Source organism: Coturnix japonica, chromosome 3 (genome assembly GCF_054131305.1).
Source record: "Coturnix japonica strain WE chromosome 3, WE-NBRP24, whole genome shotgun sequence".
NCBI classification, from domain to species: Eukaryota; Metazoa; Chordata; class Aves; order Galliformes; family Phasianidae; genus Coturnix; species Coturnix japonica.
In genome coordinates this window covers 38,754,742-39,037,243 of record NC_140665.1, presented here as the reverse complement: position 1 = coordinate 39,037,243, position 282,502 = coordinate 38,754,742, and the positions used below count along the sequence as shown (strand labels likewise).

The 282,502-nt window shown below is 44.4% G+C and overlaps 12 protein-coding genes and 5 long non-coding RNA genes across 34 annotated transcripts; 14 read left to right on the top strand and 3 right to left on the bottom strand.

The window, feature by feature from the left end:
- Positions 1-18,832: 18,832 nt before the first annotated feature.
- On the top strand, positions 18,833-26,642 carry LOC107311431 (uncharacterized). The gene is made up of 2 exons (XR_001554064.3): positions 18,833-19,316; positions 26,421-26,642. It is a non-coding gene; the product is annotated as an uncharacterized LOC107311431 (long non-coding RNA).
- Positions 26,643-64,677: 38,035 nt separating this feature from the next.
- On the bottom strand, positions 64,678-81,147 carry URB2 (URB2 ribosome biogenesis homolog). The gene is made up of 9 exons (XM_015857915.3): positions 80,908-81,147; positions 80,383-80,559; positions 76,409-79,790; positions 75,321-75,481; positions 72,183-72,293; positions 71,023-71,265; positions 70,288-70,378; positions 68,539-68,678; positions 64,678-65,293 (listed from the first exon to the last, which is right to left on the bottom strand). Exons 1-9 carry the CDS (start codon positions 81,031-81,033, stop codon positions 65,096-65,098), a joined length of 4,629 nt encoding a protein of 1,542 aa, XP_015713401.2. The 5' UTR covers positions 81,034-81,147; the 3' UTR covers positions 64,678-65,095.
- Positions 81,148-81,199: 52 nt separating this feature from the next.
- On the top strand, positions 81,200-98,403 carry TAF5L (TATA-box binding protein associated factor 5 like). 3 transcript variants are annotated; one of them, XM_015857917.3, is made up of 5 exons: positions 81,200-81,449; positions 83,109-83,253; positions 88,260-88,364; positions 90,032-90,756; positions 96,461-98,403. In XM_015857917.3, exons 2-5 carry the CDS (start codon positions 83,112-83,114, stop codon positions 97,256-97,258), a joined length of 1,770 nt encoding a protein of 589 aa, XP_015713403.1. In that variant the 5' UTR covers positions 81,200-81,449; positions 83,109-83,111; the 3' UTR covers positions 97,259-98,403. The 3 variants fall into 3 exon arrangements, with proteins under 3 accessions (XP_015713403.1, XP_015713404.1, XP_015713405.1); XM_015857918.3 differs by lacking the exon at positions 81,200-81,449 and adding an exon at positions 81,536-81,641; XM_015857919.3 differs by lacking the exon at positions 81,200-81,449 and adding an exon at positions 81,625-82,283.
- A 2,672-nt stretch (positions 98,404-101,075) lies between these two features.
- On the top strand, positions 101,076-116,381 carry ABCB10 (ATP binding cassette subfamily B member 10). Of its 5 annotated transcripts, XR_014943924.1 has the most exons (14): positions 101,076-101,487; positions 105,649-105,849; positions 106,190-106,392; positions 107,572-107,706; positions 109,319-109,465; positions 110,183-110,318; positions 111,536-111,631; positions 111,721-111,858; positions 113,671-113,880; positions 114,177-114,256; positions 114,635-114,815; positions 115,045-115,088; positions 115,581-115,615; positions 115,775-116,381. XR_014943924.1 is itself a non-coding variant. In XM_085541330.1 (13 exons), the coding sequence occupies exons 1-13, from the start codon at positions 101,151-101,153 to the stop codon at positions 116,064-116,066; spliced, it is 2,097 nt and encodes a 698-aa protein (XP_085397456.1). In that variant the 5' UTR covers positions 101,136-101,150; the 3' UTR covers positions 116,067-116,381. The 5 variants fall into 5 exon arrangements, 4 of the variants coding, with proteins under 4 accessions (XP_085397458.1, XP_085397459.1, XP_085397456.1 ...); XM_085541330.1 differs by lacking the exon at positions 111,721-111,858 and having other exon boundaries at positions 101,136-101,487; XM_085541331.1 differs by lacking the exons at positions 101,076-101,487; positions 111,721-111,858 and adding an exon at positions 103,652-104,081.
- Positions 116,382-116,990: 609 nt separating this feature from the next.
- On the top strand, positions 116,991-123,372 carry LOC146761365 (uncharacterized). The gene is made up of 3 exons (XM_085541334.1): positions 116,991-118,192; positions 118,693-118,768; positions 118,858-123,372. Exons 1-3 carry the CDS (start codon positions 118,146-118,148, stop codon positions 121,231-121,233), a joined length of 2,499 nt encoding a protein of 832 aa, XP_085397460.1. The 5' UTR covers positions 116,991-118,145; the 3' UTR covers positions 121,234-123,372.
- Positions 123,373-123,621: 249 nt separating this feature from the next.
- LOC146761364 (uncharacterized) lies at positions 123,622-128,245 on the top strand. 2 transcript variants are annotated; one of them, XM_085541336.1, is made up of 3 exons: positions 123,622-124,804; positions 125,684-125,759; positions 125,849-128,245. In XM_085541336.1, exons 2-3 carry the CDS (start codon positions 125,706-125,708, stop codon positions 128,222-128,224), a joined length of 2,430 nt encoding a protein of 809 aa, XP_085397462.1. In that variant the 5' UTR covers positions 123,622-124,804; positions 125,684-125,705; the 3' UTR covers positions 128,225-128,245. The 2 variants fall into 2 exon arrangements, with proteins under 2 accessions (XP_085397462.1, XP_085397461.1); XM_085541335.1 differs by having other exon boundaries at positions 123,622-125,183.
- A 1,262-nt stretch (positions 128,246-129,507) lies between these two features.
- On the top strand, positions 129,508-133,192 carry LOC146761363 (uncharacterized). Of its 2 annotated transcripts, none has more exons than XM_085541318.1 (3): positions 129,508-129,955; positions 130,835-130,910; positions 131,000-133,192. In XM_085541318.1, exons 2-3 carry the CDS (start codon positions 130,857-130,859, stop codon positions 133,169-133,171), a joined length of 2,226 nt encoding a protein of 741 aa, XP_085397444.1. In that variant the 5' UTR covers positions 129,508-129,955; positions 130,835-130,856; the 3' UTR covers positions 133,172-133,192. The 2 variants fall into 2 exon arrangements, with proteins under 2 accessions (XP_085397444.1, XP_085397443.1); XM_085541317.1 differs by having other exon boundaries at positions 129,508-130,334.
- A 1,214-nt stretch (positions 133,193-134,406) lies between these two features.
- Positions 134,407-135,310, top strand: LOC146761362 (uncharacterized). The gene is made up of 2 exons (XR_014943919.1): positions 134,407-134,544; positions 134,704-135,310. It is a non-coding gene; the product is annotated as an uncharacterized LOC146761362 (long non-coding RNA).
- A 181-nt stretch (positions 135,311-135,491) lies between these two features.
- LOC146761361 (uncharacterized) lies at positions 135,492-140,183 on the top strand. 3 transcript variants are annotated; one of them, XM_085541325.1, is made up of 4 exons: positions 135,492-136,039; positions 136,401-137,121; positions 137,622-137,697; positions 137,787-140,183. In XM_085541325.1, exons 2-4 carry the CDS (start codon positions 137,075-137,077, stop codon positions 140,160-140,162), a joined length of 2,499 nt encoding a protein of 832 aa, XP_085397451.1. In that variant the 5' UTR covers positions 135,492-136,039; positions 136,401-137,074; the 3' UTR covers positions 140,163-140,183. The 3 variants fall into 3 exon arrangements, with proteins under 3 accessions (XP_085397451.1, XP_085397452.1, XP_085397450.1); XM_085541326.1 differs by having other exon boundaries at positions 135,492-136,742; XM_085541324.1 differs by having other exon boundaries at positions 135,492-137,121.
- Positions 140,184-142,076: 1,893 nt separating this feature from the next.
- LOC146761360 (uncharacterized) lies at positions 142,077-147,173 on the top strand. 3 transcript variants are annotated; one of them, XM_085541329.1, is made up of 4 exons: positions 142,077-143,029; positions 143,391-143,732; positions 144,612-144,687; positions 144,777-147,173. In XM_085541329.1, exons 3-4 carry the CDS (start codon positions 144,634-144,636, stop codon positions 147,150-147,152), a joined length of 2,430 nt encoding a protein of 809 aa, XP_085397455.1. In that variant the 5' UTR covers positions 142,077-143,029; positions 143,391-143,732; positions 144,612-144,633; the 3' UTR covers positions 147,153-147,173. The 3 variants fall into 3 exon arrangements, with proteins under 3 accessions (XP_085397455.1, XP_085397454.1, XP_085397453.1); XM_085541328.1 differs by having other exon boundaries at positions 143,391-144,111; XM_085541327.1 differs by having other exon boundaries at positions 142,077-144,111.
- Positions 147,174-149,870: 2,697 nt separating this feature from the next.
- On the top strand, positions 149,871-172,563 carry NUP133 (nucleoporin 133). 3 transcript variants are annotated; one of them, XR_014943920.1, is made up of 26 exons: positions 149,871-150,100; positions 150,517-150,635; positions 151,391-151,494; positions 152,586-152,693; positions 153,683-153,814; positions 154,608-154,778; positions 155,130-155,285; positions 155,400-155,470; positions 155,593-155,740; positions 156,076-156,223; positions 157,062-157,219; positions 157,865-157,956; positions 159,390-159,553; positions 161,067-161,161; positions 161,273-161,497; positions 162,031-162,153; positions 162,304-162,403; positions 162,648-162,890; positions 163,307-163,440; positions 164,454-164,910; positions 165,203-165,338; positions 166,647-166,765; positions 168,236-168,316; positions 169,804-169,868; positions 170,591-170,679; positions 171,421-171,704. XR_014943920.1 is itself a non-coding variant. In XM_015857908.3 (26 exons), the coding sequence occupies exons 1-26, from the start codon at positions 149,916-149,918 to the stop codon at positions 171,558-171,560; spliced, it is 3,465 nt and encodes a 1,154-aa protein (XP_015713394.3). In that variant the 5' UTR covers positions 149,871-149,915; the 3' UTR covers positions 171,561-172,563. The 3 variants fall into 3 exon arrangements, 2 of the variants coding, with proteins under 2 accessions (XP_015713394.3, XP_085397445.1); XM_015857908.3 differs by having other exon boundaries at positions 164,454-164,612; positions 171,421-172,563; XM_085541319.1 differs by lacking the exons at positions 162,031-162,153; positions 162,304-162,403; positions 162,648-162,890; ... (6 more) ...; positions 170,591-170,679; positions 171,421-171,704 and having other exon boundaries at positions 161,236-161,433.
- Positions 172,564-176,605: 4,042 nt separating this feature from the next.
- ACTA1 (actin alpha 1, skeletal muscle) lies at positions 176,606-178,917 on the top strand. The gene is made up of 7 exons (XM_015857910.2): positions 176,606-176,666; positions 176,768-176,908; positions 177,025-177,349; positions 177,487-177,648; positions 177,867-178,058; positions 178,166-178,347; positions 178,500-178,917. Exons 2-7 carry the CDS (start codon positions 176,780-176,782, stop codon positions 178,641-178,643), a joined length of 1,134 nt encoding a protein of 377 aa, XP_015713396.2. The 5' UTR covers positions 176,606-176,666; positions 176,768-176,779; the 3' UTR covers positions 178,644-178,917.
- Positions 178,918-182,062: 3,145 nt separating this feature from the next.
- Positions 182,063-183,700, top strand: LOC146761359 (uncharacterized). The gene is made up of 2 exons (XR_014943923.1): positions 182,063-182,190; positions 183,436-183,700. It is a non-coding gene; the product is annotated as an uncharacterized LOC146761359 (long non-coding RNA).
- A 3,683-nt stretch (positions 183,701-187,383) lies between these two features.
- On the top strand, positions 187,384-197,740 carry CCSAP (centriole, cilia and spindle associated protein). 3 transcript variants are annotated; one of them, XM_015857866.3, is made up of 3 exons: positions 187,384-187,712; positions 192,160-192,467; positions 193,848-197,740. In XM_015857866.3, the coding sequence occupies exons 1-3, from the start codon at positions 187,430-187,432 to the stop codon at positions 194,019-194,021; spliced, it is 765 nt and encodes a 254-aa protein (XP_015713352.2). In that variant the 5' UTR covers positions 187,384-187,429; the 3' UTR covers positions 194,022-197,740. The 3 variants fall into 3 exon arrangements, with proteins under 3 accessions (XP_015713352.2, XP_015713351.2, XP_085397448.1); XM_015857865.3 differs by having other exon boundaries at positions 187,384-187,733; XM_085541322.1 differs by lacking the exon at positions 187,384-187,712 and adding an exon at positions 188,721-189,087.
- Positions 197,741-198,544: 804 nt separating this feature from the next.
- On the bottom strand, positions 198,545-218,101 carry RAB4A (RAB4A, member RAS oncogene family). 2 transcript variants are annotated; one of them, XM_015857867.3, is made up of 9 exons: positions 217,933-218,101; positions 211,837-211,860; positions 209,368-209,448; positions 208,715-208,829; positions 208,116-208,178; positions 205,917-206,071; positions 204,934-205,029; positions 202,523-202,683; positions 198,545-201,381 (listed from the first exon to the last, which is right to left on the bottom strand). In XM_015857867.3, the coding sequence occupies exons 1-8, from the start codon at positions 217,961-217,963 to the stop codon at positions 202,568-202,570; spliced, it is 681 nt and encodes a 226-aa protein (XP_015713353.2). In that variant the 5' UTR covers positions 217,964-218,101; the 3' UTR covers positions 198,545-201,381; positions 202,523-202,567. The 2 variants fall into 2 exon arrangements, with proteins under 2 accessions (XP_015713353.2, XP_015713354.2); XM_015857868.3 differs by lacking the exon at positions 211,837-211,860.
- Positions 218,102-232,178: 14,077 nt separating this feature from the next.
- LOC116653121 (uncharacterized) lies at positions 232,179-254,304 on the bottom strand. Its single transcript, XR_004306491.2, has 2 exons — positions 254,012-254,304; positions 232,179-233,493 (listed from the first exon to the last, which is right to left on the bottom strand). It is a non-coding gene; the product is annotated as an uncharacterized LOC116653121 (long non-coding RNA).
- Positions 254,305-271,976: 17,672 nt separating this feature from the next.
- LOC107311423 (uncharacterized) lies at positions 271,977-279,105 on the top strand. The gene is made up of 3 exons (XR_001554062.3): positions 271,977-272,215; positions 276,082-276,170; positions 277,468-279,105. It is a non-coding gene; the product is annotated as an uncharacterized LOC107311423 (long non-coding RNA).
- Positions 279,106-282,502: the final 3,397 nt, after the last annotated feature.

Genomic DNA, 282,502 nt, shown 5'->3' with positions numbered 1-282,502 from the left:
GACCTAGTCTGTACACTCAGCATGCTGGGGCTGGGGCTGTCCCAGGGGAGGCCAGGGGAAGAGGGTCTCTGCACATCCAACCCCAGGGACCATGGTAATCCAGCCCTCTGCTGATTAGACCACTCTGGTATTTTTCATTAGAAAATTTTGGAAAATCCTTTGGAAAATATGGGCCAAGGTCTCCAGCAGTGTAAATCAACCTAACTCCTCTAAAATGTATCACCGGGGAGTTGTCACGTGAAGTGCTTGGGATTACTACAGTATAAACAAACTGCAGAGGCTTGGGCAAGGCCCAAGGAAATGGGATTGCAGACAGCTCCACCGTCCTCCATCCCTAGCACCCCTGACTCCTCCTGCTGGCAGATCCGTCTTCCCCATGTGGGTTGCTCAAAGCACTCACTCTTGGCTCCCACCAAAGAGGTGGTGACTTGCCTTGTGCAGATACTTGGCTCTTGCTTTGAAAGGAAAGCTCCGCTTGTGCATGAGCAGCAAATCTGAAGATATTTCACTTGTCAAAATGACTCAACGAAACACGTGCTGTGTATTCACCTTGTCCCCTTCCTATGGTATTATTTACCCTCAGACACCCAGCAGCTACTCTCTCTAGCAGGCCTTACTCCCTGCCACTAAGATCTAGGCCTAGTTAGATGTTAGAAGCCTATGGTGGGAAGGGTCCATCTTGGAACTGCTGAGCCCAGGCCCCTGGCCTCCCAGGCAATGTCCTGTGAGGTTCAACACAGGAGGATGGCCCACCCCACCCTGTGGATCTTCCCAAAATCCTATTATAAGCTTCAGTTCTGCAGTAAAAGCCTAAAAGCTATTCCCACAAATGGCCCCAGGAAGACAGCTGGCGGAGCACCCTGATTCTGAAGGAGCAGGGGAGGGGTAAACCAAGTCAGCACGCCTGACCTGAGGGGAAATTCCCTCCTGGCTCCAAATCTGACAGTTTGTTCATCTGAGCATGTGAACACCGCGTACAAGGCAGGCACTGCTGTTATCAGCTTGAAGAGGAGCCATACCAGTGATCTCATGCAGAGGGGAGGCTATTCTGCCAGAAGGAGCAGAATTAGACCCAAATTGTTGTTTCCTCTCTGCTTCCTGAAACACCCCTGCCTGATTAAAGCCACTTTTATAGTATCTTTTCCTTCAAGACTCTAAACTTCTTGGCTTCATCTTCTCTTTTCCATGCCTGCTGAAGGCCAGAACTGTTGAGTGCCAAAATGTTGAGTAAAAATTTGTGTTTCTTTTTCCTAAGGAACTCTCTCAATGGTTATTGTTTATCCCAAAGCTACGAGAAGTTGAACAGAGTTCAACAGCCAGAAGAGAAGTGATGGCTGAGCCAGAGACGCAGAGCAGAGACATTTTTCCTTCCAGCCCTGGCTCCAGTGCAGCACTGAGCACCTCCCAGAGAACCCCTTTGGCCCAGCCCTGCTGAACACATGAGTTTCCTTAGGAAAGTCACAGGACTGCACAAGTGGAAAGCCAAACATGTGCACTGCTACACTTCCCAGCCAGGGGCCCAGGACTACTGAGTGTAAATCAAAGGGCCCTCTCACGTGCTTAAAATAAGGGTGTATGTTCAAACACTTTATTGGATCAAGGACTTCAAGGACTTAACCCCTCTTTCTCACAGCTGAGCAAGCCTTTAAAAGGCTTTCAGTGTGCTACTGTCTTTATTTCTTTTTGCTGGCAGTATTTAGAGCATCAAGACTAACTAAAACCAGTTTATATAAAGCACAACACCAATCTGAGCACCATACACATAAGGGAATAGGCAGGATGAATGAATAATCACTACATTTCCTAACCCCATGGCTTTCTCTGTTTCATTTCTCTTGCCAAGGAGACCTGAAAATCTTGTCTTCTAATGTAATCACTCAGACATCCTTGCATGGACCTATCAGAAACAAACAGAATTCATATCACATTTCCAGGCTTTCTGTACCCTGTCCTGATCTGCTCATCCTTGATCCTGTTTCTCCTGAAGTCACAGTAAAATTCTCCACTCACGTCAAAGGGAGCAGGAGCAGGCAGTCAGACCTGTACATATTAATGCAATTATTCCAGCTCTCAGGATTCTTTCTTGCCTGTTTGGCTTTCTAGCTGTCTCCCCTCATAACTCCACCCAAGCCCTCTCCCCTGATGCTGGAGTTGGTGCAGAGTACAGAGAGGAGCTGATGCTAGGTTGCAACTTCCAGTGTTGAATCCGACTAAAGTTAAAGGCAGATTAGAGGTTGCAACTGCAAAACTCCATCTCTAGTGTCTTTCTTAGTTCTGTCTTCACATTATTCCGCCCATTGACTCATGGCTTAAGGTGTAATGCCACAGCAGGCACTCAGTGCTGAGAATAGCTTAATTCTGCGAGCGTTCATCACATAGCAATGCAAACTCCTATGCCAGGGTGTAAGGTGTGCAAGCGAACACCTGCATGAGAACTGAGGAGACTACTGGATCATTATTATCATTATTATTATTTCTAATATACCCTGATGGTTTCCCACCTTTCCTTTTGTTCCTTTTCCATTTTCTTGATTTCTTCTCCTTAATGCTGCATCTGAGTATCTGGGTTGCAGCGAGGAAGCAATAATTAGGATGATGAACTATGGACTAAAAGAGCAAACAGGGCCATTTTGGAATCACTACTCAGAACCTTCTGAAGGGACAAAGCAACTCCAAAGTGACAGATTTTAATTTTTCTGCATTGAAGAAGAGAGGGAAAGAAGGGAAAGGAAATGAAGGAGGGTGAAAAGGCAGGAAGGAAGAGAATGAATGACTGAATGAATGAATGAATGAATGGACAAAAGAAAAACATTTTCTTCTGTTCACAGAAACCACTCCATTCTCTATGAATTTTCCCTTCCAGATTGTCCATAGAAAATACTGAAATCCATGCGAGTATTTAGTGGTGCTCACACATTTGGTCCCCTGAATCCACTGGGAGAGACTCATGGGAGCAAAAGTATTTGTGAGGCTGCAGATGGTTGCCCTCGTCTTCCATTGTGGCCAAATTCCCAATGCACAGGGCTGTGAAATAACCCAGGACTGCTCTGCTGTCCTGTATTGAAAACCACAAACAAATATTTTCTCAAATAGTCCAAGCAATATCTGTGTAAATCCTCCCTCCCTTGGCTGGAAGATTTGAGGGAAAACAATTGCATTTTTGTTGACTTAACTTCAACATTTGAAATCTATTAATAATGGGACGTGGGGGAGGCTTCTGTTGGGGAGCAAAAACTGCCATCTAATTCCACTGCAGTTTAATGATCTATAGGCATCTTTGGTGGCTGTCATGCAGAAATTCTAATACTTGTCTGAAATGAACAGTCATCACTAAACAAGAGGGGTGTTTTTTAGGTATGTGATTTGTTGCTCATTTATATAGCAAGTGAAGTATTGTGACCAATGAGTTTCAGCACTGTAACAGCACAGAGACCCTGCACAGAAACCCAGTATTGCTCTCAGGTTGTGGATCAGCAGTGGACAACTTAAACCTGATATCCTGACCCCCATCTGCAAACTGAGAGCTGCAGTGTTTAAGGCAAGGTGTGCTTCAAGATCCTGGGGCAAAAACCTCTGTATAGGTATATATGCGGGTGGTGCTGCAACAGCTGTTTTTTGGATGAAGGTACTCTCCTTTTGACAGCTTAATATCAACTTGTTTTGTTTAACAAATTAACAGCAATGTACTCATTTCATGATCCACTCTACCTGTGTCAGTGACCCTGGTAATACATGTGTCAGGAAGACACAGCCAAGCATCTAACCAATTCCCCCACTGCCTGCTCTTCCAGCTTCCCTCTAATCTCAGCTGAATGGTTTCATTACATGACATGTTAACGCACCAATGGAGCTGGAAAGGCTGAGTGCTCTTCTAGGTGTACACAATGTAAAACCATTAGGATTGCTTAAGAAGCTTTCCAAACACTTTCTGTCAGCAGTTAGATTGTAATTACAGAATTAACTGGAACAGACCACATCTTCCCCTCACAGACCCACAGCTCGATGATGAGGGGATACCATTTCAATGGAAAAAAGGTATCACCTGTCAGATGAACAATAAGAACATGAATAGCATATGGAAACCATTTGCTGGTTTCCACTACATGCAATCACCAAGTGCCCTGAAAATTCGAGTACTGTTCAGATCACACTGGGGTCAATCAACGTGCTGCTGCTGCTTGTGTCACCCTTTCACTGCAGACCGTGTAGGTGAACAAACCCTTAAGAAAAGTAAGACTTTCAGGCATTGATGTGGCAGTGGCAACAGCATCCAACAACTCTGCTGCCTGGAGGTCCTGGCGGAAGCCTCGCTCTGTGTTATGAGCTTCAGCCTTTATCCCTTCCCTTCCCTTTGTGCCACCCATGGCCACCCAGCTGGCTCTCCCTCCCTGAAGGGATGGCTAATGGAGCTGCTCTGGCCATAGACATGCTAATCACAGCCAGTTGTTTCCCAGAGTGATTAAAACTTATGGACACAGCTTGCAATTTCATACTGGGCCAAACACTTTCTAGGCTGTTACTGTCACCTCATCCCCATCTCCATAGAACAATCATAATCCTTCCCCAAGCCACCACACACATAAGTCACTCTAATGGATACCTTCCTTTCCTGGCAATTTAACCATCCCTTCTCCTCTACAGGTCTGGATCTTATGTACCAGCTTTCTCCCTTTTCTATAGCACATCCTAACCCTTGTTATGCACTGTCACTGCCCTTCCTCATACCTCTGACCCCATCCCTCATCTACTCTTGCCCTTCCTGTTCTTCCAAGAGAAAACTTGCATGCTACTGGCCACTCCAGTTTAGTGCCATCCATCCTGTCACCTCCTGCCTCAGGGACAGCTTCCTCACTGTATATTTATTCAACTAACTCCTTAGAGAAATGGCAAGAAAATCCCCAAATCCACCATCAAAATCTTAGATCAAGTGGCTCATGAAGTGAGGCTTACGCAAGACAGTTATAGCTGTGGGTCTCTTCCACTCTTATTACTCTGCATTACTCCTGCTTTGACCTTTGTGTGTCACCTGGAGAGGTTCTGAGGCACCCACATCTTGCAAACCAAACGGACAGTTCATATTTAGACCAAACACAAACCATTGGGACTTTTCACCCAGCCTTCAGCCTTCTCCCAGTACCTCTTCTCTTGAGAATGACTACAATGATCAAGAATAAGTTGTTCAGGCCAGCTACAATAGGCAGCACATTGCAGTTGGTCTGGAGGCACTTCTCAGAAAGAAGATTGTGGGGACCAGGCAGCATTGACTGTCCTGGCAATGGCCACCTCCTGTGGCCTCCCGGAATGGCAAGAGTATCAATGGAGAGCACACATAACCACAAGGCTGTGGGGACCCAGCAAATCATGAAGTCTGTTAAGTCTCAGCATACTCTGAGCCTTCCCAATGCTGTCCTGTCAGATGTTTACCCAGTGTGCTCATAGAAAACCTGAGGTTGGTGCCTAGGCACCTTCCTCAGGCAGCACACAGTACAAACAGCCTGTGCTTGTGCAGTAAACTGGGGGGTGATGCAGGGATTCACAGCAACGGGCTGTGCATAGACAGGAGATCCAGTCAGGTAGAAGAGAAATGGTTCTGGCATTCAGCCCACCCCAACACCAGAATAACAGCATGACCCACCCGGATGGAAAATTTGGGCTCACAGCTTTACAGCTTTATATTTGTCTAGGCAAGAGCTTGCTAAGCGTTTTTACACTCTCTTCTCATTGTAAAGAGCCATGCATGTCTCTGCTTCTCTGTGAGTTAGGGGAATTGATTGAAAATATTCAGTTCTGGTTTGTTCTATGAGGAAAAATACATCCTTCCATATTTTCACATTTTTATTTCCCTTTTTTTTTTTTTTTTTTTTTTTTTTTTGTGTGTGTGTGTGTGTGTGCAAGAAGGAAAAGAAAATAAAGTCTACCAGGGGAAGAGCTTTCCAAATAAACCAAAGGGATTGTTTTAACATCAAAAACTAAAGTTGGACAAAAGTCCCTTTCAGAAGTTCTGTCCTCTTTTGGGTTTCATTTGTCAAAGAACACCTACTTTTCTCTGTGTGACACCAGCCATGTTGACACTGTGTGTCACACTGCAGATGTTGCTTTGTGGTATCCAAAAGACCATTCATCAGCTGCATCTTCTGGGTAAGTGCATCAAAGATCAGAAGAGCCCACCCCGCCTTCCTGTGTGCACAGTGACAGCATGGCACAGACCTTGGGCTGGGAGGGAGGTGGGTAGGGGCAAAAAGGCACTGCTCAAGGAGGGCAGTGCAAGCTTGGTAGCTATTCCTTCTGCCGGCACGTCTATCTCTTGTAAATACAAAACTGATCTGCTCAATACTCCAATTTTTATTCTTGCATTGGGGGAAAAAAAAGAAAAAAAAAAAAAAAAAGCATAAGTAAATCAATTGCCAGTCCATAGAGCTGCAAACAGGGCAGCTGTGAAGGAGGACAAGGTTTAAGCAACTCAGGGCACCCGGTAGAACTAGCAGCTGGGTCCTGCCCAGGGAAAAGCAATGGGTGCCATGTTCATATTTCATCTCTTCCCATCATTGTCCTTCGTGTTATCATAGTGGCCTGGAAGTGGAAAGCAGTGCCAGAGGAAAGCCGGACCGTCTGGGCCAGCTCAGTGCCCACCTTGTTGGCTCAGCACCACCTGGCCCACATAACCCATAAACCTGCAGGCATCTAAAACCTGTCCTCACCAGGAGGCAAGGGCCAGCCCCGAGATTCCCAGAGTTACCTGGGGCAAGCTCCTTCTTGGTCCTGCAGTTCCAGCACAAAGGCTCAAAGTAGCCACCACGAGCTAGATTTTATTTCCTATCTTAAGCATCCTACATGCTACCGCTGATGCACATATAATTATTTTAAAAGTCAGTGAACCTCCTCATCTCACCTCAGGTGTCACCTTCTAATCAGCACAAGAAATTTCATCCTCTGTATATAAAAACTGTACAGCAACAGATTTGCCTGCCACATTCCTGCAGAGATAATTACATGTTGATGCCAGAAAATATGAAGCTGGAGGTTGGCAACATTCCTCTAAGCTTTCTCACCCTCAGCTTTTGAGTTCACGGAGAAGGAAAAGGGGAGTTCAGCAATGACTGAAGATACGAAGGAATCTGCGAGAACTGTTTTTTTCCTGCAAGTAGGGAGGGAGGTTTCATTAATCTTTTTATCTGTCAATGTACTGCTCTAACTTATGCACAGCCACGAATCCTACTCAGCGTGTGATGTTATACTACATGACTGCCGATTGTTTTTCTGTAAAATATGTCATGGCTTATTGAGTTGCTGTACCAAATCATTCACTTCCCATTTTTTCTCCCTTTCTTAACAAACATTGTCTGCTATATATTTTATAAAGTCTCTCCCCAACTCACACAACACAGAGCAGCAATGTAAATCCACATCTGAGGAAACAGAGAAGGGAAACAGAACTGGATATAAATGTCACCAAGCCTGTGTAAATAGCAATTGGTGGAAAGTTTAAAAACATATACAATGGCTAGAAAGTGGACTGCTTCACACGTGTGCTTTGGGGCAGAAGTGGTTAATTAACAGAGCAAGATCACAGCAAACAGCCTTTGGCTGTATGTCAGTCACGCGCCTTTTGCCTCTGGCCAAGATCTCTGTCCAGAATTGGTGCTGCACAGCCTCCTTGGAGAAGACAGCAAATTGAAGCCAACTGATGTCTGCTTATTCTACCTAGGTGTAAATATATTACTTTGCCTCACACATGGCAACTGAGGACATGGACACTGCATTGTTTTGTTGTACATGTGTCACTAGGGTCAGAGGTAAGCAAAGGTATTTACCAACAAGTGAGTGCTGATCTGTTCTGTATCGGACTGCAGGACTCCACCCTCCTCATCCTCCTTTATCATGGCCTGCCCATCACACCCAACACCAGCAACCACACCTCTCTCTTCCCTTTATGTGTTTTCCCCACATCTTCAGGTGGGAGGTCTTCTTTGCCCTTCCTTCAGCTATTTTGGTTTCAAGGCTCTGCCTTTTGTCCCACCCTCTTCTCTCATTCTGTCTCTGTGTGGTTCCTTTTGCAAGCAGAATTCACATTCCTCATCATTCCCACATCTACTGGGTATGCCAGTTCTGTCTCTTAAAGTCCAGACTAAAATCATGGCCAGTTTTCCATTTCAGATGTCAGTTCAACACACAGAGGTCTAAATAAGATACTTCTTCTGTCTTCCACTCTGTTAAACATCCTGAGAAACCCCTTGCTTAATCAGTGCAGACCACCTTACTGATTCAACTTGTTGCGAGTGTAACATCTACCCAAGTCACTTCTGACATAACCAGCTTATGAAAGACTTGGAGATTCATTTTGCATAGTTTATCTAACAGAATATGAGGCAATCACCCAGTGATAATCTTATCTGGTTCCTTATCTTCTCACATCTCTGTTGGTGCAACATCTACAGCTACGACTTGACTAAAGAAATCCTGTCCTCGTTCTTTTGAATGACTACTGATGCACACACCCGCACCCTGATCCCATCAGCTCAAGCTTCACCATTGCTCCGGTGATTGTTCTTCCTTTACTTCATTCTATTCTTTGGAAAGATTTTTATTAAAGGAAAAGAAAAAAGAAGGGGAAAAAAAAAAAAAAAAAAAAAAAGTAAATTATTCAGGGCAAGGATTATCTTTTTGATTTGTCCTTTCACAGCATATAGCACAGCGGGGCTTCAGTACACAGTGGAGTCTCAAAGTTCTGTCACTAATCAAAATGACAGAACACCGTAAGTACACCAGAACTGACAGTAGGTGTAAGTAGCCCACTCTGGTTTGTCACTCCTGCTCTCCCACAGGTGGAGAAAACTGATGGGAAATGCTGTTGCAAGTGGGAGATTTCACAAGTACAGGATGCAGTAACCAGCAGTAGGAATACCAAGGTCCTGAACATTTGTGTACCCAGGCACAAGTTCTACTATTTCTACACTTATCTGGGTGGTAAGTTTACACTGATAACAAACCTGCCAGGCAATTCTCCTGTAGTTATACACCACAGGCTGTGGGCAGCTGGGCTTGTGTCATCTCAGACAACTTTCGTTTGTGGACAGCAAGAAAGCTTACCCATATTTTTGGCCATAGAGAACACTTCTCCATGATAAATCTCTTCTCCCATCAGCATTCTTCCTGAATGCTTCTAGAAATGATAGAAAATCAGAGACTTTGCTTTACAAAATAGAGAAAAGTCATCTTCATTGCACTGAGCTTGAAATAGTTCTTTTCCTTTTCTTTTTTTTTTCTGCAAATATATTTTTTACAGAATTTTTACCACAATAACCTTATTTAATCAATCCCTTTTTCTCATTAAATGATGATTTTTTAAGATTTTCACTGAGAAGACGTGAAAGACAGGAAAAAACTCAAATCTGAACAGTTTCCAGAGTCAAAAAATGCCTTGTTTCCTTTTTACAGAGACAAGGATCGGCCTCTTCTCCTAGGTAAATAGCAATAGAACAAGAGGCAATAGATTTAAGTTGTGCCAGAAGAGATTCAGGTTGGATATTGTGTAAAATTTCTTCTCATAAAGAGTGGTCAGATATTGGCATCAGCTGAAGAAATATGGAGATGTAACACCGAGAGAGATGGTCTGGAATGGTCACAGGCATGGGTTGCTGGTTGGACTAAATGACCTTAGTGGTCTTTCCAAACTTAATGATTTTATCATTCTATGATTCTAAGCAGCTCCATGTCAGGTCCCACTGCCTTTTTGTCACCCTGGTGTCTGAAGAGCCTTCTTAAACAGGAGCAAGGAAGGTGTATTTGGAATTACGAGCAAGAAAGCCACCCAAATGAGATGTGAGAGGTGCTGCCAACAACACTGTCCAGGGCTCAGCATGCAGTGATTTAGGATAGATAGAGTATATAGGGCTCTTGTATTACAGGAGAAAGGAGAGGGGTAAGGAAAGAAGAAAAAGAAAGGTATCCTTTGATGTCAGTAAATATCTGACGTGAATGTAAGAATGAGTTTGCAATCTATTGGTGTATTAAACCGATGCCAGATATGGTTTGTTTGATTTTCATCTGCCAAATCCAACAAATCCTGTTGGGGTGGAATTCGGCCATATGTGGAGTATTCCAGTAAAGAAGCCATGGTGTAACTGTGGGTCCAAAGAAAAGCAGTGCAGCAATCTGAGGAGTCTGTGAGCAAAAACGTAAGTAATTGTAGAACATGAAGAGAAAAGTGGAAGAAAAAGAAACCAAGAAGAAAGCACATAAATATTTAAAAATGGGAAATACCATCAATATAGCAGAGGAATGAAAACTGCAGAAAAATAATGGGTCAATAAATAGAGCTTTAGGAAGGAAAATGTGACAGCAGAGCTAAATGTTTTCTTTGCCTCTGAATTTGTTAGGAAAACATATTAACAGCCTGCAGAGAATGTGTGGGTACTAACTAGCATGAACTGGAGGTTATGGAGATGAATGAACATGCAAAAGACCCTCTTGTGTAAGATATAGACAGAAAACACCAGGCAAGTATGAGTTAACTCACAGTTAATATTGGAGATTGGGGATCAAACAGTTGGACCACGAGCTGTACATTCTGAGAGAATTATTTATTAATCATGAGTCAGGAGAGTTGTTTGAAAGGCAAATCATGTCAGCCAGACATGGTTCCTCCACAAAATTACTGTCTTTGGGAAAGATGAGGTAAAAATTCAGCCAAATTCTCCCCTAACATAAACTCCAGACCATGTGGATGTCACGGCCACGGGCTGCCACAAACACACTGTCCAGTTATGGTTTGTTTTAAGGTCAGAACTCAGTACTACGGACCCTGGTTTTCTCAGGGGCAGCAAAGAATGACTGAAGCAGCACCAGAAGCTTACTGCCACTGAATTAAAAGATAAAAGTGTGGTAAGATATTTGCTGAGATATAGAATTTAATTTCAGTGTTAAGTGCCAGATAATTTGTAAGTAACTCAAAAAATGTGTAAGTAAGTGGATGCTGGAGTGAAATTTGATTTTCTTTCAAGAACTGGTAAGCTGCAGTCCTTTCTCTCTGGCTGTCAGGAAATAAACTGCATCTGGAGTGATTCTATTACTGATTTTGACATAAGAATAATATGTAAAACGTATTTGGAAATATAATATATATAATATAATATAGAAATAATAAAAGAGAGTGGCTAAGAGACATGCAGTGCTGTGTGCCTCAATTAGTGCAGTAACCTGAGCAACAATAAAAGGCTCCAGGTTAAAAAATGAATGGCCCTAATACCACTCTCATTTTTACCACCATAAATTACAAGCATTTCTAATGAAACCAAATAAATTATCTTGATATTAAAAATGCATGTATCTTTATATGGAGCCTGGTTTAGTGTGATTATACAATTAGAGCAGATACTATCCCCTCAAGATCTAAAAAGGAAAACTGCAACCTTAATTATGGTATTTTTAATTCCTTTCTGCAAATTAAATAATTATCTTTGAGTAAGTTTTGTTTTAAGGCAAGGAAATGACAGGAGTTCACGAGTTGCAGATGAACAAAAACATACAAAACAAGGCTTGAACAAAATGAAGAAGGGACGAGACAACTTGAAACCATCTCCATGATATTGTATGTTTAAGCAAGAATTTCTAATTGAGGTCATTTTGCTCACCAGAATTAGAACACAAGCCAAGGGGCAGGCAGAATATGCAACTAAATAATTTAAGGAGGATTATTTTACAGAGAGAGCAATCAGTAGGGGACACAGATATTCAGCAGAAAGGGAGAGGTCAGACAATGCTGATGTGAACAAAATCCTGCCTTCCACATGCAGCTGAAATGGATGTGTGCTTGAGGTTAGCCAAGAACCCGGAACATCGCGGGAGGCAAAGAATTTGTCAACCACATTTTTTCCTGTGGGCCACGCAGGGTCGTTCATATTGTATCCATTTCTGGGAGTGCTTTGCCCTTCTTTGGCCCACTTTATCACGATCGTAGCCCACATAAAATGGATATACTCATAAGCTTTGCAAATGCTATTATAGGAATTATATTGTTTATAAATGAGGAAAACAGATTTCAAATTCACATCTTCAACATGTTTGGTAAAAGAGAAATGCTGGGTCTGAAAGTAAATGTGTCCTTTCCAATGGCAAAACATTGCTAATTTACATCACCTTTCACAACGAGCCTAAGCGCTCTGCCCAGAAGGGCTCAAGAAGTGTTATTTCTTCTCACCTGTCTGAAGTCACCTCTGAGCAATCACTGTGGAATCTTGTACGGCTTATCTGAGAAAACAAAAATCAAATCAATTCAGATTAAGTCATCCCATGGCTGGAGAAAGAAGGTCTCAGTTACTGGTTTACACAATTATGAAGTGATATGAAAAGATAATACCGATTGAAAGGATTTATGAAAATTCATAACGAATCTTACAGCTTGTTTATCTTTCAGCTTTCATCTTCAGCCCCCCATACACTTCAAATACACCACACTGTGCCCATTCCACAGGCTCAGGACTTCCCATGGATCACCTGCCACCTCAGCAAGAGCTCAAAATCACAAGCCAACAGCTAGTGCCCTTAGACTTAGAATTAGACTGGACAATAAAGTTCTTTGATTATAATCGGTCTGCAACCATCCTTGTTTCATATTTTCATCTGAAATAAATCATAAAAATCATCAAAGATGTTTTCAGTACAAAGCAGTGAGGGGGAGGCCAGCTCAGAGCCATTCGCACACATTGGCTCCTTATGCAGTAGAAACCAGTTGCCCAGTTTGGTCTCCTTAGGAAAATTTTGGTCCATGGAGCACTTCTAGTGATTCTGTCTACTACCGTAGATCTCCTCGATGCCTTTAACACTTCCAGAACTAGGCACATGAAGAGAACTGGATGTTGCTGGCAGAAGCAAGCCTTTTTTTTTATAGCCAAGGATGACTACAGCTGTTTTCATTGTAGAAAAGCAAGTGGAGGTTTGTGTTCAGCTGACGTTGCACCCCAGCTCTCCAGTCCCTCCAGGGCCACTGATACCCAAGGCAGTGGGTATCACCTTTCTGTAGGTGCAGCCTACTTGCATTCTCCTGGGGCAAACTGCTTCAATTTGTTTGCAGTGGAATATTTGCAGGTTCCCATTTTAAGAAGCAATTCAGCTCAGTGGCATATCTTCTTCACCATCCTTTCTCCTCAGCCTCCAGCAATATTTGTAAATTTTCTTTTAGGTCATTTAGGTAGCAAAAGGCCTGTGAAAAGCACAGGCTGCCTACTGAAGATAGCTCTACATTTAACAGTGTTTTGAGCCTAGTTTACTAAATTATTGTTAGTCCCACTTACCATGACATGGTCAGTTGGGTAGTTCTCGATAAATAAAGGTTTTCCAGGACGGTAACAAACAGCTGAGAGAAATAGAAACAAATTGCCCCCGACATTTCTATCATCAGACAGACATGATACTACGCTGATACTGAGCAGCTTGTTTCCCTTGAGCCTAAGCTGATTATTGTTGAGTAAAGTTGTTCAGCCGTTCTTTCATTTTCTTTTTGTTGTTGCTGTTGTGTTTTGCCTTGTTGTTAATGACATTGCACTATTTTGCTGGCGATCACTGTTTATGTCAGCGTGCCTATAATTATCACTATTTTTATCTTCTGTATCTCCAGACAAGCAAGTTTTTCTAGTGTCCCCATGGTTTACTGGCTTAATAGTCTGCAGCTCTCCTCACACAGCCCCTTTAAAACTCCTGTTGCAACCAGCCCTACTGGTTAAAAACAGCCAGCTTATTAGTGCATTTAGCACATTGCCAAGTTGGAAGGGAACAGATCTCATCTTCACCCTCGGTGAATTCTTCATGCAGACTTCTCAAAAAACATTTGGAGCAACGAGATATATTGAATCTATCTGCCATTTCTACATTAAAAACATGTTTGTGCAGATTAGAATCATTGTCAGGATACTGTAGTATTAACAGGCATATTAAAAACTTAGTTTAACAGTCATTAGCTCTCTTGCCTTGGGTTTTTTCCCTGTGTCCTGTCACTTCACAAAGACATCTTCTGATTTTCCACCCTTCTAATTTGTATTCACTACTACCTCTTTTTCCCCTATGTGTGTATGTATGTGCATTTGTATTCATCTGCATTCGCTTACTTCAAGTTAGCTTGCTTCTTTTTACCAGTGTAAGTTTTTTTCTCTCACTTGGGCAGCTGTGTGGCTTTGGGGCATGTAATAAACTATTGCATAAAATTCCCAATTACACTTCACATTTTAGGAAGGCGAGAACAGCTGGACCAGGCATGATCAAAGGACCACTAAGCCAGCCTCCAGCAGCAGCCAGCTTGCCTGGGGTGCGTACAACAGAGCAGCACAGGCACTATAAGAGCCTCCTCATCCTCATTTGCAGTCATTTCCAATCACTTTTTTTGCATCATTTTTGGTTGTATTCCATAATGCTTGCTCCTCAATCAACTGCTTTCCAAGCTGACACAGTTTGGCCTATTTAATTGCTCGCTGAACAAAATTATTTTGGCCTTTTTTGTGCTCACTTTTCTTGTCCTTTGCTGAACCTCTCTTCTTCCCTTATTCTCTTTTAAAGATGTAAGGAAACAAAAACTGCTAGTACCATTATGATATCTTGCCTGTTAAATTCTTTCTCCAAGATAATTTGGCACTTTTTTGCAGCTTCACGAAACTGGGTTTCTAAGCTGTGAAATATTTACGTGTTGCTGACTTTGAATATAGCAGACTCTCAATCCACCATCACCCGAGTTTCAGCAACCAGCAGTTTTCAGCTGCGTACCCAAAGAGTTTTTCTTGTCAAGTTAAAGTCTAGTTCAGAACTCCACGAGGCTGGATGCCATCCCCACAAAGGGAATTGCCAGCTATGGTTCTTGGCAGTTCTAAGGAAATTTTGTTGTTGCTTCATAAAAGCAAAGGCCAGTAAATGTTCAGATGGAAGCTGCAAGAATAATCTGAGATCAGATAACTGTCTGTATAGTAAAAGACCAATGAAGTTTATGTTGTTAGCTTATTCAAGAGCAGATAAAAGGTGAGTCACAAACACCATTATGAAAGGGATTTCTAATCTAGTGATGTAAGGATCTAATAAGATCCTGTGGCTGAAAGCTGAAGCAGGACAAATTCAGATTAGAAACAAGATAAAAATGTTGGCAACGAGGCTAATTATACAAACAGCTTAAAGGGATGTACCAGATTCTGTAGCACATGATGCTTTCAAATCATAATTAGCTGTCTTCTTAAAAGATGTGCTGTTGCTCAAGCAGAAAGGATGGTCTCCATGCAGAAATAATCGGAAGAGAGTTTTTAGCCTGTATTAAGCTAGAGGTCAACCTAGATGATCTTAATTACCCCCTTGGCCTTTTGATACATGAATCTAGAAAAGTGAGGATAATGGCATGTATTTTACTACCTTGTGTTTTGAATGAGAAAAATGGGGAGAATTGCTCATAATGAATAATTGATTCTATAAATGTAGGGCATTTTTTGTGTTCATAAAATATCTTGGAACAGACCATTAACTCCTCCAATCTATTATTCACATTTGATGGACAGCCATCTTGCCCAATACTGAACTCAAAATGTGTGAGTGATGCTTCCTAGCTGGCTAGAGGACAGATGATGTGTCAGCTCCCCTCGGTGACTGATTAGCATGAAGGCAATCCAGACAGGCATACTTAAATGTTTCACATTCAGCTGAAGTGAATGTGTGTACAAACATGATTTTGAAATCCACATTCCTTTAATCAAGCTCCACCATGTAATGGCTACTAAGGAGTCGGCAGAAAAACTGTGCAAGCCTCACCAAAGCAGATGCATTTATATTAAATGGTAAAGTCAAATCAAGCCACAGTGACAGCATCACTTTGCTCATCAGTTATGCTGGTCTAGGTCTAAGGATGCATTTTGTTTTGAAGATGAACACATTCAAAGAATCATCATAGTATCATTTGAGTTGGAAGGGACTTTTAAAGATCACCTAGTCCAACTCTCCTGCAATGAACTGGGACATCTACAGATAGGTTAGGTTGCTCAGAGACCTCTCCAGCCTGACTTTGAGTGTCTTCAAAGATGGGGCATCCACCTTCTTTCTGGATAACCTATTCCAGAGTCTCACCACCTTATTGTAAAAAACTTCATTATTATATCCAAATTAAATATCCTCTCTTTTAGTTTGAAGCCTTTCCACTTGTCCTATCAAAACAGACCCTGATATAAGGTCTGTCCCGTGCTTGTAGAAGCCTTTCTTATTTTTCTTTGCACCTCTCGCTAAATCCCATTTCAGCTGAGCCTTGATCTTCTTGACACCATCTCCACACAGACAAGCAACATCACTGTATTCCTCCCAATGTACCTGTCCCAGCTTCCACTGCTGTTTACTTACATGGCTGCTAAAATAGCAGGGCCCTTCTAGGGACTAATGCAATCAAAACAGCACATACTCAAGATATAAAAATAAGACTGCTCTCACTGTGAGGTGATACTCATGTGAGGAAGTGCAGCATACCAGGAGACAAAATAAGAGCACAGGCAGCTCACACAGGCTGAAGTTAAACATTACAAAAACAAGGCTGTGGTACCAAGATAGGACAACTACAAAGAGTAACATGTTAAATAAAATAACCTCTTTCAAAGCAGATACTCTTTTGATAATGAAACTCATTTAAATGATTTTAGGATCAAGGGAACACATCCCTGGTGGTGATGAGATATATCTGAAAGTGGTTGACTGTAGAAAGACAGTGATTCCACCAGGCTTGCACTGATGGTTGAGGGAAGGGACTGTGCTGATGGAGCCTCATCTGAAGGACTGTGTGAAGCACTGGGTACCGTAATGTAAGAAGGACACAAAGCTATTAGAGAGTGTCCAAACAAGAGCTACAAAGATGGTGAAGGCTCTGCAGGAGTGCTCCCTCATGGACAATACCCCAGGGGTGCTGCTAGCTCAAAGCTCAGCCCACCAAGTACTGTGTTGCCATCACTAAGATTGTCCTCCAAATGCATCTTCAGGACATCCAATCCACTGCCAAGTAGCGTGGCCAGGATGAGCACAGGCACGACTGAGCTGCTTGGCTCAGCTGCCAACAGCAGTGGGACTGAAGGAGCCTGGCTTTCATTTGACCAGGATATACCCAGAACCCTATCATGCTTTGACAGCCCGCACTGAAGCCTGTGCTTCTGCAGCACCTGCAGTTCGCACTGGCTTGCAAGCAGCCTGGATATTGCAGCATGTAGGGAAACGCTGCCCCACAATGGAGATGAAGGACTGCAGGTGTTTGCAGAACAGGCTGGGCCAATAAACAGCTATTCAACTTGCAGTGAGCCTGCAAAATGAGCACGGTTTATATTACAGAGATGCCAGGGAGCAGAGGAAGGATATGGTAGGTGGGAGGGAGTATCTGCATGTGTCAGGGGCCACTTCATTTTTCACCTTTGGATGGCTTTCCCATTACACCTCCAGCCTGGCATGGAAATGATGCTTGTTCTCTGCCCGTAGCTGAATGCCAAATTGGAGGAAATATATGGCTGCCCTACTTCTGTGCGCTTTCTGCTGGGAGATACTAACACTGCTTACAAAACTTCTTGGCACTGCTGGCACCTGGAGGGAACAGAATCTCCCAGCACTCAGCATAAAGCTGATGTTTGAGGTCAGACTAATCTCTGCACCACCAACATCAAGAGCCGCAAGAGCACCTGTGCTCCCAGTGTCATCCTGTGGCACAGAAACAAGAAATAATGCCATGATTGCCCTCTCCTCTCTGAACTTCTTAGTCATCAGGCCCAGAAATGCATCTGCTGTCCTGCCTGGTGCACAGACTAACCCAGAGATCATGGGTAGGTCACACATCATTGCTGTTCTGTGGTGCTTGGAAGATTTCAGATTTCAGGTGCCTGATCCATTGCTGCAGGAGTTATTTCTGCCTTTGTACAAGGAGGCTGCTTTTGCACCTGCAGAAAGCCACTGATGCCAGCAAAGTACCTCCTGTCACCCCTGGTGACAGCATGACCCCAGAGAAAGGTTTGGTCTATGATTCTTCCCCACCAAGGAGAGCACATGCTGGCATGCAAGCAGCCTGCCTACAGCTGTGTATGCATGCACTGATGGGTAGTAAAGCCTGTGCTGTCAGGCCATATGCTGCTTTATTGCAATATGACCAGCCAGCAAAAAAATAACAAAAACAGTGTTTTCAGCCAGAAAAGCTGATGTTCATTTCCCTTTTGGGCTTGCTGTTTAAGTTAGATGGAAGCAGAGTTAACCCCAGGTCTGGATGCTCAGCCACTTAATACCATTTCCATGCCAGGAATAACAGTCTCAGTTCAAAGTGCTCATTAAAGTTGCCCGTTCTGCCCTTGCTGGTGGAGGAGCAGGGCTGGATGCCTACATCAGGTTTCAGTCCCATCATGACCAGTGCTGATGTGTAATCAGAGCCCTGAGGAAGCAGACCCAGATGTGATCCCCAGATGTGATCTAATTCCCCTCAAGTGCAGACATGGGGGAGTTCATCTGATGAAGAAAGAGGACTGGGTGTCTTCAGCCTAAGAATTAGACAAAGGTGCTTACAGCAGATGGGGATTTAGGGTCTTTACTAGCTTAGGTTTATTACAGCAACTCCTACCTATTCTCCCTTTGCATTCATCAGATTAATGCAGGCTGTCTAATAGGCCGGTGCTTTGCAAATCACAGCTTTATCACCCAATTCTTGTCTCACCAGCACTGATGTGACACTGCTTGTATTCCTCATTTGGAGCACTGCAGGACCACGTCTGCCATTCACAAGGCAAGGGAGGTTTCACACAAAAATGTTCCCTTATTACTCACTGCATGGTCAGAGCCGGAGTCTGGCTTTGGGAAGAAGTCTGGTCATAGAAAATGTGAGCAAAAGAGTCCCACATCAGCTCCCATTTTCCCCAGGGCATATTGGGCATAAGTCCCCATTGGTAGCTCCACACTGCGTCTGCATGACCAGAGCTGGATCCAGACTCACTCTCCTGCCCTGCTCTGCGGGGCAGAGCGCAGCGCTGTTTGTTTGCCCTTTGCAGAAGGCGTGCTCTGGAAAAAGGCAGCCTCTCCCTTCCCCCATGCTGACTCAGACCTTCAAAGCCAGCCCAGGGCTTTTTCTATCACTAGGCTGTGGAGAGCTGACAGCCTGAAAACTCGAGGAAGCTGTTTGCTTCATTTCAGCAGTTTTGAAGTCTTGTTTCAGTCCAGTGGGTTGACAGAGATGCTCGGGTATTGCTTTCTTGGGATCCATTTATCTAAAGAAGCAATCAAGCTATTCCCACTGGCTGCAGCGTGAAGGCCAAGGAGACTGAAGATACATACACGGGACTTGCTCTTTGATTAGTCTGGTTTGTACATCAAGATTTTATTAGCTTTTACTGCCCTACTGACTGCCGCTTGCAATTGCTTCATGCTAGCGCCATCGCTAATAGTTCCTCTGCTCTCTCTGCTTGCTTTCCCACTGAGTTTGTATGAACCTCTTTATTGTCAGCTCTGGCGAGATGATCAAATTTGGCATCTGTTGCTGGGCATTTCAGGTTTATTAAATCTGTTACAAAATCTTTAACTCCCAGAAATGTGCACAGGACTGGGTAATCGCAGCATAAGCACACAGCTTACACTAGGTCAGCACTCTGCACCTGTTCAGTGGTCACAGATGGGCCTTCTAGGCAAGCAGGTTCACCTCCGAGATTTGTTGTGCCTTACCTAATGCTTGTGCTTCCTTTGGAGGGTTGTGGATGCCCCATCCTTGAAGGTGTACAAGCCCAGTTTGGATGGGGCCCTGGGCAGCCTGATCTGATGGGTGACAGCCCTGTCCATGGCAGGGGGATGGAACAAGGTGATCTTAGAGGTCTCTTCTAACCTTCCAGCCTTTCTATGGTTCTATCATTGTATGATTTCTAATGTGGGAAATAAATACTTTTTCCTTCTCCTTTCCCGCTCCAGCAACTAAAGCATGGAAGAGCTGGGAAGATTTTCTTCCCAGAAAATTCTCAGCATTCCTGGAAATTTGGCACCGAGCTAAAAAGCTGGGTGGAACCTTTCACACTGGGAAAAACGTGTGCTCTAAACAAGTCCAGAGGATGTGGAAATGAGAGACAATTTGGGAAAGCACTTTAAACTTCACACGGACTGGTCACTGTTGGCAGTTGGTATAATAACCCTGGGAAAGAAGTGATTATGCTTGATGACAGCAGCAATAATTAAATGCCAGAGTTGGTCATTACAAGAGTTAACCACCGATTAATTAGTCTGTTTGTATTAAAAAAAACAGGGCTGGCCTCACTAACTAATAAATTGCCTGTGTACAGCTGCTACCAAAGAGATCACTTGTTAGATAATTGCTTAAGTCATTTTTAAATTGCTTTAATTAAGTTCCAGTAATTGGACTCCCCCCAGTTCACTTTCTCTCTCACTCTCTTTCTCTCTCTTTTTTTGTATGGTGGAGGAGGCATAAACATCATATATGTGCGTCATAGGAGACAACAGAAGTATGACTAGAAATGTATCGGAAAATAAAAACCCATCATGAATCCCACATCCTCCCAGAGGCTTGTAGGAATCTGGAGAAGATTAGATCTTAATGTTATTTTATCTACTTTGCCTTGCAGAGCCTGAGCTTCTACCTCATTCGGTGCATTCATAATAAGGACAGAGATTCTCAAGTCAGTGAATCCATGTGTACTCACTCAGTCTATTAGGTGCGCCATTAGACAGCCAGGGTATGCTGTGGGAGCAGTTTATGGCTTGGTGGTAAAGCCTTGCTCACAGCTTCGTTGTGCCAAATCCTCTGCAGACCTGCTGTTTGCCTTTCACTGCCTGGTCTTCAGGAGTGCTCACACTGTCCATAAGCCTGCTGGGAAGCAAGAGGAGAAAGGGAATCTGTGCTGATGAGGTCAGAACAGCCTCCTGATATTGCCCATGTATTAGGTGACACAAACCCTGGCATGAGCTTGAGGCAAGTTCTTTTGTTCCTGGAAATTCAGTCACAGTGGGCTTGCTGGAAAAATCCTTTTTAATATGCTGTTGTTCTCCGCATTACCAGTCATTACCGTAGAGCCTTCTCTTAAGGAAAACCCTTGGGCATCATCATGCATTGACTCCCCGCTGCATAAGGCCACTTTGTTAATTACGTCATCGACCCTTACTTCCAATAAGACATTTTCTACCACAGTATTGCAGTGACAGGGAGCTTAGCTCTGGGACACAGTCACCCAGGCATAACACTAATTCTGCTGAAATACAGCTGTTTGACAGCTTGCTGCCTAAGGTTCAATCTTGAATGTATTTCCTCATATCAGGGTTAAAACTTAAGGCGCTGGATTCAGAAAAGCAGTAGAGTAACAGAATCAGAAAAGCAGGAATGATCACGTTCTGTTATCAGTAAGAGTTACCTACCTGCCTTAAAATGCAAACAAATACATGCACCTCCCTTGCCCAGTGCACAAACAAACCCACCCTATTCATAAAGGTACACTGAAAGTGTGCTTTGATAAAGAACATTCAACTTGTATTTGCAATCTGCCTATGTGGCTCTGCAAATATTAGTACTTAGAGGTGCTTTTCTTTCATCTTAACAAAATGTGATGGCTTTCTAATTGAGAAACAGCCTCCACTGGGGAATAGCATATCCACAGCTTTAACCACCAGAGGTGTCAAAATATGCAGTGCAATTGGCAGCAGCATGAGAAAGGCAACGAGAAACCGTCCTGCTAACCCCTGCCTCTTCCAGCACCGAGGTGTTCCCCTCCTTCTCACTTGCTGGCTGAAGTGTGCTTTAAGCAGAACAGCCATGAATGTATAAGAAAAAACATGGTTGAGTTTGGAGGGTGGAAGGGGAAGGATGGGATACCTGATGTACCTGCTGTAGGGAGCCAGCTTTGGCAGGGGATTGGGTTTGATGATCTCTAGAAGTCCTTTATAACCCCTGCAATTCTATGATTCTGTGATTCTGTGCAACTGTAATCTCTAGGAGTGAGATGGGAGGAACCGAGTGAGATGTGGTTGTGCCTGTAAACCTACTGCAGTGTGGCAAACAACTTACCGGGTTGGAAAGCACTGTCTCCTCATTCTAAGACAACATTGTGCAGCCACCAAGCACTCCCAGGATGCCCTCCCAGAGCCCCTGTTCACCAACACTTGTCATCCTTTTGACTCCCTCCTTTATCCTGCCCTTCTGTTCTCAGCACTGTGACTAATTTGTGCCTCGCTTCTTCTTTTCCATGTTGCCTTATGAATGCCCTTTCTTAGCATTCCTGTTTCCCAACCCTCTCTCTAACACCACTGCCTCCAGCAGCCCTGCAGACACAGGACCTCACAAAGACAAACCCATGAAGACTTGGGAAGCACATGGACACTACCACAAAATGTTATGCGGCAAAATTAATTTGGAAATTGCAGCCCATTTCCTCCACAGCACAGTTTTAATCACAGCTTGTAAATAAGGCATGAGATGCACACTGAATAATGAGGAGAAATGACGGAAAGTGTGAAATACCTGACTGTGAGATCACCATTTATTTTGGACGATGAACGTAGGAAAGGTTCCCAAGGAAATGCTATTATGCAAGAACATAGGTTCAAGATGAAAGATGGTATCATAATGCATATGGAAATGGAAGTCACGTGGACCTTGCCAGACAATCCTATGTCTAACTTATAGTCCAAAAGCTTAATTTTGCCATTTTAAAAGCTCCTTAAACTCAAGGGATCAGGGCTTTATTTTGTTAATCACTTCTATGGAAATGCTCCCAGTGTGGAAAAGGAATTCAGCGACCAATAAAATAACATTTCATGTTTTTGTCATTTTATTGAGCTTGAGTCTTCTGCACCAAACTATGGGGTTTTAGCCGTTTCTTCATTGAAGAGAAAAAGGGTTTTGCTGAGCAAGAAGGAAACAAATCCCATAAAAAAAGACCATAGTCACATAAAAATGGTTCTGTTTTCTGGTGTATTCAGCACTTTTCCTGAGTAAAGTTCACAGAACACTCACATGAATAAAGCTCCTTTTTTTTTTTTTTTTTTTTTTTTTTTTTGTTAATTTTTTTTTCTGCATTTAATTAGATTGAGCCTGGAGAGAGGGAAAACCAAATAAATCTTTAAGTGAGCGCAGGGAGGGATGGATGGGTGAAAACACTTAAGTGAAAGTAAGAAACAGGTAGGGCTTTCACTGAGATTTCCTGAGATAGGTCATTTTTAATCCTGGCTTATTTTCCTGGACTCAAACTAAAGGCAGAAAGGGCCTGATTTCTAATACAGGTCATAGGATTTCATCCAACTCATCCTGTGAGCAGTGAATGCACCATGGTCAAGCTTTGCTCCGGCCGTTGGAGCTGGGGGGAGTAGAAAGGGTCCTGGGGAGGGTGGCAGGGTGTCTGAGCCTTCCCACCAGCTTGGATCCCTTTCACATCATTACCAGAGGTTTTTTCTTTGACCTATTACTTCACAGTGAATTTAGGAAAGGCAGGTTCTTTTTTGTTCCTGAAGGCTCTAGGACCTGTGGAAGGCTCAAAATGTTTCTTAAATGTACCTGCTGATTTCAGCACTCTATCAGGAAAGATTTGAGAGGTGCTGGAGCTCAGTCCCTTAGTGCTTTCTTGGTGCTGGACCCATCCTCACTGCAGACAAACCAGCTATTGGCATCTTCACGTGCACTTGGGACAGCATCAGCAAAGTTAACTCAAATACAGAAGTGTCATTGTTACAGGATGCAGTACTACAGCTTCAGGCGCTTTGTCCACACTGCATCCTGGGTTCTAAGCTGCTGTGATTTTGTTGCTAGCAGTATACAAATTAGCCACATTAAGACTAGCTCCACTCCTCCTGTGACTGCTGCAATCACCATTCATTAGCTCTAGTAGCTTTATTACAATCCCTTTTGCTCCTTTAGTCTAGCAAGGAAAAGGAACAACCACCAGCTCTGAGCAGCCTTTCTCTGTGCCGCCTTACAGCCTGACCTCCTGCAGCAGGCACACAGAGAGGAACAGCCCGTGGTGTAGCCTGTGGGCTGGATGTTACGTCATTCACCTCCCGTGTTTCTGTTTGCTGATTCAATTTCAGAGCTGTTGACTCCTGTGGGAAGTTAACCACAGTGTCAACACGGGAGCTGAAAGAAACGTTCCTGCCAGTGTGCCTCTTTGCAGGGCTGAGAAACGTGATAAAGGCTCTTTAGCAATAGCAAGAATTGCCCTGGTGGTGGCAAACCTTGCCAGCTGGCCGTTTGCTTTGGCTCAGACTGTGACAGTACCAGTTGCTTAAACGCTCTATGCCTCCTACCTGGGAACAAGCCCTTGCAGATGGGTGTCCTCTCTGTGATGATCAGAAGCTGCTTGCATGCAGGTCCTGTTGGTAGTGGGAGAGAAACTGGGAACTCAGCTGGAATGAAAGCTGCTCTCATTAGAGAGGGTGGCTGCTCCAGAGCAGGATGGAAACATGCCGGCTGCATGCTGCGATCTGACACAGCTAGTGCAGCAGCTGCCTGTGCTGGGTGTGACCTGGGGTGCAGGAGGAAAGCAGGATGTGGGCTTGTTCATCCAACGCATCTCCAAAGGACTATAAAAATAGTCTGGGAGCTGCTTTATTTACAAATGAGATATTATTTTTAGCACTTGGGAGAAAGGAAGTGCAGAAGGCTGTGGCACTGCACTTCACACTTGCTCATTTACCCAGGCTTCCCCCGGGGAGCCCCGCAGCCAACACAGGCGAGCGGAGTAGGTTTGCAGCAGGAGAGCCAGTTTACATGATTCGCTGATGGAAATAAGGCCTTTTGTGACTCTCCGTGCAGTGTGAAACATGTTGTTCTTCAGTACGGGGCGAGCCATCTGAGGCAAATGCTACCTATTCAATAAGGAGATGAAGAGGACCAGATGGAAAGATGAATTTGCTTTTCTAGGATCCAAGAGAGTGGGCTGATGCTGTGGCAAGCAGAGATGAAAGCTGAGTTACAGAGTGAGGATCTAGCTTCAGAACTGAAATTTCTCAGGTGGAGAGGGAGAGAAACGCTGGCCCAAATGTTCACAGAGAAACTGTAGGATGAAGACAACTGAAGGTGCTTTTAGTGTAGCTCTGACCTTCAGCACAGCAACACCTGCTGTCCATCTGCGTGTTTCTTAAGCCAAGATGTTCATGCCTTAAATAATCAAGGACAAGAGCATCCCACTTCATGGGATGTGTATTCACATACTGATCATGGCCGTCCAGCTGACAGAATGACATCTCCCTGCCAGCACCTGGGTCCATCATCTCTGACTATCTCTGTCCCTCAGGTGAGGGCAGTCCTAGCTTTCTATTTGCATGTAATTCCCCTTTCAACCTCCCATACATCAGAACTCCCAGCTCTGTCTGAAATCCTTGTCCTTCCCCACTACTGCCTGATCTCTGCTTTGGTACTGTCCCAACGCGACCACATCCTCCAATTCTTTGCCCACCAGCTCCCATGTTTCCACACTATCTCCACAGGGCAATTCCTATCCCACCTCCCCGGCAGGCAATGTGCCTGTGCTACCCACCACTCAGCACTGACACAGGTTGCTCTACTCCTCTCCATCCTCAGAGAGCTGCACTCCAGAGGCAGCTGGATGTCTTTTTATAGATGGAACTTAATGCCACTTGATGGACCACAGCACTATTTTTATGCCAAGTTAGCACAGGATCAGTATGCCGAGCATGTGAGCATTTCACCCAAGCTAGTTTCTGAAATATAAATACCATTCAACCAAAGTTATTTAGAACTTCAGTTGGATCGACCTGATCTGAGCCAATTATTTTCCCCGACAGAATTAATTAGAATGCATATAAAGTGAGTGAGATGTGAAAGGCAGAATTACTTATTCCATTAACAGCTGGTTTGGGGGGAAAAAAGAGGCTGTCCTTGATTTGGCTTTGCTGCAGCCTTGTCATGAAGAAGGCACTCAGGGTTTTCACATGGGAAGCTGTTCTGCTGGCAGCCATAGTTCAGTTGATGTTGGTTTGCATCAACAAGCTCCCTGCGCTCCTCCATTTGCGATGATAAGGGCTGGCTGTTTAAACACCGTCACAGAATCCAGACTCCCTCCATGCTCAGAACAACTGTTGCTTGGAGCTCTTCTGCAGAGCAAATTTATTGCCAATGAAAGTGAGATGTAAATAGCTTGCAGCAGGTACGCAAGCAGGCATTTCTTCACTGTGCAGTGCCTGGAAAAGAGCCAGCTGGTGCACATACACAGGACTGGGGGAGTGGCCTTTCAGGCACAGGGAAAAGCAGGACTGGCTTTGAAAGCAATAACTGCCATATGGGAATAACTGCAGCCAAAGTGGGGATAAACTGAGAAGCTGGAAACTCATGCTTAAGTTTCCTTGGGACTCCTCTCTTCTCCAGAGTAACTCTGCACACCCCATCCTATATGAATAATTAATTCTAGGGCAATATACATGCCAGTACATTAAGATAAAATCTATTTTCTTTTCAAACACAGATCATGAGAAACAAGTGTGATGAACAACACGAGGTTGAGGCCAGCTTCCATCCTCCGCCTGGTGAGAGAGGTTCACATTGTCCCACTGAGCCTTCCTGTGCCCTGCCCTGGATGTTCCAGCTCTGCTTGTACCCAGGTTTGCAGGAACTAATGAACCATCCTCTGTCTCAAGAGCAAACAGTTTACATCTCACAGTCAATAAACACAAGCCCTTTGCATTCACCACCTTCTTGCTGACAAAATCCACCCTGTGTCTGTCTCTAGCATTTATTGAGGCCATGACCAAGTTCCACCAAGTTCCAATGTGTATGTGCACTCTTCCACATGTTTCCAGTGACAGTACCTATTGATGCTGCCCTGGCCTCCATCATCTCTCTCAGTCTCATAGCATACTCTGAAGCTGAACCTCACTTCCTGCCAGCTTCCATGATGTCTGCCACAAATCAGACCTGGAGCTCAGGAAGGCATATATTCATTCCCAGGCCAGTGCTTATCTCCTGAAGGGGGAAAGGGCTCATCTTGTTCCTGCAAACAGCTTTTCCTCATATTCAGTTTTATCCCAGCTTGACTCTTCTTCTCTCTTCTCTTTTGGTATGACTCCTCGCTGCAGGTTAATACAGACAAATCATTGACCTACAGAGCACCATACTGCTGTAACCTCCCATGACTCATAGAAGTGAGAACTATTATTTCCTATTTTGTGGAGTTATTTTAATCGTTATTGCATTGCTTCCTGACACACATTAATGCTTTGCAATTAGGTGTACTTTGGGGAAGAGGAATGGACCATACAGTCAGTATCTTCCCAGTTCCATAGATCAGAGATATCCTGAGAGGTGCTTGGCCATTGCCTATGCCCTCTCATCTGCTCTGAAAAGCTTTTAGTGAAGGCAATGCTGTAATCTCCTCCCTTTTTCCTTCCAGGACACGTGGCTCTCCTACAATCTTTGGTTACACCTACTCTAAGGGTATGTTGCTATACATTAAACCAATTATTTCTCATCCCACCTGTAGGAGGCAAGGAGGAAAGAAAAAGTGATTCCCCTCAGTCAACCATTTTCTAGACAAAACAAAAATCCCTGTCATCTCATGTTTCCTGAAAGTTTCCTTTTCCTATTGCTTTGCCCTGATTGCCTCTGGTACGATATCCAAATCCAGACACGTTGTACCGGGTGGGATGTCAGCAGTTCTCATACACTCTGCCTGCTAACACCTCCTACCCAAAGATCCACCTTCATCAGAACAGCAGCATATTACTGGCTCACTCAGACTGTAGCACACCAAACTGCCTGCTCCCCTTCTCGTGCGCTGCTGTCTCAGCAGCTTTTGTGCAAGCAGTATGCACGCATTTGATTTCTATGTGTAATACCTTCAACTTGTCCCAGAACGATTCCATCTCGCTGAGCCCAGATCAATTCTCTGTCTCATCAAGATCACTCTTTTTCTGATTATGTCCTCCAAACTCATTATAGCTCCTTCCCAGCTTGGTGTCTGCTGCTTATGAAGTCTTTTCCATCATCCACCCCGATAATGAAGACAGTGAACAGAAATAGTCCCAAGGAAAAAATTCCCCTGTAGAATCCGACATGAAATGCCTTCTCAATTTGACACAAGCACTCCGCGAGCCAGTTAGTGCATTTTTTCAATGACTTGAATGCTACTTCAGGGTGATTTTTTTTTTTTCTAATGAAGATTCAACTAAAAAAGCATTGAATACTTCAAACATCTCTTTGTCACACTTTATTTGTTCTCTGTGTCAATTAAGCGATGGAGTTTCATCTCTCTTTGCTTTACTGCTGCTCCTTAAGCATTCAGAAATATTGTTTACGCTGCCTTGTTGCCTGGGTTTTGCTATTTGCAAAACTCCTTTTTTTTTGATTTCAAGTAATGAAGTGCTCCTGATGCGGCTATACAGGTTTAACTGCAAACTCTACTGCTCCTTTGCAGCAAGACAAGTGGCCAATTTGCTGGTAATACAGCCATCAGCTCTCTGCACTTCTTCACTCAGAATTTCTCCCCCAGAGATGCTGCCTAACTGCCTTCTGAAATTGCTGAAATCTGCTTTTTTGAAGTCCAGGTTTTCATTCTGCCACCCTTAGACCCTGAAATAGCCAGTGATTTGTTCCCCGGCCGCAGCTTCAGCAGAAGAAGAGGCAGACACAGAGAATGTCCAATTCTCATTTCATAAATTGGCCCCCTCTGGGACTGTGATAGATGGGCAGGGTAATCTGAAAACTGCTGCCGTCTTTACTGTACTTGATCTGTAGACAAAGTACTTTGACTTTAAGAGCAGTAAATCTAGAGGCCTTCGTAAGCACAGCAAAGAAAAAAGAAATCCTATCAATTAAGAAAGGAGCAAAAGGAAAGATAGAAGACCTCAACTGACATATGAGACAGTTGTGTTTTAATTTGTTCTTCGAGAGATGGACAGGACGAGTAGCAAATTAGGGTTACTGGCTGATTTGGGCCATTGCCAGAATAGACCAAACCTAATTTGTTACACTCAAACCAGCTACCAAGGGGCAGAAAGTCGGAATTAATCTAATGAGATCAGAAATAGTCCAGAAACTTTATTATTAAATGCAAAACGTTTGCTCTAGCACAGCACTAAAATCAAAAATGAAAGCCAGGAAGAAAGTCAGGAAACTCTCTGACAAAGTCCCTCTGCCAAACTTGTCATTCGAGAGCACTGAGAGGAAAAGGCACGTAGCTTTTGGTGCCTAATGACACACCACAGTCATGGGGACAGAGAACCAAGCTATTTGTCTGGGGCTTCAGGAGGAAATATGGTTATTTCTGTTTTTCTTAACAGATAGGAGTTAACTACTACAGAAAAAAAAAGAAAGATTTAGAAATATTTCAGAACCTAATTATAGTGGTTTATCAACTTATAGACGGAAAATTGCATCTGTGACTTTCTCAGGAACACTGGCAAGGAGCCACATCACAAAAATACTTCTTTGCACATACATCAAGAAAAGATCAAATGCATTTATGATACATATATTAATTATTCCTAGATATCTCTATCACTGCTCGAGTGAGGATCACAAGCCTGGCCCTGAAAGCTGTTGATAACTAATAACTTTCACAAACTTCAGGAAGAAGCATAGGTGGTCAGAGACTTAGCTACATTGTCTGGGAAGCCTGGCAATTGTGTGGGTACCTGGATATGGGGTCAAATATCAGCAGGGCCAAGTTTTGACCTGACCAGGTTCTGAAGCAGCTGATCAGAAAATGGCTGTCCCACTCCAGTGAGGATTTCAATAAGTGCCAGTGTGGCCTCCTTCAGATTTGGGTGTCTTTCCCACCCAAATCTTTCCAAGATCTCATTAAAACTGGGGAGGCACCCCATGTCATTTACTCGCAGATCCTGGGCCTGTGCACTGAGACCTGACCAAGCACGTTCATAGGAAACTGCTGCTTCACTGGAAGCAGAGCACCTTTAGCAAAGACATCAGCTGACCTACAAAAGGTTTATCTGTGTTTGGGTTGTGTTTTTTTTTTTCCTGAGCAGTTCTGCTAATTTGGAGTAAGGAGAAACCTGGCTTTCTGAAGTAATTGCTTTTCTGTTCTCTCTCCATATCTCTTTTTCAGAGGCCAGGTTTACAAGACACTTTGTCTATTTCCCATTTTCATGCCAAATTGCTTCTTCTGGTCCATTCATCGCCCCAGGCTGAGAGAAGTACGTGGTGGGCAGAGAGCAGAAAAGCCCATCTGGCTGATGTTTTCTGACAGCCCTGTATAGCAGGGGGCTGGGGTTTAACGTATTTGCTCTAAAAGGAAAATAAAGCCCAGCTGGCCTGGGCCTGTCCTGCAACTGAAAGCTCTACCTGGGGAGCCTGACTGCCCAAAATAATCATTAAATCGTTAAGGTTAGAAAAAATCATTGAAGTCACCTAGTCCAATGTCAGACCTCTCCCATCATACCCACTAACCCATGTCCCTAAGTATCATATTAATCCTCTTCTTGAAAACATTCAGAAAGGGACAGAGCACATCTGTATCCTACAATCCTTCAACCCCAGGTGCAGGTTTTTAATTAGAGGAGTGCCAAACGGGAGAAGGGCCATGGTCAGGAGCTGGAAAGGCTGGCACCAAACCCAACCCATTTCTTTGGGCTCTGGTTAGGCAGCAGTAAGCTGCTCCTTGAGCCCATCTCCTCTGGCCAGCCCAGGCAGAGTCTGCAAGTGGGAACAAGGACTAGCTATGCAAGCCTGTTTTTAGCATGTCTTTGGCTCTGCTCACTGCTGAAGTGTGCTCAGTAACCAGTCCTGTTAAACTGAGTGCCAGCCACTGTTTGATTTTTGATATACGTAAGGTCATGTGTGCAGTGAGTTTACACAGCAAGTTGCAGTTTTATATTTCAAAGACATTTGCGGTGGATTAGTTTGAGGGTCTGGACCAACAGAAGAACTGCCAAATGATAAGATCAGAAGTGCATTTAGAATCATTTGTGTGCACTGAGTGAACTGAGTTAAGAGGTATTTACCTCAGTTTCCTCCACAGGTCAGGTACCTTTCTTTTGCTATAGAGTAAGGTTGTGAACATGGATTAGGACCATGGATTAATACTTGACTGGCTTTAAGCTCACTCTCTGGATTGTTCACATTAGGCTGCTCATTTGCCCTTATCCTCTGGAGTACTTGAGTTTGATGCTAGCTTCTCTAGTAGAGTAATTTGCACTTTGACGTATGTTTCCAGGAGAGAACGATAGCATTTTACATGTGTAAATGACTACAAAGTATACTGGGTAAGGGAGAATTAGATCTTTATCCTTTGAAATGATATCAAAAACCAGGCAATTTAGGACTGGGCACAAAGGATATTTCCTCATTTTCAATCTAAAATAGTTGAGAGAATTGTATTAAAAACCATAATTATGGGAGAAAAAGCTTTAGCTAAAGTTGTGTTACTAAGTATTCAAAATCACTTTCTGCACAAAATCTTATCCCTTCAAAAAATTAAGATAATGTATTCATGTGAGTACTCAAAAGGTTTCAATTTCAATTTATTGTCAAGGTTGAGAGGTTCTGAATTCAGCTCCTGAGGAAAAGGGCAACTTTGCTATTAAAAAGGTTGCACTTTATTGCTTGAAAGTGATTTCCAAACACTGACTAATTCAGCCACAGAATAACACCGTGGCACAGGACAGTTCTAATTCCCCTTGCAATTCCCATTTCATAGTTGGAATGCTGAGGTGCAAGTGTTGAATGTTTTCTTTGAAGTAACAGCCATTGAAAAAGTAGGATTTGGACAGGATTCTCATACTCTCGGGTATGAACGTGCAATAAAAACTACATAAAAGACTCCACTATCTTCCATGTCATCAGTTCTTCAAAATATAACCTAAAAATCAGAGTTTTCAGAGATACAGTTAAAACAAAAGCTATTAGGCAATGCCATTCTCTAGCAACACTGTACTAGCTTCATGCAAAAGGTGATTCTGGTCATCTCATGACATAATAAACATAGTTGTCTATATCTAAGAACAATTTCCATATCTTCACTCCTGTACACATGCAACTACCCAAATTCCGCCTTCTGGTAGGGAAAGGGTGACTAACTGTCTCAGGGGGAGGAAGAATGTTTTCTTTGTGACTCATATGGGCCATTTGGACTCAACTAGTTTTATTTATTTTTTCACATTAAGAAAAAAAGAGTGTCACCCACGCAGAAGCTGTAGATGCCCAAAGAATCCATTTGAATGGATCAGTATCTATTGCTTTACTTCTGCTTATGAAGAAGACTCTGTCTGTTGCTTGAGCAGAGGCTCCTGTGCAATGAGCTGCAACTCTTCCTGAGTCTAAGAGCCTGAAAGTGCCATCTGAATGAATACCACGGCCCCAAATGTAGTTCTACGAGGAGAAAAAGTTGTAAACAGCTGTCATGCAACTTGCAGGCTCAGTCCTTTGTGTGATGGGTAATGTGAAGGATGCAATGAAAATCAGCATTTGACCAGCTGAACTTTGAGGACCAAGTCAACCTACAGATAAAGATGTTATGATTTCTTTCAAAAAACAGACTTGCTATTTTATATCAAGACAGAAGTGGTGGCATATGTCTGAGTTCACTACATAAACTTGTGGTTGAGATGAGACATCAGTTATTACTATGTCAAGCAAAGAACAGGAAAGGCCAGAAAGACCTTGCACTGGTCTTTAACAACAAAGGACAGTTCCCCACAGAGCTGTCACTAGTGAATAGACTCTGAGGAAATGGGTTTTCTTCAGGAACAAGGAGAAGTTTTAAACAGAAAGATCTGCATCAAAGTATCTTTCTTGATGGCTTTGAAGCCCAAACGGTGAGCCAAAGGTATGTCCTATATAGTCTTATGGAAAATAAGGAAGTGGTTTTCTATCAGTTCCTGGAGTATAAGGTTGGAAGGGACTCTTTGAGACACTCTCCTCACACACTTTGGGCTGTTGATTCTGTCCTGTTCACCTCTGTTGAGCCTGACTGTGTAAATCTAACAGCATTATGTCCAGAAAAAGCTTCAGCTGATTTTTGACATTAATAATGTGTCTGGACTGTTCAGTCATTCTCTCCTCTCTTTTAGAGGTAAAAGACTGGCAGAAACATTCAGGGCCTGAATCAGCAGAGACTCACCAGCTTCTGTGACAGAAGTCTGGTAGGAAAATGGCTATTATCATACAGGACTAGAACACCCTGGATTATGTTTCCACAGGCATTACTGTTTAGTCACATACAATCTGATTATGAGTCACTGAAACTTACATTGTGCAAAGAAATGGTCATGTAGCTCATGTAGAAGTGAATGCAATTCCAGTAGCTTCACCCAAACGAAACTTACCCCAGACTGGGATTTGACTACATGTGTGAAAAACTATCGAATGTCCTACAAGGAAAATGCTCAGCAGTATTAAATTGTTCAGTCAGATCTATGGTGAGCACTTGATCAAAGTTGTGCATTCTTTTAAAAAGTCCATTGAAAGAATGTTCCTTAGCAGACAGACAGTATATTAATGAAAGATGATAGTATATGCCTCAAATTATGCCAGAGGAGAAATCAATTACTGGGAAAATGGATGAAGCAAATGATCTCTACCTTCTGCAGTCTCTGTGCTATTTTTGCCCTTTGTAATCTGATTTCCATGAAACATTTCTGAAGAGTGCATGGTTTCTGAACATAAATTCCTTAGACTTGCTACTATGAATGCCATAATTGCAGACTAAAGAGACAGTGCCCTGCTCCAAAGGCCTTTGACTGGGAAAGACTGTTTCAAAGGGAACCTGCTTCTCATGCACTGCCCAAGTAGGAGTTAGACTGACAGAGGGAGGTGTAAACTCCTTGAAGGCGGATGATGGGGAGGGTATATATTATCTCCAGTGGTATAGGCTGAGTTCATGTTCAGAATCCAAATACAATTTCACTTTGATTTTAATGCCTCCTGTCAACTCATGTTGATGCAAGATTCTGGTGTAGCATCCTGAACTACACTTGCTTGTAACTGGTTTCACCCAGTGGATTTTACAATAATAATGAAGTAACTTGCAATGTGTTTTTATAAGTATGCGTTTGCTTTGAACACTGCTGCTTAAAGGATCCTTGCTTCTTCAGCTCCCCTTCAGTATTCTTTTTATTCCTTCTGAACAACTCTTCCTACATCCTCCCACCTAGCAGATATCAGAAAAACATTTGAGCTTTGCTCAACCAATCTTATTTTCAGAAGAAGAGATGTTTCTTATTGGCACACCAGGACAGGGTCAGCACCAACAAATCACCTGTGTCCACTACCACTATCCCCAGCAACGGCCTTCAGGTGAAATTTTGCCCTAGAGAAGTGAGATGCAGGCTCAGCATCTGCTCCAGTAACTTCCATGAGGATATCACCCCTGATAGGATCTGTATGGCTGCTGCTGTGAGATACATTGCCTCCCATCCAGGTGTGTGTGTGGAGTGGCTCAACTCACAGGCCCTCACTCTTGCTTTGCTCCACAAGGAGTGCTTCTAGATGCCTATGGCAAAGAACAAAATTCCCGGGGGTTTTACTGTTGCTGCTGGGGAGATTTACCTGGAAGAAGCCTGTCTCCAGCACTTGTTTTGTCAGGCTTGAACTAGTGATCCTGTCCTACACTGTCAGCTCATAGTGTCACCCCACACCTTCTGCTTCTGGGAAAAGAGGAGGAGTCAGCACAGAGAGATTGGTGCGTGTCTCTGTTTGTCTTGTGCATGAGAAAGCATCTACTCATCACCTCATCATCCCTCACTGTTAAATGCATCACTCCTGCATATACATGAGGTTTGAGCTTGTCAGCATTAGCCAGACTTCTTCCCACAGGTGGGAGAACATCTCCTGGCATGTGCGATATGAGAGTGCTATGGAGACATTGGTTTCTGCAGCTGGTATCCGAGGCAGCCCTCACTTATGCCCTAATCTCTGAAGAACTGCTGGCCTAAGGAAGGAGGAAGCAGTGTCCTCTCTGATGCCACAACAAGGGTGAGAAGAAAACAGCATCTGGTGCTTCTTGTTCTCTGCTGCTGATATTACTCCCAGCATGAGCAGCTCAACAAAGCTCATGGCTCTGCAGGGTGTTTCCATTCTTTGGGAAGCAGTGACAAGCCATTGTGTCTTTGATAAATCCCTGCTTTATCTGCTAAAAACCCAGATCCCTGGCCTCTGTAAGACTCAGACAAGAGGAGATCACCTCCTGCTCACCACAGCTATCACTGAGAAGATCTCCTAACTTGGGCATTTCTTTCACTGTCAGGCTCCCAGCACCTTTCTAAGCACTGCTGAAGACATGCTCTGCTGATCCCACTCCTGGTTTCTGTGGGCTCCCCACTTTCCTCTCCTGGGCACACAAAATCTCTCACACTGTCCCCCGAGCACACCCTCCATTTGGGAAAACTACCACTGTTATTTCAGCTTGTTGACTGTCACGAGGCCTTACCCTCTCCTCAAAGCACTTGGAAGAAACATCCTATGCTCCTCCTTTGGGGCCAGGGGAGGGGAGGGAACAAGTGATAAAAGGATTTACCTGTCCTGGTTCAGCTGGCTGATGTGCCGTGTCCTCAGAAGAGCCCTCCTGCCAGGCACAGTCCTACCTACATCAAAGGCTGAAAGGATGAGTCACCAGGTGCTAGGCCCTTCACAGGCACATTTCCACCCTGTCAGCAAGATCAGGTTCTCGTTAGCATTCCCAGGTTCACTGACAGCCTCGGGCATGTGTCACCACATCATCTCTTTGGGAAGAAATGACTCGGTGTGGGGGTTCAGTGTGGCACACTGGAAGGCTCAGAGGCAGGACTGAGCTTGGGGGCTCTGACTCACCAGCAGGATTGGGGTGGTGGGCCTTGCAGCGGGATGGTTGCTCTGGGAGTCCATGTTCCCCTGTGCAGACCTGGGCAGCCACAGCCTGCACACCAGAGTGTGAGGGAGAAATGGATGTAGAATGTGAATTGAGTGGGAGCCTCATTAGGGGTGGGCTGCACGGGTGGGTGACAGAGGGAACCAGGTGTCCTGAGGACACCGTCCTGCTCATGGGCCAGAGTACTTGGAAAAGCAATAAGAGCGACAGCAAGGCTTGCACAGAACACTCACATCTCTGAAAGCTTCAGATGTTGTGCATTCGTGTCTCAGTTTGTTGCAAACAATCCAGTTTGGAGACACAAATCATAAAACACAGGGGAAGGGCTGTTGGAATACAGAATTCTTGAATTTCAATAGACTTTCAAAGCAGATGGACTGTTCAAGCCACACCCATACCTTCCCTTCACTGGAAGCTGTGTTAGGATGAAAGCTGGCTGTCAGACAGGCAGGTTGGGGTGAAAAGGCCCTCAAAACCAGAGAGCCAGCCTTCAGCCTTAAGACTACCCACTGAAATCATTTGCTTTCCATTATTGTTTGTCTCCGCTATTAACATTTTGCCTGTACCTCTATTAGCATATGAACTGGCCCGATCCCTTCTTTTAAATCTCTCTGCAGAAACAAAAGAAATACTCATGCTCTCTGTAAATATGACGGTGCAGGTGCTCCTTACAGATAAGGTGAAAAAGCGACTTCAAACGTTAGTAATAACTTATGAAGGCCACAGCTGAATTTTTAGTAGCTGAGTACCAGAAACAACTCCTGAGATATGAGTACATATTTCACATTTGTCTCTATTCCAGCACACACACACAAAAAAAATCAGGTTTGGAGAGAGGTAAAATTAAGGCATTTCTCTGTTTTAAGAACAGACAGCACTGAGGTTATGTTCAGGTCTATCAGACGCGAGCATCTGGTTTGCTTCACATTATGAGATCAAACAATATCAACAGCGATGCCTGTTCTGGGGTGAGCAGCTGAATTCCTGCAACAGTAAGAGGCCACTAGAGAAGCAGACTAATTTCTGAGAAGATATAAAAATGATTGCTCAGAATCACTTCATACCTCGCCTGGGGTAATGATCCGTGGAGGTGAATAGACGCACCACAGCTGCCAGCCAGATTCCACATGTGCAACAGTACCAACACACTGCTCCTCCATCCCACCTCCTCCCTGCAAACAAGACATATTGCATCGCCCTGCATTCCACCTGCAGCCCTTTGCTATTTGCTGTGAGCAGGGTTTATTTCCATCCTGGCTGAGGTTGCTACAAGAGGGCAAAGAGTCATGGAATCACAGAATGGCTTGAATTGGAAGGGACCCTAAAGCCAGTTCCCCTGGCATGGCAGGGCTGCTACCCACCAGTTCAGGCTGCCCAGGGCCCCATCCGCCCTGGCCTTGGGTGCTTCCAGGGATAGGGTAATGTCTTACATCAAAAACTGACAGGATAACAAGCCTGGTGCTGCACAGCCTCCCACACTCTGTTGACCCTACCCCTTTCTCATCCATGCTCTTCCTCCAGCACGAGCAAGGGCCTCCAAGCACCACAGTCCACATGCAGATGCAACCCTTCCTCCCAGGCTGGGACCCAGGCAAAGGCCAGGCTTTCAAAAAGGATGCCGCTGTATAAAGCTGGCTCTCACTGCTCCTGGATCTCAGACTCCATGTCCCTGCTTCCCAGATCAGAGGCTGACATGCTTCTTAGGTGGTTTGGAAGATACAAAAGCTTTAGACAAAGAAATACATACCTTAGGGCATCTGGGAGAGCTGTCCCTTGAATGACTGCAGCACTGTGCCCCTACACAGTCCCTAAAGACAAGTGATGGGGAATTTTTAAGACTAATCAGCTACACTGAGGTTTGTGTCAGCCCTGTACACTGAATTATAGCTTCCCAGATCTTTTATGTGCTGCAGTTGAATTTCTTTCTCAGTATCAAAGGCTACATTCCTTTTCTCCGTGATATATTTTTAAGAGTGATAAGAGATCAATAAAAACATGTCATTTAGGGGTCCGTAAAGCGCACATAAAGTAGCTCCATATACCATGCTTTAATAAAGCAAGACACCCCTCTCGGCTGGCATGAAGGCAGATATATACACCCGTGGCTGTGATTTGGTTCATGTTAGGTTCTGCGTTTTAGCCTCTGACAGTTGTTTGACACTTTATAATGAAAATCAAAACTTAATTAAAATATTGTGCGGTTCCTCTACTCGTCTTAAATCAAAAACAATGATCCATTTCCATCTTTTTTTGTGCACGGGAAAGATAGAAAATGGAATGTTGATAATACTCTGCGCCTTGAATTTTTTATGGTCATTCATTGCAGTTAAACAACTGAACGTTTTCTAAAGACTTTCCTTTACACCCACATGACTGTGTCGGTCAGCAGCCAACCCCAATTATAAATAACTTTTGGTTACATCACTGGAAGAGATCCAGCTGTGAGGCCACCCTGGTTCTCTGTGCAGCGCTCTCCTCCTCCAAGTAAAGGACAGAGCCATCAGCCTGGCAAGCACTCGCAGGAATATGTCATTTGATAGCCAGCCATGGTCACACCAGGCCAATAGGAAAAGCCAGGGGAAAAGTTTCCTCCTGTAAAAGTGAGTGGCAAGCTGCTGAATCACTCTGGCAGACAGGAGTCAGCATGTCTAGGGGAAGGGAAAGTCAGTGTCTCCTGGAGGGAATATTAATAATAAAAACCAAAGCAAGGACATTCAGGACTCAAAAGGATCTTTACGTTTAGTAGAAAAACATTCCAAGAGTAGCTCCATGCACCAATTAATATTTCAGGAACCGTAAAACAATATTCATTTTATATTTATGATACAACATCATTCATCCACCAGGGTTTCAAAGTATTTTACAGTCACACCGCTAAGAAAGCATCTCGTTCGCAGTGAAATGCAGCCGTCCTGTCATGAGAGTAAAGCAGCTGACAGAACTGTCTAGGGCACAAGGGAGAAATGTTGCCACCAAGGGAATCTGACAGAGCTCAGTAGCACTAGGATGCCTAGTCTAGGATGGTATGAGGTATCTGCAGGAGCTGGGTATGGGGAGAGAGACAGGTGGAAAATTCAGGTACACAACCACAGATGGGCATAGAAGTTTTAGACAAGTCCTTGTTGAAATCTGGCTGATCCTTTTCAGATAAATAAAGATGTAATAATGTATGAAATATAGATTCTATTGCCCTTTCCTCCAGGCAGCTCTCCGCTAAAACATCGTTACAAAAACTTAACAGAAACTAGTCAGAGCTGTCAGGAGCACCAATGGTTTTGTAACCCAGAAAAAAAACAATACAGCTGCAGCAAGAAAACCACTGGGGATCCCCATCCATGGGGGGGTCATCCCCACTCAGTATCTGGAGTGAGAGCCTGTGCTCCTTCTCTCAGACCCTGGTAGCCTTTCCCAAGCACAGAAAAAGGGGTGCAGAGTTAACTCTTGCTAAATTTTAATAACGAGCATTCACCAACCCACATATATATTTCCACCAACTCTGTAAGTTGAGTTTTCATGAATACCACATCAATTTAATCAGTAACAAGTAGTAATACCCCGCAGAAGGAAAGAAAAAGGAAAATGCAACACTTCTGCCGCCAAACTCAATAATTCTACATACACAAACATTCTTGAAATACAGAATTCATATGAAATGCAGCAGAAGCTGTGATATGGGGTGCGCTTTGTTACAACCTGATGTAGATTCAGACTCAAATAATACACTCCCGGAGACAGACACCGCCCCAAATCCAATTTTCCTCTCAAAATAGAAGTGCAATAAATAAAACAAACTGCCAAAACTGTCTACATAAGTCCCAGCAAAGCCGTGAGTTTGGTTTTTTTTTCTATGTTTCTGTAGGTGTATGCACATACAGTCGAAATATGAATTTATATTTGCTCAGGGACAGAGTTTGCTTTTGTTCTTTCTGTGAAGATGGAATATTTCTAAAATAACCATCCAAAATAAAGAAAGAAGAGCAAGGAAAAAAGATTTCATTTGGAGCAAGGTACTGCTTATTAACAGGGCTTGTCTTTCATAGAATTACAGAATCATTACGGTTGGAAAAGACCACTAAGATCATCTAGTCCAACAGTCAGCCCATCCCCACCATGCCCACTAACCTTGTCCCTCAGTGCCACATCTCCATGTTTCCTGAGCGCCAAGCTGCACACAGTATTTCAGATGGCACTTGAGACTTCTTGACAAAGACCTCAGAGCCTTCTGGGTCAGCAGACCAAGTGCCAGGGCTAGTTTACATCCAGCAGAGCCATGTCAGTGCTGGCTTCAGTAACCTGCTCTCTTGATCTCTTCTGCTTCCCCCACCCCAGAGCTGCATTGGCTTTGCTGCCTTCTCATGCCTAAAACTGCAGCTAATCTTATGCTGCTGCTTCTGTCCTTAAACACACACTTTCCAAAAACGTGTCCCTCTGTATATATGTGTACACTGTACCAATAATACTGGCACTGTGTAAGTGCTTGCAGAGTACAGTGGCTTATTTGGTGTAAAAACATTTAGGAGTCAAAGGTGAGTTAGAAATGCATCAGATGAGCTTTGCAGGTGAAGAGGCTAATTCAGCAGAGTTTAGCTGGGGCTGTGCAAGCAGCAGGGAGACTCCAGCTGTGTCTGAGCTCCCAGCAAAACTGTCCATGTAGTGGTATCACATCACCCCAGCAAATTCCCACTGGCTACTCATGCCCCAGTGCTTAACATTATTTCCAGCTTTCCAGGAAAATAGTAACTGTTGGTGAGTGGCAGTTGATGCATACAGGAAAACTTGTATAGATGAGAAAAAGAATTGCAAAGGGTTTAGCTTGTATTTTAGCCCCAGTCCCAGCACCTTTGGTAAATAACATGAACAAAAGCTTTGCAGATCAATGCTGTGATCCTCTGGTGGTTGCATGCTTGTATTTGTCATGATCCTCCACCCCTCACACACCCACTCCCCTCCATCCCCTCAGATGAATATTCAGGCTCTATCTGTAAAGTCTTTTAATTCAAACATGAAAATAGTTTTAAAGCAATCCACTGCCACTCTACTATAATAATGTTCTCTGCTAGTGAATCTAAGCCAAGGGCTCTGGGGACACGAGCTCTTTAATGTTCTTGGAAAGTCATTTAACATATGTCTCTTTCCACTTAAATCCTGCTGATCACTACATGGATTTAATTTTCAGTGCCATGAAATGAGCCAATGACATCCACTTACCTGGTTTGTGGATGGAGATGTTTGCATCAAAGGGCTCGAAGAGTTAAGTAATTAACAAAGAAGACCTTCATCTGCCACAAGGTACACCATCTGTGTGGGGACATATTGTGAAGACCAAATTGAGCAGCTGAGATACCTGACAGAGTGATTTACACAGCTAGTGAAGACAACCAGAGGAAGGCAGGTATGAACGGGAGGGTGTCTGTCTTTTTACACAGTCTGGTAGTGCTAGGATGGCTTTAACTTAAGAGGGTAGATTTAAGTTACACATATGGGGGAAATCCTTTACTTGGAGGGCAGCGAGGCTCTGGCACAGGCTGCCCAGAGACGCTGTGATGCCCTGTCCCTGGAGGTGTTCAGGGCCATTTGGATGGGGCTCTGGGCAGCCTGAGCTGGTGGGGGTCAGCCCTGCTCACAGCAGAGGGTTGGGACTGGGTGGGCTGTAAGGTCCCTTCCAACACAATTCTGTGATTCCTTGAACCACTGGAACTGGGAATGAACCACTATTGGGAGGCACTGGGTCTGAATAGGACATTGCTGTGATGTGCAGGACAGGAATGTGGGGTGGATGGGGTATGGTGGTGGGATGCCCCCTGTGCAGCACTGCCCGGAGGGACGGGGAGAAGGCCTGATGTTGTAGAGGCCCAGGTCAGGGCACACAACAAGGAAGCAGACTCAAAGTTGATGTTGATGGACATGTCACTCCCCTATCCCAATACTGCTGAAGCTCACACCAACATAAAACACGTCTCCATCTCAAATTCCCTGATCAAGATGCAATATAAGCACCGTAATACAACCGCCAGGTACCTCCCAGCCCGTGGCTGTTCTCTGCCAACATTTGTTGGAGGACAGGGATGTCTCCTGTGCAGGCCTGTGTTGCTCTCCCGACAATTACAAAGGCAATTAAGGACTTCCTTTCAAGTGCCACAGCTCAAACAAAAATGAAGAGGCCATACTTTATGCTAAGTACCTAATTGCCTTCTCATTCCACAGTGTTTAATCATCTGTAAATACAGGAAAAAAAACTAAGAAAGGGCAGCTCTGATGTACTCTAACAGCTCCCTGCTTTGCTGCCTTGCCCCTCTGCTCTTCCCTCTCCCTGTTCAAGGTCTCATCCACTTTTAGGGCTGAGGAGCTCATGCAGGCACAGTCCTGCCTGGGGCTGCTGCTGAACCTGGTCTGTACAACTACCACCACAAGCAACAGCTCACAGCATTGCTGGGCACACTGAAATCTCTCTCTACAGCACTCAACAAGCACATCCCCATCCATGCCCTGAGCGGGGAGGAAGCTGCATGAGACTGCTCAGGATCACAGGTCTGGTGTGGAACCAGCCACCCACAGGGCCAGGTAGTGACACGGGACTCATCACAAACACCAGCCAACACACTGACTTAATGGTTATCCATCAGATAATTGTTGCCTTCCCTTAGGGTGTATATAGCAAGTGGCAGCCCAATTACAACACATGGAGCAGGAGGTGACTGTGCCACAGAACAGTAGCCAGTAATTAAACTTAGCCCAGTGATGGGGAATGTGGAGGGAGATATTTTGACTTTTGCTTTTTCCCATTTCCTATATTTAGTTCCTTTCCCTTTCTTTTCCTCAGGTTCTTTCTTTTCCATCGTCACACCCTTTCTTTGCAGCTGAATATTGTCAGCGTTGGTGGTTCTTGGTGGGCACAGCCTTCTCTTCCTTGAGATGCTTGAGGGCAGAAGTGCTCCAACTCACAGTGGCAGCTTTGGGTGACCCACAGCTCTGTGAATGCAACCTGATCTTCAAGTGTAATGCCATTGTGAAACTGCTTATGGTAACAGAAACCCAGCATTCCCCATGAATAATCACAGACTTTATTTATAGTGACAAAACGAGAGGGCCTTTTATGCAATATTCACTAAGGTTACCCAGGTCAATAGCAGCCTAGTCAGTGTGACTCATACTGTGGAATTAAATATTTTATATGTAGCATAGTTATCATCTGCACACGGCTTGCCTTCCAGTAACTGTCTTGATCTTATTTTCCCCCTTCCCTCCCCAAAACAGAGCAGGGAATTCAAAGTATCCTATAAAAGTACAGCATCTGGTTCTCCTTTTTTCATGTCTGAAAGCGATCAAAGGCTCAGAAAGGGGGGCTGCACTAACACTGCCTTTTGCAATAGATTGGCATGGTGATCTGTAAGAAGCGATCAGGTGCGTGAGGCCGGGCACCCCGCAGTCTCCCTCCTGGCTGCCAAGCAGGGTCAGCGTGGTGCTTGCTCACACAGCAAGGTTGCTGAAGGACCTGGGAAGCACAGTGATCCTTGCAAGGTCACTGAGAAAACTGAAGAGCAGAGCTGGGGATGGAGTTTAAAAGCTCTGAGTGCAAACCCCCGCTGGGAAATTGCCTGCAAGTCTTCACGGTTCAGACAATTGAAAGGAAAGCGTTGCTTGCTGGAGCCTTTTGCCCGTCCTTGGCACATGAGGAAGGAGCTGTGCCTTCGGTCCTGCCCTGCAGCCCCAGCGCAGTTCCTAGGGAGATGTGCTGGAGCATTCCCTCTGGCAGTGCAAGAAATACAAAGGCTGCTCTGAAGAGAAGGTGGGAGGGAAAGCATCAGAGACAGCAGCTGGGCTGGAGACCTGATCTCACCTCGCAACCAAGAGCTCTGCAGCAAAAAGCAGGGGCTGGTTAGCAGCAAGGCTTTGAGCAGCTCATGGCCAAAGTATCTAAAGGCGAGCACAGACACGTACAGAGCCCAGGGAATATGCAGCCAGCCCTGCACGTGGGGCGAGAGCAGGGTCACTGCACACATCCATCAGAAATGATGGGAAAGAACGAATGCAATGGATGTGATTTTTTGCATTTATAATAGACGGAGCTCCACCGGCTTTCATGCAAGGATGAGCCCCTGTGTATTTCACCCTTCAGGGTTAACTTTGGCTCCCATTGAACACATGCCTCAGAAGGCAGGGTCAGTGGGAACAGCCCTGCTGCAGGCTGGTGGGCGACCTGGGTTGATGTTGCCTCACTCAGCGCTTGGCATCGACCGCAGCCAGCTGAAGTGATTGGGCTGTGCTGTGTCCTGGCTGAGAGCTGCAGGGCAGGGAGCCCTGCGGGTGCCTGCACCCCAGGGAGCGATGCGTGCTCTGCAGCCGGGTTTAAGCATGTTGTACAGAAGGCTTCCCCAGAGCACACAGCGGGTGAGCTGGTACGGTTTTTCCCTACTGACATGCAACTGTGGATGTGTTTTCAGGGTGGTTGTTTGTTGGTTTGTTGTTTTTTTCCTCCGTCAATAAAATTGTCCAGAAGAGCAGCTACATTGAAACAAGGACTAAATTGTTTTGATTTAAGCCTTTCCCACTTGGAAAGGGGCATTATTGGAACAATGGCTATAATAAAGCGATACTTGTTTACATGACTTTTCCATTAGTGGAGGAGAATTTGTGGGAGGTGTAAACTTTTCCAGACATTCAACTTGAGCTGCTTAATGAAACATTTTAACTGAAGCGTCAGGATATAAAAGGATGATTTACCGTGGCTCACTGCTGAGTTTGGGTGGTGCAGAACGTTGTAAATGAGCGTAAGAGAGTGAGCCCATACTCTCGTTCTACACACCACAGTACTTTGTGGGTCTGCTGCCTTCTGCTTTATTACCCAGCTACAAGCCCAGGCCACAGCTACTGCCTCCAGGAGGACCGTGGCAGCAGAGGGAAGTACATGCTTCCATCAGAAGTCTCAGGCCACAGGGCTGGGTCTTTCAAGGGCAGCAATGTGTTGGCCAAGGCAACACTGCTGTGTCAAGGAGTCACTCTGTCTTTGGCCTGAGCAATGGAACCTCTTTTACAACAACAACAACAACAATAATAATAAATTTAAAAATAGCAACAAATATTGCCATTGTACAGATAGATCAGGTTACTCAGTCCCAGTTACTCCGAGCCCCAGAGACACTCAAGATCAGGCTGAATGGGGCTCTGAGCAACCTCGTCTAGCTGTAGGTGACTCTACTCATTGCAGAGCCGTTGGACTAGATGACCTTTAAGGGTCCCTTCCAACTGAAATGATTTGATGTTCATCTAGAAATCTACTGTGTGTCCTCTCTAGTATACAGCATTAATCATCTTACTGGGCATGATGGGTCTCAATATAGGGCCCTTTCACTGCTGCCACACCACAAAGGATGCATAAAGCAGGAGCAGGCCATGGTTCACCATGCCAATAAAGGATGTGCAGAGCAGAAGCAGAACATGGTTCACCGCATCAATAAACCTCTATTCAAGGGTACTGTGCTCATGGAAGGCCAGTGCAGATGGAAATGGAGGTCAGAGCTGGCCAGGATGCTCCCCTACAGTTGGAGCACCAAGGAGCACTGAAGCCACTATGCTGTGGCTTGGAAGCACTGCTCACTCTGCATCATTTCTGGACCCCTTCTATAGCTGTTTCTTGTGTAATTAAGCCCCCAGAGAAGACAGATAAGAAAAAATAACTTAAGAAAAGTATCAATAGCCACAGCTGAGAGGCTAAAGACTTTTAAGGATTTGGGATGCTGGAACAAGCACCATGAGCTTCTCTAATAGAGAAATAGACACTCTTACACAAAAGAACCAACACCTAAGGGTCAGATTATGGTACCTGCCACTTCAAACGAAACTGTACAAGAGAGGAATTCATATCCTGGGGGTCAGACTATGGACATAACCTCAGAAACGCTGGATTCTGCTGGGGAAATACTTACATTTCACCACATGCAGCAGCACAAAGTGGCTGGCCCTGCTCTCCTGGGAGGGCAAAGCAGCTCTGCTCCTGTGCTAATACACATTTCAAGCACAATGAAGTTCTCAGGCTTCTCACAGTGTTCCAGTACCATAACTCACTTTTAACAATGAATATCTATTGCATCATTATCAGGCTGAAAATCTGTGTGTGTGTTTATCCTCACAAACCCTGCCTTGCCACACAAGCAGCCCAGCAGTACTAATTGCTGCCATGAGCTAATAGTGTCTGAATCATCTTTGTGGGTCAACTCGGAGTTTGTGCAAATGACATCCAGACATGGATGGTCCTGTAAATAAAGGTCCCTGTAAATAAAATTAAAGAGGAAAAAAAAGAAAGTGAAAGAGCAAGCAACACTGGAGGGAAGCCAAATAAGATAACACTAAAGCAGCCAATGCAGCTCTCTCAATTTGAAGAGACCTACTGACTCCACGGTTCTTACATTTGGCCCTACTCTGCCACAGGGATAAATCTTAAGCGCAGTAAGCTGCCTTGGGAGTAAATGTATGTAGAGCTCAATTTGTCCTGATAGATGGATAGACGGTGTCACACTTCACTTCATCTGACAGGACTAAGATTCATGCATGGTACAAATTGATTCAGAAAAGAGAAGACTGCCATGTACTATTACTGTTACATTTGGTCTTAATAACTACGTACTATAAACAGATTTTGGTGCAGAGCTTCCTCAAGAGGAAATGCGAACAAAAATAAAAATAAAACAAAGAGAAGCTCAGTGTATCTGTATAAAGCAAGAACCAAGCTCCCCTGAGCACACTCTTGAGAGAAGACTCTGATGGGTGGGAAGAACTAAGCTAAATCCTGTCCCGTTCACCCCCTTTTGTGTCTATCCACCCCTGTCGTTGCTACACCTAAAGGATCCACTAAAGGCAAGGGAAGGAAGGAACAGAACTTGTGTGCATGGCTTCCTGATGGTGAATCTAAACACTGTTACAGCTGTTTATTCTTCTTCTCCTGCCCTGTTTAAAGGAGGAATTCTGGTTTTATTTGCCCTTCTGTCACACAGGCAAGCAAGACTCAGGACTCAAGAATGTTATGGATACTTGATGTGGTTTCAGTGTCCCAACACAGCCAGTGCTGGCTGCTGCCTCTCCCTTGCAGTGCAAGGTGATTTGGGTGCCTGTACTGCTGGCAGTAGAGCAGCCACCCATGAGTAAGCGAGGGGGAAAGAGCCATATTTGTTTACATGTGATCAGTTACTGAATGCATTTGCTGTTTTCTTGTCTCGTGAATGGCTTTTTATATCTTCTGGGGTACTTCCTGCCAACTAGAGCAGAGGAGGAGAAGAATAAAATATAATCCAGGTGTTAGCAAAAGTCACCCTCTGCAATTAAAGAAGCCATAAACATTGTCCTTTCCCCTTCTCTTCCTTTTCTAAAACAATTAACTGCAATCCACCAGGGAGAGTGATTCACCATCAGATCTCTATGTTTAATCAGCGTGCCCAAGATGTTTGTCTTCTTATAATTATGTAGAGCACAGACATTGTATGCCGAGCTCCTTTCCAGTGTAAGTGAACCAGGCGAGGAATCCCTTGGAGTCCCACAGCCCTTATCTGATGGGCAGCCCCATTCTCTAATCACAAAGCTGAAATTAAATTGGTGTCATTACTGCCAAGGGTAAACAGCCTGATGCCAGATTACGAGGCTCCTTCCCACCTCCCTCTCCTCTCTACATCCTGCCACTTGTGGGTGTGCATACACATGCATACTCACTCTCACACACGCACTCACTTAGCCCAATTTCCTTATCTATGTGATTTATCACCACTGGGTTTTTACAGCTAGGCAGGTAGGGGCTGTCAGCCAAGTACCTTTGTGGAGAAAATATTTAGCTGCAGCACATTAAGATAGAAGGTGAGGGAATTGGAACGACATAATGAAGAGAGTAGCGGCAAATGAAAAGATGGAGCAGATAAGTAAAGAAGAAAGAGCCTCTAACAAAAATGCACAACAAATACAGGAATGCAAAAGATTGTTTCTATGGCAATGTAAGTGAGACTGCAAAACTGCTGTCTGCAAGCAAACGTATTTAAAATGAAACACGAGGTAACTGAGGTAACAGAGCTTGTGTCACTAATGGCAAAGTAATTTGGTATTACCAAGCCTCCTGTGTCCCCAGCCCTTCCCAGCAGATGCAATACGAGAGCACTGCCACCAGCCCTCAGCCCTTGCCCGGCCCAGACGGGCTCCAGCACTGAGTCAGGTATGGAGTTGCTCCTCCAGCCAGAAAAAAAAGCCATTCTTGCCCCATTCCCATTCCCTCCTCCCAAAATACACAGCTCCGGAGGCCCACAGAAGCCTTCCTCATGTGCCATGCATAGTGGGAGTGTCAAATCAGCAGCTCGAACCTGCCCCCTCAGCCCCTCTTAGGACTGGGTCAACCTCGAGTAATAGGCTCCCCTGGGGAATCACTAACACCCCACCAGCACCATTTCTGGCAGAAAACAGCAAATGTGGGGAGGGGACCAAGAAGGAGTCAGTTTAGCTCAGAGAAGAGCTGCCCTGTACCTTTTTGGAAGCCTTTTAGAACAGAGGAGGCTCAGCAACAGGAAAGGGAAGGCAGCAGTCTTCTTGGGACTTCTTAGGTGCACAGAGCATGGAGGTGGCTGCAGAAAGGAACAACAGCCAGACCAGGGCTTGCCTTGCACACGAGACATGAGCATCGTTTCTCTGCAGCACCAGTCTGCAAGAAAAACAAGATGTCAATTGAACTGCAAAGAGATTACTTCAATATACAGTCTGATTAGTTTTACTATTTGATGCCCGTCTTTCAGCTACGTGGCATTTTTTGTTCCCTAAATTCCATCACACTCTATTTATTTCCATTTTCTGAATTTTTAAAAGCTATAACCTAGCACCTCGGACAATGGGCTGAGGCTTTGAAGAGCTGGGTCTGACTTGTTACTGCACATGCAGCCACAGCAATGCCTGTATCCAAAAATCAGGGCTAATACGTGCATGTGCAACTAGAGCCAGCTTATGAGATCCTCATATGAGGATCCTTTAATTGTTGAGGACATACACTGCTATACATATTGCCTTGGAATCAAATCCAGATTTTTTTCAACATTAGACAGCTTATTTATTCTTAGGGCTCTTATCTGTGCTAATGCTACCATCATCTATCGAAATGCAGCTGGTGTCAGCTGTATTTCTCTGGTGTCAACCTGAGTAAACAGCAGTGAATCCGTTCCTTTCTCTTTAATTAGCCACCTCTGCTCCCATAAATGCTGCCTGGTGATGGTTTCCCCTCTGCTGACCAAGCTGCAGAGCCTTCCTCTGCACAGCCTCTCTGCAGATGCTGTATGGCCACCACTCACCCACCTCCCGCCACCCACCTTCTGCTTGATGCTGCAGCCTGCCCATGACTACAGCCCAATTGCTCACACAAGGAAGGGATGTGGTATTGGTGCCTGATGTACTCTGAAGTCCGATCCGCTCTTGGATTTCTCAGTCACCCAGCCTTCACTTCACCTGTGCTCTTCCATTCTACCTTCAAACGCAGAGCTACCCGCAGCCTGCTGCGAGGATGGGCTGAATGATACCCGTCCTGCTCAGAACAAACATCCAGCTACAGCACATTCAGAGACACCTCAACATCTCTCTTCCACCCTTTCAAGTTCGGGGCTTGGTTTTTTGGGTTGATTCTTTTTTGTTGTTGTTGTTTCTGCAATGTTCCTTGTGGAAGCAGCCTGCCTGACAGCCTTGCTGGCTAAAATCTGCTGTTTATCTGCAGAGCAGGAACGGTCTGTGCCGTGGAAGCTTTCTTATTCTCATCACCTACATGCCGCTAGTCTGCTTTGAAGAGGCACCTCTAGGGGTGAAAGCAGACTTCTGTCTCTAAGCTAAATTCAATCCCTGATCTCTTTGCAGAGACTAACAACAAGGGAGACGTTGGGCATGATTGATGGGAGCCAAATGAATAATTCATGCCCGATCATTTATTTTGATGAATTTTAGCCTCTTTTTTTTTCCTGTTTGCAAATTGTCTGCAAGTAGCTTATGAACATCTCAAATGTATATGGGATTTGAAATTAACTGCTGGATACTTTCCGGAAATAATTCCTAGCCAGTAGATTGCTCATGAACCATTCAGTGGAAGCATTTGAAATTTCTGATTCCAGCCACGTCGATTAGCTTTGATTGCTCTGGTGAGCCAGAAGCCGATCCACAACATTGGTGTAAAGGCAAAGAAGCTCCACAGACAGCACTGGGGCACAACTCCAGGTTTACTTCGGTGCTGCACCTCAGAATCTGCCCAGAAGATGTTTGTGCTCTCTAAGCAGGTAGGTAACATTTTAAATCAAGCATCCTCAGTGACCAGGAGAGGAGAAAGTAAAACAAAATAATTATATGCTTACATTTATTTTCCTTGAATCGTAAAATATTTTGCCCCAGTAACTCTCCCTGGAAATAAACACCCATATCTTTAACATGCCTGGCTATCAGTCAGACACCTGGCACTTCTTACCTGACATATTTCTCGTCGGTCACCATGACATTCCTGCTTCTAGAAACTCATTAAATGAGTTTGCTGAAGCAAACACAGGACTGAATTTGCCACCATGCCCTCACAGTCCTACACTGATGTTGCCCCTAGCTGAAGGCAGCGGTACAGAACTGGTGAGATACAACAGGGGACTGCATTCACATCACACACACCCCAGCGTGCATGGCCCCTTCAAGTTGTTTCAGGTTGCCTGAATGACACGGTGCAGACTTTGCATCCTGGTGGCCCAGGTGCCTGGGATGAAGCATACATAATGCTACCAAGAGGGCAAAAACCTGCCTCCAGATCCCATATCTTCCCAACTGGAGTTAGAAACGGAGTTCAGAGTGAAGTCAGGAAGGGATCATGCCAAAGCCACGTCTGGGACACAACAGGAGGTTGTGTTTGGTACAAGGACCAGCCACAGCTAAAGCTGTCTGCAGAACAAGGAGATAACACCACATTCAGGAACAGTAAGTTGAGGGGAGCCCAAGGAACAGATTGTGTGTTTTGGGTAGAACAGCTCAGCCTGGTAAGGGCTGCACAGTCTCGCTCTGAGGGACGGGAGGAAGGAACTTTTGCTTTAACATTTTAATTACAGTCTTTTAGTAAAGCAGATGAAGAGAGGCCTGTAGTTAATGGAATGCTATTTTGGGGAGGCAGAAAAGGGATCTCTCATTGGGCTGGATACATCTGGATACACCATCATTCAGTTAATGCTTAAGTGACATTCATCTACCGTTCCCGTGCCAAATTCCTGCTGTCTCTCCATGGATCACCACATCTATTCTCCACCAGGCACCAGTGGCCGTGCAGCCGGCAGTGCTGTCAGACCGCTCACATCACTCCCATCTGAGCGAGTGCCCCAGCAGGGAAAGACCGTGCCACCCAGCCCCGCACCGACAGTTGTCACAGCAAAGCAAGCAGATAAGACTCTTAGTCAACTGCAAGCTGACAATCTGACTGAAAATCCTCTCCGGTCAGGTTCTCTGGCTCCAGTGAGGCCACAGCTATTCAGATGTCATAAGGCCCTGCTCCAACACAGAGACAGAGCTCAACCTGAGTGCTTAGTGACATCCGAGCACTTAGTGACATCTGAGCATTTGTTCCTCCAGCCCTCCCTGCCTGCAGGCAGAAAGTCAGCACAGCACAGGGACCTGGGAACTCCTCACCGATGGGAGCCAACAGCTCCTTCTTCAGTTTTTCCCCACCTCCACCCGTGACTTCCTCGATATCATCCCTCAATATCACACCTCTGCTGATTTTTTGCCATTTGCCACGGCTGTGTTTCCCCAAGCCTACTGCATCATACTTGTTTTTTCACTCTGGGCTCGATTGAATCAGAAAACCCAAGATGGAGAAGAAGGAAGTGGCAAACACAAGCACCCTGGCTGGGGGTGTCATTTCCTCACAGCAGAGCCTAAATTGCATGGCGCTCCTGGCCTACCCTTTGTTTGCAAGAGCTTTTTGCTGAAAGACTTCCAAGCCTGCCATTGCTGAAGTCTTTTTGGCAGCCAAGTCTTAAATATAGACTCTAATCATAACTGCACATGTCGTACAATCGGCCCAAAAACTGATTAACTTTTACATAAGCTTATGTTCAAGGGGCAACTCAAGATGTGGGAGTTGGCACCAGTTGAGGGCCTGAGCTGGTGTCTCTGCACTGCAGGTACAATAAAAACAGTGTGTGGCATATTTAATGGAGAACCAAATTGTACATAATGGGAAATTAAGAAGGAATAGCCTCCATAAATTAGGTAGACCATCAGGCCGTACTGCAAATACATATATAGAATGTGATGGAATGAACTGCTGTGAAAATGCTTATTTTACTGAACATGGATGTCGTGTGTTTTATTATTCAGTAGTCCTACTTCATCAGCGGAGGATATTTCATTTCAATTTGAGAAAGATGCAGGAGGGAATAATAAAGAACTCCAGCCCATGTTGTTTCTGTAGAAGGAAATGGATGAGGTGGGATAAGGAGGTATTTGTCAAGGGATGTATCCAAACCCATTGCCAGGATACACAGTCCTGTGAGCACAGCTCAAACACACTATAGCAGGCATCCATGACAGTGTTAATGTCATATCTTAGGACATAAGCTCAACTACAACAAAGTTTACAGCCAAGGTCCAGTAAAAAATTCCCTCTGGAATTGAACCACAAGGAAGTCCACACCTTTGCTTGAAATGTTCAGCACTCACCCTGCTAGTGGACAAAGAGCTCAACTCGATGGCCTTTCGTTCTCTTCTGCTACTTTAATTGTGCACTGCAAGTTTCTGGTTTTCCTGAGCAAACAGACATTATTTTCCGTGCAATCTTCCATACAAAAAAATAACCTCTTTATTGGTCTGTACTCCCCCACTGGTCATATTTCATATCCCAAGCCTCCGAGTGCTTCTCACTGACACCTGGTGCACCAAAAGTGAACTGTAAAGCAGTCGGTGTTTGAACAGCTGCCAGGAAGTGCTCCTACTCAAAGGGCTACTGGCTTTCTTTCCCAGGCAGTGGATGCTTCATCTTTAAAATCAATCTGATGCGTTGGCAGCAGCCCAGCGAGCGTGAGTCCATCTGCCGCCTCACTCCCTATCTGTTTGCAGAGGCCATCAGCTGCGCAAATCCCTCTTCTCTCCCCTCCAAGGAATTTCCTTCTTTTCTCCCCCCACCCCACTAACCCACCAGGATCCCAATAATCCCCACTTTACTTTCTCTTTCTTAATCAGCTTCTAGAAAGCCACAGAAAGAAGCTTAGGAGCACAGAGTGCAATTAACACTACTTCTAATTTGACTGGCAGGGTAAGTGCAGTACAATGGGGTAGGTGAGGCAGAAGCAGCTCACCTTTCCCTAGAGGGCAAGAAAGTAGGTCTGACCCAACATAAGGCTCAGTGCTGAGCCTGCCTCAGCCAAGCTCAGAGAGGAACACAAGCTGCTACGTAACCCCTGTCTGAGCTCAAGTGCCTGCCAGAAGCACCCCAGTATAGTGGCCACTGACTGTAGGCCCCAGCAGTCACTCAAGGATGACGAGGGCTCCCCAGAGTCACTGTGCACGCCCTCCGGGTTGCAGAAGACATGAAGAGGCCTTACCAGCAGACATTTTCCCTCCTACCCTTGTGGCAAAGCTTTGTGACAGTGCTGGGGTGCTGCCCTGCAGCGCTGCTGCAGCCCGAAACAAAGCAGCCATTCAGCCCAGGCCACACAGCGGTTTCATGCTGCAGATGAACATCCACCACTGTCGCCAGTACTGCAGCCCAGAGAAATTAAATGCAAATCATCTTTGCTCCTAAACACAGATCCGCATTTCTTCAGCCCTAGGAGCCTAACAAATGCCCTCTGTGCTCCCCATTTGTTCTCTGCCTATCACCTGCTTGTCAGCTAATGCCCTGCTATGCCAGGGGATTTAGCCACAGCACAGTCTGGTGATGTGCAACAGCACACAGATAAACTTTTAGGGCTGTAGCTACGTAGATATCACATACAACAGGAACATTTTGTAACCAGGGATCTGCGGGCCGGTCAGCAGACAATACAACTACACACAGGAGGCTTTCAGTTCTCAGGGGAAAGGCAGCGCTGCTTTAAAGCCTGGCCATCCACAACCACCCCACAGCTGGGCAGCGGTGATACTGTTCCTTCAAATCTTGATGCAAGAAACCCTACATCTCCTGCCACAGCCCTGGGAATAAGAAGATAGAGTTGATCCAGTGAGAGGCAGGCAGTGAAAGGCAGATCAAAGAAAAAAAAAATCCATGACATTAATCTTCAAAGGTAGGAAAGAACTTCCTGAGGACACTGAGAACGCTCATTGTTTGACGCACCTAATCCTACAACAGAGGAAAACAAACAGAACAGAGAAAGTAAGAGCTTTTTGACGGCACAGGTGGGTCACCAGGCATTGTGCAAAGACACTTCTGACACACCAGAGACACTCATCCCATAAGGACCCCAAACACATCAATCTCTGCACCCACACAGAGCTCTGCTATGGTTGGCAGGGGACTAGAACTAGATGGTCTTTGAGGTCCCTTCCAACCCAAGCCATTCTATGAGCCTATGATTCTTTTATGATTAGCTTGTTTCCCACAAACACAACCTGCTCACACTCTATGCAAGGCTCACTCTTGAAGCTGGATCACAGTGTGGAGACAGTCTGGCAGTAACTAAGACGGTCCCCTCAGCTTTGGGTTCAGATACTTGAGTTGCTATAGCTCAAAAGACACTGCATATCTGCTGAGCTGCAGCAGCAGACTGCATACCCGCTTAGCCTATCACAGAAGCAAGATACAACGTATTTGCTTAAATCATTTTCACTGAGGCTTAAGCAAATATGCTTTACCTTGCATTTGGTCATGATGCACTTGCCTGTCTGAGCCCCCAGCTTGTAATGGATTGTGCTTTTAGATTCATAAATCCCATGTTCAAACCTAGGCATGATAATGCCAAAGGTCATGTTGTTTAACCAGCACAGGGCATGGGACCTGCACAGACAGAACCGTTAGCCGACAGTGTGTATTTATATACTAAGGTTATCATCATGGTATCTGATCACTTCTACCCGCTACCAGCCATAAGGTAACTCTGAAGTACCAGCATCCAGGTCACAAGCTATGCAATTTGTGAGCAATGAGGCAAATAAATATCTGATTTAGAATAGATGAACCTGCAACTGGCTGATGCATTAAGTGAGCTTCATTTAAAGTAGCCACATATGGGTTTTCCCTACAGTTAGGATCTTCATCATCTGCACATTAGCTAATAAGCTTGCTCACACACAGAGATGCGTCTCCCAGCACACTGGGGGAAAACTCCATTTGCAAGAGTCGGTTCCTGTAGGGAGAGCACACAGAGCTGGATAGTCCCTTGCCAAAAGAAAATGATTAAAGACACAAATCAGCCAAAACCATATGGCATCAAACCATTGGGGTCCATTATCCTTTCCCATAAGGATTGGGCAGGGTTCTTGCAGATGTCGAAAATCTTTTCTTGGCCTCCAAAACGTGGATTAGCGCATTTGTTCACTTCTTACGTGCAGAAACACCCAACCCAAGGCAGGAGGAGCAACATGGCTTCAGGCAGCTGGAACGTGACACTCAGCAGACTGAAAGCAGCAGGGCTTCAGCTTCCCATGCTGTTGCTGGAGACCCCTAGAAACTGTGAGAGGAATCAGAGAACGCGAAGGCGTGTATTGGGAATACAGTTGAAAAAGGCAGTGCATTTACAGCAGGTTGAGCTGCTGAGCTGTCTGCTATACAGCCTGCCTTCCCCTCTAGTAGTCTGATGTGCCATATTAACCTCTCAGTTTAACATCTCAGAAGCCTGAGAGTTACCAACGAAGTTACCAAGCCTGATCAAGGAATATCTCACACTAGACAGTGAGCTACGGCTTTGCTTTCCTTCAACAAACACAAGAGCCTGCATTTCTGGAGCCCAAGGAATGCTGTACAGCAGGCAAAAAATTACTTCTGCCATCACTGTGCAAACAGAGGAAGAGCATGAAGGGCAAAATACTGCAGACACTGGGAAACAGTGCTCAGCATGGAAGATGGGCCTGTCAGAGATGGTCATGCCCAGCACTGAAGAATAGAAGCAAGACAAGACAATGGCTCACAAGCCAAGATACCCAGAAAAGCTGAGCACAAAACCATCTCATACTTTGACTGAAGAGCCACTGAAGGCTTTACCTTACGTAACAGTACAACACAAGGAGCCCACACTCACCATATCCCAGCTTGTACTGCTGTTACTAACAGCCCACAGTTGACTACAGCTCACATGCAGTGCTAAACTTCTAGATGGGGAAGAGCAATGCATCTTGAGGGAATTCAAGGCAAGGGGAATGGAACCACCCACACTATAATGCACGTCATGCAGTTTTCAAGACCCACTTTTCAAAGCTCTGGAAGACACAATCCCAGTTAACACCTGTCAGCTACAAGGAATTAGTCTCTGTGGCATTGCTCACCTGTGTTCTATGTTGGCTCTAAGAGAAAAAGCAAGAAGGGGCCACTACTGAAATACTACTTTGTTTTAATCTGTCCCATTCCACATTGCAACTCCCATTCCAGCTGTCTCATAATAACAAAATAAACACATTCTTAAAGTCCTATAAATAGAAAATCAGAGCAGACCTTGCTTTGAACCAAACTGCCTCGGGAATATCTGCTCCTGCTGTCTCTCTGCATGCTTTCCACTTGAACACTTCCTACTAGCTTTGAAGCAACTCTTGAAACATACCTGCATTTGGATCTCTGCATGTTCCATTTTAAGATGGTCTTGAAAGAACAGCCTCCCCATCCTACTTGGTTCCCAAAAAGCACAGCGTTACATAAGGTGGCTCATCCTCTTCTCATTCACTGAGCTGAAAGCTCAGTTCTTGTTACAGAGAGAAAACTACGTAACAAGCCATACAACCATAAACTTCATCCTCCCATGCTACTGCTGCAAGAGTATCCATTCTCATACAGAAGCCTAAGGCAAGGTCTTTAAATCAACATAAGCTTGGTCTGTGGTGTGACTACAGTACTTCTAGCTGCTCTTGAGCCAGCTCTAATCAAGGGAGCTCTGACAGCATCACCTGTGGAGCTACAACAATAAAGGCCAAAGGGAAGAGGACAGCCCTACCCAAAGGATAATGGGCTGATTTTGGAACACTTACACCTGTTGGAAGGCACATGAGAGCTGCTGGTGCTGGGTGCCTCCATCTGCAGCACAGCCACTAAGCAGGGCAGGAGGTTCTGCACAGAGCAGAGCCACACCTGGAGCAACATCCTGGGGCTTCAGAGCAAAAAGTGCTCCAGCGAAAGCAAATGCTCCCCCATCAGAGGGCTATAAGAAGCTGCTGCCAGCAGCAGCAGTGGGTGCTGCTCCTATTGTAGCAGATAAACTCAGGTTACTTCTCTGTGTACTTGTTTGTCTTCCCAGATCCTTTCGCAGATGGCAAACTACACAGCCAAAAGTGCATAAGGGAAGAGATGAGCTCCTGTTACAACCAGGCAGGTGGTAAAAAAGGATCACTTCCATTCCCATCCTGACACAAGTGCTTCTATTTTAAGCCAGTATCTTCTTCCTCCCCAGATTTCAGACCAGTTTACCAAAAGAGGATGATGACAAACATCCTCTTGGTCTGATGGAGTTCAAGTAGCAAATTCACATTAGCTGAATGAATTATTACAAAAATAAACATAAAGCACAATTGCTCTATTTTATTGCCACTTTCTGTCAGAGGAGCACAGGCAGACTACTTGACCCTTAAGTTAGGAATTAAGATATATAAAGCTGATCATCTGTGTAGTTTAATGAAATCTACATTTCAGACTGATGGCATTTACCCTGGTTGGCACCTGCTGTAGCATTTCATTCCTTTATTGCCTCACAGAGCTCAATAGATATTTGCACCTTACTGCAGATTTGCATTTGCTGGAATACAGCTCCTAGCTATGTTTGTATGTGTCAGTTGGTTGGTTTTCTATTTTGTTTTCTCTTTCTCCCCTCAATCCCCTTTACTGAGTAATTCAGTTTATAATTCTAAGGCTACAGCTCACATACAGTAGCTGGATTCACAGTTTAAAAGTCTCTGTGAACCCAGTAAAATATTAATAGAATTCTTAATTAACATTATTGTTATCACCCTTGTTGTTGTCGTTCTGGGTGTTGGTGTTTAATAGCACTCCTGAGAAGCTCCACTCACAAACAGACAGAACACACACCTCCTGACCTGAAGACCTTAATGTCGACAATTTGGCTTTGTGGAAGATATGCTGCAGCCACCCAGAGGTTACTGGGCTCCCTACAGCAGCAACTACATCAAGCTCAATGGTCTGTAATGTGATACAAAGGAGGTCTGGTCCAATGATCTACTAGTCCCTCTTGTTTCTAAACCCGTGAATCTAAATAAACGGGGCAGGAAGAAGACAGAGGTGAAATCATTTAGCGAGCAGCAGAGCATTGCCCCATATGCAAATCGCTGAACTGATAGTGCAGCACTCAACCCACTAAATCAATGGGTAACATCCATTTACTGCATACTTGTGTGCACTCTGAGAGAACAACAGACAGTGTTTGAGGGATAAAGATGGAGCAGGAAAGCAAGAGTACATTTGGTTTAGATTATTTGCAAGTTTTCAATGCCCGAGCCTTCCTGCCAGAATCTTTCATGGCCTTTGTCCACCTCCTGAGTCCTGCAACTCATCCACTGTGAAATGATGTGCTAGATTACGCCGGTTCTCATAAAAGCACCTAAGTCATCCTAAGTGTATGTAAATTCAAGCTTTCAAATAGGCTTTTCTTCACCTTGCAATTGCAAGCTATTTTTACATTCCCCTTTCCTGCTGCAGGTCTCAGCCAACCATGACCTCCTTTTTTGCAATTGCCCGTGCTAGCATAAACGTCGGGTCGATGTGTGGTGACATGTAGGTTAGGGGAGACAGAAGCAACAAAGGCTACACAGATGCCAGGTGGGAGTTGCAGGGGTAGGTGGAACTACACCCAGAATGAAATTGCTCCTCTTTTCATACAGCTGCTTTATTTACCTCTGTACCCTGTTCTTCTCATTATCCCTATTCCCTTTCAAGTCTTTGCTATTAAAGTTATTAGGAAAATTATTCATTCAATTGCTTGCAGAAGCTGCGCAAAGATAAATACATTCAGCTTAATAAACCTTGTTAGCAGGAAGGAAGCGGAGAATGCCTAATTAATGTATTAATGATTATAATGCACTTCGAAGACGAGAAGTGCCATGAGCTCCAAGGGCACACTTCTGCCCCTAGAAATCCCTAGGAATTGTGTGAGGGAGTTCATTCTAAACATTACCACTACCGCAGTGTGGCAGGGAAAAAGACACATGTCTTCTCAATGCCTGCACATATGTCTTTCAGAAACTGCTTCTGTGTTAAGACAACATGGCTACATATTCTTCTCCAAAAACAGGTACAGAAGAGTGCTAGGAGGTACCACTTAATGCAAGTTGTCCACGCTGCCCATATATATGGCCTAGCTGTGATACCACTGTACTTACCTAGGAAGAACAGATTGAAATTTCAAGGCATCGGAAGGAAGTTTAACACCACCACCTCTTACCATTCACACTAACAGATTTTCTCCAACTCCTAGTTATGTTCCGTCTCCCCTCAAACGTAAACCCTCTCTAACAAAGGAGATGCAAAAGATCTGGTGATGGTCTTACAGTAGCAGCATCTTAGAGCAAAAGTGAGGGCAATGGAACAGCAGATGATAATCCACGGTTATTGCATGGAAAGAACTCTTGGGTCAAAGATTTCCAGCTGGTGAAATTTCCATGGTTCAGGAACAAAGGTATTTCTCCTCCCCAGTTTTGTCCTCACCCAGACAATGCAGCACATGTTGATATCTGAAGAACAGGTCTGCCCCTTGCAGCAGTACAAAGCCTGCCTTTACAGCAAGAGAAAATAAGTAGCTTAGAAAGTCTCCTAGTTGTCACTGCACAACAAAATATGAGCTGCTAATAACAGGTTTCTTAGACACACATTTCCTTCGGAGGTGTTACCAGAAGGTGCATACTCTCAGCTCTCCCTGTTATGGACTTAGGTTATGAAAACTTTAATGAACGTAATTTAAAATGTCAGTCTGAAGAAATCAGGTACTAGAAGCACACATTTGCATAGCTGTCTCCTGAAAACACTGAGCAGACTTGACAAGTCTTAGAAAGGAAAGTAAAATGCACATTAAAAGAACAGCAAGTTTCATGTATGTCTAGTGGGAGGACAAAAGGGACAGGAATTATGCTGTCAGTCTACATGTTTTCCAACAATCACTTAGGATTCTGTGAATAAATGCAATGATGCTCTATTACTTCACACCCTCAGCGTAGCCAGGTACCCACAGAGCACCGCACAACCTGTGAACCTCACAAGTCCTACCAAGGGAAGACTCGTAACTGTGCAAGGGCCAAAGAAAACACGGCCTAGGCCAGAAGCCAAACGAAAGCCCTGAGCTTAATTCACAGAATCATAGAATGACCCGGGTTGGAAGGGACCTCAAGGATCATGTAGTTCCAACCCCCTGCCTGGCAGGGCCACCAAACATACACATTTACTAGATCAGGTTGCCCAGGGCCCCGTCCAACCTGGTCTTGAACACCTCCAAGGACGGGGCATCCACAACCTCCCTGGGCAGCCTGTTCCAGGGCCTAACCACTCTCGTAGTATTCCTAACAGTGGGTGCTGAAAATCCATTGCATCACTGTGACCCATTGACAGGAACAACCAGCAGTTACTGGTGTCTGGACAGCCTGTGTCCAACTTTACAAGGTTAACATCAGTAGCTGTTTGCTCGTGTCTTTTCTCTGGTGATAAGCATGGACAGTTACTTTCCCTGAGGGGATTATGGGCTGACAATTATTGAGTGCACTAAGAGTAATAAATCAGCCTTTCCCCCCCCCCACAAATTAATGCCCAAGCTGATAAAGCTGAGGCCTTGTTTGTGCGGGCCATGTAATTCACCAACAGCAGTAACAGATCCAATTTGTTTTTATGGATTTGTCTGTTTGTGCCACAACATGAAAATGTGATTGTTTTGTATCATGGGCACTTACTCTTCACTCTGTTTCTTGGAGAATTAACAAAAGCTGAAGCCAGCAATGCTGCTCCCTGGGGTTACTGAAGGGAACTCCCACACGCTGCTCTAAAACTGGCATGAAAAACTAAACATAAACCAGTCACTTCTCGCTGCAGTACTGTTTCTTCTCCCACCCTCTGTCTCTCACACCTGGTCGTGTGTAAGGACAGCGAGTGCCTGCTCACAGTTCACACCGCAGCACACAACAAACTGCCTGCAATCAAAAGAGGATTCTAGGCAAAAGCAAAGGAAGTTTAAGATGCGCTGACAAGCAGAAGCAGCCTGATTTTCTAAGCTGCTCTGCTTTCAGCTACCAGGAGCTTCTTTCATTCTTCTAAGCTGCTGATTCCTACCCCAAATCAGATCATTTACAAGGTTACCTCAACAGCAAAGAACTTTGGCAATAATATGTCTGCACTCCAAGAGCTTTTGCTCTTTCTTCCCTTCTTCCCCACAACAGCAGCCATCCAATGACCCTCAATCCTCAGGACAGTGATGTTCAGTTCTGTCCCTCTTTCTGAGAAGCCACAACACAGCTCTGTGAAAGCCTGAAAAACCAACCCCACAAGTGAGGGCTACAGGAATAAAGCAAGGGGTTCCTGAACCTAACAGAAAACTCAGCTGCTTAATGAACAAACAAGGGACATGTCCTTGACTCCTCCCTTCTTTTATTCTTTGCTTGCTTTCCAAATCCACTCTACAGCTATCAGTTGAAAGATTCTTGTCCTCTGGCAGCGGGGAAGAGTTGAAAAGGCATTACAGACACTTCTCCACTGGCCCCAACGCTTTGGCATCTGCCATGAGATGTCTGGCTGAGGGCAAGAGATTCACGGAACAGTCCCTCTAGGAAGCAGTTGTGAATCTAACTGCAACAGAAAGCAATCAAAACAACACCAGCTGCTTTGGGGCAGATGTTGATCTCCACCAACCTTAAAAATGTCAAACTTATGTGTCAGAATAAGGTTTTTCTGACCTAAAAACTATACTGAACAAGGATGATGCAGCTGCTGCTGACAAACTGTTGCATGCCTGTACCCCTTGCCTTCAGCCTTGGATTAGAAGTTACCTGCAAAAGACAAAGTGAATTTTGACATCTTCACTCCTCACTATCTTTAGAAATAGGTAGACAAAAAAATCAGCATCCTTTTTCAGGAAGGAAGGGATAGAAGCACAGCTTAAGCACCTGGGGTGCCATAATTCATTCCTCCAAATTCTCGTGAAGAACTGTTTAAGGGTTTGCTTGAGGGCTCTCCTAGACTAAAAGCTCTGAGAAGGTTATAAGGACATACTTTCTTTCACAAATTTCCCAGGCTTTAAAACTGCCAACACCCCTCAAAATGTACGTTAAAAAACTGAATACAAATCAGTGTTACTCCTTAGCAAGTCAGGTTTCAGTTCTATTCATGTCTGACAAATCTTACAGTGTAGATACATCAACACAAGCATCGTCCTTTTTGGAAGACTTAACCATTTGCAGAATACTTCACTAATTGTCCTACAGTGGCAAAACAGCCAACAAGCAATACAATGGCACTTTTACATGTATTATTAGGGGAAAAAAAAGAAATCAAGCAGTTATTTTGCTGAAAATTATATATATATATATATATATATTCCCTTGGTTGCAAATACTGCTTAATACACAATTCTCCATCCAAACAGCTAGAATCTGTTTCAAGCAAAAAAGCCATTACTGCACCTCAAGGCAAGTGTACCTACAAGTCAGTGCAACACAAAAAGACCGTCCAGCCCCAGTACAGCAATTATCACTGCAGACATCCAGTGGTACAATAATAATGATGTGGGAATCTCTCAAGGTAGTCCTTTACTTGCGCTATTATGTTTCAGCCAACAAGGAAGCTCTGGGAGGAGCCCTCTGTTTGCCAAGCCACATACCCACATTATGGTAAATAAACCAAAGTTACTGATCTGTTTTGAACTCAGAACATTGTCTCCTCTCAAAAGGTAAGAAAAAAGTCACTTTTTTCTGAACCAGCAGAATAATTTCTGCCATCTTGCACCATCTTTTGGCATTTCTATCCTATATAGTAAGATACATTAAGCATTGAGCACCACCCTCTGATAGGCAGAAAATGCTGATTTTCACAGCAGCTACATAAAAATAAGGGCTACATGCAAACAACATGATCTTTGCCAGTCACGAATGTCATTCTTGCCCGTCATGTCTCTTACTTCACATTTGAGTTTGTTTTGGCAAAGCAGAGCAATGGTCAGGTATAAATGACAGACCCAGGCCAAAATGACCACCACCACACCCAAGGCACACGGCACAGCCACTGGGACCTGATGTATGGGAGGGATTCCTGTTAGCACAGCAGCACCCTTGGAAAAGATGCACTGTATCAACAGTTGGAAATCCATCCAAGGTAACTGCAAAGAACATGCAACTAACGCTTGGCTGGAAGGAAGGATGAAATCTCATCCTTTAGTTTGCTACTTGCAAGTCCTCCAGCTGCCTGGTGCTCAGAGCTTGCAGCCTAGAAAATGACTTGGAAACTAAGATTTCCTGAGGTGCCTTTGTATCTCTGCAGGATGGCTCCATCGTGTGACAAAAGAGGAACACTGCACCCAACGGGAATGTACTCGGTAACAAAGCCTGCTTTCTCAGCATGTGGTCCTATGCCAATGATTTAATTTATGCCAGCTGAAAAACCCAGAGCAGCTCTTGGACAAAGAGAGGGGATTGGCAAATGAAATACTGTCTTATCTTTAACTCCTTTGTAACTTCTACACCGAAACACTGCTTTGTGTTTGAGAGTTTTGCTGGTCAGGCTGGAGAAGGAAGAGAACTGCGGGATAAGCTGTGATCACACAGCAAGCTGGAAATAAAGCTTTAATTGTGGCAGGGTTTTCATTTTGCATTCATTCAAGCCCTGAATCCTTTCTATTGCAAGTCTGCTATTTCTGTCACCAGTGCCCACATAAGGCAGTTACACATTCACATTTCCAAGCCAAGATAATGTTTAGAATAATTAAAGAGTTAATATTGATGAAATAAAATTGATACCAAGTCAAGTAGTTTACCTCCTGTACAGCGATGAGTAAGATGTTATTTACTCTGTGGTCTGCACTCAGGAGCTTTTAAGCTGCGTGTGTGGCTTGCAACCATATGGCTACATCGAGGGAGCTCTGACACTTGCAAACCAGAGCTACTACCTCACTTCCTTCCTCCCCCGCTTTAAACATAGTTCTCCTTTTTTTCACTGCTCTTTCCAGATCCTCTCCCACTGTCCATAACTGTCTTCCTTTTATTAGCAGCCCTCCTCCCTCAGAGCCCATTCAGATCAGTGCAGCTCACACTCATTTCCCTTCTGAAACCAACCAGGCGCTGTACTGTCCCACAACCTCAAGGGCTTAATGCAGCACTACCTGCCCTTCCAACTCTGCCCCACAGCAACATTTCAGCTTTGAAATAAACCACAGAAATGGCACAGGATAAGCCAACAGTAGCAGGCACCTGGAAGGGTCAGAGCTGCCCCAGGGCTGGCAGGAGGCATGGCTCAAGAGATGACCACGGGGCACATCCACCAGGGATTATAAGAGCACTCTTATCACTGAGTGAAAGCAAAGCAGCAAGGCCCAGCTTAGGCCAAAGAGGTCTCAGATAGGTCTTGATATCTCACAAGATAAAAATGCATAGTGAGGGCCTCCACAGCCCAGGTAACTAACTGTTCATTGCTTTATGACAGTAACTTGACCAGAGCTTTAAGTTGTCAGTCTTTCTGATTATCAGAAGGATCACAAGGTAATTCTGGTGGGAAGGAATATCAATAGGTCAGACTGGACTGCTCAGGGCTGGACTCAACAGCAAAACCAACCACATAAGAAGATACAGTAAAGAATTTCAAAAACATGTATTTCTGCAGTATTTCAACAGCTGTGTAGCATTCACAAAGTTCTTCAGTAAAAAAAGTGTAAAGCAACAGCATATAAAAATAAGCATTCTAACTGCTTTAATTCTGTTTACCGTATATATGAGTTATAGCCCTCATAGGCTTTTACACCAGACTATTGCTTCCACTGAAAAGTAACATGATGTGCCAGAGCCTGAAACCTGACATCTGCTGCCAGACTGCAGCACGCTCCCAGCAGGTTCATTTGGGGCCTGCACAGGTGCAGCAGTTCAGCCACTCATGGCACAGAGCGGGGCTATTTTCCATCCCCATCCCACTTACAAAGGTTGGTCACATAAAACAGGATTTTCTGTGCACTGTGAGATCACTTCATAACTGATTACGTGGCACTGGATAGAATTAATCATGCAGTGAACTTTTTCTCCCCCTGTTTTTTTGCTTTGTGGTAGTGGTTGTAATCATTGTAGAGATCCTTAAAGACCTCCCTTACACCTGCTGGTAGCGATGCATTTAAGAATTTGATGTCCTGATCAATGCAAAGGTCAAGGATGTGATATATCCCCTCTGTGAGATGTTTCTTCACAGCCGGGTGCAAAGTCACCTACAAGAGGAACAAAAATGCATTAAACTTAAGGACAAAAAGGCAAGAAAACACCCTTTCCAGTGTGGATGAACATTAAGTGCTGATAACACGTTATTCAGTGCACCTGACCATCTGGAATAGCCCATTAGATAAAATCCAAAGTGTCATATTATTCAATATTTTCCTGATTTTAGCAAATACGCTTTGCAGAACAAGCATGCCTCTTGCAGTAAAATGCATACGACTGCTGCTATACGCATTGCTGCGGCAGCAAAGACATTGATCATCTCTGGAATCATATGAAAACTCTTCAGCAGAAAAACTGTAACTAAAAAACCATAAAATACTTGCCCTGGATTACACATTTCAATAGGTTCTGTGCATCTCATTAGCTGTACGCTAGTAAATTTCAGTGTCAAACAAGCACCAACTTTAGGCTACTCTATGATTCACATTGGGGAGCTGTAACTTACCAACTGGATGTACTCTAGCAATTTGTATCAGAGGATTTCAAGATATAAGCTTTAATAAAAGGAGCCCTCCAAAAGCTCAGGACACGTGTATTTCCTTGATCTAATGCTGGAAATCAAGTACCTCATCATGCAGGAAGTTGAAGGGAGAACTGGGAATACAAGCAAGGACTCCAGACTCCAGACTCTGCCCTGCTTCTGCCACTCCTCCTGCTTAATGCCACAGCCAGCAGAACCAGGCACTACAATCAGGACAACTCCAGAGCCCTCTGGTGCTACAGGCAAACTGGAATTTGTCCTGTGCTCACAAATCACTTGCTAAGTGCCTCACTACCTTCCACAGTGCTGGCCTCTGGCATAGCCAGATTATTTCTGCAACAGAATTGCATCTTATCTTTGCTGAATCCCAAAATTAGCTTTATGCCTCCAGACCTAAGCCTCTGCACTCTAGCCCTAATGAAAATTACATAAAGGCTGTCATTAAAATTCAGACTTCTTTCTTCCTGAGGCAACTAATAAACTTTCCACTAATGAAGTGCACTCCTAATCACTGTGACAGGATCCTGCTCTTTCTGCCCTAAACACAAAAGAGCTAATATATTTTATTAGAGCTGCCAACAATGCTAGGAAAAAACATATAGTGGGCATTAAAGCACATATGTCTTTCTTTTGATCTATGACCCTGAAGAGTTTGCGCATCCTAAAGTTTGATAGCTGATCTATGAGGTTTGTAAAAGAGGTTGTTTCTCCTTACCATACACTAAAGTAACAGAATAGCCGTGCATTGTAGCTCTCAGTGAATGCACTGGATTTGTCTTTTCCTTCCTATAGTAGAGGAGGACAGGGAGCCCCACAGATACTGATACTATGAATTAGACATCCCACTTGGGACAAGCAAGTACCTCAGAACTACAGTTTACATCCTTCACATCATAAATCACACCACATGCATGGCTTATTTGGACCATTCTTGCTTTGGAGTGCAGTTTCCTATAAACACCCTCCAATAATGCTATGGGAAGCCGAAGCAAAGATTTAAACAGATGCCACTACTAACTGGCAGTTAATTATGCTTGTAAGTGTTTTATGGTCTATATAGTTAGCACAAGCAATTTGTCAAGCATTACAGAGCACCTGATGTGAGACATTAAGAGCGTGAAGAGGCATTTCACTATTGCTGACTCAAGCAAGAGTTTATAGACAAAAAGAGAAGAGTGCTGTCAACAGTGTGAAAGTGGCTATTGATGCCAACCACTCCAGCAAAGAAACATTCTAGGTTATAACAAAACAATTCACTGGGGTATTTATTTCCTGGTACAGAGGAAGCTCTGAGGGAACTACTACACAACCTCACTGGGAAAAAGCGACTGTTTGGGCCATTAGCTAATGTAAGTTTTAGCTTGCGCATCTTTAAAAGGGGTTCCAGTAAGTGTGCAGATACTCACATAAAAACTTAAATTTAACATATTTTTCTCATTTCCCTTTCACAGATCACCCATGGTCTTCAGATATATGCTAAAAGCCACTCAAATGGACTTGGATGAGATAAACAACTACAGGATTTTTTTCTCTCCCTCAGCAGAACAACATAAAAGATATCTATGTGTTCCTTCAAGACGAGCATGCTGAGTCCTCCCTTTCCTCTAATATCTATCAATTCTCACCAGTTTAACGGTGAAACAAATCATCATCTACTTGTTCTTTCAGAGACTGAAAACACACCTTTGTCATAACTTCTTGTAGTTCACTACATAAATTCACTTTTCCACACCCAAAGGTTTCATGCATATATTCCAACATGCAGTTTCAACTATCATGCACCACTTCCCATTCATCAGCAAAACTCTTCTAAAAGTCTCACAAGACTCTGTACTCAAGCTTTTAACTTGAAAGGTCATTTGACAGTTCAAGCCAGGCTTCACTTTGCGTAAAGACTCTACATTCAGCAGTGAACAAATTTCAGTGAAGTTCACAGCCAGTTCAATAGAAGAGAACTAGTCTTAATTCATCCCTAGTTTTTCACAGAGTGGTTTAGGTTGGAAGGGAATTTAAAGATCATCTGGTTCCAATCCCCCCCAGATCTTCTAATAGATCAAGTTCTCCAGGACCCAGTACAATCCTGCCTTGAATGCCTCTGTTTATAAGCTCCCCTTTGAGGGACTGTAGCACAAAAACAGCATCTCTTGTGCAGGTCCTTTGACAATAATTTTTTTTATGGCAAAACTGACTTTCAGAAGAATGTGAGGTTCAGATGAAGAAACAGCTTTTAGGGGAGTTTCAGATTGGCTATCTGGAAAAACTTCTTTGTCATGAGGGGTGTAAAACACTGGAACAGCTTCCCTAACAAAGCGGTTGATGCCCCATGTGTGTCAGAGTTCAAGTGGCATTTGGATAACGCCCTTTCTTAGTAATATGCTTTTATTTTTTGGAGTCCTGAAGTGGTCAGACATGGCATCAAATAGTCTTCTTACCACAGAAAAAGATTTAATAAAATTCAGCTCTGTATTTTTGGTCCGTGTCCAGACTAGAACCACAAATTATTAGCAGGTATTGATAATGCACGCAGCATTCAAATCCTAGTGAAATATCAATTCATTATGTTGGAGAGAATGGTGATTTGAATTTAGGTCTTGTTGTGAGAAGCTAGGCTGGCTCGGGCCTGCCCTTTTACAAAGTTTGTAGTTGGGTAAGAAAGATTCTCAGGAACTCTTCCTCAAAATAAGTCTGGATCAGAACTGTACCCACATAAGGCATATGCCAATACCATGGCACTTTCAAAACAGAACACATTACCTTCTGCAATTCGGTCACATACTGAGCCACAATGAAAGCAGAAAACAAAGTGAATTCCTCTGTTTTTGCAGCAATGTGACTATACATCCGTTCCACAAGGTGTGCACATTTCAGTATAACTTCAAATTCATCTGTGTTGCCTAAAACAGAAAGCAAGTTGCAATCTGTTATTCAAATGTAAAAAAACGCAGTTGAAAAACAAACCAAACTCACACAATCTTCTCTTAATTCTTTAACTACATGAAGCGAACACCAGCAATTTTATCACCACCCCTTTTATCTTTTCTTAAAAAGCCACAACAGAGAGGTACCCCCACACGCATCTCTTACAATGGCTGATTTGTAAGAGCACACTAATTCCATCTCCACACACACTGCAGTGTAAGAGGCATCCATTAGATATGCTGAAGAGTCAAAAGCAGCAGCTATCATCCCTGCCAAGATTCAGTCCCAGCTAACACCGCTGAAGAGAAAACAAGGAGACTGGGAAGTAATATTCTCTACCTGATAGAAAATCACAAGACATCTCTTAGAAACAGCACAGCAAGAAAGCTCTCTGATGACATTTATTATGTGGAATATAAAAGCAGAAGCGACAGCACTAGAGATATTAAAGTGAGACTGGAGAGATCACCTGAGAGTTCACTCTTTCAGTACATAGTGAATGAAAAGAACCATTACAAACAAGGAAGAAGGGAAATCTAGACATCACTTCCTCATTATTTTATGCAAATAAAAGAATTCTGCAAGGATATACAGTATGTTTTCAAGTCTGAGGATGCCATATACCTGTAAATTTCCTTTAACCCTGTCTAACAAAAATGTATTAGAGATGACAATAAATTCTGAGCTTGGCACCAGTTTAGCACCACCTTTCTTCTAACCACTAAACCACAGTTGGCATGTTCTCCCATTATGCATATATATGAGTATCAACATTCACACACAGCTGTGGGCAACACACATCAGCTGAGATAAAACTGAACATGGAATAACTTGTAGGTCACGAGTGGAGAGATGCGACACAGACAAGTTGCCAGTCAGGTCAACTTGCCTCAAAGCATTACCGTGATTAATGACAGGGTATTTGTGTTCTGGCCAGCACAAAAATACAGGACTGTGAACATCCTTCACTTAGTTACTTTGACACTCATGCTTTAAAGTCATTGTGAATTCTTTAACAACTTCCAGTAAAGTGTCTATATTTTCTTTAACTTTTTTTTAAGATACTTAGCCCCAGTAACCTGAATGTCTGGGCTGTATTCACCCAAACAGTTGAATATTCAGGTCTGTAGTAAATGGTTTCAGCCTCAAGAAGCTAACATTCAGCAGAATCAGTTCAGGACTCTCATTCAGATGTGCTAGTATGCATCAGCTGAGTTCACAGCCCCCCTGCTATAAAACGTCTGTATCACTCTCAGGCACAAAGGCTAATAGGAAGAGCAGAAATTGGGCACAGTAAGCCTTACTGCACACCAATCATCTGCCAGACAGTGAGGAGTACCTTATTACCCCCAAAGAAGTACTGCCTGGATGTAGCTCCACAGGAGCTCCAGTTATGTTCACATGCCCAATATGCTATAAAGCTAATCCTCAAATTTACATACAGAACAGAAAGGGCTAATGGTTTCAATGCCATGGGTAGGTCTAGAGGACTTTTCATCTGTTGCCAGACTGCCCTGTCCTGCGTCTCCTCTTGTTGAACATACAGTTATAGTGCAAAGTATGAAAATAGAAGAGAGATAGAACCTTTGTCCCCTCTCTGACGTCCTTCAACCATGACAGAAGCAACCAGACAATGAAAACTGTTCAGAAAAGATGGTGCAGCTTTCAACATCACCTGCAAAGACATGAAGTAAAAACACCTGAGATTACATAGTAAAGCATGTGGCAAGGGCAGATGTATATACCATTCCATAGTAAGAAGGAATTTAACTCCTGAGAAGGAAACTATATGGCTTATAGAAGTATTAGGAAAAAAAACTATCTTCTCATTCTTCATCTGTACAGAATCCAGCAGATGAGAATCCTGGAGCAGGTCTACATTCATGAGGATACTCAAATATAAATAATAAGCAAACATCACTTTAGAGCTACTCCATCTCCCCCAAAGCAACACTTGAATTTGTACTCTCACATGGAGGGAATTTGCACTTGCTGGTGGAGAACACAGGGACCAGTAACACTACAGACCACTGTGAAAACAGTCTGGATAGGCAGCTTTTACCACAGGCTCTTAGCAAAGGCACACTATGTTGCTGGAAAAGCAATCTGCTGCTGACAGCTCACAAAGCAGTCATAACACAGCAGAGTAGTAATTGAAGTGATGTGATTTTGAGGCTCTTATATGAAAAGTGGTACAAAGCACTTTCACGGAAGCAGAACAAATAATATCAAGACAGCTCTTAAGAAGTTTCTCTTTGCCAGATTCTGTCCTGGTTCTTTCTACTTTTTCTCTCTTTTCCCACCACCTCAGAGATATACCTTTGGGTGACACTGCACAATAGAGAACAGCACTTCATGGACTCCCAGAAAGACATTGCTATAGTCTTCTATCTTCAGATGATCCAGGGGGACTTTTAGGAGGATGCTGAATGCCAATGCCACATGGTGTGGATTCAAGAGAATCCCTTCTCCTTGCCTTAGCAGAGCTGCTGTGGTCTCCAGAATAGGTACAACTATGGTGGAAGTCAATGACTGGTCCTGACAGGCCTCTTTGGTTTGCAGCTAAACAAGAAACAGAGAAAGAATGTGTCAGCCACCTTTCATAAGCATTCAAACAACAGAGAACTACAGTGCTCTGACTTCAGTCATTAGAACTAGACTGGTGCAAGCTAGACTGTAGAGAGACTCCTTCATTTTTAGCAATTTTGCTGTAACTGTATCCTGAGCAGAGGATGAATGTGATGTTTTTCAGGTGAGCACTGCCATAAATGTGGAATTGTAACTATTCCCCAGCTTCCTGATAAAGTGGACTACTCTGCACTACAATAGGCAGCATCTCTTTGCACTTCCTCATGAGTGCATTAATCCAGTTCTCTCTTCTGCAAGCATGCAGAAAACGAGCAGAAATTGCAAGTTCTGTTTCCCAGCACCGTAGAGCCAGCATCTGACAAACAGAGGTCTAGATAGAGATACATCACCATAATAAAAGAAAAAAATAAAAGACATAGCTAGGTTTGGATGTTGCACAGTCAAGGACATAAAGCTCAGATTTTTTTTACTGTCAGTTAAGTTTCCTATTCTAAAAGCAGTTCATTTTTTACTGTGAGCATTTTTGTTGTTTTGTTTGTTTTGCTGCTGTTAGCTTTCTTTGTGACATATGGCTGGTGGTTTTCCTCCTCCTTTGTACAGGGAGGAGGAGGACAGGAGATCCAATCTTTCTCTGCAGCCTAACAAGCCTCTTCCAAGCTCCAGATTACACACTGCAGTCCCAGAGAAATTATTAAGAAGTGGATGACTTACTTACAGGAAGAGGTTTACCTGACAAAGGTGAGAAAAGATCTACACAATACAGTACCAGTGAATGTGGTATGGATACCTTTTTATTCCAGTATTCCTTTGTGCATGTAAAAGATGTAATTACTACAGACTCCAGCAAATAAAAGGGATAGGTAATGAAGTTACAATAAATAGATACTTACAGCTAAAGCTGTGATTATCTGTGGGCTGGCAAACCAGAAAGCTTTCTCTTTGTCTCCACTTAATGGGCAGCTGAGCAACAATTTGATTAGTGTAATAGCTGACAATACTTCCTGCAGAAAAGCAGATTGACAATCAGTCACGGTACAAGGTGCACTGGTTCCTTTCAAGCACAAAAGAGCTCTTTCAAGGGCCGTGGCAGTTCTGAGCGTTACCAGAGCCTTGACACATGAAAGCGCAGCTCTCTGGAAATAGCAAAATAATTAGCAGCTTGGTGAAATCCAGTGTGCTGAGCAGCACGAGCCCAAATGTACTGCCTGCTACCTTTATTTTAGAGTCAACTTACTGTATGAAAAGGTTTAAGTGATTTTTAAGAAAGGAAAGCCTTTTTTAGCAGCCACTACATAGCAGAAGGAAGCAGGAGGAGCATAGGGACATTGGTATACCAAGAATGCTGCATTCTGCAGCAAGACTTTTGCTTGTTTAAAAAAAAATAATAATCTGCTTTTGACAAACTGAATAAAGAAACATATTACAAATCAAAGGAAAAAGGTCTTATCCCCATATATCAGCCTTGAGGCATATGCTTATTTATCCCAGTGCTTATATACACTCAGGTGGGTAGACTTACATGCATATACAGGAATTCCAGATGTACTTTCAAACAGCCATCAAGAATTGAAGATGCATATTCATGTCTATTTCTGAGAAATAAGACAATCAGATAACTCCTATGTTTGATCCAAGATCTGATCTCAAATCACTGAGTTTTCTATGGAGGGTGCAGGTGGCTTTTTAGCCTGAAGTGTTCCATGTGTTACCACTGCTGCTTAAGCCTTTCTGGAGAAGAGCATGGTAAAAAGGTACTGAGCAGTATCCGGCTATTACAAGGTAAGTCATTTCAGAAACAAAGACTGAAAGCACACGTGCAGCCTTTGCTTTATTTAAAACTACTATCATTTTTAAAAAGGATGTCTTTAAACTTGTGAAGAAGAGTCACAAACAGAAGTTAAATTAATGGACTGCTAACATCTGTTCTGGAAGAGCTCTAATCAATAAGTAAAAAAAAAGATTCAGCATGGCAGAAATCTTCAGCATCACAGATGTGATTTCTGTTGACACTACATGGAATTAAGGCTACTGAGTCATTAAAGTGGAGCCACACTTAGCAAGGGAAAAAATAACAAGAAGGAATTCTATAGTTATAATGATCAGAAGAGTTGATCCAAGGAGAGACTATCCTCTCTGATAAGTGACAAGGGAGAACTGGTTATAACAGACATGGAGAAGGATGAAGGACTCAACAAGTTCTTGACCTCAGTCATTCCTGGCAGTCAGGCTACCCACATCTCTCATGGCCCTGAACCTCCAGGCAGCAGCTGGAGGAGCAAAATCCCTCCTACTTTAAGCAAAGACCAAGTTCAAGACCACCTGTTGAGGCTGAACATGAGTATGTCCATATGAGTCTGGAGGACATGCATACCAGAGTCCTGAAGGAGTCAGCTGATATGGACACCAAGCCACTCTTCATCCTATTTGGAAAGTCATGGTTGCCAGGTGAAGTCCCCAGTGACTGGAAAAAAGGGAAATATCACTCCCATTTTTAAGAAAGGGAGAAAGGAAGACCCAGGGAACTACTGGAAAACTACTGGCTGGTGAACCTCAAATCTGTATCTGGAAAGATCACGGAGCAGATCCTCCTAGTAAAGGCATACACAAGGTGAAACAGTGATTCAAGACAGCCAGCACAGCTTCATGAAGGCAAATCATACCTGATCAACCTAGTGGCCTTCTTTAATGGAATGATGGCATTGATGGCAGACAAACGAAGGGCACCTGGTATCATCTACCTTTGATGTGGTTGCACACTTTCTCTCTAAATTGTCAAGATACAGATTTGAAGGCTATACCACTCTGTGGACAAAGAATTGGTTGGACTGTTGCAGCCAGAGAGTTGTGGTCAACAGCTCTATGTCTAACTGGAGGCCAATCACAATGGCATCCCCCATGGGTCCATCTTGAGACAAGTGCTCTTCAACATCTTTACCTACGACACAGACAGTGGGATTGAGTGTACTCTCAACAAGTTTGCTGATGACACCAAGAGAAGAGGGCCTATGTGAACCTAATGAGGTTCAACATGGTGAAGAGCAATGTATTGCAGTTGGGTTGAGGCAATCCCAGATATGTGTACATACTGGGAATAGAATTCATAGAGAGCAGCCCTGCGGAGAAGAACTTGGGGGTTCTGGTGGATGAAAAGCTTGTCATGAGCCAACAGTGTGCACTTGCAACCCAGAAAGCCAACAGTATCCTGGGCTGTATCCAGAATGGCCAGAAGGGTGAGGGAGGGAATTATCTCCTTCTACTCTGCCCTTCTGAGGCCCCAACAGGAGTACAGCATCCAGGCCCAGGGCCCCCAGCACAAGAAAGACATGAGCTGTAGGAGCAAGTCCAGAGAAGGGTCATGAAGATGATCAGAGGGCTGACTTCTTCTATGCAGAAAGGTTGAAAAAGCCAAGCTTGTACAGTCTATAGAGGGGAAGGCTGCAGGGAGATCTCATTGCAGCCTTCTAGTACTTCAGGAGAGCTTATAAACAGGAGAAATGCCAACTATTTACATGGATAGATAGTGACAGGACAAGGGGATTGGTTTTAAGCTAAAAGAAGAGAGATTTAGGTTAGATGATAGGGAGGAAACTTTTTTACTCAGAGGGTGGTGAAGTACTGAAACAGGTTGCCAAGCGAAGCTATGGATGCCCCATCCCTGGAGGCATTCAAGGCCAGGTTGGATGGGGCTTTGGGCAGCCTGATTTAGTGGGTGGCATCCTTGACCATGAAGGGGGTTGGAACTAGATGACCTTTAAGGGCCCTTCCAATCCAAATCATTCTGTGATTCTATGAAAATGGTCAGAAAGTTTTTCCAGTAAGTTTCCATGAACACTCCACCTCTCTCAGTCTGTGTCCATAGCATACCTCAACACAGTTACCAAACTCTTTAACCACATAAGTTAATTTCATCAACCCATAAAGCAGAAAGAGGAAAAAATATTTAAGCAGATGCTATTCAGTTAACACATTTTTTCAAGTTACAGAAAACTGAAGAAAGATCTCGACAATAAACCAAGCTCATTCCTTACTGCAGCCTTCTGTTGCCAAGTGTTCCTCATTTCAAGTCCCTGCAGCAGCAGCCTCATTATGGCATAAAATTCTTCGGCAGAGCAGTTTCCCAGTAGCTGCACAACAACCTCCATCAGCTCCACCTGTATGTTTTGAATCACCTGAATTGTGACCGCAGGACCTGTACATTGAAGAGGCACAAAGCAAGTCTCAGTTTTTAGGACAGAGACTTGCATGGGTAGAAACAAGGTGAATCAAAAGCTTAAACAGCAGCATGGGTACTTTTTCCAACAATCAAATTTATAATAGGCCCCAAGTTTCATAGTTTCATGCGGGTTGGAAGGGACCTTAGAGATCATCGAGTCCAGCCCCCGGGATTCGAGCCTCTGTGTAGCAGAGCGGCACTTCTACCACTTGCGCCACAGGGGGGATTCGAACTCCGGGCCCCAGTGTTGCAAGGCGGCGTCTTTAACCACTGCGCCACCGGGGCACACATTCCCTTTATCCCAAAGTATTCCCTTTATCCCCACCACCACTAGTGCAATGAATTGCTGTTCTCAAGTATTTACTACCATAGAGTCTACAGAAAAATCACTGTACTGATAAAAAGCTATCCAAAGCACTGAAATGCTACAATAAAGCTTGTGCAGAAGCAAAGGAAATGAGCTACACAAGCTGTCGGTGTATGCAAGTGCTGGCCAGAAAGCCATCATAAGTCAAAAAGGGAGTTAAGCTGACAAAGTTCAGATCTCCACTGATCACAAGTCATACTCTTCAACTTCTCAATTATTACTACATAGACAGTCCTGAACTAGTTTACATTTTAGACTACTCTGAAGGCTTGCTTCTCAGTTCCACAAGTATCCACTTAATTTGTGTCAATGACTAAAAAGTCTACCTTAACAGGAACATATATTTTAATTTATGTAATGCCGTATCTATTTATTTAAAAAAAAAAAAAAAAGAGAGAGAGAGAAAAAATAGCTTTTTACAGCAACTATCATCATCTCCTCAAGTTAAAGCACTTCAGCAATCTAACACTAAGAAAGCCAGGCACAGATTGCTGTGCAAAATTAGTGATGGAAGTGAAGAAAGGGAGATTCCATACCAGTGAGAAGCTTTTTGATAGCAAAAACAACAGTGACTGCATTTTCTTTTCCAGGATACAGCTCCGGTACTGAGCAGAAGACTGCTAAAAACTGCAAGGCAGACTGAAGGAACTGCAGGTGAGCTCCTGCAGAGAGCAGATCTCTCAGTATCTGAGAGTAAAACTTTCGGTACAGTTTAACACGTGATTGCTCCAAAAACGCACAGAGCTCCTCAGGATTCTTTTGCCAGCCCTTTCTGACAGCATGGCTCAGATCTGCCTTGAGAAGAGTCGTGACAGATGGTATAAACGCTACAGGCAAATGGTGGTTTTGGGTGTTACTCTGAAGACCATGCTCAATGGCTCTTCCCATCTGCTGAACTACTGACTCCAACAAAGCAGACAGTATGTCTGTAGACTGCAGCTTCTTTTCTGGTTGCTGCTGAAGATAGAGCGTGAGGACGTGACACAGTGTGGTGAATGACATAAGCAGTAATTGCTCAGCTGCAGGATTCCAGGTTTTCCAGCACTTGCTTTTCACTGCACCAGCATCTGGCTTGCAGCTTGCGAGGAAGGAGACGAACTTTTCCAAGTTAAGCCTCACACTTTGCCTTCTTTCAACAATCATCTGAAGAAAGTGTTCCAAAGAGGCTTGGGCTTCCTGGATATACTCTGCCCAAGCATGAACAGTCAAACTATCAGTAAAGGATTTACTAGCTGTGAGCTGGGAGGTTATGATGGCCTCAAGAACATCACTGGCATGAAGAACCCTAAAAACAGAGTTGGCATTCTTGCCAGCTTGCAGACACCTCAGGAGATGGAAGCAGGTACTTATAAATTTCAATGATAACAGCTTGCTGCAGGAGGCACCAGTCCTAGTATTGGCTATCAGGGACAGCAGCAACAGAAAACACCGGATACAGTCAGAGGGAAGAAGATTGTCTAGTTTCAGAAGAGAAGTAATTTCTAGCAAAGTCAGGCAGCTTTCTACTTGACTTTCCTTCAGGATGACAGGGGAACTGTCTTTTGATAACAATAATATACACTGGGCAACCTTCTCCAGAGTTTTCCAAGATAAACTGGGCTCATCTTGTTGTTTGTTTTCTGACTGTGCTTCCAATGCATCAGTTGTTTTGCAAGAAGCCGGGATTTCTTCATGCCAAGAGATATGATCTGCAGACAGCTGCAGAAGCTGTAGATGGACCGAATCCTGAGCAGCAGAGGGCAGCACCCTAGCAAACTGATTAATAAGGCTGGTCAGAAAAGCACAATGTAGGACCTTCATCTCGGGGAGAAAGGGACTGTACATCAAACTCAGACAGATGTTTCCAATGCTGATGGAAGGCTCCTGGTCTGCGGCAGCTTCCTGCGTTCTGGTCAATACTAATGCCTCCAAAAGCACATTTGCAATGTACTGTACATTATTCAGGGAAATATATGGCAAAAGGATAGTCAGGTTGGAGATGACAAGGTGCCAGTGTGCTGTGGGGTAGGTGAGATCATTTATTGCACTGATATCTCCATCCCACGGTTCAGATTCTCCTCTGCTCATGCTGGCTCTCCCAGACTCTATGATGAAAGCTGCAGCTTGCTGCAAGGCCTGTACATCAGCTTCAGTCTGCATTAAAATCATCTTCATTTTCTGAAGTGCAAGCAGTTCTAAGCAGTATTTACTAGCGGAGGTAAAACTACTTGCAAGTTTCATTACTCTCTCCCAATGCTTCTCCTCCACACCAGGGATGAAAATTGAAATGTCCCAGGGCTTTGTGGCAGAGGCAGTAGTAACACCATCAGTTTCAGCTGTTGGGGACACATATTTACAGCAGCTAAGACCAAACAAAGTGTCTATCTCAATCCAAGTGTAAACAAGAAGGAGAGCAGAGTCGCTGACCTTTCTTAACCAAAGGTCTAGCTTCTTTTCCTCTCTCCTAGGAACCTGCAGCAGCTCTATCAGTGGACAAATTATTCCTTGCTGCATCTTGGCCAGCAGATTCTGCACGCGAAGAACCACAGGGGAAGGAGTGACATCATCTAAGCTCCTCATGTTGAACAGAAAAGCGTGCAGCACTGAGCTCAGTGTCATCAGTTTCAAGGCCATGTCAGCAGACCCTTCAACTACAGGAACAAGGAGCTGGCATTTCTCCACTAAGAGACACACAATGTCCAGAATCTGGTTGGGTGGCAGCTCAAGGAGACACTCGCGAAGCTTCACTGTCAATCCAGCAGACAGGACTGGCAGCCTCAGCTCATCAACAGCTGGCCAGCAAATGACTGTCAGAACCTCCTCAAAAAGCCGTGGGAACTGTCGCAGCTTGGAGTATGTCTGAAACATGGTGTTGATGAGAGCCTCCTGGGGCTTCTTCGCACGTAGCTCACACACCTGTGCATCAACCCAAGCGGAGGCCACTAAATCAACCAGGTCAGGCTCTATTATAAGGTGGTTTAATGACATTAAAACTTTGAGGCACCTGAACCAAGCAGGGATGGAAGCTTGGGAGTGACTCAACAACATCTGTGCCAGCTTGCGGTAAAACCCAAACTGTACCTCCTTGTGTCGGATGCGGTCACTGGCAATGTTATAGATATCGTTGTTAAGCACCAAGTTCAGAAGCTGTTCCAAAGCAAGGAGCTCTGTGCTCCAGTCTGCAGGGGAAAGCATGTCTTCCCCCACACCCTGCTGTAGGCCAGAGAGCCTGAGACAGTCAAAAAGCCTGGTAAGCATGTGGAAGCACACAAGGTGGTTTTCTGCCTTGCAGTATGAGTCCAAAAAGAGTTTATATAGCAGAGACACTGCACTAGCCACAACAGGTCCATGAATGGCAGGTTCACAGAAGCCACTGCCCAACTTGGTCTGCACAGTGTTTACTGGAAGCAAGAGATTTTTCAAAGCTCCTTTCTTCTTCTCCTGAGGTTCCTGCTCTGGCAGCAGCTCCTCTTTGTAGGACAGGAAGAGCTCAGGCTGGAATAATCCCGCCTGCAGCAATGTCTCTACTTGATTTCGGATTTCCCTGCTCAAGTACTGACGCACATGGTTATCATCTGCTTGCATCCAGCTCCGTGTGGTCAGCAAATGCCTCAGTAGCAGACATGGCTGGAGCAAGTGGCTCGTCAGCTGCCCAAACACACGGTTTGGGTTGGTTTGCTGCCTCTGGATCAGAAGGTACTGTACAAAGGTGAGGTGGAGGATGCTGAACAACTGGGAGCCCACAGCATCATCTGAAGCCAGCTGCTGACATGCCAGCTCAGAGAGCTTGCTGAGGAGGTCAACTAAGAGCTCACTCTTTGCTGTGTAAATGATGGAGAGTGAAGGAGTAGAAAGGATGCCACTGGAGCAACTCAGCACCGAGGCCACGTTTTGCTGGTTTTTTTGAGAACAGGCCTCCGATAACCTTTCATTTATGACCTGAAGGTTGAAAGAAAAAACCCACAGTCAATTTTGTACACAGAGACAAAGCTCATCATAATGAACCAACAACAACTTCTGTGAGCTCTGGAAACAAGAAGGAAGGGAGTTGTACACAGGCATACACAGATTGCCCAGAGAGGCACAGACAGGGACATGGCAGCACTGCAAGCTGATCTGTTGGGATGAGAGAGGGCCCTTGGCTCATTGAGGAAGGAGAAATTAAAAGAATCACTCATCCAGGGTCATTGTGAAAAGCTGCAAGTTCTGAGAGTGGGTCCAGTGAACAGCATGTAAGTACTCATGACAATTGTTACAGAGGAGCCCCTCATTTAGGGAAAAATCATTCCTAAGACTCCCAGGCAAAATGATAATATAAACATTAAATAACATACAAGAAGGCCATACAGAAAGAAACCTTTACTTACCTATTGAAATACTTAATTCAGTTTCCACCCAGATAGTTTGAAGACGTGAAAGGCAGAGGGACAGAATAATGTGGAAAATATTATTGTGAGGAAGGGTCACAGTAGAAAGTAGAAAACAGCCATTGCTATTCAGTATGTTACAAAATACCCATCGTTTTAGTTACCTGTGCAATTGAAAAGCTGAGAGTGATCGTCTTCCCACTCTTCAAAAGATTCTGTAGCCTTCTACTATGGATAACATTGTCTAGATAGGCCCAAAGCTTCTCAACAACTTCATCCTCCAGTTCGAGTTTCTTATTGTAGTATGAAACCAACGTATGGCTTACCCAATCAAGTAATACCTGTTAACAAATGGGGGAAGGGGGGGGAATCACAAACGTGAAAATATGTCAAAACTGGCACCTATTCACAATTATAGCACCCACGTCCTGAGAAGAGCTCTGTGTCCAAGCAGAAAGGGTTTGAACGGGCACAAAAGTCTATTTTTGAAGTTTTCAGTCAACACCTAAATCCTAAGATACTTCATTCTAAATCAGGTGCTGGACCTTCACAGGACTCAGGAGCACAGTAAGCAGCAAGCTCTGGATTTCGTGACTCATACAACCACAGAATCATCGAAGTTAAGACCCCCACAATCAGCTCCGTCCCCACCATCGCTGGGGAAGCTGCTTCTACCAAACGGCGCCTACCTGCTCCTTGTTGGGAAGAAAGCACTGGTGGGAAACCCATGCGAAGCGAGCGAGTTTCAGCTTGTCCTCCCAGGGGGTCTTGGCGCTCTTCAGCTTCAGGTGAACCCCAGAGTAGACGGCCGCCATGGGGACACCTCACGGGAGCTGTGAGGAACGTCCTGCACAGATATGAATGGCAGCCTCAGCCCCTAACACACGCTGCCGCCCGCCGGTCCCACGCCGCTTCCGCCCCTCAAGGCCCCGTAGCCGAGCGCCGAGCGCGGGTAGGCGGCGCAGTGCGGCCTGCTCCCATTGGCGGCCGGAGGGCGCCTGCGCGCGGGCCTCCCCAGCCCCGCTCGCCCCCGCCCCGCCGCGGCGTGTGTCAGCCGGCCATGGAGCGGCCGCCGGCCGCCGGCCCGCAGCCAACCCCGGCCGCTGCGCCCGCGGCTCACAGGGGAGGCGGCAGCGGCGGCGCCCCTGCCCGGCGCTGCTGGACGCACTGACAGCGCTCCCGGCCCCGCCGGCCGGCACCCGCCTCCTGCCGCCTCCGCCTGCGATGCTCAGTGAGTGGCGGCCGTGGCCCGCGCGGCGCCGGGGGGGGGAGCGAGCGAGGGAGCAGACGGGAGGGAGGGAGGGAACGGAGCGGAGCAGCGCCGCCCGGCGGCGGGAGCGGGCACGGGGAGCCGCCTCGTGGCGGAGGCCACACAGGCCCCGGGGAGGCCGCGGGCGGCACGAGAGGAGGGGCGAGCGGCGGGGTGAGCGTGGGGACCGGGGATCGTGCCGGGGGGAGGGAGGAAGGAAAGCAGCCTGTGGAGCTGGCCGTGCGGAGCCGCGGGCACGGAGGGAGCCCGCCCTGCGCCCAGTGTTACGGGGTCGGGGCGCGCCTCGCATCCCGGTTGTCTGCTTTCTCTCCTACTCGCACCCGGCCCGCGGCCACCTGGGGCCGAGGTTTTGCTTCCTTACGTGAGCCGTTATCTCGTTTCTTTTGAAACTTTAGTAAATCTTGGATGAGTTCGATAGTTAAGAGTTTGCAGGAGTTGTTGTAGGATGCTGGCTGTCCGGCCTGCCCGGAGCGGCACCCCCATCTTGGGGCAGGATGGAGGGCAGAGCCCCAAGCAGCAGCAGCCCTCCAGCTTCCATCCATCCATGCTGTGATACTGAAGGGCCACGGAATCTACCTCAACCTGCATCCTGGTGGCAGGAAGTGGATTCTCCCGGCCCAGCGCTCAACACACAGTCAGCTTCCAGCTCTTCTAAGGAAGAGGAACCTACGATGTGGTGTTGTCTGGGCTTCTGTGTAGCGGTTCCTCAAAAAGCAGAAGCGCAGTGTCCCTACTGTGTGCTCTCGCTGGTGACTGTGCAGAAGAGGCTGTGCTGTAGCTGTGTAGGCTCCTGAGGTGATCGTTCTTCTCTTATGTGTTTTGCTTATAAGTCAAAGTAATTAATGGCACTGGTATTATCGTTCTTGGGATGTTTGGCGGATCAAGGCGGTTGAGGCTAATGAAGGAGTGCTCCAGGCTTCCTGAAGATCCCCTTCATCTTTGGAGCTGGGTGTAGACGTGATACTGAGGTTCGGGGGACAGATGTGTCCTTCTTTTCCTTCAATTCTGCATCATTGAGCTGTTGTGAGCGTGCTCAACTTGAGCCCAGCGCAAGGCATTTTGTCAGTCCTTTCTTATGCTTGTTTTGTGATAACCCCTGATTTTTAGGGCTTGGTGAAGAATGTTTGTAGGAATGTTGTTTTCTTTCTTTCCCTGTTGATTTGTTTTGCACCACAAAGCTTTCCCTGCTTCTCGTGGCATTGCTTTTTCTGGTGCTAAGGGTGAGGGATGATGGCAAAGTAAGAGGCCTGAGGTTGGTACCCAAAGGGTTTCCTTGAGGAAGACTTCTGTCCTGCTGCACTGTCACACGAGAGTAAGAAAGACCCAGTCTTTCCTGAACTGAGGAGCCCAAAACTGGACAAAGATGTGGTCTCACCAGGGCAGAGCAGAGGGGGAGGATCAGCTGAACTTCCTGTAGAATCCATGGCTGGATGTAGTGCATGTAGTTACACCTTGATGCTGAGACAGCTGCCCACAAGCTTTATGTTGTGTTTCAGTTGTTCACCTTCAGTGATGAAAATGCCATTTGTTCCCTATCAGCTGTTGTGCAGTTATGGTTCGTGTTGGTCACAGCAGATGCCTCCACAGTAACAGCCCATCATCTCTTTCTTTTCTTTCCAGGTCATGAAACGCGTACGCACAGAACAGATTCAGATGGCAGTGTCCTGCTACCTCAAGCGCCGTCAGTATGTGGACTCAGAAGGTCCCCTAAAACAAGGGCTGAGGCTGTGTCAGACTGCTGAAGAGATGGCAGCTAATCTCACAGGTAATCCTGCTGCTTTCCATGCCTGCTTCTTAGCAGAGCTGCTGCTGCAAGTGTGATGGTGTGTCTTGGTAAAGCTAAATGAATTCACTTGTATGGATGGAGAGCTTTTCTTTTGAAATAAGGAAATTTGCCAGAATGAAGCTGGAGTGAGTTAGGTGACGTCAAAGAATGAAAGTATAGTTAGAAGCATAACAAAATGAGATGCACAAACAGTGAAACATTGGGTTCGGATAGTGGTAAATACATATGTTGCATCTCAGAAAACATGAAGTCTGGTGAGTATTGGCACTTTGATACCAAAATGAGAAGAGCCTACAGGAGGGATTAAGTAGAAGTAGGAAAATCTATTGTACCATTGTGCTCCAAGAGGGCTGTGTCATGTAAAATGGAAGTGATATGGGCTGTTTTTCTCTCTGGCCTTGTCATATTTCAACTTGTGAATGTTCTGTGTGTCTCCTGGTGGGGGGAAGGAAACCCTTCAGTTGATGAGACACGGCACATAGAAATAAACTGTCTCCTCTTTATTCAAGGCTTTTGGATTCTGTTACACTATTTGCTGTTCCAAATCCTGTGACCAGACAGACTAATAATTGTAATTTTCATCTTTTTTTTAATGTTGTTATCTATTTTATGTTAAAATAAACTGTGCTAGTATTTGTGCGGGTACAAACATTGAAAGGATGCAAGCAATGTGGAGGTTGCGAAGACATAATTTACATTTAAAAGTACTGAAAAATACAAGGTTGAAGTTAGAGTGAAACCATGAGTAGAAAAGTGGATTTTCTTAGTTGGTTTGCTTAGATTGTGACAGTAGTCCCAGCTGAGAGTGGCAAGGACATTATTTACTTGTGATACAACTTATTTTGACAAAACATTGTCTAACTCTGTGCTTGTACCTGGGTAGGGCTGGATGCCAGAATGGCTCTTTCTACCTCTCAACTATTTTGCTATAATTACAGTCCTAAGATGAGCAATGTATGGGTAAATGTGTAGGCTGACTCTTCTAGGAGCCTGAAGGAAGCTGGGTAATGTTTTGTTATTGGAACGGACTTGCACCTTGTCAGTATTTTTCATTTCCTTGCTGTTTTTAGGGTTGACAGACACTTGCTGCAACTCTCTGAAGTCATACTGGAAGGGTGGGGGAGAAATGAAACCAAAGTAAAAATGCAAATTGGTTTTGGTTGGTTTTGATGAGAGGTTTTAAGGAAAAGAAAAGTAGAAAAGTTGGTCAGAGTGAGATTAGAACTTGGAACTAATTAATACCAGGAGGGTGCAGAGTATCTGAAGGACAAGTAGAGCTGAATTGGACGGCAAGTCCTTGCGTTCCCACATGTCATCATGCAGAAAATATGTCAGTAAAGCATGATTTTGTGTGATTGATTTTTTGTCTTTTTACTAATCTTTCGCCAAATATTATTCCCGAGTTTCTTATGAGTTTGTATCTTCTTGCTAGTGCAAGGATTTTGTGGCTAATGACTCAGAACTTAGTCATCAATTTTCATTAGGGCTGCAAATGGTCTGCTATTGTGTATTCTGCTGCTTACTACTTCTCCGTGTCAAACATGCTGGTAGTGAGCTATCAGTGAATATGCTACAGTTCCACAGATGACTCCATTGAAAGAGAAAATCCCAGCATGTATTTATCCTGACAAAACAGGCTGAAAATAATTCCGCTACAGTCATTTGAGTTTTGCAAGCTGAATAAAAGCCAGCCAGGTTCTGAAGTTAGCACTGCTTTACTTCAGGGAAAGCAATAAAATATTTTCATCTGGAGATGATTTTGTTTGGCCCCTAACAAAACTCATCTTACTTTTTCTGTTCAGCTCTCCTCCTTTTGCACTCTAAATCAGCTGGTCTCAAGAAATGGGAGAGTTGCCTACTGCTGCCTTCAGTTCCGATTTCTCCTTTCAGAGTGAAAAGTGTTGGCTGGTTTTGGTTTTAAATAGTTTTGTTTCTCTGTTTTACCTTGACATTTCCTTTTGCCATCCTCCACAGCCTCTTCAGCCCTTCTCCACACTTAGTATATTTATACAGTTCTGGTTTTTTGCACTAAAGTACAGCCCAGAGCTTCCTTTTGACTGTTTCATATTTCTTAATGATCTGGAAGAGCATTTGAGGGATAGAAAAAGCATCTGAAGAACAGGTTTCTCCAATATCGTCCATAGTATCCTATCAATACTTAAGACTGTCAGAATTAATTTATAATTCCACTTAATCACACTTGCATCAAAGGAGAACCAGTTGTTATGAACCAGCGTTTACGGTAGCCCTGCATTTGTTCCCTCTTAGCAGAAACAAGAGAGCAGAACGGTGCTGTTGGTATCCCTGAAACAGGAACAGGTTCCTTGGAATGTGCTGGCGGGTTGCTTAACTGGCTGCAATTACAGGAAGTGAAAGCAGGGAGCAGATGTTTTCAATAGCTGCACTTATGGCCATTAGGGAAAGCAGAGAAGAAACTAGCATAATGTGTGAGGGGAATATGGCAAGTGTTTTTCTTCCACCAGGAGAAAAAATACCTGTATATTTCCTTTTATGTTTTGGGAGGTGTTGAGCTCTTGATCCCTTTAGCAGTGTTAATTGGGCATGAGTTTTGGGAAGGAAGAAGATTAGAACCTGCTGTCTGATGATGAATATTAATTATATTCAGCTATAAGCTCGAGTAGCCGGCATTTTTTAGTTCAATTTTGGCTTTAATACCAATAAGTTGCATTACAGAGATGCTTGGTTTTGCTTTTAAAAAAAGTTGCTGTCTTTATAAACTGATGCTCTGAGTTTTCATACTAAGCTCTAAGCCCGAAATTCTTATCAACATGGAGCCTGTGAAGCAGCCAGGCTGTAGGAAGCGCTGTGTGTGTGTGTATCTTTTAACAGCTTGTTTTTGTTTGTTTTGAGACTCATTTGATAGAAGATAGGCTATTGGTACTGGAGGCTGTAGTTGTGTTTCCCATGGGGAGAAGACAACACCGCCCAGCTCTCTGTTTCTGAAGCTGAATTCAGCTTTCCCTGGAGAGTCAGTAAATGCATCTTCTGTATTTCTCTTAAGAGCCAGGGATGCAGAGAGAAGGGAGGAATAGTGACAGGCTGTGTGTGCTTACCATGAGCTGATCTCTTCCTAATTAGAAGCACTGAGATGAGCTGGAGGCTGGCATCTCTCTTCAGCACGTGAAAATTTGATTATGCGTATAGACTTGCAGGGCTATCTGTGCCTCTGTGTGTGAGCCAAATGCTGGAACCAAAAAAGCGATCGATCAAGGATAGGAAGGAAAAGAGACACGGTGAAAGGGGCTGGGAGGCCAGGAAGGCTAAAAGAAGTTGAAGTTGAAAGGGAGAATAATAAAAGTAAATTCTGTGGAGGGGAAAGCAGTTATGAATATTAAAAATAAAAGAGGAAAACAAAGTTTTGCCTTGTCCTGCTCTTACAAGAACAGAAGAATTAAATACATCAGTTAAAATTACCTAGATTGTATAGGTGAATGCCTGTAACCCTGCACAAAGCCTCCTGTCAGATTCAAGGGCATTAGCAGAAGAGCAAGAGGTTTGTGCCATAAAAATAAGTCACTTCCTTTCTAAACAGTACAAAACCACATTTACAAGAACTGATTCTGACCCCAAAATCAGTTTAATACCGTCCAAGGTGACCTTGATGCCCTGAGGTAGGGTTACCGCCATTCAGAGGGACCTTGAGCCATTCAGAGGGACCTTGACAGGCTGGAAAGCTGGGCTCGGGTGAACCTAATGAGGTTCAACACGGCAAAGTGCAAGGTTTTGCACTTGGGCTGGAAGAACCCCAGGCACCTGTACAGGCTGGGAGGAGTTGTCCTTGAGAGCAGCTCGGCAGAAAAAGACCTAGGGGTCCTGATAGATGAGAAACTTAACATGAGCCAGCAGTGCGCTCTGGCAGCCCGGAAAGCAAATGGGATCCTGGGCTCCATCAGGAGAGGGGTGGTCAGCAGGGATAGGGAGGTGATCGTCCCTCTCTACTCTGCTCTTGTGAGGCCCCATCTGGAGTACTGTGTCCAGGTGTGGAGCCCTCAGTACAAAAAAGATATGGAGATTTTGGAAAGGGTCCAGAGGAGGGCCACAAAGATGATCAGGGGGCTGGAGCACCTCCCCTATGAGGACAGGCTGAGGGAGTTGGGTTTGTTCAGCCTGGAGAAGAGAAGGTTGCGGGGTGACCTCATTGCAGCCTTTCAGTACCTGAAGGGAACTTACTCCCAGGAGGGGAGTAAACTCTTCGAAAGGGCTGATAATAGCAGGACTAGGGGAAATGGTTTTAAGTTGAAGGAGGGAAGATTTAGGTTGGATGTTAGGGGAAAGTTCTTTACTAGAAGGGTGGTTAGGTCCTGGAACAGGCTGCCCAGTGAGGTTGTGGATGCCCCGTCCTTGGAGGTGTTCAAGACCAGGTTGGACAGGGCCCTGGGCAACCTGATCTAGTAAAGGTGTATGTTTGGTGGCCCTGCTAGGCAGGGGGGTTGGAACTACATGATCCTTGAGGTCCCTTCCAACCCGTGATTCTGTGAATTCTGTGATTCTGTGATACTGCAGACTGTGTGTCTTGGTGGGTGATGGATCCAGCTGAAGGAGGGGCTTTGTTTTGGACAGAGTTAGAAATTGTTTTCTTCTTTCTGAATGCAAAGTTGTAAAACCATCCAGTCTTATAAAACTCTACAGGGATCTGTAACAGCGTTACAGTGTTTCTTGTGAACTCAAAGTACCTGGAAGCTTTAAAATGTGTTTGGGGTCAGGGAGAGCAAGCAGATGAGTTGCTAAGCTTTTCTTAAATTAAAAAAATCAGTTTAGTTTTCATGATCAGTCTCATTTGTGCTCTTTACATTAAATATAATAAATGCCTTGTTCTGGTGCTTGAGACAGTGTCCTCCCTGGACAGTATGAAGTACAAAATGTCATCATGGTGGTTGTGTTACCCTGGATCTTATGAGAAGCCATATTTCCAGGTATGCATGCAGGACTCCTTCAATCCTGATTATATTTCTTTTATTTCACAGTCCAATCTGAATCTGGTTGTGCCAACGTTGTGTCTGCAGCTCCCTGCCTGCCAGAGCCACAGCAATATGAAGTACAATTTGGACGATTACGCAATTTTCTCACAGGTAAATATCAGGAAGCGAGGAAGAGGAAACCAGCTGGATCTTTGCCATTTCAACAAGTAAATGACAGTAGAACAAAATTTAACATCATGACACACAGTGTGTTATTAATACAGAAATGGGAGAGGCACCGTGTGGACTAGGGAAAGTCTTAGTAAAATGCACAGCAATATAATAACACTTCAAATCATGTTTCTATCTGAATCTCTTGATTCCAAGCTATGAGATTTCAGTTACTACAACTAAATATTATATATATTTGTTTTTGCCTGATTGCTGAGTAGCTTTGTCTATGTTAGCTGTCTGTTGAACTTACCTTGTTAATGTCGATTTGGCCTCTATATCTGTGTAGATCTTCTGAAAAACCTTGTATGTATACAAGGCAAAAAAGATGGTGATATGTTGTATGAATGGCAGGTAACTTAGTAGATGACTGCACTGGTTTCTGTCTCCTAGTCTAGGTATTTTGAATTCTGTTCATAATTGATTTCTTTTTACAGTTGTCAAGGCTACTAAGAGCTAATTTATATCCTTACATTTACCTGTACAGATTTAGAGACTGCATATACATGATGGGGAAAAATATACTGTAGTGGGATACATAGGGCACCCATGACTCCAGGTAATCCTGGAGGCTTATATTTCTCCTAGAGTCCTAAAGGTGGGAAGATAAAAAAAAAAATAAAAAAAAATAAAAAACAACCATAAGATTTTTGATAATAGTGAAAATGGAGGTTGCCATTCTTCCCACCTTGTGACAGATCTACGTCTCTCCAGTGAGCCTGGATCCTAGTGTGCAGTGTTGGGTGATATTACTGATAGTGGTAGAAGGGGAGGTACGCAGTGAGAGATGCATTTGGGCCTGCAGTAAGTGGCTGCTGTGCCCTGTGTGGGATCACGATACCTGTTGGCAGTGCTCTGCTCCTCACTGCTCCCTGCAGCTGGTGGGAGGGGAACAACTCCAAGAAGCTGGTGAAAGAGGGGTGGAGCTGCTGCGCAGATCAGTCTGTGCAAGGTACAGCATAGCCTAATCAGGAGCTGTTTACACAGTGCTCTAGGAGTTACTGCTGGGATTTGCTTTGTCAGGGCGAGAGACAGAAAGCATGCACACGAGCTGGCACAGAAATGAAACAAGCACAGCACACTGCAGTACATTCTGAAAATTGTAGCTTGAGACAAATCAGGTCCAGCCAAAGCATCACATACAAGTTTTATTGAGGCCTGGGGGGAAATAAAAAAGGCATCTAAGTTCAGGCCAACATAAACTACATAAATATTTTTGACTGAAATGTATTAAATGCTATTTTAAATGTAACTAGTAAATTTTAAGAGTATATTACAACAAAGAATGTATGTATTTTCTGAAATACATAGTGGAACAAATCCAGCTGTCGTGTAGCTCGAGGTACTATTTTAATAACTGACCACACCTAAAAGGAGTTTTGAAATCTGCCCTTTCTTCTGATAGTTTACTTGAGCAACTTGAAATCTCTCCTTAAATCTTCAGAAGATGCTACACATGCCCTTTAAAGTGGCTGAAAAGATCCACTTAACTGCACTATCAGAGTCCAGTTCTTGAGGTTTTTGCAGTAATTGTCCTTGCTTTGCTTTGTTCTGATTAGAAAGTGGATTGAGAGATTGTTCAAAGTTTGTTGCTCTTTTCTCTGTAGATTCAGATTCTCAGCACAGCCATGAAGTGATGCCTCTTCTGTATCCCCTCTTCGTCTACCTCCATCTGAACATGGTCCAGAATGGCCTCAAAAGCACAGTGGACAGTTTTTACAGCCGCTTCCATGGCATGTTCTTGCAGAATGCCAGCCAGAAGGATATCATTGAGCAGTTACAGACTACCATGACTATTCAAGATATCCTGTCCAACTTGAAGCTCCGGGCTTTTCTGGACAACAAGTATGTCATTCGCCTTCAAGAGGACAGCTACAACTACCTTCTTCGCTACCTCCAAAGTGACAACAACAACGCCCTGTGCAAAGTCCTGACCTTGCACATCCACCTGGATGTGCAGCCCTCCAAGAGGACCGATTACCAGCTCTACGCCAGCGGGAGCTCGTCGCGTAATGAGAGCAACGGGCTGGAGCCCAGCGAGGTGCCAGCTTCCATCTTGCAGAATGAGGCAGCGCTGGAATTACTGCAGGACAGCATTAAACGCGTCAAGGATGGGCCCCCTTCCTTAACCACCATCTGCTTCTATGCCTTCTATAACACAGAGCAATTGCTGAACACAGCAGAGATTTCACCAAATAGCAAGCTGCTCGCTGCTGGGTTTGATAATTCATGCGTTAAGTTGTGGAGCCTGCGTTCCAAGAAGTTAAAATCTGAGCCCCATCTTGTTGATGTGTCCCGCATCCGCCTGGCTTGTGATATCCTGGATGAGGAGGTCTGGATACCTCTTTTATTTTATTTTTCTCCCCAGTACTCTTTCTATTGAGGTATATTTGGGCTTCATGTTGAGTATCTAATAGTGTTACAGGAAATCGTGAGTCTTTTTGCAGCCTGCCTGCCTTGACTCACCAATTTTATAGCCTCCTCTCATCCCTGTTCCTTGCTTGTAAAATACTGCACTGAGGTTACTGACAGTGTGCTCAGGTCACAGTTCATTAGTCCTAGGTGCAGATCTCCTCCTTCATACTGTCCTTGAGGAGATCACAGTACAGAGGCAGCCCAGTACAGACAAGTCACTGGAGAAGGCTTTTCTTGAGGAGTAGCATGGAGTCTTCTTCTGGATGGAAAGATGAAAAAAGGGAACGTGGAAAGTAAAGGCACGTTGTAGTGAAAACTAGAAGTGGTTCAAATCAAACCATCAGAAGGGTGGAGAAAGGGAGGCAGAAATGGGAAGAAGATAAAGGAAGGAAGGAACCAGAGGAGGATGATCTGAGGCCTTAGATGTGAAAGTATGTTTAAGTGAAAAACTGTATGTAAAGAGACACCCTAGCAGAGGGTGAGCAGTTAAGGAAAAGTTATACAGTGTGTCTGCATTAAAGAACCAGTAGTGTAGGAGCTTCAGATAATTCACACTTTCTTGAGTGCCGCAGGTGAGGACTGGGGTATCTGTGCTTTTGCGTGCCAGGCTAGATAACATCCTCCAGTTTTCTTTCTTCTTATTTTAACTTCTAGTCACACCCTCCCTCCCCTCTCACCACCACTGTTCATGTAGCATCTTCTATCTGGTTAGAGAGCAGTTTTTAACTCTTTTGTTTAATCACTCCTGTCTTGAAGAGGGAAGTGTGGGGGGGAAATGCATTCAGCTGTTCTTCTGTTGCGCATTTAAAAGAAGAATCTTTTTTTTTTTTCTCCCTTTTTTCCTCCCATTGTTTTGTTTTCTACCCATGGAAAAACACCTGGTGGCAACATTCTGTTTATTTTAGAAGCGTGCAGAGTGTGGTGTATGATGAGGTATATGAGTCGAGCTTGCTTTGTTAGTTAGCTTGAGAACCACAGGCAGGTGTCCAGGTGAGACAGCACAGCAGTGTGTTCACTTCTCAGGTTAAGCCCTTCTGCTGAGCAAACAGGTAAGTGGGTCACACTAACCCAGGGTGGAGCTGTGGGCTTGTTGTCATCATAAGCTGCAGAAGTTCCTAGGACATTTGGCTATGGATTGCCTTTCAAGGATAATAAATGAAAATAACCTGTGACAAGGGAAATTTAGGTGGTGAATCAACAGGTCGCCTTCTTTCTTTGACTCCTGACTTTAGACAAGAGGGATGTTGCCAAGCTATCAGAAGTATAGTTAGCTTTTTGTTGTTATATTGTTTGCATATTTTCCATATATTACAAAATGGCCACATAAGTTTAATTACAAACAAATGTCATTGTTTGTTTTAAGATCTTGTGTATCCTGCAGTATTTATGCACAGGTCTAAAAAAACTGGTCAAAGACCAGCACAAAGTCATTGTTGCCCTGAATAATTGCATCACTGATAAAACAAATAGTGACCTGACCAGGAGTTCAGAGTTGAGGGCAAACATCAGCCTGGGCAGATCATGGTTCCATATCTTTGAATGCAAATGAAAGCCTGAGGACTGCAATGGAAACAAATGCCTGTATCAGGGAGCAGCAAGTGCTTGCCCACACAGGTACCCATGGGCCCAAAGGTAGAAACAGACCACTATCCATGTGTGCCACTTAGGTGGAAGGCAGAGATACCAAGACAGCTTGAATGAGACCACCCTTGCTGCGCTGCAGTCATCAGCAATGCAGCTCAGTACAACACAGTAGAAGCTGTGTTTCACACCATCATGGCAGTTTAATCTGTTCACAGCAGTAAATCTGATAGAAACTTTGGCAACAAAGAAGTCTGAAGTGTGTTGACATTACTGCACTGAGTTCTGTAGGATAAACTTGTGAGGATGTGACACTTGGCTTGTTCTTGTAGGGTTTCTTCGTTTTGTTCCATTTGATTTCTGTATAGTGTAATTAGATTGGGATGCAGCGCTGTATTTAAGTACTGCTCAAAATAGTCAGCCTTCGGCTTGCCTTCTGATCTGCTGCAAGCACATTAGTTGTGCAGTTTAAGAAGTTACAGAGGTTTGGGACTGTGGTAGTTTCAGTGGATTTCTTTCAGGATGGCACTGAAGTTACACTGTTGGCTTTCTTAACTCCTTGTGTGTGTTTATACGTGTGTGTGTGTGTATATATATGTTAATGAAGTTGTGATTTGGCAAAAGAGATCAATAGTTTTTCCTGGTCTTTTAAAGCCTTTCTGTCAGTAAAGTCATTTTTCTACTAGTTGTATTTTTAGAGAGTTTTGCTCAGTGTGATTCCCTGTTACACTCTGCCAGCACTGGCTTGGTTCTTGGAAACAAGAGAGGCTTAGTGATGGGGATAAAGAAATTCCATTTTATTTATAGTGTTGTCTCGCAGATGCCTCTCCATAGTCTCTCTTACTTAGAGTCCAGTAGAAAATACAGTTTTGCAGCAGTGCAAGTGGCCCTATTCTTTGCCATGCTTATCACTGGTGCTACATCAATCATCAACATAAAATTGTACTCTCTTATTCCAGATAGCTATAAGAGTGACAAGCCTTTAAATTCTACAGAGGCTAATGCTTGACCCTGTTTGACTCTACTTTTAAGACAGTGAGTGACAGTGGTCCTCGAGGTGGCAGTGAGCAGGGATGACACTGACACCTTGCTGGGTGGCAGATAGAGGAGGCAATGCAGGAAGAAGCAGTAGAAACACTCTGCAAAGAGAGCTCTGGTATCTACCTCCTTGTGTTTCCCTTCTAGTAGGCAGATCAGATCCCTACCGTAGGCAGCTAAGAGATCTTCCATATTGTCAGGATGAGAGAGAACGATACTCAGAGATAACTTGATACTACTTAGAGTAAAATGAAGTGGTGAATTACTAAAATTATTGAATTTACTATTACTAAAAATATTTCCTGATAGTTATTCTTTTGGAGAGTGCAAATAATAAAAGCTTTTACTGTGTCTGTAGGGTATTGCTTAAATAACTTGTAAATTTAGCCTTCTCTGGCTAGCAGGCTGACTTACAGGGAGGAAAGGGAAGAATATAGTGGCTCTTTATACATAGACCATTTTTGGTGAACTATAACAAATGTGCAGTTGTTTCACTGAGTATCAGACAGAAGGGATAGGTAAGATTTGCTACCTGTGCCCATGCAGAAGTATGGCTTTTGAATACTTAGGCAGGCATTTTCAAATCGGCTGCTGCTTTAGTATAAGAGAAGAGCATGTGCTTGTAATAGCAAAAGTGTAAGTGCTTGCAGGTAGCTGAAGTAGGTCTGTATGAATTTGAAAGCATAGAATTAAGTACCTGGATTTGCAGAATTTACAAAATCTATAATGCAGTATAGGGAACTTGAACAGACTTCTACTAGAAACTTGTTAGGGATCTTTTGGTCATAATTAAATAGGATAAAACACTGTAGGTATCAGCGTTGCAGGCCGAGTTACCACATTAAAAGCAGTGCTCTATCTGAAGTAGAAAAAGCAATTTGAATAAGAATGGGGTTTTGCATGCTAGAGCCTGTAATTGCTTTGTGCCTCACCTTCCATGAGAGATGGAGTTGGCTCCAAGCCACATCATAAAGCTCCCATGGGCACTGAAGAGAGAATTAGCGTTATTAAACATTGCTTGCCACCTACCACTGAGCACAATGCCAGGATGGAGAAAGACAGCAAGCTAGCACAGTTAGTGCGCTCACTTTCCTGAGTGAGATTTGAAACTGCTGGATGAGGAGGGCATTGAGGGCTGGAGGTGAATGCTGCTGAACTGTGGCTCCTGAGGTCCTGCAGCCCTGAGAGGTGATTTACTCTGCTCTTGTGAGGCCCCATCTGTTGTACTATGTCCAGGTGTGGAGCCCTCAGTACAAGAAAGACATGGAGATTTTGGAAAGGGTCCAGAGGAGGGCCACTAAGATGATCAGGGGGCTGGAGCACCTCCCCTATGAGGACAGGCTGAGGGAGTTGGGTTTGTTCAGCCTGGAGAAGAGAAGGTTGCAGGGTGACCTCATTGCAGCCTTTCAATACCTGAAGGGAACTTACTCCCAGGAGGGCAGTAAACTCTTGGAAAGGGCTGACAATAGCAGGACACGGGGAAATGGTTTTAAGTTAAAAGAGGGAAGATTTAGGTTGGATGTTAGGGGGAAGTTCTTCACTAGGAGAGTGGTTAGGCCCTGGAACAGGCTGCCCAGGGAAGTTGTGGATGCCCTGTCCTTGGAGGTTTTCAAGACCAGGTTGGACGGGGCCCTGGGCAACCTGATCTAGTAAAGGTGTATGTTTGGTGGCCCTGCCAGGCAGGGGGGTTGGAACTACATGATCCTTGAGGTCCCTTCCAACCTGGGTCATTCTGTGATTCTGTGATTGTGTGAGCTGAGAGCCACTTGCTGTGCGCTGGCTTCTGCTGGTCAGCGGCAGCCCTGGGGAGCTGAGTTTCCTCTCAAGGCAGGAAGTGCTTGTTGTGCAGGAAGCAGAGCGGTGTGCGGTGATAAGAGTTCATGAGGCTGCTCACAAACAAAAGGGCATCATCTTGAATTGCACATACAGACTTGTCCATAGGCGAGCGTTACTGATTCACTACAGCTGGAAAGGAAGGATGGTGTCAAGCAGATGCCTCCCAAGCGTGGTTCTTGTGCTCTCAATGAGGTGAGACTGCAACTTGCTGGGCAAGGACACTGTTTTGAGTCGAGATTTGTTGCGGCTTGTGCAGTCTGTAGCCTTTGATTTTGGAGGCGCTGCTCGAGCAGACTCCAGAGATGGCCTCCATTAAGAAGGAATAAAATGCTCAGATTCCTTTAGCACAGCTCACTGAAGTCTTTCAATGTAAAAGCCTTTAATTGTCGATGATCTGTTCTGGTGCTTGAATCAGAGAACTGCAGGATAGAAAGGTTTCCACTACAATTCTTTTTGTGATTATTCGTCTTCTCCTAGCCCAAAATAGATCATTTGGCCTAAATAAGATTCGTGCGTTTGTTGTTCATGAGAGATGGGGGTGCAAAAGCACCCTGGTGGTGCTGGCACAAAGAAATAGATACTATGACCTCACTGCATCTCTGCTAAGGTGTGGGGCTGAGAAGGAATGCCCAGTACACAGCTTGTCACGTTGGCTTGTCCTTCTGCCTCCTGCCTTTTACTTGTTTTAAGACATCTGGGCTTCTTTTTCTCTACTGCAAGTGTTACTTCCAAGGATGACCACACCAAAAGAGTGGATGCCAAGATCTGTTTTAACATCTCAGCCAAATAGTAGAGAGCGGATAGGGAATTAGCAGATGTTTTTAACAAGTGTTTTAAAGGAACAGATATTTGGAAAGCTTTCCTAAAACGCTTCTTTTTGCCTTATTTTTCATACAGACCTGGGTTAAGTGACTTCTAGAGCAGGCATGAGGCTATGCAAAATAAGGGTGAAACCTCTTAAGTCTGATCTCGGCAGCTCTTTAAACACTGAGACCAAATGCACTAGCAGCATTTTGTGTCCTAGAGTTGCTCAGAATGTCCCACGTCTAAAATGAGTTCTTCTGTGTTAATGCCAACTTATTTTCCTCACGGTGGTTCCTGTATGTGCTGAACAGATAAACATGCTTTTCTTTGTTTTTGTTTTCTTTTTTCTCTTCCCTGTCCAGGAGGAAGAGGATGACAGTGCAGGCACAGAAATGAAAATCCTGAGAGGACACTGTGGGCCTGTGTATAGCACCAGGTTCCTTTCAGACAGCTCAGGACTTTTGTCTTGTTCTGAGGACATGTCCATCAGATACTGGGACCTCGGAAGCTTCACAAACACTGTGTTGTACCAAGGACATGCCTACCCTGTCTGGGATTTGGACATCAGTCCCTGCAGCCTGTACTTTGCCAGCGCCTCCCATGATCGCACCGCAAGACTCTGGTCGTTTGATCGGACGTACCCTCTGCGAATATATGCAGGCCACTTATTGGATGTAGACTGCGTCAAGTTCCACCCCAATTCCAACTACTTAGCGACGGGCTCCACAGACAAGACTGTGCGCTTATGGAGCACTCAGCAGGGCAACTCGGTGCGCCTGTTCACTGGGCACCGTGGCCCCGTGCTGGCACTTGCGTTTTCTCCCAATGGTAAGTACCTGGCCTCGGCAGGAGAAGACCAGCGGCTAAAGCTGTGGGACTTGGCTTCAGGAACTCTCTACAAAGAACTGAGGGGGCACACGGACAACATAACCAGCCTTACTTTTAGCCCCGACAGTAGTTTAATTGCTTCAGCCTCGATGGACAATTCTGTCCGGGTCTGGGACATCCGTAACACGTACTGCAATGCCCCTGCCGATGGGTCTTCCAGTGAACTGGTTGGTGTATATACCGGACAGATGAATAATGTACTGAGCGTACAGTTTATGGCCTGTAATCTTCTTCTAGTGACTGGAATTGCACAAGAAAATCAGGAACATTAATTTTTTTTTTTCCTTAGGGAAGTGGGTGGGGGTGTTGAATGCCAGAGTCCATTACAAGCTGAGATTACTGACTGTGAAACACTTTTCTTCCTCTGTCCCCTTGAAAGGCACATTCAGAGTGATGCAAATGCTTTAAAATTTCATGCCCGTAAAAAGGCCTGTGCTGTTAAACGGAGCAAGGAAAAAGGAGAATTGATGAAAATACATGTATGTTCTAATCCTGTATTTGTAGGAGAGGAAAAGGGGAGGCAATCCAGTAGCTTGGGGAAACCAAAAGTGTGATCCAGACAAGTGAAACTGCCAGCAAGATAAGCTGCTGACCTGCACTTAAATGTCCTGCGTTGATTGATGGGCACATCTTATCTACTGCTAACTGAGGCTTGAGCGTGTGGAGAACTACTGGCCCAGTGCGTTTTGTTTTCTTTTCTTGGTATTGCAGAGTACCAGCATTTTAAGACCCTTACATTAAAAGAACATTATGTATTTTCTATGCTCATTGCGGTCCCAAATATTACAGCTCCTTATTGCACTTCTGCAATATTTTGGACTAGCTAAGCAGAAAATACCTTCTTTCTTTTCAATAATAGGATGGAAATCTGACCTTAGTTGAGGCCCGTCTCTGCATTGTCATTTGAGTTTGATTCCTGGTACTAGCTGTGATATTTGTATTTATGTTCCATGAACGAGGGATCTTTCTGAATCTGGTTGCACTGTGTTTTGAGGATGGGAGGACAGTGAGGGGTAGGGGTGGTGGCTTTAATGGTAATACACGACTTGCTTTGTCTGGAGGAGGGCACGATGGAACTAACAAGGCTAAGTTTGGACTCCTCATTAAAGCAAGTCATGTCAGTCTACCCCTGCACCTCACAGACATATTTCTGTGAAAGGAAGTTGGCAATCTAGGAAGGAGGGGACGGGGAGAGAGACGTCCACACAAAGTGACATGGGAAAAAATAGTATTACTAAATTATTGTGCATACGCAGAGGCAGCTTTGCCAGTGTTGGATTTTTCTCAAAAATGTTGCAATATCAGTTTCATGAACACTTTGTGAAATAAATCATCAGCATTTAAAACAAGGATCTGCAGAAAATAGCACGTTCTAATTTGTCATTTAGAGAGATTAAATATTTCTGCTTTCTGGAAAGAGTTATTTTGTATTTTGTTTTCTATTAAAAGCATTTAGTTTAAAAAAAAAAAAACAACAAAACAAACAAAAATGGTTTGGTCCCTTTGTGGGAAACTTGCTCTGATGTGCATGGGAAGGAGATGGCAGGAGCGTGTTTCTACGCTGCTGGAGCCAGGGTCTGCTTGGCACTCAGGGTTTGAATCTGGTGCTCTCGGTGGCTTCAAGTTCACTGTATTGATATCCTCCTATTTGCCTTCCACAGAGACAACCCTGCAGCTCATGGCGTAGATTACTGACTATGTAAGCCAGCTGAAGCCTGAGCAAAGGACTGAGGTACTGCTTAAGGTTGACACTGTGCACTGGAAGGTCTCATTGTATAGAACTGCATTTTTGTTCTTGGCTTAACATTCCGAAATTCCTCTTTAGAGCAGAAGCCCATTCCTAAATGTCTTCTAGATAGATGGTCAGAATTAAATGATGATTCCTTCTTGGCTTCCCTCAGGCTTCCTGGACCCATGTGAAAGAATTCTTTCAAGAGCATCAAAACAGAGTAAGAGTTGAGATCACAGGACACCACACAACTGCTCTTTCCCCCCCCCCCCATGTCTCCTTAGATTGGTAAATGACCATAACCTTATATCAGAAGTATGTTTGACCTTGCTGAGATGAGTAACTGCGTGCTGCAGCTCTGCTCTAAGAGGACCAGAAACACCTGTGTGTACTACAGGTTGAATGGCATTGCTGATCTTCTGACAACTAGATGTGAATCCATGTGTAAAACAGCTCGAAGATCTCAGTCCAGGAACAGGCATTTTAAAAATACAGTATGGGAGATGGGTAAATTGCTGATGTGCTGTGCAATATGGGTCTTTTAGAAGGGCTTCTTTCAGATTTACTGAGCTGCTTGCCAGATGAAATATATTCTGTTCTTGAACCTGTAGTAATCTCAGTGGTCTGCAATTGGTTGACAGCCTGAATTTCAGGGTATTTGCTCTAGTAAACAAAGTGCTGTGCCCATTCACAGCTCTGTTAGAGCTGCCCTTCCCATGTTTAACAGTTGCATCCCCTGATCAGCACGCTGCCACACTGTTCAGAAGTTTTAGCTTCTCTAACAGAGAAATTCGTTGTATTTCTTCCCGTTTAGCTTCCTTTGTTAAAAAAGCCATCTGACAAATGCCTTTTGAGTCTGAGAACATTTTGCCAAAGTGATATTTCTATTACTAGATCCTCTGTGTTTGCCAAGAAAAATGAGAGAGGACTTGGAGCAGTTCTGCTAACCTTGTTTTAACTGCTGCTGACTTAGTCCTCCAGGCTCAGTGTGTTCCTCAGCTGAATCCTGAGATGGCTTTCCTTGGTTCGCAGTGAGCCAGCCTCTAAAACTGTACTATTACCAGACACTGATATGACAGTTAAATTAACTGCCTGAATGTCCCCAGCCAAAGACTATCCCATCATGCTGCACGTTAGCTATGATTTATATGTATATTTTTTAAGTACTGGGTAGGAGCCAAGACTGACTGAAATAACTCAACAATGCGCACCAAGCTGCGTTTGAGAGGAGTTAGACAAGGAAGGCTTTCTTTACCAGCAGCCCTGCTTTCTTGTCTGGTTCAGATCCTCACAGTTCAGTTTAAAGTAGAATTGTCTAATCTTTGTGTAGGTTTGTCATCATCTATGAAGTCCCTGCTCGCTGTTTGTTCTCAGTGGCACAGCACTGCTCCCACTGAAGCAGCCAGAGATTGGGATCAGCGTGTCCCAGGGAATTCCTCTAGGTGATGGATACAGAAGCAGATAAAAGGCAGCTGATCTTTTAAGCTTCCAAGGAAGCAGAGTGAAAGTGGTTGTTCCTCTTACTGCACTGCCTCCACTGTGTGCAGAGGGTGGATTGTTCACCCAAACATTTACTACATCGTGAAGCATTAGAAAGGCCTGGTTCTACTCCAAGCCGGTGCTGAGGGCAGTTAGGTCAGTATTTCCCTCTGGAGGAGGCAGCGGGGCTCTGTACTGCACTATAGGGCTGCGAGGCCGCGCCGGGTGCAGGCAGCACAGCACAGCACAGCACAGCAGTGCAGAGCAGACCCGCCCCGTCCCGCCCGCCTCTCTTCTCGTCGGGACTCGACTCGTTGTGCCTTTCTGTCGGAGGAGGCCGCCAGAGCCACTAAAGTCCCCCCGGATGCTGAAAAAGAAAAGAGGCGTGAAAAACACGCCGCGCAGGCGCCGGAACGGGCCCAGATGGGAGAAATCCGGGGTCCGTGTCGGGGTGGTGTGTGATTATGGGCGGCAATGTGCAGAAATAGTAATAAAATAACGCTATTGACGGCTTCGTTGTATGGGTCCCGTAGCTTCTAGTCCGGCCGTGGCACGCCTGTCCGTAGGGATGCTATGGCAAAGAGGGGCAAACCCCCACCCCGTCCCGGGCCGCTGTGCCCGAGGTGGCTCCCGAGCGAGCTGGGCAGCAGCGCCACTTCCCTTCTTTCTGTCCTTCCCCGGGGCCGCCTCAGCTCCGGGCGGTACCCGCCGCAGGGCAGCTTCGGCCGCCATTTCACCCGGCCGGGCGGCAAAAAGCCGCTGGGGAAGAGCAGGTCGCACCCACAGCCTTATCGGCGCAACGCACACCGGCCGCTGCCCGTGCGGCCCCGGCTGCCGACCCATGGGCGGCGGCGGCGGCTCTGAGGCGGCTCTGAGGCGCCTCCTCCTGCCGCAGAGTCGCGCGGCGCGGACCGGCCGCAGCTCAGCTGCCGCCCGGGCTCCGCCGTGCCGGCCGCATGGCGGGCTACGCGCCGCGCCTGCCCTGGCTGCTGCCGCTGCTGCACCGCGCGGTGCCGCCCCCCTGGGTACGGGCCGCCTGCGGGGCCGCCGGGCTCCGCGCCTCTACGAGCTCGGCCGGCAGGTGCGGGGCGCTGAGCGGGGCGCTGAGCTGCCGCCTCCTCCTGCCGCCCGGAGCGGCGGGCAGCGCCCCACGCGCACTGAGTGTGGCCGCCGGCCCCGAGCCCACACCGCCGCCGGCCCCGACAGCGCCGCGGGGAGCCGCCGCCGGGCCGCCGCGCTTCGACGCCAGGAGGCTGCTGGCCCTGGCGCGTCCCGAGCGCTGGAGACTGACAGGTACCGGCCGCGGCCCTCCGGCCCCGCGGGGCTTTGGCGGAGCGCGGAGGGGAGCGGCACCGTGCCCGCGGGCAGCCCCGGGTCGGGCGGGTCGACCCGCCCGGAGCGACGCGGGGAGGCCTTGAGGGGAGCGCCGGGTGCGTGTGAAAAGCTGCGGGCAGGATCCCAGCCCGGCCCTCAAACCCTGCCTGGGGCTGCACTCAGGGAAGGCAGCAGTTGGGGAAGTTACGGAACTCGGCTGGTGCTGCTTCCCGCCTTTGTGCGTGTGCTGGGCTCGCTCCGAAAGCACTTTGCAGTAAACTCGGGTCTGAGGCTGCACGCAACGAGGCAGATAATGGGAGACCCCAGGGTTGTTTTTGTGTTGGTTTGTTGGTTTATTCTCACACATCCGAGCTGTGCCAACCGAGAGTGTGTTGCCAAAAACTTTCATTTAAAAAGGAAAAAAAAAAAAAGCTTCTTAAACGATTTGTTTAATTCTGTTTAGTTTCCTCAGGATGGAGTAAAGCACCACGGTCTGTTACAGCACCGCTGACAGGGCCAGCTGATACAAAGTAGTCTTGATATTGCTTCTCCTGAGGGTAACAGGATCAATTGCTGTTTAGAAAGAAACTTAGCAAATCGCTGTTTGTTCGCTTGCTTTTTCTCAAGCCACCTGACTGGTGGACAGCAGGTGTGCTCCTGTGACAGCCCTGGGCCTACAGGACTTGGCACAAACTTCATTTGTGGGCAGATCTCTCCCTGTCTGCAACCCTCCCTGGGGTGAGGGAGGGAAGGTGTGGTAGGCAGGTCTGGGTGAGGAGGTGGTGTTGAGAAATGCAAGGTACTTCTGTGCAAGTTCTTATTTATGGTTGCATGGTTGCAGGACTTAATGCGTTATCGTCACGTGGCCCAAATAGTTTGGATCCAAATGAAGTTCTGTTAAAAAAGCAGGAGGAAACGGCGTCAGTTGGGTTGGTGCAGATACAAACGTAAAGGTGACCTGCTCCAGTTGGCCCTGAAAGAGATATTTGCATCTTGTCTTATGCGTGGCTCTGTGCCACCTGCTGGCTCAGGAAGCATTGGTGTGCCCTGCCAAGGAGCTGCTATGCACTAACACACAGCACCCCCTGCAAACCTTTCCTCACAGAACAATCACAGAATCATAGGATAGAGCCACCGTTGAAGTTATTCGATCCCACTGTGTGCGGGAGGCCACAAAAATGCCTTTTCAAAACGCTCCTTTTTATTTCTTCCCTCTTCCTTCTTTCTCCCTGTGAGAATCTGTCCATTGCGCTTCATCCAAACCGCGCTCTGAGTAAACAATAGTTCTATTCAATTGCAGGGTAAGCACAAGCAACTTTGAAATGTTTAATCCAACAGCAAAGTGTGCTACAATGGTGTTGATAACAGCCATATATATACATACATATATGTGTGTGTATATGGGTTCCAAAATGCACTTTTGTTTGGGGTAATCTGGGTAACAGAGCAGGCTGTGTGAAATGAATACTTTAACATTTACACTGACCTTTTTTTGTCAGTGACAGCACACACTGGCACCAAAGTATTTTCCTATCTGCTTGCCGAGCACCTTGTGCTCCTCCCTTTAGCTACTTATCACAGTGACAGCTCTTCTTTGTGCATGGAGATAAGAGTGGCTGCTGAGTCCTCTTTCTTTTATTAATCAACAGTAGCTCAGCAGCTCAACATCTGTGCTATTTTATGGTTGCTCTGCTGCTAGAATCAAATTGTGGAGCTTCATTTTGCTTGTGATTTGTGATTAAATTCCTGTAGGCATGTGTACTGCTTAAGGGGGAGAATTAGCAGTTGGAGTGATATGAGCCTTAATTTTTGGGACTGCATTGTTAGTGTGTATTGTTAACAACCCACTGACTAATACCTAAGTAGCTTAGTAGCCTGCAGTTTACATTTCATGCTGGCATTGATTTTCAGTCCGGCTAAGGCTGTTGGAGGTAATTACAGTGAAATTCATACTAGTTTAAGTGAGGAAGTGTGGCTGGTAAATCTAGGGCAGGAATGCTGTACCACTGGACAGACAGAAGGGACTTTTAGCTGTATGCTCCTCTTTGCTGAATGTTTACGTTATATAGTTGTCCAGTTCCATCTGTAACTGAGAAGGTGGCAGGACTTAGATGCCAAGCTGCAACACTGTGCCCACGAAAGCAATGCTTGACTATCTTCTGCTGTCTCACAGACCAGCTTTTCCTGACAGGAGATGACCCAGATTTGTTGGATTTTCCCTGCTGCTTCACAGCCTGAATACACCTCTGCAGTCAGTGTGTTAACGAGGTCACTTGCTTGGGTGAAGTTCTTGCTACTAAATAATGTGCTTATGAGATTTGGTTGTGGGTTAGATCGGTTTCCAGCAGGGAATCTTAGATTTCTACTCTGGCTTCATATAATTTCTGTAGCTTCCAATTCAAGCTTTGAATCCTTTGATATTCTTCGTAGCACAACTGAATGACCACATGCAACTCATGACATAAGAACTGAGTATGGTAGGTTGGACATGGAAGCCAAGCTTGTTTGGGCAGTGTATGGAACCCTCCTGGGACAGCAGTTAGCACGTGGGGAAGCATTTGCTTCAGGTGGTGGTGGGTATATGTTTCTTATTGCCTTGAGTTTTTCATTAGGAAAGCACAGCTGTATTTTTGCTTAAAGTCAAACTGAAGCAAATCTTTCTATAGGTGTGTGTGAAGGTGATAAGGGGCATCACACCATCTGTGACAGATGTTGGGTGTACTGCTCTATAGCAGTGCACAGCTGCTCTCACACCATAATAAGAGTGATACAAGAAGCTCAGGATAATCGAAGGAAAACTCAGATGACTCCAGGGTTTTCAGTAAAGTTCCTTTTTGCCTTGGAAGGCATTATCTGCGAGTAGTTTTATGGTAACCGTATGAATGGTTGCTTTCAGTGTGGAGCTGTTTGCTTGAAAATTATGCTGTATAAATGGCACTGTTTGCTGTGGTTCAGTGGTTTCCACATCAGGTTTGTTCAGTTTTTGAACAAGAGGGTATTTTTTGAGCTCTCAGCCTTTCAGGCCTGGTTTGCCTTCTCAGGATCAAGTTGTATTCTTGGCTTAGGAAATTTCTTTGCAGAGGGAAGTTCATAAGGATCAGTTGTGCTCTTGTGCTGTGTGAAACAGCTTCAGACAGAGCTATCAAGGTGATCTTGCAACAGGAATTCATTGATGATGAGCACTGCTCCTTAGCAAGCAGACTTCTATTCATACTTACACTATTTTGCTTTCAGACCAGCAATAGTGAAGAGTTAAACAAAACAAACATGGTATGGGTATTATTTTTACCCATCAAGATTAAAACATATATGCATTATCTTTTTCTTGCAAGTAGAATTGCTTGTTTTAGATGGTTCTCAAATCAGATCCTCGCTTCAGTCCATTAATATTTCAGAAACCAACAGTTGGAAGTCTTAGTCTAACAAACATGAGTAATGAAAAACAAACCAAACAGGAGTAAGGGATTGTGTGGGGGATATGGAAAACTTACTGGTGGTTATGCTCTCAGAGGATGACATCTGTGTAAAGACAACCTTGTCAAGTGTGAGAGGATATGTTAGATGAAGTGAACAGTTCCAGAACCGTGATTATATACAGAGACTTTCGGAGTTTTCATATCATAGAATCACAGAATGACTTGGGTTGGAAGGGACCTCAAGGATTATCAAGCTCCAACCCTCCTGCCACAGGCAGGGCTGCCAACCTCCATATCTAATACTAGACCAGGCTGTCCAGGGCCCCATCCAACCTGGCCTTGAACACCTCCATGGACAGGGCATCCACAGCCCCTCTGGGCAGCCTGTTCCAACACCTCACCACTCTCATAGTAAAGAACTTCCTCCTGATACCCAACCTAAATTTTCCCTCCTTCAACTTAAAACCATTTCCCCTTGTCCTGATATTATCTACCTTTTCAAAGAGTTGGCTCCCCTCCTGTAATTCTAATGTGTATCTTGCCTAAGGTAATTTATTCAGTGACTTAAAACATCCCATTCAGAACATGACCTAAAAGAATGTTACGTAGTGCTCATGCTCACAAACTTAATAGAAATTTGAAGAGAAAAAATATTTCATATATACTATTAACAATCTTGCAAATTCAGACTTTGTTTCCTTACGTTTTCCTTGTTAATTTGCAGCTGCCGTTGGCTTTCTGACAGTTTCCAGTGTCATTACCATGTCGGCCCCTTTCTTTCTGGGGAAGGTGATCGATGTCATTTACACAAATCCCAGCAACGACTTCACTGACAGCCTGTCCAGCCTGTGTGCCTTGCTGAGTGGAATCTTTCTATGCGGTGCTGCTGCTAATGCTACTCGTGTCTACCTCATGCAGACTGCAGGTAAAAACAAAAAAGTGGACCTGAGAGTCACCTTTGTTTTTTCACGGTCAGGATATCTGGTGATGTAAAATAAAGTCTTGGCACTGGCTAAGAAAAACCTCTTGGAATCAGTAGCTTTCCTTTCCAGATCAAAGGTAAATTAATAATGCAAAGATAAGCATGCTGAATAATTGTTCATTTTTGTTTACTGTTGTGCGATATCTCAGAGCATTTATGTTCCTATGATACAGTAAAACTCTGTAATGTGATTTGTTCTGTGCTGTTGAGTGCCATGATTTTTGCATTGTAGATGTGTGTAAAGTGTTCTAAGCCATGCTTGACTGCCTTCTGTTTCTGACAGGTCAAAGAATTGTGAAACGTTTGAGAACAACCATGTTCTCCTCTATTCTTAAGCAAGAAACTGCTTTCTTTGACAAGACCAGAACAGGAGAGCTGATAAACCGCTTATCTTCAGATACAGCACTCTTGGGCCGTTCATTGACCGAAAACCTTTCCGATGGGCTCCGAGCAGGCGCTCAGGCATCTGTTGGGGTTGGAATGATGGTATGGTAGTCTGCTCCTTGCTTATTGCTTCTTGTAGCTTCATTTTTTTTTCAGTTCAGAGAATGTGGTTCAGACCAGAAAGTGTGTGTCCTTTCGGATTCAAGCGTATTTCAATGGTTATCAACAGCTACAATATCCTTTATGCGCTGGTTGTAATAGATTATATGTCTGTGGCCGCTTGATGTTTATTGACAAGCCATCATTAGGAGAATGAAGATTTGAAAGGAACTGCTCTTGCTTCCCTAGTTTATTAAGTGAAATTTAGTAGGCAAATAATTCAACTCTATTCTTAGTGAATATAATAAAATTAGTGGTACTGTTCCATTGATTGTTGGTGGAATAAGATGCGATGGGCCTGATGTAATACTCATTAAAGTTCATTGATTCAGGGTAAAACCTAGGTGAGCAAAGACAGCAAGCACTGAACTTTGAGATACTGCTCAAGATTTTACGGGTAGTAGTATTTTTGTTTATAAAGATTATAGAAACATAGAATAGAGTCCTAGAACCATCCAGCTTGGAAAAGACCTTCAGGAGCGCTAAGTCCAACCATCAACCTTGTAGTTACTAAACCACGTCACTTAGTGCTGTATTTGGGTAGAAAGTGTGTGAGTGAAGGCTTTGGTGTGGTGCGTTAATTAATGTTTCCCAGTAGTGAGTTAATTTACTAAAAAATCTGACTTCCCTTGGTGGTTTTCATGAATTTTGTTATGCTTATTCAAGAGAAGATACGCTGGTGGCAATTACTTTAAATGCAAGATAAAAGTATGGTCAATTCAAGGATTAGGGGAAAAAAATAATCTTCCAAGACTGATTTTATTAGAAAGTGGTAAAAGTTCCCACTATGAAGCTTTCAAGTTTTAATACTGTGTTACTGATAACAATTACATCTTTCTGTTTTTATGTATGCCAAGAGCCTGAGGTTTATTCTGACACAGATTAATGGGAATAACTTTATATCTTGCTCAGAAATGCTGCTGCCATTATGCAGTTTTAAAAGGTGGACTATAAAAAGACTGTATAGAAAGAGAGACTATTGCAGAATAATTATAACGTGTGTCAGTTAAATCAGTTTTTAATTTGATTTTTTTTTTTTTGAGATTTTTCTGTTTTAACTACAGAAATCAAGGTGAAGTGAAAACTGAACATAATCCCCTGACACGTTCCTTTTTCTTCTAGTTTTTTGTATCTCCTAGCCTTGCTGCATTTGTTCTGAGTGTTGTGCCACCCTTGGCTGTCCTGGCTGTAATATATGGAAGATACTTGCGAAAACTTACTAAAATGACCCAGGATTCTCTTGCAGAAGCAACACAGGTAATCTTGCAGCAGACCCTCCTAGCCAATTTCAAAGCTACTCTGATGTATTTAGATTACTATTTCTGAAGTTACAGATCTAAAGACAACCGTACTGAACATTGCCCTAAGCCATGCTATGCCTTTAGTTTCACACCTGGACACTACAAATATAAGCTTTGGTAACACTTATCCATGCAACTCAAAACCAGCAGTGCTTTGGAAAAGGATCATCGAGTCCAACCCCCCTGCCAAAGCAGGTTCCCTATACCAGGTTGCACAGGTAGGTGTCCAGGCGGGTCTTGAATATCTCCAGAGAAGGAGACTCCACAACTCCCTGGGCAGCCTGTTCCAGTGCTCCGTCACCCTCACTGTAAAGAAGTTCTTGTGCAAATCTGTACGGAACTTCCTATGCCCCAGTTTCTGGTTTCTTTAAAACTTAGAGAGTTGACCTCTGAAAGGAATCATTGACTTGTTTTCATCTTCTTTAATGTTTGAGGCTAGAATGTTTTCTATATGCATATGTTTCTGGGCATCTCGGTGTGTACTTAGTTTTTTGAGAGGGAAATAGAAGTAATTGTTGTTTCCAAGGAGGATGTTGTGAAAAGGACTTAATTGTGTTTTCTGAGGGCAATGAAATATTGAAAAGTGCTAGGAGATAAATAGTGATAAAATGTTCGTTTCCTCTCAGACTAAGGTCGAGGAAATGTCATTAAAATGCATAGAACTATAATGAGGAAAGGTTAGCTAAGATAGCCATAGTTATCCGCTGTTTTAAACTTGGGGTATCCTACATAGGAAATCTGTAAATTGTCTGTGAAGAAAGATTAGACATCTTCCATATAACTCTCTCATCCTGTATCCAAAGGAAGCTCACAGTGTGAAAACTCGGTGTGGGAGTTCACTCAGACAAGCAATTTTAGTGTTCTGTTCCTATCTTCAGATTGAACGGTGTGTGGGAAAGACAATTATTGTGTTTTTATCTCCTACTCCTACGCCCAAAAGTGGTCATGTTTGGTTTTTTTAGGGATATCACAGTGTCTGCTAACAACTTAGTCCAACTGCTTACAGTTTAGGTCATTTTAAAACTTCTAATTCGCTGTTTAGAAGTTAAAATAAAATACTGAGTCAGAATGGGGCATTGGCAGTTGGGCTAAATTAATTCCTGGTGCTGCTTTGTTTCAATGAGTGGAATTGTTTCAGGAAATAACAGCAAGATTTCTGTCACATGGTACTACAGAGTGCAATGTTCTTTATTTCCCCCTTCCCTATGGTGCTGTTGTAAGTTACTGTGAACAGTAATTTTCAGGTGTTCGTTGTTCACATCAAATTAAGCTTTTTGTGGAACCCTGTTCTTTTTTTTATTCTTTTCATTCTCTGTTTGCACTGAAATCCAGGTAGTCTTGAAGTTCTGTTTTAAAACTGCCTGGGCATGCAAAATAAAATTAGCATATAAAAGTTAAAGGGAAAAAAAAAAGTCAGGAGGAGGGCATGAGAATTTTTCAGTGGTAATCAAAGGAATGTACCTGGAGATTAGCATAGTAATATTGGTTTGACTTTCAAATGGTCTATAATAGGAACATTCAAAATGGTGTGACTATTTGTGTTTGCTTTCTTCTTTGCTTTAATCTAGTTAGCCGAAGAGCGGATCGGAAACATAAGAACAGTTCGAGCTTTTGGGCAAGAAATAGCTGAAATGGAGAAATACACGAATAAAGTTGATTACGTGCTACAGTTGGCTAGAAAGGAGGCACTAGCTCGGGCAGGCTTCTTTGGAGCAGTAAGTACGCTTTGATGAAAGGAAACCAACCGTGTTATTCCAAGTGTCAATTATTGTAAAATTCATGAGGATACTTGCAGATTTGCAAATAAATGAATTGAGGGTAAATTGAACCGACATAAAACTGTGGGAAGATTGGACTTAAATCAGTCTAAATTGCTGTGAAACTCTACCTCAAGATGAATTGGTATGATAAAATCCGTTTTAGCTTCTCTTTCTGTCTCACACCTTCCTTTGTATTATCCATCTAAGCCCTTACCTCCTGTTCATGGAACTAAACCAGTGGAAATCTTTCCTCACATTTGGTATTTTACATGTTTGGCTTCCTGATGAGGTGATCGGCCATGCAAAGGAAGTATGGACTGGAGTGAGACTGTGTTTGTTCGTAACAGTTTGCACTGAATTTGTTTACCAGCTAAAACTGCAACCTACCCACAGCCTATCAACCCTTCTTGAATTATGCCTATGTTTATCATTCCTTTCCATTTTAGGAAATGAGGATTAAAAAAAGGGGGGGGAATTACTTGCTCTTTGTACACTTATTGGACGGCACAGTGCAGGGTCACTGGATGTCTGTATGGCTATTGACTTGGCTGGGCTTTGCTCAGATTTAGCTCAGTCCTCTAAAACTGTAGATAACTCTTTAAGTAGAAGGAAAATTCTGAAACAATATTTCCTGTCTGCGATAAGTCTGATTTCCTTTTCTTTTTTCCTTAGACTGGCCTTTCTGGAAACTTAATTGTCCTCTCAGTCTTATACAAAGGAGGATTACTGATGGGCAGTGCTTCCATGACAGTTGGTGAACTCTCTTCATTCCTAATGTATGCCTTCTGGGTTGGAATAAGCATAGGAGGTACGGAATAAGGAATTAGATTTTGTTCACTTCAAAGCGTTGCAGTCAGTCTGGAGGTGTGAGGGAAGAAGCTCTTAAAAGATCTGCTTCCTTGGCTATCAGAACCGCAGTGGAACCCATTCCAACCACCAAATATCTGTCATCTCTGAATCATTTACATGTGGTCAGTGGACACATACCTGGTGCTTTGGAAACATGGGGAAAAATAATATTCAATAAATGTCAAATTATATTAGAAACACTGGAGACACATTGTTGAGTCCTATTTCCAATAAAAATATCTTTAAAAATTCTCCTTGAGGTTATTGGGAACTATAGTTCTGCACAGAACTCATTCTTATGGGGACTCTGAAGTAAAGGTGTATTGCTACAAGGTGCCTGCCTTCCTGGACACCTAAAACCATAGAAATCTGAGCACTTTGTCCGCACAGTATATTTTGTCATTATTACATACCAGAGCTGATGCAGTGAGCTGTGAAGTTCATTGTGTAATCTGAAACACTGCCTCTATTTGTTTGCTGTGAGAGTTCCGTTTACAAAACTTTGCTGCCAGAGTCTTCTACCAAAAATTGAAGACAGACTGAGAAAATTAAAAACATCTTCTCATTGGTATCTGCTGTCAGTATTATACAGTCTTGTTTACAAATGGTTCTGGATTTGCAAATGTGTGTGTCTCAGTTTCAGTGCTCTGTGTGGGAGTGACACCTTCTGCCTGGCACTGGGCAGTAAGCTGCAGGAGGTTTGGCTTTTTCTGCCAAGCAGCTTCTTGACATGGTTCATGCCTCACACTGCCAGCTTTCAGACAGTCTTTTTCAATAACGTGAAGATAAGCCCTAACTACGCCTTGTGCTGGGCTTGTTGCTCTGCAAGAATAAACCAGTAAGCCTATTTTAGGATACCTTGGGTTTTCTGCCCTCCTGAAATCACTCTTAGCACTGCATGCATTTTGAGGCCAACTTACTTTATTCCATATCTCTCCTGTGGCTGACTCAGCCAGCAGAGAATCAGAGAGTCATAGGATAGTTTGGCCTTAGAAGGGACCTTTAGGATCATCTGGTAAAACTGACAGTGAAGGGCATTCAGAGTCTGATAGTGTGTTGGACTTAAAGATCCTCTATGCATATCTGATGCTTTGATGCTGGTGCAGTGCGAAGCTGATGCCTACTCATGTCTTCCGTTTGATATAGATGCATAGTGCTGTTCTTCTTTTTGCTTAGGTCTGAGTTCCTTTTATTCTGAATTAATGAAAGGATTGGGTGCTGGTGGACGTCTGTGGGAACTTACTGAGAGGAAGCCCCAACTTCCATTTAACGGTGGGTCCTTGTTTCATTATTGTTGAAGGGAAAAAAAGGAGAGGGAGGAGCTCTGTACAAGATGGCTGTATTTCATGTTTTCATTGAAGGACTTACCATATGCATCTCTAATGTCTATGAAATCAGCAGTCTGAAAAAAGAAGCTTTCAAAACCAGGCATTCCACCTTAAGAATATCTCAAGTTTATGGAGACAATTCACACTGATCTAGTGACGGCTGGTTCTTTGGTAAGGCATCAACTTGAAATCTAAGTTGCAAGCACAGTTTGAGGCATTTCAGCAGCATGTGTCAAATTTAGTTTGTAGCTCTTCTGATATAAGAGTAGGGGCTTAGCTAAGACAGGAATGAAAGGAAGGAAAAGGTGGAGCAAAGGTGGAGTATCTTTGAGAGGACATGAGATGTGTAGGTACAGCAGGTGTGGCTTTTGGAATGACTTCCATCCTTCTCCTCCCAGTAGCACTGCCCCCACACTTTACCCTGGAGAAGGGGCAGGAGCCATTCTGGTGTACAGCTTACCTAATTCACCACAGGTAAGGGAGTTATGGGCCTCTGCATGAGCAGTCTCCTAACCTGGAGTTTGTGGTGTTGGCCCTGGTTACAGACACATAATATTCTTGATGTCGCTGCAGTATTTTAAGCTACAGGGAAAGAAAGCAAAAGAGTTTTGAAGGGGAGGTAATGTCCTTGTTTAATCAAGTTTGACACTGATGGAAGTGTGAGGAAAACCAGGCAGTGCTTGTGACAATTCAGTCATTCACATATAATATTTCTCGTGGGCTGCTTTAAGCCTAAAGATAGATTGGTGTGTCTGAAATCACATCTATTGTATCAGTAGTTTTACAGAAAAAAAGCTGCTTGCCTTTGAGAGGAATTAGCTTTTTATAAAGGGTAGCTTGTTCATGTAGTTATCAAATCCCCAAAAGAAGATACACAAACACCATCAATAAATCTGCCTTCTGACCTTGTGCCTAAAAATTTTGTCAGCAACCCAATTTGCAGCTGTATTGTTTGGAAGCCAGACAGCACCCTCCAGTCTGGATAAAAACAACATTTGCCTGTCTCAGAGTAGTTCATTGAGTTGCTTATAGAAGATACTTGGTGTGAATTGCTTGTGTAATGCATCCCATTAAGCAAAAGTTTTTTAAGCCAAGAGACTTTTTCTCTACTGTCCAGGCCCCTGTGAAACACCTCCTCACACCAAACACAAAATGAGCACAACTCTGCATACAGCTTTTAGATATTTTTACAAGCAGTAAAGAGAAAGAACTTGTGGTACCAGACTTCCAGCTCTGAAGTAGCCTTCAGTATTTCAGGCAATGTTATAGACTATGCAATGACTGGAACTGACAATAAAGAGAAGCAATTACTTGTTACTTTGACGTATTAAGAATTACGTATTATGCCTCTGATTGATCTTTGAATACTTCCTTGTCCTGAATTTGTTATATTTTCTGCTTAAAAAATGCTTAAAAATGGCCATTTGATCACAAATCAATCAGCAGTGATAGTGACAGCTTATACTTAAAAGCTAATGATTTAAATGGTGGTTCCAAGTGGTCTGTTCCCCTCCAAAGGGGCGGCCATTTCAGGTGACTTTTGTGACAGAGAAAGGGCAGTAGTGTTTATCTTTTTGCATCTGTTCCATGGCAACAGGACTTTGGCCTTCAGCAGTGTGTCATTTTATTTAATTGCTCCAAACTGATAAAATATAAATTGCTTATAATATGTTTAAAAATTCAGATTATTGTTTTAGTTATGAACACCAGAAGTTGTTACATGTTATCCCTATTGCTGTAGTAGCCTAAAGCTTCACTGTTGGGCAAGCAAGCTCAAATCACAGTCAGGAGTGAGCAGTGTACCACACTGACTTAATCATGGTTGAAACATAACCTCTGTGGTCCAAAGCTGTGGCTTCCAGTTGTCCATATGTTTAACGTGAAGAGATATAACTTCTATTGACTGTCTATAAAGCAGGTTCTGGAAGGTTTGAGCTGATTTTAATGCCTGTTCATATGTTTCTGTTTTATTTCCTCATATAGAGGGAATCACGTTAGGCAAAGACACATTCAGAGGTGCTTTAGAATTCAAGGACGTCGAGTTTGCTTATCCAACACGTCCAGAAACATCCATTTTCAAAGATTTCAGCCTTTCCATTCCAGCTGGTTCTGTGATGGCGCTGGTTGGCTCGAGTGGCACAGGGAAGTCAACTATTGTATCTCTTCTTCTAAGGCTGTATGATCCTATTGCAGGTATGTTTTGAAAGTTGTTCTGATCTGACAAGTAATGCTTTGTATCTCTGATACACCTTATAAACAATAGAGGTTCCTGCACTGAGGTCCTGATGGGACCATCTCATTGGTGCAAGTGTGCTTCCCCTTGGGGTATGTGATTGCTGTGTGGTGGTGCCTGCATTGTTTTGCATCTCTGATCTGCTCTGACAGCATCCTGGTATGCATGCATCCAGGGGCCCTTGTTCTCAGCTGATTAATCTGCCTCTTCAGTTCAAGTCAGAACACCCTTAACTTTACTGTTTCTTTACTTTAAGGTACTATCACTGTTGACGGCTTTGATATTCGTCAGTTAAATCCGTTGTGGTTCAGGACAAAGATAGGAACAGTGAGTCAGGTAAGCAAGAAACAAATTCCTAAGTGAATGAAAGAATTTTCTCTAAGCAACTCGCTGTGCCACACTTTTCTTCTTTGTAGAACTGCATAGTCTTGCTTTTCAAAGTTCCTCCATCTCACCATAACTGCTGTTGGGAAAGTTTTCTTCTTATGTTCTAGGAAGAGCAGACTTCCCTCATTTCACACATTTTCCCATTGCACATCACTTCTATCTGACAGTGCTCTGCTCTGCTTTTTGTTATTAGGAGAATTTGGGATTTGGTTGGATTTTTTTCTCTATTTCAATTAACTTTAGCATGCATATTTTTTTATATGGATATACAATGGATTAATGCTGTGTCTTGTAATTGAAATTCAGCTACATTTTTTAATTTATCAGGAACCAATTCTGTTCTCCTGTTCTATTGCTGAAAATATTGCCTATGGTGCAGAGGATCCATCTACTGTGACTGCAGAGGAGATTCTGAAAGTTGCCGAAATAGCAAACGCTGCTGAGTTTATCAGAGATTTTCCTAAAGGGTTTGACACTGTAGTTGGAGAAAAAGGCATTCTACTTTCAGGTACATTTGTTATTTGATCTTAAAATCATGATGCTTCGGAGTGAAGCCAAAATTGTATTTTGTTGCTGTTGTTATTCACTCTTGTTCTCCAAGTCGTAGCCCACCGTCAGTATTACCATCGCCTCTGTTCCCTTCTTAATGCAAGTGCCTAAACCAGCTCAGCGCAGGCCTCTAGTTAAAAGGACTTTGTATGTGTTCTCCTATTTCAATTTACTGCCTTTTTCTCCAGGGGGACAGAAGCAGCGAATTGCAATTGCTCGAGCTCTGCTCAAGGTAAGACTCCACCTGTTCATTAAGAAGAGTTACACAGTGTTGTGAGCTCTCATCTGTGGTTGAAACAATGATTGCTGGTAGAATTCTGTTATGTTGTGTTTCTGGGCAGTAAAGTAGCAGACAGACACCAAGCAGCATTCAGCTGAACCACCGTGAAAGATCTGTAAAAGAAGTTGTGAATAGGAAATCGAACTTCTGACTGCAGTGCTGCCAAGTATAGGTTAAAAATCACCTCCCACGGTGCTGCCGTTAGGTTAGGTATCTTTGAAATAGTCACCAGTTAGTAGTGTTCTGTTTCTTTGGCTTGCAAAACTGGAGACGAAAGCGCTGTTTCCATTTTCCTGTCTCAGCATGTAGACTGACTAAATGTAATTTCAGAGTGGCACCCAGATCTTCTGAAGAAATAATTGCTGAGCTGTACAAACACCATATTTTTGTTACAATCAGATCTTGTCCCATTGTAATCGTAACCAATTTTACTTTCTTCTTCAGAACCCCAAAATTCTTCTGTTAGATGAAGCAACAAGGTAAGAGAGAGAAAAATGTTTTCCCGACCTAGCCCTGTCATGTGCAACATAGCTTTGAAGCAGCTGTTTTGAAAGCTGACCTGTTGTTAAAAGAACAAATTCCCTCTTCTCCCTACCCCCCCTTTCCCTCCACCCCTTCTGCTTCTCGTTTCTTGTTAGTGCTTTGGATGCTGAAAACGAGTACCTGGTGCAGGAAGCTCTGGACCGGCTGATGGAAGGGAGGACGGTCTTAATCATTGCTCATCGTCTGTCTACTATTCAGAATGCTGATTTTGTGGCAGTCCTCGGTGAGGGCAGAATTCTTGAATGCGGAAAACGTGAGGAACTCCTTGCAAATCCAAATGGACTTTTCAGGAAACTAATGCAGAAACAAGCTTTCCTCCAGAACAGCGATACCTTTGCATTAGACATACAGTCCAGAGAAAATAATCTATTAAAAGAAAACGTATGAGGGAACGTACGAACGATGGAAGCTTACAAACTATGAAGAATGTAACTTATGTTCCAGTCATGTAAAGTAAATGTTCTATTTTTCCAAAAACGTATAAAATATCCTTTTGAAACTTCAATGTGCTTCAACTTTGTATTGAAAGCTTTTTGATAATTATTGTAGCTTTTTAAAACGTCTGACACATCCAGATGGTGTTGGAGGATGGATGTTTGTGCTTTGTGCCATGTTAATGCCACCATTTAGAGCCATGCTTGCCGTAATGCACTGTATGGCCACGTGCTATATCCTCAAGTAAATCTGGTATTTTAAGGGGAATCGAGTGACTGTCTGATCATTTTCACTTGATCCCTTTTCAAGGAACTTTTGCTTTCATCTTTTTTGCTAATCTTAAAATGCTGGAGTTCCAAAAATGTCCGTTTCAGTTACCATTTGCTCTGGGATAAGAGAACGTGAGTAGGGTCACCATCTACAGTTAACAGAGAACTACAAATGAGAACTTGCATTTAGTGTACGGAAACAGACGTTGGAAGAAAGTTACTGAAAATGCAAACACTTAACTGACTTTACAAGGAGAAAGAAAGTATAATTTTTACTATGTGTTTTTTCAGCATAGGAAAACCTTTTCTACCTGCCCTGCTTTAGTTGTACTTCTATTACAAGACGATGCCCAAAAGAAGATGTTTTCACATATGTGCGTTGTTGTCTTTCTTAAGGCACGTGCAAGTCTGGTTTTTATCATTACTTAAAATTTCATCAAAATCCCAGATTTTACCTGATCACCTCATGTCACTTGCTCAAGGACAATTAGGAAAACATGCTGCAATAGCATGACATTATTTTGAACAACTGCAGGAAGTATGTTTGGAGGTAAAGAGTAGGCTTCACGCTTCTAATTTAAACCTCTTCCAGTTGAATCTCTTTGTGCTTTCTGAAGACTCAAAGCACCACAAGGGATGTTTACAAAGCCAAACAATTCACAGGGTCCCATCAGAGCTCCCTGGGCTGAGAAATCTGATTGCTGCTGGAAAGCCCTATTGGAAATAGGTGAGGTGCCTAACGCTGGATAAGCTTAACCTCCTTCTCTAATGTGCCACTAAAAGCACTTTGTGGAACACAGTGAAAACACTAAAAAGATCCCTGCGCTGTAGGATGAAAATAAGATACCTTCTGCTATAATCTTAGGAGAAGCAGAGATTTACTTAAAGTTATGCCAAAAATACCACTGACCCGATGTTTAATTTCAGTGTTGACAATCAATTACTCTCTTGATAACATACCTAGAGGAGCCTGAACTTTAATCCTTAATTCTAACCTCTCTTTATGTGATTGTAATGAGACTTTTTGTTTGTGAGTTTAAACCCTGAGATCACAAGAGTTAATTGCAGCTGAACTTTTATGTCTGTAGATCATGAGTTGTGCTGGAAGGTGTTGCAGCCTACCAAAAAATGAGAAGAGCACTAGTTCACAGCAAGTTGAATCTACGTTACGAGAGCTACATTGGATAGCAGACTTTATTCAACATGTTCTTTGCACCAAACAAGCCAAGACAGCCTTCACTTGCAGCTCTTCACTTGGTCCTTTCCAACCTTGTGATTCTATGATTCTGTGTGTATCACCCAAGGGAGACTTGGTGCTTGCAGGGAGGATAACAGAGAAGACATGAAGATACACCAGAGGGAATGGAGGGGCTCTGAGTGAAATCTACAGAGATTTGGAGCAGTGGCTTGGGCATCCTGTGTTCCTGCAGGTATGCAAGGGGTTGCTTCCTTTGGCCGCACTGCCCTGGTAAATACATATATTTTTGGAACATGTGAACCCCTCCCTCTGCCCCAAGGGCCTTACAAATGGAAGACTGGCACAGCTAGCCTTGGCAACTGGCACTTCACATCACCAAGAGTCACTAAGCCTTTTGTGATGTCATAAATCACGCAGCAGACCTGGGGCCCCACAGGCACAGCCCCCACAAGCACAGTGCATTCTGGTGCAGGTGCTGGTACTGGTGCTGGTGCAGGTATTGGTACTGGCAGTGTTGGCACTGGTGGTGTTGGTGCTGGTAGTAGTGCGCAGTTTTGACGGATCATGAAGATCCAGAAGCTTTTCCGGAGACTGAGAAAGACATTGAGAAGGTATGTGCCTGCTGGTTTCTGTTCTCAAGGGCACTCAGGTGTGCTTAAAAGCCTGGCAATATCAGCACATGTCCTGACGATGGCAGCTCAGCCCACAGGCGAATTTGGCCTCCCTGCACATAGCCCATCCCGCACATATATACCTCCCAGAATGACTGCACACCTGTTCTAGACATCATTTCTTCCCCTCTGGTCACCCCCATCATCCCATGCCTCCACTGGCCAGTATCAGCTGGAGGCAGGAAGAAAAGCTGCCTGGGGCTACTGTGGGCTGTCAGCACCTCTGGGAATAAAGTATGCTGCATCTTTCATAGCAGTCTTGTTTCAGGGAAGAACTTGCTAGTAAACACCATAGTGTGCAGGAGAACATTTAAGTATCTAATAGCAAGCGTGTGCTGCTCTCTCCCAGTTTGCTGTCAGTCTGAATCAGGTCGCCAAGAAAGGGCTGTTAGGAGCGCAATAGGCAGCGTGTGCAACTGAATGTGCCTTCCATTTTCCAGGTGCAGTGCTTGTGTGCACCCCATGGACTACCCTGGTGAGGAAAATCAGGGCCTTTTGGAACCTGAAGTCGAACAGGTGATGGTCTTCTGGATTTATAAAATGCTTGCCATTGCATCGTCCTTTGAGCTGAGTGTTGACCATTTGTATTTGTTAACTTTGAACAGGCAGAGGACAGCACAGATGGAGTATCAGCAGCAACTTCATCCCCGCTCAGTCTCCCCAACATGGGTAGAGTAGCAGCGGCAACTTCTGTCCTGATCAATCACTCCAACACAGCTGGAGTAGCAGAGGCAACTTCTGTCCCACTTGGTCTCTCCAAGACTGATGGAGTAGCAGACATAACTTCTGCCCCACTCCATCTCTCTAACATGGATAGACCAGAAGCGGCAGATAATGCCACGCTGGATGACAGCTGCATAGATGGAACAGCAGCAGCAATTTCTGACCGGATCAGTCTCTCGAACACCAATGCAGGAGCAGTGGACACTCCTGCTCTGCTTGGTCTCTCCAACACGGGTGGAGAAGCAGCGGCAGTTTCTGCCCCGTTCAATGACTCCAACACAGCTGGAGTAGCAGAGGCAACTTCTGCCCCACTTGGTCTCTCCAAGACTGATGGAGTAGCAGACATAACTCCTGCCCCACTCCATCTCTCTAACACAGATAGACCAGAAGCGGCAGATTATGCCCTGTTTGATGACAACTGCATAGATGGAACGGCAGCAGCAATTTCTGACCTGATCAGTCCCTCTAAGACCAATGGAATAGCAGTGGACACTTCTGACCCGCTTGGTCTCTCCAACACAGATGGAGAGGCAGCGGCAGTTTATGCCCCGATCAATCACTCCAATACAGCTGGACCAGCAGAGGCAACTTCTGCCCCACTCCATCTCTCCAACAGTGATACACTGGAAGCGGCAGTTTATGCCCCATTTGATGACAACTACATAGATGGAGTAGCAGCAGCAGTTTCTGCCCTGTTTGGTCTCTCTAACACCGATGCAGGAGCAGCGGGCACATCTGCCCCACTTGATCTCTCCAACAGAGATGAAGCAGCAGTGGTAACACCTGCCCCGATCAATCACTCCAATACGGCTGGAGTAGCAGAGGCAACTTCTGCCCCACTCCATCTCTCCAACACTGATGCAGTGGAAGCGGCAGTTTATGCCCCATTTGATGACAACTATGTAGATGGAGTAGCAGCGGCAATTTCTGCCTTGTTTGGTCTCTCTAACGCCGATGCAGGAGCAGCGGGCACTTCTGTCCCACTTGGTCTCTCCAACACAGATGGAGAAGCAGCGGCAGTTTTTGCCTTGTTTGATGACTCCTACACAGATGAAGTAGCAGAAGCAACTTCTGCCCCACTCCATCTCTCCAGCAGCGACGTACTGGAAGCGGCAGTTTATGCTCCATTCGATGACACCTACATAGATGGAATAGCGGCGGCAATTTCTGCCCTGTTTGGTCTCTCTAACACCGATGCAGGAGCAGCAGACACTTCTGCCCCACTTGGTCTCTCAGACAGAGATGAAGCAGCAGTGGTAACACCTGCCCCGATCAATCACTCCAACACAGCTGGAGTAGCAGAGGCAACTTCTGCCCCACTCCATCTCTCCAACACCGATGCACTGGAAGCGGCAGTTTATGCCCCATTTGATGACAACTACATAGATGGAGTGGCAGCGGCAATTTCTGCCCTATTTGGTCTCTCTAACACCAATGGAATATCAGTGGACAGTTCTGTCCCGCTTGGTCTCTCCAACACAGATGGAGAAGCAGTGGCAACACCTGCCCCGATCAATCACTCCAATACAGCTGGAGTAGCAGAGGCAACTTCTGCCCCACTCAAGCTCTCCAACATCGACATACTTGAAGCGGCGGTTTATGCTCCATTCGATGACAACTACATAGATGGAATAGCAGAAGCAATTTCTGACCTGTTTGGTCTCTCTAACACCGCTGCAGTAACAGCAGACACTTCTGCCACGCTTGTTCTCTCCAACAGAGATGGAGTAGCAGTGGGAACACCTGCCCCGATCAATTACTTCAACACGGTCTCCAACATCGGCGTACTTGAAGCGGCGGTTTATGCTCCATTTGATGACAACTACATAGATGGAATAGCAGAAGCAATTTCTGACCTGTTTGGTCTCTCTAACACCGCTGCAGTAACAGCAGACACTTCTGCCACGCTTGTTCTCTCCAACAGAGATGGAGTAGCAGTGGGAACACCTGCCCCGATCAATTACTCCAACACGGCTAGCGTAGCAGAGGCAACTTCTGCCATGTTCGGTCTCTCCAACACGAATGGAGTAGCAGCAGCAACTTCTGCCCCACATAGTCTCTCCAACACGGATGGAGTAGCAGCAGCAGCTTCTGTTTCGCTTGGTCTGACTGAAACCTTTGCAAGTCACTCAAGTTCAGCAAATGATGTTGAGCAGCCACTGAAGAGACAGCTAGAGCTATGGTCTTCTTGGGTAGGAAACCTCTTTGGTGTCACACTTTCCTTCTTTGTAGAAATGCATAGTCTTGCTTCTCAATAAAGTTTCTCCATTTTACCATAACTGCTGTTGCAAGTGTTTTCTTCTAAGGATCTAAGGCCTCATCTGGAATATTGTGTCCAGTTCTGGGCTCCCCAGTACAAAAAAGACAGGGATCTCTTGGAAAGAGTCCAGCAGAGGGCCACAAAGATGGTGAAGGGCCTGGAGCATCTCCCCTATGAGGAGAGACTTGGGGAACTGGGTCTGTTTAGCCTTGAGAAAAGAAGGCTGAGTGGGAACTTGATCCAGGTTTATAAATACCTGAGGTGTGGGAGCCATAGTGGCGAGGCTGGTCTCTTTTCAGTAGTGCGTGGGGACAGGACTAGGGGTAATGGGATGAAAGTACAGCATAGGAAGTTCCACACGAATGTGCAGAAGAACTTCTTTATGGTGAGGGTGACGGAGCACTGGAACAGGCTGCCCAGGGAGGTGGTGGAGTCTCCTTCTCTGGAGATATTCAAGACCCGCCTGGATGCCTACCTGTGTGACGTGGTGTAGGGAGCCTGCTTTGGCAGGGGGGTTGGACTCGATGATCTCTAGAGGTCCTTTCCAACCCCTACAATTCTGTGAGCTTGTCCCGTTGTTCTGTAGTCTGTTTGTACAGAACTACAGCAATACAGAGTGCTTGCTTCAAAGAAAACTGTGCACATGGAGACTGGGAAGCACTGCTGCACGTTGTGTAGATACGAGTACCTCCATGTTTATTATGATTTGTTGAAGGAAGTAACACAAAACCTTACGACGACGTTCCATATTAATGGCAGTTGCACAGTCGCATCTTGTACAACCACATGAAAAATGATTTGCGCTCGGTGCTGTTTCCTGGCAAGCACGATTCCATTGGAAAAGCATGAAAATACAGCCCTGTTGGTGCGTAGTCACGGAGTGCCCCTTCCAAGCAACTCCCTCACTTGGGAAGAGCGGGTGGCTGTTCAGTGACATCTTAACTGGTCCAACAGATGGTTTTTGAGACACGTGTGTTCCTGCCTTGTCTCTGCAAATGCTTCACGGTGCACTTATTTGTTAGATCGATGTTCTGGTTAAAAGCATAAGGATAACCCTGTGTGCACTGCACTTCTAAACATCTACTTTATGTAATTGTTTTGTTCTTTTGATTTTTTGTCGTCATCATTCCACATCATAACAACGTGTAAAGCAGTGGGAGTTAAAGAGTTAATGTTCTGGTTCTGCGGACTGCCTTTTTTGGGCCATTCTGGTTCTTGGAGGGGAGGGGCTGCATTCTTCTGAAGAAATAATTGCTGAGCTGTACAAACACCATATTTTTGTTACAATCAGATCTTGTCCCATTGTAATCGTAACCAATTTTACTTTCTTCTTCAGAACCCCAAAATTCTTCTGTTAGATGAAGCAACAAGGTAAGAGAGAGAAAAATGTTTTCCCGACCTAGCCCTGTCATGTGCAACATAGCTTTGAAGCAGCTGTTTTGAAAGCTGACCTGTTGTTAAAAGAACAAATTCCCTCTTCTCCCTACCCCCCCTTTCCCTCCACCCCTTCTGCTTCTCGTTTCTTGTTAGTGCTTTGGATGCTGAAAACGAGTACCTGGTGCAGGAAGCTCTGGACCGGCTGATGGAAGGGAGGACGGTCTTAATCATTGCTCATCGTCTGTCTACTATTCAGAATGCTGATTTTGTGGCAGTCCTCGGTGAGGGCAGAATTCTTGAATGCGGAAAACGTGAGGAACTCCTTGCAAATCCAAATGGACTTTTCAGGAAACTAATGCAGAAACAAGCTTTCCTCCAGAACAGCGATACCTTTGCATTAGACATACAGTCCAGAGAAAATAATCTATTAAAAGAAAACGTATGAGGGAACGTACGAACGATGGAAGCTTACAAACTATGAAGAATGTAACTTATGTTCCAGTCATGTAAAGTAAATGTTCTATTTTTCCAAAAACGTATAAAATATCCTTTTGAAACTTCAATGTGCTTCAACTTTGTATTGAAAGCTTTTTGATAATTATTGTAGCTTTTTAAAACGTCTGACACATCCAGATGGTGTTGGAGGATGGATGTTTGTGCTTTGTGCCATGTTAATGCCACCATTTAGAGCCATGCTTGCCGTAATGCACTGTATGGCCACGTGCTATATCCTCAAGTAAATCTGGTATTTTAAGGGGAATCGAGTGACTGTCTGATCATTTTCACTTGATCCCTTTTCAAGGAACTTTTGCTTTCATCTTTTTTGCTAATCTTAAAATGCTGGAGTTCCAAAAATGTCCGTTTCAGTTACCATTTGCTCTGGGATAAGAGAACGTGAGTAGGGTCACCATCTACAGTTAATAGAGAACTACAAATGAGAACTTGCATTTAGTGTACGGAAACAGACGTTGGAAGAAAGTTACTGAAAATGCAAACACTTAACTGACTTTACAAGGAGAAAGAAAGTATAATTTTTACTATGTGTTTTTTCAGCATAGGAAAACCTTTTCTACCTGCCCTGCTTTAGTTGTACTTCTATTACAAGACGATGCCCAAAAGAAGATGTTTTCACATATGTGCGTTGTTGTCTTTCTTAAGGCACGTGCAAGTCTGGTTTTTATCATTACTTAAAATTTCATCAAAATCCCAGATTTTACCTGATCACCTCATGTCACTTGCTCAAGGACAATTAGGAAAACATGCTGCAATAGCATGACATTATTTTGAACAACTGCAGGAAGTATGTTTGGAGGTAAAGAGTAGGCTTCACGCTTCTAATTTAAACCTCTTCCAGTTGAATCTCTTTGTGCTTTCTGAAGACTCAAAGCACCACAAGGGATGTTTACAAAGCCAAACAATTCACAGGGTCCCATCAGAGCTCCCTGGGCTGAGAAATCTGATTGCTGCTGGAAAGCCCTATTGGAAATAGGTGAGGTGCCTAACGCTGGATAAGCTTAACCTCCTTCTCTAATGTGCCACTAAAAGCACTTTGTGGAACACAGTGAAAACACTAAAAAGATCCCTGCGCTGTAGGATGAAAATAAGATACCTTCTGCTATAATCTTAGGAGAAGCAGAGATTTACTTAAAGTTATGCCAAAAATACCACTGACCCGATGTTTAATTTCAGTGTTGACAATCAATTACTCTCTTGATAACATACCTAGAGGAGCCTGAACTTTAATCCTCAATTCTAACCTCTCTTTATGTGATTGTAATGAGACTTTTTGTTTGTGAGTTTAAACCCTGAGATCACAAGAGTTAATTGCAGCTGAACTTTTATGTCTGTAGATCATGAGTTGTGCTGGAAGGTGTTGCAGCCTACCAAAAAATGAGAAGAGCACTAGTTCACAGCAAGTTGAATCTACGTTACGAGAGCTACATTGGATAGCAGACTTTATTCAACATGTTCTTTGCACCAAACAAGCCAAGACAGCCTTCACTTGCAGCTCTTCACTTGGTCCTTTCCAACCTTGTGATTCTATGATTCTGTGTGTATCACCCAAGGGAGACTTGGTGCTTGCAGGGAGGATAACAGAGAAGACATGAAGATACACCAGAGGGAATGGAGGGGCTCTGAGTGAAATCTACAGAGATTTGGAGCAGTGGCTTGGGCATCCTGTGTTCCTGCAGGTATGCAAGGGGTTGCTTCCTTTGGCCGCACTGCCCTGGTAAATACATATATTTTTGGAACATGTGAACCCCTCCCTCTGCCCCAAGGGCCTTACAAATGGAAGACTGGCACAGCTAGCCTTGGCAACTGGCACTTCACATCACCAAGAGTCACTAAGCCTTTTGTGATGTCATAAATCACGCAGCAGACCTGGGGCCCCACAGGCACAGCCCCCACAAGCACAGTGCATTCTGGTGCAGGTGCTGGTACTGGTGCTGGTGCAGGTATTGGTACTGGCAGTGTTGGCACTGGTGGTGTTGGTGCTGGTAGTAGTGCGCAGTTTTGACGGATCATGAAGATCCAGAAGCTTTTCCGGAGACTGAGAAAGACATTGAGAAGGTATGTGCCTGCTGGTTTCTGTTCTCAAGGGCACTCAGGTGTGCTTAAAAGCCTGGCAATATCAGCACATGTCCTGACGATGGCAGCTCAGCCCACAGGCGAATTTGGCCTCCCTGCACATAGCCCATCCTGCACATATATACCTCCCAGAATGACTGCACACCTGTTCTAGACATCATTTCTTCCCCTCTGGTCACCCCCATCATCCCATGCCTCCACTGGCCAGTATCAGCTGGAGGCAGGAAGAAAAGCTGCCTGGGGCTACTGTGGGCTGTCAGCACCTCTGGGAATAAAGTATGCTGCATCTTTCATAGCAGTCTTGTTTCAGGGAAGAACTTGCTAGTAAACACCATAGTGCGCAGGAGAACATTTAAGTATCTAATAGCAAGCGTGTGCTGCTCTCTCCCAGTTTGCTGTCAGTCTGAATCAGGTCGCCAAGAAAGGGCTGTTAGGAGCGCAATAGGCAGCGTGTGCAACTGAATGTGCCTTCCATTTTCCAGGTGCAGTGCTTGTGTGCACCCCATGGACTACCCTGGTGAGGAAAATCAGGGCCTTTTGGAACCTGAAGTCGAACAGGTGATGGTCTTCTGGATTTATAAAATGCTTGCCATTGCATCGTCCTTTGAGCTGAGTGTTGACCATTTGTATTTGTTAACTTTGAACAGGCAGAGGACAGCACAGATGGAGTATCAGCAGCAACTTCATCCCCGCTCAGTCTCCCCAACATGGGTAGAGTAGCAGCGGCAACTTCTGTCCTGATCAATCACTCCAACACAGCTGGAGTAGCAGAGGCAACTTCTGTCCCACTTGGTCTCTCCAAGACTGATGGAGTAGCAGACATAACTTCTGCCCCACTCCATCTCTCTAACATGGATAGACCAGAAGCGGCAGATAATGCCACGCTGGATGACAGCTGCATAGAAGGAACAGCAGCAGCAATTTCTGACCGGATCAGTCTCTCGAACACCAATGCAGGAGCAGTGGACACTCCTGCTCTGCTTGGTCTCTCCAACACGGGTGGAGAAGCAGCGGCAGTTTCTGCCCCGTTCAATGACTCCAACACAGCTGGAGTAGCAGAGGCAACTTCTGTCCCACTTGGTCTCTCCAAGACTGATGGAGTAGCAGACATAACTTCTGCCCCACTCCATCTCTCTAACACAGATAGACCAGAAGCGGCAGATTATGCCCTGTTTGATGACAACTGCATAGATGGAACAGCAGCAGCAATTTCTGACCTGATCAGTCCCTCTAAGACCAATGGAATAGCAGTGGACACTTCTGACCCGCTTGGTCTCTCCAACACAGATGGAGAAGCAGCGGCAGTTTATGCCCCGATCAATCACTCCAATACAGCTGGACCAGCAGAGGCAACTTCTGCCCCACTCCATCTCTCCAACAGTGATACACTGGAAGCGGCAGTTTATGCCCCATTTGATGACAACTACATAGATGGAGTAGCAGCAGCAGTTTCTGCCCTGTTTGGTCTCTCTAACACCGATGCAGGAGCAGCGGGCACATCTGCCCCACTTGATCTCTCCAACAGAGATGAAGCAGCAGTGGTAACACCTGCCCCGATCAATCACTCCAATACGGCTGGAGTAGCAGAGGCAACTTCTGCCCCACTCCATCTCTCCAACACTGATGCAGTGGAAGCGGCAGTTTATGCCCCATTTGATGACAACTATGTAGATGGAGTAGCAGCGGCAATTTCTGCCTTGTTTGGTCTCTCTAACGCCGATGCAGGAGCAGCGGGCACTTCTGTCCCACTTGGTCTCTCCAACACAGATGGAGAAGCAGCGGCAGTTTTTGCCTTGTTTGATGACTCCTACACAGATGAAGTAGCAGAAGCAACTTCTGCCCCACTCCATCTCTCCAGCAGCGACGTACTGGAAGCGGCAGTTTATGCTCCATTCGATGACACCTACATAGATGGAATAGCGGCGGCAATTTCTGCCCTGTTTGGTCTCTCTAACACCGATGCAGGAGCAGCAGACACTTCTGCCCCACTTGGTCTCTCAGACAGAGATGAAGCAGCAGTGGTAACACCTGCCCCGATCAATCACTCCAACACAGCTGGAGTAGCAGAGGCAACTTCTGCCCCACTCCATCTCTCCAACACCGATGCACTGGAAGCGGCAGTTTATGCCCCATTTGATGACAACTACATAGATGGAGTGGCAGCGGCAATTTCTGCCCTATTTGGTCTCTCTAACACCAATGGAATATCAGTGGACAGTTCTGTCCCGCTTGGTCTCTCCAACACAGATGGAGAAGCAGTGGCAACACCTGCCCCGATCAATCACTCCAATACAGCTGGAGTAGCAGAGGCAACTTCTGCCCCACTCAAGCTCTCCAACATCGACATACTTGAAGCGGCGGTTTATGCTCCATTCGATGACAACTACATAGATGGAATAGCAGAAGCAATTTCTGACCTGTTTGGTCTCTCTAACACCGCTGCAGTAACAGCAGACACTTCTGCCACGCTTGTTCTCTCCAACAGAGATGGAGTAGCAGTGGGAACACCTGCCCCGATCAATTACTCCAACACGGTCTCCAACATCGGCGTACTTGAAGCGGCGGTTTATGCTCCATTTGATGACAACTACATAGATGGAATAGCAGAAGCAATTTCTGACCTGTTTGGTCTCTCTAACACCGCTGCAGTAACAGCAGACACTTCTGCCACGCTTGTTCTCTCCAACAGAGATGGAGTAGCAGTGGGAACACCTGCCCCGATCAATTACTCCAACACGGCTAGCGTAGCAGAGGCAACTTCTGCCATGTTCGGTCTCTCCAACACGAATGGAGTAGCAGCAGCAACTTCTGCCCCACATAGTCTCTCCAACACGGATGGAGTAGCAGCAGCAGCTTCTGTTTCGCTTGGTCTGACTGAAACCTTTGCAAGTCACTCAAGTTCAGCAAATGATGTTGAGCAGCCACTGAAGAGACAGCTAGAGCTATGGTCTTCTTGGGTAGGAAACCTCTTTGGTGTCACACTTTCCTTCTTTGTAGAAATGCATAGTCTTGCTTCTCAATAAAGTTTCTCCATTTTACCATAACTGCTGTTGCAAGTGTTTTCTTCTAAGGATCTAAGGCCTCATCTGGAATATTGTGTCCAGTTCTGGGCTCCCCAGTACAAAAAAGACAGGGATCTCTTGGAAAGAGTCCAGCAGAGGGCCACAAAGATGGTGAAGGGCCTGGAGCATCTCCCCTATGAGGAGAGACTTGGGGAACTGGGTCTGTTTAGCCTTGAGAAAAGAAGGCTGAGTGGGAACTTGATCCAGGTTTATAAATACCTGAGGTGTGGGAGCCATATTGGCGAGGCTGGTCTCTTTTCAGTAGTGCGTGAGGATAGGACTAGGGGTAATGGGATGAAAGTACAGCATAGGAAGTTCCACACGAATGTGCAGAAGAACTTCTTTATGGTGAGGGTGACGGAGCACTGGAACAGGCTGCCCAGGGAGGTGGTGGAGTCTCCTTCTCTGGAGATATTCAAGACCCGCCTGGATGCCTACCTGTGTGACGTGGTGTAGGGAGCCTGCTTTGGCAGGGGGGTTGGACTCGATGATCTCTAGAGGTCCTTTCCAACCCCTACAATTCTGTGAGCTTGTCCCGTTGTTCTGTAGTCTGTTTGTACAGAACTACAGCAATACAGAGTGCTTGCTTCAAAGAAAACTGTGCACATGGAGGCTGGGAAGCACTGCTGCACGTTGTGTAGATACGAGTACCTCCATGTTTATTATGATTTGTTGAAGGAAGTAACACAAAACCTTACGACGACGTTCCATATTAATGGCAGTTGCACAGTCGCATCTTGTACAACCACATGAAAAATGATTTGCGCTCGGTGCTGTTTCCTGGCAAGCACGATTCCATTGGAAAAGCATGAAAATACAGCCCTGTTGGTGCGTAGTCACGGAGTGCCCCTTCCAAGCAACTCCCTCACTTGGGAAGAGCGGGTGGCTGTTCAGTGACATCTTAACTGGTCCAACAGATGGTTTTTGAGACACGTGTGTTCCTGCCTTGTCTCTGCAAATGCTTCACGGTGCACTTATTTGTTAGATCGATGTTCTGGTTAAAAGCATAAGGATAACCCTGTGTGCACTGCATTTCTAAACATCTACTTTATGTAATTGTTTTGTTCTTTTGATTTTTTGTCGTCATCATTCCACATCATAACAACGTGTAAAGCAGTGGGAGTTAAAGAGTTAATGTTCTGGTTCTGCGGACTGCCTTTTTTGGGCCATTCTGGTTCTTAGAGGGGAGGGGCTGCATTCTTCTGAAGAAATAATTGCTGAGCTGTACAAACACCATATTTAATCCTCAATTCTAACCTCTCTTTATGTGATTGTAATGAGACTTTTTGTTTGTGAGTTTAAACCCTGAGATCACAAGAGTTAATTGCAGCTGAACTTTTATGTCTGTAGATCATGAGTTGTGCTGGAAGGTGTTGCAGCCTACCAAAAAATGAGAAGAGCACTAGTTCACAGCAAGTTGAATCTACGTTACGAGAGCTACATTGGATAGCAGACTTTATTCAACATGTTCTTTGCACCAAACAAGCCAAGACAGCCTTCACTTGCAGCTCTTCACTTGGTCCTTTCCAACCTTGTGATTCTATGATTCTGTGTGTATCACCCAAGGGAGACTTGGTGCTTGCAGGGAGGATAACAGAGAAGACATGAAGATACACCAGAGGGAATGGAGGGGCTCTGAGTGAAATCTACAGAGATTTGGAGCAGTGGCTTGGGCATCCTGTGTTCCTGCAGGTATGCAAGGGGTTGCTTCCTTTGGCCGCACTGCCCTGGTAAATACATATATTTTTGGAACATGTGAACCCCTCCCTCTGCCCCAAGGGCCTTACAAATGGAAGACTGGCACAGCTAGCCTTGGCAACTGGCACTTCACATCACCAAGAGTCACTAAGCCTTTTGTGATGTCATAAATCACGCAGCAGACCTGGGGCCCCACAGGCACAGCCCCCACAAGCACAGTGCATTCTGGTGCAGGTGCTGGTACTGGTGCTGGTGCAGGTATTGGTACTGGCAGTGTTGGCACTGGTGGTGTTGGTGCTGGTAGTAGTGCGCAGTTTTGACGGATCATGAAGATCCAGAAGCTTTTCCGGAGACTGAGAAAGACATTGAGAAGGTATGTGCCTGCTGGTTTCTGTTCTCAAGGGCACTCAGGTGTGCTTAAAAGCCTGGCAATATCAGCACATGTCCTGACGATGGCAGCTCAGCCCACAGGCGAATTTGGCCTCCCTGCACATAGCCCATCCCGCACATATATACCTCCCAGAATGACTGCACACCTGTTCTAGACATCATTTCTTCCCCTCTGGTCACCCCCATCATCCCATGCCTCCACTGGCCAGTATCAGCTGGAGGCAGGAAGAAAAGCTGCCTGGGGCTACTGTGGGCTGTCAGCACCTCTGGGAATAAAGTATGCTGCATCTTTCATAGCAGTCTTGTTTCAGGGAAGAACTTGCTAGTAAACACCATAGTGTGCAGGAGAACATTTAAGTATCTAATAGCAAGCGTGTGCTGCTCTCTCCCAGTTTGCTGTCAGTCTGAATCAGGTCGCCAAGAAAGGGCTGTTAGGAGCGCAATAGGCAGCGTGTGCAACTGAATGTGCCTTCCATTTTCCAGGTGCAGTGCTTGTGTGCACCCCATGGACTACCCTGGTGAGGAAAATCAGGGCCTTTTGGAACCTGAAGTCGAACAGGTGATGGTCTTCTGGATTTATAAAATGCTTGCCATTGCATCGTCCTTTGAGCTGAGTGTTGACCATTTGTATTTGTTAACTTTGAACAGGCAGAGGACAGCACAGATGGAGTATCAGCAGCAACTTCATCCCCGCTCAGTCTCCCCAACATGGGTAGAGTAGCAGCGGCAACTTCTGTCCTGATCAATCACTCCAACACAGCTGGAGTAGCAGAGGCAACTTCTGTCCCACTTGGTCTCTCCAAGACTGATGGAGTAGCAGACATAACTTCTGCCCCACTCCATCTCTCTAACATGGATAGACCAGAAGCGGCAGATAATGCCACGCTGGATGACAGCTGCATAGAAGGAACAGCAGCAGCAATTTCTGACCGGATCAGTCTCTCGAACACCAATGCAGGAGCAGTGGACACTCCTGCTCTGCTTGGTCTCTCCAACACGGGTGGAGAAGCAGCGGCAGTTTCTGCCCCGTTCAATGACTCCAACACAGCTGGAGTAGCAGAGGCAACTTCTGCCCCACTTGGTCTCTCCAAGACTGATGGAGTAGCAGACATAACTCCTGCCCCACTCCATCTCTCTAACACAGATAGACCAGAAGCGGCAGATTATGCCCTGTTTGATGACAACTGCATAGATGGAACGGCAGCAGCAATTTCTGACCTGATCAGTCCCTCTAAGACCAATGGAATAGCAGTGGACACTTCTGACCCGCTTGGTCTCTCCAACACAGATGGAGAGGCAGCGGCAGTTTATGCCCCGATCAATCACTCCAATACAGCTGGACCAGCAGAGGCAACTTCTGCCCCACTCCATCTCTCCAACAGTGATACACTGGAAGCGGCAGTTTATGCCCCATTTGATGACAACTACATAGATGGAGTAGCAGCAGCAGTTTCTGCCCTGTTTGGTCTCTCTAACACCGATGCAGGAGCAGCGGGCACATCTGCCCCACTTGATCTCTCCAACAGAGATGAAGCAGCAGTGGTAACACCTGCCCCGATCAATCACTCCAATACGGCTGGAGTAGCAGAGGCAACTTCTGCCCCACTCCATCTCTCCAACACTGATGCAGTGGAAGCGGCAGTTTATGCCCCATTTGATGACAACTATGTAGATGGAGTAGCAGCGGCAATTTCTGCCTTGTTTGGTCTCTCTAACGCCGATGCAGGAGCAGCGGGCACTTCTGTCCCACTTGGTCTCTCCAACACAGATGGAGAAGCAGCGGCAGTTTTTGCCTTGTTTGATGACTCCTACACAGATGAAGTAGCAGAAGCAACTTCTGCCCCACTCCATCTCTCCAGCAGCGACGTACTGGAAGCGGCAGTTTATGCTCCATTCGATGACACCTACATAGATGGAATAGCGGCGGCAATTTCTGCCCTGTTTGGTCTCTCTAACACCGATGCAGGAGCAGCAGACACTTCTGCCCCACTTGGTCTCTCAGACAGAGATGAAGCAGCAGTGGTAACACCTGCCCCGATCAATCACTCCAACACAGCTGGAGTAGCAGAGGCAACTTCTGCCCCACTCCATCTCTCCAACACCGATGCACTGGAAGCGGCAGTTTATGCCCCATTTGATGACAACTACATAGATGGAGTGGCAGCGGCAATTTCTGCCCTATTTGGTCTCTCTAACACCAATGGAATATCAGTGGACAGTTCTGTCCCGCTTGGTCTCTCCAACACAGATGGAGAAGCAGTGGCAACACCTGCCCCGATCAATCACTCCAATACAGCTGGAGTAGCAGAGGCAACTTCTGCCCCACTCAAGCTCTCCAACATCGACATACTTGAAGCGGCGGTTTATGCTCCATTCGATGACAACTACATAGATGGAATAGCAGAAGCAATTTCTGACCTGTTTGGTCTCTCTAACACCGCTGCAGTAACAGCAGACACTTCTGCCACGCTTGTTCTCTCCAACAGAGATGGAGTAGCAGTGGGAACACCTGCCCCGATCAATTACTCCAACACGGCTAGCGTAGCAGAGGCAACTTCTGCCATGTTCGGTCTCTCCAACACGAATGGAGTAGCAGCAGCAACTTCTGCCCCACATAGTCTCTCCAACACGGATGGAGTAGCAGCAGCAGCTTCTGTTTCGCTTGGTCTGACTGAAACCTTTGCAAGTCACTCAAGTTCAGCAAATGATGTTGAGCAGCCACTGAAGAGACAGCTAGAGCTATGGTCTTCTTGGGTAGGAAACCTCTTTGGTGTCACACTTTCCTTCTTTGTAGAAATGCATAGTCTTGCTTCTCAATAAAGTTTCTCCATTTTACCATAACTGCTGTTGCAAGTGTTTTCTTCTAAGGATCTAAGGCCTCATCTGGAATATTGTGTCCAGTTCTGGGCTCCCCAGTACAAAAAAGACAGGGATCTCTTGGAAAGAGTCCAGCAGAGGGCCACAAAGATGGTGAAGGGCCTGGAGCATCTCCCCTATGAGGAGAGACTTGGGGAACTGGGTCTGTTTAGCCTTGAGAAAAGAAGGCTGAGTGGGAACTTGATCCAGGTTTATAAATACCTGAGGTGTGGGAGCCATAGTGGCGAGGCTGGTCTCTTTTCAGTAGTGCGTGGGGACAGGACTAGGGGTAATGGGATGAAAGTACAGCATAGGAAGTTCCACACGAATGTGCAGAAGAACTTCTTTATGGTGAGGGTGACGGAGCACTGGAACAGGCTGCCCAGGGAGGTGGTGGAGTCTCCTTCTCTGGAGATATTCAAGACCCGCCTGGATGCCTACCTGTGTGACGTGGTGTAGGGAGCCTGCTTTGGCAGGGGGGTTGGACTCGATGATCTCTAGAGGTCCTTTCCAACCCCTACAATTCTGTGAGCTTGTCCCGTTGTTCTGTAGTCTGTTTGTACAGAACTACAGCAATACAGAGTGCTTGCTTCAAAGAAAACTGTGCACATGGAGACTGGGAAGCACTGCTGCACGTTGTGTAGATACGAGTACCTCCATGTTTATTATGATTTGTTGAAGGAAGTAACACAAAACCTTACGACGACGTTCCATATTAATGGCAGTTGCACAGTCGCATCTTGTACAACCACATGAAAAATGATTTGCGCTCGGTGCTGTTTCCTGGCAAGCACGATTCCATTGGAAAAGCATGAAAATACAGCCCTGTTGGTGCGTAGTCACGGAGTGCCCCTTCCAAGCAACTCCCTCACTTGGGAAGAGCGGGTGGCTGTTCAGTGACATCTTAACTGGTACAACAGATGGTTTTTGAGACACGTGTGTTCCTGCCTTGTCTCTGCAAATGCTTCACGGTGCACTTATTTGTTAGATCGATGTTCTGGTTAAAAGCATAAGGATAACCCTGTGTGCACTGCACTTCTAAACATCTACTTTATGTAATTGTTTTGTTCTTTTGATTTTTTGTCGTCATCATTCCACATCATAACAACGTGTAAAGCAGTGGGAGTTAAAGAGTTAATGTTCTGGTTCTGCGGACTGCCTTTTTTGGGCCATTCTGGTTCTTGGAGGGGAGGGGCTGCATTCTTCTGAAGAAATAATTGCTGAGCTGTACAAACACCATATTTTTGTTACAATCAGATCTTGTCCCATTGTAATCGTAACCAATTTTACTTTCTTCTTCAGAACCCCAAAATTCTTCTGTTAGATGAAGCAACAAGGTAAGAGAGAGAAAAATGTTTTCCCGACCTAGCCCTGTCATGTGCAACATAGCTTTGAAGCAGCTGTTTTGAAAGCTGACCTGTTGTTAAAAGAACAAATTCCCTCTTCTCCCTACCCCCCCTTTCCCTCCACCCCTTCTGCTTCTCGTTTCTTGTTAGTGCTTTGGATGCTGAAAACGAGTACCTGGTGCAGGAAGCTCTGGACCGGCTGATGGAAGGGAGGACGGTCTTAATCATTGCTCATCGTCTGTCTACTATTCAGAATGCTGATTTTGTGGCAGTCCTCGGTGAGGGCAGAATTCTTGAATGCGGAAAACGTGAGGAACTCCTTGCAAATCCAAATGGACTTTTCAGGAAACTAATGCAGAAACAAGCTTTCCTCCAGAACAGCGATACCTTTGCATTAGACATACAGTCCAGAGAAAATAATCTATTAAAAGAAAACGTATGAGGGAACGTACGAACGATGGAAGCTTACAAACTATGAAGAATGTAACTTATGTTCCAGTCATGTAAAGTAAATGTTCTATTTTTCCAAAAACGTATAAAATATCCTTTTGAAACTTCAATGTGCTTCAACTTTGTATTGAAAGCTTTTTGATAATTATTGTAGCTTTTTAAAACGTCTGACACATCCAGATGGTGTTGGAGGATGGATGTTTGTGCTTTGTGCCATGTTAATGCCACCATTTAGAGCCATGCTTGCCGTAATGCACTGTATGGCCACGTGCTATATCCTCAAGTAAATCTGGTATTTTAAGGGGAATCGAGTGACTGTCTGATCATTTTCACTTGATCCCTTTTCAAGGAACTTTTGCTTTCATCTTTTTTGCTAATCTTAAAATGCTGGAGTTCCAAAAATGTCTGTTTCAGTTACCATTTGCTCTGGGATAAGAGAACGTGAGTAGGGTCACCATCTACAGTTAACAGAGAACTACAAGTGAGAACTTGCATTTAGTGTACGGAAACAGACGTTGGAAGAAAGTTACTGAAAATGCAAACACTTAACTGACTTTACAAGGAGAAAGAAAGTATAATTTTTACTATGTGTTTTTTCAGCATAGGAAAACCTTTTCTACCTGCCCTGCTTTAGTTGTACTTCTATTACAAGACGATGCCCAAAAGAAGATGTTTTCACATATGTGCGTTGTTGTCTTTCTTAAGGCACGTGCAAGTCTGGTTTTTATCATTACTTAAAATTTCATCAAAATCCCAGATTTTACCTGATCACCTCATGTCACTTGCTCAAGGACAATTAGGAAAACATGCTGCAATAGCATGACATTATTTTGAACAACTGCAGGAAGTATGTTTGGAGGTAAAGAGTAGGCTTCACGCTTCTAATTTAAACCTCTTCCAGTTGAATCTCTTTGTGCTTTCTGAAGACTCAAAGCACCACAAGGGATGTTTACAAAGCCAAACAATTCACAGGGTCCCATCAGAGCTCCCTGGGCTGAGAAATCTGATTGCTGCTGGAAAGCCCTATTGGAAATAGGTGAGGTGCCTAACGCTGGATAAGCTTAACCTCCTTCTCTAATGTGCCACTAAAAGCACTTTGTGGAACACAGTGAAAACACTAAAAAGATCCCTGCGCTGTAGGATGAAAATAAGATACCTTCTGCTATAATCTTAGGAGAAGCAGAGATTTACTTAAAGTTATGCCAAAAATACCACTGACCCGATGTTTAATTTCAGTGTTGACAATCAATTACTCTCTTGATAACATACCTAGAGGAGCCTGAACTTTAATCCTCAATTCTAACCTCTCTTTATGTGATTGTAATGAGACTTTTTGTTTGTGAGTTTAAACCCTGAGATCACAAGAGTTAATTGCAGCTGAACTTTTATGTCTGTAGATCATGAGTTGTGCTGGAAGGTGTTGCAGCCTACCAAAAAATGAGAAGAGCACTAGTTCACAGCAAGTTGAATCTACGTTACGAGAGCTACATTGGATAGCAGACTTTATTCAACATGTTCTTTGCACCAAACAAGCCAAGACAGCCTTCACTTGCAGCTCTTCACTTGGTCCTTTCCAACCTTGTGATTCTATGATTCTGTGTGTATCACCCAAGGGAGACTTGGTGCTTGCAGGGAGGATAACAGAGAAGACATGAAGATACACCAGAGGGAATGGAGGGGCTCTGAGTGAAATCTACAGAGATTTGGAGCAGTGGCTTGGGCATCCTGTGTTCCTGCAGGTATGCAAGGGGTTGCTTCCTTTGGCCGCACTGCCCTGGTAAATACATATATTTTTGGAACATGTGAACCCCTCCCTCTGCCCCAAGGGCCTTACAAATGGAAGACTGGCACAGCTAGCCTTGGCAACTGGCACTTCACATCACCAAGAGTCACTAAGCCTTTTGTGATGTCATAAATCACGCAGCAGACCTGGGGCCCCACAGGCACAGCCCCCACAAGCACAGTGCATTCTGGTGCAGGTGCTGGTACTGGCGCTGGTGCAGGTATTGGTACTGGCAGTGTTGGCACTGGTGGTGTTGGTGCTGGTAGTAGTGCGCAGTTTTGACGGATCATGAAGATCCAGAAGCTTTTCCGGAGACTGAGAAAGACATTGAGAAGGTATGTGCCCGCTGGTTTCTGTTCTCAAGGGCACTCAGGTGTGCTTAAAAGCCTGGCAATATCAGCACATGTCCTGATGATGGCAGCTCAACCCACAGGCGAATTTGGCCTCCCTGCACATAGCCCATCCCGCACATATATACCTCCCAGAATGACTGCACACCTGTTCTAGACATCATTTCTTCCCCTCTGGTCACCCCCATCATCCCATGCCTCCACTGGCCAGTATCAGCTGGAGGCAGGAAGAAAAGCTGCCTGGGGCTACTGTGGGCTGTCAGCACCTCTGGGAATAAAGTATGCTGCATCTTTCATAGCAGTCTTGTTTCAGGGAAGAACTTGCTAGTAAACACCGTAGTGTGCAGGAGAACATTTAAGTATCTAATAGCAAGCGTGTGCTGCTCTCTCCCAGTTTGCTGTCAGTCTGAATCAGGTCGCCAAGAAAGGGCTGTTAGGAGCGCAATAGGCAGCGTGTGCAACTGAATGTGCCTTCCATTTTCCAGGTGCAGTGCTTGTGTGCACCCCATGGACTACCCTGGTGAGGAAAATCAGGGCCTTTTGGAACCTGAAGTCGAACAGGTGATGGTCTTCTGGATTTATAAAATGCTTGCCATTGCATCGTCCTTTGAGCTGAGTGTTGACCATTTGTATTTGTTAACTTTGAACAGGCAGAGGACAGCACAGATGGAGTATCAGCAGCAACTTCATCCCCGCTCAGTCTCCCCAACATGGGTAGAGTAGCAGCGGCAACTTCTGTCCTGATCAATCACTCCAACACAGCTGGAGTAGCAGAGGCAACTTCTGTCCCACTTGGTCTCTCCAAGACTGATGGAGTAGCAGACATAACTTCTGCCCCACTCCATCTCTCTAACACGGATAGACCAGAAGCGGCAGATAATGCCACGTTGGATGACAGCTGCATAGATGGAACAGCAGCAGCAATTTCTGACCGGATCAGTCTCTCGAACACCAATGCAGGAGCAGTGGACACTCCTGCTCTGCTTGGTCTCTCCAACACGGGTGGAGAAGCAGCGGCAGTTTCTGCCCCGTTCAATGACTCCAACACAGCTGGAGTAGCAGAGGCAACTTCTGCCCCACTTGGTCTCTCCAAGACTGATGGAGTAGCAGACATAACTCCTGCCCCACTCCATCTCTCTAACACAGATAGACCAGAAGCGGCAGATTATGCCCTGTTTGATGACAACTGCATAGATGGAACAGCAGCAGCAATTTCTGACCTGATCAGTCCCTCTAAGACCAATGGAATAGCAGTGGACACTTCTGACCCGCTTGGTCTCTCCAACACAGATGGAGAAGCAGCGGCAGTTTATGCCCCGATCAATCACTCCAATACAGCTGGACCAGCAGAGGCAACTTCTGCCCCACTCCATCTCTCCAACACTGATACACTGGAAGCGGCAGTTTATGCCCCATTTGATGACAACTACATAGATGGAGTAGCAGCAGCAGTTTCTGCCCTGTTTGGTCTCTCTAACACCGATGCAGGAGCAGCGGGCACATCTGCCCCACTTGATCTCTCCAACAGAGATGAAGCAGCAGTGGTAACACCTGCCCCGATCAATCACTCCAATACGGCTGGAGTAGCAGAGGCAACTTCTGCCCCACTCCATCTCTCCAACACTGATGCAGTGGAAGCGGCAGTTTATGCCCCATTTGATGACAACTATGTAGATGGAGTAGCAGCGGCAATTTCTGCCTTGTTTGGTCTCTCTAACGCCGATGCAGGAGCAGCGGGCACTTCTGTCCCACTTGGTCTCTCCAACACAGATGGAGAAGCAGCGGCAGTTTTTGCCTTGTTTGATGACTCCTACACAGATGAAGTAGCAGAAGCAACTTCTGCCCCACTCCATCTCTCCAGCAGCGACGTACTGGAAGCGGCAGTTTATGCTCCATTCGATGACATCTACATAGATGGAATAGCGGCGGCAATTTCTGCCCTGTTTGGTCTCTCTAACACCGATGCAGGAGCAGCAGACACTTCTGCCCCACTTGGTCTCTCAGACAGAGATGAAGCAGCAGTGGTAACACCTGCCCCGATCAATCACTCCAACACAGCTGGAGTAGCAGAGGCAACTTCTGCCCCACTCCATCTCTCCAACACCGATGCACTGGAAGCGGCAGTTTATGCCCCATTTGATGACAACTACATAGATGGAGTGGCAGCGGCAATTTCTGCCCTATTTGGTCTCTCTAACACCAATGGAATATCAGTGGACAGTTCTGTCCCGCTTGGTCTCTCCAACACAGATGGAGAAGCAGTGGCAACACCTGCCCCGATCAATCACTCCAATACAGCTGGAGTAGCAGAGGCAACTTCTGCCCCACTCAAGCTCTCCAACATCGACATACTTGAAGCGGCGGTTTATGCTCCATTCGATGACAACTACATAGATGGAATAGCAGAAGCAATTTCTGACCTGTTTGGTCTCTCTAACACCGCTGCAGTAACAGCAGACACTTCTGCCACGCTTGTTCTCTCCAACAGAGATGGAGTAGCAGTGGGAACACCTGCCCCGATCAATTACTCCAACACGGTCTCCAACATCGACGTACTTGAAGCGGCGGTTTATGCTCCATTTGATGACAACTACATAGATGGAATAGCAGAAGCAATTTCTGACCTGTTTGGTCTCTCTAACACCGCTGCAGTAACAGCAGACACTTCTGCCATGCTTGTTCTCTCCAACAGAGATGGAGTAGCAGTGGGAACACCTGCCCCGATCAATTACTCCAACACGGCTAGCGTAGCAGAGGCAACTTCTGCCATGTTCGGTCTCTCCAACACGAATGGAGTAGCAGCAGCAACTTCTGCCCCACATAGTCTCTCCAACACGGATGGAGTAGCAGCAGCAGCTTCTGCTTTGCTTGGTCTGACTGAAACCTTTGCAAGTCACTCGAGTTCAGCAAATGATGTTGAGCAGCCACTTAAGAGACAGCTAGAGCTATGGTCTTCTTGGGTAGGAAACCTCTTTGGTGTCACACTTTCCTTCTTTGTAGAAATGCATAGTCTTGCTTCTCAATAAAGTTTCTCCATTTTACCATAACTGCTGTTGCAAGTGTTTTCTTCTAAGGATCTAAGGCCTCATCTGGAATATTGTGTCCAGTTCTGGGCTCCCCAGTACAAAAAAGACAGGGATCTCTTGGAAAGAGTCCAGCAGAGGGCCACAAAGATGGTGAAGGGCCTGGAGCATCTCCCCTATGAGGAGAGACTTGGGGAACTGGGTCTGTTTAGCCTTGAGAAAAGAAGGCTGAGTGGGAACTTGATCCAGGTTTATAAATACCTGAGGTGTGGGAGCCATAGTGGCGAGGCTGGTCTCTTTTCAGTAGTGCGTGGGGACAGGACTAGGGGTAATGGGATGAAAGTACAGCATAGGAAGTTCCACACGAATGTGCGGAAGCACTTCTTTATGGTGAGGGTGACGGAGCACTGGAACAGGCTGCCCAGGGAGGTGGTGGAGTCTCCTTCTCTGGAGATATTCAAGACCCGCCTGGATGCCTACCTGTGTGACGTGGTGTAGGGAGCCTGCTTTGGCAGGGGGGTTGGACTCGATGATCTCTAGAGGTCCTTTCCAACCCCTACAATTCTGTGAGCTTGTCCCGTTGTTCTGTAGTCTGTTTGTACAGAACTACAGCAATACAGAGTGCTTGCTTCAAAGAAAACTGTGCACATGGAGGCTGGGAAGCACTGCTGCACGTTGTGTAGATACGAGTACCTCCATGTTTATTATGATTTGTTGAAGGAAGTAACACAAAACCTTACAACGACGTTCCATATTAATGGCAGTTGCACAGTCGCATCTTGTACAACCACATGAAAAATGATTTGCGCTCGGTGCTGTTTCCTGGCAAGCACAATTCCATTGGAAAAGCATGAAAAAACAGCCCTGTTGGTGCGTAGTCACGGAGTGCCCCTTCCAAGCAACTCCCTCACTTGGGAAGTGCGGGTGGCTGTTCAGTGGCATCTTAACTGGTCCAACAGATGGTTTTTGAGACACGTGTGTTCCTGCCTTGTCTCTGCAAATGCTTCACGGTGCACTTATTTGTTAGATCGATGTTCTGGTTAAAAGCATAAGGATAACCCTGTGTGCACTGCACTTCTAAACATCTACTTTATGTAATTGTTTTGTTCTTTTGATTTTTTGTCGTCATCATTCCACATCATAACAACATGTAAAGCAGTGGGAGTTAAAGAGTTAATGTTCTGGTTCTGCGGACTGCCTTTTTTGGGCCATTCTGGTTCTTGGAGGGGAGGGGCTGCATTCTTCTGAAGAAATAATTGCTGAACTGTACAAACACCATATTTTGTTACAATCAGATCTTGTCCCATTGTAATCGTAACCAATTTTACTTTCTTCTTCAGAACCCCAAAATTCTTCTGTTAGATGAAGCAACAATGTAAGAGAGAGAAAAATGTTTTCCCGACCTAGCCCTGTCATGTGCAACATAGCTTTGAAGCAGCTGTTTTGAAAGCTGACCTGTTGTTAAAAGAACAAATTCCCTCTTCTCCCTACCCCCCCTTTCCCTCCACCCCTTCTGCTTCTCGTTTCTTGTTAGTGCTTTGGATGCTGAAAACGAGTACCTGGTGCAGGAAGCTCTGGACCGGCTGATGGAAGGGAGGACGGTCTTAATCATTGCTCATCGTCTGTCTACTATTCAGAATGCTGATTTTGTGGCAGTCCTCGGTGAGGGCAGAATTCTTGAATGCGGAAAACGTGAGGAACTCCTTGCAAATCCAAATGGACTTTTCAGGAAACTAATGCAGAAACAAGCTTTCCTCCAGAACAGCGATACCTTTGCATTAGACATACAGTCCAGAGAAAATAATCTATTAAAAGAAAACGTATGAGGGAACGTACGAACGATGGAAGCTTACAAACTACGAAGAATGTAACTTATGTTCCAGTCATGTAAAGTAAATGTTCTATTTTTCCAAAAACGTTTAAAATATCCTTTTGAAACTTCAAGGTGCTTCAACTTTGTATTGAAAGCTTTTTGATAATTATTGTAGCTTTTTAAAACGTCTGACACATCCAGATGGTGTTGGAGGATGGATGTTTGTGCTTTGTGCCATGTTAATGCCACCATTTAGAGCCATGCTTGCCGTAATGCACTGTATGGCCATGTGCTATATCCTCAAGTAAATCTGGTATTTTAAGGGGAATCGAGTGACTGTCTGATCATTTTCACTTGATCCCTTTTCAAGGAACTTTTGCTTTCATCTTTTTTGCTAATCTTAAAATGCTGGAGTTCCAAAAATGCCCGTTTCAGTTACCATTTGCTCTGGGATAAGAGAACGTGAGTAGGGTCACCATCTACAGTTAACAGAGAACTACAAATGAGAACTTGCATTTAGTGTACGGAAACAGACGTTGGAAGAAAGTTACTGAAAATGCAAACACTTAACTGACTTTACAAGGAGAAAGAAAGTATAATTTTTACTATGTGTTTTTTCAGCATAGGAAAACCTTTTCTACCTGCCCTGCTTTAGTTGTACTTCTATTACAAGACGATGCCCAAAAGAAGATGTTTTCACATATGTGCGTTGTTGTCTTTCTTAAGGCACGTGCAAGTCTGGTTTTTATCATTACTTAAAATTTCATCAAAATCCCAGATTTTACCTGATCACCTCATGTCACTTGCTCAAGGACAATTAGGAAAACATGCTGCAATAGCATGACATTATTTTGAACAACTGCAGGAAGTATGTTTGGAGGTAAAGAGTAGGCTTCACGCTTCTAATTTAAACCTCTTCCAGTTGAATCTCTTTGTGCTTTCTGAAGACTCAAAGCACCACAAGGGATGTTTACAAAGCCAAACAATTCACAGGGTCCCATCAGAGCTCCCTGGGCTGAGAAATCTGATTGCTGCTGGAAAGCCCTATTGGAAATAGGTGAGGTGCCTAACGCTGGATAAGCTTAACCTCCTTCTCTAATGTGCCACTAAAAGCACTTTGTGGAACACAGTGAAAACACTAAAAAGATCCCTGCGCTGTAGGATGAAAATAAGATACCTTCTGCTATAATCTTAGGAGAAGCAGAGATTTACTTAAAGTTATGCCAAAAATACCACTGACCCGATGTTTAATTTCAGTGTTGACAATCAATTACTCTCTTGATAACATACCTAGAGGAGCCTGAACTTTAATCCTCAATTCTAACCTCTCTTTATGTGATTGTAATGAGACTTTTTGTTTGTGAGTTTAAACCCTGAGATCACAAGAGTTAATTGCAGCTGAACTTTTATGTCTGTAGATCATGAGTTGTGCTGGAAGGTGTTGCAGCCTACCAAAAAATGAGAAGAGCACTAGTTCACAGCAAATTGAATCTACATTACGAGAGCTACATTGGATAGCAGACTTTATTCAACATGTTCTTTGCACCAAACAAGCCAAGACAGCCTTCACTTGCAGCTCTTCACTTGGTCCTTTCCAACCTTGTGATTCTATGAATCTGTGTGTATCACCCAAGGGAGACTTGGTGCTTGCAGGGAGGATAACAGAGAAGACATGAAGATACACCAGAGGGAATGGAGGGGCTCTGAGTGAAATCTACAAAGATTTGGAGCAGTGGCTTGGGCATCCTGTGTTCCTGCAGGTATGCAAGGGGTTGCTTCCTTTGGCCGCACTGCCCTGGTAAATACATATATTTTTGGAACATGTGAACCCCTCCCTCTGCCCCAAGGGCCTTACAAATGGAAGACTGGCACAGCTAGCCTTGGCAACTGGCACTTCACATCACCAAGAGTCACTAAGCCTTTTGTGATGTCATAAATCACGCAGCAGACCTGGGGCCCCACAGGCACAGCCCCCACAAGCACAGTGCATTCTGGTGCAGGTGCTAGTACTGGTGCTGGTGCAGGTATTGGTACTGGCAGTGTTGGCACTGGTGGTGTTGGTGCTGGTAGTAGTGCGCAGTTTTGACGGATCATGAAGATCCAGAAGCTTTTCCGGAGACTGAGAAAGACATTGAGAAGGTATGTGCCCGCTGGTTTCTGTTCTCAAGGGCACTCAGGTGTGCTTAAAAGCCTGGCAATATCAGCACATGTCCTGATGATGGCAGCTCAGCCCACAGGCGAATTTGGCCTCCCTGCACATAGCCCATCCCGCACATATATACCTCCCAGAATGACTGCACACCTGTTCTAGACATCATTTCTTCCCCTCTGGTCACCCCCATCATCCCATGCCTCCACTGGCCAGTATCAGCTGGAGGCAGGAAGAAAAGCTGCCTGGGGCTACTGTGGGCTGTCAGCAGCTCTGGGAATAAAGTATGCTGCATCTTTCATAGCAGTCTTGTTTCAGGGAAGAACTTGCTAGTAAACACCATAGTGTGCAGGAGAACATTTAAGTATCTAATAGCAAGCGTGTGCTGCTCTCTCCCAGTTTGCTGTCAGTCTGAATCAGGTCGCCAAGAAAGGGCTGTTAGGAGCGCAATAGGCAGCGTGTGCAACTGAATGTGCCTTCCATTTTCCAGGTGCAGCGCTTGTGTGCACCCCATGGACTACCCTGGTGAGGAAAATCAGGGCCTTTTGGAACCTGAAGTCGAACAGGTGATGGTCTTCTGGATTTATAAAATGCTTGCCATTGCATCGTCCTTTGAGCTGAGTGTTGACCATTTGTATTTGTTAACTTTGAACAGGCAGAGGACAGCACAGATGGAGTATCAGCAGCAACTTCATCCCCGCTCAGTCTCCCCAACATGGGTAGAGTAGCAGCGGCAACTTCTGTCCTGATCAATCACTCCAACACAGCTGGAGTAGCAGAGGCAACTTCTGTCCCACTTGGTCTCTCCAAGACTGATGGAGTAGCAGACATAACTTCTGCCCCACTCCATCTCTCTAACACGGATAGACCAGAAGCGGCAGATAATGCCACGTTGGATGACAGCTGCATAGATGGAACAGCAGCAGCAATTTCTGACCGGATCAGTCTCTCGAACACCAATGCAGGAGCAGTGGACACTCCTGCTCTGCTTGGTCTCTCCAACACGGGTGGAGAAGCAGCGGCAGTTTCTGCCCCGTTCAATGACTCCAACACAGCTGGAGTAGCAGAGGCAACTTCTGCCCCACTTGGTCTCTCCAAGACTGATGGAGTAGCAGACATAACTCCTGCCCCACTCCATCTCTCTAACACAGATAGACCAGAAGCGGCAGATTATGCCCTGTTTGATGACAACTGCATAGATGGAACAGCAGCAGCAATTTCTGACCTGATCAGTCCCTCTAAGACCAATGGAATAGCAGTGGACACTTCTGACCCACTTGGTCTCTCCAACACAGATGGAGAAGCAGCGGCAGTTTATGCCCCGATCAATCACTCCAATACAGCTGGACCAGCAGAGGCAACTTCTGCCCCACTCCATCTCTCCAACACTGATACACTGGAAGCGGCAGTTTATGCCCCATTTGATGACAACTACATAGATGGAGTAGCAGCAGCAGTTTCTGCCCTGTTTGGTCTCTCTAACACCGATGCAGGAGCAGCGGGCACATCTGCCCCACTTGATCTCTCCAACAGAGATGAAGCAGCAGTGGTAACACCTGCCCCGATCAATCACTCCAATACGGCTGGAGTAGCAGAGGCAACTTCTGCCCCACTCCATCTCTCCAACACTGATGCAGTGGAAGCGGCAGTTTATGCCCCATTTGATGACAACTATGTAGATGGAGTAGCAGCGGCAATTTCTGCCTTGTTTGGTCTCTCTAACGCCGATGCAGGAGCAGCGGGCACTTCTGTCCCACTTGGTCTCTCCAACACAGATGGAGAAGCAGCGGCAGTTTTTGCCTTGTTTGATGACTCCTACACAGATGAAGTAGCAGAAGCAACTTCTGCCCCACTCCATCTCTCCAGCAGCGACGTACTGGAAGCGGCAGTTTATGCTCCATTCGATGACACCTACATAGATGGAATAGCGGCGGCAATTTCTGCCCTGTTTGGTCTCTCTAACACCGATGCAGGAGCAGCAGACACTTCTGCCCCACTTGGTCTCTCAGACAGAGATGAAGCAGCAGTGGTAACACCTGCCCCGATCAATCACTCCAACACAGCTGGAGTAGCAGAGGCAACTTCTGCCCCACTCCATCTCTCCAACACCGATGCACTGGAAGCGGCAGTTTATGCCCCATTTGATGACAACTACATAGATGGAGTGGCAGCGGCAATTTCTGCCCTATTTGGTCTCTCTAACACCAATGGAATATCAGTGGACAGTTCTGTCCCGCTTGGTCTCTCCAACACAGATGGAGAAGCAGTGGCAACACCTGCCCCGATCAATCACTCCAATACAGCTGGAGTAGCAGAGGCAACTTCTGCCCCACTCAAGCTCTCCAACATCGACATACTTGAAGCGGCGGTTTATGCTCCATTCGATGACAACTACATAGATGGAATAGCAGAAGCAATTTCTGACCTGTTTGGTCTCTCTAACACCGCTGCAGTAACAGCAGACACTTCTGCCACGCTTGTTCTCTCCAACAGAGATGGAGTAGCAGTGGGAACACCTGCCCCGATCAATTACTCCAACACGGTCTCCAACATCGACGTACTTGAAGCGGCGGTTTATGCTCCATTTGATGACAACTACATAGATGGAATAGCAGAAGCAATTTCTGACCTGTTTGGTCTCTCTAACACCGCTGCAGTAACAGCAGACACTTCTGCCATGCTTGTTCTCTCCAACAGAGATGGAGTAGCAGTGGGAACACCTGCCCCGATCAATTACTCCAACACGGCTAGCGTAGCAGAGGCAACTTCTGCCATGTTCGGTCTCTCCAACACGAATGGAGTAGCAGCAGCAACTTCTGCCCCACATAGTCTCTCCAACACGGATGGAGTAGCAGCAGCAGCTTCTGCTTCGCTTGGTCTGACTGAAACCTTTGCAAGTCACTCAAGTTCAGCAAATGATGTTGAGCAGCCACTGAAGAGACAGCTAGAGCTATGGTCTTCTTGGGTAGGAAACCTCTTTGGTGTCACACTTTCCTTCTTCGTAGAAATGCATAGTCTTGCTTCTCAATAAAGTTTCTCCATTTTACCATAACTGCTGTTGCAAGTGTTTTCTTCTAAGGATCTAAGGCCTCATCTGGAATATTGTGTCCAGTTCTGGGCTCCCCAGTACAAAACATAACAACATGTAAAGCAGTGGGAGTTAAAGAGTTAATGTTCTGGTTCTGTGGACTGCCTTTTTTGGGCCATTCTGGTTCTTGGAGGGGAGGGGCAGCATTCCCCAGAGGATTCTGTGACCAGAGGAAGAGAGGTGGATCTCCTGGCAGCGCACCAGCCTGTCCCTCTCTCACAGACTCTCTTTTTCACAGCTGAGAAGCATGTAGTTCCCTCTGTGGCCTACAGCATAAAGACTCAGCTTTGGACACTTTCTCATTTTGTTTGAGTTTGTTGGATTCAGTAAATTAACATTCCTCCTCAGATCGTTGCTGTTGCTCTGTTTCTTTTTTCAGGCCCATCTACTATCTCCCTACCCTCCCTTACTGTTATCTACAACAACAGGTTGTAGTGAGGTGGAGGAAGCCCCTTTTCCCAGGTAAACAGCAATAGGACAAGAAGTAACCGCTTTAAGATGCGCCCTGGGAGATTTAGGTTAGATATCAGGAAAAATTTCTTCTTAGAAAGAGTGTGAGGCATTGGAACATGCTGCCCGGTGATGTGGTGGAGTCACCATCCCTGAAGGTGTTCGGAATTGTGTGGATGTAGCACTCTAGGGCATGGTTTAGTAAGCATCGTGGGGGTTGAGGGTTGGACTAGATGGTCTTAGTGATCTTTCCCAATCTTAATCATTCTATGATTCTAAGAGGGCACAGTCTGCTTTATTATTATTATTATTATCATTATTATGATTGGAGGAAGGGTCACGTCACTCCCATTTACAAGAAGGGGAGCAGGGAGGACCCGGGGAACTACAGGCCGGTGAGTCTCACCTCCGTGCCTGGGAAGATTATGGAACAGATCCTCCTGGACAACATGCTTGATCACATAAAGAACGAGCATGTGATCCGAGACAGCCAGCATGGCTTCACCAGGGGAAGGTCATGCTTAACTAATCTTGTGGCCTTCTATGATGGAGTGACGGCGTTGGTGGACGAAGGGAAGGCGACCGATGTCATTTACCTGGACCTGAGCAAGGCCTTTGACATGGTCCCCCATCACATCCTCATCTCCAAATTGGAGGGAGGTGGATTTGATGGGTGGACAACTAGATGGATAAGCAATTGGTTGAAAGGCCGCAGACAGAGGGTGGTGGTCAATGGCTCTATGTCCAGGTGGAGGCCGGTAACGAGCGGCGTCCCTCAAGGGTCTGTCTTGGGACCGGTGCTCTTTAACATCTTTATTAATGACATCGATGAGGGTATGGAGTGCACCCTCAGCAAGTTTGCTGATGACACCAAGCTGAGTGGTGCAGTCGATACGGTGGAGGGAATGGATGCCATTCAGAGGGACCTTGACAGGCTGGAAAGCTGGGCTCGGGTGAACCTAATGAGGTTCAACACGGCAAAGTGCAAGGTTTTGCACTTGGGCCGGAAGAACCCCAGGCACCTGTACAGGCTGGGAGGAGTTGTCCTTGAGAGCAGCTTGGCAGAAAAAGACCTAGGGGTCCTGATAGATGAGAAACTCAACACGAGCCAGCAGTGCGCTCTGGCAGCCCGGAAAGCAAATGGGATCCTGGGCTCCATCAGGAGAGGGGTGGTCAGCAGGGATAGGGAGGTGATCGTCCCTCTCTACTCTGCTCTTGTGAGGCCCCATCTGGAGTACTGTGTCCAGGTGTGGAGCCCTCAGTACAAAAAAGATATAGAGATTTTGGAAAGGGTCCAGAGGAGGGCCACAAAGATGATCAGGGGGCTGGAGCACCTCCCCTATGAGGACAGGCTCAGGGAGTTGGGTTTGTTCAGCTTGGAGAAGAGAAGGTTGCGGGGTGACCTCATTGCAGCCTTTCAGTACCTGAAGGGAACTTACTCCCAGGAAGGGAGTAAACTCTTCGAAAGGGCTGATAACAGCAGGACACGGGGAAATGGTTTTAAGTTGAAGGAGGGAAGATTTAGGTTGGATGTTAGGGGAAAGTTCTTTACTAGAAGAGTGGTTAGGTCCTGGAACAGGCTGCCCAGTGAGGTTGTGGATGCCCCGTCCTTGGAGGTGTTCAAGGCCAGGTTGGACGGGGCCCTGGGCAACCTGATCTAGTAAATGTGTATGTTTGGTGGCCCTGCTGGGCAGGGGGGTTGGAGCTACATGATCCTTGAGGTCCCTTCCAACCCGGGTAATTCTGTGATTCTGTGATTCTGTGATTAAATTTAACCACAACCTTGAAGAGCATGCTGTGGGCTGTTGCTAACTGTGCTCAAAATCTCTGCCCTCTGCTATTCGTTTAGTTTAAGCTACTGTTAACAGTAAGAGGCTCAGTTCCATGAACGAGGGTACTGACCTCAAAATGCGTTACTGCTAGTATATTGCAAATGCCAAATGGTATTCAGAAATGCTTCTCATCACAGGTAAATTCCATTTAAGTCAGATTAAGCTTGATTTGGTCCTCCTCTGGCCCAAAGAGCTCATTCATTTCGTTTTAACTGCTTATCTCCTCTGACAACTTACATAATAGCTCGACATCTTCCCTGAGTAGACGTACGTAACCACGAACCTTCTGGAAACGCGCTCTGGAACCTGAGAGGGCGACGGTTGCACAGTGACGCCATTTATAGGCGCCGCTCATGGACGTCATTCAGCCGCGCCAGGCGGGAGCGTTCGCTCTGCCTCCCTTCCTCCCTTCCTCCTTCCAGCCATGTTCCCCTCAGCTCCCGCTTCCCCGCGGACTCCCAGCGGCTCTGCCCGCAGGGCTCTCGGCAGTGCCGCTCCGAGCCCCCTTTCCCGACCGGGCAGCAGGAAGAACCTGTCCGTAGTGGCGGCGACTGGCTCCCCCGGGCTCTTCTCCCCCGTGGCTCGGAGGAGCGGCTCCCTCTCGGCTCGGTGAGTGCGGCTGAGGGACGCCGAGCCTCATCTCAGAGTCTAGGCGGGGTGCTCGGTGCTGTGGTAATCAATTCTGGTTCTTGAATAATTAGATCAGCTTTGGGGTATACCCCCTTAAAAGGCTGGAAATTTACAACGAGAATGGCTTCATCCTCCATCCCACAACCACCAGAGGTGTTAATTAGTTCTTGGAATTTCTATCCACGGCCTTGGATTGTAATAAAGATATATATATACACCACACCTTTAAATATGTAGTTGCTGCTTCTTTTGGTGTGAGTGTTGGTGGAGCGATCCCTTGTACATCTATTGCTGTAATATCTGCTTGACAGAACTCGTAGACATTTGAAGTAAAGGACTGGTGGAGTTCCTGAAGAAGCAATAGAGAACTAATGGCAACTTCTGTTTTGTTTAAGAGCAACTCCCACCAGAGTTATACAGCATCCCTCGGGAAGTGAGACTGTTAATTACGATGTGAAAGCTTTTGGGTCTGCCCTGCCTGTTAAGGTGATGGAAGCCCTGAAAAAGGCTGATGGTAAGACTATATTTTAACCTCTGTTTTTCTTCGGAGAGTTGATGAGAAAAAGAAAAGCTAATGTGATGTTGATGCTGTGTAAAAGCAGACTGAAAACAAAATGCTTGTGACTGTGTTAGAATCCAGCCTGCTTAACTGTAATTGCAGTTATAATAATACAGACATATGAATGCATGCAAGTATCTCTCAGATACTGTATTGTTTGGATTCCCTTGTTTCCTGAACTGATTGTTCCTATTTCAAATATATATATATATTTTAAGTCCATGTGCTCTAAACCATTAAATTAGTTGCAGTCAGTTAAATTAAGCTTCAGTTCACATAATGATAAGACCAGTGGATGAAAATAAGCAGAAGCGATGGCTTTATTATCAGTTCTAAAACCCCCAGTAATAGAAACAGTAAGTTACTTGAGCTTCATTTACCTAACAGGGATGAGAAAAGCCAAGAATGTGTAGCTTTATGATAACTTTGTAAGGTTTTTCAGTTGTTTGAAAGATGAGTTTTACCTGCAATAATTGGCCAGCTTCTAGAATTGTGTTGCTTTGCACTCTTGAAAGTTGAGGATTTGTCAAATGGATTTTTTGTATACTGTATTTAGTAATTTGGTATCTTATATATGTGAAGATCTAACATGGTTTTTCATTCTGCTGTAGAAGATACTCTTTGCATATGAGAATGAAGGTGAATTGGTTTTCAGCTTACTCTGTATTGCTGTAAAGTAGTAACCCTTTGAAAAATTACTTCCTGTGTAGCTGATGACCATCTGAGCGTTCATGTGGATGAAAGTGGATGGGCCTGGCTAGTCCATAAAGAGAGGCTGATTATTTGGAAGATTGGTCAGTCTCCTCTTGCAAAGGTAAATGAGAGACTAAGATGAAAAACGTGTATGCTTGAGCTAGTCAAATAAGTTACCCAGTTGTGCAGCTTTAAGTCAAGGCTTCTTTATAACTTGAAGTTTGCCTCTTTTCCACCAATGGCAGCATTTAATATGAAGTCACGCTAACAGCAGTTATTCAAGTTCCTGGCAGAGTTTAATTGCTTTGTATTTCTCACTTCATTAATAATTGTCACGTTAACATCCATGTGAAACTTTTACATTGTAGTGTGTTAGCCTTGATAAAGTTTATTCCAGTATTTTGAAAGTAGTTGGTATGTTACACATTGGTTTAGACACTCCTGAGAGTGACATTCAAGTGAGTTTTGGCAGCATTGAATGTATATTTTATTTACTTATGCAGCAGCATTTCAGTGCATAGCAAGTATGTTCAGAGGAACCCTATTGTTACAGAATCAACATCTACCAATTAGTGCAGCATCTGTTATTAAGGGCAGAATTATATGTGTCAGTGCAGAAATGTCAGCCGTTCTGATACTTACAGAGGTATTTTCAGGTATTATTGTTTCTCTGATTGATAGGGCACTTTCCTTAAGATAGGAGAATGCGGTCCATCCTCAGGCTTTCATAGAATGGTAGAATGGCCTGGGTTGAAAAGGACCACAATGATCATGTAGTTTCAACCCCCCTGCTATGTGCAGGGTTGTCAGCCTCTAGACCAGGCTGCCCAGAGCCACGGTTTTCTCAAGTGCTTTCTATTCAATTTATTCTTTCGTCTTGTTATTATCATATATTAGTGTCTAAGCAGTGGCACCTCTGAAAAGAAACAAAGCTGCAGAGTTCTGAGAAACACTCAGAAATAACAAAAGGAAAACTGCTGTGTTTGAAAATATATAATATATATATGTGTGTGTTCTAGCTGTTTGCTTGTTATGATAAACTTGCTGAAAAATCTCTTTTGACTTTCTTTGTTTTTGCGTTATTTTTTTTTCCCCTTATGCATTGTGCAGGCTAGTTTAAAATCCATTTTAGTCAGTGTCAACAGCTGTGGAGGTTTTGTGGTGCAGGAGTGAGTTCTTCCAGTCTCATATTTATAATTGCATCTCTTACAGTTATCTCTGTGCAAGGAACTCCAGCTGCCACCCAGTGACTACCAGTGGAGTTCCAGTTTAGCAGCTGTGTCTTGTCTCGGTTCCTCGGGTGATGCTCCTTCTCTGCAGGTGATCCAGGTTTTCAAAGTTTGTGTTTAAAAATGCTATTGGGACAACTTTGAATGTGTTCTATTTTATCTGGTATATTTTATTTTATTTTATTTTATTTTTTTTAATCTATTTTAAAATTGTGTACTTGTTATAATATGTATTTTAGAAGATAGAATTGATTGTGTTAAATGTGCTTGAAATAAAGTCTCTTCACTTTATGTCCTATACATGTTACATAATCAGAATACTGTACAGTTTCCATAAGGATTACTTAGTATGCTTGCTCAACTAATGAAGAAGTATTTAGTTAACCTAACACCTGGGCATTCAAATACTCTGTCTAAGCAGGCGCAAGTGAACTGCAGTGCTAGCTGAAATAACAGTTCAGCTGCCTTTTAATTCTGGGTACACATAGCTGAAAAGCAAAAAGCAGGCAACTTCCCCTTCCCTAGCCTTTATAGCAAAGCTGATGTTGGAATTCTCTTGCATCATGCTTTGAATTTGGTGCTTTTCTAAGTCCAAAGCCCTAATAGAGGCACACAGTAGCCTTATATCCTTTTGAAGGAAAGAGCAACTATCTGATTTCATTTTCTTATGAATCACACCGGAGCAGTTTCTTTGTTAAATTATTATCTTCCATTTTAAGTTGTCATCTTGGCATCCAGAATTCTCCACTATTTCTTTTGTCTCGCAGCTTGTCTTGTAAACTTTTGCTTTTCAGTAGCAGACTGAAATATCAGAAACATGAACACATACAAGCCATTATTAGCAAAATAAGCAAGTATAGCATTCCCTGCATGTATTAAGATATGCTGCAGAACCATTTTGCTGTTCAGTGTATGCCTGTGAATGTGCATCCATATGTATTCACTACATTTTCAAGCATTTTCGTGTATGGGACCCTCACAGTCTCTATATCTTGTTATGTAAAATAGGATGCTGTAGGTAGAGCTGCTGTCTGATTGTTTTTGTCTTGCATGTTATGATTATTATTTTCCCTCTTCAAGTCCCTGGCAATAATGGTTGCTACCTGTGAAGGTTCTGTGCGCTACTGGCCCAATCTCGCCCATGAAGGTTCCTATACTGAGACTTTCGCAGACTTTGGAGGCTCTCTGTGCAGTTTCCTGACAGCAGTGAAGGTACAGTGCAATAGATTTATATGAAAGTATATAAAAATACCGTGTCCAGCTTTCGAGTGTCAAGCTGAGGAAAGCGCAATCATCACATTGAATTGAATTCAGTGTTAAAACTACAAATATGAGAATTTAAAAGTAAAGGAACTATTTAAAGTCAATGATATGCTTCAGAAGCACACTCCTGATGCAAATGTAATGTAGATGTACCTATTAGGACACAAAAATGTGTTAACACAGATGTTCCTGCCTTTAAAATAGGGTTTTTAAGCACCTGGAGTGGAATGCATGCTTTGCCTTTTGTAGAAGACTCCATGTTTTTCTAGTGCAAAGATAACACTGATTTTCAGTATAAGCTCCATGGTGTCACGTGGGATTTTAGTACTGTGGATAGACTGAAATGAATTTCATGGGTATAAATGTGATGCTGTCAGAGCCGAGTAAACGAGTCTTTTGTGGTACTGACTACCAGTTAAGTATTCAGCTAAGTGTTAATTTTAGTATTTCTTAAAAACAAAGAAAAACAAACAAAAGCATTAAAAAGTCCCACCTTTTTCTAATATCTGCATATAGTTTGTTCTTCCCTTGTACAATGCTCGAGTTACATGTTTGCTAGTGCCCCATTCAGATGCAGATGAAAGTATATAACATTTCTGTTAACGCTCAAGTAATATGAATGTCTGGTGATTTGTTCAGTCTTTCTCTTCATGAACTGACAAAGAATTTTATGACTATTTAATGACTTCAAGAATGTGCTTTTAACTTTTTAAAGTAATTCCTTTTTTTTTTTTTTTTTAAGGGAGGAAGCTTTATTTTATCATCTTCCAGAGGCCAGCTGATTCGACTGATTCCGGATAGTTCTGGCAAGATTCATCAGCATGCTCTGCCACAAGGTCAGGGCATGTTTTCTGGAATTGGTCGAAAAGTTTCTTCTCTTCTGGGTATATTATCACCTGGAAATGATGCTGTGGTAAGCCTGAAAAAATTCAGACACTAAACTGCTTTAATTTGTCCATTTGTCTTGGTGTTTTGGAAAGGAAAAACATGAGTCTGCCTATGGATGTGTGATGTCAAATTAAAAACAGAAGGCTCTTAATGTTATAGGCTTTTTCTTTTTGGAAGTTAAAAAGGCAGACAGAAATCAAATAAATGTGTATTTAGATCTGAAACAAAAAAGAACAGCTTTAAAGCACAGTGTTTCCTGGGGAGTTTGCAAAGCCTTAAAGTCTCACCTCTTGTTCCAGTTTCTCAAGGAAGCGATTTTCGTGTGGACTGAGTGATGCAGATCATTGTATCTGAGATTTTTCTATTTTAACTGCAGATTTCTAGTGTTCTTTGGGATAAAGAGAGATCAAGCTTTTATATGCTAACAAGTTCAAATTTAAACAAATGGGAGATTGACAGTTCATCAGAACGTTATATTCTCAGCTGGGATGTCAACAGAGTCCTGAAAGAAAACATTTCAGATGCGATTTGGGTAAGAGCAAACTCACTGGGAAGTTCTGTTTTGTTCCCTTAACAAGCAACCTATTCATGTATGGTTTTAAGCCAGATAAGTTGTAGTTTGTTCTGTTTGGATTTCTTTTTTTAGGGTTCTGAAAGTAACTATGAAGATATTAAAGGAGGAGTAAATATACAGTATATGGATTTGCAGCAGAATCGGTAAGGAACTACACTTCATCTGGTGTAATTTTACTTATATATCTTTATTCCAAATGATAGAGTTCAAGCAAGAAAAATATTAAATAACCACCTCTGCTGACATGATCCCTTTTGTTGAATAGTGATGGGCTGGTGATACTCGCTGCAGCATGGCATCCTGGAGATCATCCATGTCTTGTCTACTATACTCTGGTAACAGTAGAAGATAAAGGCTTTCAGATGTCTGATGATGTTGTTGTGGAGGTCACGCAGTATAATCCATCTTTTCAGGTATGCAAATGAAGGCTTTAAAACTGAACAAGGAGTGGAAGTAAAAGCAAAAACAATGAAGAGATTGCAGAAGGACAAAATTGTAGGGGTTGGAAGGCACCTCTAGAGATCTTTGAGTTGAACTCCCCTGCTAATGCAGGTTTCCTATAGCAGGTTGCACATGTTAGCATCCAAATGTAAAGCATCCTTTTGGGTCTGACATCTTTTGTTGTTATTTTATCCCTGTCCTGTTTAAAAAAAGAAAAAAATAAATTTAATGCAACTGTAGATCAGCCTTAAAATGTTTATTTGTTTAAGGTTTTGACTATGGTACTGTTCATATGTAATGCTTTCAGTCTGAAGAGGAGGTCATGTGCTGTCTGGTGGTCCCTGATTACTTCAGCCATGCTGCTTACATTTATAAGGACGACGAGGTGTTCGCTTGTTCCACTGGAACTGGAAGAATTTCGTTACCACAGGAGAAAATTTTATTTGGCTTTCAAGGTAACATGCAGGGAAGAATGCAATGTTTTGTTGATGTTTTTTAATTGAATGTGTTTATGCTATTACATTTCATAGGGAGTAGAATGATATTTACATTCCTTTTTCTCTTTAAGTCTTCCAAATTGAAGGTTTTTTTTTTAATAGGTATATGGAAAAAACACCAAAACAACAGCTGGTACTGATTATTCTACAGTATTGTGGATGAAGGAAATCTATAATCCCGTTAACTGATTCATAGAATCATAGAATGGCCTGTGTTGAAAAGGACGACAATGATAGCCTGGCTTCAATCCCTCAGCCATGGTCAGGGTTGCCAAGCACTAGACCAGGCTGCGCAGAGCCACATCCAGCCTGGCCTTGAATACCTCCAGGAATGGGGCATTTACAACCTGTCTGGGCAAAGCTGAAGACCTGGGAATCTTTTATTTTGTTTTTTCTTCCCTCCAGCCTTCAGTTTTCCTGAAATTAACTTTGTTCTGAGGGTCAACCTAACATTCATTGTAGGCCTTTGTGCCAGGTTTCAAGTATGCTGTCCCTGATATTCAGAGGTGTTTTTCAGTCTGAAGCAGAGATTATTCTTTAGGTACAGTTTGAGCTACCAGAGTATCGATGGGGTTTTTCAGGATGGATTTTTTTTGTGTGTTTTGTTTTTACTCGACAGTCCATGGAAATGTACATAATTGGTAGCCAACAGTATTCATGGTTTTTGTAAGTCGGGTGAAGTTGTCAGAATTACTACCAGTTCCTAGCAAAATTAAATCTGTTTTTTATGAACTCGTGTCATATTTTGTTCTTAGTGTTCATTTGACATGCCTTTATTCCTTTGTCGCCATCTTAGGAGACAGCATTTTAGGAGCAGGTTCCTATACTGGCCTCCCTATCTTCTTTGTCAAAAGAAGTGGACTTATAACCATCTTATCCAGAGAAAACATTTCTGTGCTTCCTGAAGACCTTGAAGATTCTCTGTCCTCTTCCATTGCTGGACCAGTAAGTGAGGTAATGGTTGAAAAGCAAGAGCAGAAACAATATTATCTCTGTGGAAATCTTAGCTATTTTGAGGATTGTTTTAATTTTTTAAATAGAGATTTGAAAACTCTCAATCAGTTTCCAAAATCCAAGACATTTTACTGTATTTGTTGGTTTGGGTGAGGTGTTTCTCCTTCCTGCCCCTTGTGTAATTTTACTCATAGGTATATTACTGGGTGTCACTAAGCCCGATAGAATATTCAGTTCAAACTGTAGAGACTGGAGATTTTGCTCACCTTTTTAGATGTGTTCCCACGAACTAGTGTTTTAGTAGAAGACATTTGTGATGGTAGCTCAAATAGAGCTATATTTTTCTCATCGAGTTAATCTCCATCTAGATTTGTCTGTAGTTCTTGTGGGCAATAGAACATACTGTTACCTCATTAAATTCTGTCAAAAATGTTAGTTTTAAATGCCTAAAACATACGTGTACATACAATATACACACACACACACAGACTTACTTTATTGTAAGGTGTCTTTTGGGCTTAACAAACAACTGCTTCCAAGCAACACTTTTATTTTGGAATAAATATCGTTAAGAAAGACAGTTTTAATTTCATAATGAAGCTTGATATTTGTCTTTCATCTGCAACACTTTCTTTGTGTTTTAAGAGTCCGGCATTTGATCAGACCAGTAGGCTAGAAATGGTAGCTCAAGAAGATAAGACAAAGCTCCTGAAAGCTGCTTTTCTACAATACTGCAGGTAAAAATTGCATTCTATCTTTGAGACTTTGTTTGCTATTCCTGAAGACTCATTGGTACTTGAGTAACGCTTTAGAATATGTTGAATTGATCTAGTGGTTGGTGACCCTGCATATAGCAGAGGGGTTGAAACTTGATCGTTATAGTCCTTTTCAACCCTGGCTGTTCTATCGTGCTATGATTCTGTTTCCATGAACGTAACTAACAAGGCAGATTTTGTGGAAAGCCAACATCCTAATGAAAGCAGCCTTACTGTTGCAACACTTGCGATGCCTCTGAAGGGTTTTGCTGTTCAGATACATGGCTGATGCATACAAAAGAGGGAGAGGACAGAGGGAAAATGTATGGAGATGCAGGCTTGGATTAATTCTACTTAGAGGGGATTGTTTTCAGTATATATTACTACAAAGCAAACAAATGGAAGCACTCTTAAGACTAATCTCTGTAAAGAATCTTAAGATTGGGAAATAAGTGATTTAAGTAGGAGTGTTTTTGGCATAGAGCTGCATATATGAAGTAGAAGATTATATAAAGGATTCAGTGCATAGAGTAAAGGGTGGCAGTGAATGGTTTGATGCAGGCAATAAAGCAGCCCATAAATCCCTTAGAAATGTGTCCTGTGGAGAGATGAAGATTCAGAACCTCCTTCCCATAAAAGATGTAATACTTTCAAGTTTTTAAAAGCATGTTTTACTAAAGTAAACTTCTGTTAAGGTTCCAGATGTAATGCTGATTTTATTTCAGTACATTTGGCTTAGACAGACATTCGTACAAAGTCTGATTGATGCTGAAAGTGTTTGGAATCACAATAATCCTTGGTTGAGTACAGTAATTTTTAATCACAGAATCAAATTGATGCTTTTTGTGTATATTGAATTATCCTTACACACAGTACTTTGGTACGTCATCATACCTTGGAAGCTGAAAGGACGTTTAGGTGCTTCTTCCCTACTCTTTATTTACTGACCTGAATGGAAAGAGTTTCTGAAATGTATAGAAAATATGAGTAATTCATTTTAACATTTGTCAGATTTTTGAGAGCTTTTACTGTATTGTCACTTTTGGGAATAATGTCATGGACTCTTGAAGAGATTTTACAGCAAGCAGTTGATCTTTGGAGACTTAATTATCACTGATAATCAGTAAAGAGAGCAGAGGATGAACTTCTTTCTCTTAATAAGAATAGGGATAATAAAAATAAGTTCAAACACTTGCTGGTTGTTTTTACTTTTAAAGACTACAATCTGCTTACTTAAAAAGAATCAAAATACCTTTTATCTGTGATTAATTTAAAGATAGCCCAAACAACATGCAGTGTTTGTAGTCTAAAATACAAAAAAGGTATCTCAAAAGCTGCTACAAATGGAGTGGTTCTTGTTCCTGTAATCCTACCATATTTTTTACTTCACGTGCATTGTATTTCTTTTGTTTCAGGAAAGATATAGTTAATGCTCAAAGCATGGTAGTTGAACTGTTTCCAAGTAACGCAGATGCGGATTCTGATGCTGAGCTGGACAGGGCAGTGACTCAGATCAGCGTGGATTTAATGGATGATTACCCTGCCTCTGATCCAAGATGGGCTGAATCTGTACCTGAAGGTAAGCAAAATGTTTGGTTGATCTGTGAGAAACTGCTTATAGTACAAGGTAAAATCATAGTTTAATTTGTGAAGAAAGCATAAATGTTTCGTCCACCTCAAGATGCATTTTCAGAAGGACAAAAAGATGCACCTTAGGAGACCACCAGGTTAATTTCCAGTCTACTGTCGTTAGTTCTGGACTTTGTATAGTAATGGAAACAGCAAAGAAAATGAGTGTCTCTGAAGATGGGACTTATTGCACAGAGTGAGTGGTACCACTTCAGTGTTTCCATAATTCTTTGAGTAGATGTGAATTGTTTTCTGCAGATAAACGTGTTAAGGAAAGCAAGGATTTGTTTGCTCATGCTTGACCCTTTGTTAGCATGGCTGTACAACTTCTGATAGGTTTGGACTCGGTTGGGTACAGTTAGCTCATCTCTTTGACACATTGGTGTTAATGTCTGCTTTAAAGAGAAAAGCATTCTGAATTTATTTTTGCTATGGGTAAAGGATTAAAATAGACACCTTTTAAGAAAGAAATCTCCTTGTTCGTTATTCTCTTAAACAGTGTTAACTTGAAGCTGTTCCCAGGACCTCGAAGCAGCAGTTCCCAGTTTCTGAACAGTCTCACTTGAAAGTGTGTGACTAAGAACATACAGGTGTAGGAATTGTCAGGCATCAAATCCTTACTATTTTCTGAATCTTCGTTTCATCTTTAACTCTGCAATTTATCTGCACTTCTTATTGGCTAAGGAGAGAAGGGGAAGTTCACTGCCTCTTAGATCTAGTCTTGCTAATTTTGCTGACAGTAATAGTTCTTTTGAGTTTTGTATCTTTGTAGTTGTTGGCTAAAAGCATAAATAGAAGAAAGTATTAAAATAGAAAAATAATTCTGTCTCTGGGGAATCTGCTGAGGTGAGAAAGCTATGGGGGTGCTCATGAGGAAGCTTCCATCATCCTTCCTGACTCCTACGTTGTTTGGTGGATGTGTTACGTGCTTTTCACATGTAAGTTCATTTGCAGAGGAGAAAAAGTAGTGCTGAGTTGGGTCACTGCTTATGTCATGCATTGGAACTGTTTGGGCAATGCAGAGGCAAAACACAAGGCTGAGTGCCTGAAACTGCAGACTTTATTTTGTAGTAGCTGTGGGCAAGGGCACATAAATTCAGCCTTAGCCAATCTGCTGTGATAATAAAGATATTAATCTTATGACTTGAAAAAGCTCGTAAGCTGTTATTTTAGCAGCGTAACAAATTCATGAGTGCTTCTGAGTAGTGCTGCTGAGAGATACTTTGTTGCTTCTAAAGGCTTTATTTACGACTATAGTAAGAGTTCAAAAGCCCTATTAAAAACGTCAGTATACAAACGTGCATGTGTATATTTAAAGACAAGTGCTGGTGTAGTAGCAGTACAGAGACTTAGAGAAATCCATCTGCCTCAGTGGTAAAGAAAAATGGTGATCCTTGATCTGAAGACATAAAGTGTTCTAAGTGTTCATAAGTGTTCTTTATGTGTTTTTTTTTCCTGTCTAGAAGCCAGTGGTTTCAGCAACACATCCCTCATTCTTCTTCATCAGCTGGAGGATAAGACAAAAGCTCATTCCTTCTTCATTGACTTTCTTCACCAGGTAATATCTTACTGTACTGCTTATATCAGCAAACACAGATAACTGTTTTTGACTTAAAGTAAAACAATTTAAAGTGTGGATGGTGGTATTTGTTTGTTTGCTTTATAAAAGGTTGGCATATTTGAACGGCTGGGCAGTTTTCCAGTACGGGGGATGCCGATGGCAACTCGACTGTTGCTCTGTGAGCATGCAGAAAAACTGGCAGCTGCTATTGTTCTCAAGAATCATCACTCCAGGCTGCCTGACCTCCTGAATGCTGCCATACTGATTGCTTTAAACAAAAGGGACTGTGACATTCCACCAAGTCTTACCCCTGCAGATATTTTCTTTCGCGAGGTAAGAGCAGCAAACTGCATAGAATCATTTCATTTCTAAATGGTATTGTGAATTGAATATGTTACTCATAACTTCTTGTCTTCTCTAATGCAAATGTATCCAACATAGTTCTCAGTTTATGCTGCATTTAATTCACGTAGCCAGTCCTTTAATTCTTCCTCCTTGAAAATAATTAAAAGAATTACACAGAGCACTTGAAGTTTTTCTAATACATAGTTGTATGTTTTTCCCCAGTAGAGGGCATTAATTGCTAATGGAGGAAAACAAATATGATAGAAAATAAGACTAATTTTGATTGTTTAAAAAGTACCATTTTTTCTGTCTGATTTAAGGCTGGCAGTGAGGCAATGTATCTGTTCTAGCTATTGTTTCAAATGTAAGTTAGTGGTTTCTTTATCCACGGTAGTAGTTAATATTTTTGGGTATTGATCTGGATTTTTGGATTTTCTATGCAACTCTTGTCATTTGGCTTGTAGGTACGAGGTGGGGATGCATGTGTTGGTGATCAGTGCAATTTTTCTTTCTATTTTAAGGTGTCCCAGATAGATTCCATCTTTGGATGCTTGCTAGAAGAGGAGGAGCAAATCTTGAGAGAGACGCATATTGAATCAGTAGAGTGGGCCCAAGTAGTTGTCAATGTGAACAACATCATTAAGGTATAGAACTGCACCAACAGGAATGGTCTTCTGTATAACTGAGAAGGAAGACACTATTAAAATAACATTAGAATTATAAAGGACAATGTCTTTGATAATCTTTGTTACACAGGTAAGTTTTAACATACGTATCTGCTTACCTTTAAACAGGATATGCTACAAGCTGCCTGTCAGTATCGTCAATCTAGAGCATCCTTATATAAAACAGGAGAGCTTCCAGAAAGAGAGCCTGAATATATTCCGTGGACAGGTGAGAAATTACTATTACTGCTTCAGTAATTATTCAAAACAAAAAGGAAGATGGGAGCGTGTAGTTGGTGTGATTTTTCTGGTAGTGTTTGATGTCAAACCTGAGGTGCTTATTAGCTCTTATTTTCCCTTTCTCTTTTTATTTTTTCCTCTGTAATTTTACTTGGCAGTGCTATTGTTATACTTCAGCTTGGATTCCTTTGCAGGTGAAGTGGTTTTAACATCTACTGTGTTGTTTTTCCAAGCTTCCAGCAGCGTACGTGCAGCAATAACACGGCAGCATGGAATCATTCTGAAGGTGGTGTATCCTCAGGTGGACAGCAACCTCCGTAGCATTGTGGCTGAACAGGTGGTGGCACTGCTTGATTGCTTTCTAGACGGTTACGTTTCTCAGCTGAAGTCTGTGGACAGACCTGCTGATCAAGAGAGATACAGCAATCTGGAAATGGAATATGTGCAGAAGAGATCAGAGCTCTTGTCTCCTCTCCGTAAGTACTGATTGTTTTCCTTTAATGCAAGGTTTGAACGTTCTGTGCAGTGAGAAAATGGTGTAGAGCTAATAGAGTAAATGGAATTAAATGGGATTCGTGTATGAATTCTCTTTGTTTTGCATTTGACTTCAGTATATTAATTACTGGTTTTTATGATTTAAAGGGATATGTGTAAAATGAGAACAGCTTAGTGTTCCTTCTAAGGTTGCCTCCATAGCCATACCTCTAAGTTTGGTCAGCATTTATCAGAGTAAAAGTTGAACCTTGATTAATCAAACTTGTGACTGCATCTGATACATTAAGCATCTTCAAAGAATAATTGGCCTGAGTTAAATGAAAACAAATTTCAGGTATCTTTTTATCAGTTAAAGATGAACGTATCTGATGTAACTTTTCTCTTCCTGCTTACTCAGTTTCCCTAGGACAGTATCAGATGGCAGCTGCTCTAGCAGAGAAATATTGTGACTTTGATATCCTGGTGCAGATGTGTGAGCAGACGGACAACCAGGCCAGACTACAACGCTACATGAGTCAGTTTGCAGATCAGGTATCTCCGTTCTTCTTTACCTCAGCCACATTTAAATGACGCTTTATAAGAACTACGTGTTTATGTGCATGCATGTATATTTACACAAACACAAAGGGTGTTATGTGGAAAACTGGGGCCAAGATTTACCTTGCAAGACTTAATGGAACAATTTTCTGAGAGCTTGCAAAACGTCAACAGAAATATATTCTCTTTAGTTAAGTGTCTTAAATACTCATTTTGGTGGTGTGGAGTTTTTTGTTTACTCATCTTTTGTTTCATTTTGAAAGTGCTGCTTTCTGAAGAGAACTTACCGTGGCAAACATAGAAGGGAACGGATCAGATCTAATGTGTAGAATGTCAGATTAATGGTTTGTTTAAACTTTCTGGAATTGCTAAAGCACTCGAAACAGCATCAGAGCATTCAATCTTGAAATAGCATTCAGGATTACTCTCAAAAGACTTAAGTTAAATCTCAAACTTAAATCCTGATTGGTTATTTAACACTAAAGCTTATGAGGACAAAATAGTTTGGGGGAGTTGTTTTTTGTTAGTATATTTTGAAAACAAAGGCTTCTTATCAGTGACAAGGGGGGAAGGGTTGCAGGTTCAGATGCAGGCAGGAGGGAGTGTTCCAGGACCAGCGACAGAAGCATCCAAGTCTGAAAGGAAGCAGCATGTACAGAGTTCTGAGTGTAGGGAAGGGACGGCTGCAGAAATAAGGCTGTGGGTGGTGAGGTGATGACTGTGTTCATTCTGGCAGGTTAACAAAGAATTTGCGTTTGACTTCTCTTTCTCTCCCACTGAATGATGAGTCCTGAGGTATCAGTATTTGAAGATTTCTTTTTAAGGCTGTATTTCTAACAGCACTCAGCTCTTCTTTCATCAACCATATATTATTTTTTTTTGGGAGGTTGTTTTGTTAATCAGGTTAACTCGTGTTTTTCCAGCGGTAGTATATGAAGTATTTAGCCCAATATGACAAATGAGATGCTTAAAGGCAACTTTTAATGTGTATTTGTTTTCCTATTTAGAATTTCTCAGATTTCCTGTTTCGCTGGTACTTGGAAAAAGGAAAGCGAGGGAAGCTGTTATCTCAGCCTATTGCTCAGCACGGACAGCTGGCCAGTTTCTTGCAAGCACATGAGCACCTGAGCTGGTTGCATGAAATCAATAGTCAGGATTTGCAGAAGGTAAGTAGGCTTTCTTCATACGAACAAGCTCAAGTTTCATGTTTTAAAGCTTTCAGCCGCTGGGTCAGAGATTTATGATCAAAAGAATGATGTCTAACTACCTGAATGAGGGGATAAAGGCACAGATCATTAATGAAGTACCAGAAGAACCCCCTCCAGGCACCAACTGGAGTATCACATGAGCTACTGCATCATGGAATGGAAATCAGAGCTGCTTTTCACCCTTTGTTGACGACAAAATTTTAGACGTGGATATAATCATCAATCTGGTCACGGCAAGAGTTCACAGTGGCTATCAGTAATGTCCTCAAGATTATGTAGCAAGGAGAAAACTGAAGTTTAGATTTCAAAACTAATTTATTGAAAGCAGTGAATTTCTGAGTCACAATATTTAAAAAGGGGGGAAAAAGGTATTAACTACTTCAGTCATGTATATTGGTATGTTTTATAGCAATTATTGTAACAGCTTCAGAACTATGGCAATACTACAAATGTTAAAGAGCTGTGAGACTGCAGCTCAGATGAAGTCCTTGTTACCTGTTAGCCTTTTGGTGTTAACTTCGAAAACTGGTGTTGGTTATTTATTTTAGGCTCACAGAACACTGCAAACTTTAGCAAACATGGAGACCAGATATTTTGCAAAGAAGAAAACCCTTCTGGGCTTGAGTAAATTAGCTGCACTGGCATCTGATTTCTCAGAAGACATACTGCAAGAAAAGATAGAAGGTAAGAACAAATACAGACTAATGTGAAGAACAGGTGAATAAGGTTATTGAATTAGAATCACGTTTTTGTGACTACTTTGTTTTGTTAGATGAAGGCTCTAGCTTGTGTGTGGTAAGGATAAATGGTCTGATGACTTTGTTCATTTTGCTAAGAACGAGGAAGGGAGCATGAGGCAGTCACCTCAGTGTTCAGCTTTACCTGCGAGTTACCAAGTAGAAGAGTTCCCCTGCTCTGCCTTTTCCATCACACTTTAATACTCTTTTAGTGCTGCTGTTTGTGCAGCAAATGCTTCTGTTAGTTTGCGGAAAAGCATTTTGTACATTGATAGTTAAACTACTACTGGCCACCAGGGGGAGGCTCTAAAGGATCGCTGAAGCTTTCACGAGCTTACTTGTATTTAACTGTGTATGTTATGTATGGTACTTGAATGGGAACTTGCTGAAAAAGGTCTTAGAATAAGAGATAACTAAGCAGGTGTCACAAATTATTTTCAGCATATAGTAACTTGTCCTTGTGGGTTTTTTTTGTTGTATAATTACAAAGCATTACATATAATTTGTGGGAACACAATTTCGTAATGTATGCAAATACTGATGTGAACAATCTCATCATTACAGAGGGAAACCTTAAAAATAAGGAAAGCAAGACTTTATTTTGAGAGTATCTGATGTTCAGGATTTGGTGTGGGCTCTCCTGGGGTGCCCATTTCTGTATGGCAGAGGACGTCGATTTTAAGACTTCTGCTGCTTGTTTATAGATTTTGCCTTCATAAGGAGGGAATCATTATTTCTGCCATATTCTGCTCATCCACTTGAACAGATAAAATACTCCTTTAGAATTATTTTCTCATTTTTACAATGCAGTGGAACTGCAGGGGGTGGAGTTTGCTTGGTGTGGGTAGAGTTACTCTGTTTTGATTCTGCCTCAGCCCTGTAGGTTTCTAAATCTGAAGCAGGTTGTACTGGAAAACAAAACCATTTGCAAAGAAGTAAGTTGATAGCACAAGTGGCTCCTAGAAATCACAGCTCACTTGCTTTCCTACCTAATGGTATAGCATAGCATCACTCCATTCCTATGGGCTAGTTCTGTGGCTTTTAAAAGAAAAAAAGTTATTGGTCTGCTTTACACTGGGAACGTGAGGGGAAAGTAACAGCTCGCCAGGGGTGATACTACTGCAGTGGAAGTATTTCTGTGCTTAAACGACTCAAGTTAGTGTCCAGGTAAAATATTCCATTACAAACAGGCTGTGCCATAAAATGTATTACATTTTAATAACATGAAACATTACTTTCTTTCAATGACTACTAGAAATAGTAGAACAAGAACACTTCCTTCTACATCAGGAGACGCTTCCTGAGCAGTTACTGGTAGACAAACAGATGAACCTCAATGACATGCCGGTGCTGTCTGCAACTCAGCTCATTGATGTAAGTAACTCATGTTCTCTTCATTACACTGTTACAAGTTCCTGTATATATTTTATGTCTGGCATTATAAATTAAATGAGATCACAGACGGTTTTATCTCTTTTATGACTCGCTAACCACCTAAAGATCCGGCATGACTTTATCTTAATTCTCTTCCACCAACTACAAATATGAAAATATTTTATTTAGTACAGGATTTCTTTGAATATGTACTTGTGGGTGCTACAAGGAGAAGAAGCAAATAAAATCAGTGCCAGAAGCTGTTGTCTCATTTTCAAATGCCGGTACAATTCTTACCTTCTGTCACATCCTTGGTAGGGCAGAACTTGGAAAACAGAAGGAACAAAGAGTTCCTGTTCAATGAAGAAAGATGCTACAGCGTAGAAAGAGCAGGAAGGGCCTTTTGGCCACTTATTGCAAAGAGCGCTCCCTGTCTTCCTGTCTTTAAAACCAAACAGCACCAACAAAAAGATGCCCGTTCTAGTCCTGGGATCGCTACAGCTGATTGCTCTTCCATGCTCATTCCTGATGGTAGCCTGGAACCTTGCTGTTTCTGCCCCCATTGGCGGCATATTTTTATCATCCAGTCATGGACACAAAACATATGCGATAAGTAGCAACAATGTGTTGTAAAACAAACCATGCCTCATCTGGGTTTCAGTTTAACAGCTAATTACTTTTCTGTAATCCTGTGGAAAATCAGAAGCTGGTAGTGCAGCTGTTAAACTTCTCCCATTTGGTGTGTGTTTGTTCCAGAACAATGCTAGTTGCCTGTGGATTCTGGGGTCTGGATAGTTACCTCTATCTTTAATTGAGACTTTCTGTAGGACTGGGGAAGAATGGGAAGCATCACAATTGACAAGCGCTGGTGTCATGCCAGTTTTCCTTCTGAGTTCTCTCTGTCTAACCAATGTTCTTTCATTGTCACGCTGCAAGTAACAAGCAAGAACTTGTTACTCACTCAGAAAGTGTAAACAAAAGATGCATTAATGTTAGTTTTGCTTTCAAGTACTGGTTTAGATCTTTGCTTACAAGGGATAAAATGAAATGTGAATGGCAAAACTACCTGTTTTTAAAAGGTAGAAGGGCTGTACATGCACTTATGTACTGCTTTACGCTTTAATTGTTAAAGTAATCCTGTGAGTTCACTTTATTTGTGGAGCTGAGCTCTAGCTGCAGTAGTCCAGGAATGTTACTGCCTTAAATGGCATTTAAATTTGAAACCTAGCAGCTTTCTATCCAGTGTCATTTGTCCGCAGACCATTGTCATGTAGGTGGAATGCCAACCTAAAACCTTAAGTATCTTCCTTACTATAAAAATACTTGCGATTGAATCAAGGCATATTTTCATGAGGAGGTCATGTAAGTGGAAAATACATGGTGGTCTTCCCACAATGAGTTGTTGGTGCTATCAGTTACATTAGTTTGCAGGCTAAAAATAATTCTCTACATTCGTCTTTCACATCATAGATGTACATATGTGATGAGAACAGAAGGGCCAACGAATATGACTTCAAGAAAGCACTTGATCTACTGGAATATATTGACGAGGTAGGAATTTTCTAATCCAGAAATGTGTTTTGAGCACTTAAGCCGGGCTGTTGCATCTGCAGTTAGTTAAGAGCATATTGGCTTAGTGTATAGCAGTTAAAAATAGTCCCTAATGTGTTTTTTGGTTTGTTTTTTAAGTCACTGAAGATTTCATGCCAAATGTGGTTTAGATCATTGAAGAAAAATGACACTCCTCTCATCCTCAGTTCCCATTTATAGTCTACTTTCGTTTTTAGAGCCTTGCTTCCCCACAGGCTTTCTGCAAACAGGACCAAGATTTGTTTTCAGTTGTTTTGTTCTTGCATCTCCGCTATTGGCAGTTTCCTCTGATTAGCATGAGATATTGTGGGATAAAGAGTTGCCAACTTTTCTAGCACAGCCGTAGCATTCAACTACCGATTTGCTTTTTTAAGCTTGGAGTGTTCACTGCAGCTCCCTGAATGATCCAGTACATTGTCAGGGGTAACTTTAAAGTAAGCATGGGTAAATCAACACCTGAGACACATCAAACCTGAATTAAAGGTTGTCTGCACTAAAAAGTAAAAGCTGTATTATTTCAGCGAGTTATTCCAGGTTTCTCCTATGGATGGCTTGGAAGGAATTTCTTGGTAACTGAAAATGAGGGTTTTTCTCAGATTATTTCATTTCCTATATTTCTACATAAAATCCAAATTAAAATCTTGAGTAGTGCTTTATAAAACCACTGTGATGCTTTGTTGACCTTCAGTAAACTTGATTTGATGATGTTGAGCAAGAGAACGTAACAATGCCTTCTACTAGGACAGCAGCACGCTTATGAAGGTATTTAAGATTTAGCTTACGAAGCAATACAGAAGGCAGCTCATCCTTTCTGAAGACTGGTGATGTCTCAAGAAATGCAGTCACTGAAGAGAGAGGTTGCTACATAAGCTGCTAAACCTTAAATGAGAGTAAGGAGGGGTGGACCTGGGTTCCACTTTAATTGCATTGCTTGCACCTGAGCTCCCTGGGTTATCCACACCTTCTGACCTGATGCTCATTCACTGGTTCAGGCCATCACCCAGCAATTCGTATACACTCCAGCCCCTCACAGCATGAACCAATAATCGAGCAAGTCAGAAGTGAGCCCTTACTGTTTTAGCAGTCCATAATACAGTATACACCACAGTGCACCTACAATACCCATCATGATGTAGGATGTCAAGGCACAAAAGGTAATTCTACAAATTGGCAGATGTTTGTGTGCTTTAAAATATGTTCTTTTCCAAATTGAGGTAGTTGGTCTTCTGGGGATGTAGAAAATCTGGGTTGTGTCTTTAAGTGGAAATGGAGTCTTTGGTAGTTCAGCAGAACCATCAGCTCATTTGTTTAAAGAGGGTGTTGTTTTAAACCATGTTCAGATCTTGAAGATTACTTAATTGATGTAATCTGTGTCACAGCAGTGATTTTTAGTTTTTAAACAAGCAGATCTTAAAATTACCTGTCTTTTCTCCTTATGTGGTATATAGGAAGAGGAGGTGGATGTGAATGATCTTAAACTTAAAATTCTCTGCATGGCTCTTCGAAGAGATGGGTAAGTGCAGCATGAATGAAAATCAGCAGAAGTACTTGTGATGTAGCTATTCCAGAATTAAACATAAGATCTAGCTGATTTTCCAGCACGGCAAGGCTCACAAAGGCTTACAGAGGTCAGTTTAAAAAGAGATAGTGTTAGTTTTCTTCAGTGTGTGGAATAAAATATTTGAGGTATTACAGTTACCTGCCTTTTAAGACTGGAACCTGTTTTCTACTGACATAACCACAAATGGTGGTAAGTTTCTTGGCTAGAACAGAGAGCCTTGCTGAATGTGCTCCTGACTTTCTGGTGGGGCTTTCATCATCCCTTCTCTGTACGGAGGAGAAGGAAACCACCACCAAGTCTTTCATCTTCCCTTCCTCCTTCCCTTAGTCTCTTCCCAGTAAAGGTAACAATGAAGTTTTGCAGTTAAAGGGTAAAGCCATGACTAACTGAAATACAGAGGATGTGGCAGCAGGAGCGTTTGTGAGGTGGGCTCGTTGTATTCTGCCAAACGATAAATCCCTGCTTTGATCTCAGTCATTAGTTATCGAGAATGGGTGGTTCTTGTCTTGGAATAGTGGGTAAGGAAACCTCTTGCTCTGAGCTGTAACCACACACGTAGCGTTTGTGTGTGAACATATATTAGCACCTTTAATCTGTCAGATTCTTTCTCTATTTTTTTTCTTATTTTCAATTTAATTGATGCAGTTCTTGCAAATTGTTCTTTGACTTTGCAGATGGTCCACTTCAGAAGGTAAAGATGATCCAATAGAAGCATCTAAAGATAGTATATTTGTGAAAATTCTGCAGAAGCTATTGAAAGAAGGTAAGGTGAACATAAACGTGGACATGAAATGCAGTTTATTTTATAACTGCTTAAAACTAATATGTAGTGACTCTTACATATTCAGAGTAACTATTGTGTATTTAAGGTAATATATGCATTCCTCCATATGCATTCCCCGAGATAATTACAATTATATGGGAATTAATTCTCTCTTTGGATGAAAGAGAGGAGCTGATTTCTGGGCTACAATCTCAATGCCCTCAAATTATTGGCTCAGTGGGTCACCTGTTGGGTTTTAATGGTTTCTTGTTGCTCAGTGAAGCATGTCTGCTGCAGATAAGTGCATCTCTTCTGTAAGAAGACTGATACCACAACTGATACTACCTGTATTGTTCGTGTGACTGATATTTCCCATGTAAAATGCAATGTTAATACTTAGGTTTACTTAATACTATAATTATAGTATTAATTATAAGTAATTATAATAAGTAATCATAAGTATTAATTATAATACTTAGGTTTCATATGAAAGTGTTTCAGGTTTAATAATAAATTGAATGGGGGAAGTCATTGGGAAGCTCTCTTTAGGCAGTAAATATATTAGGCTTGTTTTTTACAGGATGCTTAAGTATTACCGCATTTCTTCATGTGCATGACAGAATTATAATGAGTTTGTCTGCATTCCTAGAAGATGCAGAAATGAGTGTTTGCTTAAAAGGATCTTAAATGCTAATGCAAAGTACTGTTATCAGTTCTGTAACACAAGGTTTTGTATTGTAGGGGTTCAGTTAAGTGAATATTTACCGGACGTGAAGGACTTCCTGCAAGCAGATGAACTCGGCTCCTTGAGATATAACGCTTACTTTGAGTTTGTGCTAAAGGCAAACTATGAGCACTATGTTCAAGGGCAAACATCGTGATCATCACTTTTTAGAAGTACTTTTTTCTAAAGTAATGTCAAATTCATGTATACTTTTTTTTTACGGTCTGTTGGGTTTTTTGTTTGGTTGTTTGTTTGGTTTTTTTTTTTGCTAAAACTTTGTAGTAAAGTCTATAAAGAGTAATATATTTGGTTGTGGTCTTAATTTCAGCTGGGGTGGGATTGTTTTCTTCATAGTGTCTGGATGTGCTCATGTACCCAAGAGTTGTGCTGCTGTAGAACATGACGATAATCAGCAGGTGGAGCAAGCTGCTGGGATTGAAGTGGCTCAGGTAGATTTGGACTGGCAACATGAGAGTGAATTATTTCTACCTCAGTGGGGGCCTAGTTCTAGTGTGTAGAACTTATGGGACCTAAACATGATTTAAATGATCCAGAATAAGGGGTGTCTTAGTTTCAGCTGGGATGGAATTGTCTTCATAGTATCTGGTATGATGCTGTGTTTTGGTTCTAGGAGAAAGACAATGTTGATAACACGTCAGTGTTTGTAGTTGCTGCTAAGCAGTCAAGCCCATTCTCAGTGAAGGGCCCAAGGAGCTGGGAGGGAACAGAATTAGGACAGCTGACTCAAACTGGCTAAAGGATTCCACGCTATGTGACATCAAGCAGAATGAGTTTTGAAGGGAGTGGGAGTTCATCCCTCACTCTTCCACTGCTCAGGGGCTAGCTGGGCATCAGTTTGGGGATGGTGAGCAATTGCTTGTTCATCTCTTGTTTATATATATATGTATACATAAGCATGTCATAACTATTATCCTTTACCTCGTCTCTGTCCTAGAAAACATGAGTATTTTTTATTCTCTCCCCCATTGCAGTGGGAAGAGAATAATGGAATGAGCAAATGACTCTGTGGTGCTCCGCTACCTGCCAGGATAAACCACAGCAGCCTTAAATTAATAAACATTGACAACTTGGTCAGGGGAGGCAGCAGTGTGTTTTCAGGGGAAAAAAATAAAGCTTTTGTTTTCCATGTATTTTGTAAACTCGCTGTTTTGTTGTGTTTTTTCTTTACTATCAGACCTGCCTGATTCTTTCAATTCTTTCAGTTCATCCTGATCTTGTATTTTACAATACTAAGCTTGCTTTTTCAAAATGTTCTTAATTGACATTTTATCCATCTAATGTGCGTAAAAATTACTTCTAGATTTCTAGAATGCACCTTAAAAATGAGATTTAGGAGCTCACTGTGCAGGCATTCACAGTAACTGCTCGAATCTAGGCTGAACTGAAACCTGCAGAGCTCTTAATGAAAATGGGTGTCCATCATGATCTTCCTTACTTGACGACTTGCTCCTTAATAGTTGATGCTGCAGCTAATTTTTAACCCCTCCGTCTCGTTTATCAGAGGAATAAAAAAGCCAGTTCATTTTTTTATTACTTGTTTCGATTGGTAGCAGATTTTAAACTTTACAGTTAAGTGTTGCTTTAGTCTGATAGGTTTGCACCTTACTGCTGCAAGTAGCACAGCAGCCAGAGAATGAATGCAGAGTGAGTTGCATGCCCTTATGCTTTACTTGTCTGGCGAGGTGCCTGCTGCAACAACTTGATCCAACAGCTGAGAAGGTCAGAAGTTAAATTGGTTGAAGAGAATCCAGTTTCTAGTTTTAAAAGCACAGCTCCCCTTCCGCTGCTTCCCCTCCTCCCTGTACTAATACAGTAAGCCGGGCTGAGAGTCTGAACATGTTTGGAAGAATAGCTTTATCTAGAGAGGTTCTAACTAATATGGGAAAGAAATGCATTAACAACTCATCTTCTCAGACTGTTCTAGGAAGCAGACTTTGCTGTTCTGCAGCCCTTCGCGGCTGATAACGAAGTGTGGGTATAAATCTGAGCTGTGGTTTCAAAGCAGTCAGTCATTTAAAACATTAGAAGAATTGCACCTGCTTGTTTAAATATTGCTTTAAGGGTGGTTTTGTGTAATTGATAAATGTCATGTTTTAAGAGAAAGGGAATAATCTAACAGATGACTGTCACTGTGCTGCAGTATGTTCTACATAGATTTTACTGGGCATGTTTTACAAGAAAAGGAATCTCTAATTGACTGTGCACAGTGAAATACTTGAGAGATACCCTTCTTAGACTGTGTGTAGTCTGTTAGGGCTGACAGGATAAGCCAAGGAAAGCTCTTTCTAGACGTACACGCTCCTGATCATCCGTAGCTGTCTGCTCCTGTGCGCCTGGCGTCTTTCTGAGATGTGTTTATTCCGGTTGGTGGAAAGGCAGCCTCCAGGTTCTCAGGAAACCATCAGCCACGCGGTCTTCACAATTACTGTTTTATTCTGCTGCTGGGTGAGGAGGTATTTGGCATTTGTACAATGTCTTTCATCTGACTATTGCCAAAACAGAAGGCTACGGGCAGTGAGTTTACTTAAATATAACCTCATTAAAATAACTTCCATGCCTAAACTGAAGTTAAGTGTTCTCCTACAGGGAATGTTAAGTTGGTTCACTATTGCATTAGGAAGCTCGAAAAGCTGGGGATTTCGGGCTATCCCTCCAGGCTCCGTTTCATTATGTAATAAGCCGTTCTTCTACAGCACTCTTGTCTCAGGTTACTGTACAGCAGGATGCCTTCGTTTATCGCTGCCCATCAAAGGTCACGCAGGAGCTCCAAATTACTTCCAAGTGCAACAGAACCAGAAATAAGGTTGGGCCTTAAAACATTCAGATTTTGATTAAAAACAGCTTAAAGAGTGCAGACAGCTCCTGCACAAAACAGCACTTCATATCGTTTCTTAAAGTGTTACTTCTTCATTAATGGGAAATACGTGCAGCACAAAATGCCCACACTTCTGTCCTCTGCTATCACAGGAGCAGCAGCAATGCTTATCAATTGTCCTTTGTGGTACATTTATACAATTGCTTATTGTAGATAGTGGTTTTCTCTGTGCTCGCTTTTGGAAACTGAATTCAATTGATTTCTGACTTACAGCCAAAATCGAGTTCAATATCAGACCTACCTGTGGAAAATCATCCTTGATGCAGAACCAGAAGAATTTCACACCAGTTTCACACTCTGCTGTAAACTTGACTTGAGCTGCCAGAAAATCAAAAGGAATTAGAGGAAGAGGGGTTTAGGTTTGTGTCGTGTTTCATTGAAGGACCATACAAAATGTTTACATCTCAGAAGTCTTAATATTTTAGGCAAGATTTCTGTTATAAACATAAATTGATGTCAGATCCAAAGCCTGCCCAATGCAAGTGACCATGTTTTGGAGCCCGTGTTACAGTTCTCTAAATAGATCTGATGGCTGCAGTTCTCCTAAGTGCTTTTCTGGCTTCCAGATTTTTCACATCCCAGTCGTAGATGACAGAACTGAAGAATAACACAAGAAGTTGAAAAATAATGTGAGAGAAAAGCATCTGTTATCCCCATGTACTTCAGTAACGTGACAGGAAATGAAAACATATAGCTGAGAGAAATAGGGAGCAGCCAGGGGTGAAAAGGAATGCTGTCAAGACAGAGGATGCAAAAGCTGAAAAGTTGTTGGCCTCTCTTATAGACACTCCTTGTTCTACATGGCAATGGAGGAAATGCCTTCACTTTCAGGTGACTCCTCACAGCATGAACACTTCTGGCTTAACTCTTAACTCTTCTTCCTCTCTTGACTCCATGTTAAAGTTTATAAGCATTTCCCTTGACCAGCTGTACATTGGAAGACATCTTGAAGGCTGATTTATATGGACCTGCTTGCGTTACCTCCTCCTCGATTATTTCTTCTGACATGATCAGAATTTCTGTATAAAATCTTCCACATGTGCCACACAGAACCTGTCAAAATACCCATAGCTGCGGGAGATGGACAGTTCCTCTTCGCTTGCACGATACCTTTGCTCAATCAGAGATGGTTTCTTGGTGAGACTGCTCTCCTTTTTAAGAGGCTGAGTTGCTTTCCTGGACAGGGGATGCCGTGCTGTACCCAGCAGAGCTCAGCAGCCCAGAAACAGGGATGTGATAAAGGCACCAGCATTCATGGCCATGTCAGGCTTAGGGACCTGAGTCACCTGCATCTGTACCTTCCCTGCTTTGTGTTCAGGCATTTCTCTATGACTATCATATACCTTCATTTTCCATTTTTAAAATAGCATCCAGGAAAAAAAATATGACAACTCAGAATGCAAAGCTGTGACTTTGGGACGGTTTAGTCTGTAGAAGAGGAGGCTGAGGGGAGACCTTACTGCTCTCTTCCAATACCTGAAAGGTGCTTACAGCGAGAGCTGGGCTGGTCTCTTCTCACTGGTGACAGGACATGGGGAAAAGGCCTCAAGTTGTACCAGGGCAGGTTTAGGTTGGATATCAGGGAAAATCTCCTTTACAGAAAGGGTTGTTAAGCACTGGAATGGGCTCCCCAGGGAGGTGGTTGAGTCACCATCCCTGGATGTGTTTAAAAACTGTTTGGAGGTGGTGCTCAGGGCCATGATTTAGTGGAGGGCTGTTAGTTATAGTAGTGTGGTTAGGTTGTGGTTGCACTCGATGATCTTTAATGTCTTTTCCAACCTAAGCAATTCCATGATCCTGTGTTTCAAGGTGGGCTGCCTTCATCGTACAGGCAGGCACACAGCCGCCGCTCTGCTATAACACCTGCCCTTCCAGCTGCCTGCCCCTGCCTGGCACAGCCCGTACCTGGCCGCCCGCTCTCTCAGGTGCGGCTCGCAGGCTCCATCCCCGTACGGATCCCCGCTGCCGGCCGCCCCGGCCGCACGCGGCCTCCTCCTTCACGCCTCGCTGCTCTCCCGGCTCCCGCACAGCCCCGGGAGAGGCCCCCACCGCTTCGTCCTTAACGGGCCCGGCGGTGCCGGGGGATTATTTCGGCCCCGGCCCCGGGGGGGGCCCGGCAGACGCTCCTTATACGGCCCGGCCTCGCTCACCTGGGCCGCGGCCAGGAGCGCCTTCTTTGGGCAGCGCCGGGCCGGGGCCGCGCCGGGCCCGACACCCAAATATGGCGACGGCCGGGGCCGCATTCCTGGGGGCCGGGCGCCGCTGCCGCCCGCCTCGATAAAAGGCTCCGTGTCCGGCGGCGGCCCACGAGCTACCCGGAGCAGCGGGAGGCGTCTCTGCCAGCGGCCCGACGCGCAGTCAGCACAGGTAGGTGGGCTCCGTGCCGTGCCGTCCCTTCGCGGGGCCGTCGTGTGTGCCCTCCGTGGGCCCCGCCGTCACCCTGAGCCTCACGGCCCCGTGCCCCGCAGCCAGCCAGCAACATGTGTGACGAGGACGAGACCACCGCGCTCGTGTGCGACAACGGCTCCGGCCTGGTGAAGGCTGGCTTCGCCGGGGATGACGCCCCCAGGGCCGTGTTCCCCTCCATCGTGGGCCGGCCCCGCCACCAGGTACGATATCGGCCCCCTCGGGGCTTCCCGTCGGGGTCTCTCGGCCCCGTGTGTGGAGCAGGGGTGCGTTGCCACCCGTGGAGAGGTTGCTGAGCCCCCGTTTTCCTCTCCCGCAGGGTGTCATGGTGGGTATGGGTCAGAAGGACTCCTACGTAGGAGATGAAGCGCAGAGCAAGAGAGGTATCCTCACCCTGAAATACCCCATTGAACACGGCATCATCACAAACTGGGACGACATGGAGAAGATCTGGCACCACACCTTCTACAATGAGCTGCGTGTGGCCCCTGAGGAGCACCCCACCCTGCTCACCGAGGCCCCCCTTAATCCCAAAGCCAACCGTGAAAAGATGACCCAAATCATGTTTGAGACCTTCAATGTGCCCGCCATGTATGTGGCCATCCAGGCTGTGCTGTCCCTGTACGCCTCTGGCCGTACCACCGGTGAGTGTGGACATCCCAATGGACCCTCGTCCCCAAGGACACCCAGGACCGGTTCTCTCTGCAGTCACCAGCTGCTCTGCCCCAGCTCAGGTCTGTTTGTGGGCTGCCCCTCAGATGGTCGCTCTTTGTTTTCACAGGTATTGTGCTGGACTCCGGCGATGGTGTGACACACAACGTGCCCATCTATGAAGGGTATGCCCTGCCCCATGCCATCATGCGCTTGGATCTGGCCGGCCGTGACCTGACTGACTACCTGATGAAGATCCTGACTGAGCGTGGCTATTCCTTTGTCACCACAGGTAAGCACCTCCTCTACAATGCTTCCCCACCTTCCCAACTATTGCAAATCAAGGAATGCTGCAGCCTCGTGCTGTGCTGCAAGCCCTGGGAGTGCTCCCTGTTGGGCATTTGCTTGTGGCTTGTGGTCTGGAGACCCAGCAGACCAGTGGAGGAGTTGCCAGTGTTTCCTATTCTTTCCCCTCCTTGCAATCGCTGACGACTTTGCTCCCCCTGACAGCTGAACGTGAGATTGTCCGTGACATCAAGGAGAAGCTGTGCTATGTGGCTCTGGACTTTGAGAACGAGATGGCCACCGCTGCCTCCTCCTCCTCCCTGGAGAAGAGCTACGAGCTGCCTGATGGGCAGGTCATCACCATTGGCAATGAGCGTTTCCGCTGCCCAGAAACCCTCTTCCAGCCTTCCTTCATTGGTGCGTGCCCCCCTTCCCTCTCTCCTCCCCTGCCAGCTCTCTGCTCTCTCCTGGCACAGAGCTCCTGCTTAGCACTTAGCTCATGCCTGCACTTCTTCTGCCCCCAGGTATGGAGTCTGCAGGGATCCATGAGACAACCTACAACAGCATCATGAAATGCGACATTGACATCAGGAAGGACCTGTATGCCAACAACGTCATGTCTGGGGGTACCACCATGTACCCAGGTATTGCTGACCGCATGCAAAAGGAGATCACAGCCCTGGCCCCCAGCACAATGAAGATCAAGGTAAGGCTTTAGCATCAAGGACCTGTACACGAGTCTCCAGGAGCAGCCTTCTGTGGTCCTCCTGTGGACGGACAGTGCGTGGGGCAGCGTGTACCCCATGGCACCTGTGGTGGCAGCAGGTGTGTTGATCTCATCTCTCTTGGCTTTCCTAGATCATTGCCCCACCTGAGCGCAAATACTCTGTCTGGATCGGTGGCTCCATCTTGGCCTCCCTGTCCACCTTCCAGCAGATGTGGATCACAAAGCAGGAGTACGATGAAGCCGGCCCATCCATTGTCCACCGTAAATGCTTCTAAACATGTTTACATGATCACTTTGCCAACCACACTCAGGATGACAACCTTGTAGGTTCCAGGCTGCTGAGGACCTGCACCAGCCACGCGACTTTCTATTTTGTAACAATTTCTGGTTACTGTTGCTGCAAAGCTCCATGTGACACAGTGTATGTAAAGTGTACATAAATTAATTTATTTTACCTCGTTTTGTTTGTTTTTAAAACCAATGCCCTGTGGAAGGAAACGCAAAACTTCAAGAAGCATTAAATCATCAGTCATTCTGTCACACCCCTAACGCAGTTGTTTCTGTCATCATTTCCCTGGGCTCTTCCATCTCTCGCTGACCTGGGGCTGGGTGCTGGGGCTGGGAGCAGGGGTTGGCAGGGCTCTCCATGGAGAGATGGGATAGGCAGGGTGATGGGATCCTGCTTGGGGGGGCTTCGCCCTGCTGTGGGCTGCAGGGAGCTCACGTGTGCAGAGGAGATGCCCAGGACACGGGCTCCCACTGCACCGTGTTTCTCCCATGCCCAGTAGGGAAAGGGTTACGAGCGCTACTCATTCTCAGCTTGTGAAAGATTTAGTTGGGCTCAGCCTGCCAGAGCAGTAGCCGGGCATGTCTGTGCAGCTCTGAGCTGTGATGGACAGAGGCACGGCCACAGCTGAGGCCAGGTGGCAGGCACAGGTTAAATTAAGAGCTTTCCACTCCGCTTATGGAAAGCCCTCCTGTGCTCACCCTGTCCCCACGGCTGGGGGCAGCCAGGGCCACTTCCTCACCCCACCTGACACATGGGGCTTTGCCTGCACAGCCAGGAGCTCCTGTGGCTACAGCCTTGTGGATTCCCTGTGCCCTGAGAGCCCAGAGGGCTCTCCCTGCCTGCCCTTCTGGCCCCAGCTACACTGTAGGTGCTGCCCTACCTATCTGCCTCCTCTTAGATGGCCCTGGCAGGAAGGCTGCACTTGGTTTGGGGTTGTTGTTTTACATTACCACTGCAATGCGGATGGCACTGCTGGAAGAAAAGATGATTTTCAACTCAACTTCCAGTCCAGGGAGGTTATTGCTCTACTGTGGTAGTGCTAAGAGTGTGTTCTTTCTCATCGTGATTACACTTTACAATAAAGACCCAGCCTCCAAAGGGAATCTCTGCAGGAATAGACAGTTCCTGGTCCTGTGCAGCCCTACATGCCTCAAGCTGAATGGCTGGGACAGAAGGGAGTTCATGACCTTGTTGTATTTACAATTTACGTGTTGTTGTTCAGTAGTACGTACTTCAACAAGGCTATGGGGAGCTATTAACCCAACCTTTGCTACTGATCCTCTGATATTTCTTAAGAACTTCATCATCCTCCCTGCTCTTGGACCAGAGGAGGGGGAGGATCATCAGGGCCAGAGTCCTCAGCGTATAGGGATGTGTGCTATGTGTGATGGTGACACTTTAGAGAACTGCTTTGTTTCCCCAGGGTTTTCCCTCTCCTCCATGCAGGGCTCACCATCAGCCCCAAAAGTCCAACTTTCTGCACTTCCAGCACTGTCTGCTCCTTGTGGGCTGTCCAGTAGTGCCCACAGGGACTGTAGCTGGGCATGACCTTTTCCCAGCCATGCTCTGAAGCCAGCACTGGTGGCTGGGAGGCAGCTCTGGCCCTGGGGTGCTGCAGTCATCCAGGGAACAAGCCTATGCTGTAACTCCACCTCACTTGGCATAACCCTCCAGCCCATTATACCCTCTAGGTATAGAGGGAGTTACAGGACGATGGAAGGAATCTTGCCCCTCTACTCTGCGCTGGTGAGACCTCACCTGGAGCACTGCATCCAGATGTGGAGCCCTCAGTACAAGAGGGATGTGATGGAGAGCATCCAGAGGGGGGATGCAAAAATAATCCAAGGGATGGAACACCTCTCCTGTGAGGACAGGCTGAGAGAGCTGGGGCTTTTGAGCCCAGAGAAGAGAAGGCTCCAGGGAGACCTGAGAATGGACTGTAAGAATGGCTGTAAAAGAGAAGGGGACAGACTCTTTAGCAGGGTCTGTTGTGATAAGACAAGGGGGAAAGGTTTCAGACTCAAAGTGGGGAGACTTAGATTACATTTTAGTCCAGGTGAATGTGTGCAAAGGGATGCAGCTCTGTCCTTCCCCAGGGAAAGGAGGCTGCAAGAGCTGGTGACCCTTCATCCGACTCCTCCTGCACCACTTTTCCACTGGGAAAGAGACGCCAGAACTTTGCACCCGATTCAGCTGGGATTGGAGCAGTCAGTGCTTTCTCTGAAGGAGCCGGGTTTCCCCTGGGCTGCTGCCAGCCCATGAGGCGAGCAGGTGCCACTGGGCTGCTTGCCCACAGCACCCTTCGGGCAGGGTTTTCCAAGGGTTTGCTGTGCTGCCATGGGGCGAGGGGCAGCTGCTGGGTAGAGGAAGGGCTGATGGCCACCAGTGCTGCCCCAGGTGAAGCACCGTGTTTCAGGACACAAGTGTACAGGCTTTATCTCCCTTTTACCCTTTCTCATCCCAAGCCCATCAATGGTTTTCCCCTCTCACCATGAACAACTCCACACTTCCTGCACTCAGTTTGTTACCAGCAAAATGGCTTTTCTGATTTCTGTCTCAAAGGAAGATAATGAGGAACGGCTAATGTTCGTGGAAGGTTCTGAGATGGTGTCATGAAGGTGTTTGGGGAGCGGGAAATACTTACCATCCTAAATTTAGCCCTGAAAGTCATGCAGTCCAGTTTCCTGGCACAAATACCGGGGAAAGTCTAGAAATCTGAATGACTTCCAAGCACGGCCACAACCCAGGGGTTGACATGGCCACCAGCTGGGCTGGGACATTCCCATACTGGCTGTGGGGTCTCCTAACTTAGAGATCTCCAAAAGCCACCTGGACGTGGCCCTGGGTACCCTAATCCAGTGGCCCTGCTTGAGTACAGGGTGTAGCAGATGGCCCCAGAGGTTCCCTCCAGCCTCAGCCATGCTGTGACCCTGTGATAACTACTGTCAATCTTGGCCAGGACCCAGCAACCAAGTGCAGCTCTGCCCACATTGGTGATGGTTGGTTCTTCATATGGGGTCTGGGGTGATCTGCAGCACGTTGCTGATGTTCTCCCAGGTTCATACTGATAGAGGTTCCCCTGAGGCCCTGTATTGATGTTGCACTTAGTATTAATTGCTGCTGTTTGTGCAGATGAGGTTTGGTTGATCACACCTTGTGGCAGTTTCATCCCATTTATGGAGTCTCAGACAGGCAGCACATGAGACAAGCCCTGGGTTTATCTCCCTGTGGATGCACTGAGTCCTGTGAGAGGTCCTCACTGAAGCCACCAGAGGACAACAGACCTGTTTAGTATCCAAGTGTTTGCACGGTTGGGGACTGGATTAAGAAAGACAGCCACAGGAATAAAAGCAATATTAACATCTCAGGAGGAAACTCCTTCTGACATAACCCAGGGGCTGCTGCCTTTTCCAGTGGCAGTGGCTGTACTGGTGGCACACGGGCAGGCTGCAGCCTGGGAGCTCTGCAGGACAGTGAGTGGCCTCCATCACCATGGATGAGCTGACCGCATATGGGCATGGTGTTTTCATACGGTAAGTGTAACCGTGAGCAGGCATCGGTATTGCTAAATGAATATTTAAAGCAAATGTCTGATAAGTTCCTCACAGGCAGTTTGACTTGTGAGTCACGTTGCAGAGTCCCCAGCCTTGCCCCTCTCTATTTATAAGTTCATGCCTTGCTATATCTGACTCGCTAAATAAGCCTTCCAAACTGCAGCAGGGATTCTGGGGGCGTATTATGGGACGTGGGGAGTGATTTAGAAGAGAGAGGGGAGGGCACAGCAAATCTTGGTGCACCCGCTGCCCTCTGAAGAGCAGAGCTCCCTGCCCTGGGTTTGACCCACACAACTCCGATCTATGGGCACCGTGTGGGGGGAGCGGAGCTCCGCTCGTGGCCGTGTTTAGGACAGGAAGGCAAGAACTGCAGCAAGGTTACTCCAGGGAATACCCCTATCAGTACCCTCTGGAGGGCGATGTTCTTTCTGGTTTTACATTCTGCCAATGGGACCGCCAGCATTACAGTGCTGTGAGCGTCAGAATAGCATTTTCCCAGAAGGAAGGACGGACCTCCAAGTATTGCTTTGAGGGCTTCACCCACAGGCAGCTCACTCCCAGCTCCTGCCTAGATCTGGGGAATTCTGCACTTCTTAACATGGCAGCAATTCTTCCCAATTTCTCCGACTCTATCTTACACAGCACAAAGAGAGATGGTATTGGATCCACAAGGGAAAATGAGGTGCCATACAGTGAAGTGGCCACCATCTTAAAATATAACCAGTATAACTGACTTAAAGATATGGATGCGAAAGGAAAGATAGGACTGAAGAGATTTAAAATTGATGGGGACAATTTGATTTTCCAGAAAAATTTCTTGATTAAAAAGCCAAGATAAATGAAGTACTTGAGATGGCGCGTCTATGTCTCAATAGAGATTTATTTATTTTTAGATCAGCTCTCATAGATAAAGATATAAAGGTTTAATGGTTGTCCTCCCACAGCAGATTTCCAGACCATTGCCTGTTGTTTGGCTCTGTCCACAGTGCGTTTATTTAAACAGTGTCACACTTTTCTTGGCAGGAACTCCTGATGGGAGTATAGGAGAATATATCTTCTTCAGGGGGGAGAGCTTAGCAGCACATTGAAGGAATAAAGGGTTGTTCTCTATGCCATTGGCCAGATGCCTATTGTAGTTTCACCACCAGAAACAAGAACACATTTGCAGCCCACCAGTTTGCAGAGGGAGGATCCTGACCCGTTCTACCTTCCTCCCCTCCCCAGGTAAAGGGCAGATACATTCAAGGAGCTGATGGAGCATTCATCCAGCTTTGTCCACAGAGCTCCTTCTGGGAGCAGTGAGTCCTGCATGCGGAGCACAGTCTGCACAGGGTTTGGTGTGCTGGCAGCCCGGGCTGGACACAAACCAGCGAGCTCAGGAGATGAAAGTTAGCCTGAGAGCACTCTGTGGAGCCAAAAGGTTGCCTGTGCCGAGGAGATAATCCATTCTAAACAATAAACAGAGATGTCAGCACTCTCTAAGGAGGCACTCTCAAGTGGTGTTTGTTTTTTTTCAAGGACGCCCATTTGTCAGATCTGTTCTGGAGATCATCTGCAGTGTTCTAAAGGATGCTTTCTTAAAACATGGGCTTTCTTCATTGGGCACACTGCTGTGCTCGGTCCCCTTCCTCTGAAAAATACAATCCTGGAGCCAACCCAGGTGGCTGTGTGCTTGAAACGTCCTTTTTGTAAGGACGCTGTTGTGTCTGGAGATGCTGTGTGAGAGTGGCTGGCCTTTGTGTGACCAGCCTTGGAAGAAGGCTACTGTGCTGGTGAATTGTAGGATGGAGAGCACTGGAAAAGACCAACAGGTGTGCAGAAACATTTAAGCTGAAGAGACCTAGCAAACTCTTTGTAATGTTTGGTTTTCTGTACTGAAAACGGGCACTTTGGTTTGCTGAGCAGCAGCTTCCTCCCAGGAAGCCTTTAAGACCCAACTGGAAATCTCCAACCAAATGCTGAGCATCATTGGCTGCTGACTGCTCCATCCCATCCCACCCTGCTGGCACAGCTTGGAGCTGGAGAGCCGGGCCACGTTCGGCCAAAGCTGCAAAGCTGGTGTGCGGTTGGCAGTGCTTAACACGTGTGCATTCAGGCTGCTGGCTGGGATTGCTAGGAAGCCAAGGGAAGAGGCAGCCTAAGACTTTAATCCCCCTCCTATCTGGAGGCTAAGTTAACCCCAGCTGCACTGATTTTTTCCAGCCTGAAGCCATGTGGCCAATTATATGCCTCTTGCTAGCGGCAGAAACCTGCACAGATGGAACTTACACATCTGCAAGCTGCAGGGGGTTAAAAATAAACCCCACCCCACCGGTGGCTGTTTCATGTCCATTTAGAGGTGTGCCATGCTTTTCATGCATTTCCATTCTAATACTTCTCTGTGTGACCTGAGAAAATGCCTCGGGTGGCAATCTGACGTTTTGTTCAAGGCACTTTCTTTTTTAACTGCTGCTATCTGGGCTAGATCTCCTCTGCACAAGTATTTCACCAGAAGTGCATTTGCCATCTACGTGCCTTGTTCTAAACTGGGAGCTACAACATGTTTACCAGCACGTCTATGGCTCTCTCTGCTACTGCTGTGCAGTCAGCAGCAAATGACTGGGTGTTTCTCAGCAAAGCAGGGATTTGGTCTCTGAAATGGGTAAAACATTTTTGCTTTATCTCTTTTTGTTTGTTTTTCTTTTCATGCCTAAGCTTTGGTCAGAAGAGCACCATCGCTCCTGCCACTTATTGATGTCATCCTTGCAGAGTGGTGGCACTCCTTTTGGTGTGGGTGTCCCTGCAGGTCCCTGGCTCAGGCATTACTCTGAGCACCTGGGGCACACTCAGGAGCATGTCCTTTGCAGGAGGAGCCATGCTTGAACCCTAGAGAGCAGCTGGGTCCAGACCTACAGCTTCTTGGGCCGTTTGAGATGTGGGTGGAATAAGGGGATGATTGTAACGTGTGGGACAGCATTTAGGTGAAGGCAGATGAAGGAAAAGACAGGTAAAGCCTGTAAAGCATCCCAGTTGCTGTTGGTTGTACCCAGCCACTGCACGCTGCCTGAAACCCAAGAGAGCCTGGACAACCTCCAGGAGGCAGGCACAATTCCCATATTGAGCCAGTCTCTCTCTTTCCCTGCTAGCACCCAGCATGGTTTGCCTTCGTGGGGGCTTTTATACAGGGCTGCATTCCTGCAGCAGGAGCCCCCAGCCAGTCAGCGCAGCCGAGGCCATATTAGGGACGCTGCTCACCAAACCATGGCCGCGTGCCCTCTGCACCTCCCCAGCAGGGCTCCCTGTGGGGAGGAGGAAGGTGGGCAGGTGGGAAGTCTCTCCTGCTTGCCCTGCCTCTCTCCTGGCTGGGTGTAGGCCTAGGTTGTGTCAGGCTCAGTGGGCAGAGTGCAGAGGTGCTGCCGGGGCTGGCACCTTGACCATCATCCTGCTTCTGGCTCTAAGGTCTTCTTGACCTGGCAGTAACAGTGTACAGCACTGTAGCACCTGAGAAGCAGGAAAGTGGGGAAAAACAGCTGATACCAGTAAAAAGGAGAAGATAGGGGCAAGTCCACTGATCCTCCTCTAGCACCTGCCACTACAGAGCATGGAGGAGGGCTGGGTTGCAGGGCCTGGTGCCAGTTCTGCCATCAGCCCATGTGGAGCTCCTGGCTCACCTGGCCAGCCACCACCAGGTAGTCAGTGGTGGGGATTAGAGGCAGAACTAAGGCCCTTCAGGGAAAAGGGCTTTAAAAGGGAAAAGCACATCTAGAATTTGTGTTCTGGTTCAAATGATGTCTTTATTTAGATTTTTAATGAAGGAAAGCAACAGCAGAATACGTGAGGGAGGAAATTCTTATACTCATAAATAATGTAGTTCTTCATTCAGGCATCTGTGGAGCTGAAGCTACTTAATAACTGGCTACTCTCAGCCTGTGTATGTAGATCTCTGCCATGAGGCACTGAAGCCAAAACTCATTAGGATTAAAGAAATAAATGTTTACATAGCTACGCTGAGCACATCCAGAGCTGCTGTGCTGAGGAGCTGGAGCAGCCCTTGTGTGTGAGCATGGAGCTGTGCTAAGAGGCTCTCACAGGAACTGTCTTTCATCTCTGTCATCTGGCTCAGTGTCCTCCTCCAGAGCCACAAACATGCCTCAGGGCTGGGTAGGGGCGATGGCTGGCACACTGGGCCCTACTGCCTGGCCTTAGGGGCCCTGTCCCACTAGGCCCATCACTGTGGTGGGCCATGAAGAATGTGCGTGGGTAAGGTGTGGCTGTTGGCATAGGCACAGCTGGGTGTCTCCACAGGCTTCTGTGACAGGTCTTGTTGCACAAACTGCCCCTGGTTAGTTCCCAAGAGTGCCTGCTGCCAAGCTGCCCATCACCGGGGGATGTGTTGCAAGAGATCCAGGACGAACTGGAATGCATGGACAGCTGGGTGCTCACTTTCACGGCAGTGAGGAAAAATGACCTTCAGAAAGCGTGGCACAGTGAAGGTGAGGGGTCATAACAGCAATCCGGTGCTGTTTGCTAAGTGCTGACAAGCTGTGGCCTGCCCGGAGAGAAAAGGTGGAGCTGGCAGCATGCCGGCCTGCTGTTGTGGTGCTGGGGTACCTGTGTGAAGGCTGAAGCACCAGTTAATGCCTGTGAGGAGACCTGTGTTCCCCAAATATGGCCACGTCCACCACAGCAGAGGGTTGTTTCCCCTGAGGAGAGGGGAAGCCTTCTCAGCCAAGCTCTGAGCTGGGGGCACCAGCATCCAGCCTGCAATCCCATCTGCCCAGCCAGAGCTTTGCTTGTGGCTCAGAACGCCACTCAGCACAGAATTACAGCTTCTGGACAGCAGGCAGATGCTATGAACCCAGACCTGTCATCCGCCATAAATGTCATCTCCACACACACCCCTGCTTTACTGGGGAGCAACCCACGCTCCTCCCTGGCCCATGTGTCAGATCAAGGCCATGGGCTGTAGCTCTGTCCCGCCGCCCTCCCGCGATCCGTCAGTGCCCCCCTGTGGCGGATCATGGCCCCGTTCGGTTCCTCCGCCCGCCCCGCCGCTGGGTGGCTCTGTGTCCGGGAGCCGCGAGGCGGCCCGTGCTGTGTTGGGGCGGCGTGGAGCCGCGATTGGCGCTGCGGGAGGGGCGGGGCGGGTGTCCGCTGTTTGGATTTAAACGTTGCAGCGGGAGGGGCGGGCTCGGCCGGCGGCGCAGCGTTACGAGGCGATCCGCTCTCGGCTGTCGCCATGGTGGTGCCGGCGCGGCGCGTGAAGACGGAGTACATGAAGCGCTTCAAGGAGCCCAAGTGGGAGTCGTGCGGCGCCTGCTACCTGGAGCTGCTGCGATACCGCCTCAGCCGACGCCTCCTGGAGCAGGCGCACCGGCCCTGGCTGTGGGACGGCTGGGAGCAAGACAGCGCCGGGGGCAGCGGCGGCAGCAGCACCGCCGGGTCCCCATCGCCGCCGGCAGCGGGCAGCCCTCCGCCCGCAAACGAGGAGGAAGCGGCGGAGGCGGGACGGGCCGGCCCCGGTAGGAGCGAGGGGGATGGAGGTGAGTGCGGCGGGGATGGCGGTGTGTGCCTCAGCTGGGTCAGGTGCGTGGCCGCGGCTGGCGGGGGAGGCCCGGCCTTGACGGTGCCGCAGTGTGGGTGAGCGGCTTCGGGTGCAGCGAATAGGGGGGGAGTACAGAGAAATGTGGGATTTCCTTGCTCGGGGAGAAGCCTATCCGTTAGCTGAGGCTGTGGGACCTCAGGGAGCTGCGACGCTGAGAAGCTGGGCGTCCCTTTAAAGGACCGCGTTGTGGTAACTCATCCTGAGTCACAGCCGCTTATGTAAACGGTTGCTATGGGAGCAGCGCATCCCTGCAATTATATAAGCAGGTTCTCTGGCCAAAGTGGCGGCACCAAGCTAGGCTGTGTGCCAGTGACTGGCACATAATGTTACTGCTACCCTGGACTTGCATGTGATGTTCTGGCTTAGCTGAACTCTGTGTCCCTGCTGGTACATGAGCTCTGTGGTCTTGGCTTTGAAGCCATGGACAGGCAAGTCAGTAGCCCTGAGCAAGCGTAGAGCTGTGGTCCTCAAGCAGCCTGGGCCTGTGTGCCACCCAGCTGTCATATGCCTGCTGTAATGCTGCTGAGCTGAAACACAGCTCCTCAGTGTTGGGAGAAAATGCCAACAGGAATGGTTTGGGATGCTCTTAAGAACAAGGTCTGTTTGAGTTAAGGAGCTGGAGGTACGTACAGCTGCTGGTTGCCGGGGTAAAGCACTCCATCCCTCCAAAGCCATGCAGCCATGGCAGCAGCTCACTGAGATGGGACCAGGCTGGAGTTCCTTGGTAGCTTGGTAACTTCACTATGGCTCCTGTAAGAGTACCTGATCCTCTCTGAAGCTCTTCCCATTTACAACAGGAGGGAAAACCTGTATCTAATCTTCATGTCTTTGCAGAGTGACTTGGGATAAGCAGTCTTCCAGCAGGCATTTTAAAAGCTTTACCAAAAGGTCTGAGAGCAATTCAGCTTTGGCAGCTGGATTAAGTGGAAATTTACTGTATATTCAAGTACAGCTCGCTGTACAATAAGAAGGCAAGCGACTCAGTATTAAGCAATTCTAAAGGTGCTATTTTCTTTTGTTCAGTGACTTCCTAATTAAAAAGCACGGAAGATATAACATACAAACCACCACCCCTGAATCTTTCATTGTTCGACTGCTTTTATTTTTCTGGAGGGCCTTAATTACAGTGAGATGCTGTGGGGGAAGTGAGTGTGCTCATGTCAGTGGTGTTTTTTGTCTTCTGAATCTGCCATCCACCCACATGCTGCAGCATCCTGGTTGGGTTGTTACCTGCCTATTGCTGCTGCTTCTCTCTCTTCTGGAGGGAACCAGATTTCTGCTAAGGGTTTGTGGTGAGTATGCTTGGCCAGCAGTAATGTTGCTGAAACAACATGTGCAGTGTTATTACCATTATTGTGCTGTTATTACCAGCATGAACCCATGAGATGGCAAATAGGGACAAGTGCATTTCCTTGCTGTATCTGAGAGATATTAAGGTGCACTTTCGGCAGCTTTGGCTTAATTCCTTCTGGCTCTTCACACAGTTCTGCTCTGTAGAACGCGTTCAGGCCTGGATGTGCTTCAGATGTGATCCAATACAATCTTGACCTAAATCAACTGGTCTAGTTGACACACACTCAAAGCTGTCAACCCCATGGGCTGGTAAGTGAATGACAGGAGCTCTTGGCAGTGGTACTTGCTGCTTGTGAAATGATACTGTTGCACACACATCCTGGGCTAGGCCATCTTTCCAGCTTTATTGTGACTTTTTTTTGCCTTCAGTCCTTTTATAGAGGTCTTAAATGACAGCGGTGAGAACTCTGTGTCAAAACAGTTGCCACACAATAGACTGGATTAGCACATCCAGGTTTCAAACACCCAGTTTCAGGCTTGTTCCCTGATCTGTCATGATGCTGTAGGAGTATTCACTGACTCAGCTGCCCAGGGAGGAGTAGCTGATGGCAGAGGAAAAGACTAACAGTGTCAGTGTGGGGATCTGCAGTGATCCAAGGACACTTCAGTATCTTCTGGGTTGAAACAAGCTTTGCTGTCAAGCCAGACACAACTTTCTTCAGCGGGTGAATCTAATCAACTCAACTGCTGTGTTGCTGGTCACTCAAATGTGCCAGTGCCTCATGAGGCTGATCTTAAAGCAATGATGCTTCAGTAGTAAATAGTAACTACTTTATGCTCAGCTCTAGTCAGTTCATGCCCCTCTTCAAGAGGCCTTGGAGACCTGCCTGGTTAGGAGAAGTTTGTGCTTAAGCTACCATGGTGTGTAGGAGACTGCTTGGGCAGCTCTCAATATGACTGGGGGCAGTCAATATGGCCTAGTGTTCCCTGCTTTATTCCAAAATGCTTCTGAACCTGAGGTACTAAAGGGCAGATGCTTCTATGTAAAGATAGTAGTGCTGACCTCTCAGACTTGTGGGTCTGACCAGAAGGTTGTTGGTACCTCCAGCAGAGCCTTTGACATGGGGGCTCTCATCAGCCATGTAGAGCGTGAGCAGCTTTAGAGGGGGAGGAAAGCACCATCAGATCCTCTCCAAGTCGTTGAAGGGGAGCTGTTATGTAAGTTGGGTGATGCCAGAGGACTGAAGTGACCTTTTCTGAGCAGGAGCTTCCTACCGCCATGTTGGGTGGGCCTGGCAGCCTTGTTGTGCTGCTAAGCACTTAATCCCCTCCTGTCCTGTGTGCTCTGTTTAGCATCCATGATGCGGTTTTTAAACGTTCCTAGCTTTTTCCCTGTGCTGGCTAATCCCTGTAATGCCGCAGCCAGTCAGTTGGGTTTCTTGTTCTATTCACAGCATGCATTTAGCAGTGCCTGCCTGAGCTGGCACACTGTGGGGGAAGGAGACAGTAGGTGTTGCTGATAGTTGAGCTTCCTGAGTAGCTGGGTTTGATTCCTTCCTTGCTTTTCTGCCTTGCTGCAAGGAGTGCCTGGCAAAATATCTTGGCTATGAAATGTAATTGGCTGTTTAAAGCATCCACCTTGTACCTTCTGAGTCTTATATATGTGAATTGTGGGAGTTAGCTCATTAAAATGCCTGCTCTAATAGCAGGTGCACATAAGGTGCCGAAGCATACTGTGGTATACAGCATTTACTGCAAGACGGTGCAAGATTCTGCATGCCACTTACTCATACGCTTTTATAGCTATTTTGGGATCAGCTGGCTTCGTCATTTCTGCACCAGCTGGGACTGTATCTGAGTGAGCTGCATCCAGGCTTGTCTGCTGCCTTGAAGTAATAAAGCCGTGCTACCAATGCAACCGTGGAGACTCCCCACTTTTCTTTGAGGACTCTAAATGCCATCTCTGTCCTGTGAGCTACTCCAGCATCGCTCTGTTCTGCTGTAGGGATGGAAGGTGCAGTTTCTCCTTGAAAGCAGGATACGACATACCAAAATAAAAGCACTCCTATCAGATTTGACGACAATTTGCCTCCCCTTCAGTGTCTTACTTTCTGAAATATCACTGCAGTGCTCAAAACAGTGCCTCCTTCCTTCTGATATGGTCTCTTTTATGCAGAAGGAGGACCAGCGTGTCCCCTCTTAGGAGTGGGCGGTGTGGAGAAACTTGTGGGTAATATGATTTTGCAAGGAAATAACCTATGTGCTGCAAGGCTAAAAAGCGCTGTTGGACTGATAATCAGTGTGCTGGGTGGGTAGCGCCCATTCTGGCAGAGCTGGGTGCGTGCTGTAATGAAACTAAAGCAGTGTCAGATTGCTCTTGCCTGAAGGTCATTTGGTAAATCAAAGCAATTAGCATGAATGATCCCTGTTGTGTCATAGGGATGGACAAGTCCTTCTGCTTTTAATGGCAGGACTTAAGTAAAATCTGATATTGTTGTTTGTGGTCCACACTGCAATGTGTCAGCTAGCCTTAATCTAGATTATTTCATTCAACACCAGTGGAGGAATCTTTCCATAACCGGTAGCGTCATACTCCCCTTTCCTCTGCAGACAATCAAGTTATCTGTATGAATAACTGGGGAGCTGGAAAAAGAATCGCTCTCTTCTTTCAGTCAAAGCTTATAGCATGAGGGATTTATTGTCTGGCTGGCAGCACCTACCTGCTACTCAGCAGCCCATCTGCTCACTGTCTGAAAGATGGAAGGATGAAACAGTGAAGGCAGGAGAGCACTGGAAACTGCACTGCTTGGAGCTATCAGGCATCTGTAGCCTCACTAGTGAAAGGTGTGTTTAAACGTGGCAGCTGATGTACAGAGGGACGACAGGCTTGGAAATACTCATCACTAAAGGGTGAAAGCATTTAAGCAAGGCAGGCTTCTAATGCTAAGGAATTAGTGACTTCTTTCTAAAAGAAAAAAGCACAGCTTGATGTATGAAGAGGCTATGCAGATCAAACAGTAGCATGTTGTAATTGAAACTTAAAGCAGAAAAATTATTATTATTATTTTCAGAAAAAGAAAGACAAGATCAGGAAAAGCACCAGAAAGAAGAGCAAGAAAAAACTGAAGAACGTGTATCCACAAAGGAAGCAGATAAAGCTTCCACGAAGGAAGCAGATAAAACCAGCCGTACAGGACGACGTCCGAGCCAAAGTGCCTTGTCCAGTTGTAATGATCGAAGATCAGCCAAAAGCCCTCAAAAGGCAGATGCACCAAAGGAGAATAAACACCCGTTTGCTCTGTATGGGTCAGGAGAAAGACAGACAGATACTGGAAGCCAGAAAACTCACAATGTCTGTGCTTCTGCTTCGGTGAATGAAGTAAGTAAAAGCTTCTGTTGAGGTGAGAACTGACTTAATGCCTGGGAAAGACATTGCTAATATCTAGATAAAGTTTTTCAGAAGTGTTTTCATTTGTGATCAAATGGGGGGCTGTAAAGACTTCAACAGCCTCTGTGTTTTGCTGTAGTGGTAGTGTCTTACAAATAGTAGCCTGCAGTTGTGCCACAATGGAGCAGTTTTCCACTGTATCTAATTGAGTCAATAACAGTGTTGTTTGGAAGAGATCAAAGTGGCTTTTCTTTCTCCATATCAAAATGCAATAGTAGTTACAGCATTAAAGGCTTGCAGGTACAGGAATACAGTGGAAGTCTGAATGCACAGGTCTTTAAGGATGCATAGAGCCATTCTACCTCTAGGAAGCTCAGAGGTTTCATCAGGCAGGAACCCGTCTGCCCACAGCTGTGATGATCAGTGCTGTAAGAAAAGGATAGGTATGGGATGAGAGGTGAGTGATGCCACTTCTAGATTGAGTACTGGTTATGTGCATTCATACTGGTCACAGCAGGCATCAGCATTTTCTAGCAGAGTGTGCTTCAAAACCGGGGCTGTGACCTGTGGTCCTTGCTGCTGCAGTTGTCACTGAAGTTAACGTCTTCATATGGCAGTCAAGAGCTTGGGATAGGTATGGAGGGAGAAGCAGAGGAAAGCAGAGAAATACACTTCAGCTGTTGATAGGTCTGACAGTATAATGCTGTCTTTAGGTTTACTGCTGTAACATCTCAGCTTCAAATTATCTAAGCTGTGCAGGCAACACTCTGCCACTAGCGATGCTTCTGTAAGGAGGGACTACTGACTGCCTGGTTAGGTCATTTTTCATCTTATCTGACATGGGAGATTTTAAGATCTCTCAATGGAAATAAGTAAGCATGGAAGCTGGCTCCTGAGACCAAACTTGGGGAAACTGTATAATTCTTAATACAGAAACATGTGTTCCTGTGGTAAGTTCTGAAGATCAAGAAGTTCTTTAGTGTCTTATAAAGAGTCTGTAAGGACTGATCATAGTACTGAGCTTAGATTTTAAGGGTTGCTTGGGTGTACTGGAGTATAATTAAGCATATTAAACAGTAGAAAGAGGAGAAAGGAGGCTTACTGAATATCAGAGTAATGTTAAGACAAACATTTTGAATGTTTAGACACTTAGCAGCACAGAATGGGAAAAATGCAGACTAGAGTTTGAGGCATTTCTTTAATGGAAATGCACGTAACTTTTGGGTAGTGGTGCAAGTTCTAGAAGAAGGTATTTTGGTAGCAAACTGTTTCTTCACAATAGTGGTAGAGATGAAGCAGAAGTGACCCTTGACTTTGCTGTGGGGTTCCTAGCCCGTTTTCCTCCTTGTAATGCTAATTCTGATCTTCTAGATTCATGAATCTGCTCTACGAGCAAAGAACAGGAGACAAGTGGAGAAAAGGAAGCTTTCTCAGAGGCGAGTACGATCAGCAGAAGCAGAGAAAGCCTGGCGGATAAAGCCTTCCCCACCAGATAACCCCTGGATGACAGAGTACATGAGATGCTACTCGGCAAGAGCTCGCTGAATTTGGATTCAACTTAGGCATCTTTATAAAGAAGTTATGCATATCAGGACACTGGTGCAAGGAACCAAACTACTTATGCAAGGTTTTTATAGGGAGTTTCCAGCTGTTAAAATATTTGTTAAAGTATTTTTATCTCGGCTACCTACCTCACAGTGGGGTGTCTAGTTGGAGCCATAACGTTTAAAGAGGCTTTTAAATATAGCTACCCAAATTTTTAATCAATTCCCCTTTTGGGAATCTTTCTAATGAGTTTCAATTGACTTGTTTTGAGGGGGGGAGGGAGGCTTTGCATACTGGCAATCAAGACAAACTCTTATTGATCTTGGTTATGAATAATCTGTTGCCCCTTACTTTAAAAGATCAAGTCCTCCAAATCACAGGAAGGTGGTGCTGAGCGGGACTTGGAAGGTGTGACGGAGGTGCCTTTGCATTTATGTTACTATTAAGTCCATACTACTACCAGAATAAATATATTAAAACAGACAACAGGAAAGTGATTGGGTTTGGTAAGCAGCACTATTGGGAGTGGATGCTTCAGACAGACAAATGCCAAGTGTTGTCTGCATACAGAAGTTTAAAAGGGGAAAAAAAGCAATTAGTAAATCTGCTGATCCTTAATTTTCATTGCTTCTTCCAAGGTTATTTGTAATGAAGTATTAACTTTCAGAGCAAGAAACAGCCGCAGAATTATTTTGCTGCTGCTGTGCCCGTTGCACTGAATAACTGGAAGACAATCATTACCTGATAGCTGCTGCTCAAAAAGCAGCTGCTTGTTCTACAAGTATCAACTTGGCACCACTGTACTGAGCTTGCGGTCACACTTATTCTGTGCTGTATGATGTAAATGCTGGTTTATCAGAGCAGGCTGCCTTCTGTTCAGTGAAGTCTATTTTTATTACTTATGAATATCTATCTATGCTCGGTGGGGTTAGACTGCAACCTGTATTCCGTTTGGTGGTATTGTATGAGTGTACTATTAGTGGTCTCTAACTTAAACCATTTTTGATTAAAATTTAGATGAAGTAGAGGAGCCTTTGCCTTCTGCCTCAGGGTTGGTAACTCCTCATTGAGGGGGGTGAGAGTTAGGGGAGGAAGGAAAGGGTACCCTGCAGTAGAGTACATAATGGAGTTTGAATGCTTTCACTTTGTAGGTTTTTCTTTTACATACATTGTCAAACCCACGGTGTTTTTTAAATTCAAGCTGCTGTGAATGATTTGTTTGAAGATTAAGCTTTAGGCAGACGACTATGGTTGTGAGCTTCAAAGTTTTGTTCAGATGTGCTGTGTTATATACGTCATTTACCTTACTTTAACAGTTCTGAAGCTTGCTTCTTACAGACTAGACTATTTCTCACAGGAAGCGCACTTACACTGCTGCAGCCTGTGCTGGTCTGTGCTTCACTACACAATCTTGGTGAGTAAGCAGGACTAGAACTGCTGCTGCAACAGGGACAGCTAAATGCTGAGTGAAGTCATTGCAGATCTTCAAGTAATCGTGGGAAGACCAAGTATTGTTGCCTTCTGATCTTATTACATCATTAAGATTAATGAAACCTTCACTAGGAATTTTTAGAGTCTGTGAAGTTATAACCTGATTTTCAAGCATAAAACTTTAAAAATCCAAACAGCTCATGTTCAGGACTACCTACGAGAGATATTGAGCTTTTAAACCATGGAAAGCAAAGTACAGTTGTCTTATCCATAAAGAATGACTATTCCAACTTCTCAGCCATCAACAGTTTAGAACTTCCCAAACTAAGGCAAAACTATCCAATAGGTTGTTTTTATTCCACATGAGAGTTTATTTCCTTGTGTACGTTTTTTCCTATTTAAACATATTTACAGCAGCTATTTAAGCTGCTTTGACACATTTTTCAGTTCAGAAATCCACCCTAGCTTTGAACAACAGTATCAAAGCACTCAGTGGTACCTAAAAGCCTTGTTGTTGTCCAGAACACCACATACACACACCTCTTGTCTTTGCGGACTTCATGAACTGGCAGATGAACTATGTGCCCTCAGCACATTTTGTTGCATTAAGCAGGTTCCTTGGTGGAACTTGTCTTGCCATGCATTCCACGCCAGTTTTTAGAGTTCCTGCTGAGAATGGGGGGAGCCAAGATGTCTGCCTTAAGTACTCATTCTTGGATAAGCTGCATTTCCTATTGGATTTTAGTCTTGTGGTTGTAACTGTTTTCTGCCTTGGATACTGGGTACCCAACCTGAAAAGGCTCCAACAAGCTTGTTTTCATGGTCTGCAGAACATGATAAATATTCAACAGCGTCTGAACAGCTCTGTACTGAGGAAATACTCTTGTTTTTATCCTTGTCCAGACAAGAGCTGTTCCCCAGCAAAAAAAAAAAAAAAGAGAAATTGTTAGACAGCAGTGGCACTAACTGGTTATTATGTGAATCACTTGTGCTTTTTCAAATGGTCTGTAGCTACAAATAATCTGGAGTGCTCTGTTGGTACTATCTTAACTGAGAAACACGATGCCTGAAGTGAGGGGCAAATTATTCTGCTGATTAGGTAGCTTTCTTATATTTGGGTATTTGACTTTTTAAAGGCAAAAAGCTAGGAGGCTTGTTTAGACTGTGTGAAATAGTATAGTCCTGATCACCCCAAGTTGTATATGCACAGTATTTGATGTGTCAGGCCAAAGTCTTGAAAACCATTTTTGTGTTATGACATGAAATTTGATGGAAAGTCTTTTTTTAAATCACAAAAGCTTTAGTTGTATTTATGGATTGATAGAATAGGCTGTTCTGCATTAAATTTAACTTGCTTAAAAGTGGGGGACTTAATGAATGTTTACACTATCAATTAAGAAAGTAAGTTCTGACTTGTCTTGCAATTGACTGTTAAGTTCAGTCAAGTGATGAAAACTTCTCACACCTGTTTTACAAGTAAAACTTTATAAGAACACAGTTAATACTCAAGTTGTCCAGTCTTCACGAACGTTTACTCCTTTCAGTTTCTTAAAGCACTTTTAGCTAAGTGAAATTAGACCCGCACAATGCGTAATGCTGCAACTTAACTGTAGTGTTGTACAGGCTAGTGTTTACGGTGTGAGCTGTTGCAATGAAAACTGCATTTGAGTGTCCCTGTGAAGTATAGTAGCATGCCTGTTCAGTCACTGCTGTCACATCTTCGCAGCTATCAACTCCAGATTTCTTTACTGGAAGTCTGAAATAGTCAGGGTGATACTTAATTGAGAGCCAAACTTATTTGTTAGGAACAGACCTGAATTTCTGATAAATAATTCTATTGAGGTAGCCAATGCATATTCAAGTTCTATCATGTAAGGAAAAGCATCTGCCCTTCTAACTTTTTAACATTATAAAGGCCTCTGACCTTTTTGTACCCATGAGGACCAAAAGCTAGCAAGCTGAGGAGCTGTCCAGTAAACCTGCATGTGCCAACTTACTTTCAAGCTCTGTTTCTGCACTAAGCAGCAAAGCCATATGTAGAGCCTGACTTAACACCTTGACAATAGCACCTATAAAATTAGGCTTAGAAGAGAAAGGGAAGCTGCCTCAGCTCCTGTTAGCACTGGATTCACTTTAAAAATTATATAGGGGGAAATAAATAGCATCTAAGCTTGAAGCAATATGTGTTTTTTAAGGTTTTTAATAGTACTTGTTTTTAATGCTTCTGTATTGTCTATATTTAATAGTGTGGTGTCAATTTGTATATGTGAATAAAATGAGTGACAGTGTCTTGGCTGATTATACTGCTGCTTTTTGGCTCTCAGCTTTTCTGGTACAGGGTTCTCACAGACTGTGTGCAAACTATGGCTTCTGTATCCCCTGTGTCTTCTCCCCTTACAAAGAGTAAATGAGAAAAGTAATTACCCAACCCCATTCTTTACCAGTAAGTCAAGTCAATCTGAGAGCTGAATTTGTGTTCTTCCTGCAGTGCGCTCTCAATTCTTAATACCCTTTCCTTACCGAGAGGTCAACCGTGTTCTCAACCTGAGTTGCCTGTTACTCTGGAGAAGTTCTAAGAGCAAATATGGGATTTTTACAAATGTCTCCTATCTTTCAAAAAGCATCTCTCACCTCTGAAATAATGTATTCCAGGAGCTCTAGACACATCAGTGCTGAAGTCATTAGAGCAGGAAGACAGACAAGGAAGCAAGTTCCAGGTAATTGCATGTAGCTTACAGCCCTGACCTCCTTCAGGATGTGCTATATTGAAGGAGATTCCCTACTGAAACACACCTTCCTCTCTAACATGGGTAGAAACAGCAAGGTTAACAGGGTGGGGGCCTTCCTGCCCAGTGAGAAGTCTGGGGGGAAGCTGCTGCCAGAGGGGACAGTGACTTCCTTGCTCTCTGCTGCTATGAAACACACTGCAGCAGTGCTCCAGTTTCCTACCTGCTGGTACTTTCCCAGCCAAATAGCAACTCCACTATAAATTCAGCTGAAATATTCTTTTTCCAGACTAACAGTTTGTCTTGGGGGCTTGACTTGGCACGCAAGTGTAGTACGAACAAATAGAATATGCTGTACCACCCCTAGAAAAATCCAGAAAGATTCTTTATTTCTCATTAGATACAAGCATGAAATGTAATAGGATAGGCCAGTAGCTTCACTGAAAGGCAGAACAGATTTTAATAAGACTTTTAGATCTTCTGAAGGACTCCAAGAGTTGAAGCTCTACATTCAGTAAATCCTAAGATGTGGCTGCCTGGGATTAGTTCACATAAAATTAAGCCCATTTTGCTTTGGTAAATAAATTTTACACTGAAAATCATATGTAGTCTACCATATTTATCACTAAATATTTTCATGAGCTAGGTTTGTTAAGCTTGAAATTGGTTCCACAGCAGCTATGGGCACAATGCTTGTTTTTAGAAATAAATACTCAGAGGAAAACTAGCAAACACGGCCAACATAATAAGTTTCAATCAAGTGCCAACCCCACTTCCACCATTTTAACAGTGACAGAAGGGGAGCCTTTTAGCTATGTCACAACTGGTAAGTGCTCAGCTTTCCCTTCATCACTGTACCAAGAAAACTGATTAGATGAATGGGAAATGGATTCCTCTACAATTTTTTCCAGCATTTCAGTAATGGTCTGGTGTTTCAGAACGTTCCCCTTCACTCCACCGTCCTCCACAACTCTGGCTAAAATGCAAAACATCAGAGCTGAACAGCAGGCCATTGGGACTGGCAGAGGAACTAACTGCATCCAGCCTCTACTACAGGGGACTGCTTTTGGTAACTCCACCTGGTTTTGGAGTAGTGTAAGGCAAATGAAGTTGTTATGACTGACAGGTAAGGTTTATTTGGAGTTCTTCCTTTTACAGTCTTGTAAATACTGAATTAAGATGCCTCAAAAAAAAAAAAAAAACATTTTATAGAGCACAGAATATGCATTAGGAAGAATTATTATTAGTCATGCAACAAATCTAAATCCTAAATAAAACAGAGGACACAGCAGAGAGCTGTAACAAAGACTTTTAAAAGACTTAGCAGTCTTTTAAAGACATATTGTGTCCTGGGAGGGTCTAGGTTAATTAAATTATTTCATATTTTTATTTCAGAGATAGCCAAGGCATATAGTTTTGAGATACGCAACCATTTGAACCAAAGATGTCAGGACAGTTATTTTTTCCACGATTCTAATACCATGGAAAGATGGAATACCTCCTTCTCTGTAGCATCCTTGGTCTGCTCGTGTGCTCAACTGCCCTCTGAATCACAGCAGCAGTTCAGCTTTCTGATTTAGTTTTTAAACGTGCATCTGACAGGTGTCCCTTAAATAAAAAATACTCACATAAAGAAAATAAAGCATGTTTGTCCTTGGAATTTCCATACTGTGTTCTGATGAGATAAACTATTTTCTGTGTTCATTTGCATTTCCAAAGAGACATCCAATTTCTGGTTATATAAGGAACTAAATAGAAACATCACTAGCAATTTCTGTCCATACAAGTGAAATATCATTTCCCTCCTGACAACAGTTGGAGTTCAGATTCCTCTAGAAATGCTTTCCACAGCTCCTTATCTGGTAATGTAAAAGCCACTTCTCTTACCCAGTCAGTTGCCATGACACTGTAATAATGATACATACTACTCATGGTTCTGTCCTCATGCTTAAGCCCTCTGCCAGTCTTTTCCATCTCCAGCTGAGCAATGACAACAGGATTCCTAACCCCTCACCCCATACCTCCTGCCTGCCATGTAAAGAAGGCAAGAAGGGAAGTATAAACTGGTTTTGTCGTGGTTTTTTTAAACATGGTGCTATGGCTGAAGTTTCTCCTGATGAGTTTCACAGGAAGAAAGAACTACATCAGCAGCATTTATTTTCTTCTTCCTTCCTGTGAGTCTCCTGGAAGCAATGTTGACAGTGTTACGTCCCATATTTTCCCCAAAAGTTCAAAAGGAAGGGCTCTCACAAGACAGACTCATTTATCCCCCACAGGTGATTGCTTAGTTAGCAATCAGAGGTTAACAGAGCTGCTATAGAGCTCCTACTGTGATTGATAGGCCTCCAGAAGCCCACACCCCACCACCAGAATTACAAAACACACGGAAGATGCGCAATTCTGTTCACATATACGTACTATCTTCATGACACCGGTGCTATACAAAACATCAGAACCAAGAAAACAGGAACTCCAAAATCCACATCAGTTGACAGCCATTTGAGTGACTTAAAGTACGTTTTCCTGAACTTTTACAGTTTGATAAAGGAGCTTCAAAAGATGATATGTACAAACTGTGATAGAACAGGTGAACTTCGAGAAAAATACCCTTTCCAACTTGATGCATCACCCAGACTAAGCAAACAAAACTAACCCCATGTCAAGAACCAGTCATATAAACACCTTGTCAGAATGCAGCAAAAGAAATGGAGGGGAGAAAAAACAGCCATCCCTCACTGACACTGGCAGTGGCTTTACAATTCATGGCATAAATATAAACTACTAGGCAACAGACATGGCAAAGCCTACTTGGGTTAACTTTTAGTTTCTACGATAAAAAAATAAAATATTAAACTGTTGTAGTGCAACGTTCTATCGTCATATATATATATATATATATATATATCATGCTTTGTAAATTTACTGTTATATTATTTACAGTGTATAGTAACGCCTTCAACTAAAGGTGAAATAAAAAACAGGTAATGGAAAATGTTTACATACAGGTATCACTTTAACAACTTCCCGCTGGGTCAGCAGGTTCGCTGTGCAGGCTTTGTGCCTCGTGAAGGTTCCCGCTCCATAGCGCACGGTGCACCTCTCTGGCAGCAGCGCTCTGCTCTGTCTGTACACAGCGGAAAGATGGTTTTCAAAACTGCACAGCTTCCAAGCTTTATTTCTTCAAACACCATTTGCACGGACAGCTGTAAAATACACAACAACTCCACTGTTTATTTACATCTGACCAATCTCATAAACTCAACTGCTGGAAATAAAAATCAATTAACGCTCACGGCTGTAGAGCCATATATAATTGGACTTAATGAATGCCCTTTTATAGAGTTCCTCAGTTGCTACTGCACGGGGAGAAAAAAAAGAGGGAGGAAAGCAGTTCAAGGATTCTTATACATTATTTAAAACTCTGAGCTTTAATTGGGAGCAAAGCTCCTGGAACAGAGAACAAAATATGAGAACATAGAATTGAATGCTGCTTTATTTAACATTTTGTAAAGCTCCTGCTGGCAGTTTGAATAATGCTGTGGACATTGCCCAAACTGATAAAAATGAATACAGGACAAAAAAAAGATGTATTGACTATACTTCCAGTGACAGCTTCATTTGATATTGCAACCCTCAAGTTAGAAAAGAAAGACTGAACGATGATAGAATAACAACTACACAGCAATTTCTTAATTCCTTTCCTTAGTGACTGAGGGGGAAAGGGCTGTCCTAGCAGCCATATACATGCTGCAGAGTTGGATAATATCCCTGAATGCTGAAACATATCTAAGAACAGCTCTTTACAAGAAATGCTAACCATCAAGCTCTTCTTGAGATCAGGTTTTACAACTTCTGGCTGAGGAATAGATTATTCCTTTCCTCTGCTGAGCATCTTTAGGACACTGCACCTACTCCATAGGCTGCAGTAACATAAGAAGAGATGCTGTAGATGACGCTGCCTAAATAGTGAATATTGCTGTTTTCCAGTTGATAATTCTGCTCAAGGTAGACAGGAATCAGAATCACTCTGGGCTGGCTTTAGGTGGGGGGAAGTGTCAGCGAAGTTTGAAATCCAGTATTATCTTTCATTTTTTGGTCTTAATCTTTAAACTTTTTAAGATAACACAGAATTCCAATGTGTTATCCACAGCATCACACGGTAAAAATTCATCGGTACTTCAGCAGGAGTGCTATTTGTGCTTTGGTGCACAAAAACAAACAGCAAAGAAATTAACTCTAATGTGTGTTATTCCATTAGATTCCACGGTGCTCCACAGGCTGTGAAAAAGCCAAGCACTTGGTACAGCATGTTTCTCACATATGGGAAGATTTCTGTAACCTTACCTTCTGTATCTAAAGTGAGTATTTTGGATTTTGTGTTTCGCTTCTTTAACACCCACATTCCTGAGCACTTTGTGCTTGTGCTCTTCGTGGTGATCTCAGCTGTCTCAAGGCAGCATCTCCATACTGAATACCTGAGCCCATTCTTTCCGGATCTAATTCTCCTGGGAGGAAACAAAATAGTCACAGGAGATAGATCACTTACAAATAACAACAGTATCAGAAACAAATATGTAATGACATTTTTCTCTGCAAATGGAGAGATCTGCTTCAGTTCTGTTTATTTTTAGGCAACTCCAAAACTGTACTATTTTATCCTGTAATTTCAGCTGTAGGTCCTTAATCATAATGATGAGGCAGCTCATTACTGAGCCAGGCTGTGACAGTATTTTTGCTCTAACTACTTCTTAAAAAGGAAATGCCTAAAATGTGTTCTGCAAACACTGTTTCATGTTAAAAGACACACACTTCCACATTCTAATACATAAGGAAAGAAGCACTGTAAATACACCAAGCCAAACAAAAATGGGTCAGTCTGAGAGTAGGATTCCACAACGCACTGCCCAAGAGGAAACTGCCTCAGCCTTCCCTGCTTCTGCTGTCCACTGCTGTATCTGGTTTACTCCACATCCATGGCAGAAGAATTCTCACAGATACACAGAGAAACTGGTCAAGATTAGAAACAACTAGTTAAAATAAAAAATACCCCTTGAATAATTCGGATCATCCTTTCAGGTTCACTGCTTATACCTACTCCCTCTGTGAGTTGGGAAATGACACCATGCTGAGCAAGACACCAGCTTGAGGGTAGGGCTACTATTCAGAAAATACCTTGGGCAAGCTAGAGGAGCAGGACAGCAGGAATCTTGTGAAATTCAACAACTACACGAACAGAGCCTTTTACTCATGACAGAACAAGCCCAAGCATTGGTACATGCTGGGGACCAAACTAGTTAGGTAGCAACACTGCAAAAAAGGAACCGGGGATCCTAATAGAAAAAGCAACCATGAGACATGGCACACACTTGTAACAAACGGTAAATAACACACAGGGCTGTTATGGCATAAGTGTGGCCAGCAGGTTGAAGGAAGTGATTATTTTACTTCAAAGCCACATCGAATCATCCAGAACATCTAGAACCCTCTGTTCAGTTTTGCATTCTCCAGTAACAAAGGATGAACTGGAGAGAGTCCAGGAAAAGACTGCTGTGACAGTTGTAGGCTGAAGCTCAGTATGTTCAAAAAGAAGCTAAGGGAGCCATGTTTGTTTAGCCTGGAAGAGAGAAGGCTAAGAGGGATTCTAATATGCATGACTGCAGGGTCTTAAGGATGTAAAGACCAGACAGCACTCAGAAACACACAGTAAAAGGAGAAGAGGTAAGAGACACAGTCTGCACAAGGGGAATTTCTGAACACACAAAGGAAATGAAAATTTCACTGTATGCTTCAGTCAGCACTGAGACACACTGTCCAAAGGGGCTGTGGAACCTCCAGTCTCAGAGCACCTCACACTGTGCCTTGACATACTCTGGGCAACCTGCTTTCACTTTGAAGCTGGATCTAAAACAGGAAGCTGGACCAGAGACCTCCAGTGGTTCTCTCCAGACTCAATTTTTTCATGGCTCAGTGCCTAACTGCTGATAGAAGGGACAGGACAGGCAGCTTACAGGAAGCAGGACTTACTTCTGTTATGGTAACACCTCTTTATATCAGTTATGGGAATACAGAATTGTGACTAACTTAGCCATATGCTGCTTTTTGTTGTTGGCTTTGCTTTCCTTTTTTTGAATTTTGTTGTGTTTTTATTATTTGTTTGTTTTATTTAAAACGAAGGAGGTTGTTTGGCATTGATTTTGATGCAATAATGAGGAAATTCCTATGAAAATATTGTACTATTTTCAAGCTTGCCCACTTGCACTGGGAAGCTTTCTGGCATATTTCTAGATCTGCAGAAAGAAAAATAACTTCAACTGAAGCCAGGAAGGTCACATCAGAGAAACAGAGTTGCTAGGAAACATCCCTGGTATTCTGTGTTAAGCATTCAAATTCTCTTGACCATATTGCCTGCAGTATATGAGAAGCAGAATTAAAAGTTACGCCCTTACACCAAGTTTTTCTTCTGCTTTGCTACAGCTGTCTAATGTCAGGTTTCATGGTTGTATGCACATAATCCACAGAACAAGCAAGCTACATACTGAGCTCATTATTAAGGTAAATGCTGTACATCCACAATCCACCTCTCCCCCTTTTCAGGTATACAGATCTTACTTGCATGTTCATTGCCGTGAAAACATATGGCTATAAAACGAATGTGTTATATTACCACAACTAGATAACTTTAGATGTTGATACTTAAATTCACAGTTTATGTTTCTAGGAAAAAAAAGATTAAAGTAATATTAACTTCTGCTTACCTGATTCAATTTTATTGAGTATTTTTCTTGCACACTGTACAAAGGCCTCTTCAACATTTTCCCCTGTTAGTGCACTTGTTTCCAAGAACATCAGCTCTGCATTGGACACCAGAAAAACAATCTCAAAGCAAGCTCGGAATATCTGATACAGTAATTCAAGCATGAAAATTAATAGGAATGTTTTTTCTTAGACTTGTTGAGAGCTGTCCTCCAATAGTGTGGTCCTGAAACAGTTATTTGGCGAAAGCAAAACTTCTAGACACACAATAAACTTCCTCTAAAACTTACAGAAATGTACAAATTACAAATCTAAACATGATAACCTGGGCTGCACTTGCAGAACAGCATATGAAAACAAAGTGCATCGTGTAGGTTCCTGTTAACAGAAAGCTATGTGCAAGAGGAAAGCCAGCAACAATAGTAAAATACATGGTAGAAAAGACCTGATAATTGATTTATAAAACTAAAAACAGGCTTTACTGACAGTAGGACTGCAGCACAAAAGGCAGACTGGCTTCTGCTGCCACAGAAGCATGCCTCCAAAGACTGAAAATTTTGGACACTACAGTTCAGCCTTCTGGATCCACACCATATATTCAACTTAGTTTACCACAAATCAAATGTACCACTTTCAACTGCGGCCAACCCCATTTGATCTTGTCTACAATCCAGAAAGCCTGCAAGATGCTAAAAACCAGGAAACCTTACTCTGTATTTTCTCTCCAGCTCCTTGGTTGCAACTTAACAAGAGAAGTCATACTACATACTCTAAATAATATGATAACACAGAGGAGATAATCTTTAAGTAAGCAGCTATGACTGGAAGAATCACCAACAGCGGGACAAATAGTACATGCAGTTCTTATTACAGGCACTATCCTCATGTCTCTCTCAGAAAATATGTACAGTGAACCAAAGTATTCCCAAAGTGTTTTAAGTACTAAACATCTTTCAGCGTTACATGAAGATTTTCTACTACTTACCATTTTCTTGTGCAAACCGGGATGCTTCTAGAAAGGTTACTTCACGATCTGCATCAAGATCTTTTTTGTTTCCACACAGTATTATCACAATATTTTGGCTTGCTAACATTCTTGCGTCTGTCAGCCAATTAGTGAGCGCATTGTAGGTCTCTCGGCTGCGATGAAAACAACCCATGTTAGAAAACATTCATTTCTAGCAAGCAGATCACTGAGCTAAAACTTCTGAAGGCAACTCTTACTGGCAAGCCACAAGGCTGTATCAGTCAGGCAAGTTGCATACACCCCTCAAATAAACCAGCAACAAACTGAGAGTATCAAGTTCCTTCAAGAAACAAGAAGTGTAAAGTTCTTAAAAAACAAAATCAAATCAAATCACAACCAAACCCAGACAATTTATTTTCAGCAACCCCTCTCTCTCTGAAGAAACACACTGCATAGCTTGCTGCTGGAGCCGATAGAAAGCAGTGCCTCTCAGCTCACTTCTCATAGTGTTCATGAATGTTCTGCTCCACCACTGCCTTAATTCCTTTCATTAGATAGTCATTCTGATCAATAAATTATCATCTAGACACCAGAACCCATGAGCTGAAACACATGAAATCCCGGTTGCAGCTCCAAAGCTCTTTGAAAGTGAGATCTCTTCTGAAGTGCTGCTAAAATGTTTTGGAATAGCAATCCAAGATGAAAGCAGACTGGATGATGAAACATACAGAGCTCATGGTGCATTTGGTTGCATGTAGTCTTTGAGAAGGAGTAGTTCACTTATTATTAATGCCAAAAACCCACAGGTTGGAAGTCATAAAAATAAACAAGAGGATACTCTGTTAATGTGAAAAACTAAAACTTGAAATGCTAATCTAGTTTCGGTCTTCTGCGCGTGAAATTTAGGGATAGCAATGAGTTATTAATATGGAGTTCAATAATTAAGTTCCAGATGGTATTGTGAGAATTAACTACGCTTACAGAGAACTACAGGCCTGAAGTATCACATTTGTTTTAAGACCAACAAAGTCACAGGCATTTATCCTGCTCACACTGGTAGTCATTACAGCAGTGGGCAGAGCTAAAGCCATCAAGACAACTGACAAATGAGCCCAGCTGACCTTAAGCACAAAACACTGATTTTGAAGAGTGCTCAAGGTCAAATAGTACAGTACAGTACACTCACAGGAAAAAAAGCAATGCATCCAGTGAATCATCATTAAACAACATGAAGCTTATCTGACAAGCATTAGTCTATCATGGTCAGGAAAAAAAAACAAAAACATAAAACAATGTGCAAAAGTGTGCAACGGCAAGGCATTCTATTGGCTGCTTACAACGTTAAAACAAACAAAAAGGCCACAACACATGAACTAGACTAAAATATCTTTGGGCTATAGTTAAAGTACACATGGGTAAAGCTAGCTTCTCCAGACAATGACCTGTTACACCAGCACACTAATAATATGTCCACAGAAGCATACTACCTTGGTTACAAGTAGCTTAAGTCTGCTCTAAGTTCCTATTGCATACCATCAGCATCAGGTTATTTGTTTTGAAGGACATGGAACTGAGAAACACAGATCAGGTCAGAGGTTTGTTTCTCTCTTTGGAAAACCATGAATGCAAATGTACTTCAAGAACACAATAACAAGACATGCACAGTGATCTTTTCTCAGTTTATTCAGTTCCTAACAGTTGCTGCTTACAGATTTCCTGAGCCACTGGCTGCACACAGCCCAGTATGACATAATTGTCTAACCCTCTGAGCCTGTGTATGTTTATGGCTTTCATAATCATAAAATGGCCTGGGTTGAAAAGGACTGCAATTATCATCTAGTTTCAACCCCCCTGCTGTGTGCAGGGTCACTAACCACCAGATCAGGCTGCCCAGAGCCACATCCAGCCTGGCCTTGAATGCCTCCAGAGATGGGGCATCCACAGCCTCCTTGGGCAACCTGTTCCAGTGCATCACCACCCTCTGTGTGAAAAACGTCCTCCTAATATCTCACCTAAACCTCCCCTGTCTCAGTTTAAAATAATATCTCGTGTAAGCAAGTTCCAAGGCTTAGATATGCACTAAAGCACTAATACTTTTTATATTTCTTTTCTTCCTGCCGATTCTCTGTTAGAGGATTAGATACACAGGAGGGAATCTAGTTACTCATTAATTACTTCTGACAACTAAATAAACCAAAGAGGGGCGAGTTTTCTTACCTGGTTATGTCATAGACAAGTAAAGCACCTGCAGCCCCTCTATAGTAACTTCTTGTTACAGACCTGAAATAGAATTGACAGATTTTTGTTGTATATTTTCTTTGAAGTCTAGGTTTCATATGTCTACCATGTTATATAAGCATAATTATCTTTTTTCTTTCTCTGGAGAAAGGAGTCTGCATGTCTGTAAATGCATTCAACTTAAAGGGACTTCATTCTCATGAGCCTCTAGAACAAGCTCCTCACAACTTTAGAGTATCTAGCCAACAGACTGGAGATATCTTACTACATACCACTGCCTGGCTTTGCCTGACAAAGGACAAGTATTTGGATTGCAGTCCATTCCCCAGACCTTTACCACTGTACTCACCTTTGTTAACCACTGGTAGCTCTCCATACTCCATAAACAAGCAGAACAGACCTCCCAAACCAATAAAAGACTGGTGAGAGATCATATTTGATAGCAAATATACTCAAACACATAACTTCTTTGCCAAACGTGATATATACCTGCTTTTAAGCAGGAATAGATAACACCCAGCATCCAAAGTGATGATTTAACAAGAAATGACATTTAATAAAATGGCTGAATAGGGTACCTGAATCTCTCTTGTCCTGCTGTATCCCATATCTGCAATTTCACATATTTGCCACCGACATTTATGATCTTTGAACCAAATTCCACTCCAATGGTATGGTTTGAATCATCTTTAACTAAAGAAGAAAAAAAAAAGAACAAAAAACAGAATTATTGGAGAATATTTAGGGTGAATAAATAGTTTTCATGAACTCCAACTTAGGGATGATAAAAACACTCCAACGTTCAAATTACGAATTACTATTACAAACAAAAATCATGGCCACTATTACCATCATGCAGAAAAAAAAGCATCTCCTACAAGTTTTGAACATCCAAATGAATGAAAAATTATTGCAAGAATGGCCTGCCTTAATCAAATTATCACCCGCTCCCACTCATGAATGGAAAGTCAATGTTTTCTTCAATGTTGTTTTCTAATACTGAACGTCAGTTTAAAATAGAAGGAAAAGCAGAGCACAAAATGCCAGCCTTTTCCATGAATATGCAAAATATGTTTCTCTTTTAATGTTAAGACACTACTGTCTTAACACCATTCTCAGCAATAGGTTCCTCAATTATACATCATAATCTCAGAGCTGTTTCTCAAGAGAATTAGTCTGGCGGAGGAAGATAACCCTTTAAGGAACTCTTGCTGCATTCACATATACTTACATTTCTTTTCAATGAACTGGTGCAGCAAACAGGATTTTCCAGTCCCAGCATTTCCTATGACCAAGAACTTAAACAGGAAATCTAAAGATTAAAAAAAATAAAACATTGCCAACTTTTAGTGATGTTAGAAAGTGAGAGCGAAGGATCTTACTTGTTTATGGAGATACGAGAATGACAACAGGAGATGAAAATGATGGGATCAGAAGGCATCTGGCTGACTTTTCTACCAGCTTTATGGGTAAATAAGCTACCAGCTACAGCCAGTACAAATGCCCTCTATAACAACATCAACTGAAACAAACCAAGCCCAGCAGACCTTTAAATACTTTTGGGTTTCTTTTGGATGGCAAATTAAGGAAGTTACTTGGGGCACTTTACCTACTTAGGTGCCATTTACACCAGTGTTCATTTAGTAATGCAAGTACTCAAAATCTCTTTTGTCTTGTTACAAACACCTCTTCGATATTACCTTTCCAGTTTTGCTAAAGACCAAAGACAGCTTCCTTGTCTTATCACTCAAACATTTGCATTGATAAACTATGATAAGAATGTTTACAATTACTTTCCCAACTATTTATTTTTCCCACCAACAGCATTCTTTTTACAGACACCTTTACAACGTTATTGCATCACTTCTATTATAAACACTGTAGGTCTCCAGCGGACAACAGATAAGCATGCAATGAAAAGGATTAAGTTTGCAATACAAACAAAAATAAAAACCTAGCATTAATTTCATTAGCACTGTCCAAAGCTCTCAAATGCATTACAGTAAATACTGGTTCATGGGATGGCAGAATAAAAACAAGAATATACCAAATAAGTCAAAGCACCGATTCGTTACTTCACCAGAATTTTGTTTGAACCTCTGGCTTTAGAAGTTGAATTTAACATGCACAAAGAAGCCTGCCCCATCATTTTCTTTCATGCGGGAATTACAGCATCACAGGATCCCAGAATGTCAGGGATTGGAAGGGACCTCAAAAGTTCTAGTCCAATCGCCTTGCTGTAGTAGTAACACCTATTGTAGAATGGTTTGGGTTGGAAGGGACATTTAAGATCATGTAGTTCCAACACCCTGCCATAGGTCTAGAGGACCAAGTTGCTCAAGATTCTATGAAAATTTAAATAAATAAGAGTATCTTCTATTCATATTCATGGTAAGCAGTTTCCTACTGTTGAAAATTCAATAGCAAAAGTGAGGGCTATGAATCCTAGGAATGTCCAACATTCTGTTTTCAGTTGCCCTTCAGATGTTATTACGAAAATGAAGTATTACTTTTACACATCACCTTTGCATGATTTTTTGTTTCAAACACTGTAACAGACTTTGGAATGGACTCTGTTCTGAAAGGAGAGTTTGCCTTTTTTCACTCACAAATATAATCATTGACACTCCCTAGACATTCTGTTCCAAACTCCTCTTCACACCCCCACGCAGCCGTTTGTGCTTTCTAGACCAAGAAAAGAGATTTTGGTTCAGGTTGTGAAATATTGCCTATTACCTCCTGTAAAGAAGGATCCTGTACGTCATTTCAACTGCAAAACACATTGAGACTCAGGATATTTCATTCTTCAGACTATCAAATCTTCAGTGTTAGTATGAAATGTACGCACATCACAAATAACCCTTAACTGCTTGGTTAAGATAAAAATCCTCTTTGAAAGTTTCTCTTTTATGGACTAGTGAGCTACTCTGTGCACCTTCCCATACATTTAACCAACGTGGGTGTGTGTAATCTCACTGCTTTTATCACTTCCAAAGAGTTCCTCAGAAAGCAAAATGTTCCGAGATGTCTGCAACCAGAACACTGTTGTCTTGTCTCTGCAGCTTTCCCAAAAATACATTTGAAACCCAGTTAAAACTGGTTCTCCTGCATGTTTGGTAAATGCTGCTTGCCAGAATTTCCTGTCAAAAACAACTAAAAAATAGAAATAAATCAAATATACCTTCCATTTTTATTTCTTTCTTTTCCTCCATGGACTAGTAATCAATCTAACAGCTACCGCCAAACTACAACAGGAGACGAATCACATCAACTCTCTATTCCTACGCTAATTTCCCTGTCACTTCAGGCCCTGGTTGTTAAATGTGCTTGAATAAAGGCATGTCTTCCAATCCACGTTGAGCAGCACGTTTAACAAGCTGCTCCATTCTGTGCAGCCAGGCTGCCGGCCAGCAAGAAATTCGGAGACAATGGTGTCCCTGTCAGGGACTGATAGGGAACAGACTGAGAACTGCAGTATATTTTTCCTGAGGTGCTTTGATTCGAGGCACTTCATATTTTGCTCTGAGGGCAGGAGTGATATTGGAAATGGCATATTAATATCCTTTAAATTGACAGCATTACAGCACTTCACAGGTAGACTCCTCGTCCATATTAAGATTCTATCGCACCAGGCAACGGCAAGTGGGAATCTTTTCTACGGATAAATATTTGGATAGATGATTATTCATTATCTGCTTACCTGGTAGGCAAAAAATGCTTCCATCTGCCAAAAAAAACAAACAAGTTTTCTAAGGTGAAACTTGAAACTGCAGTTTCATACAGCAACCACGTGAATTGCAAGGAAGTCTGTTTTATCACACAGTCTCGTGCGGGTTGGAAGGGACCTTAGAGATCATCGAGTCCAACCCCCGGGATTCGAGCCTCTGTGTAGCAGAGCGGCACTTCTACCACTTGCGCCACAGGGGTGATTCGAACCCAGGGCCTCCGGTATTGCAAAGTGGCGTTTTAACCACTCACAGAATGGAAACACCCCAAGCTTCTATAAAAATGAGAATCTCTTTGCATTGGGGAAAGCAGCGATCTTTTGGAGCATGCAGGAAACGTGGAATACCGTGTACGTTTGATCACCATGAAACAAGGACAGGAAAAGGCATCTGACAATACCAAAAGTCACAAACAACCATATTTATTGAGCTGATGTGCTGGGCTATGAACCTAGAAACGCTCTCAACAAAGAAATGTATCACAGAATCACAGAATGACCCGGGTTGGAAGGGACCTCAAGGATCATGTAGTTCCAACCCCCCTGCCTGGCAGGGCCACCAAACATACACCTTTACTAGATCAGGTTGCCCAGGGCCCCGTCCAACCTGGTCTTGAACACCTCCAAGGACGGGGCATCCACAACCTCCCTGGGCAGCCTGTTCCAGGGCCTAACCACTCTCCTAGTGAAGAACTTCCCCCTAACATCCAACCTAAATCTTCCCTCTTTTAACTTAAAACCATTTCCCCGTGTCCTGCTATTGTCAGCCCTTTCGAAGAGTTTACTCCCCTCCTGGGAGTAAGTTCCCTTCAGGTACTGAAAGGCTGCAATGAGGTCACCCCGCAACCTTCTCTTCTCCAGGCTGAACAAACCCAACTCCCTCAGCCTGTCCTCATAGGGGAGGTGCTCCAGCCCCCTGATCATCTTCGTGGCCCTCCTCTGGACCCTTTCCAAAATCTCTGTCTTTTTTGTACTGAGGGCTCCATGTAGCAGGTAAGAAGAGAGAATGGTTTAAGCAGTTTACTATTCCACAATGTATTTCTTATGGTTTCATTTTACACAATAATGGCAACCATTATTGGTAACATTTTTATAACTTCCTCATTGCTTGTCTACGGATTAAGAAATATCTTCTCTTTCAACTGTATGGATGTAGCACAGCTCAGAAATGCAGAACCTGAATGAGACGGACTGAAGGAAGCTGTGTGCTCAAACTGCAACGTTATTTTGTACTCAGGAAAAGCTTCCACATATTAATTCTTCGCAATTTAATTGAATGCAATTCATATGGCAGTGTTTGTACTACTGCTTAGCCGTTCTAGTTATTCTTTTTGAACTCCTCTCTCATAGTTTTGGTGTTCCCCCCCCCATCCCCAACTGACAAAGGAGCTCTGAGCTCCAACATTCCAGTTAGCCACTAAGGCTGTCACCCTAGAGAAGCTTTTCTTATGAATTCTGTTGTTCCTCCTTCGTTGAGAAGCTGAAAAGGAACATCATTCCAGTGTTAAAAATGCTTGCTATCATTTTGGCTATTAAATAGATCTGGAAAAGTTGAGGTACTTTGCCTGTAAATAATGTCTTTATATAGAGAAAGGATTTAAAACGAAAATTAAACACTATGCCAAAAGGAAAAAGGGCTACAAGACATGCACTAGAGAAAGCACGAAGAGATTAAAGATCATGGCTGTTGAAGAAAATAAGACATCATAAAGAATCAACTTACTCCCTTCGGTCAGCTACATGCATCACCTGGTCCCACACTGGGTAAGAGTTACATGGAGCTAAGCAGTGTGACCAATCCGTTCTCCAGCACAGGTGAAAAGCAATCAGTAACACCATGGCTCCACCCCAAAGAGGCACCAGCAGCTGAACTGCTGTGTGCAGGGGGAGGAAAGGGCTGAGGGGGAAGGAGAAGGGAGACAATCGTGGGCTTTGACTCAACTACCACTGTAGATCAAAACCAGATGGTTGGTGTGGAAACCACCCTGGGACATCCAACCCCCTCCTCTGACTGAAATTGATTCCAGCAGAGGGAAGAATTGAACAGCTTCTGAACCACCGCAGCTCAGCCTTTCAAATATAACATGAATTGTTTTGTGTATTCTTCTTAATGCAGAAGGGGGAGGAAAAAAAAAGACCAAATTATATACTCTTCCATAGATCAGTCTTCTACCAAATCCTTGATAAAGAGCAGAGCACACATTGATAAGTTCCCAAAGCATCAGCAGTCTCTCATTCACGTCATTACCAGGAAAGTTGTTTTTAATCAGATATCTTTCATTTTGTAGAAGTCTGCAAAAGGAACGAGTGCTCTGAAGCAATCCTATTGGCAATATGCTGCCTCTAAATGAGAGAAAAGAATAGCTTTCTCTCTTTACTCCTTTCTCTAGCAATAGCACTTAAGATGATCAACAGGTAGGATGGATAAACTTGGCTCTACCCCAATCTGCACGAAGACTGCTTAGAAAGAGGAAGCTTTGCTTCCTGATGAACAACAAAGCCATGCCCTCTAGGCAATAAAAGAAACTCTAAGACCAGGGCGATAAATGAAAACACATTTGCTAAGTTTATATGGGGAGCAGGGAAGGCAGGGCTGGGAGAGAGGCATGAATCAAATTATCTAGGCAAAAAAGAACTACATTTCAGTGGACAGGCAGCTCACACACCCTGACAACAGACAAGACTCACTATCAGACCAGTAGTAGCAGATGTACAAGGAGCAAAGAGAGGAAGTACGTTTTAGATTTCTTTCATTTAGATTGTGTTGGATCACTCTATTGTAGTTGTACTACAAGTCTCAGCTTGTTCCAGTTGACATCTCAGCTGAGCACTGTCAGACTCACGTTAGCACTGCAAACAGAGCTGAAAACTTGGAGAGAATGGAAAAGTACACGCTGAAGGACAACATCCCAAACCCCATTTCTATCAATTATTCATTGTATCAAAACATCGCTTCCCAGAGCAAACTGAGTCATCGCACTCCCATGCTAACAGCACTACAAAGAGAGAGCACTATTTTGGTGATACATTTGCAGTGAACTATCGTTGGATGTTTGTACGGTGAAACCTGGACTTAGAAGGAAAGACTTCTTTTTTTTCCCCCTGGAAAAATCAAGTACATTTATAACAGTTGTGTGATGCAGCCATTACAATTTAACAAGCACTGCTTTTCATATCAGTCTATTTCACTACCTGCTGTACAAGCTGGCACTCAAGTTCTACAGGTCTCCAGCTCTCCAGTAGTAACATCAGGCAAGCAAAACGTTGCAGATAAAATTAAATTCACACTCATATCTAATCCAGTTACAACTTCTCATCCCCTATTGCTACAAATACTATAATTGGTGGGCAATGGGTTCAAGGTTTGGAAAAATGGCAGAGTTTCCATCCAGCTCCCACCTTACTCGAGAACAGGTCTAGGCTCAAATCATTCATACACATGAAGATACTCCAAGGAACCTGGAAATCATCGAGCCCAAAGCCTCAAGAAATAGTAATCAAATAGAAACAGTGAAATACAACTCATGAAGAAAACTTCTTAAAGGGAAACCAACAACAGGAAGAGAAAGGAGAAGCACCTTTAGTTGCAGGACTATAATTTCTACTGCAGGCAATTTATAATATTGCTATTAAACAAAAAGCCTGGTAAGGATCTTCCAGAAAGAATGGAATTGGGCAAAGTTATTACAGCTTTGAAATCCCGAGATAATTGGTTATGGTAAAGCAGTTTCGTTAAGCAGAAAAATATTTCTTAGGAAAGAAAAAAGTAACCCCCATCTCTAACATTAGGAATTCCCAAGTGATTCTGAGAAAGCTCAAAGGCTTGCCAAATATTTCTAATACCCAAGTGTAGCTTGAAAAGGAAGATGTTGCCTTAATAAGTTTCTTCTGAATAGCTATTGGAAAAGTACAGTCCACAGTCTGAAAAATACAGAGCCAAAACATTATCATAATTGGAAGAATCTAAGTGCTATGTATAGCTATTCTGCACTTAACAAGAAAAAAAGAGAGAGAAATACAACATTTACATGTAGTAAGCATTGAGAGCTACCAAACAGACTGCAGTGTCTCATAATTTCAAATAGATGATTAACGCAACCCAATCAAAACCAATTAAAACTGATACCAACCCCTAGCTGAGCCATGGCAGCTAACATTAAAAAGACTAGAAACTTCTAATGGCAAGAATGAAGGCAATTTGACCTGTGTTGTTTTATGCAGATGTGTTTTATTTTTCTATCAGTTAGGCCTATGCAACCATGAGTGAAATCACAAAGAGGGGCGATGGAGATGAATACCACACTATTCCAGCAGAAGAGCTAAGGTCATCAAGTAAGAGCAGCCTTCAAGTAGAAGCCAAAGAAACAAGGATAAGGCCTTTCACAGAACACATCACTTACATGGGGAGCTCCCTGCCAAAGGATGCCACAAACACAAACTTGCATTCAAGAAAAGATTGGGTGAGTTCATGGAAGAAAAAGCCGCTGAGGGCTCCTCAAGAGAAACTATAGTTGGCTCTGGGAACTATTCATATTAACATAGTTGGAGGTTGAAGAATATCGGGGGAAGCATCCCATATGCTCGCCCTGCTCTCACCCTCTTTCCAAGGCACCAACAGGACACTGCAAAATTAGATCCTGGTTACTCCTGTGGTCAGCGATAACCATTGTTAATGTCTGTGCCATGCCATAACTTATCATAGAATCATAGAAGCATAAGGTTGGAAATGACCTATAAGATCATCTAGTCCAACTGTCCTCCCTTTTCCATACCTACAGGAAACCCCTAAGCCATATCTCCTAGCTCCCTATCCAGGAGCTTCTTGAACACTGCCAGGGATGGTAGTGATTTATATTTTGATTTAACTTGATTTATATTTTCCCACCTACTTTAAAACTTGATAGTCGCGTACTCCAGCTCAGAATTTCTATAGCTTAACCACGTACAAAAAGAATAAACGTAACTCATACGAAAAATACACCAAAGAAAAGATGAACAAAAGGAATAACCCACGACAACTTCAAAAACTTCAGCGTTAAGGCCATAGTTTCTATGACACCAAAGGAATCAGAAAGTATCACCAGTTAGAGTGGGCTTACAATGACTATTCTGCACCATTGGAACAATGTAAAAAATGTCTGAAGTGAACTTGTTTAAGATGCAGTCATCTATATGATGATGCTGCCACAGCAAGCAGCCTAAGGAGCACGGCTAGAACACTTTTCCACCTTCTTCTGGTTGCTGATCCATCTGATTGCTTAGAGACAACCAATTCCACCACAAGCACAGCAGAACCGGTGCCAGCAACAATCACGTGAATTCAGACTATGAGAAGTTGGTCCATACTCTTATCTAGATGTACAAGGCACGCCTCTAGCCCGGCTTCTGCTGCAAGGTTTACATGTTTCAAACATGGCAAAAAGAGGCAGGGTCTCAATGCTTACACTTCAAGGGCTCTTGCCTCATTTTGCCCTACAGTTCCACGCCCTTGCTATACCAAGGCAAAAAAAAACCATCTTAACCACTGGTAGAAACTGAAAGCAAACGGACTTGCGCAGCAGGAGCCATCAGTTAACATACTGATAAGAGCTCCTGCTGGCAACACCAGCGTCTCTCCCAGCCAGCAGAGGTGTTGTACCTCACTGCGCTGCAACTAGGGAAGATATTTATTCCCAGGACTGTGCTCTCCCAACAACGAGACGCAGGTCCAAGTCTGAAGTCCTTTTGAGGCCGGAGGCCGAAGGAACACACCCAGCACACCACGTTCGAGGCTCTCACCCACCCTAGTGCCTTGGCACGGGGGCTCTGCAGCCTTTACGTACGAGAGCACCGTTCTGCAAGATGTCACCGGCTGTGCTACGCAAAGGGGCGAGCTCGAGCAAACTTAGGGCAGAGAGGCACGCAATGTACCGCCGCCCTGCCCACCTACACCGCCCTCCCTTTACCCCCAGCCCCGCGCCGGGGCTGCCGCTCCCCTGACGAAGGCCGGGCTCCCGCTCCGCGCAGGGCCGCACCCGCCGTCCCCCGCTCCCCGTCACGGTCCGTTCGCACAGCCCCACCCCCGGCTCCTACCGTAGGTCTCGGACATGGCAGCCTGCGACATTTCACGAGTAGCAAACCTCCCTCGCTCGCTCGTGCCCGGGAAGGGAGGGAGCTGCCGGGCGGAGACTCCCAGCCCCGCAGGACCGAGCGCACACCCCCTCCTCCTCACCGCCGCCCTGCCTCACCTCGCCCCGCCCCTGGCCTCGGCCGCCACGGCCGCCGCTGCGCATGCGCTGCCCTCCTCCCGCCCCTCGACATGGCGCAGGCGCGCTGAGCTCTGCCTGGAGGCGGCGGGTCGCTGTGGTGTGTTCGACGTGAACTAAAAAAAACTAAAGCCCTCAGTACAAAAAAGACATGGAGATTTTGGAAAGGGTCAAGAGGAGGGCCACGAAAATGATCAGGGGGCTGGAGCACCTCCCCTATGAGGACAGGCTGAGGGAGTTGGGTTTGTTCAGCCTGGAGAAGAGAAGGTTGCGGGGTGACCTCATTGCAGCCTTTCAATACCTGAAGGGAACTTACTCCCAGGAGGGGAGTAAACTCTTCGAAAGGGCTGACAATAGCAGGACACGGGGAAATGGTTTTAAGTTAAAAGAGGGAAGATTTAGGTTGGATGTTAGGGAAAGTTCTTTACTAGAAGAGTGGTTAGGTCCTGGAACAGGCTGCCCAGTGAGGTTGTGGATGCCCAGTCCTTGGAGGTGTTCAAGACCAGGTTGGACGGGGCCCTGGGCAACCTGATATAGTAAATGTGTATGTTTGGTGGCCCTGCCAGGCAGGGGGGTTGGAACTACATGATCCTTGAGGTCCCTTCCAACCCGGGTCATTCTGTGATTCTGTAACCAAAAAACAAATAGCGACAACTGAGCTCACTGGTGTCTGTCTGTAGTCTGAGAATGAAGAAATAATGCCTTAGTGAGCATGATGGAGACAGGTTAACAGTAGGACCTGATTATCTTAGATGTCTTTTCTTCATGGTTATAGGGTTCTGTTAGATGTGGGAGTGATAGGACATGTCTTGGTTTAGTCTGAAGGTGGCACTACAAGGCTATTTGTGAAAGGCACTGCTGTAATGTGATGCTTCATGTATGTTGTTTTGACCCATTACCATTGCGTGGCAGGCAGTCCCACTTGAGAGGTACAGGTAAAATTAGGTATAAAGTGTTCTCCTTGCTTTCCTTTTCCATTTACATGATAGATATCGAAAGCAACCCAGTGTATGTAGAATCATAGAATCATAGAGTTACCCAGGTTGGAAAAGACCTTGAAGATCATCAAGTCCAACTGCAACCTAACCAGAACCCTACACTAAAAACCCTACACTAAATCATATCCCTGAGCACCACATCCAACCGGCTCTTAAACACAACCAGGGATGGCGATTCAACCACCTCCCTGGGGAGCCTATTCCAGTACTTAACTACCCTTTCTGTAAAGAAGTTCTTCCTAATATCCAACCTAAACTTGCCCTGGCGCAACTTGAGGCCATTTCCCCTCGTCCTGTCACTTGTCAAATAGATTTGAAGTGGTCACAAATTTGGCTCCAACAAACCGAGTGAAATATGGGGACAGGTGATTGATTCTGTGAGACACCTCGGAGATTTACTTGTACTTGGTGTCATTGGCCAGCTGACTTCATCTGCAAACAACTGACATCATCTGAATACTGTCATCTTCAGCTTCCACCGATGCTGCCCTCAACCTATGAATGTGGTTGTCAGTTAATGTAATTGCAGTTATTCATGGAAATTTATGGGCTAAATGTTTCTAAAGTCATGGGCTGGTTCCTCAGCTGTTAGCCTGGAGTGGTTGGAGGTGGTGAAGAAGGTGATGCTTCAGGTACTTCAGTACTGAAGTATATTACACATTTATGTTGTCTGGAACACAGTTTGTATGAAATTCCCTGTATTTTATGAAGTTAGCCACATGGTGTCACTGATTAACTGCTCTGCTGGTGAAATACGGTGGCAATAGGATGTAGCAGGCTGCATTTGTTCACTTTTACAGTCCCCTGGTCATCAGGTACTGCCGTTTTCAGCTTCAGTGTTGCTGCAATCAGTTTCAATTGCATTCAACTTTTTCCTAATGTTGCTGTTCCTCTGAATGTGGTGTTATCACATAGTCACAAAGATGGGTTAAGTAAAGAGGTCAAAGAAGGATACACTGCATGTCTTCCATGGCAGTAAGAGCATCACAGAGAAGAGAGCTGTGCACGTGGGGATGTCTTTAGGGCTAACATCTTGCTATGGTTTTGCATGAGCCTGGAGTTGTGATCTGTGCCAAGATGTTTCGAGAAGTCTGCAGTGCAGTGTTAAGTCTTTAGCCACTAATGATGTGCTACATTTTCCTGAAGCCACAGAATATTTCTGTCTTAAAAGCCTTAAAACTAGCATTTTTCAACTTGCTAAACATTTCATGACCGAAAGTCTCTTGAAACTTATTACTTCTTTGGAATAGGTTTTATTTTGGTGGTTTTTTTTTTTTTGTTTTGTTTTTGTTTTTGTTTTTGTTTTGTTTTGTTTTGTTTTATAATCCTCCAAAAATCCAGAACATCTGAGGTCTAACATAGGGTTTTGTAGGCAATTTATTATTATTTTTTACATGCATTCACCTTGCAGATTTCTGAGATGGAATTTCTGATGTGCCTCACATGGATGCTCTACAAAGAAGGCTGGATGTTCTCTGTAGTTCATGGGCACATCCAACCAGCTGATAAGCTGCTTGCAAGGACCTGTCCTGATGATACAAGGATTTAAACTCATGTGCCTTTTGCTAAGCAATGAAACTGCGCGTGCAGGTTTTTGAAAACAAATATAAAGGAAAAAAATGTCCACAGTAATAAACTTAAGAATCAAGTCAATCATGTCTTTTTATTCTTACCTACAAACACAATTATAAACATAGTCGTTTTACTTCACAGGCAATTGCTGAAGAATGTCTGAAGGAAGAGCCTGAGCCTAAATTTAACAATATCTATGCAGCAAGTGAATGAATCTCAGTTCCCAAAATGCAGTTCTATCTCTGGCCATGCACATCATTTTTCATAGCTGTCTTCTTGCCTGTTTCACCTTCACTTGTAGATAACCTTGGAGCTAATTTCACCTTGGAGCTGTTCTCTTCCATAACATTTTTTGGGGAAAATAAAAAGTGTGAAAATACTTGTGGTCTATGAAGAAGCTTCCTTCCTTTCTTATTTTTTAAATTACAGCCAAATAAGAAAGCCTTACACCATCAAATTGACACGCTGATTGAAATGAATTCATGGTAGAGACCACAAACCTATCCATCCTCTGTTGTCCCTTTGTGCTGTCTATCGGACACGGGGCAGTGATGGGCTGGTGTGGAGCACAGTGGTGAGGAGGCACCAGCACCATGATCCTTGTGCATAGGATCATAGGAATTTTTGGAGCACTCTGGTATTTTAAGTGTCTCCAAAGCAGGCATAAATGAGGGACTGGAGAATTAAGTTTATAAATATTCTCCAGCTGCATGCCAAACCAGGTGCTCTGCCTTCACCTGCTTGGATGCATGCACACGTACCCATCTGTTAGGGTGGCACCATGCCCAGGCTGGCCTGGTCCCCCTCATGGATGTTGATGCAGTGCCAGGTGTGATGTTTGGTACCTGACCTCCATGACCAAGCAAGTGGCCTCCTAACAGCATGATGGCTTCCTCACACAGCTGGCATATATGTATGTGAACACCATCTCTCTACTGACCAGGCTTCAGCTGAAGCAAGGAGGAACAAGGGCTCAAGGGCGTTTGCCAGATGCACAAGTCTCCCTACACAGACAGCTTGGAAGCTCTCACACCTCTTCTCCTTTTAAGGAGCATGGAGTACATGCCAGCAAAGCTCTTTGGCTGTTATGTCTAAGGTCATGCCAATGTCAGTCCTTTGCAATAAGAAGAAAATGAGCTTTTTAACAAGAGAAGAAAAGCCTGCTGAGCTCAAAGCACAAACAGAGCACTTCTACTGCTGAGTGGATGAGGTGTTGCCTCAGAATGTAGGGTGTCCTTCTATGCAAACAAATGAGCAGACAAGGTTGTCTGTGCAGGAAAGTAAAGAAAAAATAAATAGAAAAACTAAAAAAAAAATAAAAAATAAAATGTGAGAAAAATGAAAAAAGACACTGAACTGGTTCTCTAGAGGAGCAACTCATAATTGTTAAAGCAATACAATTATGTGTTTGCAGGCTTTTGCTGATTAAGCCATGAAAGCCTTGTGTTTCCTTCCACATTGTCTAGATGGGCACAATCAATTAAGGCATCAATGCAGTAGGAGCTGCATAAGCTGGCTTCTTTAGGGAGAAGGGGTGAGAGCAATTTTCTGGCTCCACTTAGCTAACAGGGTGAAGCCCATACTGTGCTGAACTCCGACAGTGCTCAAAGTTTTGGCTCGAGATTAAATTTTATACAACTGAGACATGCAATCCCTCTCTAAATTCCAGAAATCAGATTTAGATCCACATAAGGTCCTTAAGTATGAAGCCAATGAAAACAGCACAGGACTTAATGGGAATCCTATAAAAGTATAAATCCAGTGGATTTAATTTCTGAAGCAGTAGCAAGGGCTGGTTATGCAGAATCTACCATTAATACAGCTTGCCTAACTCTCTGTTAGAAGTGTAACACAACTTTTGCAACTGTTTAAGTGCCTTATACATTAATAGGATTCAAACTGAGACAACAAAAAACCCTGCTTCCACTCCTCTTTTTGCTAGTAGTAACAAAAATGTCACTAGGGTGCAGGCATACCATACTGTGTACCTCCTTCTGAGACTGTAAATGGAGCTTTTGTAGATATTCTTGCAGCCTGTTAATACTGTTAATACTATACACTAAAATGACGTTAGAAGTCTTTTAAGATTGAAGCTCTTGGGCCAGGGCTTCCAGTTGCAGTCTTCTAGTGGGACAAGTCCTCAGTGATCAGTTCTGTTGGTGCTGTAATGGTAATCAGATTTTGCTTACGTCATTAACACCGTTAAGTTCTGTTACTAGCATCACCCCTATTCAATCAGTTGTTAATGTTGCAGATTAAATCATAGCCCATACAACATACTTAAATCTTACTGAACGAAAGCTTAATGTAGTTGCCAAACTTTTCTTTCGGTCTTTGTTGTATTTTAAACAATAAATAACTACGTAACTGATTATACCTCTGCCTCTGTGCGAGTATAATTATTTCAGAATTATTTTAATAAGCAGTGGAATTAGGAATTGATCTTTTATTCTTAAGCTGTACAAATCTAGCTTACTATCTTAGCTACTATCAACTACGTAAATGACTTTTTTCCCTCTTCATTTATATTTGGCTGAATCAGTATTCTAATACTTTTTCACTCATCAGCATTTTACATACAGAACCCACTACAAGTCTGTCTTTTGTGACTGATGCATTTCACACGTGCAGCTTTGCCTAACAGTTTTCATCTGCATATTCAAGAAAGGCTCTTCTTGACTATAAATGTATACAACAGGTTCTGTTATCTAAAAATATTTATAAATAAGCAAATCTTACAGCTCAAAGCTATAGCTGTGAATAAAGATCTTGTTGAACAGAACACCCCCTAGACTGCTGGTGACTTTCCCTCAAAAGAAAAAGGCATTGGGTTAGAAAGAAATCTATCCCTCATCCCTCCATCCTATAATGAGCATCCTTTTCTGATTCAGGCTTTTTCATGTATTTCCCAATTCTTAATGAATATTCTTTGTATTTGGCAAAATACAGAATCCTCCCACTTCATGCTGAAAAAAAATTGCACATTTGCTTGCAACTATTTTTTCCTTCTCTCAGTAACCATTGAAATTAATAAGCTGAGAGAGGTGACCCGCTGCTTGCTTTGAGTTTACCATCACAGTCATCCTTTGGGCTTCCACTTGAAAATCCTTCCATCAGTCTAAAATAACATCGTTATTTCAATAGAGATATTTTGTTACCTCATTCCTAACAAATTGCATAGAATTCTAGCCTAATTTCATTGCTAAGGAATAAGCTTGCAGCAGCAGTTCAGACTTTAAAATTTCCGTAGCAGCAGGCCAAGCTGCTATAAATCATAGCTAGTAGGGATTGGTCCAGGCAGCTTCTGGGGAGACATTCTCCAACTGATACTATGTCAATTAATTAACAATGGAAACAGTATCTGCAACGTTCTTGTTTTTAATAGCCCTAATTGGATATACGTAAGTCTCATGTATTAACAGCTCAGTGAAATTCAACCCATTCGTGGACAATTCAGACTTAAAACTGCATCAACTAGTAATGTTAAAATATCCTCTATTTTCCAAGCATTCTCCCACAAAAATGTGTCAAAGCAAATATTGCTTTGGCTTCCCCACTCCAGCAGGTGTGCCCAAGTCATTTTGTAGCAACTGCCATTAATTATCTATCTCTCCCCGGACCAATGCCCTATGCTTGCAGTCATTAGTTTTCTCATTGTTGTTTTAATAATATGATTAATTTGATCCATTCTTCTGAAAATGTGAGGCATACAGAAACAGGTAATTTAAATTGGGCTTCCAGCAGTTTCAGACATCTGGCCATCATGGTTGGAATTGGGAATCATTATCATCATCGCTAAAGGAAGGTTCCTAAAATGCCTCTAGGAATGTTCCCAAATTTTGGTTCTAGCTGTGCCGTGGCAGGGGCCAGATGCTCTTCTATAGGGGAGGATGGTGTCATCTGTGTATAACACATAAAGGTCTGCCTGCACGTAGTTGTACATCTCTTCTAACCAACATTTCATTTTCAAAACTGATCGTCAAATATATAAACTGTAAATATATAATTGAAATAAACCCTTCCTGGTAAACTGGAAGACCTCTAACAACACTACAGTTATTAAAAATGGAATAGCTGCTGCATGTCTCTTATTAAACATAAATGCCTTACACAGGCTGTCCTTCACAGATCTATCTCTTGTTTTCTGAAAGGTTTATAAAAACATACCTGCTTTAAAATACTTCTGGTTATTCCTAGTAAGTTATACCTTAATGCTCAAATAGAGAACAAGCCTGAAATGAAACTTAACCCTTATTTCATGTAACTGTTTAAGAGAAAAAATAATAGGAGCCAACTCTGTGAAAGCCTATCCCCAGCCTGCCTGTCAAATTCATGGTGCATTTATAGGGAATCACTGTTGGTATTTCCCCAGAAATTAAACTGTGGGAAAACGCCTGTAACGTGTTCTCCTGCTCCCAGCTAGTTGGGTGCTGAACGGTGGCCAGAAAACCAACATGGAAATAGCAAAGAAGCAATGGCTACCAAGTGGAACTATGAGGCCATCTCAACTTCTCCTCTAGCAGCCTTCCATCAGCCCTAGGAGGGAATGAGATAGAGCCCCATAGGCTGGGTGAGACAGTGGCACTACAGAGCTGCTCAGACAGAGGTAGGCTGAGAAGGTTAAATGATGGGAACATTACAAATTCCATAAAAAGCATGCAGAGAGACACAGAAAATATCATCTTCAACTGCTGTGCTTAGCTTTTGTGCTCAAATTACCAAATTGCTCTGTTTTTCACCCCAGCTGAAGTTTGTGATAACTTGCTTCTGTGGATAATTAGTTTTAATGAAGCTTATATTAGTTCCCGCTCCATCCCACGTGACTACTATTTATAACAGTATCTACTGTTTTAGTAAGTATTCTTCTTTCTTACACAAAGAAACAGGATTCATTAGAATAGCTTGCAGAAAGTCTTTATCTGAGTGCAATCCACCTGTTCATATGGATGCCGGATGCACACTGCAGGAAGACATGGACATAGATTGTCTGTTTCTTTTGTCTTGAGCTCACATGTCCTGAGAGATTTCAGCTAGGTTAGAATATACATTCTTGGAAGGCTTGAGCCACATATTCCAGCTTCCTCTCATTCACGGTAACCAGAGTCAAGGTCCTTCCTTGGACTGTTTTTGACTCCCTGCACCAGTCTGGTCCCTGAATTACATGCCTAAGCACCTGGCTTTCTGAGGCTTGCAGTTTCCATCACCTGAAGATGAGTGAAGGAGTCTTGGAAAACATTACTGTCCCAAATATCTTGATAATGTGAGGAGATAGACGCAACTTTATGTTATCCCACCTGCTAGTGGTGTGACATAGCAGGGCACAGAAACAGCTGCAGGAGGAATTTCACTTTGTGAAGTCACAGATGCATAAAGCAGCTACATTTATTTTCTGTTGAGGGCCTGGGAAGTAACAGATTGTAAGCCATGCATTGCAGGAGCCCAGGAAGGCTCTCGGAGAGGTATGAGGGATGCAGTAGTACTGTTGCTCAGTCATATCCATCCCAGTCAGTGCAGAGCCCCCAGGCCACATCTGCACTCGAGTTCACCAGTGCACACCCCGTGTTTGTGTCCGTGTCCAAGGAAACAGAGCCTGACCTCCTGCTGCTCCTGAGGGATTTCCTCACATTCTCCCATGGCTCTTACTCATGCTTCTCATATTCGGTATGGCCTCACACTGGAAAAAGCTCTTCCAGTCACATAAAACTCCTCTCTCCTCCTAGGCCACATATTTGGGTAAACTATGTGGAGGGGTTTTCTGTGTTTGCTTTCTGACAAAGCCATAGTTTGACACCACATACTTTCTGGATGTTTGCACACCCTGTTGGCACAACTATTGTTTGGCAGGCAGCCCTTGTCCTGTGACAGCTCCTGGAAGCCACCTCTGGATGCCCTGGTGCTCCTGAACTCTGCTTCACACCCTTCCACGTGTCAAAGGAAGGAATGCTTGCTTCTGAGGCACAGGACTAAGCACTACTAAAGCACAGAGCAGGACGGCTGTGTCAGGCCACCATCTACATACTGACACACTCTTGTGTAGTCGTAGGGTAGGACAAAAACTGCTTTGACCTTTACTCTGATACCTGCTTATTTGTCTGCACTTAAAGAACAGCTAGTGGGTACATCCCAGCCTCAGGAATTTCTGTCAGCTCTGCATATAGTATTTATTGTGTTATTTGTTGGGAAGGAAGGAAGATTATCTGTTTCTTTATTTGTTTGATGAGACAGCAGCCAGCCCTATGCTCACGGACAGCAGCAGCAGATCCTTATCTGAACTTCCATGAACTGAGCTTGGGGGGAAAGCATTTTCATCCAGGTCATACATGGGGGTTCAGACAACTTTCAGCTCGGTTCCTAGAAGGATGCCATGGTCTTGGTGTGAGGAAAGAGACACCCTTAGACTAGGGCTTTGCAAATTGTACCTTCTTTATCACCTAAAATGCCAATATAGGTTTGTTTTATTGTTTGCACAGAGTATAAAGCATGCTTGCCTTACACAAGTAGCTTCTCATCCTTTCAGCACCAGCCTGGCATAAGAAGGGTGTCTGTCTCTCTTTTATCTGCTTGGCTCAGTTAATGAGGTTTATTTCACACTTGAAAGAGCTGGAACTTAGTGGGGTGAAATTTAATTTCAAGCTTGAGCACAAAGTTTGGTATCTGGTTCAGATTTTCCAGTTTGCTTCAGTTTGTGCTCAGCACTAAGTGCCTGGATTACAAAGAGAGTCCCTTCTCTCACTGCACCTCTTATTTATATTTAGGATACACAGAACCTCAAACTCAAATGTCTCCTAAATTTTGAGGTGATTTGGACCTGGATCCCTCGTTTTCAGAGAATTTTTCTCTTGGGATAGGAGGCTTCTGCCCAGTTTGCATTTTGGAGCTGTAACCCTAAGACTAGCCTTTCAGTCTGCCCCAGTACTGATTCATCTCTCCTAAGTTCTGAGTTCTGCACAGTCCTTTTCCTGATAACACCTTGTATGCATTTTGTGTCTGAGCCAAAGACCACAAAAACTTACAAACATTTTGTAATAGGAAAGGGGAAATCTCCCGAACATAGAGGATATACAACTGTTACATGCAAAGGTGGAGATGCTGTCTGAAGTAGTATATACCCAGCAAGGCTGAATTATTCATAGAGACAAGAAATTGGCTGCTCACCTTTGGGAATGGAAATCTGAAGAAACTTAAGGTTTTAAAACGAAATAAGTTGGATGGTTTCAGTCCTTTCCCTGGGCTGTGATAATGTCAGCATCACACATCGATCTCATTTGGAAATGCCCTTTCTTTCTCTCCTTTTCCTACTCCCATAGCGTATTGCTGCAGTATTGTTACTATCAGCTTGTCATTCTGGTGGTGTTTGCTGCTTCTTCTCAACTCAAGGTGAGCAGAATTGCAAATGGGACTAGCAGATAGTGTTCTGCTTGGTATTCAGCAGCCAGGGCAGGTGGCTACGAAGCAGCTGTGGGCATAGATTTTTGATACCAGTGCAGCCTGGAAATTCCACATCTTCCTGGATAATTCTGATTTCTGGTTACTGAAGATGAATGGAATGGCCCAAAGCAACTGGAATGTGCCAGGATCTGTCCCACAATAGGGCCTAGGATTAACTGTTTTGACAGGTAATGAGAAGTGTTACATTCGATAGGGTCATGGCTTATAAATCACTGTGCTACGTGACCTAAGGCAAATAGTTATAGATTAGAGTTTGGAAAAGACTTTCCCATGGGCAAATGGGCAAACCATTCTTCAGTTTTCCATGGCAGAATTTCTTGTTCTCAGGACTGAAACATCAGGAGGCCGTATCTCCCTGACAGATTATGCTGGTCTGGGAATGGGCACAATGGACTCCCACTTTCATACTTGCCTGTGTTTTGAAACAGGATTCTCTGTCAAACTGAGGTTGAGAGAATTTTGACTGCTGGAACTCTTGGAAAGGTGATGGCTGTCTGGACAACAGTCTAGAGCTGGCCCCAGTTCTGCTTTTTTTCCTGTAATATAAACACTTCAGGACAAGTAAATAAGTGTTGCATGCAGAAGCATTAATTACAAAAAACACTTTAGATACATCTAACTCAACATAGATATCAGTGTGAAACAGCAAATATCAATATCTCACTTTACAGCTCGCTTTTTCTGGATGCATAACCTGCAAAGGGAGAGGACCCCCTGCCTCTGTGCTTGCAAAGCAGTACAGATACGATTAACATTTTCCAATTAAAAAATAACAACTATAATGTGGACAACAACACCCCTGGGAGCAAGGCTGCAGTGCCATATGCTGCAAGGCAAACACCAGAGGAATTGCCACAGAGAGCTGCAGGTCTTTATTGCTGAAGGGTGTGATATCAGTAACCCTACCCTGCAAAGTATCACCTGCTGCCTGTTTTTGGTCTTAGGGCTTATTTAGTAAAACCTCACACAGGAGCAGCCTCTACAATTTGGAGCTCTAGGTGCTGCAGAACTGTCCCCCATGTGCAAGACCAGGCTCTGAGCAACCTGACCTAGCTGTGCGTGTCCCTGTTCATTGCAGGGGAGTTGGACTAGATGACCTTTAAAGGTCCCTTCCAACTCTAAGGATTCTATGATTCACGTGTTCCCTCATTTTAAATATCCCATGGGTGTTTTCTCAAATAACTGTTGTAAAATTAAAGTTGCCAGGTGGGAGTGCCAGAAGATGAGCTGTGTGCAGAGAAATGATTTGCCTGGTAACTTTAAAGGGCAGGTTACAATATAGTCTGGGTACTTCAGGATCTCTTCTACAGAGGTCTGAGATCACAAGTTTGAGCAAATCTTGCTGGCTAAGAAGGGTGCCTGGCTTACAAATGAGTCTGTGCTTGGAATGGCCAGTGACAGGTCCCACAGTACTAAAAATGATGCCGATTCCTAGTGAAATGTCTGTTTTTCCTATGGCATAAATGGATCTTCCATCCCAGATCAGACTCCTGGCTCATCACCTCTCATTTTCTGCCTCCAGGCAGTGGATGGTGCTGTACAAAACCAGCAGTTCTTTTTATTTTTTTACACTCCCTTAAAATCTGTGTATATAGTGAAACGATGCAACCTGTGTGTCTCATCACCTCCACATGACCAATCAGTGTCCTAATGCATTAGATTCGACTCCACTTTCAGTATCTTGTATCCTGTCAGACCTTGCTGACAATAAAACCATGCTGGATTTGCATTTATTCACCCAGAAATATGTTGAGCTATGTAGCTGGCAATTTAAGTGTTTGGTTCCCTACTGTACTTCATTGCAAATGCAGGGCCTCCCAGGACACTGCAGGATTGGTATAAAGAGGTTTCTGTGTAAATGAGAATTTGGCCCTTGGGAGTTATGCCTAGGTAAAAGCATTTGAATTCAGCTGTGTGTTAATACAAATGTACACTTATTATTGTGCCCTTGTATTGAAAATTGGTGTTCCAGCTAGCTGCTACTCAGGTTGGAATCTGCACTTAGTGCTGTGTATTAGAGACATATAGTATAACTAAGGTATCTTTTAAAGTAATACCTTTGCAAAAGGAGCCTGGGGTTGGGATTCACGGCAGAAAAAAAGTATGGACCACAGCAAATTGGAAGACAGTGTGTAAATAAGAGAATATACAGACTGTAAAGAAATGGAGGTGGCAATCCAAGGCAAAATTCTTCCATCAGTTTTTTGAAATGAGTGCCTGGTGCCTTGTGTAAGTAGCAAGCTGATAAAAATATTCACTGAGAAATGTCATCGTTCTGGAAAAGAAATGAAGATTAATACTCAGAAACGAGGAAAAGGCAGGAAGCCCCTGGTGGATGAGGGATGGAGAACAGCATCATTTAGGCTTTGCTCGTTGTTGTTGCTGACTCTCCAGGGAGATCAGGGCTATGCACTCTGCAAGCTTTATTGGAACTCTGTTGGTATTAATCACACGCCTGAAGGCAACTTGGCATGCTGCTTGGCAAACGATGCTGTGTGATATAATAGGAAGGAAGCACTTGGGTTTTTCCTTTAATAACAGTCACTACATGTAGACTTGATTCTGATCTTGCACAGATATTGTGTAGTGATCTCACTGACGTACACTAATATGTGAGAAAGCAAGGCCGAGATATTAGGGTGTACCTGTGTCCCACCAGTGATTCACCTGACAATGTTCTGTGAATTGCATATGGATAATAATAACGATTTTACCTCCTGGAACAGTGTAAAAGGGAGAAGAAAACAAAATGAATAAAACCATTTTTCCTAGATGTCTAGAAAAGAAATTCTTCCTTGCGCCACATTCAAACAGGGCTTTATTGACCATTTCTTGCGGTCATGCTTTCTGATCTCGGTTTATAGCAGGCACATCCCACCTGTGACCTGGCACAGCTCACACTGCAGCCTAGTCTCTGCCCTGTGCCATCATGGCAGCAGCTCTTCCCACTGAGCAGCCCTTCCTGACCCTGTGTGCAGAACTGTCACCAGTACCAAGCAAACATCAATCTGCTGTTAACGCTGCCTGGGCTGAAACCAGAACATAACTTAACTGGGCTATATTATAAACATTTCGTCCATAACGTATGAGAACTCTGAAATTCCCCCTAGCAAAAAATGAAAGCCCTGATTATGGTTGGTTCACAGAGCTGCAAGTGAAAGTGCTTTAAGGGGAAAAATAACAGAATAAGATTCAGAATTACATTACAATCATTGAAAGCATCGGGACCGGCATCTTCCATGTGCTCAGTAAGTAAGAAACCTTTGCTTGCCTCATCCAAGAGTTATCAGCAAATGGGATTGATGCATGCTACAGCCCTCTGCTGTGAGTCAAAGCATCCATCTGCTAGGCACTTCTCAGAAGTTTTTACCATGTACACTCCTTCTGAGGAAGCTGTTAGCACTGATTCCAGCATACCTTCTAGTACACAATAGCGAGCTTTTCTTTAACAGGACATTATGTCTCTTGGCTTGCACCGCTTCTCTGGTTATGCACATTTGTCTTAACAGCAAGCTGCAGACCCAGCAGGTGAGAGCAGCCAGAAATTACAATGCAAATATATTGCTTTTCTCTTTTTCAGCACTAACCTGAATGAAGCTTAATAAATAAATCATGCAGTGCAAGACACGTGGGGAGCACAAATAGAGGGAGAAACCCTGTCTGAATTTGCCTGGCAGACTTCACAGAATGCTGGCCTGGTGCCTTTCATCACTGAAAAATCATGCAGCACCTTTTCAGCTATTCATGCACGTGCAGCCTTGTATTTGTGGTTGCAAGAAAAACCATGTTCTGCTTTTCTCTCTTTAAATGAAAATGTAGTTGCTGAAGTTGCATGTGAAGGAGTTGTTATTTCCTAGCAGATCCTCTTGGACTTCAAGGGAAAAAATAAGGCACTGCAGAAAATTTGTAAATATTTATGTCCCTTGATTTGCATGCATAAAACATGTTTTAGTTACAGCCTCAGGAACTATAAAAGACAGTGAAATACTCTCAAGGCTTCCTTTCTTTTTCAAGAAGTAGTGTTTCAGAACAAAAACAGAGTACATATATTCACTCGTGTTTCAGTGTATATTTTCTAGAGAAAGGAGGAAGGTAGCATAAGGAGTGCCGGAGTTCAAGCTGAGTTTGGACATCACACTCAGACATAGGGTTTGGATTTGGGGTGGTGCTGGGTGGAGCCAGGATCTGGGCTCCGTGATCCTTGTGGATCCCTTCCAGCTCAGGATGTTCTGTGATTCTCTGAAGACAAAAATACTGTACTGTAAGAAGCAGGAGAAAAGCTTGCAGTCTACATCCATTGCATTAAGTTTGTTTACTTTTTCCTGCCCTTATACAATTACTTGAGTCCTTATGGAACTGTCCAACACAAGTGTTAAAAGAATCTGCAGGAACCATTAGAAGTGATTCTATGTTAATAAGTAGTACAGAGCGAGATTCATTTAATATCTTGTAAATCATGTTGTCTTCTATTCCGTTATAGAAAGGCATACCTCCACCAAGCATCTAACCTCCACCAAAGCTCACAAAGATTTCTGAGGTCCAGTGGTAGGTCAGTGATTGCTACTCAGGAATCTGTTCTTCACCTGTACTTCCAGAGCTCTTTTCTTGAGGATTTGGCCAATTTCTCATTGCCAGGCTTAAATTTGTCTCAAGTGGATTATGGATGCAGGTGTTACACAGAAGACAGACTCATTAGCAATGTCTGTTGTGATAGGACAAGGGGAAATGCTTTCAAACTAACACAGGGGAAATTTATATTGGATGTAAAAGAAAAGATTTTTACAATAAGGATAACGAAGCACTCCAACAGGTCTTCCAGAGAGGTAATGGATGCTGCCCTGCCCCATCCCTGGGGCAGAAGGATGATATTCTCATTTTGGTCCCCTGATGATCAATGGAAAAGCCACAGTGTATTTCAGTAGGAACAGCAAAGCATGCATATGCTTCTTCCCCAGAGAAAACAGTAATATTTAACAGTGCACACTGCAGCAGCAAAGTCCCTCACTCTCTGTGAAGGCTGGTAGTGATCCAAAGAAAGGTCAGGTACAGGTCACAGATTTCTCTTTAAACGGATGCAGGAGCCCCTGTATCCTGCAAAAGTGGCGGCAAAAAGCATTCAAAGTATTGCAGCTGTCATTCCAAATCACAGGTTCCAGCAGGTATGAACGTGTATTATCTTGCTTCCTAATCAGCTCTGCCCTCTGTTCACCCCACAGCCCGATTCTGTGGATTCAGGAAACTTCCTATATTGGAACTGCTCTCCAAACTCACCAGTTTCAGCAGGATGTCGAGGTTGAATTCATGTTTGAAATAGCGAGCTTTCTATCACGCCTTGCTTTTACCTCTCCTCCTCCCTTCTTTTTAAAACGCTGGGAATCAAGAACAAAAGCAAGGTTAAAAAAAGATTAAAATCTAACTTTCATGCCGGATTTGCAGACCTTCTGAGAGGGCTCATTGCATTTATGCTACATTTCTACTGTATAATAACATATCTCTTAGCTGAATAAGCAATAGGAACTCATGCTATCTGACTGTGGAACCATATAATGGACTCCAGCTTCTCAAGCTTAACACATTTATTCATAGAAGTACATAAAATGTGCACAGAATTGCCCCTTTCTGTAATAAAACTCCATGAAATGAGGATTATATCTTTTTCCTAAAGCATTCTTTTTAGAAAGAGGTTGGAGCTTTATTTTTCTATCTCCAGATTTGTAACATGCACCTAACGTTATAAAAATACGAAATTGTTTGAGGAATTATCTCCATCTATCCCTTTAAAAAGCAAGCAAACAAAAAACCCTTTTTTTTTTTTTTTTTTTGTGTGTGTGTGTGTGTGTGTGTGTGTGTGTGTGTTTTTTTGCTTTTGAACAAAATCCTCTAAGACAAAACAGTGTAAAACAGTGACCTTTAGCATAAAAGTTTATTCTCAAGCAGTTATTCCGTCCTGGTGATCTAAACTGCTGTGACATAAAACCTTGAAGCCATTGACGTGGTGACAAGGGCCATTCCTGTTCTGGCCAATTTTGAGGAACAGTTCTGCAAGGATGCACAAGCACTTCTGTGACATTCTTGGCTCTCAGTGTTAAGAAATGAAGTCTATTCACCAGCGCATTAGCCAATACCTGGCATTTTTAGTCCTGAAACCAGCCATTGCTGAGCAGGACTACCTGAGACATTCAGAGCAGCAGAGCTGAGACTCAAAAACCACGTGAATGTGGCACTGAGGGACATGGTTAGTTGGCATGGTGAGAACGGGTTGATGGTTGGACTGGATGATCCTAGTGGTCTTTTCCAACTGCAACGATTCTATAATTCAACAAAGTCAACAAATAGTGCCCACTAAGTTTGTCTCAGGGTCTAATGATGACTAAACATCCCCAGCTGCAAGTCCTACAAGTCTCTGGTTATGGAAAAAGCAGCAGGGATGAACACAGCACGTTTTTCACACTTCAGTGATTAGCACAAAAACAAGAAATTTGAGAACTGGTAAAGCCAATGAGCATGTGTCTGCTATGCTCTTCTTTTCTCTGACGGTCTACACGAAGGGACATTTCAGGCCCTAAACTATCTTTGGACCCAATTAGGCAGTGGTAATTTACTTGCTGTCACTGCTGTCACTTTCATTTTGATTCTCTTGTAAATAAAGTCCCTAAAAAAAGGGCAGCAATTATTTAGCCAAGCCTGAAATTGGCAAAGCTCTCACTTTATGGAAAAATGATCAAACTTCATGCTCTGACCTAACTCACTGCACTTCCTTCCACACTAAAATACCTTGGCACACATGTAGTGTTAGAAATAATGATTAGTGTCACCTCTGTAGCTGGCACATCATCGTCCCTGCTCAGTGCTGTGAGAGGGCTCTGGACAGAAGATGCAGTAAACACTGGGAGAAGAGGTCCTTCTCTCCTTGGCATGTGCTAATCATGTTTGACATGGCCAGCCCCTGTAGGTACTAAAGGTGACAGCAGCTTGTGACTTTGGTATTTGCTTTCCAGGTAGGGAATTTAAAACCAGTCCCATTCCCCATACTTCACTGATGCCAGCTCTTAGGAGCGAGGGCCCTCACAAAGCAGTCAGGGCAGTTTTGAAGACAGCCTGGGCCAACCATTTACTTAGTTGAGTTACTTCCATTTATTGATGCATCAACGTTGCTGAGGGCCTGGGCACTTCATAGTTGTCCCCATTCTTCCTGAAAGCTTCCAGAGAAAAGAAATCCAAGGGGACACTGGGACAAGGTTCTGGACACACAGCTGTTGACAGCAGTACATCTGGTACGCTCTTGCTGTGTTTATGCACCACTGCTGTGCTGAGGATCCTGTGGCTAGATCAGAAGCCTTGTACACTAATGTTATAGCAAGGTGCTCAAGCTACAGCGCTGTCCTCCCACTTGTAAGTTCTGCCTCCCAACGCTGGCTTCCTCTGACACTTGGGTCCCTGTATCCTATGTATGAAACAACGTACTGTCTGTGCACTGCCAACAGAAAGGGTGATTAATGAATGAACTCTACTCGCTGTAACACATCATATATAAAAGGCAAGAAGGGAAACCTGTCAGACATAAAAGAAAATGCTTCCCAAGTGGTATTCTTTTTTTTTTTTTTTTTAAATGGGAGTGCCACAAAGCTTTTAAAAAGAGAGAGTTCACTCTGCTCCCCTTGCAGCAGCACTCCATGCTGGCTGACATTGTCCTGGAGACATCCTTTAGGTGTCTAGTCATGCCTTGGGACACTGGAATTAGGTTATTCAGGATGTTCCCAATTACCTCCATTACTCTTTTTTTCTTCCATTAGGGCAGCTATGGGAGCTCTAACAAAAGCAGAACAAGAAAAAAAAATAATTGGAAGCAAATTAACCACAGAAGATGCAGCTTTGTCCTTCAAGATGACCAATTTGAGGTTTCTGATTTATTTTCTTTGTTGCAATTTGAGTTGCTCTGCATATCTGCCCCATTTATCTTGCCCAGCTATCTAAATAAAAGATGCAGACACAGTGGAGGAAGACTTTTCCCTTTGAGGCACACAATGACATCAAGCCTAATTTGGATATTTTCTCATTAGATGCACATTTGATGTTATTGGAGATGACCTTCCACTCCCTGTCTCACAGAGGGCTTAAAGTTCAGACCTGAATATGAGGTCCCTCTCTACTATGAAAACTCCTGGTTATGCCACTGTGTGAGTTTTGCAGTTTTCTAGTTTTTGGAAGGTTTGTCTTTGCCCTTCTCAATCCCAATTGAGTAGTGTGTATGGTTTATGTCAGCATTTGTAAGGTTATCACAAAGGTTATCTTGGCTAAATTATAGCCCTTTGTTTTTCCACGTGGTTCACTACAGTGCAAACAGCTGCACTGTCCGGAAAATCTTTCTGCTGCCCTCAGCCCTGACCTGAAGGTACCAGACGTTTGCGAGGTTACGTGGCTCCATATGAGGGCAGCTTTGAAGGGGCTGTGAATTAAAGCTGACACTTCACCTGAAATACCTGCCCCTAAATTAGCTGTGAAAAATCAGGTAACTGGCGGAAGATGCTGGTATGTCATTGTCTGGCAGCTCACTGTGGTCAGTGAAGCTTCCTCTTGCCCAAGGAGCTCATGTGTAGCTTGTCCCAAAGATGAGAGGATTTGCAGCTGAAATGGGATGGCTGAAAACATTCCAGGAGGGCTGGGGAAAAGCCATTCTGCAGCGTGCAGACATGTTAATCGTCTGACAGCAAGGGACAGCAATGCAGCATGTGGCCACATGTATGGATGCCCAAGCACATCCATGTATGTGTGTAATCTAGCTGAAAAGAGGTTCTAATTAGAGCTAACCAAATACTGGGAGCAATTTTTCTTTGAATAAATTATTCAATGCATTTTGTCTTTGCTGATCTCATAAATTATTCAACTAATAATGCATGAATAGTGTCAGGGCTAGTAGGCTACTGCAGAGACAATTAGTCAGAGAGCATACTCTGTAAAGAAGATCAACATATGCTAAATAATGTATTTGCAAATAATATTTGCCCAGCCCCAGCTCTAAGAGGTCCAAGGAGAAACTGCAGACAGCACATGGCACTTGTGGACAGCTTGCTGCACACAGAGGGAGGCAATCCCTCCTGCTTTTCCTCCTTCCCCAGTGCAAATACATATACAGCTCCCTGCTGAGGGGCTGTGCATGACCAGACCTCATGCACTGCGGTGGGATGCAGGCAGGTAGCACCTGTCCTGCTTCATCCTCACACTATGTGGGGTAATAGGACCCTTGTCTGGAAATAGCACAAAAGGAAGAAAAAGGAGGAAAAAACCCAACGTTGTTAGACTGGAAAACTTGCAGGCATAAAATAATTAAACATTTTATTGGAAAACGCAGATAATCTTGTTTGCTGAAGGAGCTGATTTAAAGGCCAGGAATTAATATGTTTTTTATGGTAATTTTATGCTAGACATTATGGAGACACGCTACATCTTTGTTAAACTTTAAGTTGTTTAGTTGCGTTTTCTTTTTCTTTCACCATCTTCATTTCTTCCTTCTTACAAAAAAGAAACAAAAGCTAACAACCTAACAAATCCGAGCTCCTCCTTTCCGTGTGACATTTCTTTCCAGGTAGTCTTTCATCAAAAAAGAACTGTTCTTGGAAATGTCGAGCTAAGCCTTTGAACAGATGAGATGTCATTAGCTATGTGAAATGTCTTCTTTCTTTTTCAAAGCCAAAGCTCAAAGATATCTTGTTTAGAAACTTCACATCTGCTCTACTTAAAAATACCCAGGGCCATATACTTCAAATTAGATTCTCATTGTATTTTGATGGTACCGCTATTAAAAACGTCACCTGAAAGAACAACACTGAGCGCCAGACACTTTGCACAGTAGCTTATTTCTGAAATAGTTTGATAGGCTGGGAACCTCTGTAGGCATAAGTAGTCCACATCAAATACCAAGATCCATCCCATTCTTTCTAACCATTCCACATCTGTCTACGTGCATTTTTAATATGCTCTATATAGATGGCAACTCAGCAGTCCACCGATGTCAAGAATTCTTTTGGCTTCACTATTATTCATAAAGAAAGCCAAGAGTAGGAATTTCCACAGTAAGGCCCTTCATGCCTCCCTTTTTTTTTTTTTTTTTTCTTTTTTTTGGAAAAAGAAACACAAGTATTGGCCAATCACTTAGGCCAAAAATTGACTTAATAAATACTACACTCAGTCAGGGGAGAGAATCTGGAGATAAGAAAAAGGTTTATATCACAATAAAGCACTGGAACAGGCTGCCCAGAGATGTGGTGGATGCCCCATCGTTAGACACCTTCAAGATCAGGCTGGATGAGGCTCTCAGCAACCTGATCAAGTTGTAGGTGTCCATGTTCACTGCAGAGGAGTTGAACTAGATGACCTTTTAGGGTCCCTTCCAGCTCAAACCAGTCTATGATTCTATGATTTACATGGCTTTTCTATTTCCACCTGCAGGCACAGAGCCGTCCCAGTACAGCAGCAGAAGTGGAAACAACTCCGCTGTGATTTGCTCCATTGTTCCTCTAGTCTCACCTTTAAATTTAGTCCTACTAACAGTTCTTGGCTTTACTTACATTCCTTTATAAATGACAAGATTCCAGCCCATCACTATGGCTGGGGTCTGTCAGTCTATCAGTTGCTTCTGCTCAACTGCAGGATTAGGTTCAGCTGATTTTCCTCTGAAGTTGCTGCAGCTCCTCATGGTGAACGCAAACAGCAACATGGTTTTGCAGCTAAAATTAGGTTGTAATCAATTTTATGCAGCATTAATTACTCTTGTAAATAAACCCCTCCAGCCACATATAAATCAAGCTGTAAGACCTGAACCAGCAGAACAAAAGACTCCATAAAATCAGTCCAAGTTATCCTCCCCCGCCCCCCATAGTGACTAATTATGTTAATTAATTCAAAGCCTGATTAAACAAAACTAAGCTGCAGCAGAATCATCCCTGTGAGTCTTCAGAAATGCTGCTGTTATAAATAACGAATTAAGCTTTTACTGCCATGGAAATTTGGGTTTTATATATGTTGTTCTATTTTATCATTATTATTTAATCTAAGATTTGACTAATTCAGTTCTCATTTTCTAACTATGCCCTTGGCTCAGCGTTTGCCCATTGCAAGTTACGATAATTTGCTTATTACTGAAATAACACGGAACAGACAGAAATCTTTTAAAACTACAAATTGTGAACAAAATCCTCAGGCCTGCAATTCTCCAAGGTTTTTGAAAGAAATCTTGATAAATAAGCACACTAATCTATGGGAGACCTATGACATCATTTTATCTAGTTGAAATTATTATTATTATTATTATTATTATTATTATTATTATTATTATTATTATTATTATTATTATTATTATTCAGAGGCATATATGGGGCACTCCGTGCCTGGCTTTATATAGCTTCTCCTAGAAGTTTTAAGTTAAGAGTTCTCTGAGCAGAATAGGTACCATTTTCAGTCTAGACTCCTGGACCTGATTACGCTCACATTTTGAAATCCAGAAAATGCTAATGACCTCAAATGCTGGATCACAGGCATGATGAAAGCAGTATGGAAAATCATTCTTTTCTTTCTGGTGTGGAACAAATGGAAAAAAAAGGGGGGGAAAGACTGCAAGAAATAGTAACCAAGAGGCATGAAATTTAGACAACTGCCGAGGAAAGCTAAAAATATTGTGGAAAAAAAGCAAATTCAGAACAAAGATGTTTGCTTTTAAAGAAAGAAAACTGCTTCTGGTGATGTGAAGTGTGATTACAGGGCACTGATGAAATTTTCAGTGATGGAGAAAGGCGGATGTGTTGGGTAAATATTTCTGTTTTGCAACTGGAAACAAATAATTTACATCCTTATTTTCAGTGAGGACAGTGCATATTTTCCATTAGTAAGCAGAGTGACTGTTGGATAACTTTTGAGAGAAGGAAAAATGTTTATAACCATGTGCCCAGAGATTGGAGGGGTCAGGGCTCCGCAAGACCTGGCTGCAGGGACCACTAGCTCATCTGCAAGAGAACAGAGCGGTTCTCAGCCACTGGGAGTCCTCCAGGAGCCCAGGAAAAGGCTGATTTTCTGCCAGTATTCCAAACAGGAAAGCAGATGACTTGGGTTCCTCCATGTCAGCTAGCCTGACATCAGTCTTGAATGAAATACTGGAAACTCTGCCACGCGATTCAGTTGATAGGAACAGAGGAAAGACAAGAGTGTAATTCATACCACTCAAAATGGGAAACCTAGACTGGAAAAGCATACCGTTCTAGTGTCCATGCTATTCACGTAGAAAAATAGGAGCATGCAGAAAGCAGTCCCAAAACGATTAATGGGCCAAAAGACAATACCTTCCAGGAAGTCCCTCAGAGAGGTTAGCTTGGCAGGAGGGAGATGGAATGGGGCTTGAATTAAAATAGTTATGCAACTTCACGGAGATTAAATGGACCCCAAATGGCTACTTAACCTGGCATCCGAATGAGAAACAATTGAGGTGAATCAAAGCCAAATCAATTCATGTGATGGAAATTTCACATTTTTAACAGAGATGATTGATTGCTGTGATGGGCTTTCCATGTTTTGAGGGCTCCAGATCAAGACTGAACTGCCTTTTGAATGCACAAGCTCTTGGGAAGGGAAAAGTGGTTAAAATGAAATGATCTGTTGCTTACATGCAAGATGGCAGACTGAAGGGGGTTGGATGGTCCTTTCTGGCCTGACACTGTAGGCACTACCAAACTGGAGGATGAATCTGGTCCTGTATTAGTTTCATAGATAAGTACTTTAATTCTCTTTTATCAGTAGTAGTATTAAATTTCCCTTAAAGACTGTAGGTGTGTCCCATGTCCCAGCTAGGTGGGCCACTCAGCAGGGGCAGTAAGATATGTGCTGTGGCACCTCCCTTGCAGAATGACCCAACGCCTGCAGTAGAGTCCACCTCTACAGGCAATGTGGGACCAGCTCTACACATTTTGCAGTGTTTCTGCCCACAGAGAAACCCGTTCCTTAAGCTGCCTCCAGGGAGCAATTCACTGACAAAATCCCAGATCCACACCATGATCCCTGTGGGTCTCCAGGGGAAGCAGGGCAGCTGTGGGCAGGTTCCTCTGTGATTAAGTTGTCAAACTAGGCCCCTCATACCCCAAGTAAATCCTTATTCATTACAACATCTAGTCTGGATCAGAAATGTTTTAAAGGCAATCGAGATATTCCATGGCAGTGTAGGAATCTTCCCCTGTATCCAGAGCAAACTGCCTCAGAGGCCTTAAAGCCCTGGAGATCCAGGAAAGGCAATGTGCAATTATTTGAGCAGAGGTGAGTTTTAACTGGCAGTTGACAGGGGACATTAAATGCAAACTGGTTTAATGAATCTAAAACAAAGTGCTCTGCACTTTGCAGCTTGCTGTTGCTACTGCAGCTAAGACACAGCTTTTTCTTTCCTTTTTTCTTTTTTTTTCCCATTTGGATCCTGTGTCTGCAGTTTGCTCACGTGTAAGACATTTTCCTCAGCCTGAGTTCTCCGCCTTTGTGGATCTCTATAAAATCACTTCACAAATCAAGTCCGTGGCTTCTTTTGGGTATAATGCAATAAATATTATTTATTACTGTTCTACAGAGCTAAGTGCTGTACAAACACTTGTTACTGAATCAGTAGGAATACCCTTTGGACATGTCTGTAGTCAGCTATGCTAGAGGCAAGAAGAAGATTTTGCGAGGAGAAACAACCTTCTCACAGGCTGTTTTTCTCATCCTTCACTCCAGCCCCACTCTGTTTCACACCTCTTACAGATGTCCACACCCAGCGGAGGAGAAATGAGGCAAGTGTAAAGTACCACCCACACTGCAGAGATGTAAAAGACATCACGGAAGGGACTGCAGGGCTCAGGTTGTGCTTGTACTATTATGGTTCTCCCCATCTCTTTTCGGTATCTAAAGAGGGGCTATAAGAAATAAGGAGATAGATTGTTCAGCAGGACCTGCTGTGATAGGACAGAGAAAAATGGTTTCAAATTAAAAAAAAAAAAAGGAGACCTCTACTGGATATAAAGAAGCTTTTTACAGTGAATGTGGTGAGGCACAGGGTTGCCCAGAGAGGAGGTGGATGTCCCATCCCTGGAGACATTCAAGATGGGACTCTGAGCAACATGATATAGCTGTAGGTGTCCCTGTTCATTGCAGAATTGGACTAGATGGCCTTTAAGGGTCCATTCGAACTCAGATGATTCTATGATTTCATCTCTATACGACCTGCTATTTTATTCTAGTTAGTTGTGATAGCAATTTTTTTCCCCAGCAGTTTTAATTTTCAGTGTGGAAATCATGTCTGAGGTACACTCTAATGCTCTGCCTCAAAAAGTTGCTCTGCCTTGTTCCAAAGACACAAAGCGACCCATGGTGCTTGCTGGTGAGACATTCCGTGATTGGATGGCCATATTCTTCAGTGCAAAATTTCCTTCTAGTTCACACTGTGTGTTTCCCAGCTTCCAGCAGCCACATTTTGTTAACTTTATGCTGACTCACTTAGTCATCATTCCCACTGCACTCAGTGGTGTTACCACAGCCTAAAACTAGTGTAATTTGGCAGAAAATCATGCTGGTGGAGAGGAAAGGAAGTGTCTAATGCACCAATATTGTTTTCCTCTGTCATTCACTTAATTAACTTTAAAGTTCCTTTCACGTGTTGTTTAGACTTTTTGTATTTTAAAACATCACACCGTAACTGCTACAGGGAAGCACAAGACAGCGCTCCTGCTTTATAACTTGTTTAATTCCTCATAGAAGAGCTTGACATGATCGGGAATGACTGCAGATCTGTTGTTATAATTAGAATTTGGTGTTTAGCCCCAGGCTTTTTGTCTTCAGGGGGGGCTGATTGGAGGCCTGGGAGGCCTTGAATCTCAGCATGATGCTTCCTGAAGCCTCTTTCATCCCTGCAGCTTGGTGTGAGCTGAGTGCCTGGCAGGGGATGAGAGATGCTCGGCAGAGAAGGCAACAGGGCTGAGACAGGGGCACGGTACAGAGAGACCAAGGACCCATCTTTTTATAGAGTGGCATTTATAAGGCACATTCTCAGCTGCTGCACATCTGCACCGCTGCATGGCCCTCCCTGGTAGCAGCTGGGGCTGGGCCCACATCCAGGTTTATCCACAGAGATGGGCACGATCTCTGCTGACAGCCCTGCTTCTGGGATGGGCTACTGCTGGGCCCTTCTCTCTCCTCTCCCTCTTTCACTGGCATGTGTTAACTTCTGGGTGACTTTGCAATAAAAACCCCACTCGCCCCTCCCGACTCAGCAGAGCTGGAATGTGCCATATTGATCAGTCAGGCCATGATATCTGGCCATCAGATTCGTGCATACTCAACTGAGATTAGCCAAATTGCTCTGCAATAGGCAATTTCACAGATCCATCTATTCAAAGATAACAGGGAAATTTCAGAAAACAAAGCTGTGATAACTGATCTGCGTGAGTCTGTACAGCTTCCAAAGCAAGCTGTGAAGGAAGGCAATGAGAGAAGGGCAGGGGCAAACCAGGCCTATCAGGACAGACTCCTTACACCTACCCTGCTGCCTGTGTGTCACTCACAGCAATAATCTGATATTATTTGTTTGACCTTTGTCCTCTGGCCAAAAGCAGGGTAAGCAGGGCAGGAAGATCCCATCCTGCTGTGTGAATTGCTGGGCAAAGGTGCGTGAGGGGCTGTGGGGCTGAGCAAAACCACTTCCTGCACGAAGCCCCAAGGCTGGGTTTTGAGGAATGACTGACACTTCCAGCAGCCCTCCAGGATCCCTGGGGATCTCTGGAAGCAAGAGTGTGTGAAGCCTATGCTCTGCCAGGAAGCAGACCATGTCACGGCCTGTTAAAGGGAGAAGCATTGTTCATTGTTGTGACCTGCGCCCAGCCACGCTTTGGGAACCATCAGGCCCATGTGCTGATGGGGAAACAGTTGCCTCCCCCATTAAATCTGAGTTCATGGCCCCTTTGGGATATTCATACAGGAATCTCTGAGCAAGACATGCTTCCTGAGTCAGCCTTGGACAAGCAGAGAGCTCTGAGCAGGACCTCCTGAAGGTGGCAAGGAGCAGCATCACACTGTGAGCTCCACCAGGTCAGGAGGAGCATGGGGCCGTGTGTGGAGTCAGCACAAAGGTGTGAGCACTGATCACGTGGAGGATACACATGGATTACCCACTAATCCCAGCAATAAAGACTTCAGTGATACCAAAGATTTCCTGCATGGGTTGTGCAACTGACGTGGAGGCCATACTGCCGGGGATGGGAATGCCTGAGCCACCTCATTTTAGACCATCTGGGAATGTGTGTATGAAGTATAGGGAATGTACGTATGAAATACAGTGATGCCTTTGGGCTGTGGTGCAAGCACGCCTTGCTGCGTGCCTGGATGCTGTGGTGCTTGTGCTGCTAATTTCTCCTCTAGGTTCAAGCGGGTAGCAGGCAGCTTCACTTATGACACAGTCTCATAGATCCCAAGAATTTGCCAAGCCTAGGCTGAAGGCAGGGTCACATAGCTCCATGGCCCCTTTTATCTCTAGGGAATCCTGTTTGCCTCTGCCTGTCATTGCCTCTGGAGAACTGCCAAAACATATTTCTTGGCAAGGCTTGGATCTTCCCACCAAAGTTCATTATCTTTTCATAAGAGTAAAGGGATGTGCAAAGCCCCCAGTTCCTTGGCAAACAAACAGACCTCCCTCAGAGACTTATTCATTCAAAGGGCAGAATAGAAGTCAAAGAAAAAAAACAGGAAATACTTTTTTTTTTTTCCCCTGCCAACTGTAGCACTGTTTGGCTTCCCAGTCTCTTCTCCCCGTCATCAGAAGGTCAAGAGTGGCTGAAGCTAAGGAGAAGAGGCAGCACAGCCTCTGCCTTGTCCTGTTCTGTGTATCTTGTTCATGCTTCTGGGGTCATGATGGCCTTTGGGATTGCCCCTTTAGGTCAAATGGGGAGGTACCTTGATGCTGATTCCCTTTGTAATGCGAGGCCTGGACAATTTCCAAAGATCATTTAGGAGTTTTACAGCGGGGACTGAGGACTCTGGGAATGCCTGTGATTGCTGCTCTTTTCCTGTGCCACACAAAGCTGTACGTTTTGTTCTGTTTTTTTTTGGTCTCAAACTTGTTACCAAGCCCTGGGGAAAATGTTGTGGACAGGAGTTGGACACTTTAGAGACCCATATCAGCTGCTGCCTGCAGTTATGGTGGACTGAGCCTGGCCCAGGCTCCTAAATCAGCTTCAGCTCCTGATGTAATGCAAAACCAGCAATTCTCAGCAGAGGGAACTACTTTTTGCTTTATCAGTAATCATTCAGAACCCCAGCATAAAGGCTGCAAGTGCATGCTTCCTTGCCCTACGTATTTTTCTCCTTCCCTTAAGAAGCTAAGAAGCACAGGGTGATGGACATTTGCCTCCCTCCATGTGCCAAGGGATGGACCAGGAAACTGCAGCCCTCCTGGATAAGGGAAGCAGTCTGGGCTGTATCAAGGGGCACTGTTGGGGCTCTTGATTTCAGCACACTCTAAATGTGGCACTGGGGATCCTGAGTAGGTTGTTTGCTTCATGACTGCATGCATGTCCTTTGGGAATTTGGCAGGCTAGATTCTGCTCAGATCCTGCTAGGAGCTCTGCATAGCCTCTGATTTCTGCATGTAACTCAGAAGCCGGAGGTAGGTGGTGTAAATTCTGCTCCCACCAGTTAAGCTGTGCTTCCTCCAGCCCCCTCGTTTCCTCCCTTCTCCAGGAACTGAGAGCTTAGGAGCAGGGGTTGGTTAATCCCCACCATGCAGAGATCTAGTCAGTGCTATTTGATGCCTTACTATTCCTTCATAGCCCTCCTTCCATCTTTTGCCCTTTGGTTCCTGCTGTTTGCGAGGCAGAGGATGTGCAGGCTGCCCATCCCATGCAGCTCCCCTCATCCCTCTTGCCTTTGCTGCCAGCATCTGTCATCCATACCTCCACAGCAACAGAAGGGCAGTGGAGCAGTGTGCAGCAGGAACTAGAAATCACAAAACCCATGTGAATTCAGAGCTGTGGGACTATAGCTCTGATCTTAACTCTCCCTAGCAGGTTTTAGCTGGAACCTTCTATTTTTAGAGCTTCTTCCTCATTTCCTGTGTTGTTTGAGTTTCTGCCTAGCACTGTCACTGACAGGTAAGACTGTTGCAAATGGCAACCTTGGTTTCACATAGTACTTCTGCTGATTATCATTCTGGAGTGGTCGTGGATGCTGGATGATGTCTGTGCTTGGGGAGCTGCCTAGAGACATTCCACAAAGAAACAACTGGGAAGCAGAGTGGGAGGTGGGATGCTGTGTAAGCAGCCCTCGATATCACCCACAGTGCATGTAGCCACAAGCACTGGATGTGTCCTCAGGTTAATTTGACAAAGCCCCATAGTGGGTTCATGTGAGCCAGATCAAATCCAGAAAAGCTGGTGGGACACAGATCTGGAATTAATAATTGTGAATCCCCCCACTCTGAAAAGCTGTATAGTAGTGGTAGCTTGGGAAAACTGGCAGCACACAACCATGTGATGGCTGCCTTCTCAGTAAATGGATTATCTATAATTAAATGACACTGGCTTTATTAATTAAATGGTTCTGTTTGTGTGATCCTTTCACCGCTTTGGGGCAGGGTTTGCAGAAGTTCTCAGCCTTGCCCTAACTCTGCTTTCACAAGCAGTAGTCAGAAGTCACACCACCATCTCTAAGGGGAGCTCAGGGACAGGGCATGGTGAGGACACTCCAGCTTTCAGACAGGCTGCATGGGAAGTGTGCCAGGGTGTGTATGGTATTAAAGATGTTGCCATACTTACATCCTGCCCCTCTTCCCGCTTGCTTCATCCTGCCCTGCCTTTTCAAAACGTCATCTGCCATCTCAATCCTTCCCCACTTCCTCTCCCAAACTGTTCCATAGCTCTGCTGTCCCCCAGTAAAATGACACTGCGGTTTGTCCCAGTGATGTAGGGGAACTTTCTTCTGTGTCATTTCTTCCACAAGCAAAAGGTCAAAGCTATCACTTGTGTTGGCGTGGGAGGGACAGCTGTGGGCCGTCACCCCACTGGTGGGCTGGTGTGGGATGTACCACAGACCTGCCATGGTCTCAGCTGCCCTGAACTGGGAACAGTCTTTCAAAATTACGGCTGAATTATTCTCTGCCTTGCCTGAATTCTCTTGTTTTCAGAGTCAGATCTGGCTTGACAGCCTTCCCGCGGAGCCTATGAAGAAAACAGATCCGCTGCTGTTTTTTCGGCCTCCCTTACAATGCAGGATCTTGATGAAATTAACAGCTGGCAAATGCAAAACGTGGAAAAGGAAACAGTGCTTGGGGCGGTGTGCTGCCATTGTAACTCTTGGAATTCGGGGCTGTGGGAGGCTCTTGTGGCTGGATGGCTGTTTCAAGGACAGCGGCGCAACAAATGGAGTGCTCGGAAACAAAAGCTCAGAGAGGAAGGCAAGGGCTGGCAGGGGATGGGGAGGAATCCCCATCCCAGCGTGGTATCGGGTGGCTGGATGTGTGGTTTGGGAGGCTGCTTTTTGCTGAAGGAATCTTCTGGGAATTGGGAGCAATGCAAAATTGTAGATTTATAGCTTTGTGTTTACATATCCCAAACTCGGAGAGCTTGGATCTCTGGAACCAAAAAGAGAATATGAGCCAATTTCTAATCCTTTTTATGTTCTGACAGAGATTTCTGTCATGCACAAAACCAATCCTATGAGGTCACACCCTCTGCTAATGTGTCCTCATGCTTCAGGCTTTATCAGCTAAATGTGCTGCTCTGCTTTTTTTTCCCACTTCCCTAACAATGCACCGCTTATATGACTGCATTTCTCCCAGTACGTTTATCTCTCAAGTTTACCCCCTTCCCACAACAAATTTTGAACCCATTAACTAAAGTAGCCACGATTAGGCATAGGGGTAGAGATCATCAGGATGTTACATTCCTGCAGGTTCTATAGAAACTGATGGGATATGGCATGCCTACAATCAGCGCCCCTGGTGGAGGCAAAGCTGTGTCATGATTTCAACATGATCTGCTCAGCAATGTCTGCTGGGTGATGCAGAGGTTACTGCAGGAACAGTATGGTCACTAGGCATCAGCCTGAGGGAGAACGGCTTTTGTCAGGGCTGCTGCTCATGGAGCGGCTTGCTTTGTGTTCTGAATAGCATGGGAGTTGGACTCAATGTTCCTCATGGGTCCCTTCTAACTTGGGATATTCTATGATGCTATGAAAATATTCCCTCCATAGAGCAGTTAGTTTTCTTTCCAACATGCATCCAGACCTTGATACCAAAGCGACATTAATATGAGTGCCCTGATCTTTGTCCTTGCTGAGCTGCATTTAATCACAAAGACCTGATGCAAATGGTAGATGTGAGGAATGAACGGGACACCACTGTGGCACACCACTAATTTGAGCTGCTGTCACTTGTGTTCTGATGAGTGCCCTTTCAATGTACAGTTCAATTCTGATTTTAAATTTGCTTCTTGTCTGTGTCATTCTTTGACTCCAGCGCAATCATCTCACTGTTACACTGCGGAGTTGAGCTCAGCATTCAGACCTTCCACTTTAAGCTCTTCTCAGTAGAAAGCACATATAAATTCAACAAAGCCCAAGGGTTGTTGCCTTGGGCCAGTGATTGTGGCCTAAACACAGACAGGCAGGAAGCATTCCTTTTCAAGGAGGGGCATTTTGTGTTCACCGTGGGCAGATATAACTAATAAGTCGTGACAGGCTGGGATCAGAATTAGGTCAAATAAATATAATTACCATTTTATGGTAGGCATCAGGTGGAGTTATAACAAAAGCTAGAAATTTGCTAAGTCTCCAGCACCTGAGATCAGCTATTCACTGTTACTCAGTCCCCAGATTCAGTCTTTGGCCTTGGCTAAAAAATTTTTGTATAAAATCTAGGTTTTTGTAGGAAACCAGATAAAATTGGTTAATTGCTCACAGAAGAAGGTCACAATTGCCTTTGCTAACAAGTAAGAACATAATTTCTTGCCTCTAGCCCCATTTTAAAAGGACAAAGTAAAGAGCAGTTGGCAGGAGGAAGAGGTGGTGCCTGCCGGAGGAATTTCCCACAAAGAAGAGGTGTTTGGTATTTGACAAGGTAATTGAATGTTTAGAAGAACATGCTGACATGAAAATACATTCTTTTTTTGTGTTTCTCAGGAAGGCAGACCTTTGAAAACAGTAGAACAGGGACGTGCTGTAGTCAAAGCTCATGTTTGGATTCTCAGGAGAGGTGGCACCCATCAGCCATCAGCCCCCTGCTCCAGCTCCTTGACCACTGGGCTTCAAAGCAATCCTGTTCTCATGGCAGGCTGGAGTGTGGAGGTGAGGCTGAGGATAGAGCTGGTTTCAAGATCTTAAATGAATGCATTCTGACATCGAGGTTCTCTTGCTCCAGTGTAGAGCCTACTTTAATAAACCACAAACTTGTGCAAAGATCCTGACATACTATCCAGGATGAATTAGGCTTCTATCAGTTACAAGTTTTGCTGTCTTTTTAAAATTGGACACCTGCAACCATATGTATCTGAAATGAACCCTTCTACCTTCCTGAAGGGCTGTGTCACCTCTGTATTAATAGCAGCATGCCCTATATGAGAACAAGCTTTTAACAAGCCCTAAAACTTAACATGGCAGAGGCAGTAACTGCAGTGTACCAGTTAGAAAACTTGCAAGGGAGGTAGTGTCTCAGTGCTCACCTTCTGCTTTCTGTTAATTTGAGGTGGTGTTTACAAGGCTGATAGCTCTCTTGGAAATTTCTGGGTCACTCAGCATCTGCCCTCTTGAGTATAGTGCCAGTTTTAGCAAGGTGGATGCCACACAGATAAGCGTCAAAAATCTTTGGCTATATTTTGGATACATCTTTGTCTTTTATTGTCTGGCTCCTGGTCATTTTCTTCATATTTATGTTGCTGCTGTGTAATTTATAGCGAAGATGTCTAGGACTCAGCAGAGGAAAGGAAAATTTTGCATGTAGAGCTACCCATAATAGAATGATTTCAAATAATGATCTTCCCCTACACCGTGCTCCCTTCCCTCTTGTGCACTGTGGATTAAGGGATATTGCTAAGTCCGCTAAGTCCTCCTCCTGGCATTTAGATAAAATGCCCCAAATTCTTCTCTTTGCAGTAGGTCTTTCAAATTTTCCATCACCTCGTGGCTCAGGCAAGGGATGGTATTTACAAGAAAGGATCCACTAGCTTTGGAGAGATGCTGTGTCTGCCAACTCGTTTTTGTTTTGAATTTTACATGGAAAAGGACTGTATTGTCAGCCCATTAATCATCACAAAGTTAATGGCTGTGGACCTAGAGGCCACCAGCTTAAATTTCTGGGAATGGGATTTATTGCAGACTATCACATGAGGATACTGTGACAATCTGGTTGAGGCATAAGAAGAACAATCCTATTAGCTTGAGTTGTCAATAGGGATCAAAGCTCTCTTCTCTCTTACAGTAATGCCTTGGAAGCAAACTGATCACTGTCCAGGTCTATCAGACCATGAAACCGGATTAGCAAACTGGTGCCTCTGTGGCCAAATGATAGAGCAGCTGAGGGGCTGAAGTAGATGCAGGAAGAGAGAGGGAAGAAGAGGAAGCTATGGAAATTTGTTACAGATAACTCACTTCATAGAATATTATTAGAGAAGACTGAAGGTGCAGCAGCACTGTCAGCTGAATGCACACTCCACTGTATCAAAGAATACACTCAATGGCTCAGCAAGGAGAGCCACCTCATGGGTAAATAGCAGCTGGGAAATTCTCTTTGCACTAACAGGTTTTCTTATGGTGCTGGAGCACTTTCTTTTCCCATACAATGTACAGGCGTGCTAAGAGCAGAAAGTGAACTTTCCCCTGCCATGTATGTGCCATGCACACTTCGAAACAGTTGACTTTTTATTGGCGTTTTGGAGCTTTGCTGAAACTGAGCTGGAAAGAGAAGGAAGAACGGCGCTTGGTGGGTTATTCAGTTGGTGCCAGTCATCACATTGCTAAGATGACTCTGTAGTGGTCTGATTTAATTTTGGGGTTCTGTTAATAGGGGTTTTTTTTTGGTGCCAGGTGAGGTGCTAGCCAGAGAAACCATGATCTCTGTGCCAACTGATGTTACAGTTTAATCCTGCATGCCCTGAAATATTATTCAAGTTGTTGGCTGTCAGGTGATCAGGGAGACAGATACCTAGAAGTCAGCAATTCTGCCTCTGAATTAACACCAAACTATAGAAGAGTCTAAGATGAAAGCATGTTGTGAGGAGTTAGTGTGTGTGGCTTCTCATATAAAAAGGCTGGGGCAAACTGTCCTACTGGTTCCTCTCCTACCTGGACTGCAGTTTGCTGAAGGTCACAGGCCTAACAAGGGAAGCAAGGACCAAACAGACACAGCTGTCTCCACTTTGGTCCCTCTGTGGATAAGTTAATGAGAGAATGTAGCCAAGTAATACAGCTGGCGTTTTTTGCTAAGTTAACAGGTATTATTTGGGTAGCTAGATATGATTTGCCAAGTAGCATGAAATTAACTGGTTGGATAGGTGCTCTACAGTTGAAATCAACCTTGCCTGGGTTGTACTGATGTGTAAGATACTCCTGCCTCATGTGAACAAATGGTTTACATGGTGTCTGTGCTCAGGACAGTCACAAGAGCTCTGTAATCCTCCAAGCCATTATTATGCCCTGTATTCCTTGTTATTTCTTCTTGCAGATTTACCATATTCCTTGTTATTTCTTCTTGCAGATTTACCATAGTCCACAGATTTTGCCACAAACTTCAGCTGTTCTTATTCTTTCAGAAGCATTGCCTTTGTATTGAACTGTACAGGGCATACCTTAAGCTGAGTGCAAAATCTTCAGCAGTTTTATATTCTCAAATCAACTCAGCCTCATGACTGGTGGAACACAAGCATTTCTCCTTGCCAAGACAGTTTGCTTACTTGCTAATACTCAGTGGAGTTGGAATTTCCTTCCCTCTCAGGTCTCAGCCACAGCCCAGCCTCACAGCCACAGCATATGCCGTTAGCAAAGGGAACTTTGCTCCTTATTCTTCCATCTTTTGATGTTTCTGTTGTGAGCCAAGTATATGAACTCTTTGGTACACACAGAAATGAGGGAGGTATTCAAGGAAAGATCTACATCAAAGTTAGAAGCCGAGAGAACCGTGTGTAGAATTATTGGCCTATAGTCTCTACGGAACAACTGCAAACAACAGAGTACTGATTTACTCCTTCTACAACAAGCGCCTAAGTTAGCTAAATCAGTAAGATTTTCCAGTGCAGTAGTTATTAGCTTCTCTTTCTTTCTTTCTCCTTCTATGTTTTGATTTGTTTCTGGTCTAATCCTGACTTATAGTAAGCCTTACTTACAGCTCTGGCAGCAATTGCTGCTCACAAAACATGGGGAATTCACACTGTAATCTTAATATGGATTTGCCATTGAAGGTTTTGCTATAAAACACGTCTGAATTGGAACCCAAAATCCCAACACCATATTACTCTGGGCAAGTTCAAGTTCTAATTTTAATGCTTATCCAAATCTGTATCTGAAACTGAAGAGACAATAATAGCATCAATAAAACCAATAATTTTCGTGCATTACAGTTTCCATTCTCCTATGGAATGCATTAATGAATGCTTTTAAAACCTTACATGCAGAGACCTTTCATCTACAATTATAGCACATGCACTCTGGTGTGCAACACAGCAACAACAGGATTCCAGCACAATTTTCAGCACAGAGGGAAAAAAGTACCGTTGGTTAGTGTCACAGCTGAAACAGAAGGGAATATAAAGGCAATGTATAATTAACCCCAGTGAAATTTGGTCAGGATGTCCAGGTTAACACCTCATCCACTTAATGGGCTCTGTAGTAAATTGTCGAATATTGTTGTTTAAAAGTCAAATAATTTACTGAGCTCTTTTCATGTGTGGAATATACAAGGAGGTCATCTGCCTTTTTAACATCTGGTAGCAGAGTCCTGGTGATTTACCTGCATGCTGGTGACTGTAGATAGCCAAGTGATGGATGGCTTTGCTAGAAATCTCTTTCTGTTAACTCGTATAAGCCCAAAAGGAGCCTGATAAATCTGCTTTGTGAAAACATTAAAGGCTTTATCTTCAACTTCTGTAGGCTGACAAAGCACCATAGATGTCAGTGGGACTCTGCTGATTTATACCTGCTTTGGCTGTATCTCTAAATCTGAAAGGCACTCATTACTCCCACTTGAGGGGGGAAAAAAATAAGAAAGAAAAAAAAAGAAAATATTTTTATGAGCTATTGACTTAATAGAAAACATTTTGTTTGACTTCCAAGTTACCTTTCAAATCAAATCCAGGATTTGCACTTGGCCTGGACTGGAAGAGGCCACACTTACTCTAGCTGCATTGCTGCCTGACACTGGTGGCTGAAGCAGCAAAGCTAATAGAAGAATTACAGAAACAGCAAGTAGGAAGCCTTAAGGAGGGTTAGAAAACTGATTAAGGGCTAAATCATCCCTTAACCCAAAGAACCACGCACAAGGCAGAGCCTCCCTGGCCCTTTCTGGCTTCCTAGAGCTCATGCCATTTTAGGCACAGCAACACACCAGCTCTGCTGATCCTGTAGAGCTGACCTTCCCTGCTATATCAGCATATATCTGGTCCCTGAGAGACTTTGAGTGCGTTGCATTTACTGACAAAAACTAGTTTTCATGCTTGCTGGCAAGCGGAAGTCAGTGCAGTCAGGGAACAGCAAGGTGAGTCCCACTCTTTTCTGCCTTATCAGCAAAACTGTCACTGTGCAGTCGCAGAACTGCAGCTGCTGGAAACTGAGGAGGCAGGAAGGACATAGCACTGCTTAATTCCTTCCCTTTCCCCAGGCTGGATTTCCAGCGCTGACAACTAGTATGCTCACCTTCTGTCTTGAAACTTCTGCTTGAACTTCAGCCTGTTTTTTGGCAGGCTCTGCTGGGCTGGTGTGGGGCAGCATGGCAGGAAGGAAGGTCCAGCATAGCGAGGGCAATGGTTTCATAGCATACTGTCCCCCCAGATCTCCCCTGGTGTGCACAGAGCTCCAGGTCATGGGGGATGCTCTGCCTTCTCTGATTCACCGTCCTGATAAACACCATGCGGGGCACAGTCTCTGCTGTATGTTGCAATGAGACTAACAGTGGCTGAAAGAGGGTAATGTTTGCAGTCAAGACTTTCCTTTGCAAACACTGAATCACACTGTTGTGAAAGCAGGACAGAGAGATGAATGACTCACTGTTGGCAGCACACACTGCCCTATCAGTAGGCTCTGTTCAGTGGAACTGGGCAGGGGGCTGATGTTTGATATCATTGTTGTGCTCCCTGCTCGCAGCTTGCTAATGAGTAATGCGCTCTGTGGCCAGCATTGATCCCCCCTTTGCTTATTCACAAGGCTCAGCACAAAGACTCCCGGCCTGCTGGAAGTCACACAACTCACCAACACAAAGATGTCGCTTTGGGGGTATTTAAAAACATCTCTCTTGCTTGGCCTTGGATGGTCTTTACTTGTTTATTTATTTATCTTCAGGGTGAATGCTCTGCAGCAATGTAAAACTGCATTAGTAATAGACAGAAGAGACACACCTGCAAGATTAAAAAAATTAGTGTTGGTTAGATGTTGGTTAGATCTATGACCCAGTACAGAAGGTGGAGCAGACCTCTCTCTTTTAGTACACATGGATAAATTGCCAGGATGATGGCTTGAGAGAGAGAAAAACTCTGACAGCCCTAGGTGCAAAGGCATCAAGACACTTGTTCTGCAGACTGTTTCTAAGAGATGGTACAGATGAACATCCCAAAGAATCTTTCCAGTATGAGAGGACAGTGGTCTGTGTCCTTGAGCACCTGGAACTGAGAGGTATTACAGGAAGTCTCCATACTCACCTCCGAAGGCAAATGTCCCTACTGCCAGCACTGAGGCTGAAGTTCCAGAAAATGTATGGATTGATCTGCTCTCTCAAGATCAAAGAAGGCATTCACAGACCAGCAGTGAGACATAAGGAAGGTTGGCTTGCCCTTGCCAACCATCTGTGATCAAGCAGGAGACTTCAGACACCAATTGCTACTGCTGTGTCTGTAAGTACCTGACATCAAGCCCACTGAGGGGCACCTACTACCTCCTGGACACCACAGATCAGACCATGAACAAGCACTATATTCAGTCAAAAAAGACTGAGAGGCATTTAAGTTATGGGAGATAGCATCTCTGCCTGGGATAGGGCAGGAGACAGCAGCTTGATTCCCCTTGCAGACATACACTGTGTTACCAAAGGCCCAGTTCCTGCACCAGAGATGGGCTAGGTGAACATGTAGGAGTGCCTTTAGGCAACCACAGAGGCCATAGTGTGGCTGCAGGTCATGTTCTAGGGATGTGACAGTCCTGCCTCCCCACTACCTAGCTGTAAGTTAGTTTAGCAATGATAATCCTGGTTTTTCAACAGATGTTGAAAGATGGTGGAAGATATACGCATCCAAGCTCTGGAACAGATTTTTTATGACAGAAGTCCCCTCCCCATTAATCTGTGCGTCGTAGTGGTATGAACATGAGCTAACCTAATGCTAAGGCTGAGTGAACAACATGATTTCAAAAGTAATTGGGAAATGGCACAGGGAAATTGAATGGAGCCCAGGAACATGTACTGGATTACCCACACCAATCACACCGTGGGGGGAGCTCACCATCTCCATAAATCAAGATGTGTGTTTAAAACCTTTAGTTTCTGCGGAGCATTCTCCTGGGGCCCAGGATGACTGTTGATGGCCAAGAATGCATTACACTGAAGCATCACAGGTTCTGGAAAATCCTATCAAATTTTATGGAAAATGATAACATTCCTATGAGCTTAATGAACTGTTTCCAAGTTCTTAGGAGTAGTCCGCCCACTACTGAAATGCATGGATGGGGCACGCAGCCTTGCATAAGAGATAAAACTCTGACAGTGTTGTGGTGTTAGCCAGACTGAACTCTTTAATCTCCAACAACCATGCACCAAGATTCACTCCTAACATGGTCCTGTAAATGTTCTGAGCCTCTTCAGAAACCACAGGTCTCAGCCCTAGTCTGGTTTTCCCAAAAGGCTTTATGACTTTACTAATACAGCAGAGCTCAGATTAACCCCCAATGACCAATGAGGTTGTGAATTTTAGTTAGCCCCATGGATGGAAGAGGAACAGCAGGATTTTTTGGGTGGGCAGACAACCTCACAGTACACACGTGGGCACCCACATAAAGGAGTATCAAGTGAAAGTGAGCAAAAGAGATGGGGGAGAAAGGAGACAACGTTCAGCAGAATTTATGAGATCCCCTCACCTTTTGTGTTCTCTGACACAGATAGATGAAAGTAGCACATTTCCTCGTTTCAAATCCTGACTGTAAGAACAAATTCTTCTGCTGCCTCATTTTCTTCCATGCATGCAGCGAATTAATGGGCATGTGTTTGTGTTTCTTTAAACAGTTCGGCAGTGGATTACCACTAGCTTCCTTTAACCAGGTACCTTGTTATCTTAATTAAAAACTAAAATCGGCTTTGATCTCTTACAACTTTGTTGCGTAACCACTTTCATTATACTATTGTTTAAGCTCAGTTTGCTTTCCATGATGAAAAGAATTTGTATTTCACACTGGGCAGGAAGTCCTACTTAAATGTTTCCTGGTTTTGATCTCCTTAAAGGAATTAAATTATGTTCCTGCTTCAATAAATGCCTGGCACACAGATTACAGAGTCACTAGATTTGTCCTGCATGAGCCAACTGGGGGCAGCAGGCTGGACACAGACTCTGAAGTTATTCCATTCTCATGCTTTACATGCAAAAAAAGAGGCTGTGGAGTTGACTCAAGGCTGGTTTCTGAACCCCTTTTGTTGCTGGCTGTCCAGACTGGCCCCTCACATCAGCTGCAGACAAGTTCAAGCAGCTGTTTTCCTTTCCCATCCTTCTTCCTTGTACATCACAAGAGGCCTGACCTGACTGGCAAGGGTTTCTCAGAAACTTGCCATCTCCCTACACCAGACTGTGCTAGCTTCCATGCCATGGTGGCACAGCCAGACTCTTGCCAGAGAGGAACCAACATCTGTGCTAAGCTGATCTGCTGCTTTCCCCAAGAGACTGAAGGGAGTAAGTGAGATTACTTATGGTGATCCTGGAAAAAGCTTCTTAGGTGGGATTTTAGATCTTTTAAGAACAGTTTGCTTTTGTGACTCTGGGAAGTGCCTCTGGCTTCCTGCTGTTGCCTAGCAAGAGCTTTTGGCATGTGTGGTGAAGCCGAGCTTCAGGGTCTGAAGTGTGCTCACTTCTCATCTTACCGCTCAAAGGAAGCGGGGAAGGAGATGGTGACACATTTTCCTTACCAGTTGCCCTACATAAAAAGAGTTATCTGCTTAAGTGGTTACGGAGTGGCTGAAGTTTGCAACTGATTGTCTGCAAGTTAATCCTCTGTGTCTCCATCAATTGATGTCATGGGAGTTTACGAGAAGCAAGAAAGAGACAACGGGTAAAATCTAGTCACTTAAAATGAAAGTCAAACAAATATCTATTTTGAGTGTTAGAGTATTATAGGTTTTGCTTGCTTTATGCCCTCCCATGTGATAATCGTCGCCTGCTCTCCCTCTCTTCTTTCACCCCACTGGCAGCACTGATCCTCACAACTTCCACCAAAAGGACTTCTTGAGCATACAGATTTTATTCTTTCTTCCTTCTGGTATGTCCCAATTTCATGCTGTTTCACATGAAGTCAGGATACCAGTGTTCCTCAAGTAGCTGTGGCATGTCAGTGCCCTCAGAGATGCTCTGGATCCCAATGCAAACCTCCTGAGAAATATCAGTGCATTGCTGAGCTTCATGCATTAACAAAGTCCAAGCCCCACTTACAGAGCAAGTTCTTTCCCAAATCACTGCAGGTCAGTGCAGAGTATTCGACCTTATGGTAGTTATTGGGGGTAACAAGGTACAAGCAGTGCCTCAGGTGATTGTGGACAGGGTCCTAATCATGGACTAGTCCTGCCATCACCCTCATTTTGTCCTGTTTGGCCCGCTCCTTATCCTGATATAATGAGACCCCACAATACCCAGTGCGAGTGCTCTGAATCTTTTCCCTAAGACAAACTCACAGTCCTGCAGTGATAGCATCACCCAAAAGTCCTTTAGGGGTTCCTAAAGGACTCTCTCTGCAATGAGCTCAGGGGGCAAGATGGCATGTGCTAATCCCTGAGAGCACTGCAGCCCAGTGTGCGTGTGGAGTGAACTTTTGGCTAAACGAGGCAGGAAAAGAACGAGCACATGCAGCAACTACGTCTGCCTATGCAGCCAGTGCAAATGCTGAGGGCCAGCTGGACAAGACTGCATGCAAGTAAGAAATGTACTCAGTTATCTACCTGGCTCACGGTCTCAGACAAGTATCTGCACGTACGAGTTTGTATGCATGTGGTAGACCAAGTCCAAGCCAAACATGAATTATTCCACTAACTCCAATGGGACAAGATTTGTTTGTGCAGTTTCAGGGGCCAGTCTGAAAACTTGGAAAGAATATTTTCCAGGCATTTGACCAGTTTCTGGGTAATCTAAAAAACAGCATATTTTACAAAGAATTATATAGTTTTAAGCACGCTTTCGCATACATATATGCATATATATAATAGCTCTTTGCTTGATGTTTGAATTGGTTTGCTCCAATAATACCCCAATTGTAAATACACGCTGGAATGTGAGGATTAAGGAAAGTTAATCTGAGTTTTTCTGAGAAGAGTTTTTGGGTCACAAAAATGAGTAGGAGGGCTTTTTTGGAGGAAGGGAGGACGTGGTTTTGTTCCTACACATACTTAGTGTCAGCAGTCTTTAGTTTGACTTAAATGTAAAGGAAACACATTCACGAGGAGGGAAGTGCCTTGCATTTTTTGAGATCTGTTATTAAAATATAACAAAAAAATCAGACAAAAGTTTGCCTAATGATCCACTGAAAGATACATGCATTTTGGCTTTAAGAAGAAATTCCTCCTACACGGTTGGTGTAACTCCATTGTGCTAAGGCTCCCAACGTGATGGCTCACATTCCTTGGGTTTGTTTTCTTGTGGGATGGCAAATCGCCCAATTCCTGAAGGCAGCCCTTCACTGCACCGCAACCTGGGGGCCACAGAGTGTGGCTGTCGCTGGTAGTTGTCACACTGTAGGATTGCTGCCTTGTAGGAGATGCAAGGAGCATGCAAGGCAGATGACCTCTCTTCGCACACATTGCTTGTGGCCTGTGCCCTCCATAAGTGCATGCCTCAGTTAGGTGCCCTCTCTGTTGTGGGTGCTGGGGATTTTCCCCACCCCAAACAGGCTGGCTACTGCTGGAGACACCACTAATGGAAAACAGCAGAGGTCCTTCAAAGAGACACCAAGTCTGCCTGCCCAATGTGAATCGAAGCTGTCCCAGCCTGCAAGGTGTCCACAAGCTGGCCTGCTTTGCCTTTCTCACCCCCCTCCCAGATAACCAGAGAAAACATGATGTGACAGCACCCTGCTCTCCTGCTGGAGATACCAGTGTGAAACCAAGGTTTCTAGAGGCAGCTCCTCATAAGGAAGATTTGAAAGAGCATGTGTGCTCCCTTCCAGTTGCTTTTATCTCTGACTCACAGCATGGAATTGCAAGATACCATCAGAAAGAATCCATTTTTTTTTCCAGCTTCTGTTTGCTTGTTTGTTTCTATGCAGATGGGGTCAGGTGAGAGGCCCAGGTAGCACCCACTGAGCTCCACCATTTCTCCACCTTCTCTTGCCCAAATGTATGGAGGGGGTACACAGAACTCTTCACACATCCTGCTATGTACAGGTTGGTGCTAACACAGCAATATTGACTCAAAAGATGAGATATTAAAAAATTGATTGCTGGGCTTAATGGATTGACTTGCAGGCCAGGGGCTGACCTCCATCTGCCATTACCCATGGCTGACAGTTGTCAGACAGTTATCACTATCTGACATGGCTCCTGAGAGCCAAGGAGGACCTGCTGATCATATCCACAATGCTGAACATGGTCAGGTGTCAGTCCATTTTGTCCCTCTTTCTTTTCCTTCAGCTCCATCTGGCAAAGTGGAAAAACAGAAGGCAGACACAAGGAGAGAAAGAAGGCACAAAGAAGGTAAACACAGGACTTCTAAAGAGTTTAAGTATCTAGAAGCCTGGGAGAGGGGAATTGCCCAGAAAATCTTGTTTTCAGATGAGTGCCATTTGTTATGAGAAAAAGAAAAAAAAAATAGTAAGTAGTTGTAGCCACAAAATGAGATATCAGAGTTGCGGTGGTTTGGCTTTGCCTGGTGGCTTTGGCACCCAGAAGACGTCTCACACCTGAAGAACTGAGAACAGGCAAACTGTCTTAGACAATGCAAGAGCCACTTTTAAACTGCTACTGAAGTTTCATGCTGGCCCAAAGACCTATAGCTCTGGAAAAGCTGCTGTTAACTCTCATTGCTTTTTTCTGGTTCCATACACCTGTGGCTTTGCTGTGCATCCTGAAGGATAAGGATCACAATATCAGCAGCAGTGTGCTGCTGGATGTGGTTCAGGCCTGCCCCAGTGCAGGTGGGGCAGAACCCTTCCCACAGAGACACTTTGTTGATGCAGTTCTTGCTCTGTGGTTTGGATTGGGGTGTGGGGCACTCCTCTGGGGGGAGATTGCAGGCTCTTGGAGACAACCACAGTCCCAAATCCAGTGAAATGTGATGCTAAGGGGTGAGGGTGAAGGGATCCTCTAAGCCCCCATTTATTTTGCTCATATTCCATTACCTATCTCCTGATCTAAATGTTTCTCACAGGATACCTCACTGAAAAAGCCTACCTCTGCTTGCATTGTGCTGCTGTTCTGCAGAGGAGGACCCTCCTCACCCATGGTTCCGCCTGTCAGATGGCAGGTGCATGCTCAGCTCCCTAAGCCCCGTTTTGGCCATTCTGGGTTCTGCCATCACCCAGCAGCAGAGGCATGCATTTTTTATGCAGCACAGGGGCAAGGCCCCTGGCAGTGGAGGTAGGCCACATGACGTGACATGACTGCACCCTCTCCAGCACTGTAAATATGCCACGCTTCTTTTTATTGTTGTGTCATAATCACAAAGCTCCTTTAATGTAGTTTGTTTAACTGGATGACTTCTGCGCTAAAAATAAGTGGATCTCGCTGTTTCCAGGACAACCACCATCCCAACGGCTTATCTTGGCGCCTCTCCTCTGTCAGAAAGATGTTCTAAAAAGAGATGGCCATGAATATTAAAGACGAGGCATGCACACAATAAAGCATTCCATGGGAAGAGCCCCGTGTTTAAATGTTACACATTATGCTAATAGGACAGTTGCCTCTCAGAGAGATGCTTAATTCAAAGGCTGCACAGTGTGAGATCAGATTGCAAGTAAGCAGAAATGCAATGTGTGTCTTTATTAAAAAAATAATAATCTCTTTCTGGTGGTTGAAGTGGCTCACCAGGCAGCACATTGCCTCTAGGCCAGATATTCATCAAGTGAAACCCTGTAAGTGCATCCTTGGCCCTCGTGGTGGTGTGGCTGAAGAGGACAGAGCGGTGGCCTGGTAGCACCTGCCTGATGGGCTGCCCTCCTTGCTGTCTCCTGTGCCAAGCAGGGGAGAAGACTGTGCACCAAAGGCTTCCTGTGTCCTCCCAGGGCTGGGTGATACTCAATCATTCACCCCCACTGGAAGAGAGATGGGTTACTCATTTAGAGGGGTCAAAGAAAAAGCCAGTCCTAGCCAGGAAGTGGTTGTGTTAACAGATATCTGCATTCCACCAGCTTTTTCTTCCCACTCCCCTTTTTCATTCCTTCCCTCTCAAACAGAAAACAACAACAAAACAAAACAAAACAAAACAGAAACAACAAGCCTTTTACTTGTCTTACTTTCTCAGGTATTGTTCTGTGTAGTGGTGTTTGGAGCATAAAATTCAAGGGAGGTGCAAAGTCCTCCTGAGGTAACACATATCTTACCTCACTGAAAATATATTCTCTAGACAGGCTGTGTCCTGTCAGAGTAAATAATGCCAGAATGCATTAAAGAATCTGGAGACTGGATCTGTCTTCAATATGGTTGATCCATATCATACCACTATTTCCACTTATCTGCATCACTTATTAAAGGACAGATCTACCAGAACTAGTTGCATTGGATGTGCATGGCTTGGGATCCTCCAAGTGGTGGTGCCTGAGAGGGAGTCACAAGGGATGAGGGCTCAGGATGAAGGAAACCTCATCGCCACTCTCTAATACACCAATACAGGTGGATCTGGGGAGGAACGGAATGGGGGCAGAGGTACTGACATATCATAGAGGAAAGGTGGGAGGCGGATACAACACTGTGGGCACAAATCTGTTTTTTTCTGGTGCAGTTTCCATTGCTTTCAGTTAACTTCTGTCAATTCAAGATAAAGAGGCTTCCCAGCACTGCAGGGGGCCATGGTGAACCAGAGCTGGTATCACAGCTACCATGGCAGCAAGGTCATCACAAAAAGAGGAGTGCTCACACAGATACACAAATTATTCATATATGCATACAGAGAGAGTCGCAGCCATGGGCCAAGTAAGTAAGAAAAAAGAATGAAGAAGAGGAAGGAAAATCCAACATCACAACACGTTCTGCCCCTCCCTGGGATTCAGGCAACCCACACTCCCCCACATGGAGCGAACGTCCTGTTCCTTCAGCTGAGGTGTGAATAAAGCCAAATTGCCTCTTGGAGTTAAAGAAAGAAAAGCAGATGTTTAGCTGAGCTGACAGCCCTTTAGGAAGTCTTTAAATCCCCCCCAAATTTTTGTACAGGAAAAAGGTTTGCAATTAGTGAATTATAGCAGATTAAACACTCCGACTGCTATTAATGCAATTACAGTCAAAGTTGTGGTAAGTGTGGTAACCTCATGAAAACTCAGGCCTCCATTTCATTAGGTTATTCAGTGCTTTTTCAAACTATTTCTTCTACCATTTAGCAAATGAAAATGTAAATTGTGAGTCTAAAATCCTGCAGGGATGACCCCTGTGCTCTGAGATGTGAGAGCTTTTCTGTGAGGTGGGACTAAGTGGAGTTAGTATGTCCTAGAGAGTGTATAGCTTGATGCAGCAGAACAGCAGCTTCTGCAGAATCACTGCAATGGCTACTGAGCAAATCAGCTCTCAACATATGGATACTGGGCTGCTACACCTGACAGCAGTAGTTCATAACAAAAATATTTTGCTAACTTAATACTGGAGTTTCCATTGGTTGTACTGCAAGAAAGTATGCTATGCATCTGCACCTTCCACACAATAGGGACTTAAAAAATAATCAATTGCTTTAACACATTCCACTGTTTCCATTGAATTCCTCTTCTCAAAGGTAAGGCATGATGGCCCTTTGAATCTTCTGTCTGCAAATAGTAAACAGCAGACAGCTGCCCACCTCATACTGGGGCCTTCACCTCCAGCTGAGGAGCACTTTCACGCCTTTCTATCCAGCCACTCATTTCCACAAAACCCACAGGAACGTAAACTGTCTGAGATAGAGGTCAAGTTGGACTCAAGCGAGTAAATGGCTCAAGGTTGCAGACAGAAAGACAGACAGAGGATGAAAACAATGAAATTTACCATTAATTGCACAAACAGTTTTTAGAAAACAACCTAGTTTCTCGGCCTTTGCCAGTGAGTATCAGGATGCTTTGCTCCTTGCAGTGTTTCAGGCCAAACCTACCACTCATTACTACTTCTCATCCACCATCCTTAACAGTTGAAAAACAAAGGCTTAGAGAAATACTATTGACCGGTGGCTTGTATTTGGACCTAGGACTGCAGCATGTTTGGGGTTTGGATGCTGGCTGCGCTGTTGACATGATTTATAGTGTTTGCTATTCAGTTCGAAATGCCAAGGAGATCTATCAAGTTGTACAAAAAGGCCATCCCATCCTTTTCTCTTTCCAAAGCATGTCTGGGAAGGTATTTTTATCTGCAAATGTAGCAACCAATTCACTGCTTAAATAAAAATACAGGGACTTCAGACATGTGAAAAAAGAAAAGGATCACTGAGATTATGTTCTCACAGCACGTCTGTCATAAATGCCAGGTTGCTTTTCTTATGAGATGCAAAAGAAGCACAGCATACACTTCTTTTTTTGTTTGCTTAATTAACCTATTTAATTTTGTAATTCAAGTTTCCTTGCACACACTTCAATCATTTTAAAACACTTTTCTTTGTGCAACTTTTTATCTTAGTGTGGTCAGACATAAAGAATAGAATTGTGCTTCTTGGCCTTTCTATTTTGACAAATGAATAAAGGGACAAATGGACAAAATCATTACCAAAATAGAGACACAAGCGATATTTCCTAAGAGAAGTGCAAAGAGAAGTCAGCAGATTTGCATTTCAAGCATGTCAGGGAAAATGCTGTGGAAGGGCTGCTTCAATTCTCTTCCTGCAAAAGAGCAAAATGCAAACTGCTGTCTTGCTATTCATGTGTATCATGTGATCTTGGCCCTTGCTTACTGCTTTGACGTTTCTATTCATTTTCAAGAAGCATTTCATCCAAAGGTTTTAGAGAGTTACATCCAAATGCTGTAATACAAGCACCCAACAGGGTTCTGCAGATGAACACCTCCAGCATCTGGGCTGGGATGTGAACACAATGTGCAGCAGCTATATAAGGCATGTGCTTCAGCTAGGAACCTGTGCTTAGTGGTGTTCAGGTTGATCTGTCTGTCTGTGTTGCAGCTCTATAACCAGGACTGGCAGACAAAAGGGGAATACCTTCTGGGTCCTGTTGGAGATCTGGTATTCTAGAAGCAATATTCTAGAAGCAATAACTCTGCCCCCTATGCTTCTGACTGAAGCCTGATCTTGATGAGGCCAGCTTTCATATTCAGCACAGCACCACTTCAGGGACAAAAACCCTCAGATCTGATCATAACTTCAGTGTTCATTATGGAGTAAATACATATAAACAACTCTAACCAGCTCCAGCTCCAACATAACTACACTACAGTATAGTGTACTATATCATATAGCATAGTATACCATGCTGTATGATCAACGTGGAAACTTGCTAACAAAATATTGATACTGAATTGCTAATGAAAGTTGTGTGGGTTCTTTTTTATTTGTTTGTTTTTCTTGTGCTTGTTTGTTTTTCTTTTCCTTTCTGTAACTGTTGCAAAGCACAGAAACCAATTGCATAAAGGAATCTGGAAGCAGCCCATCTGAAATGCCAAGGTTAGCTATCCCTTAGCATCCATGGCAGCTCCCTGGCCATGCTGTCATGCAAGCCAGCAATGTAAATTTCCCAATGGAAATTAAGTTATACCTGATCAGGCACAGATAACACAGCCACGATGATGTTTATAGGTCCTCATCCAGAATGGAGCCCTAAGTCTTTTCCTCCTGCTCCAGGGCTGTGGTGATGATGCCCTGTTGCCTAAGCTATCTCTGTACTAAGAGGCAGACATGAAAGGGAACTAAAGATGCATGCTCCGTCATGTCAAGTGGAGGATGCGTGTGTGCCTGTGGTGTGTGCCATATCAGGGTTATTGGCAATCGATTGGGGAAAATGCGTGTTTCCAGATGTCTGTAAGTTCGGATGTGCATTCTGTAAATCAGGAGTGCAATAGTGGATGAGGCATCCGCTGTTAATGCAAATGCTTTTCCTACTTTCACTGGGCCAGGTGTCCTTAGTAGCTTTTGTCATCATCAGGTAGAAAGCAGGTAGTTGAAGACTTGCCCTTTTACTGGTTTGCCAAAAACTGAAAGAAAAGGAAAGAACAGAACAAAATAATTCTATCTGACATAAAGCTAAGGGGACAAGTTAACAAAAGAAAGACTGATGTTAAAAGGTGTGAAATTACCAAAGAGGGCCAAGTTACAAGGGGTTTTCCATAGATGTGGCCAAGTTAAACAAGACCAATTGGTGACTCAGCAAAGCCCCACCTCAGTGTCATTCATAAGCCCTGTCCCTGGAGAGCCATGACAGCCTTGATTGTGTCCTGTTCAACTTTGCTTTTGAATTACTAACTCTTCAGGTAGGCAACATATCTTAAAACATCCAATCTGAAGGAAAGTATACTCTTATGGGTTTCTCTATGCTGTCAGCCTGCTTTGTTGAGCTTGAGTTGGTCTTACCAGAGGCAGGTTTGTTCCTCACTGGCAGAAGACAGTAGGTCCAGCAGTGATTAACCTGCTAGACAAACATGGAGAAAATAACCCAGAGGTTATTAAACCCAGAAGGTTGAATATGAAGCTTCATCTCCCTTGTATCCTGAGGGCTTTATCTGAATCTGATGAGCAGAGGTGGATTACCAAAAAGGCGCAAGGCAATCCAATTGGAAAACTGAGAAGGTCTTGAAGACACACGTGTCAGCTGATATTCATCGTTTTGCAATGTTTTGATGGCTGTGTAAAACAGTGTTGAGTGTCATCAGCATCCAAGAGGTTATTTTCTGCCACAGAACTATGTGATGAAAATGAAACTATTCCGTTTGCAGTGAGACTTTCCAACAGTTTTGTTTGGGGGGAGGGACTGTAATAAAAAGAAACTAAAAAGTCCCTTTCAGAAGCTCAGCACCAGTATTGTGCTACTTCCAAAATCTGCAAGGAGTTCTATTTTCAGCTTTTCCAACTGTTTAACCAAGATGATAAATATAAGGATGAACTTCAGGCCAGCAAGCCTGAAATTTGCATCAAGTGTTGCCTCTTTGGAAACAGTTTGCCATCTCTCTAGGATGGCTGCTCAGTTTCCTGAATACCCCCATAAGCAAGGAAAACCTCTTAGATCAGCCCAAGGGTGGTGAACCACAGCTCCTTGCGCTGGTAGTGGAGGGGGACACACCACTCCACTGCCACAAAGAGCTCGATGAATGCTTGACTGGTTGCTGCAGCTCAGTGGTACCTGTTAAGTAGGTCTGAAAGTTGTCTTACCTCTTCCTCATATGCCTTAAATTGTACTTCTGTGGCAGCAAAAGGAATAGGCTTTGATCCATAGTGAATTTGCACCCAGGAAAACCTACTGGCTTAATTTTTAGTGGAGTGGTAGCAGGGGTATGTGGGGATGCACAGGATGACCTCTGAGGCAGTGCTGGCAGCTGAAGGTGATCACGCTGGCAGCAGGTGATGTCCATCCTTGCCTGCAGCTAGCCCTGCGAAGGGTGATTTCATGCAGAAGGCACTTTGAGCTGCAGGCTGCTGGTAGAGTGGGATTAAGCTGATTGCAGAGCAGTGGAGGACTCCCTCGGGGTGATTTGATAAACAGAAAAATGCATTTGCAGTGGTAAATGGAAAGGTCTCAGCCACCTTCAGCTTGGTGTCAAGGAGCTTCATGCTTCCAGGGGCACAGTGAGATAAACTACAGCTACCCCAAGGGCTTCATCAGCGCCTGCAGAGTCAGGCTGGGGACTGCAGTCACTCTGCTGTTGTATATGCTGAGGGCAGACGGCAACAGAAAGACTAAGGAGGGCTGAAAGCTCAGCACCTCCATTCAGGTGTTTCATATGGCCACCCCTGGGTGCAGAAGGGACCTCACTGAGATGCAGTGATGAAAGGACAGCAATGTCTCCAACATCACAGGTGGCAGCAGTCCAAAACCCCAGGAACTGAACCAAAAGAAAACAAGCAAATAAAAAAGCATTGCTTCAGCCAGGAATCCAGGACAGTAAACAGAAGAGGCTGGAAAGCCAGTATTTTCTGCCCTTGGGGAATGGATTCTGCTTGAGCCAGAAAGGGAAGAAATGCATATAAAACAAAGAGAGAAGATGAAAGCTGTGTATCCCAAGCACAAACCATCACGGATATGATTGGCAGCTTGCATATTACATTTTATAGCATTCCTCCTCTCCTCCCTCCGTATTTTCTCTCTCCTCATTGCTGTGCTGACAGCTCTCACACACGCCCTGCCCTGCACAAACAAGCACTCCACTCCTCCCTCACATCCTGCTTGGACCCCCAACTCACACCCACCCCCAACCCTGGCTGCACAGAGAGGGAGCAGGTCAAGGTCTGAGCGCTTACAAGTCCCCTAAAAAGATTTCCTGTCCTGTGCAAAGACTGGCCCCTCTCCTATGCTTTGTTTGCTTTGTATTGAATCCCATCAAATCACTATTTCCCCCTCCTCTTTCTTTCCAATAAACAATCAGGCCCGTGTTGATTTGATTATGAGCTGCTGATGCAGCATTGCTGAATCCAAGACCTGAGTGTATATTTTGGCAAAAATAGTGCTATTCCCAGTTGAGAGAACAAGATGGCTTGCCAAGAGGCTGAGCTTTCCTGGTGGACATGAGATGAGACGGAGGCAGCCTGGAGCCACTGCCTTCCTGGGAAGAAGGACCAGATTCCGGCATGGCACAGCTTAGCACTGGCACCTGGCACAGCTTCTGCTCCTGCTGCACCTCTGCTTTGTTCCCTTCTGTACAGTGATGGGCTAGCCTGGGGGGAGAGCTGTGTGCAAAAAGCTGCCTTTGGTCCTAATGGTTAAAATCACTTTGTTTTAAAATAAATATGTGTGGTTTTGCAGCCTCGGATAACTATAGGTACCAAGGCACCATGCTCTACGCAGTTATTACCATTGAAATGGCTCTCCAAAGGAAGAGTTGTGGCTCTTTGGTGTTAGGTGCGGAACCAGTGCAAAGCGAGGTGTCCCATCTCAGCAGGGTGGTATATGCCAAGCAGGAGCACTGCAAGGAAATCCTGTGCCACTTCCAGACACTCTGGCAGCAACACAGCCCTCCCGTCATCCCTCTGCATGAACAATATTTCTTTACTTTCAGAGCCACGCTGTACCCTTTCTTCTTTTGCTTTTGGCATCTGTTTTTGCTCCCATGCTTTTATTTCTGATGCTCTGCTTCCCACACATTCAGTGGAAGTGTGGGCCAGGTCCTTCTGTGTGAAACACAGCCATGATACACAAACTCTCTATTTAAATGGACTGCAGTTTAAGCAGTGGGTCTTCCCATTTCTTCACGACAGCCCTCTTTCAGATGTCTCTTTTCCCTTGTGGGATGAAAACTCGCTTTCTAATATGGCGATAACGTGCAGGGTCTGCACACTGGCTGTCTGCACAATTCTTTTTGCATTCTGACCAAATCCCTTCATTTTTGTTGAAAGGGACAGGGTCCCCAGAGTACCTCGCAGCAGTCAGGGCAGCAGCTGGAAGGAACAGGGAATGACAGATCCTGCTCACAGAGGGGAACTGCCCTCAGCGTTGCCATGCAGGGCTGGCTGTGCATGCGTGTACCTGCATGCACCATGCTGAAGACTGCTGCCCGTGCATGTGCCTCCTCATGCTGGATTCCAGCAGCATTACGTGTCCTGCAGAGGAGAAGGACTATTTATGCCATAGGCATAAATAAATCCAGCCAGCGCTCACAATAACACAGGTTGCTTGGGGCCGGAGATCCATCGTGCTCAAGCTAGGGACAAAAAATCCCATTGCTGTGCTGGGGACAGCCCTGCCGAGGCTGGGGGAGGCATGCAATGGCAAGCAGGTGACAGCAGTACAGTGATGTGCTTTTAGCAGGACCTAGTAGAAATCAGTTTCTGATAGGCTTATGGGAGGCAGGCAGAGCAATTATGATCACTACCAAACTGAATTATTTTGTTTAAATCTGGTACTACACATTTATAAGTATACACTGCTTTCCCATATGTTAAAGGAGGGGTATGGCACCATGTCCTTTCACATGTGCCCCAGAAGGCCACCAAGCAATGCCTGCAATAAGCTGGCGTGACTTGGTAGCTGCTCTCCTTCAGAAATACATCTCTGGTGAGGCTCACACACTGACGCCCACATACACATAATGTATATGTCTACCGTTGAGCTACAGTTGTGGGAGGAAACTTGTGCACAGGTCACCTCACCAGAGCATGCTTCTAACATCAGGCAGATGAACAGCACTTTGCTGGTGTCTTTATCTCTCTCTTGACTCTGAGGGGACTGCTAAGGCCAAGCTCATGTGGAACATTGCCAAACTGGAAATGTGGGTCAAGTGAGTTTATTCCTGGTCTTTACTGGAAGTTTTCAGATGATCATAAACCTGTGACATTCAGAACCTCCCTCATTGTTTGAATCTGCTCTTTTCCCCCTTCTTTGCTTGCTGAGTGCCACTCTGGTGTCTGGCTGATTCACCACTCCCCTGGATATTTCCCAGCATGGAATTGCTCTCAGCAAGTGAAGAATGAATACCCTACCTTAACACCATCAGAACAAAGGCTGCTGCTGCCATAGGCACCAGAACTTTCACAGTATGATGGATACGAGCTTTTACAGAAATCTTTATGACCTTACCTTCCTTGCCCTTGGAAATGAACCTCTCATGAGAGTTTCTAATTCAATTTACTTTCTTAAGCAGAACATGAGAAGGTGGCAAACCAAGCGTGATTCTGTCACAGTGGTTTGGAGTCGCTGTAAAATGCAGTGTTGGGGTACACAGAGCTGCTCAGCCAGGCAGAGCGGTGAAGCATCACTTGACAAGCAGGGAAGGTAATGAAGTTTCAGCGCTCCTGGCAGCAGTGGCCTTCAGACTGCTTTAGTTACAGCTGTATGATGAGGGCTGTTTTGAAAACAGGCTGTTTTTACAACTGCTGCAAGCGTTTGTTCCTCACAGGAGCCTGTTATACAAAATCTGGCCTGAGTTTTTTAAAACAACAAAAGTATTTTTCTGAGAATCTGTTGTTAGCATTGTAACAACAGCAGAGCTTAGTAAAACAAAGAGAATCCAAGTCCTCTGCTATTCAGAGAGAAGAACTCCTATTTAAAATCTGGGGGAGACTATTGTCCTTCAAAGCTGGGAGGCTGGGCTAAGTTGGGAGGAAAGAAGGCAGGTGTGGAAAAGAAACATCATCTGGAAAAAGCATTTGAAGATCTTAGATCAGTTCCTGGCTCAGCTACCAATGTTACTTGTGACCACGGTCCTCATCACAGTCAGGGGAGATGAGTTTTAAGTCCTTTTGGTGGATGACCTGAAGTCAGATACAGACCTGTGCCTGTCTGCACAGTGGAAACCTGATCCTGGAGGAAGGAAGCTGCTGTAACGCTGCCAGAAACTGGCAGAACTTGGATGCTGCAACTCTGACATGAGCAGAAAGCTGTTCAGGTGCTCCAAAGTGCATTTACAAAAGTGCTGCAAGGGATGTGTCTGAATATACGGGTGCCTTTTCACCTTTCTTCCCCACCAAGGAAGTGTCTACAACACTAAGAGTGGGTTATGTTGTCATGATGTCATTCATTTTCATCCACACAATGGCAGCCTTAAATAAACCCCATCCTGTTTGTGTACAGTGATTACACTGCCCAACCTTAAAAATGGAAAGATAGAGGAAGTCCCTGGCCTTCCAGTTAGCTGAGAGCTGAGCAGCTGGACAATGCAGCAGGTGCTGCCTCACCCTCAGCTGTGTTAGTGGTTTTACCAAAGCATCCATCTAGCAAGGAGTTCAGGAGTTCACAATGGCAATGAGTGCAAAAGGTTCGGGAGTAAAAGCCCTCACTGCTCCAAGGCTGAGGCAGCAAGGCCACAACATTGCTTTGGGTGTTTATTTGGGGATGTTCAAAACTCTTGGTCAAGAAATGTGGCTTTTCATCATATGAAAGGGCTTTCTGCTTGGATATCCAGGGTTTGAAGCTTTCAAGAGTTTGGACGTTCTGCAAATACTGTTTCTGTATGAGAATTTCACCTTCCCAGCCTGCTCCCACCTCCGGTGGTGATGGTGGGGAATGGGGTTAACAAGGAGCTGTGCTGATGCCCGGGGCTGCCAGAGCCGGGCTGAGCCAGCGCTAACTCGGATCGCTTGTTAATTGGCGCTGAGCTGCGGATAATCAAAAGCCTTGTTCGGACAAATGGAGGGGAGGAAAATGTTATAAAAAGCCCTGTTTAACAAAGAGCCTTGATGGAGCAGATAGGCGTCCTTCTCTTGGAAACAAGTCCCCAAATGAGCAAACAAGGCCGGAGCAACAATCTGATTTTCATGCAAATGTTTTCCTTTTCCAGAGTACTGCAAGAGCACAAACAAGGATTAGCGGCTGACGGTCATTTGCATACCGTCGGCCAACTCCGAGCGTTTTTGAAACACTATGGCAAAGCATTTCGCTCACCATGGATTGTCCCTCCCGCCCCTTCCCGTGCAGGTAAGTGCTGTTTGCCCGCAGAAAGGAAAACTGCAAATTACAGCCTCTATTGGATAAAGACTCAGCCTGCGGGGGGAGCAACAAATGCTCTCATTGCACTTGGCTGTGGGAAGGAAAGGAGCAAATTGCTTGCTGGAGGTCACGCAGGGAAACGGCTGAAGGGTTTGAAACAGTACCCGATGTCCTGTGCTCCTCTCACATGCCCCTTGAAGCCTTTAAGGGCTCTCCTGCAGAGCTCACGGGGTGTTTGCTCATTCTGAGATGACGGGTGGTGCAGTTTCATGGCTCCACAGTTCCAGTGTTAGGAGGGCAGGGCTGGGATCTGAGTGGTGTCCAGTCCCCACAGCTCCCCTGTGTGTGACTCTGGCTGTGCATTACCTTCCTGTCAACCACCACCTGAGAACCATCTGCTACCACCCCAAAGGCAGTGGAGTTGGGGTACAGTACTTGCTGGGTGCTTAAAATCCAACAACAACCTGCCCCCCAGAATGACCCAAGGCACTACAGGCTTGCTGGGTGATGTGGGAATGGCATGAAGATGTCGTCTATAAGGCCTTTTGTCTTGGAGACTGGTGTTTGGGTTGTGGCACCACCCTTGAGCGATCATGGCAGTGGGGTTGAAACACTTGCTGTGGGTTTAAACTTGGGGTAACCAGTGCATTGGGAATTACTCAGTTATGTCTCAGTGTGCGAGCAGATGCAGGACCACCTTGGTCAAAGGTGACATTTCACTTTGGCCTTCAAGGTTCACCTGGAAACTGAGGGCAGTTCAGAGGCCCTAAAAAGAGGGGGATGGCACATTAAATCTAGGGCTTTTCTCTGGTTAGATTTTTTAATAGGTTTGCTGCTGGTACGGAGCTCTGTGCTTAAACGCTTCCTTCTTCTCTATCAGATGACATCATCTGGTGTTATGAAGGGGCTTTTCTGTCCTGACAGCAGCGGGCTCTGGCTGGATCCTGTCCCAGAGGGAAGCAGGTGTTTGCTCAGAGCTGCCCGCCCCCGAAGCAGGGTACCCATGCCTGGCAGCTTGGTGCTGTGCCTGGCTGTGCATTCTAATGAGTACTGTGGGGCAGGTGGGATGCCCTGATTGCTCAGCCCTTGCTATCCCAGGGTATGCCAAGAGGCTCCTTTCCCCTCCTTTCATGTCTGCATAATGCTCTACACCAGTTTCTCCTGCACACGTTTATCTTCTAGACAGTGTAAAGAAGATGGAGCCCAGGGAGTCTCCGGGGCCTTTGTAAAGGCTTGATATTGCTGAGCTGGGATTTCAGCAAGAGGCGGCATGTGGAGCTAATCCTGCAGCACAATAACCAGCTCTACGCTGTGGGTGTCGAATTTGCTAAATGGAGGTTGTTTATTGTTTGCCCATGTAATGATGTGCACGAGGCTTAGACCAATTTGGAAATATTAATAAACATGACAGTGCCTAAATAGTGATTCAGACATTATCTACCCAGATGCTGGGTGCTGAGCTTTGGCAGTGCTGCACAACTCCTGTGTGTGCTCTCAGACCAGGGCTGTGCACAGCTTGGCTGTGATCTCAGAGAGAGCAAACCATGGCTCAAACCCAGTGGCCGGCTGTTGCAAGCAAGCATCCTTGTAGTGCAGCACTGCATCCCATACCTACCAGCAGCACCTCTGTGCATAGGAGATGTTGGGATTGCGTAACACTGCATGGGGGCCAAAAATAATCCTAGTAGACCAGAGAATCACAGAACTGCAGCGTTTGGAAGGGTCATGAATAGTGAGAAAAGCCCCGGAATTGAGGACCCCTGGTAAACACTTAGAGCTTTTCCAGTCCCCGGAACTATATTGGCACCTCTAGTGTTATTAAAAATAATGCCAATGGTCAAAGGTCTCCCAGCCAGCCCTGTAGGGACTGCAAAGTAGAAGTTATCAGGGTTTTGCAATTGAAAACTATGTATCCTTAACAGCTGTTGTCTATCATTCTTCCCAGCCATTCATTGGAGAGCACCTTTATCATCCTTACGTGATCACAATATACCATCTTTTTCTTCTCAAGCATGGCACAAAAACATGAATTCAACTTTTCAGCATCGTCATTAGTGTTTCTTCTAGAAAGCGGTAAATATTGTTATAAGGATTATTTTTTTCTCGTTTCATAATGCATTTCTATATTGTCCACACTGAGACCTGTAGAATTTATTTATCGGTATGAGTTCTACCAGTGTGTTTCCTGATGCTTAAATATGTGCAACCAGTCTTTTTCTTTTAGATGCATCACTTCGGTACACGATTTGCAAATTGCAAAGTGTTCAGGATGCTGCTCAGTAGCAGAAATGAAATTCAAATAGAGTTATCTTGCCAGTGCCATGAATCCCACCCTGATGAGGCCTAAAGCACAAGAGACACCACTTTTTTTCATTTTTACTAAGTCTGAATTAATTGAGATGGAAAATATCCATGCCCACACAAGAAGGCTGCCTACAGACTGGGGATGTAGCTTGTTCAGAGAGGTAAGGGATTATTCTCAGGCCCAGGAGGCAGAGATTTCATCACTAACTCTATTTCTGAGGTTCCCTCAGTTCCTGGGAAGTCATCAGCTGCCTGTGGCTCAGCAATCCTGCCTGTTAGCCAGGATGTGGCATTGCTTCCTTTCCTCTCATCAGCACTTGGGGCTTCTGCAAAGGGGGACCCTTCTGCATGAGGCTGTAGGGGAGTCCCTTCAGGAAAGTGAAAATGATCTGTGTCAATGTACGCTTGGTGAGCAGAGTCCTCTTCCTTCATGCCACCTTGCCTTCACACTTGCAGTAGCTCATCTAAGTGCAGTTTGCTTTTGGCTTGAGATTTGTTGAAAAGCTGTCCAAGATATAACAAGCGCTGTGGGGCAAGAAAGCAGAATTCATTGCTTGTTCATCTTTCAACAAACTCCCTCCCTGGACAGTGGGTTTCAGACCTTTACAGTTTCCATTCTTTTCTCCCCATAAAGAATGAGTGGAGTAAGTGGAGAGGAAAACTGAGACCAGGAGGTGTCTGGATTCAATATGGGATTTATTCGCTATGGAAAGATCAGCTTTAATTCAGACCGCTCCAACTGGTTAAACTTTCAGACCGCAAATTCAGTGTGAAACCAAATGTGTTTCTTGAAACAGCTTGTTGGAGGACTTTCAAAGACATCGGTGGGTCAGATGTATCCAATTAGTAAGGGCCTGTGACAGCACGTGGAGCCCTGAGGGGCAGGGAGGGGATCTTCCCCGCACATCCTGCCTGCACAAAGCTGAACTCTGCTGGGGTCACCCCCTCGGCTAAAGTGCAGGGAGTTCACAGTGGGGCTGTCTTGGGGGACCCTTCTTCAGGCAGTGCTCACATGGGCAGGAAAAAAGACTGTAGGGCCGCATGAGCTGAATCAGGCTCATGGCGGTAGCTCTAACTATGCAGGGTACGTAGTCACAAAGCGGAAATGCGGGTACATGTTTATTCTTGGCTTTTTGAAGCTTCTTTTTGCTTGTTTCTGTTTTGTGATCATGTTTTCTCACTGCGTTTTCAGCTTGATTTCTTTGAGCGATGCTCTGTGTCATCTGGAAAGGTTTCAGCTTCCATAGCGCATCCCACCTCTCGTAGTAGATCTCAAAAGCAGGCTGATTCCTGTTCAGAGCCCCTGCAGGCCCTGAGTCCAACCCACATCCTATCTCTCAGTGCTGCTGGGGGAACAGCCCTGAAGTTTGACACTAGGTACAAAGTTTTCTCTAAATCATAGAATCACAGAATCATTAAGGTTGGAAAAGGCTACTAGACCATCTAGTCCAACCAACAACCCATCACCACCGTGCCCACTAACCCATGCATAAGGACACACCTGTGCTGTCAGTGGGACTTCTCTAACAGCCACATTCATTTTGCAACAGCTACCAATGACGTCGGATGTACTCCAGATGGTGGGTGTTCATGAGCTGTTTTATGAAGAAGAGGATCACAGCAGCTACCTATGGCAGTAGTAAGTAAGCAGCAGATGGAGTCTGCCTTGAGCTACATATACACCGCATTTCACATCTATCTGGCAGCGGTGGTGAGGAGAAGGAATCAAAGTGCAGGAGCCCTTGAGGAGAGGATGAACAAGTCTGTGCATTTGAGATGGGCTTTGGGTTAGAAAAATAATAGAACCCAAATATTTTAATAGAAAGATCAGCTCTAGCATCAGTAATCTAGCCAGACAGCAGTGGGATGAGGAGAGACGTAGGGAATGTTTGATGTAAAATCAAGGTCGTGCCCTGAAAATCAGATGCAGACTTTGAGAGAGGTATTTGAGCCATTAAAATGAAAGGAAACCTGAGACAGTGGCTTTGCCAGCTGCCAAAGACACCGCTCTATCTGTGCACGCTGGAGCCCGCTCCCCTCCACCTCTGGCAGCATGGCAGATGCTACATTGTGGTACCATCACAGCAGAGGATATCCAGAGGATAAAACAGAACTGGGCTAGGGGCATACTTTAAAAATTCCTTTATAGCTTTTAATCTACTGTGGGATGGGATTCAAAGCTCCCATTGGAGGGAAGGGCTTCAGCCCACCTGGCTGAGCCCTCTGCTTGCTCACTGAGTGGGCGTAGGGAGCACAGCCCTACCCAGCTTTCCCCACTCTGACTCTGCTCTGGCTGATGTGACCAGGAAGCCTTCTGGATGCTGCCAAAATCTTCAGTGGTCCTTCTTGAGAACACAAGGGCTCTACAGGGAGACGTGCTCCATACAATGTCTATACATCTCTGAAGGAGCACACAAGCTCCATGAGCGCTCATTTCTTTGTGCCCAGGTTGTGACTGAGAGTCTTTAGACATTTTACTTCTGGTTTCACTGGGCACTGTGGCTTTTCCATCACCCCAGTATGACTCTGGCCACAGCACTGGCCTTCATTGATCTTTCTTCTGGCACAAGAAACCAGACCAAAGCCTCCACTCATGTTTCCCATGCAATCATCTCACCTGCTGTGGCAAGTGAGGGTTCCAGGGTCCTCACTAGTACTGAGCAGGTGATCAGGGGTGTGCCTTGGCACTCACTGGCACACGGGCTCAGGCATTTTGTGTGTGAGAGTGCAAGCTGCATTTCTTCATGTACCGTGCTGGAAATCCTTTCTTATTTTATTCCCTGGGGTCTTGCATAAAAATCCTGGCTTTGCAGATAAAGAGAGTTCTGTGCACAAAGCTTTTATCATACTCTGACCTCAGCATGGTTTGAGTCAACATTTTCAACTGAATCAATATTTTTTGCTTTTTCTTTTTTTCTTTTTTCTTTTTTTTTCAGGAAAGACAGCACAACAATCCAAAATCCACACTGGAGAGGCAGCTGAACTGATTTCAAGGCCCCCACAGCAGTGAGGAGATAGATAGCTCACGAGCTGTGGTGTGAGCTAAGACATAATGAGCTCATGACACATGTTTGTCTTGGCTTTCACCCACCCCACGTGGGGCTGTACCAGCTGGCAGCAACATGACAAGTGGCTGCAGCCCACATGAACCACAGCACCACAAGAACAGCACTAGCCCAGTAATTCTGAGGCAGGGACATGAACTACCCACTACAAGAAAGCCCAGATCTCTTGACCCTAAGTGCTTATCAGCATGCTATGTCTCAGCTTTTATTGCAGGCATCACCATTTGCTGTATCCACATTTAAAGCTGCATAAATAGCAGTGGGGCTGCTGATGCCTGGGAATGCTGCCGTGTCACTACTTCGTGTGGCATGGTGTCATGTAGCAGGATGATAGACTGCCACCACATCCCAGCAGCATGTTTAGCAGTTGGGATGGAATTCCCGTGCCTGCCTCCCAGACCAGTAAAACGAAAACCACAGGCTTATGGCTGGAGTGTGGCAGTGAGAGCATTCAATCCAACAGACACAGACTGCGTGTTGCTGAGGTGCTGCGCACATTGCAGAGCAACATAAGGGGCAGTGAGGTGCTCCACATCACTGGGACAATGAGGTTTGGTACCCACGGCTGTCAGGCAGGATGGATGGAGTTGGGGAAGATAGCAAAGCTCAGATCTGTGACTGCCTGAGTTGCCAGTGTGTCCTGCAGTCTCCTTCGTGCTTGGTTACCTCACCAATACCTCAGATGAAAGCCACTATCTGCTGTGTGCTCAACTGCGTGCAGAGATCAGCACAGCTATTTGGTCAACAGGATAAGAACTGAGACACTTGAGTGTGAGCATCTGGTTTTCACTTTGTTATGTTTTGAATTTTGGACAAATCCGTGTGAGATTGGATGAAGTTCCTGACAGATCAGCACAACTAGATGCCTGCAAACTTTTTAAGGATCCATTCTTTTATTAGATGATGGCTCAGAAAGCCACCGGGGATATACAGTTAGCATCTGCCCTTTATGGGAAGAGGAGTGGGTGGAAGGGGAGAGGCTGCTGCTCTGATTTGCTTGGCTCGGTGCTTGGGCTCACTGAGTTTTGCTGTGTGCCGAAGCCACGTGATTTGTGTAGTTGTGACACAAAATCATAAATCAATCCAGTTTGGCTAGGAAAGTTCACGAACCCTCACTGAACCTTTGGACGAACCTGGGTTGAGTTTCGAGCTCATAAGGAAATCTGAAACCAGGCGGGCTTCAGAAGGATTTGTGTTTCATTGCGAACCCTTTGTAGAGCTCAGCTAAAAAGGCGGCGGTCAGCAATCCCTGGGTTTGGATAAGAAAAAAGTTGTCGGCTTGAGAGCGTTTACATAGAGCATGGATGACCTTTAGAACAGCCCTATTGTAGTGAATGAAAAATAGTTCTTCTTAAAAACTGCCGCTTGCATGGCACTGCCAGGAGCTGCCTCCATTTCCCAGAGCTGTCTGACATCGCTAAAGCACCTGCTGGGGACATCCTCCTTTCCCATCATATTTTGTGGATTTTTAGAGGGATTTCAAACCTCAGTATTAAAACTGTAAAATTCTGCTTGTCTATTTGATCATTCCCTTCCACTCACCTCCTCCTTTTCTCAGTGTAATGCTTGCAAAAGATTTCGGGTGGTGTCTTCATCTTTGAATTTCCCCTGTATTCCTTTCCTGAATGAGAGAGCAGGAATAAGGCAGAAGGTGTTTCCAGGTGAGATCCGCCTCTGCCTTGCTGGTGGAAGGAGCTATCCAGCTCAGCTCCCTAATTGAGTTTAGGGTGACTATTGGACTAAGCTGAACCTGGAACCCAAATTAACAAAACCGAAAGCATGGAACTTCATTGGTTTTGAACAGCACAGATATGCAGTAAAGGCTGAAATTTAAACAGCGTTTTGCAGAGATCTGTATCTTTCATAAAGTAAACTGTGCTGATGCAAATGACTGAATGAAAAGAAAAAAAAAATAGCCAGTGTTCTCCTTATTGACAAATTGATTGATCATTTATAGGAAAGGGCTAAAAAAGGGAGGACTATGAAGTGCCTTGCTCAGGAAGGAGTAATGTGATGCGCAGATCCTGAGCGCTGAAGTTCCTTTGGCCCAGGCAAAATTCAGTTTGGAAGTTTAAGGGAATAATGAGCTGAAAGCTTCTCAGTTGTGTACAGCTGTTCCAACAAAGCCAATGCTCTGGGCCAACTTCATCTTTCAGAGACATGGATACAGCTTGTGGAGGCTGCATGGGGACTAAACCCCCAAGACTGAGAGCAGCATCTTGGGGAGCACAGGGCCGTGCTGGGCCATATGTGCATTCCTGGCAGTCTTCCTTTCAATAAGTGGGCCCTTTGGGCTTCTTTCTGACTTCCACTCCACATGCTTGCAGGTCCTGAGGGGCAAGGGAAATCACATTGCATTTATAGATTTATGCTAAGTTTGGAAACTGATTTGCAGATTTAAAATATAAAGTGTCAAATTTGGGAACCATTTTACTCTCTGTGTTAGGGTAGCAGAGTCAAATCTGTTTGCCAGTGGAACCCCAGGAGTAAGGGCTGGAAAAGAAGACAAGGAAGGCAAAGTATCAGGCCTGGGCTTGATAGATCATATGTGGTAAAAATACACCACTGCCACAAGAAATAGACAGGGAATAGGAGTTCCTAATGTCCAGAGGTGAAAGACCAAGAAAAATCTATAGACTGAGGATATTTCTGTTAAGATATTAGGTAAACTTTTATTATTAAGCCAAGCAAGATGCAAGTTGCAAAGAATGTGTTGGAGTCAGAGTGGGCTCAGTGGTGGTACTTAATGGAGAACCCCCCCAGCACACTCACTGCTGCTGGTGCCCATTCCAGCTTTCTATGGATCCCAGCTTCCATTAGCTGTATGCCACTCTTGCATCATCCACAGCCACAACATCAACTTGAAGACACTTTGCACTGCATTGAAAAATCTGCAAGCCTTAGAAGAACAGGGGGTTTGTTGTGTCCATCTGCTCCAAGCCCTGCTTTAAAAGGGATACCCAGAGCAGGATGTCTAGGACTGTGTCCAGGTGGCCTTTGAAGATCTCTGGTGTTGGAGACTCCACAACCTCTCTGGGCATCCTCTCAAATCAGTGACATAAAGTAGGTTTGCTTTCATCTTGGAGAATCAATCTATATCAGCACTTACTCCAAGCAAGGCTGAAGTGGGTAACTCATTGGACACCTGTTCATCCTAAAGCATCCCTGCTGGGAAGGATTTCACAACAGCAGCATAGCTAGGAGTTGATGGGTTTTCTAGGAGGACCACTGCATAGATTCTTCCACTGGGAAGATGTTAACGTGGAGTAGACTTCTAGAGAGCTGGAAGAGTGGGAGTTGTGCCATGAGAAGTTGGGTGAAGACTTTTTCCTTTGCTTGGGTAAAATCTTCATGGAGAGTAAACCTGTGGTTATTCCATACCTGCTATCATCAACAGGAGCAGGAACAAGCTGAGGATAAATCCCGCTTTTCATATCAGAGGCGTTCTGCCTCGGAAATTCCAAGTCCCGTGTACATAGGATTTTCCATGTGTGTGCGTGTGTGGTCCACAGCTCTTTGTTATATACTGTGATTTTCCCCACCCCTCTACAGAGATAAGTAGGTAGGAGGCAGTTGTTTGGATAAGTCAGTGGCAGGTGATAAGATTATAACAAAGCCACTGGTCTGCAGTGGAAAGTTTCTACACCATACACAGGGATTTTTATCAGAGCTTTACAAATTGCCTTTGTTTCATTTCAAGGATTTAACTTAGCTCATCCTTAAAGCAAAATGGTCTCATCCTTCCTGTCATCTTCCAAGATAGAGGAAGTCGTGGTAAGTGTGTGTGTTCTCTATCAGGGGCTATATCTCCTTAAAGCAGAGCCTGGAAAGAGCTCTATCAATTTGCATTTTGTGTTTCCTTTCCTTTCTTCCTTTCTTTCTGTGTACTATGGCAAAGGAGCCTCCATTTCCTTCTTTGTTCCTTCAAAACAAACTAGGCAATTCAGAAACTGGTTGGAACAACTGACTGAAGGTTACTTGGTGGGACCCATCCACTTGCTTCTCTCCACAGAACAGTGCCCTCCTGTAAAGGATCAACATGATACTACTTCCTCTGCCTTGATGCTAAGTCTCAGTGCTTGGCCATAAAAAAAAATGAGAAAGAAAGAGAAAAGAATGAAGGGGAAAAAAAATGCAGGATGTACAGACAAAAACAGTGGGAGAAATAGGCCTCATTGTCCTATTTATTGGCCAAAGGAGCTGAAGAAACAGAGGACCTTAGAGTTGTTGCCTTCTGATTGTCTGAACACAAGCTCTTCATCTGCCACTGGGATGGTCACAGGTGAGGTCCTTCAGGAAAATTACTGCATGTTAAATCCTCAGCCTGTCTTAATGTGCACAAAATTGCAAGTGTGGGCAGGCTGTGAGTGATTGAGCCAGGACAAAGAGGAATTCAGCAGCAGAGCAACCATCTCTCCCTGCCCACCTCAGTGGCAGCACAGTGTTTAACCACTGTGTGATCCTGCCAGCCCCGTGCTCACAGTTTACTGACAACCATCTGTTGAAAGAGCTTTGCCAAGCTAAACTGGCCCAACAGTAACTGCAAAGTTTGTGAGCAAGGAGTAAATGGAATAATTGAAAAAATTGGGGAAATGTCTAGACCACTTAGGTGGATTTGTGTATTTAAGAAAGAGTTGGCTTATATATGTGTTCACCAACAACTCAACAACCTCAGAAGAAAGTACTTCAAATCTTCAGCCTGTTACAGTTCTTGAAACAAGCACAGCATCTCATTAAAAACCTCATTCCCAAGCCCTGAGCAGTCCATTAATAGTCTACAGACCACTTTAAAATCTTTCAGAACAAGTCTGTGTGACATTTACTCATGCTTATTAGACAGGTAATGAAAAAAGATGATTTACAACGCAATCCTTACACACACAACCTTTCTTCTAGAAGACAATCC

Excerpts from the sequence above, each read along its gene's own strand:
- URB2 (XM_015857915.3), bottom strand. The coding sequence starts at position 81,033 with ATGGCGGCCGTCTACTCTGGGGTTCACCTGAAGCTGAAGAGCGCCAAG. Across the intron at positions 72,294-75,320 it reads CTTGGCAACAGAAGGCTGCA|GAAGTATTGTCAGCTATTAC; the intron begins GTAAGGAATGAG and ends GCTTTTCTGCAG. Across the intron at positions 68,679-70,287 it reads ACGTCAGAGAGGGGACAAAG|GCAACACAGATGAATTTGAA; the intron begins GTTCTATCTCTC and ends TTTCTGTTTTAG.
- TAF5L (XM_015857917.3), top strand. The coding sequence starts at position 83,112 with ATGAAACGCGTACGCACAGAACAGATTCAGATGGCAGTGTCCTGCTAC. Across the intron at positions 83,254-88,259 it reads GATGGCAGCTAATCTCACAG|TCCAATCTGAATCTGGTTGT; the intron begins GTAATCCTGCTG and ends TTTATTTCACAG. Across the intron at positions 88,365-90,031 it reads ATTACGCAATTTTCTCACAG|ATTCAGATTCTCAGCACAGC; the intron begins GTAAATATCAGG and ends TTTTCTCTGTAG.
- ABCB10 (XM_085541330.1), top strand. The coding sequence starts at position 101,151 with ATGGCGGGCTACGCGCCGCGCCTGCCCTGGCTGCTGCCGCTGCTGCAC. Across the intron at positions 109,466-110,182 it reads GGGCAGGCTTCTTTGGAGCA|ACTGGCCTTTCTGGAAACTT; the intron begins GTAAGTACGCTT and ends TTTTTTCCTTAG. Across the intron at positions 115,616-115,774 it reads CTGTTAGATGAAGCAACAAG|TGCTTTGGATGCTGAAAACG; the intron begins GTAAGAGAGAGA and ends GTTTCTTGTTAG.
- LOC146761365 (XM_085541334.1), top strand. The coding sequence starts at position 118,146 with ATGAAGATCCAGAAGCTTTTCCGGAGACTGAGAAAGACATTGAGAAG. Across the intron at positions 118,193-118,692 it reads CTGAGAAAGACATTGAGAAG|GTGCAGTGCTTGTGTGCACC; the intron begins GTATGTGCCTGC and ends TCCATTTTCCAG. Across the intron at positions 118,769-118,857 it reads TGGAACCTGAAGTCGAACAG|GCAGAGGACAGCACAGATGG; the intron begins GTGATGGTCTTC and ends AACTTTGAACAG.
- LOC146761364 (XM_085541335.1), top strand. The coding sequence starts at position 125,137 with ATGAAGATCCAGAAGCTTTTCCGGAGACTGAGAAAGACATTGAGAAG. Across the intron at positions 125,184-125,683 it reads CTGAGAAAGACATTGAGAAG|GTGCAGTGCTTGTGTGCACC; the intron begins GTATGTGCCTGC and ends TCCATTTTCCAG. Across the intron at positions 125,760-125,848 it reads TGGAACCTGAAGTCGAACAG|GCAGAGGACAGCACAGATGG; the intron begins GTGATGGTCTTC and ends AACTTTGAACAG.
- LOC146761363 (XM_085541317.1), top strand. The coding sequence starts at position 130,288 with ATGAAGATCCAGAAGCTTTTCCGGAGACTGAGAAAGACATTGAGAAG. Across the intron at positions 130,335-130,834 it reads CTGAGAAAGACATTGAGAAG|GTGCAGTGCTTGTGTGCACC; the intron begins GTATGTGCCTGC and ends TCCATTTTCCAG. Across the intron at positions 130,911-130,999 it reads TGGAACCTGAAGTCGAACAG|GCAGAGGACAGCACAGATGG; the intron begins GTGATGGTCTTC and ends AACTTTGAACAG.
- LOC146761361 (XM_085541325.1), top strand. The coding sequence starts at position 137,075 with ATGAAGATCCAGAAGCTTTTCCGGAGACTGAGAAAGACATTGAGAAG. Across the intron at positions 137,122-137,621 it reads CTGAGAAAGACATTGAGAAG|GTGCAGTGCTTGTGTGCACC; the intron begins GTATGTGCCCGC and ends TCCATTTTCCAG. Across the intron at positions 137,698-137,786 it reads TGGAACCTGAAGTCGAACAG|GCAGAGGACAGCACAGATGG; the intron begins GTGATGGTCTTC and ends AACTTTGAACAG.
- LOC146761360 (XM_085541328.1), top strand. The coding sequence starts at position 144,065 with ATGAAGATCCAGAAGCTTTTCCGGAGACTGAGAAAGACATTGAGAAG. Across the intron at positions 144,112-144,611 it reads CTGAGAAAGACATTGAGAAG|GTGCAGCGCTTGTGTGCACC; the intron begins GTATGTGCCCGC and ends TCCATTTTCCAG. Across the intron at positions 144,688-144,776 it reads TGGAACCTGAAGTCGAACAG|GCAGAGGACAGCACAGATGG; the intron begins GTGATGGTCTTC and ends AACTTTGAACAG.
- NUP133 (XM_015857908.3), top strand. The coding sequence starts at position 149,916 with ATGTTCCCCTCAGCTCCCGCTTCCCCGCGGACTCCCAGCGGCTCTGCC. Across the intron at positions 154,779-155,129 it reads CACCTGGAAATGATGCTGTG|ATTTCTAGTGTTCTTTGGGA; the intron begins GTAAGCCTGAAA and ends TTTTAACTGCAG. Across the intron at positions 168,317-169,803 it reads TACTGGAATATATTGACGAG|GAAGAGGAGGTGGATGTGAA; the intron begins GTAGGAATTTTC and ends TGTGGTATATAG.
- ACTA1 (XM_015857910.2), top strand. The coding sequence starts at position 176,780 with ATGTGTGACGAGGACGAGACCACCGCGCTCGTGTGCGACAACGGCTCC. Across the intron at positions 177,350-177,486 it reads CGCCTCTGGCCGTACCACCG|GTATTGTGCTGGACTCCGGC; the intron begins GTGAGTGTGGAC and ends TTGTTTTCACAG. Across the intron at positions 178,348-178,499 it reads CCAGCACAATGAAGATCAAG|ATCATTGCCCCACCTGAGCG; the intron begins GTAAGGCTTTAG and ends TGGCTTTCCTAG.
- CCSAP (XM_015857865.3), top strand. The coding sequence starts at position 187,430 with ATGGTGGTGCCGGCGCGGCGCGTGAAGACGGAGTACATGAAGCGCTTC. Across the intron at positions 187,734-192,159 it reads TAGGAGCGAGGGGGATGGAG|AAAAAGAAAGACAAGATCAG; the intron begins GTGAGTGCGGCG and ends TATTATTTTCAG. Across the intron at positions 192,468-193,847 it reads CTTCTGCTTCGGTGAATGAA|ATTCATGAATCTGCTCTACG; the intron begins GTAAGTAAAAGC and ends CTGATCTTCTAG.
- RAB4A (XM_015857867.3), bottom strand. The coding sequence starts at position 217,963 with ATGTCGCAGGCTGCCATGTCCGAGACCTACG. Across the intron at positions 209,449-211,836 it reads AAGCATTTTTTGCCTACCAG|ATTTCCTGTTTAAGTTCTTG; the intron begins GTAAGCAGATAA and ends TTTAATCTTTAG. Across the intron at positions 208,830-209,367 it reads CCAGTTCATTGAAAAGAAAT|TTAAAGATGATTCAAACCAT; the intron begins GTAAGTATATGT and ends TTTCTTCTTTAG.